Below are 246527 nucleotides of genomic sequence, written 5' to 3' on the forward strand. Positions count from 1 at the left end.
ACCACCTTAGAACTCTGCTCCCCAAGCAGTCTAGGAAGATATCCCTAGAACTGTACTACTAGAACTGGGCACCTTGTTTAAGTATTTACAAGATTTCCTTCTGATGCATTGGGAGATATTAATAACCATAATCAGCAACTCTAGATATTAGTAGACCTGAAAAACTATAATGTTTTGGTTCATCCTTTGCTCTTTTATAACCCTCAGCTCTAAACACAATTGATATGTATGCACTGATGTAGCAACTGCATAAAAAAGTTGTCTGGGGCAACAATCAGAGAATTTAAACAAAACTTGTGCTTATGTATCAATGACAGCTATGACAATACTGACGTCATCTCACACCTACAGAAGTTAGATATATGACTAATTCTACTTACAAACTCTTGAGAAAACACAGAATGTGAGCATGGCACAGATATTTGAGGACTGGATGGGCACAGTAGAATCTGATAGTAGTTTAGTTACCTATAAAGAGGTCTCACCACCAAAATGTCATCCTTTTTTGGGTTTCTAAGGCTTAGGGAAGTAAGCATCTACTACACATTTGCCTAAATAGCACTAGTATCAGAACAAAACAGAAGTCAGGAGCAAAATATCTGCATGACTGAAGTCTAACTGATTTCTCTTAAAAAAGGAACAAGGAAGTCAAAGAGATACACTTCTTTTTTTTTTCCATAGGATTATAGAGGTTGGAAGGGATCTCTGGAGATTAGCTAGACATCTACCCCTGCTCAAAGCAGGGTCATCTACAGCAAGATGCCCAGGATTATGTCCAGTCAGGTTCTGAATATCTCCAAAGATGGAGATTCCACAAACTCTCTGGACAATCTCTTCCAGTGTTTCACCACCTTCCAATTAAAAAAAGCTGTTTTCCTCTGTACAAATGAAAATTCCTGTATTTCTGTTTGTGTGCATTGCCTCTTGTCCTGTTATGGGATATCACTCCTCTCCATGCTAAACAGTCCCTGCTCTCAGCCTCTCCCCATATGACAGATGCTCCAAGCCCTTAATAATTTTTGTGGCCCTCCGCTGGACCCATGAATTAATGCTGAGGAAAGATAGCAATGCTTTTAATCCAGTAAGGATGGCTGTTGGTCATCTTTGCCACAAGAACACACTGCTGGCTCATGGCCACATTAGTGCTCACCAGGACTGCCAAGTCCTTCTTAGGAAAGCTGCTTTCAAGTCAGTCACCCCCAGCATGCATTGGTGCATGAGGTTATTCCTCCCCACAAGAGGACTTGGCCTTTCCCTTTGTTAAACATTATGAGATTCCTGTTTGCCCATTTCTCCAGTCTGTTGAGGTCCCTCTGCATGGCAGTACAACCCTCTGCTGCATTAACTGCTCTTTCCCATTTTGTGTTACCTGCACGCTTGTTCAGGGCACTCTGTCCTTGTTTAGGACAGTGTCCCACCATCCAGGCCATTAATGAAGTGTTAACGACTACTGGCCCCATTATCAGCCCTGGGGTACTCCCTACTGTTTGACCCCCAAGTGGACTTTGTGCCACTGATCACAACCCTCTGAGCAATTCAGCTGATTTCTAGTCTACCTCAGTACCCTCTTATCTAGCCTGTACTTCCTCAGTTTGCCTATAAGGATGTGATGGGAGACAGTGTTGACAGCGTTACTACAGCCAACAAACAGCATACACTGCTGTCCCCTCATCCACCATGCCAGTCAATTCCACACCGTGTAAAAAGTGGAAGCTGTTTGTTATTAAAAAAAGAAGTGTGCAACAGTAAGTAGGGCAGCCAAAACAGACAGTATTCCAAGAAAAGAGTGGTAAAGCACCGTAGTTCATTTCATTTTCAAAGCAAAGCTTTTTCTAATTTCAAAGAAAGATTTGGCAAGCACACTAGTACATATGTTTAGAAGAGGCCTTGAGAAATAATTAACCTTAATGGGATTTGTACAAAAAGCATCATTATAACCTGTGCAAAGAGCAAGTTCAATCTTAACAAGTTAGTAAGGTATCTGATGATCACTGACACCTTAGTCCTATTTTCTTAGCTATTCTGAAAACTAATTTCAGCCAACCTCTTGGAAGAGAATTGCTCTAGACAGTCTTCATGCAAAAACAGAAGTAAGTGAGGCATCTTCTTATGGTTACACAAGCCATCTATGATTTCTGCAAATATTTCTCATGTTTTAAGATAGAGCTTTTAGACAGCTACAAATCACACCATGTCTGCATCATCTGATAATACTTTCTTTGCCATTTCCTGAAGTCTTCCACTAAACAGAAATCTTGTCCACTGAAGGAAGAAAGAAGTCCTGTAACCACTGTGGAAAGGTCATAATTCCCTGAGGGTAGCAATGTGAAATGTCAAAGACTCAAAGACTGAAACCTGGGTTTATAAACGTCTTAAGACTGAGAATTATCACCAATTTAGCAAGCATACTCTGTTAAAAAAAAAAAAAACAAAACCAAAAAAAACCAAAAAACCAACACAGAAATGCAACTGGAGACATAGATTTGTTTTTCTGTATTTTGCCAATACACAACTTGCTACACACTACTGCTTCACAGGCAGCATTCAGTACTAGCATTGACACTTATAAAATAGTATTCTATGAAGTGTGCATTATCCTCTATATTTACCTACAGCTTCATAATAGTCTGTACATTAACCTCACTGTTAAGACTTACAATGTTCATTACATATTGAGCAGAACCCAAAACTTTACCCTTTCTCTCAGCTGAACCTCCAAAAAATCCCTTCCTCCTCCCTCTCTTCCCCTGCATCCAAGAATCACAGAAGAGAGTCTGAGTGGTTAAAGAAGACATTGCTACCAAAACCACAGATCAGGTGCCTCTGCCTTATATTTACTTGTTTATTTTCTTAGTATTGGTTCTAAGTACTTTTGAGTATAAAAAGGAGAGTTAGGCTTCGCCACAGGTATGCTGAATTGTCTTCTTGAACTCCCTCCACTAGCTGGATAGGGAGCATAGTCTTGAATTATAAAAAATGTGGAAAAGACACCAGGGGACCATCTGGCTCAAACCCATCCCCCAGTCAGTAATAGTACGTAACTCAGGTATCCCAAACCATCCCACTAAGGCCAAATGCAGCTTTTTAGCAATTCAAATACCTGTGTTAGGTGTCTGGAGGAGACTGTTTAGGCAAGACTTCTTAGAGAAATGTGACATTTTAAAACATATATTGCCAGTACTTTAAAGTAAATTTTATAAGTATGAAGAAGGAAAACAAACTAAGCAGTTCTTGAAAGCTTGTGTTCCCATGATTGTTCTGTGTAAATCTATTTTTGTAACACATTAACACCTCATTTTTTGTGAAAGAGACCACAAAAATTATTTATTTATTTTTTGAAACAGTGCAGGATTTCATTTCATTTCCACATAAACATTGGCGTGAATTCTTTCTTCTCATTTTTACATTTGTGAAATACTGCAAAATAAAACTCTTAATACAATGGAAAAGAAAACAAAAAGAGAGTATGAAGGGAAACAAAGAATTTTTAGCTATTATCAAGAATATCTGTTGTCTAAGAAAAAGAAGTCAGAAAAGGAACTATACAGTTTGAAGCAAGATTGTCCACTAACTGTCTAAAAATACTAAATTCCAGAAATAAAAGTGTTATTCTGAATTCCTTTTGCATCTCAATAGCTTATTAAAAGCAATGTTGTTCTCACTTAAAGAAGCTCAGAAAAATGACATGCTACAAAGCATGCTTAGTTTTCAGCTCGGTTGTTCTTTTCTGAAATGTAACCATAAAATGTAATCAAATATTTTCACATTTACTGTCTTTCAATGGGTCATCTATAGCTACAGGATAGGTGAATTTGATATAGTTTGAACCCTTAAAAAATTATAGTTAATAACTAAACTATTGTTTCTTTAAAGCACTAGATTAGTTAATGTCTGTTCTAAGTTTAAGCAATGAAGGATTTCAATTTCCTTCAGCTGTCATACTGCCAGGGTTAAAAACAGTCCTTACAGCCCTAATCCTTTTAAATCCAGGCTTCAGTCAAGCAATTTCTAAAAGCTTATATGAGTTGTTAAGATGCTTAGGCATTTGTAAAAGAAGAAAAATCTGTTAAAATCCATCTGTTAGGTGTGGCAGTGCTAAGCAATAAACAGAGCCCTTTAAAAATTATAAAGACAAGCAATGGAAGACTTTTGAACTAATGTGATCAAAAAGACACAGAAATAAAACAGCTTTGTCATATGAAATAAATTTAAATACTAACCTGTTCCCTATGTAGAATGGACTGGACAGGTCCTAAAGAACTGAGCTCTGATACTCCTTGGGTAGGGTAAATTAATTCCAGGAAGTTAATTCAAAAGAATTACTTTTTCATTACACCCCCAACTACTTACCTAACACACTAACAAAAACATCAAAAAAGTGAAATGTGAGCAGAGGTTCTTTCATCTGGCCAAAGTAGTCCACTATAGTTTTGAAGACATCTCTTTCAAATCCTGAGTATGTAGGCTGCTTCAGATCTGAGCAGCTGGGCCCTACAAAGAGAAGAAGGGGAAAAGAAAAAAAAAAAAGAAGAAAGAGAAAATAAATTTGCAGCCACCAACAAGATCACTATTTTTTATTCCAGTCAATAACAATGCAATGTCAAGTAGAAAAAAAAACCCAAAACTTAGACTCATTCTTCAAAATATAAGTGAAATTGTATTGATCTATTGAATTATGTATTTTCAATAGGTCTAGTGAAAACACATAGTAGACAAACAATATTAATAGAGTAGTTAAGCCTTTATATATTGCATTGAAATAAGCTGCAGTAGCAGGAGAATATATGCTGGCTGATCTTTTCCTACTTTAAGGCAATGACTAAAAAATGCTGACTGTGAATATAAACAGCATTTGATAGAGCAGTAAAGGCAGAGTCAGTTCAATTTATTTTTATGGGGGTGGGTTGTTTGGGTTTTTTTTCCCCCTCCTGAATTTACTTACAATTTGCTAGACATTTCATTGCTGATAATATCCAGTGAGGTAGTTCCTCTGCATAGGGGAGAAGCAGACAGAAATTAAAAGGAGAAAAAACCTGAGAAAAATGTTAAACTGTAAGATAAAAGTGAAGCTGAAAATTCTTTAAGAAGTTCCTCTCATATAGTAGATTGACTGATTGCAAAGGCAGGTTATACCTTAATGTAGGATCTAGCTTGAATTACATCAATACTTTAGTACCTCCAGTACTCAATATCAACCAATTATGCCTACCGCTCCTACAACTCAAGCAAAATGGATCATATCACAAATCCTTCACCTGTCTTGCAAAAATCAGCCAAACTAGTTCAAGCTACACCTTTACTAGTGCATTACAGTGAAGTGTTTACTTTGCACTGAAGGTGATGAAAAGCACTTGTGCATTCAGTTCTGTCATTTCTGCAAGGAGGAAGTTAATATCTTGAGGTACTCTATCTTTAAAATGAACACGTGCATGCTTTGGAGGAGGTTTCATTCACAAACCAAACCAGGTTCCAATCTCATATTTCACGTCTCTGCAAATCTTGTAGAAACATGGTGGCAATAATGTTGTGATATATCATAGCAGCAAAGATACTTTACTTTCTCCCTGATATGCAAAGCAGTTTTAAACTTGGTACAAGTTTCAAGACACATTGACTGAAAACTCGAAACTGAGAAATTTTAAGTATCTCTCTGTGTACATTTTGATTGTTTCCCAATTTTTAATACACATTTCCCTCATGTAAACACTCCAGTTCAGGCAGTTAAGGGCTGGGCTGACAAAGCTAGCTTGAAGTGAATAATATCCCTATCTTTATAAATGAAAAGTTGCTGCTTTTTCACTTTCATCTTTCAACCCTGCTAAAGCAGAAAAATGTTTAAGAGAGCAAATATGGAATAGACACTGATTCTTACTATTGGGATGTCAAAGGACAACAATGGCATACTTTGTAAAAACTCTACTATAGATGTGGTCATACAAGTATAAAGATGCTATATGTTAGTATAGATTTGAACTAATACGTTTTTTTTATAGTAATAAACTACAATATAAAAACGTTAAATGAAAACTTCTAAAATACTCACTTGATTTGTCTTCTAAAGCGACAATGCCTTGCTTATTGACGTTGTATGCATTTTGGACTATATGCTTTGAATTCACAAGTTTGGTGTCTAACACTTCATCCAGAGAATCCAAACCCAAGACCTTTTGCAATCTGTAAAAATACATAAACACATAGTTCATACATCAACTAATCTGAAAAAGGCAGATATATAGTATTAGGATAGACACGACTCTGAAAAAGAGACCTCTCCATTTCACAGAATCATAGAATATCTCAAGTTGGAATGGACCCATAAGGATCATTGAGTCCAACTCCCTGCTCCATGCAGGACTACCTAAAACTAAACCATATGACTAAAAGTATTGTCCAGATGCTCCTTGAACTCTGACAGGCTTAGTGCCATGACTACTTCCCTGGGGAGCCTGTTCCAGTGACTGACCACCCTTTTGGTGAAGAATCTTTTCCTAATGTCCAACCTGAACTTCCCCTGATGCAGCTTCATTCCACCTCCTCATGTCCTATCGCTGGTCACCAGAGAGGGGAGATCAGCACCTCCCCCTCCACTGCCCGCCCCCCACCCCCACCCCGGGTGAGGAAGCTCTAGACTGTGATCATGTCACCCCTCAGCCTTCTCTTCTCCAAGCTGAACAAACAAAGTGACCTCAACTTCTCCTTCTAAGTCTTGGCCTCAAGACCTTTCACCATCTTGGTCACCCTCCTCTGGACACACTCGAATAGTTTGATGTCCTCCTTCTTCTATGGAGGTGCCCAAAACTGCACACAGTACTCAAGGTGGGGCCACACCAGTGCAGTGTAGAGTGGGACAATCACCTCCCTTGACCAGCTAGCTATGCTGTGTTTGATGCACCCCAGGACACAGGTGGCCCTTTGGGCTGCCAGGGCACACTGTTGACTCATATTCAACTTGCCATGAACCCAAACCCCCGGATCACTTTCCGCGAGGCTGCTCTCCAGCTTGTCGTCCCCCAATTTGTACATATAACCAGGATTATCCCATCCCAAATGGAGAATCCAGCACTTGCTCTAGTTAAATTTCACACCGCTGGTGATTGCCTAGCTCTCTAGTCTATCCAGATCTCTCTGTAAGGCCTCTCTATCCTCGAGTAAGTCCACAGCTCCTCCTAATTTAGTACCATCGGCAAACTTTCTTAATGTACATTCAATTCCTGCACCCAGATAATTTATAAAAACATTAAAGAGCACTGGCCCTAAAATCAAGCGCTGGGAAACCCCACTGGTGACTGGCTGACAGCCTGATGTAAACGTGTTTACTATAACCCTTTGAGCCCAACCCATCAGCCAATTGCTCACCCAGCATATTATGGACTTGTCTAGCTGTATGCTGGACAGATTTTCTAGAAGGATACTGTGAGAGACAGTATCAAAAGCTTTGCTAAAATCCCAAACCACCACATCTGCTTGGTCAACTAGATGGGTGACCTTGTCATAAAAGGAAATTAAGTTAGTTAAGCAGGTCTTTCCCCTCGTGAACCCATGATGGCTATGGCCAATGACTGTGTTGTCTCTCAAGTATTTTTCAATAACTCCCAGAATAACCTTCTCCATAACTTCACCAGGCACTGAAGTGAGACTGACGGGCCTGTAATTGCCAGGGTCTTCCTTCTTACCCTTCTTGAAAACTGGGACAACATTTGCCAGCTCTCCAGACTCCCAAGACCATTGAAAAATAATGGAGACAGGTCCCGGCATGACAATGGCCACCTCTTTCAGTGCCCTGAGATGAATCCCATCAGGCCCCACAGATTTATGTGCACCCAGCTGGAGCAGCAAGTCTTGAACAAGTTCAGGGTCAGCTGGGAGTTTATCATCCCAAAGTCACAGTCTTCCAACACGGGGCTCCAGGGGTCCTAGGGCCCACCATCAGAGGCAAAGAAAGCATTAAACATCTCTGCTTTGTCTACGTCCCTGTTTGTGAGGTGTCCTGGTTTCAGCTGGGATAGAGTTAATTTTCTTCCTAGTAGCAGGCACAGTGCTGTGTTTTGGATTTAGGATGAGAAGAATGTTGATAACACACTGATGTTTTAGTTGCTGCTAAGTACTGCTTATGCTACTCAAGGACTTTTCAGCTTCCCATGCTCTGCCAGGTGCACAAGAAACTGGAAGGGGGCACAGCCAGAATAGTTGATCCAAACTGACCAAAGGGCTATTCCATACCATATGACATCATGCTCAGTATAGAAACTGGGTGGGGTTGGCCAGGGGGAGTGATCGCTGCTCAGGAACTGTCTGGGTATCGGTCGGTGGGTGGGGAGCAATTGCATTGTGCATCACTTGCTTTGTATATTATTATTATTATACTGTTACTATTAGCATTACTATTTTACTTTATTTCAATTATGAAACTGTTCTTATCTCAACCCAGGAATGTTTCTCACTCTTACTCCTCCGATTCTCTCCCCCATCCTACCGGGGCAGGGGGAGTGAGCGAGCGGCTGCATGGTGCTTGGTCGCTGGCTGGGGCTAAACCACGACATGAGGTGACTGACTTCATCAAGCAATGGACCAATGTTATCTCTGATTCTCCTTCTGCTATTAACATATTTTAAAAAGCTGACCAGCTTGAACTCCAATCGAACTTTGGCCGCACAAATTTGCTCCCTACAGTGGCAAACAGCATCTCAGTAGTCCTCCCATGTTGCATGTGCTTCCAATGTCCATGCAAAGTCTTTTTCTGCATAAGTTCTAGAAGATCGCTACTCAGCCAAGCCGGCCTTCTGCCCCAATTGCTTGACTTCCAACATTTTCACATTGCCTGCTCCTGCACTCTTAAGAGATGGCTCTTAAAAAGTGACCCGTATTCATGGACCCCAATACCTTTAAAAGCAAATTCCCAGGGGACCTGCCTAACTAGCTCCTTCAGCAGCCCAAAGTCTGCTCTCCCCATATGCAGGGTCAATGTTTTTCTGGCAGTTTTTCTCCTATCACCAACAATTGAAACTCAACTACTTTGTGGTCACTGTGATTAAGACAGCCACCAATCACCACTTTGCCCACAAGTCCCTCTCTGTTTACAAACAAAAAATCTAGGAGGGCACCTTTCCTAGTCAGCTCCCTTAGTACCTGCACCAAGAAGTAATCTTCAACATGCTTCAGAAATTTCCTGGACCTGTTTGCGTGTGCTGCATGATAGTCCCAGTTGAAGTCTGGGAGGTTAAAATGACCCATAAGGACAAAGGCAGTTATTTAGAGACATCCCTTAATTCCTTGTAGAATAATTCATTGGTGTCATCGTCCTGGCTGGGTTGTTGATAGTAGACTCCCACAACAACATCCATTTTATTTACTTTCCCCTTCACCTTTACCCAGAGGCTCTCAACCGTGTTGTCGCCAACTGCAAGCACCATACCATCCAACCCCTCCTTTACATACAGTGCCACTCTCCCACCTTGTCTCCCCTGCCTGATCCATCCTGATGAGCCTGTAACAGTCCATCACAGCACCCCAGTCACAGGACTCATCCCAGCAGGTTTTGCTTATGCCAATGATGCCATAGCTCTGGGACTGGGCCAAAGCTTCTAGCCCCTCTTGCTTATTCCTCGTGCTGCACACATTAGTATAAAGACATTTCAGATGCACTCCAGTGTACTCAGCACATTGTGGAGCAGACCAAAGGACCTTGCTAGCACACCATACTTCAAACATTGGCATGCTCCCCCCAGACTTATCTCTAGTGAGCCTGGTTTTATCCTTTTCCCCCTTCAAATCTAGTTTAAAGCTCTTTCAATGAGCCCTGCTAACTCCTGTGCAAAGATCCTTCCCTGCTTTGAGACAGGAGTACCCTGTCTGTTGCTAGCAGGCCTGGTATCCTGTAGACGAACCCACAATCAAAAAATCCCAAACTCTGCCAGTGACACCAGTCTGAGAGCCAGGTATTGATCTACTGGCTCTTACTGTTCTTCCCTCATCATTTCCTGCAACTGGAAGGATACAGAAGAACACTACCTGTGCTCCTGATACCCTAACCAGTTGTCCCAAGGCCCTGAAGTCTTTCTTGATTGCCCTCAGACTTCTTGTTGCAACTTCATTGCTGTCTACCTGAAAAATCAATAATGGATAATAATCTGAGGGCTGCACCAGGGTAGGAAGTTTTCTCTTCACATCTTTAACCCAGGCCCCAGGGAGGCAGCAGACTTCCCTAAGAATTCGGTCTGGTCCGTGTATTGAGCCTTCTGTTCCCGTTGGAAGAGAGTCTCCTATGACAATGACCTGTCTTTTTTTCTTTATGGAAGTGGCTTTGATGCAGGGTGTAGGCAGACTTAACTTTGGTGACACCTCCAACCTAGACGAACCATCATCCTCATTATTGTTCAGTTCCACTTGCAGAGCCTTGTACCTATTTTGCAAGGGCACCTGGGAAGGTGGGGCCGTCACGGAGGATATGTACCTACTGTGCTGGGAACTTGTCACCATTGCCCCCTATCCCTTAGTCACCACGTTCAGTCAGGTGAGAGAGGATAGGGAATCCTCCATATCACGTGTCCTGTCTGCCTGACAGGCCTGTCCCAGGGAAGGTAGGGTGAGGTTCCAGTAATCTATCTCTCTCTCACTCTCCCTGACACTCCTCAACCTACTCACCTCCCCCTGGAGCTCTGTCACAAAGTGGAGGAGTTCCTCTACCTGGGCACACCTCCCACAGGTGTGCTCACTGCTGCCGTCTGGGGCTGGCATAAGAGTAGAGCACACCCTGCAGCCTGGCAACTGGGCGGCAGCGTGTTCCCACCGGAGCTCTGTCTGGGAAGCTGCATCAGTCGTGGCAGGTGCAGAGCTCAGAGACTCCCTATATGGCTTTCTGCTGGGTGGATACCATTGCTCCCTGGCAGATCTGGCAGAGTTTCAGCACCCTACCAGCCTGCCCTTCCATGCTGATTGCCATGCCCTGTTTGCCTGCCCTGCTTGCAGCACTTCTGTCACTAGTGCTCCCCAAGAGCTTCTTTTATAGGTGGGGGGAGCTTGGCTGCCATTGCTCCTGGCGCCGCCCAGGTCACGACAGTGTGACCTGCGGGCTCCCAGTGGGTCTTTGGCCCCCCCTGAGGTTCCCCCGGTTCAGAAAATCCCCCTGTGCACCACACTAGAGTGCTCCACATCGGATCCTGCCAGCGCCGGAGCTGCTCACCTCGGCATCAACTTTATTACATGGAGATAATGTGCTAGGTTTAGGTGAAAGTAATCATTAGTAAGGCCTCAACTGTGCTGTAAAAATAGCTAACGTATGTTATTTTTTTATCCTGCATAAATAGGCAATTATTTATGCCTTTAACTTTGCTTAGGATATTTCTTTTGGAAATACTAAAGAATATCTGAATCTCAAAGCCTTCCGCACTCAATTAGCTACTCCATTTCTTATCTCATGTGAAGTATTGTGCTTGTCATTGAAAGGTTTCATGGTATTCCACTTCTACAGAAGTGCTTCTATTTCACAGCAACAAGAAAGAAAAGAGAAAGGCTTAGGAAAAAAGTGATTAAACAAGACAAAGCCCACACAACAAAAGGACTTGTATAACACAACCGGAAAAGTCAAAAGGCATTAAGCACAATAAAGTTTCTTTGCAAGCTTCATTTGCTGAATTTGTTAGCCAAATAACAAGTGGTGGAGTTAGTCTAGCCACTACATAGCAGTGATTAAAGGCGAATGGGTGAAATTACAAGCATTACCAGAGAAGACAGACAAGACTATTACCTACTACACCATTTTACTCTAACAGCAAATGACTCATAAGTATACTCACTGTGACAAAGTCATGGATTTCCATATCTCTTCTATATTCCTTTGTGTTAGCTCTCTGCGGAACACAAGTTTGCATGCCGGTACTTCCCCTATAGCTATGCTGTGTCGCTTGTACCACATCTCAGAGTTCTGAAATCAGAAAAAAGACTCTTCATTAACCAGTGACTTTTCAAGTATTAAACAGTATAATACATTTATAGTACAGCATGCTCCCTATTACAAGTATTTTAAATATTCCTAAATTCCAGTAAAGTCTCCAGGTTGTGAGTGTTTAGATTTCACAGACATGCAGCATCTTGTCTCAGTTACATAACTTGTCCAAAGCTGAAAAATTATGTGTGTCAGAATAATCACTAAAGTTCAGGAGTCAATTGCCTCTAGTCCTGCGTTCAGATCGTCTCCATGATTCAAATCAGTTCAACTTACTTGTTTCCAACTACCACTCTAAGATTAAACATCTGCTTATGGAAAAGTTAGTGGAGAGTTATTAGATGAGATATCAAAGACTGATATTCATCCTTGTTCAGCATATACTGATCATAACTAAACATTAAGTTCATTACAAGGTTCTATACACAAAGAAAGTAAAAGCAAATAGCTACAGCTGAAGAAACCTATCAGATCTAGTCCACCATTATAATAAAGTAAAGCAGAGAATGCAAGAGACTACTATCCTTTACTCAACCTTCGCATCCAAGATTGATGCTTGAAGATTGTCATCAACATGTCGATGAGTGGACATACAACAGAGTTTGTGTTATCAGCATACTTTAAGGAAAAATTCCTATCATTCCCAGTTCTTTGATTTACATCACAGAGCAGTCCTAAAGCACATTAACAGTATTCCTTGTGATCACAACCAAACCACAAAATGCACTCCAGGAAGGCACTTAATTACTGCAAGCACTAATCATCTGTCATTCCATGACACTAGACTAGAGCTAGTTTGAAACAGATAGAACCCTCTGAAATTAGTATCTGGTGTCCCACATCAGCATTTCACTACACAGACCCATGCCCATCAATCCACACACAGCCAGTAAGTGCTCTGACTGATGCTGGAGCAATTTAAGGTTCCATCACTTTCAGCCACCTGTCTACTTCACGATTCCAGTGGAAGATACACCTTTCTGTAAAAGACCCAGCAGAAAGAAGCTTATTCCTTTGCCTCAGTTACTTCAACTTATGGTCCACTGTATTAACCAAAACTGCCAGTGCAAGATACTGAACTACACCAGACTGTGTGCTGTCACATCTCAGTCAGATGTACATAGGCAGTCTTTTGCTAACTCTTATCAGGTCAGGATGCTTGGATAGAAATTTAGAGCAGACAGCTGGAGGCTGTAACATGTTAAAACTGCAGCAGACACTTGCTCAGTAACTAGAATACTCTATTCTCTTTACTTGTCTTTGGCACTATCTTTTCCTTCTTCCCTCTTAATTGTCTACCTACTATTGAAGTTCTAAGGACCATGCTTTTTCCTCTTCAGAAGTCTGCTGTACACGAAAGGTGCACTCAACCTACACATAAGTAATTGGATTACAAATATGGAATAACCATTCATTCAGGACCTCTAGATGTCCAGCAAAATGGTAGGAGCTACTTTTCCAAACAGACTATTGATCACCAAGAAATTCAAGGCTAGTGTCCTGCACTGATGAGCACTAATAAAAAGGTCAAAATCATCAAAGAAGTCCCAAGAGTTCAGAAAATGAGAACACTCATATACAAGATACACTGGAGGAAGGGTTTAGAATATACATAACTCCAGAAGCCTAGGCTTTTAAGATGTCCAGGTGGCAAGAGTTGATATAATTTTGGTTTACTAACAAAAGCAACAGTTTTTTCAACAAGTTTACAAAGGCTGGATCAACCCAACTAAGTATGGGGCAGGATGATTCTCCAAGCTCACAAAGGGTAACAATGAAACCAGGACCACTTCTCCTTAGCTACGACATACTCCTTACGTAAAAGGAAATTGAATCACTAACAGTCTCATAGCAGCTAGGAAGGGAGTAATACTGTATATATTCTGTGACATTAAGTGTCTGAACAAGAGTTACAGTGTAAGTGACAGTAAAATAACCATTTTGTCTTGTAGTATAATAAATGCCCTATTGGAATTTGAGCAAACTGGAATGCAGGCATACTGGCAAATACAGCCACCTGAACTTAGGATGCTCAGGACATCATAACCTGTAGCAGAAAGAACACTCAAAGCCAACATCCCCAGCAAATCATTAAGGACAACTTTACTTCACATAAACTTAAAATAGAAGTATTTTGCATTTAATTTTATAACCAAGTATTTTGTGCCACAACAAACAGATGATTAGTTCCATTTTGTTTTCCAAATACGCTTACATCTGGGGAAACAAAAACTGGATATCTTACCATTATGACTGATTTCACTGGGATGTGTTCTTGGGAAGTGCCAGCCTTCGGTTCATTCCAGTCTGGAAATTTAATTACTTCCTTTGCACATGAAGGTTTCTTTGGATATGGCTTCAGTGGTGAGGAAGGAGGAAATCTAAAATTAAAGAATATTTTTAATGCCTCTGAACTCTACCCTATTCTGTATTTTCCAATGCAAAACTGTAGCAGGCCTTCACATGCAAAAATACAACAAATGCCTTGGACATTCACAGTGCGACTTAGTTGCCTGAAGACTGGTGTTGAGTGACATGTAAAATATCCTAAGGTGTCTTGTTTGGCCTCCATCTGCTGCTCCAGAACAGTTCAGGTCCTTTGTACCTCCCATGACATGGCTGAGCCTTGGGTTAATACCCAGTATCCCAGTGCACCTCGAATAGCACCAGCTGCCTATGCACAGACCTTGATTCTGCTGAAAAAGCTGCAGGCAGATTTTCCCCATGTCAAGTGCACTACTAGCATGCATCTCCTAAAGCAAAGCTACATAACTAAGTTACATGACTAACACTTGGATTTAATTAGCGTGCATGCAAGTGTCCACACAAAGCTTTGTCCACATTCCCATGTTCTTCTGTGTTTACATGCTTTCTATGCAAAGATCATATCCTGCAGTTCTTTTCTGGAGTCTTTTTCCAGCTGGTTGTGCAGGAAACTCATTCACTTTTTAAGGCATTTCAAAAAGTGCCTTGAAGAAATCAGTAGGAATAAGCCCTAAGCTAGCCCTTGCAGAAAACAAGGAAAACAAACTATCCCAGATGACATTCAGCTCAGTCACATCTCCAACTTGACCAGAACTAAATTACTCCCAAACCTAGGTCAGAGCACGTACAAAGGAATTAATGGCAGCATATCAGAAAGACAAATCAGTTTGATGGCAGCATATCATCAGACTGGCCCAGATCAGATCTTGTTTACCTGCACTCCTGGGGTTTTAGATGCTGAGATTCCTGATGCTTCAAGAAATTGCTTCAGCCTCACTCACTCTTTTAATCAGAATGAAAAAGACAGTTATGTCTACGACCATGCAAAAAGAGCTTGTACACCACTGGATAGCGTGCATTTATATCCTACCAGAAAGATTCTCATGCTCAGGAAATCTTTAAGTTTTATTCAAAATTTCACCTCATCCTCTCAAGGCAGTCCTAATATTTAATTAGTTTTTAAATTAGTTTTGTATCGCAGTTTTGTTGGTCCAGTAGTGTTATACTGAATGGGTTAAACACGTTACGGCTTTGATCGTACACACTGAGTCTATTTGGTGTATTCCACAACGCTCTTCACAGAATATCTGCAACTCAGGGAGATATCACTTCCTTCCAACAAACCCTGAGGAGAATTAATAAACACCTTGCATTAATCCTGCAAGACTTACTCTGCCTTTTAAAAGTAACCCAGATTACACTGCAGATGCTCAGCTGTTGAGTGCTCTCAACTATGTTTCAGCTATTCATTATTTCTTGAGTTTAATGTGAAAACATCTGTAGCCTTTTTTTTCCCCTTTGCCTTACAGTATTCTCAACAGTTCCCTCTTTCCCCTCCAGTTGTTCACAATTTTTAGCTTTATGTTATTTGCTGCCCTGATTCTCAACCAACCAGTAAATGAATGAGTTCTTATAAACAGAAAAAGAGGGTGCATTCAGGTAGCATTACAGCAAGAACTTGATAGAGCCAAGTTTTTGGATGAACAATGAAAAGCCTCTGATTTTATGATGAACAGAATAATGTTACCTAAAGCTAGCAATTCAGGAGCACTCCAAGGTTGACATGTCAAGATTAGCATGGATTACAGCCAGTAACACTAGTTGTAGGAGTTTGTACAAGGAGGAAATAGAGATACCTGTTTGTGTCCAGGGCAACGTGTAGAGAACGGGGTCAGCTAACATTGGTATCAATGGTATAACAAGTACCACAGCTGAATTCCCAGAAGTTTCGTAGCAGTGCAACAGTACTGACTCTTTTGCTTTTAATACATGTCCTGGTTTCGGCTGGGATAGAGTTAATTTTCTTCCTAGTAGCAGGCATAGTGCTGTGTTTTGGATTTAGTAGGAGAAGAACGTTGATAACATGCTGATGTTTTTAGTTGTTGCTGAGTACTGCTTATGCTAGTCAAGGACTTTTTCAGCTTCCCATGCTCTGCCAGGCGCACAAGAAACTGGGAGGGGGCACAGCCAGAATAGTTGATCCAAACTGACCAAAGGGCTATTCCATACCATATGACGTCATGCTCAGTATAGAAACTGGGTGGGGTTGGCCAGGGGGAGTGATCGCTGCTCAGGAACTGTCTGGGTATCGGTCGGTGGGTGGGGAGCAATTGCATTGTGCATCACTTGCTTTGTATATTATTATTATTATACTGTTACTATTAGCATTACTATTTTACTTTATTTCAATTATGAAACTGTTCTTATCTCAACCCAGGAATGTTTCTCACTCTTACTCCTCCGATTCTCTCCCCCATCCCATCGGGGTAGGGGGAGTGAGCGAGTGGCTGCGTGGTGCTTAGTTGCTGGCTGGGGCTAAACCACGACAATACAATTGCTTAGATTCAAAAAAACGTAAAGCCTCACAGCTTCCAAAACAGTAACTTCTCATTTATTATTCTAGACTACACTGAGCCAGTAAGTCAGGACACACAGACAGATAGTCTTTGCTGGTTTTAGAAGCACACTACTTCTCACCTTCACATTTAATACTTGCCTAATACTCTCAGGCAAATCAACATTTGGCAACATCTCTTCTGCATACTCCGTGGAGTGAACAACAGTGGATAACTACTCTGACATGTGAAGTTAATGAATGACACAGCTGGGCACCAGAATGTACAGTTACAGTAAATTAACACAGGAATTTATAGAAAAGGTATGAAGCATATCAAGTTTTCCACAGTAAGCACTGTCAGTGGAATTAAAAGTGACTTGTACTTTTTGTATCAACGCCGTGAGAAACATATTTACAACGTAACATTAGGAAAGTCCACCAGAGGGAGCTGCCAGGACATTAAATAGATGACTAAAGGTGGGTGGAAAACCGATGTTTAGCCCCATAAATAGGAGAAAAGCATGTTTTAATACTTAAAGCCAAACACCAAAACCATGAGCAGCATACATAGTTTATTCATGCAGCAAGCCCAGTGGGAAAAAGCTGGCTCCAACTCAAGATGCATGAAAGGTATGCAGTTTTAGTAAAAAAACCTGTTCAATTAGTAACTTAGTTACCTTTTGAATGGGAGGTTGAGAAAGAACATCATTAAAGATAGCTATAACAAAAGAGCTCTCTTGTCCAATAGCTGATAATTAGGCAGAGCACATAGAAAATGAAAAGCACAGAAATACTTCACCCAACCAATTTCCACAGCCTGCAGCTTCCCACAGCCTGCAGCTCAGGAAAGTCATGGCTGAGAATACAAAGGAGAAAACAACAAAATAATTTGAATGCCTCATGATGCCAGTGCAAAACAAACAAAAAACCCACAACCACACAACCACTACAAACCCAGACCAAAGAGATACAGCATAATACCAGCAGTTACCAAAACCCATACGTAATCTTCTGACAGAGTCAATGTCCAGAAAGAAAGGAGGCAAAGTACTTAACAGCTATGGCACCAGTGAAAAAAACTGCAGGCAATACTATCCTAAGAAGAATAGACAGAGCAGGACTGGGCTACAAACATACTGAACCAATAACACACCTACCACCATATGCTGTACCAGCACCTAACTGCTTTTCTAATTCTGTTTAAACAAGTAAAAAGCCCACTCCACACCACTCATTTACATTTAACTTCCTCCAGGCCGAAGTCAAGACCCAAGATCCCCTGCAGCTCTTCTTGTCTTCCATGCCTGTGTTCCAACTTGAAATAGTCAATGACTAGGTAAACTATCCCAATATCCTGCCCTTCTATAGCAGCCATAAGCAGATGGACAGAGAATAATTTAAGAAAAGGACAAGCTTATGTGATACTTCCTGAGCATACTTCCCAGCCTTCAGTCATTTTCGGCTCACAGACTGCACAGCCATATATTGTTTTTCTATACTTAGCAACAGATTTTCTTGGGTGAGCATCTCAAAATATCTTCAGATACAAGTCCTTTGATACTCGGTCCTTCAAAATTGAGTCCCAGATTCTAAAATTTAACATTTTCCTTGATTAGTTGTTACATGGAATTTCCTTTTATGAAGCTAAGTTTGGAGAGAACATTCATTTTTTTTTATTCCCCCGAGGTGTTTAAAAGTTCTTCCATTAAAGTTGATTCAAATTGGTTTGGATATTTAACTTATGTGGCAGGGAAGCTGTAGCATGCAGTGTCATTTCCTTCAGAAGGCAGGCTAAAATGCAGCTACCACTTTTACTGAAAGATGTCATGTAGTATCATAAAGAACAAGGTGAATGGGTGCTAATTTGTTACTGGAACTAAATACAAATCTGATCCATTCTGACTGTAAATCAACTGAACTGCACTGGAATGAGTTTAACATAAACCTCTTCACTTCTATAAGAAAGTATCTTGACCCAAGTTTGCTTATGACAAAGTGAAAGAATTACATCATACATACTTCTTACTTTTAAAGTATCCCAAGTTAATAAACAAAATTAAGAGAGCAATGAAAAACTGCACTTACAGCATAGGTATACAGACTAGACAGCAATAAAAGCTTAGGCACACTCTACAAAAAAACTAGTTAAGATAATAGAGCAAAATGAAAGATTGGCTTCATCCACATCAAATGGAAATTCAGTATTACATACATTTTTCCAAAGCGAATATTAAGAAATCATTACAAAAAATTAATGCATAGAATTTCTTTAAGTATTTAAGAATATATATAGTAAGTAGCAACATAGCATTATTGCTGACCTATTCTCCCTATTGCTCTGCATGAAGATAGCTCTCATTTCCTTGAAAGAAGACTCACCATAATGTAAGTTACAGATCCATACTTAATGTAACAGTCATTTTTACACTATTTTTTCACTGGACAGGTGACTACAAGATGGTACAAATTCAGAACCTGCAACTTCTGGACACCCAAACCTTAACTGAGGCCACAAGAGGTCAAAGAACCCACTCCACTAATGCTAAACTTTCATTAGAAAGAAAAGTCTCTTATTCTGGTTAACAAGCCACCAGTTGAGAGGCTAAATGGGGATAAGTAAGCAAGCATCCTTGAGGATCAGCAAATAAAACTTTGCCTCTTTTAAGACAATTTCAATCTACAACCCAAGGAGTAAAGAAAAAGGCTATATATCATGAATAACTTCTAAATTCAGAAGGCCTTTCTCTTCTCTCAAGAAGGAGTGGAAACAGCATCCAAAATAGTCAGGGTTTTGGGAGAAAGGGTGGACAACTGCAGTCAGATGTTCAACAGCATCCTCCCTTCCATCAATGTCTTCTCGATATGCACTCTTCCAACACTGACAAACTTGGTGGCTACCAACAGCAAACAGAACTCACTACCGTGAAAAAACTGCAAAAGCTTTTGTTAGTATTCATAGAATGTAATTGAGTAAAAGTGCCCTTCAAAAATATTTAAAAACAAACAAGGAAAAAAAAACCCAAACCCAAAAGTTGCCTATCACTAAAGAAAATAAAGTCTTTAAAAGGAAGAGAGAGAGAAGACACATTAACACCTTTTCAAAGGCATTCCACAAAAATTTGTAAGACCAAAACACAAGAGTTACTACTCCCTTTTTCCAAAACTGAAAATTTTTCAGTCACCGTATATAGGTTTACCTATATAAATGGCCATCATCTTGAAAGTCCTCTTTGCCCCATCTTCCTTTAATATCTTCAATAACATGATTTTTCAGGAATTTTTTTAGCAGCTTAACCGTTTGATTGCGAGTCACTTCTGGGCCAAAGTTTTGATTAGAGCCAAGCAGTTCATGTAAACAGTCCACTGCCTCTGAGGCTTTGAAGCAACGCTCGTAACTTTTGAAGCGACACCGATGCTTCCGTAAAGGCATCTCAGCACGAAAAAGTTCTATTATCTCATTCCACTAGGGAAGAAGAACAAAGCAAACCGTTATGGAAGCTCTTCTCCTAGAAGCGTTTTAGTTGTACAAAGCAAGATCAGAATACAGCCAGATCTAAACATAGAACGACGTACTTTTTTGATTGTCTGCGTTTACAAGCACACTAAAAATCTAAAACTAAATTTAAACAGCTGAGATCTGAGAACAAACACTAGATTTAGGAAGCTGAAAGATCTAGAGCCCCATACTACCTACGGCTCTACGGATACAGCTTCAACCTCCCCTTGGCTTTTTAACTTGACAAAAGGCTGGAGTAAAGCTCTGCTCTGCCGGGCTCCGCCGCCGCCCCGCTCCCGCGGGGCGCACGGGTCCAGCCGCCCCACACAAACGCAGCGTGGGGAGCACCAACACTAGGAGGGCGCTTGAGGACCGCCCCGCCTGGTCCCGCCCGCGGACCAGCTACCTGGTACAGGCCCAGGGCCCGCCCGGGCTGGCGGCGCTCTGCCCTCAGGCCGCAAAGGCCCGGCCAGCGGGGCAGGACCAGGCGGCCCGACTGCCTCCAGGCAGCCAGCCAGAACCCAGGAGACTCTAGAGAGCCGCCGCCGCCGGGCACGGAGGCCCCACCCGCACGAGGTAAGGCTACGCGAGGGACAAAGGCGGGGACGGGGCACCCAGCCCGGGGGGCACTCACCAGCCGGGTGGCGCGGTAGGGGCCGGGACCGACGAGCCTCGGCTCCATGGAGGCGGCCGGGCCTCACCGTCTCCACGGAAACCGGCAGCCGCACGCGCCGCGCCCGCCGACCGTTTGAATCCCAGCCCGAGAGGCGCCGCCTTCGCCTATTGGGTGGCGTCGTCGTCACGTGATGGGCCCGCACCGTTCTTGATTGGCCGGGGGGGGGGACCCGCTAGCCCGCCCCCTGCCGGCCCTCCCCCTGCCCGGCGAGGAGGCAGCGGGGTCCCTGCGCCCCGCACCGTGCCTCCCCCTCCGCCTTTCCCCGGGCTCTGGTGCCTCTGCCCACGGGCGGTCCCGCTGACGGGCCTCCAGACGTGCCCAGGCTCCTCGGCCCGAGGGCTAGCCGCGGCACCAAGGGCCGCCGCTGGGCGGGACCGGGCGCGGGAGGAGCACCGGCGGGGAGACCCGACTCCTCCCGGGCAGGCAGAACGGGAACGGCTCCTTTGGGGCAGTCTGCTTCGGCGGGACGTTTTGGCTTGCCAGAAGATAAATAATACTGGTTTTCAAAACAACTAACGTGTTGCTGCTTGCACTTCCTCGGCCAGCAAGTGGCTCGGGACGGGGGCCCAGCCTCAGGTTTGGGAAACCGTCAAACCCTGTCGATGAATACTGTCTGGTGGATTGCCACCTTGATAAAGAGAATACAGCCTTTTCATTAATTTACAAAAAAAAAACCACAAAAAAAAACCCCACCCAAACCCCCAAACCAACCCAAAATCCCAAGGAAAAAACCACCCCAATTTTCAGGACTCGATTTCTTAGCAGAAGAGTACCTAGTAATACTAGTGATTCTCCTCCACCAAGTCTAAGGAATAGAAAATTTCAACCCAATTCGCCTCATTATCAGTAAACATTCACTATAAAATTAACAATTTTGCTGACTGTTGCACTCCTCTTTCTAGCATAACTAACATATAATACATTTCAGCATGTAAGATGCACTAATTTTAGGTAGGAAGAAATGTAACTGTCTAGATAGATCAAGATTGTGTGATTCTCACAGGCTGAAACATTGTGCATAGGAGGATGGGGTTTAATAACATTTTGTACTGATGTCATTAGCATAGTTACACTATATGCAACCTCTTAGGATACATCCATACAACTCACTGAAACAATGCATTCTCTTTCTCCAAATGCTTCATAACTTACAGAAAACTAAACCAGTGTGCAAGAAATTATGCAGTAGAAATCTGAAATGGCACTTGCTGACAGCCCACTGAATGATTAGCATCTCCATTTTCTGCTCCTGCCTATTAATTCTTAATCTCAAACAACTGGCTCTGGAAGCAGTTGGCTACCGTAATACTGCTGGGCCTGGAAGTTTTTCCTGGCTCCTTTCTGTTCAGTACCTGTCCATCTGCAGAGCTGCTCAGTTTTGACCATGTATACTCCCAGCTCCTACTTAAGCCCAGGTGAGCTTAAAGAATCAGTTGCAGATCTAAATCCCAAACCAACAAACAAGTATCTGGCCCCTCACATCCAGCTGCTGCAGGATGCAATTCCTCCATGTGTACTGGGGAGGTGGGAGATAACTAGGACTTCCCCTACGAGCACAGGAGTCATCTGCAAGACTAGAGAGTAATGCCTATTCCCCTCCAGAAGCAGAGGGTAGCATCATCCAGCTTACACTAGAGACTAGCTTTCCCCGAAAGGCCTGCATTTCCCAAATACATTTCAACCCTCAGGCTCAAGAAGGCCTAAATGAACCAAATTGTCCCACTTTCTTCATCAATATTTAGTTAACAAATTATTACAGAAAAAAATAGGTACAATTCAAGCTTTAAAAATAAATCAGAGCCAAATCCTTTCTTGCTGTCTGAAAAAAACAGCAATAGGTCTCTGTCCTCAGGAAATGACCCCCTACTTTGGAAGCCAAGGGCATGCACACAGGCTGGAGGCTGGCAGGATTTGAGTCCATGATTGCATTTCCCACTGAAAAAGTGCATGTCCCCTGATTGGCACCCAGCTGTCTTGGATTCTGTGCTAAAGCACCTCTCTGCACGCACTGCCAGCGAGCCAAAACTCAGCACTGAGGATTCCAGGATCAAGCATCTAAAATTTAAGGGTCGCAACACACACCTCAAGCCACCCAAATACCTTCTGAGATCCAATTTCAATCTGCCATGACAGCTGATAGCTACAGGGATTAAATAGTAGAAAGATAAAACATAATAATTTCTTTTATTTGTTTTATAAAGAAAACTTGTGTGTAATCTCATAAGAAATCATTTGCAACTCATGTCCAAGATACAGTTGAAATTCTTTTAGCATTAACAATGCACCATAAATGTCAGTATTCCCATAAAAGTATTCAGGTAACAAAATTTACTTTGTTGGCATTGTACAACAGGGAGACAATTAAAACCCTCCCCAAAGTTTTGGGTATTTGAAAAAATCCCACAGGCAGGTCAAGCACAAAGCAAGTCTTGCAAGCCTCTTTTCTGTTAGTAGTGAACACAATAAAAACCAGTACTTTTAAAGGTAACATTAATTTGAACACTTTTAACCCTTCATTTACAGATCTGTTGCATGCACCAATTCCTTAATAAACTCATACAGTACAAATGCAACTTGCATACACATACCTAGGTCCTTTGATTTCTCGATGTGAGTGACCCTAACAATCTGCCTAACCATGGAAAACAACATACTGGTTAATTCTACACGGGATGGAGTCATGCCTTGTCGCCATTGCCTGCCTGACTCTCAGCAGCTCAGAGAATGGCACGTATCTTTTTGCCTAGTTCCAGACAAGGTAACTGGTGCTATTAATGGAGAAAATTTACCCTTGAATTGGTTAAAAACAAACAATAATGATCATGAAAAAAACCAACAGAAAATCTTTCTAGGCATGTATTTCAATAGATAATAGAAATGGAATAAAATAGATCACAGTACAATCATGCTAGGTGACATTTAGGCTTCAATCAAAAAATATTTTTTTTAAAAACTTACTTGAGGACTAAGATTTTGGCTATTGAACTACAAGATTTTTTTCCCCCTCTAAACAGCCTAAGCTACCAATATCAAAATATATACTTATTATTCAATGTATCTATGGATATTAGGCTACTTTGGTCAACAACTCAGTAAGGTGTTTTGATCATTACACTACAAGACAGTTTGGATAATCCTCAAATTAGTAGGTTTCCAACATTTAGAATAATGTTCAAGTGAGTAGAATATGAAATGAATTGCTATCTTAAAGACAGTACATCCAAAGATCTATGATCTTCAAATGAAACGCCACTGCTTGACAGATTAACATATATCCCCTTTCTTTAGTTTGTAAACACATGTAACAATGTTTATGTATTAACTATATTAATAATAAGCTTTAGATTCTATAAACAGTACTTATTGAAGATTCATTCTTTCAATAAAATGCAGCTGACAGTCTCAACAACTTCTAACATTTAAGGTGAAGTATTTTTTTCCCCCTCAGTGTTCAAAGTACTCAGTACTTAGCATACAAATTTTAATTTTCCCAATCAATACCTTTATTTTCATGCTTCTTCTAGACAGAGATCATCTATCCATTCATTTCTTATAGGATAAACATGACCAAGCTGTTGAAAAAACACTTTCTTTCTCTTTTTTTCTTTTTTAATCAGAGATCCACGCTGCTCTCCCCACCCCTCAAATTCTGAATACCAAATAACTTAGAGTAAAAATACAAATTCTGTTTTGGAAGAAAACATACAAAATATACACCGTATAGTGTGTGCACCTAAATAACTTGATTGTCGAGTAGTGCAAGTTTCCACTTTGACATATACACTTTTTTTGTTTTAAGAGACAAGAGTTTGTTTCACTGATCTTTGCTGATCCCATTTCTTTCCACCTTTGGTAGTCGTTGTCCCTTTGTGTAAGCGTGGTACCAGAAGTGGAGAAACAAGACTAAAAACATAGTGCCATATAGCCAAATGATAAACATGAAAATTGGATACTGGTATGGACAATCATCCATGACGTAGATTTGTCCTATATGGCCTGTAATTATAATAAACTGGACCTGGAGGAAAAAGGCAAAGAAAAGAAACAATTTTTAAATAAATTACAAACTTACTACAGAAGTTTAAAAAGATTCAGCATAGCTTGCATACAGAAAAACAGAAAGCATGTTTGGGGGAGGCTTTTTAGTATGACAGAGATGCACCTTTAGAACCCCTCTCACGAAATGTTACCCCACTGAAAAACATTTTCACAGCGTAAAGAAGTAGTAGTCCTGGGACAAACTGAACTACAAGCAGCACTGAGAAACCCATACTAGGAGAATGGGAGTCTGCCCCAGCCAGTTCAGACAGGAAATAACAGTGTTTGACCTGTGAAAAATGGGAGGCTCCTTCAGAAAAATTAGCCAGAAGAACAGAAAGGAGCCCATTATAGGATTGGTGAACATGCATTCCCATCTTCCGCACACATGCGTGTGTGTGAGGAACATGACACAAAGGTCCGCAGGTCCCAAAAAAGAATTTAATGGAGGATTTAAAAATAAAAAATTTCCATGTGAACAAGTTAATAATCCACTGGTAGTGCCGCCAAGACAAAAAAACTTTAAGTAAGTTATAAATATTCAAGCTAAATTGTTCAGTTACACGTGGTTATATGAACTATTAACACCAGACCTGGTGCAAGCAGCCAGCCATGGTTGCTTCTCCCTGCTCCTTTCCCTCCTACATTATCATCCTCGCTCAGGCCAAACTAATTGCTTAACCAGAAGCTGAATTTTGAAAATTTGGCTATTAAAAAAGCCAGGCATGAAAAAGAACCCAGAGCAGTAACCTTTTCAAAGTGATCTAATGCTGATAAAACACTTAATGTAATTACTGCAACAGTGTTTTTTAATGCTCTGATTTAAAGAGGTAAATTCTCTAAATGCAGACATTTTCTATGAAAAAACACACATGAAATGCTAAAGAAATACTTCATTTTCCCTTTCCTCACTACTAGTCACATATGTATTCTGTACATTAATTATGTTTTCTTGGTGTAAAATTACATTCTAATCATTTTTGTACAAGCAATGAGTTTTGTAAATATAATTACCAAGTACTGCATAACTGAAAAGCTCATCTGTGATTATAGTGAATGCTGAAGTCAGCAGATTTAAATATATAACCGAGGGGACCTCACAACTTTTGTTATACTCAGTTGAAACATGAGTAAACCTTGCATCAACTGTAAGCAACACACATGAACATAACTAAAGTACAAATGTATTGCATTAAGTCTGTGTTAGCCACAATCAGCTTTCTGAGAGGTGATTACATCAAACAAAGTTACTCACAAGTTGTATAGTTGTCATGTATTTTTTCCACCACAAATATTTATGATAGGCTGGTCCCAAAGAACAGATTCCATAATAAGTGTACATGACAACATGGACAATGCAGTTCAGTAAAGCATGAAATGTTCCTAATCCACCTATAGAAAACCAAAACATTGTAGTATTATTCCATCAGGTATTTAAAAAGCCACCTCAGGTGCTAGTAGTTTAGCGTCAGGGTAGAAAAAACACTACAACAAACCCCACAGATTTTGATTAATCCTCAAGGTATTTAACCTGAATTGGGTTGACACTAATTCCAAGGGATCACATCAGTTTCCTTTCTCAGAAAAGGCTTATCTAAACATTTCCAAAACAGCAATAAAACCTAGCTGATCTAATTATCTGTAAAAGGTTTCGGTGGATTTTTTTTGTTCTTTGGGTTCTTTTTTTTATTATTTTTCATTAAAAAATATAGGTGATGGAGACACAAAATTTAGTAGAAACAGTGTTCCCCCTGTTGTACACCTCTTTTCTAGACATCATGTAAAGGTCATTTGCAAAGGTCTGGAGGATGAGTAATAATTCTCTCCTCAACACAGATTTCCAGATTCCCAGGAAACGAATCCGTTTCAGACAGTAAGTTTTTGCAATCATGACCTACGTGAAGGCCTCTCAAATCCAGGTGGTCCATCTCAAAACCATACCTACAATGAAAAGGAAATTTAAGGCCAAGTAGCCCCATTTGGGGCAAGCTCATGACTGAAACTGGTAAGATACAAACATTTCACAAAGCAAGTAAGGAAGTACTTCCTTTTCCATTGGATCAACTATGGAGTCAGATGATCCTGCTCAAAGTAATTTTATTTTAATAAGCCAAACAAATTATAGGTAAAAATGATCCAAGAAGTGGCAGACAGCAAAGTATTTTTAAAAGAAACATAAACATGAAAATACTGAGCAACAGGAAGAAAACAAGATAACATAAAACCAGGCATTTAGTGAGGAAAAAAAAGCACCAATTTTCCATTAAGAATCATTCAAGTTAAAAATGCGACTTATTTTGTGATTTTAGTAGCTCACACTAATCTTTCAGCTTGATAGATCACAACTCCTCCAGCTGTGATTGCAAACTTTCTTTGAAATTTAGCTCTATGTATTTTTAAAAATAATTTGAGTGTTCTTACAGTTCAAATGTACATACTTTTTTTGGCTTGCACAGCAAATATTCAAAAGAAAAAATAAATAGTTTAAAGCAGAGAAAAAAGAAACAGCAACCAATCAACATTACAAAAATATGCTCCAAAAACCAATGCCATACATAAGCACCATCTTACAATTTCCTGTTAATATCAGATCAGAGAGAAATCAGCACCTCCATTCAAACCCGTTGTTTTTTTTACCAACACGTTGAAAACTTGATCAATGCCACTATTTAGAAGGACACACAGTGATGAAACTGAATACAAGATAATCATCAGCAGGACTGAAATTCTTGGAAAAAAATTTAAGTTATCAAACAGAACAATATTTGGAAAGATTAGTATAAAGATAAGCAATAGAGTTGTAGGAATAAACACAGCTCTGCATGAATACAAGGGACTATTATTAGCAGAGGACAAAACGGTTCTTGCACACTTTGCTGAAAGTATTTGTCAAATTATCACATGGGAAATTTGAATCCCATGCAAAATCAGAAGCCTGTAGCTGGCATACTGATCTGATTGTCCAGATAAAAGGCAGAAAGTTAATCCCCTATAAATGGAAACTTTTCAAGGTTGAAGAGGAGGGACTGTTAATTCCTGGGTGGTGGTTTGGTTTTTTTTTTTTTTTGCAAATCTATAAACACATTGAACTGTATGCTGAGAAAACTATTCACAATTTCATCACTAACTTAAAATACCAGTTACTCAGCAACATTTGAGAAAGACATGATCAAGACACCAGCTTCCTAATAAGAAACTCAGCAAATACAGCAGAAGTATATCTTTTTATATGCTAGGAAAATCTGCACACTGGACATGTTCAAAAGATCCCATCTGCAAATCTTCTGGACTGCTTCCAGGTCTTATTTTTGTATCCATAAAACAGACACTAACAGATCAGATTTAATAAGCAGTGGTTCTCTTCATCAATTGTTCACTAATTTTCTGGGAGAAAAAAACATGCCAGACAGAGAACATGAGTGAAGAAACATGTACAAAACAAACCTATTTCTTGGTGGAAACTCCTAAAAAAAACTTCACACCCTCCTAGAGATAGACTACTAAATGACCGTGCATTTCTCCACTCTGTGCTTATCAGGCTATTCTCATGGCAAGCTGTATTTATTAGTGGTGCACACACAGACACACAGAGCAGGAAAGGAGAAAGTGAAGGTAAGCTAGAAGTGGACAAAGACTTTCAATTCAGTACAATTCAAGTAAGTTTCTGTAATAAGTAAGGTCCAAAAAAATATTTCTGTAGTTTTGTGAAAGCCAAAGTTTTAGATGTAAATAAACCCCAATTATGCTACCTAAAGCCAGTAAAATTAACTGCAACAAAGCCTGAATAATTTCTTAAATGGGCAAAAAAAATGAGAACACAGTCCTCCCCTCCAACTCCGTTCTTAAATTTCAGGGGGACAAATGGCTCTGAAGTAGTTTCAACAGTTGTCTGTCTTATATGTCTCCCCTAGTGCTTCTGGTTTTACAGGTGCATCTCTTTTTCATGTAATAATGCTCTTTGCTTATGTAGACCTCTCTCCTCTGCACCTTTTCCCCACCATGAGAAACCAACACTGCACAAAATGCTGTCAAATAGGAGAAATGAGTACTCCCCACCCATTTAAATAATTATGGTGATCTCAGAAATACTGCAGATACCTATATTTAAAAACTTTGATGTTTGCAAGATTTTTAATTCTGTTATTTAAATATCTTTGTCTAGCATAGTTAACTTTTACTACCAGAAGATATGTACACCTTAAACTCTCTCCCCACTACCTGCAGCAAATTTGACTCCAAACCACCAGGTCCATGGCATGATGGAATGATGAAAGACATGCAGGAATGTAACTTGGTTGTTTTTCTTACGCAGCACAAAAAATATCTGAAACAGATTTTTAATGAACAGAGTGTTACAGGACATAATCAAGCCAAACATACTTAGAGAAAACTGTATGCATCAGTCCTGGCTGCTCACTACTATACACTTAAAAATTCTTCACAGTTGCAGTCTTGGGAGAAGAAGAGAAACTGAGGCTCTGGATATGTGGACTGGTTTTCAAAAAAAAAATTTAAACCAGCAGGTAAAATCCACCTGTGGAGTCTCAAAAGCCAGCACAAGCTTTGAAAGCAAATGTCCAAGGTTGAGCCATCACCTATGTGTGCAACAGACAGCATAAGATGGACTTGCTTGGATTGAGAATTATCTAGAAGAATCAGATTTTAAGTCCCCTGAACTACTAAGGCAAGGCCATTTGAGAAAACTGGAGGACTAGCAACAGATAGAGACAGTAGGAAATATTAAGTTGGAGAAAGAGCACTTTATTATGAACACTAACTTAGCTACCCTTCGAAAAAGACAAAATTAGACAGAATATATGTAGGTATTCTTAATCAATATTGACAGGCCACATTTTAAAGGACAGACATCGAGGGAAGTGTTAAGGGAAGACAGAGCAAGAAAACTGTCTAAGGAGAAGTCAGGTCACACAAAGGGTAGTATCAGATGACAAGCAAAGGAATACAGAAGAAAAGAAGTCTGGTGTGCCAGGGAAAACATTTGGAAACAGCTGACTTAAACACAGGTAAGAAATTACTTTTGCAATAAAATCAAAAAGTTGTCGAGAAACAGGTACCTGACTGGGTGGGTTCAAACAAAACAAATTTTTAAAAAAAGAATTTTTCAGGTCCAGGACCAATTAAAAAGAAGCAGTCTAACCAGTGGGTAATAAAGGTAAATAGAGGACTAAACTTGTCAGGCTTTTCCAGTTTTAGCATTCCTGGCCCTTCCATTACCATTCCATTTGTCTCAGTCAGTAAGATCTTCCAGTGTTGAATCATGAGTATTTGCAGATGAAAGTTAGATGGCTAACTTTGCTGGCAGGGTGTAAGAACATCCTAACTGCTCATGAGTCAGCTCCTGAATCACCACTATTGTGGCCTACACAACAGCGCAAATGAAATCCCAGCTGATTCCAACACTCAGAAGCTGGCTTGAGAGTAGCTACACCAACCCTATTAGGTGTCGGTCTTGGGAAGAGGGGAAGGCAGATGGCTGCTGCTGGAGAGCGAGGTCTGCATTCTGCTTCATGCATTGCTGCTTAGACTTTCTTTGAAACAGGTTAGAGTGCTAACCTGATATCAAACACATCTATAGTCATGACCCCAAGGCATACACAGGAATTTAGAGCAGGTAGGCATGGCAGTTTATGCTGTATTCAGAGCTGCTGATGCAAATATTCCAAATATGGAAGATAAAATCTGAAGATGACATAGAAAAAAAATTCAGCATGATCAACACTGTTTTTTATCTGCAGTGTTGAGACAAACACTGCCATAGCACAACAGGTTAAAGTATTCAGCTGTTAAATAGACAGGTAATCTGGGCTTCCTAAATTTTTAGGGGTGTGTTCCCTCATTAATATTTCTCCTGATAATCAAGGAATGGCAGTGTAATAGGACAATAACATGAGAAGAGATAATAAGGGTAAAGACCATGATGGTATTCCAATAATTGAAGATCAGAAGGCTAAATAAAAAGCAATTTATGCCCCCAGCCCCCAACAGCACCAGCTCTTCTACTGTGAAAAGGAAACCTCACTACTACTTTTATTAGGCTACAAATACTTACAGTGTCTAACAGTTCAATGAACTTGGAAAAGTAGTAAAGCCAACAAGTTCGTACCATCTGCAAGAGTAAAAAACAGAAATTGTCAAATCATAATAGGCATAAATAAAACTAAGCAGCTGCAGGAAAAATAAGTAGCTATTATTGGGACAAGTAAGTGGTGTCACAACATTGACAGAAATATTTAAATGTATGGTTTGTTTGGGTTTTCTTTAAAAACACAAACCATTTTTTAATCCTGAAGGAATTTTAAAACCAAGAACAAGCCAGCAAATACATTGCTTCTTTCTTTCTCCCAAACAATCAACCCCTCCAGTTCACTCACATGCTCTACATTATGCAAGAGGGCATTTCCATTTAGTGCATTCCACTCTACAGCAGTGCATTTGGTTGTTCAAAAAGCATTTCTAAAAATAAAGTCAGCCTAGCATAACAATTCGGCTTTGTTTTTGGCAACTTACTCTTAGAGCTGTAGGTGACCTCGAGTAGTCAACGATATCGCACCGGAATGAGTACCCTGTGGCCCAACCCGACATAAGAAACTGGAGCAAGGAAAAGAAAAAGAGCAAAGATTTACTTTATGTCTTTTGAAAACTTCATTAATTTTGGATTACTTTCGCAATCACTAAGCAGGAGGGGAAAACAATATTAAAAACTTGTTGAATCAGCAACCTTGTCAATCATCTACCTCTGTGTGGGCTAGCTACCATAAAATCCTTTGCTGTTGCAGATTAATGAATTGCTAATTCCAGGACCACACCTATGGACAAGAACTTTCTTCCTACACCCATTATCTCATAATTAGTAACTGAAGACAAGAAACAGCTGCACCTCAAAAATCAATGTTAAAAAAGCAACTTATTGTGTAAATCAGACCACAAAAACAAATCAAACATTTTGAAATGTTTTGAAAATTGCTATTGCAGCCAACTGTCTTAATACTGAAAAGAAATCAGCACCATCTTAATACTGAAAGAAAACCAGCACAACTGAAAATATGGCTTAATATCATTAGAGACAAGGAACGAATCAGTATGCACTATATTTTTGGTATCATAGTTTCTAAAATTTTGCTTAGTTAAACTGCATGATTCAGTTAGTCTTTCACTGATAGAAACGATGAGAAGCTAGGGTTTTACAATTGAGAGCACACATGAATGACCAAAAGACTGTATGTAACAAGTATAATTTAATCTTTTCTCTTAGAATATATTAAAGCTTGGAGAAGAGCAACATTGTTAATACTACGCTTGGCTCATTCCCCTGCCAGCCACTAGGACTACTTTATCTTATATCTGTTTATAAAGTGCTTCTCATCCATTGGTTACCATTATCCACTCATGCACGATATGAGGTTCAGCTCTCTTAACAGATGGAGCGGTTTAGCCCATTTAACCTCCTAGAAGAATCAGTTGCTTAAATAAAACAAGATCTGAAACGCCACCAAGACAGCACAATACTAAAGCACCCACCAAATGGCTTGGATCCAAAGAAGGAAAGAATCAGCTTTTTTCTGAGTACCAGACAATAGCATAAATTCAATGTTACACACTAACCATGCATCCTTTCATGAAACTGTAACATGGAAGTCTTGACAGCAGATTAATTGAACACTGTGTTAGTGTCAGACACTAGCAGAAGTTTAATATATTTTTTTGCTTCTGAGGGTTATAACCAAAACCAAACTTGTCACCAGATCGCAAAAGAAAGTTTGGCGATTTTTCAAAACAAAGTCTAAATAGCAAATGTGTGTGTCTTGCCCACTGCTTTCCACGCAACAATCATGACACAAAATAGCTACTGTTGCACTGCCTTTAGAGTGCTGTTAAAAGAAATGTTGAGCAGTTCACTGTAACTCATGATGAAATTTATGCAGCTGAGCTAACAGGAGGGTATCCTGCCAATTTGGCACAATAATTTGACAACTTTTCATTACCAGTTTGCCAAACCTGAAAGAGCCAGATGTAACACAAAGAGCATCAGTACTAGCATAGTGGTGCGTCACCAAGCAAATGTGTAAGGCTATCTTTCACACAATACTATTGTTAAATAGCTACACTTTAAAAAAACAACCAAAAACACCCCCAACCAACCAAAAAAACCCACAAACCAAAAACCACAACAGACATTAGCTATCTTAAGGTTTAAGGTTCTAAATTAAAGCTTCTACATAACCATTCATGGTTAAGGATTTTTAGGTCATGCAACCCATAATGCTATATAATTCATCAGGCTTTCCAGTCCTAAAGTCTAACAATTGCTTGAGCTGTGAACTACAGCAAAATCTCAACATTCCTTTTGACAGAAAGAGCATTTGCTATTTTGGGGGTGGGGGAGGAAAATCAATGCTAAAGACTTTCATCCTTTGGGTTTTGGGGGGCTTGGGGATTTTGCTTGCTTGTTGGTTGGTTGTTTTTTTTTTAAAGGATGAAGATCACCAAATTAGATTTTGTTAACTTCTGTCATTTAAAAGGCAGATCTAACTGAAGATTATTCCATAGTAAACATACTCTACACAGTGTTTGAAACATCAGTGTTGACTGTCCTGCAGTAGGACAGAAACAATTACAACAGACTAAGAAAAACATGTAGTCTGCTTCACCTGCTACAGCCCAAGGAAAGTAAATAAGTTATATATAATTTACAAAATTAAAAATTCTCATAAGGACACAAAATATTTTACAATCTATCTTTCTAGGTATGACTTATTCCCTTTTTTCAAGTATCAGTTCAATTAGTTTAGCATACTGCTTGGAGGATTATAATTACAACAATTAGAGTAATAGGGTTTTTGAGAATTGCAGAGTGGGAATTATATGAATAAATTTATTAAAAGTTAGTATGAGGATAGTTAGAGACACAAAACATATAAATACTTTACAAATAAAAGTAGTACTTACTTCGTAAGTCATATATAAAGAGAGGGCTACCACACTAAAATTATAAAAGGCCATTATCTGCCTGAGTTCAAAAGGGTTTTTATTTTCCATGAGTTTGGGTCCCAATGAAGTTACAAAATAAATGTAGGTTCCAATGATAAAGGTTGTTGGAAAAGGTGAAGACATGAGTGGCCAGCCTTCCAGTCTTGGATCTAGAAGAGAGGAGGAAGGGGGGGAGGGGGGGGAAGAAATCAGATCTTTCCAGTATTTACTAAATCCTAAAACAGCTACAGAAAGGTTTAGGTTTTGCTGTCACTGATCATGTTTCAGAGTCCATTCACCTCAAATCCATACCAACTGGATAACAACATTTAGCACCTGCAGGATTCGATGCTTCTTTCTGCATCAATTCTTCACATGTAATGAAGAGGAGACACAGAATCATGAAAGATGCAATTTTTGGTCTAGAGCTCTCCTTCACGGAAAGTCTGCATTTTCACACATGAATGGGGCTCAGAGGGCAGCATAGGAAGGCAATGCCCAAGCAGATCGCTGAGGCTGCATTTCCACGTTAGACTTCATTCTTCTGGAAAAGCATGAACCTTATTTCACAAGTTCAAGTCGCAGACGGGAAGAAGCCCCTCTTTTCAAGATCCTCAAGCTTTATAAGCAGTACAATGTTAGACATACTAAGTATGGGGATTTTAAAGTTAGAGGACCTTCGCTCCCATCAGTTGGTATTCATAGCTTAGTACTCGAGGCTTGTACCTATTCAGTCCAGACACGTCACTACTTTCACAGCACCATAAAACACACACTTTCATATTACAAGCCTCCAAACAGAAAAAGTGTTGCAAGTTTCTCTCCAGTTGTCCCAGACAGAAGTATGGCAGAGAGTCCTTCTCCTACACACGCCCTGCTCCCTCTCCCCGCAGCTAAGGCTGGCAGGCGCTCCCTCTAAGCTTCACCATGATTCCACTGCATCCTTCTGTGGTTCATCACCTAGTTCTAGCTCACCAAAGACTTCCGCATTTCTCCATAAGCAGGAGAACTGATTTGAACTTAATTTTTTTTTTTTTTAAATATGGATTAAAACCCTACGAGTCATACTCACAAAACTCCCTTCTCACTTGCATGCTATGGTTCTACAGAACAAGAGAAATGGTTCTCGGCTACACTGGAAAAGATAAATCAGTAATTTTATTGATCAGACCTTAACTGTTTCTCAAGTTTTCCGCAGCAATCAGCTAATCCCTGTCACTATGTGACTACCACGGTGAGGGACTCTCAGGGATGCCACTGCGAGAGATGGTCCTTAACCCCAAACTTGAAATCTTCTCTGTCATTTTTTGGTAAGCATGCAGAATTACCAAACAACAATGTTAAAACAAAGTGTGTTTAATGTCCTCATACCAACTGCAACAAGAGACTAACTTTCCTTGTCAAAACAGAGCTGTCACAGAGTTAATTAATCTGAGGATTAATTTCAAGATACTGTAACTTGTCAGGGTTTTTATTTCTTTTACTTTGCAAAAGAAAAATACAGTAACACCATGCACCTAGCTCAATTAACTGATAAAATACCGTCATTCAATAATGAACAAGAGTTAAAGCTTTACATTTAGCAGCACGGGAAAAACTTAAACTATATATACAGGCAAGCCAGAAGCACCTACAGAAGAATCACTTCTGCGCTTTGTTAGTCTGAAGTTATACCCATAAACTAGCTGAGTTTTGCTTTTTTCCTTTTGTAGAATGCAGAAACTAGTCTGTTCTTTACAGTTAAAAATGTCCATAGGTAACCTGGCACATCTTAGAAATGTTTACAGGAAGACAAAGCTACTTTAAGTTGATAAACAGTACACCTAGAAGACCTACACATTGATATTCAAAATTATTGAAAGTTAGTAAGTTTTAGATTTAAATGACTCACCAGCATCTTTAATCCATTCATCATACAGTAGTACAGCCTTTGATGTGAGATTGCTAAAGGACATTTTCACTTGATTAAGATTTTATGATGCTGCCTGCAGGAAAACAAACCAAAACACAAATATGGATTTTTGTAATTAATAAAATAAAGGTCAGTAAAGCATTTTGCAAAAGATTTTCAGGAAACAGAATGGAAAAAAAAATACAGAGAGCACTACATGTGAAATACAGATCAGGGAGCATTAGCTGACCACATCGCACTATGCTTGGGGCTAATTTATAGCTGAGCTGTTATGCACAACAATATGATTTTGTAATCTCTATATACCAAACAAGGTGCTTCCATGCCATAAAGCGTTATCTCAAGAAACCATGCTGTAGTTAACTGTTACAGTTAAGGGGAAAATATAAATAAAGAGCGGCTGCTTAAATTAATTTTTATTACCATCTCCACTTAAAGTCCAAGTCACTGACATATGAAGAAGTTCAGCTTTGCAACAATTACTATTGAAAATTTTAATTTTCTAAGTAAGAAGTATTTCTAAGGCAGGTGGGAAGGAGGAAAGGTGCCAATATGTCTGCATACTCCCTTTAAATACAGTAATTAGCTATGTTATAATTAGTATGCAAATCACAATGATGAATCAACTGTTTCCACACTGGGATCATGAAGTGTCATAGTACCACTGGAAACACCATTCACTCACAGAACTTATCCAGCACATCCAGTTTGCATGCAGCACCACCTACACATGTAAAACTTTTTAGAGAAGTATGCTTACATGAATACTGATTTTTGCTCCAAAATCAAGTACTCATCAGCAGCCCTTCCCTTGCCTCATTCCCCCTAGAAAATACTTCTTAAAAATCCTAGCACATTTGAAGAGTGTCTCTCCTATTCCCACTCAGCGTCTCACTTTGCCATATGATTTCTCTCTGCACCCCTGCACAATCTTCACACCGTATTTACCTTTGCTAGTCCAGGCTGCAGCACACCTTGATAAGCAGCTCCTTTCCTCTGGCTGCCCTTCTGTGTCTCCTCCAGGCTAAGCTAGCTGCAGGTTTGGAGAGCTAGTTCTGCCCTCATGAAGGCAAAGCATCTCTCTCCTCAGATCTCCCCACTATCATCATCTTACTTGTCCTCACCTTAACACTCATGAAAAATAATTTCATCCTTATCTCCACAAGTACCTCCTGGTCACTGCCATTTCACAGGAGTTTTTAGGCACCTCAAAGTACACTACACCCACTCTTCATCACAAGATGCAACACAGACAAGCCTGCCTTCATTAGAGTTCATCTGATCTAGCTCTTCCCAATTCTCATTTTGCTACCCACTTGTTTTCCTGCTTGCACTTCTGTCCTGTGTGTCTGAACATCTGAAACTACCATCAATTTCGTGTTCAGAAAATATTCTCTCTGCAAGTCTCTTCAAAGTTCATATTTTCCAGAAATACCATCCTCCAGCATCAGCATTTCCCAACTCAATTTCACCGCCTTTATGCTGACCATTTTCACGTGTCCTGTGTTCATATTACAATGTTTGCTACAAAGCTCTATATTTATAAAGGTGCTGGCAAAATCAGAAGCAGCAGGGGACATCCTCTTCTAATGGAAACTTGAGTGGCCCTCTTCCTTTTGGCACTAGCAATCACATGAGAGAAAAGATTTTATGGTTAGAGACAAATTATAAATATCCCTGCCATCTTGCTCCATAAGCAAAACTATGGGTGATAACAAACATATGTAAACCCAACCCTGTCTTGAACACCAGGTACTTCAGACTGCCTGACTGTGACAGCCAGGCAACTCAGCTGTAAGTAACTGGTGCTGGGGGGAAGTGTTAAAAATCTGTGTTTTATAAATAATTATTAAATTAGTTAGATTGATTATACTAAGTTATCCTTAAAATCCAGTATTCTTCCCATTTCAGTCTCATGAGAACAGTCTATCGAGAGACAAGGCATGGCAAATAGACAGTATCTTGTTAGAAATTGTAACAATATTCTACCAAAGCCTACAGGCACCGTGTGCACAGTATGGCTCAGTATTTCAATAAATATATTCACCAAATGCAAATAAACATTATAGTTAATCAGTTCTTCAATAAGAAAGGTAGTTTACTGATTTCACTGCCAGTTAGTTTTCCTGCTCTCATCCTGATGAAGATATTACTAGAACTCAGACTGCCTAGCTCAACATGCTGACCAAAACCTTAGTTAAACAAGTAACCTACTGCTTCAAAACACGCTCTCAAAACTCCAGAAAATTCTGCGTGGATGCTGGCTCAAAATGAACTGCCATTTATTATGGGCTTGGGGGTGTTTATTGACTTTTCCTCCCTCTTACGAAGCAAATCTCTCATCCTGACAACTGCAACCTCACAAATAACCAATTCTTTACATTTATCCACTTGAGTTGTCGACATCACTTTAATTTTGCATTAGAAGACAGACAAATGTGCTGTTGGTGTTTAAACAGCAACTCTTATGCCTGCTAGGCATTGGGACCAAAAGCAAGGTTTTTATCTGGAACCAGACTATTTCCAATAGGTTACTTCTGCTCATAATAGAAAGGCAGCACATGAAAACAGCGAATCCTCATGTTTCCCAGCCCTTGCCATACTGATGGAGAAGCATTTGTCCAACCTCTCCTGACCCCAGTATTCACAACTCTTCTCCCTTTAAAACATTTCACAAGAGCTAAGACAGCAGAGGCTCTTAGCCTTCAAGGTTTCTTTTCTGTTCATAAGCAAGCAAGCAAGATACAACTCCACAGCAGTCGCTACACTTATTCTGAAAGTTTTTGCAGATTAGTTACCATCTTTGAGAGAAGGATGTGCCAGCCACAGCCTCACCACACAGACATACTGACTGATCAATTACTCTGAATCTGGAGATAAGCAAAGTACAATAGGTTAAAACTAGTTATTTTTAAGAGTAGGAGTAATGTCTGCAAGAAAGAACTCTTCTACAGTTAAAATATTTATTTAAAATTAACTTTCATATATAACACTACTACTTTACTTTCAGTGTGCTTTACAATTCTACCTATTTTCTTAACTAACCTGGTTTTCCTTTGTAAGTCCATTTCTATGAACAATTGTTTGCATTGATGTTAGGTTTTCAGGATTTTTTTGTTTGTTAACTACCTACAAAAGGGTTAATAGCAGCATGGAAGGTATTCTGTCTTATCCTGTCACATTTAGTTAACACAAATTCGTACATACTGGAAATAAAAAAAAACCCACATACCCACACACAAGATAAACAACCAGCCTGTGCTTCAGCAAAAAACCAAACCATTTTGAAAGACTGTTTTTTTACAGTACAACCATGTTGTTAAGAAGTAACCTGATAACGCTTTGACCATAATACAATCTTCGATAACATATGGCAGTTTTGAAGTCCACAGAACTTATCCTCTATATGTGAGACTGGAAATGTTTGGCCTGAAGGAACAAAGACTTGGGGGCAGAGAAGGCCATTTGTTAAATACACAGCTTTAGTTCTTCATGCTGTAAACTCATCTTCACATTAAGCATTTGTATAGCCACAGTTCAGTCAGGAAAATATACATGCAGTTTACAAACCTGCTAATGTACTTACAGAATCAGCATATCAGTACTTTTATTTCCAATGTTCCACTTTCTGCTTATAACAAAATTAAAAAACTCAACTAAAATGCACTAATGGTAGGAACTTTTTTTTTTTTAAATAGTGTCTAGATTGTAGTAAGCTCTCTCAAAATTAGGGAAGTGGCACTAGCAGACTCATTTTCAAAATCAGGTTATTTTAAATGACATATTGGAAGCAATTTATATAAACTTAAAAAAATGCAGTCATATAAGTTCAGTCTGCTCACCTTGAAAAGTTCTAAAGAACATAGAGGCAGTCCTATCAAGCACATGCATTTGGAAAATGAGCACTGAAATCACCTCAGAAACATATGCAAGATACTCAGGCCTTAGAAGAGCTATTTTTCTTTTTTTTTTTTTTTTCCTTTTTATTTAAAAATGTCAATGGAAGTAATATTGTGCACCTAGGTTCAACCCAGCTGTACTAATACAATTTCTGAAGACATCTTTAAACAAATATGTCTTCACCATTATAAAAATAGGTGTGTGAGGCAAAGGAGGGAAAGTGCTGTGTTGAAAGAACAAAGTCATTTGCTGGCCTCTGGTCCCCTGCAGCTCAGCAGACAGCCAAAAGAGTCCACTAACTCCAGCTGAGTTAAGGCATACAGCTTGGCAGAACCAATTTCAAGCTGGACCATTACCTTTACTGGAGAGGCAAGGGTAGATAAGATCATTTACACCAGCCAAAAATGCCACAAATACTACAGCAAACCATGTAAGAATGCCTCACAATGACAAATAGTAGGTAATAAATTGTTGGAAGATCTCAAGCTCAGCTAGCACACAAAACTATTAGTGATTCTTGTAATGGGAATTACTGGTATGCCTCAAACATTCCTTAATTTTAAATGAGAACAAGAAGTTTCTCATGTTCTTTTGCTTAACCCACATGAAAGATATTTGTCATTCTTGACGTTTATTTATTCCCCCTACATAGTTTTAAAATATTAAAACAGATATCAAGATTTGCTTTTAAATAGTAATTTTACACCAAGTGTTTTATGTTGACGGCTACTTAACATAACAAGCAAAGAAAAGAACTTGACAGAAAACCAAGCAAAATGAAGTGTAAGCTCTGTCACTCCAGAAAACAAATTCTAAAACTTAGTGGGAACTTAAAACACTTAAAGTTAAGAATTTGCATTAGAGAGCAAAACTAATTATTAGAAAAACAGACAAGCTACTTTTACAGGGACCTCTTAGCAAAAGACTGCAGAATATGACAATGCAGTACAAACTTCAATAGGATAATTTCCACCCAAGGCAGATCCCAAAGGCAAAGGTTCTGGAGCATCATCCCCTAGCCCGGCAAGCAGGTAATGATGAGGGCACCCTCCACCCTGCAGAGCACACTGCAAGATGGGGAGAGCCTGCAGAAAGCATTGACCCACGCAGGTCTGATTTCAAAATGATAGCTTAAGAAATGACAGTAATACTGGCTTACATATTCAGGCACAATTATGAAACTTTCATGTTTCAGAATCACTCGGTATACTGCTGTTAATTCTGCTCTTGAAGTTCAGAAGGTAATTAAATCAAGATGTTTCACAGATGGTATCTTAAGCTTCACCTGGGAAATACCAGCTCCGCCCTTCCTATTTCCCAAAGCTGTGTGCTTACATAATTGCAGTTATTTTAACTACATTACTCCCTTATGCCACATGGCAAACAAATACAAACTGCCTATTGCATTAGATGGATTACTCACCTATATTCTGCAACAAAGTTTTAAACTTTAGCCGGGTGTTGCCTGTTGTTACGGATTTTCCTGAGAAGTTTCCATCACCCTCCCCATCCTTTATGCCTTCTCTCAACCATCCAACCCATTTTTGGAAAGATTCATCTTGCAGGCAAGTTGGCTACATCCTGCTTAGCATCACATGGCCTTCTCTTTTTTGATAATATTGCTTATAAACACTGTTTCTGTTAGATGACAGTTCTGCCCAAGCGAGTGACAGAAGGCAGACAAGGCAACTCTATGCAACAGAAGTACTTGCAGAAATTTCCAGGTTTTGAGAGATGTGTTTGTTAGTCATTACCTTGATTAAATTTCAAACTTTGTCTTTGAAGCCAGTCCATTTTAAAACACATATCCTAACTCCTCAGAGTGCATCAACAATCTCAGCATGTACATTTTAGAGTAGACATTGGGGAGAGAATAGCAAATTTCCTAATAAATATAAATTCCTTTGTAAAAAAGTGGACACCCTAAAAACGATGAAAGATGTTTAGAAACCATATTGAATGTCTACTTGTAAAACTCCCCACTGGCAGTATTCAATAAGAGATCTAACACTTAGCCTGTGTAGTCACCTTTACTGATTTATTTACACGGTACCTCTTTATTTAAATGCTTTGCTTTTTAAACTAGCGTCAAATCTGTCATTCACCTATGTCAATAAAGTAGCCTGCAAGCCACAGAACTTGCAAAAACACGTTTCATTTCAATCACACTTCAGATTGGTTTTCTGCCAGACTAATGGATTTCCCATTCTGATGCTGTGTAAAATAAAGACCAATTTGTATTTCCTTTCACACCTGCTTATAAATTGTTAAAAGAACTGATACTGCAGACTTCACAGCAAGGCTGAACACTGGCAACAGGCACAGAAAAGCCCCTTCCTGTGGGAACTATTTCAGGGGTACAGCCACATTTTGCACCCAGCTCCCAGACAGAATCGTATGGACATTCTCCCGGTCCACGTACACTGATCCAATCACCAGCAACGGCTGAAGAGGGAAGCCCCAGTGTGCAGTCCCACAGCATCACTGCTGATGGGCAGCTGCAGGCTGTCACAGCAGCTCACTGACCCAACTAAAAGCTTAGTCTTTTGGGAAAAAATGTTATTCTTCAGTCAACTCAGACCTGAAAGGCTGAAGTAGCAGCTTTGTCACAGATCCCTTTAAGCTGATAGTGTAATCATGTAAGGAGGATACAGGATCATCATGTCCAGTCCTGCACATTCATAGACAATTATGTACTAGATATGTAGTCAAGCAGTTCACACACTGCCCCTCAGCAAGTCATTACTCTGTCCACCACAAGCCCCAAGGGACACTCAGCGTATCCTCCCCAGTTTTCTCTCTCCATATTCCCAATGTTTCAGAGAAAGGCAAAAACATAAGCAGGGGTTAAAGCTCCTAGAATTTTAACTTGTTATCAGTGCTCCCCCGCCTTTACCAAAACCCCTTCACTTGAGCATTTGTATGTCAGCCATCCTGCAGCCAACGAGTTTCACCTGCCTACTCCTCTGCTACTGTGAGTGGCTCCTGCACCCAGCTTAGGACAGAAGCTCTTTTCTTTGGTGCCCCAGTGCATGACTTGCACTTGGCTCCTTTAAGCTTCTTTCTGGATCAGTGATGACAGGTCACAAAGTCACCCAGCCCTGCCTACATGGTAAGCCCGGTGGCACATATTGCATGACAACTTTCACCTGGAAGTTAAAATAAGGTTAACCTATCATGTAATTATTTTTATTAACGTAACCTCACTTCCATTAAATAATGATCATTACCCTTATCAAAGGCCTTTGGTAAAGTATTGATTTAGTAATTAGGACATATCCGACTCAGGCTAACCTCCTTACCCAAATGACTTAACAGATTCTCCTTTTTCTTCCTTGCTTATTGTGTAACTAGAAAATTTTCTGCAGCTTTTCAATTTCTCTTTCAAGTCCAGATCAACTAAGCATTGGGTCACTTCAAACAGGCTTTCACAAAATGAGAACCAGGGGCTAGACAGCAGTAACACAAGCTAGTATTTTCAGCCACGCTACATAATCATGCTAACTCATACACCCAGTGCTCCCCCGCTCATTCCTCTACAAGCCAACATCTTTGTAATATGCTGAGCATTTACCCATTCTGGGTTTTTTCCTCTACAGTAAGGACAGTTCTGACAAACATATGCAAGAATTATTTACAGCTGTGGTGTTTCTAAAGTGCATACACATTGTTAGTAACCAAACCAACCAGCATATAAAACTCTGTACTGAACTAGAGGGGTAAGGAGTGGTATTCACCTGCACTGCAAAGATAGCACAGTCTGGGTTTTTTAACCTTCCTATGAAGTACATTATTTTTAAGACACAAATTATAGGTCAGCTCTAAAAAGGTAGATGGAGTGCAAGTGTTAACTAAACACTTTGAATGAAAGGGATCAAAGATGTCTGAAAACACCAAGAGTTTGCATTTTATAAGACCAAAAAATGAAGGGGCTTTGTGGATGCATCCACAAAACAGGACTAATGACATTTAATTTCTTCTTATTGTGGTGATGAAGATTGCTTGTTTTGCGTACACACTGTAGTTATTTGAATGCTTTGGTAAGACTCCTCAACTTTCTACCAGACACCCCTTCTAAGGTGTAGTATATGGAACACAGATAAGAGCATCCTTGCATCAGTTATCAATAACTTCCCAATATACCTGACAAAGGGCAGGCCACAAGCAAAACAGGCTCAGCTAACACTGCCAACATTTGTGATCAGTCTCAAGCTCTCCCTCCTTCTCCTCTGTGATACCATTACCTGAAGTCTGTATCATTCTTGAACCTCCAGGTAGGATGGCTTAGAATTGACTCTGGTTGTGAGTACTATTGCTTCTATCTACCTGTCTGATTAAAGCTATTCATGTCAAAATATGAGAAGGGACATGAGTGAGACTGTCCCCTTCCTTGAGCAGCAAGCTGAGTCACTGAGTTGGCTCTGTCATATCATCTATCCTCACTAACAGTTAAGAGTTAACTGCATATGAGAATCTCATATATCCAATTAATCACACAAGAAGCAGTTTGCTACCAAGGACAGGTAAAGAACTTACTTTGTGTTTACCCATCACTTAACAGAACAGTGACACAAATTGTCATTAAACAGTCACAGTGGGGGGCACTCCATGGAAGCTAAACAAAAAGAAATGCAGAGCTAGACCTCAGCTTCCAGAGAAGACTCCTTAAAACAAATGGGAACAAGACTTGTAATATAGGTAACATCTTGCTAATCTAGCTAATACCAATGGAAAAAAAAGCAGACAAGCCTTCTTATTTCCAAAGACATCTTGTAATCAAGTAATCAATGGCAATGTACCTGGAGCTATTCAGCACTAGAGAAAAATAAGTACAGAAAAATTAGACCATAGACTTCCACCTGTGATAGACAAAAACAGGGAGACAGTGCTGTCTTTTGTAACATGAAAATACAGTAGAAAGGAGTTTCATAGGAAGGGGAGATAAAAAATATATATAATTACCTTAAGAACACAATATTCACCTTAAGAAAGGTGAGCAAGTAAAGTGAAAAGTATTCATCACTACCAAAGGAAGAAGTATTTTTCTACAGTCACATCTTGCCTATAACATACACTCAACTCAGCTACTGTCACCGTAGTTGCTCTGGCAAAATCACATTGCAAAATCAATGTCATTTTATGGAACTTTTGTTGCACCATGACCTTGCTGGGTTCAGAATATTAGTAAGCAGTAACACTGATAACACTGGTGCAGAGCTGCAACACATTATTTTGTTCACACTTTGATGCAGCAATTTACAAAAGCTGAACTGCTCCCACACCGCTCTGTCATGCTGATGTGGGCTAATTTCCTTTACCATTGTTTCCCACTGCCTTGCACTTGCTCAGCCTACCCACCCTCTGCATCCTAGGCCGATATCCTAGGCAGCAAAATAATGCATTCCTTCTGCTTTGATTTTGCTTGCGTTGCATTAGACAGGCATAAATTTTAAAGGCAGCTGACCTAGAACTGACACCTCCCCTTTCCTCCCCCCCTTTTTTTAAGCTACCATGCAGCATAGTGGACATGCTGTTGAGCACTGTAAACACCAGCAACTGCACCCACCCTAGGAGGCTCTTTCAAAAGAAAGCTGGAGCCAGCTGTGCTGGCACCTTCTGGAACCAGCTGTGCCAGCACCTTCTGCAACGACCCACACAGCCCAACCATGAACTTCGGGAAGCACAACACAGGCAGCAGCTGCACAGCAACAGGTAATCACAGAGCTTTAGGATGGCAAAAGCCATTTTAAAGGAAATCTGTGCTAAGTGTTTTTAAACTGAAGTCCCAGAACACTCCCCCAACCCAAGGAAGCGTGCTGACAGCGTCATAAAAAAAGCTGCTGCTCCCAAGTTCAGTCCTGGCACATCAACTGCTGTTGTGAATGTGCTTTTTGGAGCGCTCTGGGAAGCTACTACACTGCCACATCCTAAATCTTTCCAGTCCAGAGCTGGTAATTTGTACAGCTGCAGTGGGAGGTTCCAAATCACTGAGGGATACCCAATGAGATACAAAGGCCTTAGGTTTTGGGGTTTTTTTTGTTGTTGTTTAAATCAACATTCTTCAGCATGATGAAAGGTCTAGTTTATCACTACAAAACATACTCATGAGTATTAGTGTCAGGCAACCCATGAAGGTACATGACACCATTGTTTGGAGACTCGGGCCTCTCAGTCAGAACAACTAAACAGAGCAGTAAGAACATGAATAGGCTTCTAATTTCTCCTGACACTCCTGTTTTTTCTCCTGTATCCCAAAGAAGATCTCCACTTAAAAAACCAGAAATAATTAGTTTATACTTGACCAGAGTTACTGCAGAAGTGAAATACTGTTTCAGAAATGGATATGAAGTGGAAAAGCCAGATGTTTCCCAGTAAATGCCTGTTGTACTCTGTACTCAAGGGAGGAATCACAGAGGGATGTAGAACAGACAGCAGAGACATCTGAACACTAGGGACAGCTGGAGGAAATTACCCTGCAGACTCATCCTGTAGTCAAAGTCACTTATTAAGGTTGCATTGTGCTTATACTTTGACTCCAGGGATGAATACATGGGAATTAGTATATTATAAAACCCCATTTGATTCTGTTTGAAATTTGAGTAAGCTTTTGGGTACCACTCAAGCTGTCTTGGATGCTGTTTACACTACTTCAGGTCAATAACTTTCCACAGCACCTTTCCCTGTTGAGGTGACTACACCCTTTGGAGGGTGATCCAGTTTGACAGGGGTTGGGCACACGGTGTGAACACAAGAATGGAAGCACCTTTGCTTTGACTCAGTACTAACGGCAATTCCAGAAATGCTCTTTTCCACTTGCTGTGCAGGTACCCTTCTAAGGACTACAGAAGTGTTGGACTTCTAAAGGATCCCATGAAAGCCCAGGGGGTCAGGACTCAACAAACAGTATGGAATAGGAACATTCATAGCTGCCTACAAGCACTGGAGAAACATCCAGCCAAGGTGGCTCAGAGCAGTCAGAGGCCTATGGAGACAAAAGAAAAAGGCTGCTCCAAGGGCAAAGCAATGGTGTGTGGGACAGTATTCAGATGACAACCTAACCTGAAAACCTTACATGAAAACAAAACTCTCCATCACCTGAAAACATTAACTGGCTTGATTAGTAGGAGTCTTACATTTTTAAAACCAGATCTTGTTATAAAAAATGTAACTTTAAAAATATTATCAGTTCTTTGTTCAATTTCCAAGAAATCAACATGCATAACACAAAATGCAAAGTAGAGGCTGATATTATGGGAAAAATATATTAAAGACATTACACAGCTGTGAAGGTTTACTTCTGCTCCAGATCTAGTTAGCTAGACCTTAGTTCCTTTGCTAAGAGGTATTTTTAAAAGTCTTCATTATTTTGCACTTTCAGGAAGCTCAAGAACAGTATATAAAGCAGCATTATGCAGGCTATGAGTTTGTAAAAGCAGAGCTTTTAAAAATTGGTTTAAAACACCAAATGATAACTTCACAGAACAGAATGAAACACCACATTAACGCACAGGTTTAATCACAGGTATGTTGTAAGGATTTTCCATCTTCTATCAGTATTTTCCACTACTACAGTAGAATGTAGTTTTTACCATCTTTCTAAGAATTCAGAGACCACCCAGGACCACAAGACATCTCTGCAGTTTAAAATAGATCAGCTTAGCCAGACAGCATGTAGGGATGAACCAGCTACATCTGGCCAAGTCAGCTGCACTTATTTTTTTCCCCTCTTTCCGATCGTGAAAGATTGCCAAATAGAAATAGCTCAAAAAAATGTATCCCATCAAAGTGCATTAGACAATGGATGTGCCACATCAGAATAACACAAAAGACAATAATACTTCCAGCGCAGAAGCTTGGCAAGCAGCAGAGTACTCAGCCTAATACTAAAGTTCCTGTAAAACACCAGCATACAAGAAACAGACAAGTGTCGAATAGCCTACTCAGCGTGCAACACCAGTAAAAGAGAATAAAACTGGACTGCCTCCAGGACAAAGAAAGATTAAGTTTATATATAACTATGCATTTAAGTTATCAAAATACTCTTAGATAGCGTTTTTCACATACAGGTTTCAGTGCTTTGCAAAAGGGGTCAGTGTGTTTGGTTCACTTTTTGATTAGAGCACTTGGTCACCGGAGAAAAAGGGGCACCTTTTCCATCAGTTACCACAGCAAAGCTGTAAACAAGACCGAAGTGTTGGGTGCCAGTTCAATATTTCAGTTACTATGCAAAACTACCAGGCCACACACCACTGTCCTAACCTAAAGCAACACCACAGCCCTCATCACCTGAAGGGGTTTCTAAGCACAGTAGTTTGTCTCCACTCTTTCTCTACTACCTCGCCTCAAGATGATTTTTTTGTTCACACTCAAACTAAGGAATTTGCCCACACCCACACTCGTTGAAGGGAGACCTTATCGCTCTCTACAACTACCTGAAAGGAGGTTGTAGCAAGGTGGGTGTTGGTTTCTTCTCCCAAGTAGCTAGCAACAGGATGACAGGAAATGGGCTCAAGCTGCATCAGGGGAGGTTTAGATTGGATATTAGGAAAAATTTTTTCATGGAAAGGGTAGTCAAGGATTGGAACAGGCTGCCCAGAGAGGTGGTGGAGTCACCATCCCCGGAGGTGTTCAAAAACGGGCAGAGGTGGCACTTTGGGACACGGTTTAGTGGGCATGGTGGTGTTGGGTTGATGGTTGGACTGATGATCTTAGAGGTCCTTTCCAATCTTAATGATTCCTAGTTTTTTCTTTCATTCTAAATAATCCAGCCACCAAGCCAGGAAACATGAAATTGCTACTATACCCTTAATTGGTTTGGTGGTGGACTTGGTAATGTTAGGTTAATGGTTGGACTGGATGATGTTAAAGGTCTTTTCCAACCTAAATGATTCTATGATTCACTGTCGTCCACACACATTATATAGCTGCAGGTTCATCCAGCTGACTATATCCAAAAAGCATGATGTTTTTCTACTGACTGGACCTCTTCCCACTGCTGTTGGCTCAACAGTTGAGTCAAGGTCATATAATTTCACCATCTGCAAAAGCAGCTCCCTTGCTTATCACAAAAGACTGTCTAGATTCAATTAAGTTTCATCCAATGCTCCAGCACCTTGGATGAAAGCAACCAATGGCATGCAATCACACTTCACAAGGATATGTGTAAAGTCTCTACAGGATAAAAGCAAGAACACCAAATCACACAATTTCCACAGCGCCAGAGGCAATTTTCCACCCCATACTTTTAAATGTAGTTCAAATGGGTTATCTAAGCTGTTCAGTTTGAAAATGCAACAGCAGTCTCATTTCAACAGGTTGGGAAAAACTCTGGATCAAACCAGAACTCAGCATGGTCCAGTCCATGTGCAGGACCCTTTTTTCTCCAACTTTCAGATAAGCTTCCCAAATTGATAAAGTGGATCACTTTAGTTTATGAGAAGCAGTTTCAGCATAATCTAAGATTCATCTGGGGGATTTTTCAACCAATAACATTTCAAACACTCATTAAAGGACTTGCTAAAGGGAGGCACAGAGAGCTCTAACAGCACTCCCTCCTCCCAACCTTCTCCCATCTCCAAAATGTAAGTCATGCTCACAGTTAGAAGTTAAAATGAGTGGACTTCCTGAACACCAGAGCTACACGTAAAGCTATTTACAGCCTTGCCTTACAGTTTTATCACTTCTCTATGTAAAAAACTCAAGCTGACTCCTCTTTTACAATCTAACTTGGTACAGAACAAAAGATGCTACAGAAATAAATGTGTCAGCACAACAGTAATAATGCAAGTGACTGAAGGAATTGCTATCTGTAACAAAGTTTCTGAGGAACAGAGCTCACAAGTAGTTTTTTGAAAGGTTTAATTGCAAAGTTGACAGTGAACACTGAGCTTACTCCATTAACCTCTTGGCTTTTGTACACAGTGTCTTCTACACATTTCAGTCACAACAGACAAGGGTGGACAGGGCACTTCCAAAGTGCATTACAATAATTTCACTGAGCATGTCAGACCCATTCTGTACAGTTAAAGTCTCAAAAGTGAATCTTTTATTTCAGTACTGAAATGACCAAGCCACAGAACTCCAACTACAAAGGTGATTAAAGAAGGTATTTAATCCAGATATTTCCAACTGCACATCTAAACAAACAAAAAAGGGATTGTAATGGATGTTATAAATGCAAATACTGTAAAATACACTAAAGTATTCACTTGCAATTTACCTGAATCTATGTAATTTTCACCTGTACAGGAGAAGGTAACATTACCAGCTCCTACTTCTCTGAACAGACTATAGACATTTCCATGCTGTCCATCCCCATCTATTCGTAATGCCACATGGTAAAGAAATACCACAGTATTTACTTAACAGAATAAATGAGCATGTCTGACCAATAACCCTGATACTCTTGATGCTTCAGCCAATACCTTCTCATTGAGAACAAAACAAAAAACATTTTAGCAAAAGAAAACAATTGAAAATATTTGCTGTAAAGTCTTTACCAAAAAATCAGATACATTTGACAAATACTGTATTTCAAAACATAACTAAACAGAAACATTTCCTCCTCCTCCCCCCCCAAAAAAAAACCCCAAAAAAATCTTTTCTCCTCCACCAGTGACAACAGTTCTGAACCTAGAAGTTTCTCCGTCCCAGTCGCCTTGCACTCTGCTCAGGTACACATCAAAAACCATCAGCTTCAACTACTGGTAACAATTTCCAGGCACTTTACTTTTTAACAGATCAGGCAAAACCCAAATAAAAAAAAAAAAAAAACCAACCTACTTGTCACCTCAAATAACTTAACCTGAAAGAAAGGGCACAGCACCAATGTGAACCGTACCCATACTCTAAAAGCATACAGAGAAGCATTGGATCAGGTTTTTGTGACTTTGCTTTAAGCCATTGCAGGACTGATGATACAATGCAAATTATTTCCAAGTCAACAAACCTATCTTTGTGTTTCAGACTCCAGCAAGAGTTGTCCCCCTCTTTTGTTAGAAAACAAAGAATAAAAGGAACAGAGTTATTCTTAGTAATCTATGTTTTTATTTCAGACATACCCATAAACCCAGAATGCCATCACTGGGATAGGAGCATTCTCTTGAATTCCAGTCCAGCAGATGCCTGTAGAAACTTAACAGCTTTTTTTTTTTCACTTTTTGCACATACTATTCCTTGGTACAGGTTTTTGCAGTGCACCATACAAAGTTATGCTCATATCCACATACATTTGGTGATTTACCACTTTAAAAAAAAAAAAAAAAAAAGAGACATTGAATAGAGGCTCCAGGCACAGGGCCCAATGTGCAAGGCACCGTATCAATATAAAAGATAATCCAAACTACAAAGAATTCACAAAGCAATTAAACGCACGCAGGCAGCATGTAGGAATTCATAAAGCTGCTACAAGCAGCTTCTCTGGAGCGTAGCCTGCTCAAGCAGAGCAAGTCTGACTATTTACAGGGTAAGTTTGCAATTATAAGAGCACTTCTAATGGTGCCAATGTCATTTTAATCAACCTCTCCCCCCATTACTCGTACCTCCTCCCATGTCACCCTTGACTTACGCTGGAACAACTGTTGTTCCTGGCTGCATAATAAAATAGATTGGGAAACAGATCCAGGCTGGGGGAGACAGCCTCACAGAAAAGGAAAGGGTATTTTTAACCAGACCAGTTCCTCAGTGCTTTTCAGCACCAGCCTTCAGCAAGGGTTATACCAGCACAACAGAAAGGCGACAAAAGGGCAAAAACACTCAGGATAAAAGAAATGCTTGTGAAACTACAACATCACCCTAAGTTGGTATCGTGAGCAGAGTGCTGATAAGAGTCGGTGTTCACTGCTTTTACTGTGACAAGTCATACAGCCCTGACACAGTTAAGAGGGGCAATCTGAATACCATTGCTCCTGGCAAATAAGATGATTCACAGAGTTTATTGACAGCTATATTTGTCCTCCTTGTGACATCTGTGCCACTCTGCAGGTGGAACCCAGAGCTTGCTTTGGGCTGGATAGGCTTTACAAGTAGTTTTTCAGAGATTAGTTTTGTGTGGTAGCTCAGGATTTCAAAGTTAAAAATGCTACTGAAATTCCGTTCCTCAGATTCTTAACCAGAACCAAGATAACAACCAAGACACTTTTATACCTGTGATGCTCTAAATTGTGTATTCTTCTCACATTACTCAATTTATGAACTACTTATACATCTTTTCTGGTCAACATCTTCAGTGATAAAATGTTTTGTGTAACCATCATAAGCAGACAGAACACAAATAGAAAAACACATGCATAAAAAAATTTAAAAATCAAGACGTGCATCAACAGACACATGGAAAGCCTTTTACTACATGAATTTAGTAAAAAGAGTCAAAAAATTAAAAAAATACCTATTCAACATTTCCAGTTCAATTGTCAGCATTAAACACTGAAACCAAAGACAGGTAAAGAAGAGAGACACCTGCATTGGTCTGGTGTCTCCCATCAGCGTAAACTTACGTATTTAATTTCAGCTGAAACAATTTTTTACTTTTTAGATTTCAACTAAGTATCAGAAGGATAGAAAAAAATTCTTAACTGCTACCTCACTTGGAACTTTGCAAAACTTCTTGTAAATTGAACACGTGACAACAGGCTACAGAAAATAAAACTGTTGCATGACCCTCCGGCTTTCATTTTCTTGCCTTTTAAAGGAACTATGTTTAAAAAAGTACAATCAGGCTTACAAAATGAACTATTTATTTTGTTAATGCTATGTTTTTGTTCTAATAATCTGTCCTTTCCAAGGAATAAAAGGTTCACTTTTCATCATTTAGGCTGCATTTGCCCTCTAGATGCAGTACTGAACCTGGATACTGGAGGGATGCCCCTGGGCAAGCACATGGGACCTGCCCCCTAGAGCTGTCCAGCAATGCAGAGTAATTATCCAACTTTTAAATAATGTGTAAAGCACCTTTAAGTGAGCAGAAAGATCCTAAAATTAAACCTAAAAGAACCGTGAAACTTTTGTGACATCCTTTAAATCTATTTGTGGCAAGAATTATTCTTAATGTTGGAATAGCCTCTGTTCAAGCTTCCCGGTGCTTAGCTTCCATCCCTTTCTCCCTCGGGGGCGGTTTCCAAGCACAGACCAGCTTCCTCCTAAATATTCTGAAAGGCCTACCAGAACTGCTGTTTGAAGCATCCATAAAATGCAATAGAGGAAAAAATGTTATCAAATCTGTCAGTTCTCAAACTTAACATGTACTTGGGCAATGGGGAAACTGGTAGCATCACTGCACCTCTGTGTGTGTTGCCTGCTGTGACTCAAGAAAGAAAACCAGAATGAAGAGCTGCGGCGAGGTACAGAGGAATAGTGAAAGGAATGGGGTATTTCTTCCTTTTCAGCTATCCAGGCTTTGGGAAGTAGCTTAAAGCTTCAGACATCCACTAGCCTGAAGCCAGTATCAGTGTTATAAATTATTTTTATAAAGTCATGCTGTGCCACTGAAGATGACACCACCCCATCTATTCATCCTTGCCTACGTGCCATAGCTCTACCACCCATATTTTACAAACGGTCCTTAATCCACATCAAAGCGAGTCAGATTTTGGCTAGGGCAGACCAGGGAGCTTACACCAGCCTTCACCAGGAGAATTATGGGGCAGTGGTCTCTGACAGCCATGCCGAGGCAGAAGACACATCAGAGAGAGCTGCCACCTGAAGTCTGCAAAGTTAGATCCAGAATACAACAAACATGATTTCACAAGCAGCTAACAAAGATCCAGGAAGGGATCCTGGCTCCCTTCCACCTCCTGCACCTGAACACAGCACAGAGGCAACGTCCTTTCACTTCCCTCACCACCCACGTGCCCCCCATGCCCACCCCACACACTGCTCACCCCTCTGCCTTGCTCCGCATCTGCCCACACCTCCAGAAATCTGTGTGTTAAGCAACAGGACAGGGGCAGGCCAGAGGAAGAGGTAAGATAAGCATTAAACCAGAAGCACTGGACAGAAGTAGATTCAAGAGGAAGAGCAGGAGTCCAAGGTAAGGGAAAAAAAAAAAAAAAGTTTCCCGGTTTGTTGCAGCAGAGCGAAACAAAGCCAGGAAGGGCACAGCACGGCAAGGAGAGCACACTCAGCAAAGGCCGTCAAGTCGTGTCAGGATACAGAAATGTACCTGATTAGTTCTTTTGCTGGTATGTAATTAGTTGATAGGTATTTCACGGTATTCAGGGAGCTTCATAACTAGCTAAATCCTATTTGGCATGTATTACTTGACTAATGCTGTGGCATCTTTCCCAACACATTCCATGAATATTGCTTCCTGTACCATAACCTGCCTCATACTAACAGTAAATAAATACTACTTAATAGAAAGTTGATCAACACATTATAATGGAACACCATAAAGTTGCGTTAGTCCCCACACTTGCAACAGAGATGCTGCCTAGGAAGACTTTAAGCCTACGTTTAGCTGGGTTTTCATATCCTAGGTCTTTGTACTTTCTCTTCAAGCAAATGTGCAAGTTCAAGCGCTCCCATTCCTCAGTGAAGCATTTTCAGAGTACATCCACACTGCCTAACACCACGTCGATAAACAGTGACGCTACCCCTACCTGAGGCAGCTCCAAGGCAGCCTGAATGCTTCCTGGGCAGCACCCCAGATGCCAAGCAGCAGCGTTAAGTCAGGCAGCACGCTGTTCCCAGGCTGCTCCTGACAACCAGAAAAACTAGTTCAAACTTCTCCCACATGGCAGTGCTCAGTACAGACCCACACATGGGTCTGGGAAGGTCTGAGTTAGAATGGAGTAAGGAAGAAGGCACCCATACACAGCTGTAAGGTTTCTGGTTTGTCCAAACAGCTTTAATTAACTTATCTTGATTTCCTACACAAGCAAGCAAAGCATTCAGGAAGAGTTGGTCTGCGGCCTCACTATGCCTTTTCAAGCATCACCCCATTCCATCCTAGCGGCAGTGACGCCCAAAACCCACCCCAATTATGAACATACTTAAGACATATTTACAAATTAAGTATCGACATACTTAAAACGCTCAAACAACATACACGACATCCATGGCTGCAAAGGGCAAGCCCAAGAGACCAGCCCAAGACAGCCTCGTCAGCCACACATGCCAGCACCCACCTGCTTCCTCAGCTCACGGCCTCACTGCCGCTGCCAGTCCTTAAGGACGGACCTGCCACGCACAGCAGCAGAGGAAACCAGTCTCCTCCTCCTCCGAGGAGGGGGAAGGCAAAAAGCCAGGCACCCACCCCACTTTCAACTAGCTAGACAACCCCTGGCTAGACGTCATCCCTCCAGTCCTACATTTTAATGTCATTATCTTATGCACATGGGCCACACTTCTCCCCTGGCTGCCTCCAAATTTTGCCCCTGGAGAGAAAGAAGCCTCCATTTCCTGAAGCCTGGGACCACTCTTCTCTCTGGGGAGTGCAGGGGGCAGGGGGGGGAGGGGGAGAGAAGGCATTTTTCAAGCATAAAATCCCTGATGCAGCCTGATGTGCCAGGTGGAGGCCATCCCCATGCCTCATCCTTGGTGCAACTTTTACTTCAAGACAGGAAGATGAGCTCAGTGCGCAGGGCACGGCCAGGGCGCTTGGAGGGCCAAGCACCGTGGGGTGCAAGGCACAGCCAGAGGTTTTGAGGGAACAGGTACCGTGGGGTGTAAGGCACAGCCAGAAAGCATGGGAGCCAGGCAGCGCAGGGTGTGAGGTACAGCCAGGGGGCTTGGGGGAATACGTACCGTGGGGCACAGCCCAAGGGTTTGGGGTAAGGCACAGCAGGGTGCAGAGAGGGACAAGGACCGGGGATGCGGGTACTGCCTGCAGCTTTGGGGTGCAGCCAGAGGACGGAGTGGGGAGGGAAGAGGCACAGCGGGGCACGGCCGGGGCTTTGCGGGAGAGGCACTGGGGAAGCGAGGGCAACCGGGGCGTTCTGGGGAGAGGCCGGCACGAAGCACCCCGGGCCCACCCCGCCCAGCCCTGCGCGCACAAGCGCCGGAGGCGCCCGTTCCCTACAGCCCCCCGGCGGCCAGCGGGCAGGGAAGGGAAGGGGAAGGGAAGGGGCAGGGAAGGAGAAGGGAAGGGGAAGGGAAGGGGAAGGGAAGGGGAAGGGAAGGGGAAGGGAAGGGGAAGGGAAGGGGAAGGGAAGGGGAAGGGAAGGGGAAGGGAAGGGGAAGGGAAGGGGAAGGGAAGGGGAAGGGAAGGGGAAGGGAAGGGGAAGGGGCAAGGAAGCGGCGGGCCCCCGGCGCCTCCCCCGCCCCGCGCCCCCAGGTTTCCCGCTCCCGCCGGGACCCACCTGTCCCCGCAGCCGCCGGGCAACAACTGCGCGCCGCGGCCAGCGGCGGGGAGGGAGGGAAAAAGGGAGGGAGGGCGAGGGCGGCCCCCGTCCCTCCCCGCCCCGGCCCGGCCCCCGGCGCGCCCAGCGCCGCGGGGCAGGCGGTGAGTCACCGGCCCCGGCCCCGGCCCCGGCCCCGACCCCGCCGCTGCCGCTGCCGCTCCCGCTCCCGCCCCCCCGAGAGGCGGAGCGGGGCTGCGGGCGCCCTGCGGCATCGGCGCCCAGGGGCGGGCGAGCAGCCCGCGGCCCCGGGCCGTGCCCTCCCCCCGCGGCCGGGCTCCCCGCCGCGCCGGGGCTGAGAACCATAGAATCGTTTAGGTTGGAAAAGACCTTTAAGATCATCCAGTCCAACCATTAACCTACACTACCAAGTCCACACTAAACCAATCAAGGGTAGACTAGACTAAACCATGTCCCAAAGTGCAACGTCTACCCGTTTTTTGAACACCTCCAGGGATGGGGACTCCACCACCTCTCTGGGCACCCTCTTCCAATGCTTGACCACCCTTTCCGTAAAGAAATTTTTCCTAATTTCCAACCTAAACCTCCTCTGGCACAGCTTGAGCCCATTTCCTCTCTTCCTATCGCTAACTACATGGGAGAAGAGACCAACACCCACCTCACTACAACCTCCTTTCAGGGAGTTGTAGAGAGCGATAAGGTCTCCCCTCAGAGGGAGGGTAGGGGAAGGAAGGCTGTTTCTCTACCTGTTGTGGTATCCGCTGCTGCAGTGTTCGGGGGTTCCCCCCGGTGCCCCTAGATCTCGGTCTGGCTAGCGCTTTCTGCCAGCATGGAGAAGCGTGAACTGCAGCGCAGCTTCTCCGTGCTGCTCCGGGATCGGTGGCAACCAAGAGTCGCTCAAGGCAACACTAGCAAGGCATAATAATTCCTTGTTTTAAAAAACAAAGCACAACTGGTCGCTTTAGCTCAATGCTTTAGGGCACATTCTCACCCCAAAAAGACTGCAGTACTCCTCTCTCAGAAGCTATTCAGGATGAAGATAACACTCCCCAATAACTCCCATCTAAAGAAGTATTGGGCACAAAGAAACGTGATGGGGAACTCCTGGCCTGCAAATGGGCGCTCCATTTTAAGTCTGTCTGTCACTCCAGTCCACTGAAAGCTATAAATTACAGCTTCTTGAGGTGGTTAGCATGGAGGTGATAGCTTAAGTCAAAAGAAGAGGGAAAAACAAGGAGCAGGGAGGGGGTATGAAGGCAAATTGAAGAAAAGAGGCAAACTCCTTTTATAGTGTGTGGAAAAGCACAAGATGAAGGGACTGTGATGCTGTGAAATGAATACATAGTCAATGTGCAAGTGCAGAAGGGGCCTCTGAGCTGGAGGGCAGCAAGAAGCTCAAACCAGAAGTTTGAGAGCACAAGTGGTAGAATCAGCATAGAAAGCTCATTATGAGTGAGGAAATATTACGAGAGGCTGAAAAACAGGTGGTGGAATGGGGTTGGAGAAACACAGTGTGTAACAGAGATCCTTCAGAAACTCCACATCACTGAGCAATTGATTAGGCTAGAGGTTAGGAGGAGGACCTTAAGCCTTTGGATTTGCTTCATGCTCCTCTTGGAATTGTTAGGATTATGACAGGTGAAGAAATCCTGGGGCTTTTGAAAGGGCATTTTAATAAGATCACTGGGATTGGCCAAAAAGGATATGTAGAAATACGATAATCCATTGAGCAATACTGTGTGTCTCACCTATGAGGGGAAAATCACAAAACAAATTTAAACTGCCCCATTCCCCTACCCCCCGAAGTTTCAGAAGTTGGAACCTTTTCTTTGATTTCTTGGTTCAAAACCTTTTTTTCTGAGACATCAGCCCAGAAAAACTACAAACGGACCTTAGAAACCAGCACATCCCTCAGCACATCCCTGCTCAGACAGATCCCTTGGGAGCCTTAAGACTGATAAGTATGCTTGTCTAGAGGGATGCGGCTGTGTGGTTCAGCAAGCAACTAATATTCCTCATGTGTTGTAATATCTGTTTTGCCATGCCTGATAAGGCTGCCCTGGCTGAGGCAAAATTGGACACAGTGGTGCATAACAATAAAAAGTAAGTAGGTCACCTGTAGACTCCAAAAGGCAAGGCCGTCGTCATTAATGGGAAAAAATAAAAATTACCAGATGCAAGCTAAGACATTTGATGCTGGCAGTGTTAGCAACAACAGCTGCTACTTCTCTCTTTGGAGTCCCATAAACAGAATTAAGTGGCCTTGCCTTCCATGCACTTCGGGAGCAAAGGTGATTTGAATCATCAAGCAAGTCTGCGAGGGCTGGGAGAGGACAGAAATAATGGCTGACCTGCTCATGGCAGGTAAATGATTAACATGCAGCAAGGGAAAGGCAGCAGGACAGAAACAGCTGCACATACAAAGAAAGTCAAAGGCATTTAAATTATAAAAGAGGCAGCTAGCAGCAACCAGGTTTTCTCAGTGCTTAGCACATGAAAGCTGTACATGAGATTTACTGTAAATTTAAGTAATCTTTTAAGTTCCCTACATTCACCATCCAAGAACAGGGCAAGAGGGAAATGAATGTAGACCCTGGAGACAGCTCTCTGGATTTTACAAGATGCCGAAGACTTAACTCCTGGTCTACGCTGAACAAAGAACTGTGCTTACCATGAATACTACTAACCAATGCTTTTCCTTATTTTCTTGCCTCACTAGAATCCAAATTGCTCAGATATTACTTTTCTACAGACTAAAGGACATTTAGACCTCCGTTCTGTTGATGAGATTGTGTTTTAAGAGTCTCTTAGAGGTGAGTACTCTCTAGGACTGTATTTGAAACCTGAAGGGCTGATCAGCAGGAAAATCGCAGGAGCTCCTTCCCAGTGCACCAACAGTGTCGGGAGCTTTTGCTGAAAAAGTAACAGCTGTAACCAAGCAAGGTAGTCTTCGAAAGAACACCAGTGGATATCTGCATACCAGTCTCGAAGAGATGCAAACATTACCCAGGTCTTGTTTGCAAGCTTTGCTTTCCCAGTGAACATCTGGTTTGCCTGTCCACCTGTACCGGTGTTCTTGAGTCACAACTGCCTAGGCTCTGTTACCAGTGGCCTGTATCCAACAGCTGTAACAGCACAGCATGTTGCTGTGTTTGGCAGTTGGACTGTAGGCAAAAGGGCCCTCCATGGCCCTTCTCGTTTTCCAGTTGGAGTTACTTTCAGACGTTGCTTATTGTAGAAAAAAATTGCTTTTTCTGCCTAGTCTTTTGAGCCAGAACAGTGCATCCTTCGTGTAGCTGAGGCACTTCTGAACATTTCTCTGCCTAGGTCTGTTCCAAAGAGCTATGCATGGGTCCTTGTGTAATGCTGGCAGTCACCTTCCAGGAGCAGTTTCCAAATGGCAGAGAAATTCCTCCTCAGACATGTATCATCACTTTTGCTGCGGCACAAGGTGCGAAGATGACACGGTCCTGCTGATCTGTCTATGGGTGAACTGAGTCGTACAAGGAGGTTTCCTCCCCTCTCTCTGTGGACATACACTTCAGGTAACTGTACAGAAGTGAGTAGCCGTTGCTGGTTTTGCACGGATTCTTGACACCATGAACCCACCACAAGCTACTGCAGTATTGTCAAGTCAGCTCTGCTTCAACAGTTGGACGTATACCTACACACTGAGCTCCAGTTTTGCTATTTGAACAATAGTGGATTTGATAAATTCTGGCAAATGTGACAAAGCTATTCAGGTGGGGAACTTTCCATACAAACCCACCTATCTCAAGTAACACTATTAAAATCATTAGGTCCTGACCAGGAAAAATTGTTTTACTATTATGCAGCTGTGACTGGTGCTAGGCAGAAGTGAAGGAAGGTGCTCCAAAAGTAGGGTGAAAATGTGATATAAATACATTCTATTATATATCTATATATTTTAATGTTTATATATAATGTGTATATAGTACATGTACATTATAGACACATACACATATACAATATACTGTATATATAAATACACATATAATGCATATACACACACATTATATAGTACAGTTTATTATATATACACTGTGCTTCTCAAATGAAAACTGGTAGTGACACACCTCTTTGGAGTGTATTGCTTAAATGCAGGCTGATTGCAACACAATCTATACCAGGAAGAAGTAAATCACCTGCAAAAAGTGTGTTGCAGTCAGCCAAAGAAACCTTACTGAATGTAATGAGAAAACCAAAGCCACACACTTGGCCAGCCTATTCCCAAAAATCATAATCTTGCATCACCAGATTTTTCACTTTAATTTGTCCCATCTCTGAAAACAATATATGAAAAAAAGAGCCAACCTCACTACCATTGCAAATATAATCTCCAATTTAAAAAGGTACAAATGTGAAGATTTAAATGCTTGTTGCGTAGTGTGGATAACCGTTGAATGAACACTCCAAGCACATTCCATGATACTGCAGACAGTGGCTATTCTGGAGCCCACAACATCTTACAGCTTTTCACAGCTGAGAACTCTAATTCAGATGCTTTCTACCAGCAGTTTTGTTATACAAAATTTATAGCTAAATCTTTCATAAGTCAAATTGTAGCTGTATGTGTTATTGACAGTGATGGTAGCAAATGTTTTATTCTGTAGGAGCTCACACAGATGAAGCTGGAGGAAGCAGTAATCTGTTCAGGATACTGGAGGGTTGTGGGGTCTGTTTGTTGTACCTGGGTGACAATATTATGCCATAATCACAGCCTTATCCATGAGCTGGGTGCATAGACAAGTCTGGAAAAATAAGTTCCTTTTAGAAAGCAGTGCTCCACGACTGCAAAAGCATTGTAACATGTATCATAAAAAAGCCCAAACAAAATAATTTCAACAAAGAAGTGAATGCTAACTCTGCAGAATACCTGCACTATGCTCGTTAGGCTTTAGCTGGCCAAACTGGCAGGTGCAGGAATGTCATCGTGCAGTACACCAGAAGGGTGAAGAGCTCTAGGAATGTCAGTAACGATAAGCTGTTAGTACAAACTACACCACCTCTAAATCAGAGTAATCAATGAGGACTTTTACCTGATTTAAAGTTTGTTTCATGCTGTTAGAAGCGAGTTAATGACGCAAGCTGAAGATAAACCAGTACAGCCTACGGAAACTCTTTGGCGCTAGAGATGACTTAGCTGTGTATGTCACCGCAGCATGCTACATCCTGCACAACATCTTGATAAGAGTAAGATCTTGAACAGCTGCTGATTTGCATTTTGTGTGAATACAAAAAGGACAACTTCTTTATCTGAGCAGCATGTGATGACACAGAGATGTGTAAACAGCTGTATTTCTTGCATCATTTTCCTATTCCCTTACTAGTGAAAAGGCCACACTCTGGGAGTTCATGGGCTGCTGTGTTCCCTGAACAGGAGAGACATGGATGCCTGTCAAAGAGTGCTCTCTTTGCTATGTTCAGTGTCCGTGCAAAAGCTCCAACTAATTTTGCCAGTTTCCAGACATTTTGCTGTAAGAATGCATTACAAAGATGGTACACCTGGGTTTAAGGAGTGAGCAGAGACTTTCAAACCAGAGCCCTCAAGTTGTTTCATTTGTTTCATACTGAGGCAGCCAAGGCTCAGGAGATAACTTACCAGGTAACTGAGTATCACAGTGAGAAATGGACATCTACAAAACTTTCAAGGAAGCCATTGAAAGCCCACCTCTCCCTCTTCAAAAACCAACCATCTATATTATTCTCCTGCCTCTTCTTATATTGCTCATGCCAATGTCCACAAGAATTCCCATGAATGCTACTAAATTGCAGATCCTTGCTAACAGCAAAGCAGCTTCTCTTTCCTTTCTCTGCCAATCTCTGAGATATGAACAAAGGACCAGAAAAGGGAGCTTTACCATTAATTACAACAAATCCACAGTCCGTTCTGCCTTGACAGATATGCCAGTACTCACAGGATGCAAACCAACAGTAAAATCATATGAAGAAATTACTTTCCGAAACTGATTCTTGGTCACAATGCATGTGCTTAACAAAGCGTTGTGGAAACCTAACTCTTTAATGGATTTTTTTTTTTTTAAAGAAAACTTTCTGCAGATGGGATTGGGAAGAAGAGCAGGAAAATAAAAGGAAAGAAATGGATAAGCAAAAGGGAAAGAGGTATTCAGCACCATTTCTGTGAATACATTACAGCTTTCCTTGGTTGGGGTTCCTGTCTGATTTCAGCCAAATCACGTTATCTTTGTCCCTGTTCTCCCCATGACAGTAATGTCACCTGTGCTTGATACACAGGTCACAGGTTAATAAGTCACTTTGAAACTGAAGATACCCACTCATGCTCAAGGAAAGGTAAACCATGGAAAAATAGCCTTGTGGCAGCCATGTTTTTCAAGACACTCAGAAAAGGAGCCTTAGGCAAGATATGTTTCAAATGGGTTAAAATAAGTACTGCCACTTTCCTAATAAGGGCTCCAATCAATTCAGAAGAAACCAACTGATTAAGTATAAGAACTTGCTAATTTAGATTAATTTTTAGATAAGATGCTAAGAAGAATAGGCTGGGAATTTCAACAAATTTTGAACATTGCGGCATGATAGAGGAGCCTTTGTGGTTCATACTGTGTTGTCATAGCTAGGTTACACACATAAACAGGTTGGTTTTGAAACTGTGCCTCTTCACTGGCACTATGAGACCTGTGAGACAATGATTGCTGAAAAACAAATCCCATAAGCTAATTACCAATCAATCAAACAGAAATCTATCTTACATTTCATAGCTAACTACACATCTTCTGTGGTCTCTCATACATACAATACTACCACAGATCAGGTATTTGCTGAAGCTGCAGCAAACCACACTTTCCTACTAAGAAGTAGAGTAGTTGATGCACTGAGCCTCTCCGTTCAGTTATCCATCTGCCCAGTGCAAAAGCCTGGGAAGATCACAGCTCTGTTACACTAGGCTGGTCCTTTCAGCACTCTGCCCAGAGAGGAGGATGCAAATTCCACCTCACAGTGTTGCTACCCAAACAACTTTACCCCAAACCCCTTTCCTGCTCAGTTCTGCCCATGGTCTTCCCCTTCCTCTCAGCCCACAAGTTCATGCCATAGAAATAGGCATCAGTAATATAACCCTTTCTTCTATCTTCTCTCTGTGGTACCTTTTACACTCTCTACAAGGGGTAGCAGAGCGCCCACAATCTGTGTTTTAAGACTTCAACAAAACAAAGTGAAAATAAAATCACATGCACAAATAGCTAAGCTGTGCTCAGCAGTTCTCATTCACTTACATGAGTCTATCCCTAGCCCTCTCCAAACAAAAAATTCTGATCCATTCTACACACTCCTGACCAGCTAGGACAGCCATGCATACACATCACTATCTTTTCCTCTGTGAGGAAGAAGGCAGACAGTGTCAGAGTGTAACAGAAACTTATATTCAAAGCATTACTTGTTGTATGCCTCTTTTTCTTTAACCTCTACAATCAAATCTGACATTTTCACAGAAGCACCTGAGCCACCACCATGCACCAGCAAGACAACACATGCCTTCCCATGGTGATTAAAGTTCTCCTACTAAAGAAGGACACACACTTACATTACTGTCACTACAGTTCACATAAACATACCTGAACTCATCTTATTCTTCCCAGCTCAAGTGTCTGTAGTAGCAACAGCAGCAGCAAACGCAGAGCAATTAACTAAAGCTTCCTTGAGGGCTGAGTAAACACTCTTCAGACTGCCTAGCCTGACAAAGCTGAGCTGTACTTAATTGGCACCATGGCAAGAGTGGAGGAGAGAGGAGAGGAGCTGACCCTGTTAGGTTATTGAACAGTTGCTTGGGCTGTTACTGGGCTGGGCATTGCCTCCTTCTGGGGATTTTACAGGCCTGGCTTTATTAATGCCTCATGGAAAAAACCCTTTGCAGGCCAACACAGATGCATTTTTATTACCATATTATCCTTGATTTTCCAGGCAGCCATGAGTGTCTTTTAAGTGGACTCTACTAACAAGCAGCACTACTGCTGATACAGATGTGACATGCTTACAGAGATGGGCTAAGTAGTCTGATTTTTTTAACGAAGTGCTTGAAATTCCTTTATTAATATTCACCATAGATGTCACTTGCAACAGTTCAGAACAATGAGTTTTTGCAGATAAAGATGTCTTGTTTATGTGTTTAATGGAGGGCATCAGAGCTATCAAACAGTGAGGATCAAAGCAAGGCTTAAATGTGACTGGAAAAACACATTCTGTCTTGGAGAACATGCCATTAAGCCTCAAATGTTCTGTGAAGGAATCTAAGGCCAGTATGGAAGGAAGATGGGGAAAAATGCACCATGCATACTAGTGAAACTTTTAGTCTGAACCCAGGTAACCAAATGGTTTCTTCCAAAAAAGGTCACTATCTTCCTATTCTAGCTGAGAAATTAGACTTGTCAGTGAGAGACTCTAAATGCAACAGGGTATGTTGTTTGCTATAGGGTATATCCTGGGCTATATTCCCCCTGAGGACACTCTCACAGGCAGACTCCTGCCATCTTCAACTATTCTCTCTTACCATTTTCAAGGCAGCTTGTCTCTTTGTCATGTTCTGAAGAAAGGGAAAAAGAAGTTATCCCCAAACATCTTTGTTTCTTCTGGTGGCAGTATTTTCATATACGAAGCCATACAGGAATTAGTGCTCTTTGTCAGAACCTGCCCCCTAATCCTTCTGGTCTAAGATTCTGCAGATCACAGAGAATACTGAAGTAAATCATTCTACATACTACCAGTTAATGTAATAACAACAAAAATCCAATTAAAAATAACTAATTGAGAAAAGCCAACATCATTCCCTTTCTCCCACTCTCTTTTTGATTGTCAGTTAAGTTAGTTCTTGACCTAGGATTTTTGGTCTTTGATTCTGCTAGAGGATCTAGATGCTTCCAATTCACAAATGAATTTATAATAAAACTACTTACTTCTATTTTTAAGGCAGAAATTGAAAAGCCATTTGAAATGTCACTGAAGTGTCTAAAACCAAAGAAATTTCAGAGTCTAGTCTCCCTTATATTCTTTCTTTTAAAGAGTTCAGCTATTTCAGTCTAAATGAATGTCACCTGGACAAGCTAGAGAGATGGGGCTCTGTGAACCTCAGCAGGTTCAACAAGGCCAAGTGCAAGCTCCTGCACCTGGGATGGGGCAACCCCAAATGAAGGGATTGAGAGCAGCCCTGCGGAGAAGGACTTGGGGGTACTGGTGGATGAAAAGCTGGACATGAGCCGGCAATGTGTGCTCACAGCCCAGAAAGCCAACCGTATCCTGGGCTGTATCAAAAGCAGTGTGGCCAGCAGGTTGAGGAAGCTGATTCTGCCCCTCTACTCTGCTCTGGTGAGACCCCATCTGGAGCACTGTGTCCAGCTCTGGAGCCCTTGGCACAAGAAGGACATGGACCTGCTGGAGAGGGTCCAGAAGAGGGCCACAAAAATGATCCAAGGGCTGGAGCACCTCTCCTACGAGGCCAGGCTGAGATTTGGGGCTGTTCAGCCTGGAGAAGAGAAGGCTGAGAGGAGACCTTATTGTGACCTTCCAGTACTTAAAGGGGGCCTACAGCAAGGATGGGGAGAATCTTTTTAGCAAGGCCTGTTGTGACAGAGCAAGGAATAATGGATTTAAACTAAAGAGGAATAGATTTAGACTAGACATAAGAAAGAAATTTTTTACAATGAGGGTGGTGAAGCACTGGAGCAGGTTGCCCAGAGAGGTGGTAGATGCCCCATCCCTGGCAACATTCAAGGTCAGGTTGGATGGGGCTCTGAGCAACCTGATCTGGTGAAAGCTGTCCCTGCTCACTGCAGGGGGGTTGGGCTAGATGACCGCTAAAGGTCCCTTCCAACCCAAAGCATTCTATGATTCTATGAAATGGTGAAATGGCTTCTACCATGATTTTATGGTGAGATAGAAACAAGTATTTCAATATCATTAAAAAGGGCCTAAGCAAAATGCTGTGTAGGAAACCTCTCACTGACATTGGAAGCTGCTTTTGATCACCTTGTATAAAGGAAAGGTCCAAGTATCTGTTAATCTTACAGGGAAATCCAGGTAAAGTTGTAAAGTTTTGAGTGTTTAGACCATGATTGGCCCCCAAATTCAACATGAGTGTAGATACCTTTTGGAAAACTCCTACCAGTGCCATAGCATTGAGTTTTCTTATGTGAAGCATACTATGTGCTCTGAAATAGTGATTTCAGAGCTTTGCTGATCCAGCTGCATGTGCACATCATCCTCTCTAAAAAACCCTTTTTTTTGTTTCATGTCCCCCACCTGGTCCTGATTGGCTGCATTCATCCTTTTTCCTGTGTGCACAGGCATGTGTGCAACCCTTCCCTCTTCCACTCTGAAAGAGCCCAAGACATTCTCAGAAAACTCACTAGAAAGCTTCATCAAAATCAAAATCTCCAACAAATTGTGCCACTGAAAGGCAGGTTCTTACACTTGCTTGTTCACAGTTAAGAGTTGTTTGTGGGTCCCCACCCAGGCAATACAATACTAGTCTGCATTTGTGTATTTTCCATGTAGTATCTGAGCCTGTCTTCCTATCAACCTCTTAAGTGTGAACAAGCTATTGAAGCATTACTAATAGCCGAGTTTCAGAACGTGGCAGGCTGGAGTCAAGTGTTAGGGAAACACGTGCTTTTCCACAGATACTTTAACGGTTAATCTTTAACAGTTAAAAGGGTTTTAGATGAGACTTTGTAAGAAAACACCTTATTTTTCCAAACAAGCTACAAAGAAAGGTGGAGAGGATGAGAATGGTCTAAGTAAAATAAAATGGAGATGGATGAGACAGAAAAACAGGAGAGAAATAATCTGAATAGACAAAGCAGGGGAGTTTCCCTACAAACTCCTTCCATTGTGCTGGATTTGTTTTTAAGACTCTGCCAAGACATGGAAGGATTTTCAGGGGTGTAAAGTAAAGAAGCAATCCAGTTCTGCACCAGAGCTTTCCTTCTTGTGACCTGAGGAGAGGTGAGGCAAAGTTAATTTTAGCCCTTTTGAACTCTCTCACCCAATTGCCAAGGACGTCCCTGTGCCTTTTTGGCCTGTCTTTAACTTAACAGGCCTGAGGGGCTCAAATGCTGCAGGCTCCGGTGGCTGCTGTGGTGCAGCCCAGGCAGGCAGAGATGGTGGAGACACAAACAGGGCTCTTTCTGCTGACTGCCCCTGACTGTCACCTCTGGTAATGCCTTTGTCTTCTTGAATAAGTGACAGCTCTGAGAAGGATAACATTGGGTAGATTTGGAACAATGCAGAATATCTACTTACTTGCAGATTTCACAAATTCCAGTCAAGGAAATCTTCTCTGCTTTGTGCAGCACGAGCTCAGATTTTATAAGATTTGGGAGAACTCTTATTTTCCTCAAAGCAGTTTTGACAACAACTTTTAACAAAGTTAAGCATCTCTGTCGAGGCAATGTAATGCAATGTACCGTAGATAGCTCCTGTATTTCTTTGTTAATTATCCTGTAATAATTTTGAATACACCCATGGATGTAGTAAAACACTGTTTGGTTTTTCTGCTAGTGTTAGATGAAGGTTTACCTCCTACATTAAGCCATTCATATGTTTAATACACCTCTGTTACAGTATTGAGTGATGTGAGTCCTGATACAATGAAGAGGTGATATACTGGGAGAGTAAAAGTGAAGGTGAAAAGAAGGTAAAAAAGGAAAGGTAGAAAGAAAACAGCTAGATCTTAGCCCAGGAGCTATCTTAAAATTTTTGGCACCAAATAGGTGGCAGGTTGGAAATGTGGGAGTAAGTGAAGGGGAAGCCATCAAGGTGGGAAGTGGCAATGAAAGTTAGTGGACTCTGGGCACAAAAAAAAGGTTAGGCCAGATTTTATGAATAGTTATACAGGAAAAAGTGGTAAAATCTCAATGCTGAATGGAGCAGAGCTTGCAGCTCTGTATCATGGAGGCTGCTGGTCTTAGAGAATGGTGACAGGAGACAAGGCAGTGAGAACATTTTAAGAGAAATTGAGCAATTCAGTTTGGACTAGTGAAACGGCATTTAAGAAATGATGGGGAGAAAGGCAGAAGTGTGAATTTGGGTAAAGCAAGATCATGGAGAAGTAGTATCTACAAATGAGGATAAACAACGAAGCTGGCAGCTGTTTTATATTGCACAAGGTTACAAAACTGAGAAATACTTTAATATAGCAGTTAGTAGTCCTGCTGATTTTCAAAGATTTCTGAAATACTTCAGTTATATCTTTATTTAACTAAGTCTCTTTTCAGAAAAACATACCTTGAACATTTATATGATCGCTTTTGTTAAATCATAGAATCATAGAATCGTAGAATGCTTTGGGTTGGAAGGGACCTTGAGAGATCATCAAGCCCAACCCCCCTGCAGTAAGCATGACTAAAATTTTAAGAAGCTGCAGGTGACTGGGAAAAATAATGATGAACTTAGTAAATTATAAAATGAAAATAGTATTTAAATGACAGGTTTTCAAGACAACTCTTTTCTACCAACTTTAATGAACAAATGCTGCAAGTATGGGAACTAATGAGCTGCTGCTTCATAGAGAAATATTGCACTGGGTCCAAGTGAGTTAACAACCAGCTAAAGTTATTGCAGAAACTGCATGTATATGTTAACAAGGGGTTATGGAAAAGCTAATGAAACGCCCCTCCCCTTTTCCTTATTTTGTGGGTACAGTTCTGCTCTAACATAGCCAAACAGCTTTCAGATCAAAGCTCTCACATTCTTCTCCCTAGAACACTCTCTGAACTGGCAAACCACTGTATGCAGCTGAGCACGTAGCCATGCCAGCCAAATGGAAATGGAGAAGAAAGGGGAGGACAGGCCAAAGGACTGCCCAGAGAGGTTGGGTGATATTCTAAAAGCAAATAAAACTACCAATTTTAAGCAGAAGAGCTTGATGAATAATATTGGATGAGTAAAAGGTTGAGGACCTCAGTGCAGAGACAGGCCAGGATTAAGTCCTGGCTTGGAGAGCTGTGTGTGGGCATGGCTGTGTGCAGCAGAGAATGGCGATGCAAATTAACAGCAATGATTATGAACAGCCTGTTGGGGAGAGAGGGAGAGGAGGCGGGAGTTGGGGATCATGAAAGATTTATATTCAATTGACCCTAGGTAAAGCAATGGAGATAGAGGGAAGATGGAGCAGTGTGGAAGCCATTGCTTTCACACCCGTGCACTGGCCCACATGGAGCAGCATCTTCACCTCAGGGTTTGGGAGATCAGGGCACCACAGAAGTGAGCACCAGCCTTGGTGGTACACCACTGCAGCATGAAGGACTGTCAAACTTGCACACCCTGTGCATCTTGGGGCACAAGCAGGGTCCTACCTTCCCTTCTGTGAACTAGAACAGCTCCTTTGTTTCCTTTCTCTATCTTCACTTTTCTTGTGCCTGTCAAGCTTAATGCTTGAGCAGTCTTGTGAACTACTGGACCACTTTCCACACTTTGACTTGCATCGTTTTTCCTCGCTGTGGCAGGAAAATAAACTTTGCTTTTCAAAGCCACTGTAATATGTAATAAGCCTTCCTACAGATACGAGATGTACCAGTGAGACCTTACACATATTTAGGGCACACAGAGCAAGCCTCCTGAAGTACTGAAACCTCTAATACAATACAGGGGAATTCTGCTAAGCAGCAATATAAGTCTAATGCCCCAGAGTTCTGCATGTCTCACAGGTATCTACATTTAATATAGTAGCCCATCACTGAGTGTTATTTAAATTACTTTGATACACTTCATTGGCCAACCTAAACGTTAATACTGGCAGAACAGGATGAAGCAGCTGTTTCATACATTCATTTAGGCCCTCAGGTATATTAGCTGTCTGCAAAACAATTAAATGTTCTGGAAAAATTTCTTTATAAACAATGATGAATAGCACTCAGATGGCAAAGTTTCATGCAACTCTAGAGATGCGTTTTTTTTTTTTTTAACTTGGGAAACAGTTTTGTGTTATATTTGCATTGTATTGCACTGAGAATGTGCAATACACTCCAAGTAAGTACCAAATGTGACCATTTCTCACAGAAGATGTGCAGAAGAACAGTTCAGTATAAGGCTCCTGTTGCACTAGTGGCAGTGCAAAACCTCAGAACAGCATCAGACCAATGCTTAGTTTAACTTGCATAGGCCATAATACACGATTCAGGTACAAAAATATGTTCTCTGGGCTGTATACTTGACCTGGAAGAACTAGTGATGAGCAAAAGAAAAGAGCTTAATTCAAAGCTACTATTTTATGAAGTCCCAAAACACTTTTTTCATGTTTGCTAGCATGAGAATAATAATCAGCTGATTTCCTGAGGTGTTACAGAACAGCGTAGGAGGCATTAACAACAGTAATTAACTGTTGAGCAACAGAAGACGCTCCCTACTCACTGGCACAAAACATGAGAACTTGATATTCTTACCATACACCTACTATTTGGCATATCTTTTATCACAGCAAACATGGGCTCCCCAAACTGCTGCATTCCTTGTGCCCTGTTGACACAGCCTATCTACAGAAAACAGGAAAGCAGCATATTAACACAGTAACAAAGTGGTCTAGCTGTGGCAGTATTAAGCTCCATATAGGTGAATTGATGCAGCATCCCAGCAAGGTACATTAGCCTGTGGTGGGGTTGCTCACGTAAGCTAGAGTTAACATCTCTGTATTACGCTGCTGCCTACAGAACAGGCATACCCTAAGTTGGAGGAAAGGATTCTCTTTTTCCTCTTTCTTTTTCCCAGGCTACCCCCCTTTCTTAAAATGGCACTGACAGATTAAAGATCCACCATACAGACCAAGATATATCTTTGCGGATGAAAGTAAAAACATTGCAGGCAGGCATTAATAGCTGCAGTTCCTTCAGAGGCCATACTGAACTACTAACAAAGAGGATTAAGAGTCAACTTTACATTTTAAATGCAAATGGCACCAGTCAGCAACCAAATGTAAGTTTATTCTTGCCAATGATCTCCAGCAAGAGCATAATATATTTCTTCATTTATTATGAATAAGTTTTTTGACCTAACTTTACTGAAAATATGATTCCAATTTTTCTGAGAAAGTTTTAATAATTCTGTTGGGGACTAAGACCTGTAACTAATATAAAGCAAGTATCCTGTTAAATAAATGCTTTGAGTCAATAGGAAAGGAAAACACTCAGTATCTTTCAAATGTGGCTGCTGAGAACAGCAAAATATGTTTTAATAAACCCCTCTTTCTCTGCCCCCCACGTTAATCTATTTTGTATTAAACAAAGGCATATTATTTTTGTTGCTGAATAAATTACCCCATTCTTGCTTAAACATGTTACTCTAGATTTCAAACATACGGCTGCAAAAATAACTGGTTGGACTGATTTAAACTGCTGATTTTAATCTCCAATTTAGCATGAGGAAATTTACTATAAAACCTGTTTAGGATCGCAGATGACTCTCTGTCCCACAGCTGCAAGAAAAGGCTGGATTTGTAATCTTCCAAGTGTACAGAGCTCAGTAACTGACTGAAAGCCTCTTTCTCAGCACAAAGCTAAAATGCATAACTAAAAATATCCTGGTTTCTTTCTGCCTTAATTTGAAAGCAAATGTTGATAAAATGAAAATTAAGAACAAAGCTGTATGCCTATGCAATTAAAAAATTCTTTCATATTTAAATAGCAAGTTGCCTTAATAGCCCCAAATATTTTTTTCCAGTCTCTTGGGCTTGGTGGAATTTGGCAGGGCTGAGGGTGGTTAAGGGTTGCCAGCATGGTGGATGACATTGCTTAACTGTCATCTGGGCAGAACATGTGGGTTGGTTGGTAAGGCTGAATACACAGTCACAGATATGATTAGAAGGGATAAAGCTGTGAGGAGCAGTTAGGTACCTGCCTGAATTCCTGGCCACTCAGTCATCCCTTTTTATCCTCCATTCCCACTGTTTTTATAAAATAGGCTAAAAGAAAACAAAACCAAGGGGAGGATGGAGGAAGGCATGTCCATTTCACAGCTCAGCTTTAACCACACAAAAGGACCTAGAATCATAGAATCATAGAGTGGTTTGGGTTGGAAGGGACCTTAAAGATCATCTAGTCCACCCACCCTGCAATGAGCAGGGACATCTTCCACCAGATCAGGTTGCTCCGAGCCCCATCCAATCTGACCTTGAATGTTTCCAGGGACCGGGCATCTACCACCTCTCTGGGCAACCTGGTCCAGTGTTTCACCACCCTCATTGTAAAAAATTTCTTCCTTATATCTAGTCTGAATCTAAACGCTTTTAGTTTAAGACCGTTACCCCTTGTCCTATCACAACAGGCCCTACTAAAAAGTCTGTCCCCATCTTTCTTATAAGCCCCCCTCTAAGTATTGAAAGGCCAAATAAGGCCTCCCCAGAGCCTTCTCTTCCCCGGGCTGAACAACCCCAACTCTCTCAGCCTTTCTTCATTGAAGAGGTGCTCCATCTTGCTGATCATTTTTGTGGCCCTTCTCCGGACCTGCTCCAACAGGTCCATGTCTTTCCTCTGCAGATGGCTCCAGAGCTGGATGCAGTGCTCCAGGTGGGGTCTCACCAGAGCAGAGTAGAGGGGCAGAATCACCTCCCTTGACCTGCTGGCCACGCTGCTTTTGATGCAGCCCATGACACGGCTGGCTTTCTGAGCTGCAAGTGCACATTGCCGGCTCATGTCCAGCTTTTCATCCACCAGCACCCCCAAGTCCTTCTCTGCAGGGCTGCTCTCAATCCCTTCATCCCCCAGCCTGTATTGATACCGGGGGTTGCCCCATCCCAGGTGCAGGACCTTGCACTTGGCCTTGTTGAATCTCGTGAGGTTTTCACGGGCCCACTTCTTGAGCCTGTGGAGGTCCTTCTGGATGGCATCCTGTCCCTCAGGCATGTCAACCGCACCACTTAGCTAGGTATCATCTGCAAATTCACTGAGGGTGCACTTGATCTCCCTGTCTATGTCATTGATGAAGATATTAAACAGCACTGGTCCCAGTACAGACCCCTGAGGGACTCCACTTGTCACTGATCTCCATCTGGACATTGAGTTGTTGACCACAACCCTCTGGATACAACCATCCAACCAATTCCTTATCCACCAAACAGTCCACCCATCAAATCCATATCTGTCCAATTTAGAGAGAAGGATGTTATGGGGGACCATGTCAAAGGCCTTACAGAAGTCCAGATAGATGACATCCATTGCTTTTCCCTTGTCCACTGATGCAGTCACTCCTTCATAGAAAGCCACTAGGTTGGTCAGGCAGGACTTGCCCTTGGTGAAGCCGTGCTGGCTGTCTCGAAGCACCTCCCTGTCCTCCATGTTCTTGAGCATAGCTTCTAGGAGGATCTGTTCCATGATCTTCCCAGGCACAGAGGTGAGGCTGACAGGTCGGTAGTTCCCAGGGTCCCTCTTTTTAAAACTGGATGCAATGTTTCCCTTTTTCCAGTCACTGGGGACTTCACCTGACTGCCAGGACTTTTCAAATATCATGGAGAGTGGCTTGGCAACTACAGCAGCCAATTCCCTCAGGAATCTGGGATGCATCTCGTCAGGTCCCACAGACTTATGTATGTTCAGGTTCCTCAGGTGGTCATGAACCTGATCTTCCCTTACAGTGGGAAGATTAGACTTTATTGGTACGTTTTACATACTTTTGTTTAGTTGGGTATTACAAGCATTAACTGCTGTCCACTGAAGCCAACACACTGCCTTCAGGAACATCTCCCAGGTGTCAAAACCTCACCACACATCTTAGTGGCTAAGCACATGACCAATACTCAAGCTCTCTTTCTTTATGGGCTACTTTAACCGTGTTAGTTCCTATGTTTTACATGCCAAAAGCATTATCTGGACAGTTGCTGTGGTTTAACAGATATGCCCATAACTTGACTATGTATCTCAAACTTTACTTGTATTGAGCTAACAGTAGGCTTACCTGTTCATTGTGGCAGATCCTAGGGCGATGTGCACTGAAGAGCTTACAATTCTCAACTGTATGCAGTAGACCTTTACTTGCATTAAAAAATGAGGTAGCAATAAAACCGAGAACTATACTCCAATGGTGCCAAACCAGTGGTGTTTTAAATATATTTATATCTTGTGTGCACACATATTTGTGTATTGTATACATATATATCTCTATATCTCCATTCAAGGTAGATTAAGGACTATAACACAAGGGTAAACATAAGGGGAAAAAATGTAACAGTCAATTCTATTAATGTTCCGAAATCTAAGACTTTTGCAGCTTTACCATGACAGGGGTCTTAAATTCTGGGCCCTAAGCTGACTGAGCATATAAGGAACTCATTCTTGATTAAAAAATCAGATGCCTTGTGCAGTGAGAAGTGTGGCCTGACTACAAATCCAAACAATGCAAAAAAAGGTGGCAAACAAATCCCTACATTTTTAGTCTTGTCAGCTTGTGTGTAAGAGTGAGTATACTGGGGATAGAGAAAAGGGCACAGGGAAGTAAGCACATGGTGTTAAACTGTTCTTCCCAATAACTGGGAGTTAACCATATTTAAACTCTCATGTGCTAATGCTTTCTTCCAGGTGTGTGTATGGCAGGAAAAAAAGAACCAGGTTTTTGCTTGTATGTCTCAAAACCATTTTTTTCTGAGCATCATAACGTAGACATAAATAATCAGAGTCCTATCTTACTGCCTCTACAGAACTCAACTTTCACTCAAGCTGAAGGAGGCTTGTCTTAGGCCATCTGGATTTCTTCAGCTGGGCTGGCTCAGACTGACTGCCACCTCCATTGTTTCCTTAGGCTAGAAGGGAAAGGAAATTCTTTGATCTCCTGTAAGAACAAATAAACTCTTTTCCCTCTTTTGGTACCTGCTGTATCAAGCTCAAATAAAGATCTTTGCCTTGGCAGGCAAAGCAAGGCTTCTAAGCAACAGTCAATTCCCGGAACGGCCTGAAAGGATGAAAGCACTTCTCTATGTATTTGGATACAGAGTACGACTACTAAATCCCAGTACCGCTACTGTGATAAGGGTGCAGTTCATTCCAGCTTAAGCTCTTTCTTTAAATTCTTAACTGTCTTACTCTTTTTAACAGGAACTTAGAATCCAGCTATTAGCTAGATGCCTCTCAAGTGAATAACTTTATTCCAACATGAATACAGCACCCCTTTTGACACCTGACTGGATTTTCAAATGTGGTTTTTTTTCCTGACTGACCTAAGGATGGGAAGTGCAATTAAGTCTATACTACCCCACTTGCTGCATTTCTGGTTCTGAAAGAGCTCTGATACTATAAAAATACATGCTATAAGCATAGAAGCAGAATAGGCATAAATGAAGGGGAGGACTCAGATTTACTTATCACATTTAACTTACATACAAGCAAGAGATGCACAGTTGCACCTGACACCATTAGCTTAGTACTTGGTTCTTTCCAGTGAAAAGTGACAGACAGCATACCTTCACTGTCTTTTAAAATTTTTCATTTTGAAGATAGCAACACTTTACTTCGTAATTAAGTACAGCCACCATAAGAATGCAGCAGAAATAAAAATAATCTTTTTTTCTAGAAAAACCTTAAATAATAAATTTACCACATCTATAGAAAACTAGAAGTACTGAAGCAAATTATAACATATATGCCATTATGCAAAGTAGAATTTTCACAGAAATTGGTGTTTGAGATGCTGCATAGTACCAAGAGGTTTCAAACCCTGCAAACTAAACATCACCTATCAGCTACTGCCATTATATGGAAGGTTTGCAGGTGCTGGATTGCAGAATGTGCCTGGATTCTTGCCCAGATGAGACACAGATGTTTTTAATTTCCCTCACCAGAAACACCTCTCCTTCCAGCAGAGGACAACAGTCAAGAGGGAGAATGACATCATCAACTGACACCAGAAGAGAATTTGTAAAGATTCCGGTCTAGAAGGTACTAGCTGTTAGTAGGAGCAGTAAGCCCCCAAGGCAACTACATTGTATTTTCAACTGTTTGGGATAGCTTCAGACACTAAACCAACAGGTGCCTGGGTGGACAGATACATAGGCAAATAATCCTCAGCCCACCTCTTCTGGAGCTGAATGCCAACATTGCATTCATGCTGCAACTTACCTAAAACTGATATGCAAAAAGTTATTCAGCCACAGTATGAAAATGAGCCCTGTAAAAGTATAGAGGAAAGTTTCCCCACTTCCAGATAGATCCCTATTCAGGGCTCTGTCCGGAAGAATTCCATGCGATATGGTCCTGATGAGAAGGAGGGTCCAGGAGAGCCGCTTGATTTTCAAGAATGGTCCATCCTTACATGCAGGAAATAAAGAAAAGGTGGAAGGAAGTCTGCATGCCTGAAATTGGAGCTTCTTACAAAACTCAAGAGGCAGAAGCAGGGAAGAATACAGAGAAACTGTCCTAGCATGCACAGATAGGGCTAGGAAAGCCAAAACCCATTGAGGTAAATCTGGTGAGGAGTATGACAAGCAAAACTAAAACCTACAGGCGTTATCAGCAGCAAAAGGAAAACTAGGGAAAATGTGGGCCCACTGCTAAATGGGGCACGGGAACTGGAGACAAAAGGACATGGAAAAGGCTGAGGTACTCAATGCTTCTTCACCATGGCCTTTAGTGATAAGACTGGACTTTAGCAATGCTAGGTCCCTGAGACCACTAGAAAGTCTGGAGCAAGGAAAGCGTACCCTTGGTGGAAGAGGATGAGTTAGGGAATGGTTATACAAACTGGACATACACAAGTCCATGGTGCTTGACTGGATGCACCCACAACTGGCTGATGTCATTGCAAGATCACTCTCAATTATCTTGGAAAGGTCACAGTGAGCAGAAGAGGTTCTGAGGATTGGAAGAAAGCCAAGGTCACCCATGTCTTCAGGAAGGAAGATTCAGAAAACACACATCAGTCAACCTCACCTCCATCCCTGGGAAGCTGATGGAGCAAATAATCCTGGAAACCACTTCCAGACACATGATGGACAGTAAGATAGCAGTCAGCATAGATTTATGAAGGCAAGATCATGCCTGACCAACCTGATAGCCTTCTACAACGCGGTGTCTAGCCTGCTGGATGAGGGGAGAACAGTGGATGATGTCTACCTTTACTTTAGAAAGGCTTCTGACAGTATCCCAAAACACCGTTACCCATAAGCTGACAAAGTACAGACTAGATAAGTGGACAGAGAGATCGAAAAATGGCTGAAGGGCCAGGCCCAGAGGGTTGCAATCAGTGGCAAAAAGTCCAGTTGGACGCCAGTCACTAGTGGTGTACCCCAGGGGTCAATAGTGGGGCCAGTACTGTTTACCATTTTCATTAATGGCCTTGATGATAGAACAGAATATGCCTTCAACAAGTTTGCAGATCATACAAGACTGTGAGGAGTGCTTGACACACCAGGTGGTTGTGCTGCTACCATTCAGACGGATCTCAACAGACTGGAGAAATAGGCAAACAGGACTCTCACAATGTTCAATAAAGGCAAATGCCAAATCCTGCACCCAGGGAGGAGAAAGTCCATAGACCAGAACAGGCCAGGGACAAACCTGCTGGAAAGCAGTTTTGCAGAAAAGAACCCAGCACTCCTGGTGGACACCAAACTGACCATAAACCAGCAATGTGCCTTTTCAGCAAAGAAGGCCAACAGCATCCTGGGTTGCATTAGGAAGAGTGCTGTCAGCAGGCTGAGGGAGGTGATCCCTCCTATGAGGAGAGGCTGAAAGAGCTGGGACTGTTCTGCTTGGAGAAGAAAAGGCTCAGGGGGATCTCACCAATGTGTAGAAATATCTGATGGAGCCAGGGAAAGGGAGAGTAAGGAAGTCAGACTCTTCTCAGTGGCATCCAGCAATGGGGCAAGACATAATGGGTGCAAACTGAATACAGAAAAGTCCATTTAAACCCAAGAAGAAACTTATACTCTAAGAATGCTCAAACACTGGAACAGGTTTGTAGGTTGTAGAGATACCCAAAGCCTGACTGGACACAAGTCCGAACAACCTGCTTTAGGTGACTGTTTTAAGCAGGGAGGTTGGACTAGATTATCTCCAGTGGTCCCTTCCCGATCTCAATAATTGTGTACTCAAAGCACAGGAAAAAATTCATTTGAGAAAGGCCATTCCAAAAACCAGGAGAATTAATGCAACATTCTTATTTATGGATTTAATTTTTATGATTTCTCACCTTTTTTAATAAATGCAATTTTTCTACCTCTCCCATTTTATATACCATTCCCAGTCCACCATAGAGGTGGTGTTTTTTTGGCAGGTTTTTTGTTTGTTTTAAAGTTAACACCATTTATAGTCACATTACAGATAACTGAAAACTGACTGGAAAAAAACCCCATTTATTCTTTGATAACTAGCTCTATGATTTACTGAGCACATTTTTAGAAATTCAAATACCAAATACATGCACCGCAGTTGGCATATACAAATGATATGCACAATTATAACATGCAAAAATAGTCATCCTCTTCGAGACAAAAATCAAAATGTGTAATCTTCCTTCAAATTTGTTCCTCAGTTTTTCCAATTTCAGAGGGAACAGCCACCATTAGTAATGAAAACCAAAATGAAAAAACCAGAGAATTCTCTTCTCTATTCCTGTAAAGTGACAGTGTCAGGCTGATCCTTAACTGCAGCCGAAACTTCTGGAAGTCTTCACCCTGCAGCTATCCACTTAATAGTGAAACTTAAGTTTTGTGTCTCTCCCAGCAAATACACACTACATATGAAGCTTGTTTAATTATGTCATTCCCTTGATATGCCCACACCTCACTTGGTATCATTTCACAATGCTAGACTCTAGATTGATGTAGAAACTGACAGCCTATATCTTGTATAGATATTAAAATACAGAATTACAGTGAATGAATCCTAAAATGCATACTAATGACAGAAATAAATACACACTACACAAAGATTAAATTATCTTTCATTTATTTGTACAATGTTTTTGTCTTTCGTGTGAATTTGTGGTCCTAATACCTGCTCCATTTTGGAAGGAATTTTTCCTCTATAAAGCTGCATCTACATCTGGCGGGTACCTTTAACTCAGCTCTCAGATTAGTGACCAGAACTATGTCTGAAGCACAAACTAATGGTTGAGATGAGACAATAACCCCACAAAGCTCCTCCCTTTCAAAACAGTGCAGGCATTAGGACCACAAATTCAGATGAAACGAGTTTTGAAGGACTACATTCGATATTTCTAACTTGAAATGTGATCCACTCTCTGCCTTGTACCATACCTCAAGCCTGTTTCTATCCAGGAATTCTTCACGTTGGCTAGGGAAGTGTGAGAGATTCATACATAGAAGACTGATCTTAAAAACCTGCTACCAGGAGCAACAAAAACTCTAATTAAACTAGTTTCTACTCTTAACTTTCTGGGACAGATTCAGACACTAGTTGATGGGCTCACCATATAAATACTTGAATAGATGATCCCAGCTATACCTCTTTTTGAACTGAACACTGCATTTATGGAGAAACTGATGCAAAACTGAAAATGCAAAAGAACATGCACAAAATCCTGTTGGCTCCCACAGCACATAAGCACTTGAAAATGGATGCAGTCTGTTCCATCTAGACATTGGTAATAATCTGGAAGTATCCCTGAGATAGTCCTCCTTCAAGCAAAATCCTCTGTACCACGTCTTTTGGGAACATAGGGATTACCTCCTTATGTATTAGTAATACCAGAAACAATGCAATATTAACTGGTCCCAAGGGCTTTTCTTTTTCCTTTATCAGCTGTTCAACACTGAATAAAATATACAATGTGTAAGGGTAAGTATAAAAGTCAGTAGGTATGAAAAAGTAATCCTTTAGATTTAACTGTAACAGTGAAAAGGAACACACAGAACAGTGTAAACTTATTTCTGAGACACCTTGCTCTAACAGAACCGTACCAAAACTCCAGTCGTAATAAATCTGACAATATCCAATTCTGCAGATAAAGTCCGTGAACACAGTCCCTGAATGTCAATTTTATATCAGCACACAATTGAAATTCAAATTCAGCCTTCATCATCACTGCTGCTCCAAGCGTCTTCATATGCTGGATTTAAAGGCTGTTGAGGCAGAGACTAAAGAAAATAAAAATTCTCTCAGCAGTTTGCTTAATTAAAAATAATAAAATCAAATAAGGGCAATGCTAAAGGCACTTCTTAAATTACTATATGTAGACAAATTATTGTGTCTTTCATGGGTACTGGATTTTTAACCACTTCTTTGGCCATCAGAGACAGGATAAATTATGGAAAGTAGTAGTACTCTATTTAATTCCAATTTCAACAACAACAACAAAAATATCTGGAGCACTGACCACAAGTTTTACAAATGCCTGGTATAAAACAGAACAGATAGATATTACTGTGTTTGTTTTGAGTCACTGGTTTTAAGTCATAATTTCCCTGTCCCAACATAACTGAGCACTACTGTCTCAAGAAGTAGTCCTGGCCTCTACCCACATCCAACAACTATTTCTCACCTCAGCCCCGCTAGGGTCAAGCTAAAGGGTTTGTGCAGCTATGCAGTGCACTGAACCACAGTTTTGACTTGGGGTAGAATGTTTTTCTTGTTTACTTCTATCCTGAGTTCAGACTCTAGTAATACAAGCACTCAGATGGCTGTTCTAGCATGTGAGAGGGAGCAGGAACTAGTGGCCTGTGGACAGTAGAACTGCTTCTTTCAGTGTTCATCTACAGTGCTCATCTACAATATTTGCAAACAGCAGCTGTTAGCTTCACAGATTTCAAAACAATGGTGCACACTACATACCTCCACCATGTCAAATTTAAAGGGGAAGTTCTAATCAGAGCTGGGTAAATAATCTTGTTGCTGTGGGTTTGTTTTTGTTTTTCAGATTAAGACAAAATAATAATTCACACACATCAAAATTCTCAGTTACAGCAAAAATGTTAATTTCAGGTCAACTGAACACATTTTGGGTTTAGGGTATCTAACCTTTGAAATTACTTTTTCTTCTTCGCTTAAGTGTAGGATAATTTTGAAGTAAGTTGTCTTACAAAGCAAAGCAAAGGGTACAAAAATTTTATGCTTCCTCTTTCCCCATCCAAAATGGAACATTTCAGAAATTTTAAAAAGTGGAATTTTTGTATGCTATGAGACAAAGCATTAATATATCCTGATTTTTTAACATTAGTACAGTTTGTCAGACTCTTATTCTGTGAATAGTTTCAGTTCCTTAAAATCTAGAATTTTTCCCCCTCAAAACGTTTACAGGAATTTTTATTGCCCAGCTCTAACACTAAGAGAGAAAGTACTCTCTTGGAAGACAGTGTTACATATGGTCTTCCTTGTAACAGCCTGAACGTCTTGCCTCAGACACTAAAATAAGCTTGTTTACAATCTTCTTTATTATATTTCCACATCAAAAATATTTGGGTATGAAGCGTAGCATCCCTAATCTTACTGTTTAATACACAGTATATTCTTAAACAACTTAAAATACAACCTTTGGCACCTTTCCAATTCCCAAATAGCATAAACTACAGAAAACTGTATGGAAATCAAGAAAGCTAAAGTAGGAGTTGAAAGGCTGGTAGCCGAATGACAAGTATTACTTTGAATTAAGTGAGAAGCTAGAAGTCTGCAAAAGATTTTACTAGACTGAAAGAAAACGTCCTCTTGAAACCCCGCAACAATCAAATGACTGCACAGAAACAATAGGTGATTCTCCTCTTAATTAGGAATTGTTACAATTTTTGATGGTGAAACACATACTTCATATTTAATTTCCACACCACCCCCCCAAGTATAACAGCCATAATAAGTATAGTTCAAACTCACAAATTCATTACCTGTTCAGAAATGTCATCAGGAAGTGGCTCTCGAAGAGCTGGTATCCATGCAAGGATGTTGCAATCTTTGCTACCACTATAAAGTTCCTTTAAGAAAGCAAGCCAAAATTAGTTTTACACAAATTTACTAAACAGTGACATAGATATAATGTTGGGAAAAAAGTGTATGAAATATTTATTTAAAAATAAAGACAAATATACAATTTCTAATTTGTACTGTAATCTCGATAAACAGCATTTTAAATAACATGCCAAAACAAAATGCATACGTTTTTACGTTTTTCCCAACGTTTTACGTTTTTCACCAAAAGAGCACTACCCACATGTAAAAGAACTTTATTGCTTAAATGCACTTTTCTTCTTGCCTCTCTAATGTACTTTTCTTCTTGCCTCTCTAATGTCTCCTGAAAAGACACCTATTTTAACAGTTAGGAAGCTTAAGAGATGATTTATGTTCAATGGAGAAGTAAGGGGGGGAAAAAAAAAAGGAAAAGATTTTTTTTATTATAATTAAAAGATATTAACCAACTCAAAAGCAAATAGTAATATATTAGATGAGTGCACAAGTATAGAGCAAAGAAGTATAAGTAAACGTAGTTTCAGTATGCCTAGGGAAGGAAAAGAACAAATAAAGAACAATTTGAAGCCTGTATCCTGTTGGGAAGGCAGAGATCAGAAAGACCAATTTATTATTTTTAATATAAATAACTCTATTATGGTGATGACTAAGGACTGAGATCCCATTGTGCAAGACACCCTGCAAACATATGGAAGCAAACAGTCTTTACACCCAACAGCTAACAGTCAAATACAGCTTAGTTTTCTTAGTTCTTTATTAAAGAAAATACAGAGTTCTCTGTCACTTTAAACTGAGGAAATTTGGCTAATGAGAAATACTGCACCATCTTTGCAGTAGATTTTGCACTAATAATGCTTCTGTTATTAAATGAATGCTACTTAAATGAACACGCATGAAGACATTCTCATAGGCCTTCAATCTTGAATCATACTCCTGCATATTATATGCAATGTCTGACAACACCTGAGTATTGCCGTGCATTTAAACTGCCTAAATGAAACATATCAAGTATTTTTTCTGAATTCAGGCCAAGAGTATGAAAGCCTTGCTTGAAGCATGTTGGCTTTTACACTTAAACTAGCAACTCTGTACATATGTGCATATTATTAAATCGTTGATTCAACAAAATTCAACAAGTTCAATAAATTATTACAGTTCTGTCTTCACAGAAAGTCTATGCTATTTAAATTTAATTCTAGAACTGCATGAACTATGCTGACAGTTGGTGCAGGAACTTAATGCTTAATTCCTATAAATACCCATTTATGTGGGTAATCTTATTCAAGAGAGCTGACATACTCACTTTTGTAAAACTGGTCCCATGCATGAAGTTATTCATGCATAAAACACATACAAGATTAGAGTTTATACAATTTTATGAGAGAAACATCCTATTTCTCTTGCTTAAAAGAAGACAGCTAAAAGTTATACCAAGGTATAGGTCAAATCCCACTTTATCCTGTCAGCAGTACTCAGGCCTCCTGTCTTTGTCAGGATACAGAATACCACTAGAACTTTAAAACCTCTTCCCATGCCAAAATCTCTCCTTGTGAGCAATGTCATAGTGACATCAGCATAGTTCCATTTAATCTTTATTACCACTTGCCTCACTTTCTGATCCTAGCATTGCAAGATCTTCAGTTAATATCCACTGCATTGAGTAATAATTACAATTAATTATTACAACCTGAAATGGTGACTCATACCTTAAGTCAGTCAAAAGAAGAGCCAGTGAGCTCCATGCATGTTTATGGTACACTACAGGACATACACACATATTGTACTACGAACATGCATGTTCATGGTACAATATATGGAAATATTATGCTTTAGGACTCTGAGGAAAGATTGCAAATAAAACCTAATTTAACTTTCAGCTATCTTTACTTACTAGCCCACCACTGGATTTGCCAAATATCTTTGCAGATGTCACTGGCATTTACTGAACAACAGAGGTAGCTATAAAGCACAACTATTTCCTGATGCATACCTAATATTTTATGACATGTTGTTCATACATAGTGCTTTACTCTTTCTTTTTTCTGAAAGGGAAACATAGGTCTTGTTTGCTTGCTTAAATTATTTTAAGCAGCTAATATGGCACAATGGTATCTAGCATATTAGATTCAATAGTAAACATCATCTAAGAGATTGCACAATGAAGATTTCCTCTTTCACATCACCCTTGAAATTACCGACCTCCTATTAAATTAATGGCTCTTATTAAAGGGCCAAATTCTGCAGTTCTTATTACTCAAGCAGACTAACATCTTATTAACTTTACAGAGACATTTATGTAAGAACAATTTAGGCCAACAATAATATAGTGGATTTTATGGCTCTGTTCCCAGGATCTCAAAAGGCATATATACACACATTAACTAAATCTCACACCACTCTGTGGAGACAGCTCCACACAATATTTCAAACACAAATACTCCACACAAACCCGCTAATTAATTTGGACATCCAAAGAACAGATAAAGACTAATATCATTGGACTGCAAATAGCTAGTTGCTTGGGTATCAGTGATCATATCTGATTATATATATGGTTCTGAGCAAACAGAAGACACTTCTCACCTCAAATACATAATTGCTGCAAAGTTAAAGTTCCTTTTAGAGCCTATTCCAGTTATGAGGTGAAACAAAGGTACTGTCTAAAATACAGTTAATGAACAGAAAGAATGTGAGGGACTGACAGCAACCAGTATCAATCAGAAGTTTTGAACATAGGAAAAAAACCAGAAAATCTAAGGACCAGATTTGGAGGTGGGTAGGATAAAAATCACTCATCAGGGTTACACACAGCAGAAAAAGTTTAGAAGACTATGAATATGAAGAAAACTCTTAACAACGACAGAGACTCACTACCAGATGGAAATGGTAGAAACTATGCAGAAAAGATGTAGACCTTGTTTCATATGAAGATAGCGCACTAATTTCAAAGGTGCTAAGAAGTAAGAAAAATGGTAGAAAGCCATCTGCTACACATTTCAGTAAGTGCATAACTTATATCAGAGAGACTTCGAAGAGTTGTCTAAGAAAACTTATGGCTTGTTTGAGTTAACTATGTTTTAATACATACCGAAATACTACAATGCTGAAAGTGAGCTAATATGCCATTTGGGGGGGGGGGGAAGAAAAAAAAACCCAAAAGTGGAATGATACACATACAAGTGAACTAACTGACATTTCTTTAATCCTAAACAAGACAATGGAAAAGGTGATTAAATGATTCAGTTACTGTAGAGTGAAGACACACAAATACAAACAATATCAGTCAACATGGTTAGCAACTAAGCAGGTTTTGTTAAGCAAAACTGATTTTATTTACAACTAGTAATTGAAAATAGGAATGCTGTGAATAGCTTTGTAACATATTGATTTAATATTGCTTGCAAGAGTAACAAAACAGGTAACTATAAATTTTACTTTACTTTCTCAGAAAATGAGTTTTAACTGGGAAATCATAATTTCTATTGAAATTATATGAAGACTCATGAATGCACTTAATTATCTCAAGACAGAGTGAGGTATTTGGAAGTCTAAGTGTGAACACAGTCAAAATAACACTACCACTACCTTTGGTGTTGATACACTGACTATAGTAATGTTATCATACATCAGAGTAACTATTTAATACAACTAAAAGCAGAGCATTTAAAGAAAAAGAAAATCCAGTCACATTCCTAGAATATAGAACTGAACTCTGGAAAAGGGGGATTCTGGAAGAGAATCAGGAATCGCAACAGATAAACAAATGAAGTTGTTGCCAACATAAACCTACAGCTATAGTGACTGGTGTAGCTCTTGTGTGCATGCTCACATACGAGTGATCCTTTTCTAAGGATCTTAAAAGCTAAGATAGACACACTATAAAAAGATATGCATTTCCAGGGCTGGAAAACATGATTTACAGTCAGATTTAATGGGCCTCACCTCTTCAGCTTATGAAAAAGAACACCAAAGATGACTTAATATAACCATACTAGCACTTTTGTTGGAAAGCTATTCTTAAAAACACAAAGGGCTTTTTAAGCTAGTCAAGAACAGCCCAGAAAAGATGTGCCTTAGCTATAATGTGAATATTCCACCTTTCAGTGGATCTAGGGTCTCGCTACCTATTAATGCCAGAACTGCTTTCCACGTCTAGCAAGGCTTATTAGCTTGGGCTCTACTGCCTCATCTGCAACACGTCCAAAACTTTGAGTGAAGTCCACCTCAGTGATAGGGAAACTTGTTTCAGTCAAAGTTACTGGACCCTAAGCAAGAGCTACCAGATTCACTTCTATGATGTACTGTGTGAGAGGTCATGAAAGGATATCCACATGCCCTTTCTGCCTCAAGTATTTCTGCCTGAAACTTCAGAAACAAAAGACAAGAAAGAAGGCACTGGAACATGAAGTACAATCCTCAGCACCTGAGGGCAACAATGTAACAAACTTAAAATCCATACTAACATCCACTCTGCTCTTGCCACACCACAAGCCATAAGAACAATCTGTGGTAAAGTATCTCATAACAAATTAAGCTTTTTTATCCTTAGTCTTTTATTACAAGAGAAAAATATACCATAGGGGGAGAGTAAAAGAAAAAAATGCTGTCAGCACCATGAGTCTCTGTAATACTATGGTATTTCTTAGGTGAAATGTTTTCAGATTAATTTAAGGAGCTCCTCATGTTCTCAACACTTCATCCAAACTGTTCATAGATCCAGTGATTGGTATACCTACAGGCATTTGAGCAAGATCACCTTAGCAAAGTACTCAGAGGTTTCTCAGTACTGATAGCAACACTAATGCACTTCACCTAAACGCACTTCACATTCATTCTTACTGTGATTAGCCTTAGGCATCTCAAAGACAGACAAATGCCTCCTCTTCAGTCTTACAGAAAACAGGCAAAAGCCTTAAGGCATACAATTTGTTAATGACAATATAAACCAAGAAATTACTATAGGTATATTGAAAAGTTACCTATGTGAGACAAAATGAATAGTGGAAGGAACCCAATATAGAAAGGGTCCATCCCTTTCTATTCTGTCCCAATAACTTGACCAAACTTTTCTTGCTTGACACGTAGGCCACAGAACTCCCTCTTATATCAAGATCTTTGATTAAAGCACATCCCTGAAAAGTTAGCACTTTTTGTGCAAATGGTTTGGCAATCTCCATAAATATTCCAGGTTGTCTGGCATATTGTTTGTACTTCACTTACCTGAAAACTAGGTTGGAATACACAGCAGTTGACAGTACTATAATGTCCTCTAAGCATAGTTATCAGTTCTCCTGTGAAAATCGTATAAACAGCAATGGTACTATCATATGGTACAAAGGCAAACTCTGGATTACAGCCACAAGAGATGGTGAATTTGAGTCCTTTTCTACTTTCATTACGGACTTTCCCATAATTCACCTGTAAAATGAAGGATTATGCTGTTAGCTAGTAACTAAAACTACAGGAAATAACTTCACATGAAAATGTAAATTTCATTCCTTCTTTAATACCCAATAAAACTGATTTTAAGCTTCTCACTGCTAATACCACCCTTCAGATTTCCAGTAACATATGTCTGTCATGAGAATAAGTTTTCTGTTCATTGAAGTTCACTCCCCTTAATATCAACTTTAACAAAGAGAAAGAAAGATATGCCTAAAAATCAGCAGTTCCACACTTAGAAGTAGAATTTGCACAGGCTGTTGCATGCCAGATCGACACTGAGCACCTAAACTATCACTGAAATTGCAACTGTTTCAGGAATTACCACCTTAAACATTTGTCTAGATGATCCAGCATAGTAATTTGCTCTCAGATATTGAAGCTATTAAGAAAACTGCTTATGCACAACAGTATACAGTTATAAATCAGAATCACAGAATAGTTTGGGTCAGAAGGGACTTTTAAAGGTCATTTAGTCCAACCCCCCTGCAGTGAGCAGGGACATCTTCAACTAGATCAGGTTGCTCAGAGCCCCATCCAATCTGACTTTCAATATTTCCAGGGACGGGGCATCTACCACCTCTCTGGGCAACCTGGTCCAGTGTTTCACCACCCTCATTGTAAAATATTTCTTCCTTATATCTAGTCTGAATCTACCCTCTTCTAGTTTAAGACCATTACCCCTTGTCCTATCACAACAGGTCCTACTAAGAAGCCTGTCCTCATCTTCCTTACAAGCCCCCTTTAACTATTGAAAGGCCACACTAAGGTCTCCCCGGAGCCTTCACCAGGCTAACAACCCCAACTCTCTCAGCCTTTCTTCATTGAAGAGGTGCTCCATCTCGCTGATCATTTTTGTGGCCCTTCTCCGGACCTGCTCCAACGGGTCCTTTCCCATGCTAAGGACTCCAGAGCTGGATGCAGTGCTCCAGGTGGGGTCTCACCAGAGCAGAGTAGAGGGGCAGAATCACCTCCCTTGACCTGCTGGCCACGCTGCTTTTGATGCAGCCCATGACACGGCTGGCTTTCTGAGCTGCAAGTGCACATTGCCGGCTCATGTTCAGCTTTTCGTCCACCAGCACCCCCAAGTCCTTCTCTGCAGGGCTTCTCTCAATCCCTTCATCCCTCAGCCTGTATTGATACTGGGGGTTGCCCCAACCCAGGTGCAGGACCTTGCACTTGTCCTTGTTGAATCTCGTGAGGTTTTCATGGGCCCACTTCTTGAGCCTGTGGAGGTCCTTCTGGATGGCATCCTGTCCCTCAGGCATGTCAACCGCACCACTTAGCTAGGTATCATCTGCAAATTCGCTGAGGGGGCACTTGATCTCCCTGTCTATGTCATTGATGAAGATATTAAACAGCACAGGTCCCAATAACTGCAAGACTTTAGTCCACAGATTGAAGAATAATTGATCTACACCACCTTCTACCCTGTAAGCGTCCTTTGTTTATCAGAGTTGACTGATGTTGCAGAAAACAACAAAGCATTAGAATTTTGACAAATAAAATGTACATATATTTTTTTTCCATGAAGAGGGAGAAGTCCACACTGAACACCTGAAATTCACACATTATTTTATGACATAAAAGAAGCATTTTTTTCTAATAAAAGTAAGAGTATTTTAAATTTTAATTCATTAATACTACATAGCATTATATATAAAATATTTCAAATATTTTCAATTAGTATGGTCCTACAACCTATGCTCTTAGTTTCTGCTGAAAAAAAGAGATTCACTTACATATACCATGGTAGCAAAGCTCTCTAGGTCAATTTTAAAGCTCCCCACGTAAACCTCATGGTGTATAGTTAAAAAAAATAGAAATTCTAAGTGTGAAATCTTTTGACTATAAGCTAACAGATTTGTAAAGTTTAGCAGGTAAATATTCTAATGCAAACGTCTTGCTTTGTCAGGTTCTTGATCCATACTACATCAATTGCCTGAGTCTAAAGTCTGATGCAAATATAAGCATCAGTCAGCACGAGCCAGGAAAGACAGACGACTACTTGTTGCTCTATTTTTTTAAAGTACGCTCTTTCATAGCAAAGAGCACTTATGTAAGAAAAGTATAATAAAAAGGAAGCTTGAGAAAAACCTCTCTCATTCAACATTCAAATGTACCCAAAGAGAATTTCATCAGCATAAAAACAGGTTGATATTTTTTTATTTGAGAAGTATTTTCATGAGATGTGGAGCTTATGTCATGTCCTTTGTGGATAATACAGCTCATTTTGTAGATTTGTTTGTAAATATTGACTGTGTTAAGTCTTGTTAATGCTGGTCATTTTAAGAGACATACTAGTCTGCTGATAAAGAGCAACTAAACTCCTTTACATAGGATGTGAGCTGTACCAGCAACAATTCCCAAGCCACAACACTGCTCATAACAAAGGCATGTACCATGAAAGGGAGGAGTGGAGGCTAGGAAAAGTAAATTATATGGATGTACTCGGTGTAAATGTTCCTGCTTGATAGACAGACAACAGAAAAGAAAGGATGCTGCCAAAACAAGAACTGAAGAAACATCTTAAAAACTGGCTTTGTCCTTTAAAGCATACAGATGAACAGAAAACCTGCTTCCTTCTGTTTGATTCTTCCCATACTCAGTGAATCAGCACTTTCTATTCCTTTTTGTGATAAAAGGATGTATGCAAGATGTGTATGACTCCAACATGCATTTCTCTTACCAATTGAAACAATCCACTAGGCCACAAATTTGGCTCATTGCTCAAAAAAATTCATACGCATGGCTTAATTTCTATACCTTTTGAAAGGTATAGAAAAAAATTATGGTGATCAAAAGGACTGGCTAGTAGGGGAAATAAAGGGGCTATGGTGCGAACTTGTATTACCTGTACATGCATTTGTTTGTCTGCTGGTGCCTTGAAATTATTTTAAGCAACACCTCTGGGCAGCATGTGAAAATACAATACTCTGGACAATATAATTCTACACTTGAAAAAGCAAGGCAGGATCAAGCTATTCCACACCAAATAAGAAAATTGTAAAATAGCCTATGAAACAAGTCAATGAACTAACAGGCACAGAAAAACAAAAACCAGTGATCCAGCTGGTGATAGGAGAGTGAACAAACTGTATTATCTACTTTGGTGATGGTGATTTGAAGACAGAAAGATGTCTGTATATGAAGTGCTGAGAACAAGCTGGCCAATACAGGTAGTGTGGAGATAGAAAAGTCCTCTCACTTAAATGTCTGTAAGGAATTCTGTAAGGAATTGTGTTCTGAAAGTAAGCAGCAGAAGTAAAAGACTTGTAAGGTAGAGTAAAATTTCCTCCTTTCCTGGTAGCAATGACAGACCATAGCCATGACTGGCTAAAACACAATGGAAACTGACTTACCTAGTATGTCCTTCTTTCAAAATAAACATAGGAAACAATTTTCTTTACTGAACAGAAAATTAAAACAGGAACCTTCAGCAAAAAACAAGCCATAGAATGGACTGGAGCAGCAGTAGAGATTTAATTCCTCCCCGCCTTGTTTGCAGGGGGGATAGCAATTGTAGAGGGACAGATACCTGTAACGCTGTCACAACTCGACAAGAGAGATTCCACAAAAACACAAGGTTGAAAGAAAGCCAGGCAGTCAATCAGTGAAACTCTCAGGTATGGACAGGTGCCCTGTGGATAGCACACTGACAACTAATAGTTAAAAAAAAAAAAAAATTCTACCAACAGTCACTGCATATTAAGGTTTTCACTGTTGTCTGAAGTGTTTTCAGCTATGTTTGCAAATTAATGACCTTAAAGTTGCCATATTCAATCTTTAAGTAGATGCAGGCTTCTTCATACTCTGGTTGTTTTTTTTTTTTTTTATAAGTAGAAATAAGAAAAGAAATCTGGAAAAAAAATGCTCACAAAATCTTCTAATGATGAAATTAAGCAGCTACATCCTTTATGAATATGAATAAATATCTGAAGTTGTAATGACAACTGCACAAATTATAAATCTTCTAAAATTAAGTGCAAACAAAAACATAACTGAAGGTCCTTGAAAACTTACTAACGTGTTTTCTCCAGTGGAGCTGTTCCAGAGCCGCATCCGATCATCTGTGCCAATGGTCAAAAGATGAAGTCCATCATTTGTATAGCATAAACCATTAACTCTCCCATTGTGAGCAGTGTTTGCTGTCAAAAAAAGAGCTGGTTCAGGTTTCTACAGAAGAATTACTATTTTGTATACACATTTTTATTTCAATCTATAGTACCGAAAGTGCTGTTTAAATGGTACCGTATCAGTAAATTAATAATTTAACTCTTGGTTTATAAACTAGCAGTCACCAGTAGTGTTCCTCAAGGCTCAATTCTAGGGCCAGTTCTGTTCAATATGTTTATCAACAATCTGGATGCAGGAGTTGAATGCACCATTAGCAAATTTATTGACAATACCAAACTGGGAGGTGCTGTTCACTGTCCTGAGGGACCAGAGGCCTTGCAGAGGGATCCAGATAGATTGGAGCACTGGGCAATGATTAATGGGATGACATTTAACAAGAACAAATGTTGGATTCTGCAACTGGGATGGAGTAATGCTGGGCAGAGGTATAAACTGGGAGATGAGTGGCTGGAGAGCAGCCCTGCAGAAAGGGATCTGGGGGTGCTGGTCGACAGCAGGCTCAGTACGAGTCAGCAGTGTGCCCTGGCAGCCAAGAGGGCAAAGCGCATCCCGGGGTGCATCAAACACAGTAGAACAAGCTGCTCAAAAGAGGTGATTATCCCACTGCATTCAGCGCTGCTGTGATCTCACCTTGAATATTGTGTGCAGTTCTGGGGCCCACAATTTAAGAAGGCTATTAAGGTGCTTGAATGAGTCCAGAGGAGGGCAACAAAGCTGGTGAAAGGGCTGGAAGGCATGTCCTGTGAGGAGCAGCTAAGGACTCTGGGCTTGTCTAGTTTGGAGAGAAGGAGGCTGAGGGGCGACCTCATTGCTCTCCACAGCTTCCTGAAGAAGCGAAGTGCAGAGGGAGGTGCTGAGCTTTTGTCCCTGGGATCCAGTGATACGGTGCATGGGAATGGTTCAAAGTTGCACTAGGGGAGGTTTAGACTGGACATGAGGAAGCCTTTCTTTACCGAGAAGGTGGTCAAACACTGGAGCAGGGTTCCTAGAGAGGTGGTCGATGCCCCAAGCCTGTCAGTGTTTGAGAGGCATTTGGACAATGCCCTTAACAACATGCTTTAGCTTTTGGTCAGCCCTGAGTTGGTCAGGCCATTGGACTAGATGATCATTATAGGTCCCTTCCAAACTGAATATTCTATTCTATATTGTTTGTAGAGTACTATAAATTAATTCCACTGAGTTCACCCTGCAATACTGCACATTCTTAAGTATGCTGAAGTAGCTAAAATCCAACTCAGTGCTATCACAGCAAACCTAATTATGGTGCCCATAAATTAACTCACTGAAAAATGGATAAGGTATCTCTGCATTATACCGCAGTACACAATTTAGACATACCTCTCAGATAAAAAGTGTTATCTGTTTTTCAAAGTTTTCATAAAAAAATTGTTTAGCTGCATTTGGTTTAGTTCAGCTATATTTCAATATATTTAATATCCTAGTCTATCTGATTGCTATTAGATTATAAAAAAATCATCTTGAACCTGTCAGAGAAATAAAGTTGCAAAGAAAGTTGTTGTGTTTGAACAAGACAACTTGTCATTCAAAGGAATGACATAACACTAATTATCCTGGGAGTTACACAGAATTTCATTTTTTGAAAATTTGTCCAAATTTTTTTTTCATGTCTTAGATTTCTTTAGAGCATTTTCATCTCAGTAATTTCTTGAATTTCAATGAAATTTGAAATTGTCAAAACCAAACATCTATATTACCACACTACAATTTACATAGCAGACAGCATGGTTATTAAAACAGATACTTACTGCTACTTCATTTCCTCTAATCGTACATTTTGGAAAATTAGTTTGACTTTACAGAAATTTGCATGTATTTTTCTCCATGCAATTTAAGTTGCATATAACAAGTTAGACTGACTTGTAGCTTTAATTACTATGATTTAAGCTATGCAAGTCCCTTTGTTCAGAGCCATGATACAGTTTCTACTGTGTGATTCAATTCCAAATACTATGTATTTCTACCTCACAGCAGCGACTGTTCAAGTACCTTTTTGGCCTGCCAAAATTAAACATATTTTGTCCCAAATTGACCAAAATTCATGAACTATAAGTTAAAGTTCAGAAGCTTCCCTTTAATTTAGGTTTGGTGGTGTTTTTTTTTCTCCCCCCAAGGTACAGAAATGTGACCTGAAGATACATAAAAATGTTAATGATGTAGCTAATAACAACTGATACAAGGGACCATTAATGCATCTGACTGTACTGAAATAAGAGTGTAATTTAGCTTCCTGCAAAATTAAATACAATCATGAATTTATACTCTGTTTTACACTTTATGCAGTATAAAAGGAATATAATTGATTTTATGGCACCACATATAAGAAAACATTCTAGAGGCTTGCATTAGAAGCAAGAGTAACTTAAACAGGAAAAGGAATGTGCTTTTGTGGGTTTTGTTTGTGTTGTCTTTGTTTTAAAAGGAGGGTAGTTAACTACTGGAACAGCTTATGAAGTATGAAGTGATTGCTGTTTATATGAAACCTGATCTACAGCAGGAATGAATTCTTCCACCCATAAAACGCATGGCAAAATTTCCCTTTTTAGGGGGAAAAACATTTAGAACAGATACAATACTGTTGCCAAGGAGATCACTCTAAACAAGATCCCCAACCACATACACTGTCTCTACAACAGAAGTAACAACAAAATTCAATGGCCTGTGTTACACAGTAGGTAACAACTGGATTATCACCACTCTCCTTGCTGGTCTTAGTATTCAACACATTTATGAAATGTAAGAATGCTTCTAGTTACATATGGATTGCCACCAGCTATATTCCGTATTACCTGCCTCAGAAGATGCTTTGGACTTTTCTCCATTGTGCTGATCAAGTGTAGTCAGACATCCAGATGCTCTCCTCACATCCCATAATTTTACTCTACTGTCAGCACTAAGAAAACCAGATTTGCATACATTAGGGAAATCGTGTACATCCGGGTTCAATAACTCTCTTTAGCCAACCCACCTGGCACTCATCCTGGTCCAGCAACTGCTCTGAACTACTCATCATGCAGTCACATTCAAGCCAATAGAATTTCATGAAAAGATTTTTAAGACAGACTTGAGATTCATTTACATGAATTAATAAATATAGCTGGTACACTACAGGCACCTAAGTTAAGAGTGAATCTTTCTCTACAATACAATACACTTGCCTCTTTGTCTACAACATAACACCCTTGCATACATACACAGCCTAGAATAAACTTGCTAATTCTTCTGTTGATTAAACTGTAGCTACAGACTCCAACATTGCCTGTAATGGTTGCCTGGGAACTCAGGCTCTTGCTATCACAGATCTACAGTATGACTGGTACACAAGTTGGCTACATACACATAGGCTGGATAGTCTATATGCTCTGTTGTCATACAGCGCTATGGCAGAGAAACACTGACAGCTCGCTTCTGTAGGAACTCACTGGCTTTGTCTACATTACCAGGGAGGCACAAGGAGAGAAAGGCCAAGGTTCAGGCTGCTGTGATTCGTGCTGGTTCCCAGGCTGGCATGCTCATGCTTTGCTCACACTCTGTCTTTGCCAGCAACAAAAGCTATGATAACCATTATGCTTAGATAGCAACACTGTGCAGTGTTGCTATCTAAGGCAATGCACTTTGTATGGCGCCTTGATGTGCAGCTTGATTTGAGCATTCCAGTAGTATACGTCTGTGTGCACCACAAGACTCCCAGGTATAGATAGGAGGTAAAGTCATAGAAAAGACCGCTTTCCATGCACTAAGTCGCCAGTGTAGATGTATTTACTGAAACTATTTGGACAGTTCCCAGGAACTTAACTGTCCTTTCAGAGAAAAAAAAAAAAAAAAAAACAAAAACCCAAACCAAACGTAAATCACTTTTCAACCCTGCTAAACAAAAACAACTGCATCTCCTTGATCTACAGATAGAAAATATACCCAATCAAACTGCTTCTTAGATAAGCAGTCTTCTAACTGAAGTACTACCAGCTTTTTCCTGTGTAGTCTCAAGTTAGACCAGTGCATTAATATCGGGAATATATATAGTATACATATACCAACTGCCCAAAGCAAAACCAACTGTTATTCCTTATCTGTTCTGCATCTGACAAAGCTAATGACTACTTTGTTCTTCTGTGCTACCCTCCACTACAGATTGATTCTGTTAACTTCCAAGTGGTATCCCAACTGAATATGCTGACAATTACTTTGCTGCAAATGAATATTCTAAGACCGTAAATAGAGATATCACTAAGGTTCAAGCTGACTGTAAAGCGAGCAACAAACTGCAGGTAGTTCATTGAAATATTCTAACAAAGGCACAGAAAGAGCTTCCTTATTATAAAAGCCTACACCTGTCCATTTCTGATGATGCAGTTTCTATTGGTTCATCTTTTCTAGCCAGTTCTAATAAGCAAGAAAGAACTTATAATCTTCTGTATTGCCTGAAATTGAAGTGTGTGAAAGACACCCAGAAAACATGTCTCTTCTCTGACCATTCCAATCTGCTGCCAAAGCTATGGAAGAGCCAAACATGATATAGAGAAATTTGAAATAACACATTTCACATGCAAGCCACATAAAAACCAAAAATATATTTTCCCTCCCCTGAAGTGAACACAAGCAAACATACAATTGTCTTGGAAAACAGTCACATCTCCTGATCTGCAAGATTAGTCCAGATTCTCTTTTTAGCAGTACCAGTCAGTTTCTCCTCACTACATCTTCATTATCTCAGTGTTGCCAGTTCTTGCCCAAATTTGTCTTAGCAAATGGCAAAACTGGGTTATGTTATTAGGAACTAGTAGTCCAACTATAGCACTGAATTAAGTAATGGAGCCATAAGAAACACATTTAACATGCAGTTATCATAAAGCAACATGACAACATAGCCAGATGCAGTTTATAGTTACATGACTTCGAAGCACAGTGTTTCAGGAGACATCAATAAGTCAATATTTAATAAACAAAATTTACTATTATTTCTGTGATGGAAAACAAGGAAACAATTTTTCATTTGCTAAAACAAGCAAATAAATCACAGTGTTAGAAAATTTCCCAGCTATGTTGAGCCTTTCAGAGCCTGGCATCAGAAGCCAAGGGTGTGCAATTCTGACATCAACTTATTCAAATCTCACCCTCAACTTAGAAAATGGACATTCCTCTCTGCAATTCAAAAGAAAAAACAAAACATGCCAACCATGAAACTGGAAAGAGAAATGCCATGTTATCATCAAAAGCTGCCATATGCAAAAGTTGTAGGAAAGCCAAGAAAATCTTTTAGACTGAAAATGGCTGGAATGGAAAAAAACAACCAAACAAATAAACAAGGCCCAGGAACATCAACAGACAATCCATACTCACTGAATTACTGCAGCTTAGAATGTTATTACCCATCAGCTAAGCTACCTGCATTGTGCTCTTTGACACAATTGAGCATGATTAACCAGGATGATATTTTGCGTTAAATACATTTTACTTTGTTATAAAACAGATTAGCAATGTGCACACTAATAAACAGTACAAAGTAAATATCTCTATAATGCTCTATCATTTTGCTATACCTTTAAGTGCAATTGCTATTTCAAAATTCTGTACAATCTTCATATAAAATAAACATCACTTGGATAGCTTTTCAGGCTTAGTTTTTCTAGGCAAGATCTATAAAACTCTGAATAGGTTCAAGTAAATGACGAAGATTAACTTTAAAAGTGCATTTGAATCATAAAAACCATGGACAGTGAATATATTAAATTTTACTGTCAGATATTTTTAGTGCATGTAACAGTCCAGTAACATCTCTACCTTGCTGTTGCCAAAACATATTCATGACGTGGGGACCAAGACACTGCCAGTACTTCTTGCCTGTGACCTAAAAATAGTATGAAAAAGCTTATATAATTTTCTAGGAAAATATTTATACACACCATTTTACGTAAATAACTATAAGTAAAAGCAAATACTTAGTTCTACAGGATCCACAAATCCAGAACAATAATCTAAACTGTAATATGAATTTGAATTTTGTGAAGATATATTATTTTGGGCTAGAGGTTATTTCTCTTTCTTTCTCTTGCTTGAGTGGGATTGCAGTGCACTGAAACTGATACATGGAGTATTACATGTGTATAAATTTTGATAACAAAGACTGTTTCACCTATGCAAAACACGTTATAGCACAGTCACAGCTATTGAGTTTACTTTAAGTACTGTTATTAAATTTTGTGTTAGCACTGGTGTTCTCACATGCAGAAGGAACTTTCAGTTTGTTTTTCTTCAAATCCTTTCAAAATCTGTAATAAAAAGTATATTTTCCTGATGTGCTTAAGATTAAAACTTTATCCAGCTTACCCTCAAATACTCTTCTCCTGAATTTGGGATTTTTTTTTCCCCCTAATTAGGTCTGAAATATTAAGATAAATGTCGTCTTAGAAATGTCATACCCAGTGCGGCTTAGTGGCAAGTAATAAATATATATATGCACACACACTTTAAATTTGGAAAGTTTTAAAAATGTTAGACAAATACAGACAATAGGACATGTAAGTTGTCCTAAACAGAAAGACTGAAATCATGCTTCATGTAATAATAGAAAGACATTGCTGAAAAAGAAACTAAGTTACACAAATACATTTTTGCTAATGCAGTTTTAGAACTATGTGAACCACCTTGTTTCTGGTACATCTTCCAGTAGTTGGTTTTCCATTACCTGAAGTAATCAAAGGGCTGTGATGCCCACGATAATGGAAAAAACCTCCACAATACAAGTACTACAGGATACACTTGGAAGCTCACAGCAGACACATTTATTTGGATCCTGTAAGTAAACTACAGCCAAGCATTTAGCTCCATTTCAGCTGCTAGAGTTAGCCTATGTGGAAAATATTAATACCTATTTTCAAGACACTATTGAGTGCTTCAGGTTCTGTAAAGAATGATTAGATTATGTTTAGTGGAGGATACAATCTGCTTCCACTTGTTCCTTTAATATTGCACTTGAGTTAACTGTACCAGGCTTCGTACGAAGACACAACCAGCTTGTGCCTGGAAAGCACTAACTCTTGTGCCAAAATTAAGAAGCCCTGCTGAAACCACACCGATTCTCTACAGAACTATTTTTGTGTCTTCACTCTCTGGTGCTCTTAGTTCTAGAAACAGAACATTGAGATGCCCGTTGTGGCTGATTCAGTTCAGAAGGACTTACTGGCTTAAGCTCTGCATCACACGAAAGCACCTAGGCTGCCTTCAGACTTGAAATGGCCAGTGAAGAAATAAGAGCCGCATTTGCACACTGCTGTATCTGAACAGTTTCTAGATCAGATCTGGCTCTTGCCCTGCTGCTCTGAAGCATGAAGATTTACCTTGAATTGCCTTCACTTGAGTATGCATATATGTACGCACACTCCAAAAAGTAAATATTAGAAAAAAGACATCAAGGGCAAATTCTCATTAAGAGCAAAAAGTAATGGATTACACAACAATAAACCCCTACATTTACTGAATTACGTAAATGCAAAGGATTAGCTGCCACCCTGCTACAGCAAGTAGTATCTTGCCTGTTATACAGAAACTTCCAAACAAATCCATGCAAGCACCTCCACAGGATATTTTGTTAAAAATAGTGAAGGGTTTTTTGTTTTGGTGTTCGTGGTTGGGCTTTTTTTGTTTTGTTTTGCTTTTTTTTAAAAAGCACCACCCCATATTGAATTTCCATGAACACAAAACCAATGCCTACACTTAACCCTGTAATAAATAGTAATCACTACTGATTAGGTGATGAAAATACCCAAACATCTGCAATAATTGTTCATTAATTAATACTTATATTCTCCAATTCATTAGCGCTAGACTAACACCCAGAAGAACCTTTTCCACTGTGTAACTTTCACAACTGGCAATAAATAAATTAGTCATGTTACTTACAAAGAATACATTGTATACAGTGTTTCTTTACAGGACTTGTTTTACTCAAAGTAGTTATTGTTTAACATTTATGTTTCAGACTAAAAATTACCCTGCAGAATGTGAGAACAGGATCCAGACTTCAAGTCACAGAGCTGTACTTTGGGGCTTTTGGTACCAACTGTAACAAGAGAAACAAAGACAGCTAAAAAAACCCCAGTATTTGAGAGAACAAAAAAATCTGAGCAATGACAAAGAAATAGAATAAAAATGTTAGCTGCATAACATAGTCAGAGCAATGCATTCTATTAACAATTTACATTTTTAGTCCAAGTAAATTTACCATATAACAAACAAAATTTAGAAACTGGTGGTAAACAGGACAGCACTTACGAAACTTAAAAATATCTTCCCTTTAAATATTTTTCTTGCTAAACATAGTTAAATTGTGTACATGTAAGCAATACACCCCTGCCCCCATATACACAATTCACTATGTTTGGATCTAATAGCCTTCAAATGGTAACTTACATAATGAAAGGTAACCTAATTTTAGCTAGGAATTTTTATCTAGAAGGAGAATTCATTGATGCATTATTTTAGAAGAACAAATGTGATATTCTCATCAACATCATCCAACGAACTGGTAATAATTTCTTTTACCAATGACCTTACATCTTGTAAAGACTCAAAGTATGTAAAAATAAGATGGGGAAGGAAAAAAAAATCTCTACTGAATATTAGTTGCTTTTTACTATAACCCCAAAATACATAGGGCATTTCTTAAAAACACATCCATACCTGCTATTAAACAATGCTTTGTAGCAACTGGAGACATGTGATGGCTATAGACTGTTCCCTCAAAGTGAAATACATCTGCAGGCTGATAATAAAAACATTAATTACAGTGCCAAGTATGTTATTGGAATGTATATCCTCATTATTAAGTATTTTTCAAGTAACAGCTACAAATGAGACTAATACAAATATTACTATTTACATACTAACAATAACTCCTGGTTAGAAACCAGGTCATGCAAGCATCACAAAGTAAGTCTGTTTTCAACAGTAGAACAACTATGCCAGAGCTTAGAGATGACCCAAAAGACAGACCAAGAAAACTGGCTAATCAGAAGCATGAATGGAAATTATTTTAAAATTATCAAAAATTAAAAAAGCTAGCAAGAAAAAACAGCAAACAGGAAGGTTATAATATGGAGAAAGAAGTCAACAGGAAAGAAGCACTTAGACTAAATTTAGAATCCCCTTGTCATTCACAAACATCACACACTATCTTCAATTCCTCAAAAAAACCTCCCCAAAACCAAGAAACCAAAACCCCACACAAAATTATTAGCTCCCTTGTGAGTGCTAAAAATGAAATACAATACTGGCTTTAATAATCAGTACAATTACTTTCAGGTACAATTGCTTTTGTTGTCTCATTCTAAAATATTGTGTGTATATATATAAAAAATAACCAATGTAAAACTAAGTTTTCTGTGTTTTCAGATACACCCTTTGGTGGCAGAACAGGTCAATCAATAACCTTCACATGAACACTGTGTCTTCTAAATGATGCCCACAGAACTACCTGGAAAGTGAATTGAACTTTGCATTTATGAGAACATTTAGTAACTGCAGCACAGCTTCACATCTCACAAAAAAAGAGGTCAAAATTTATTCTCTATTGTGTCCCTAGGATGACAGACCTCTTATTTTTTTTAAATTCTTTCACTATGCGTGAAAAAACATTCAAATAGCATCAGTGTAAATCCATTAATACATGCATACTGGAAACAGGATAAACTGCACTCCAGAATCTGTAGTTCAACAATTACACGTGAGGACTAATGAGTCAAAGCAACCCAAAATCCTACAGAATCTGTTTATTTTAATAAAGCTAGTTACATTGGTCAGCATTTTCTTAACGGTTTCTCTCATTCTCCACCAACTTTTAGAAATGGTGTCTACAGTGCTTACAACAGCAGAATTTTGGACCTAATGACCCTGAATGCCAAGACTACCAGTCCTTCAAAAGCAGTATTTAGGCCTTGGTTTCTAAAAATAATTAGCCCTGCTATACAGTACCATCACACTCAACAATCCCCAAGAATGAACTTCAGACCAGTCCTTGGTGGACAAGTTTACATAACCTAAATTCAACTAGTTGTATTCTTGTTCGCAGCAAAAGCAGAAAGGAATTGTCCCAAGGGTTCCAGGCTCGCGTACAGTTTAGACATTCAGGTCTTCAGAAACACACAGGTACACACCAAGGTACGTGTGAATGCCAGAACCACGCCACCCTCTGCTGCACCCACAGTTCTAACAATCGGTTGGCTTTCATCCTTCTGGATGCTTGTTCCTGTTGAGCTCTGGGTGAACTGCAGATGGGGAATGAATAACATGTATACAAAGAAGCCTGCAAGCTATAGAAATTATCTCTTACTTGTAAAGTATTTGTATCCCATATTTTCAAGGTTTTATCAAATGAGCTGGATGTAAACATGCCAGTGTCATGAGGATACCACTGGACTGTCTCCACACTGAACCTATGTACATCAGGATGGCTCCTAAAATCAAGGAAAAGATTCCAGTTGGTTAGAGTCTTGATCATCATCTTATAATTGTCTTGATACTCAATGACAAGTTGAAAACATAGTTTAAAGGGCTTTTTTTTAATTTGTATTCGTTTTCAAGAAGAACTACGTGTTTTGGTGCCTCAATTTTCAATCAACCAATACTAATTACTTCGAAGAGCCCTCATTTCAAGAAACTACAGATCACTGACCTTTCCAAAATATGGGTATCTGTACCATATCTCAAATTAAGACACACAGTCTGAGGCATAAAAGACACTAATATCTTTTGAAATTTTTAATTCTAGTGTTTTAAGATCTAATGTTTAAAGTGAGGGCCTAACACTACAAACCATTTATGCTTGTGGAATCCCCCGTCTTAGTAATGGATACACTGAAAAATACAGTCACATATATAGTTCCAAAAATTCATGATTATTAGCTAATGATTACAGCTACACAGTTACTGGAAATTCAAGTATACCGAAGTCATTAGACAGCAGTGAACTGAGTTACTGAGAGTTAATTATTTTTGCATTCAGAAATGAAAGAGGAAAAACAATATGAAACTTTCAACTCAACTATGCACAGTAACAGAATAGAATACAATTAATAATACATTAACAGTGGTGGGAAGAAGGGAGGCCAGAGCCAATCTTGACAGCTCCAGGGTATGATTTAATTGACCAGGCTCTGAACAATACAGGTTGTTTCACATACCTCCTAGGCCACTCATATCTGAGCTAGATCCACATGGATCCAGCTTCAGGGCCCAAAACCGTGCTCCCAGACTCAGCACTACCATGCTGTTGTGGGTTAACCCTAGGCAGCTAACCACCATAGCTGCTTGCTCACTTCCCCCCTGCAGTGGGATGGGGGAGGGAATCCAAATGGCAAAGATGAGAAAACTTGCAGGTTGAGATAACAACATTTTAATAAGTAAAAGGAAACAAAACAACACAACCCACAAAAAAAAGAAAAACAAGTGATGCAAAAGCAATCCCTCGCCACAGGCTGACCGATGCCCAGTCACACCCCGAGCAATGGCAACCCCTGGAAAACTCCCCCCAGTTTTATTGCTGCACATGACATTGTATGGTATGGAATATCAATATCCCTTTGGCCAATTCCAATCAGGTGTCCCAGCTGTGTTCCCTCCCAGCCTCTTGTCCAGCCCCAGCCTATTTGCTGAGGGGGCAGACTGAGGAACAGGGAATGCCTTGACACTATGCAAGCACTGTTCAGCAATAGCTAAAACATCAGTGTGTCATCAAGACTGATCACAAATCCAAAACATAGCACCATACAAACTACTATGAAGAAAATAACTCCATCCCAGCCAGACACAGTACACATGCGAAAACAGTCCAACTGGCTCCACCTGCAGCTAGTGAAGGGCTCACTAGATTTCTTCACTTCAGCTCTTATCTTTGCATCATTCTCTCAAGTGTCCTGGCCTCCAAAGAGACAATTATTGCAGGGGTATCATTGTGTAAATGCAGATCTTCTGTACAGATCTGACACTACCCCTAAGCTAATAAACCTTCCTGCTTACTTGGGTTGCTAGAAAGCACAGAAGCTAGCACTGAAATAGTAAGCAAAAGCTATTGAGCAACTGTTGAGCTTAATTTAATAACTCCTGCATTGCTTATCTCTGAAACATACCCTACAACAGCCTGTTACTTTGCCATGGTGCTAAAAATCAACAGATTTTGTGCATTTATTCCACAGGGGGGTGAAGCTAAACTTCTTCAGTACCTGTAGTGCCAGGAAATCAAGCCTGACTCAGCAGGAACTTATTCCTGCAGAGGCATCATATGCACTGTACAGAAAAATCTAAACTCATTGAACTAATTACCCTGGTACAATAAATCTAAGTGCACAACACTGGACTGTGTTCAGCACTGCACCAGAGCAATCAATTCTCCCATAATCCAGAGGGCTGAGGAATGAACTAAAAAAACCTCTTGAGCAGCTCTGCAGGAATCACTTTGATCTGGCTAGGCTTAGTAGTGGCCACATGCCATTCAGCCTGGCTTCATGTGTCAGGGCTGTATGTTATTCCCAGTTCATTCTATATGCAGTATTTTCCCCTATTACTCAGATTATCCCAAACATTTCTACCAAAGAGAAGTACAGAATTAATTCTATGGATAGTAAGGTCACTGTCATTCCTTCTTCCTAGACAGGTTTTGAGTATAAGAGACTATCTTACACACAAGCATCAGCTACATGTTATCTAGAAACCGGTACCGTTAGGTTACTCTCAAATGACAGTTTTTGGTACAGGACAGCATGGATCTTATGAAACCACGTAAAGCTCTGTGTGCTGACTCCCAGTGGAACAAGCTAAGCGCTTGTTTTTTGCAATAGTGACCCTGTATTCTATATGACAAACATGGGGTCATTCACAGCCTGCCACCTGGAATTATCTCTTCTGATGTTCTAAACTACTGAACACTCAGCAGGCCCAGTTCAGAATCTATTCAGAAACAGCTTCAAAGGGCCTCTACCAAAAGCTTATTCTTTAAGCAAGTTCGAGACTAGAGTTGCGTTGTGCCCTGCAAACCTGGAACACAGGCAAACTTTTGCAACACATCATTACCATAGGCTTCAAAGATAGGAGCCAGATAATCAGATGGGAACTAGATCTTACTGGTAATTATAAATTCATTTATGATATCAGGAACTCTGCATGAATAACATTCCAACATCTGAAGCTGTATCTGTAGCTAATTAGCTACAATAAGTATTTAAAACATACTAGGAAGCTACATGAATACTGGTAATATGTAACTGAGGAAAAAAACCTACTATGGTTACTTTAAGCAATAATAATAAGCCTATCATGTAGAACACTATCACACAAAATCAGATTCTACTAGTACGATTTACGTCTCTACTCAACTGGTAAGAAATAAAAGATGCATCTATGCAATTAACATCTACTCAAGAAACAAGCTACCAACTATGCTCATAAACATAATTTTCAAGTATGGAATATTTCTACTGACCTAAATGAAGTTAACAATGGCATGATTTTAGCACAGATCTGCCAGTTTTTTATGTTGTGTCTTCTCAGCATGTATTTCTTCAGTTTGCTTAACTGTTTCAGAATTCATTTTGGTTTTGAGATTTAGGGATGTATAGTCATTACTTGTTCTTAATTACAATTTTAATTAATTTTATTCACGAAGTCCCAGCCATCAACATTTACCAAATGCAGCTTACTTGCAGTAGATTTTGTTCCTACCCATTTGTTTTGATGTATGTTCTATTACCCTTTTTCTTTCTTATGGTCTAACATACCACTTAGGCCTTTCATTGTTACAAATCTGTTCTGTTCTTATCAATCTTACTCATGAAGCTCTTGGAGCTCAAATAATTTGAAGACCGGGAAAAAATAAGCAGAAAATGTAGCTACTCATCTTTTACACAGTAGGATGTATCTTATTACAAGCCTCAGATAAAGTCCTAAACTACTAGATAACATTACTATGTAAACACAAGGAAAAAAAACAGCTTTTGCTAGAAGACTTAATGCCCATAATGGACAAGTTTATACCGCCTGCAAGGAAAGCCTGTCAAATCAATAAAGGCTTTGAGTCTTTATATAGATTGAACACATTATGGTAGTACCCTGTTCTTCAGAAAATTATGTCCCATTTTTGTCAGTAATACATCTGTCTTCATACAAATATGTTCTTAGCAAGTTCTATATTAATTACTTCCGTACCTGGTGAACACCTGGTGAACTTAAAATAGCTATTAGTAAAGCTGGGAGAAGGAGAGGAAAAATAAAACCCTAATAAATAAACAAATAATCTAATAAAATTAGATCATTTTCCAATCAGATGAACAGGACTATGCAAAGATTATTTTCCTTTTGCTTAAACACATAATTATTCAAAGAGACATGTATGTATTTGGGGGATACAAGGAATATTTCTGCAACAGTCCCAAGATTACTCTCTCACTGTTACTGGCATAGACTCAGCAAATTTCAATATGAAACAGTAACAAAACTCACAGGTGAGGAACTGTGATGTGGAAGAAGGTTGGGGTTTTTTTTTTGGTTGGTTTTTTTTTTTTCTACTGTTAAAACATGAGATTGAAGTACTAACTCTGACTTTTTGGTGGGGTCTACAGCAAGCCTCTCTACTTTAGTTTCCATATGAGTACAATTAACACCCTCCATTGTAACTTTCAAACTGCAAAAGATCTACTCGAACAATACCAGATGGTCATTGTATATATATAACTGTTAGAGTAGACGAATCAAGAAAAAACAATTGGCTCCTGCTACTTAGTAAATCACATAAATCCTCACAAAGTTTCTTCCTTCTTTTTGCACGGCAAAAACCATAATGCATCATGCTAGCCTTCAAAGATTTCTGGCACTATTTTTTACAGCCTTTTTATCCTAGAAATAAGCATACACATTAGTTCATGAGTTTAATGCTAGTCACACAAGAGAGATTAATATGAACTTTTAATAGTATTTTTGAATACCTACCTTCCCACAGAACAAAGTGCTTTACATGTGTAACTTGGTTTTCTGCTCAAATTTTCAAGGTCATAAAGTACAATAACACCATCTGACCCACCGGATAACATGCTGAAAGTGTTAATAAAGCACACAAGTTACAACACTCATGATCTCAGTATAATTGAGTGTTTAGCAAGAAAATAAATCCATAGTACCTTAACACAGTGAAGCTTTTTTTTTTTTTACCAACGAAAGTATATACTTACTATCTTCCCTCAACAGGCTCAATATCAAGGGTGTTGATACCACTCCCATGTATTCTTTCCACATCTCTATCTTTATTTAATTCCAAACTTAGAACCCTTAAAACAACAACAAAGAAGAAAAACAGATATATGAACAAGAGAATTGTAGAATGTTACTATGTTGCTCTGAACAGCTCGAACTGTAGTTTTGCACTTCCTCAATGCACTTAACTCATCCCTGTTATTTTTTTGCAAAACTAGACTTGCAGACACGATACAGGGCTCAAAATAAGTCCTATGAAGTTGGCAGAAAAAATACTTTATTCTTTATGTTGTTTGGAAGGTAAGAGAGAAATAAGTATGTAAAATAGGCTCAAAGGAATAGCAAAACTGCATTTGGGGTCAACATATGAAACAAAAACCAGAATGCAATTTGAAAACACTGAGCAAAAGAAACATTAAGAAGCAGTTGTTCTAGTTGCAACCATACTAGTTACTCTGAGGCTTCATCATGTACCATCCTTCCAAGCTTCATCCTGCTTGGAACTATAGACACCTAGTGGACAGATTAATTTAGTGTAATAAATTACAGTATTTCCTTTAAGGAAACAATGTTTGTGTGTTATGTTTTCTGTAATATTAAATAAAAACTACGCTATCGACATGCTGAAGCTTCCAAGACAAACTCTTCTGAGCTGCAATTAGTATCTCATACTACTTAGTAGTAGCCTGTATCTTTAAATATGCTAATATTACATAGTCAAAAAAAAGACACACATTCTGCTTCCTTAAACCATACTACCTGATATTTACCTAATTTTATTAGCCTTACAAGATGATCGGTGCTTCCTGCAGCACTGATTTGTAAAAAACACTAACAAGAAAAACATTACTAAGGAGGTAACTGAAAAGCTGTAGCACAGAGTGCCCCTAATCAGCTTCAGCTTGAACAGCAAAAATCTGTATGTATGAACCTTAGGCTGTTACAGGCAGACCCCCAAGAGCATGTCTGTAGGCATGCTTCAAAAGTAGCAAGTCATTTAAGCTCTTAAAAGGAGATGTGAAAAATAATTATGCAAGAATTCAGCTAGAATAAGAATTTTGATCTATCATAAACAAGATACCCAGTTAAAAACTTTTGACCCCAAAATTCAATTTAGTGAAGCAATAAATACCTCTAAGGAAATGTTTCAAAACATATTACTATAAAATGTAGTTATAAATACAACCTACTGAAGACTACAGATTATTTCGTTTTAAAGTCAAAATTAAAATGTTTAGGAAGAGAAACGTTAGGTAGACAGCTGTCCAAGTAACGTAAATTCTGTCCACTGTGCTTCCATTTTTAACACTGAATGCTACACAAGTGCTGAGGGCACAGAAAGGACAAAATCATGGGGTCAAAACGCACACAGAAAGAAACTTCCTGAAATCACCAAAATTAACTTCAATTTTAAACACTCTTTTGACAATGATACAGCCACAAAAGCTGCATCATTGTATGGGTAAATCACCCACACAAGTCCTTCCTGCTGATAGAGCTGTGTAAGCAACTGAACAGAGGTTGGCTTTATTGGATATCTCTTGAAATACAGCTGCAAAACTGATTTTCTGATAATGAACAAATAATATCACATAACCTTTAGCAGGAATATTAATAAGCCTCCCTGTGCAGGCATCACTTTCCACAAAAGCTACTAGGAACCTAATAAGACACCTGCATCTGAGTCTTTTGCAACCTGCCAACAGACCAAGTTTTGGAAAGAGGGAGGGCGAACTGATGCGGGCGTACAACCATCACATAAATCTTGTCTATTCACAAAGCAGAGGGTAGCCGCACGCAAATTGAAACATCTCCTGAAACCGTTAAGGTAGCAAGGGCAGTAACACTGAGCTACAGTTTATTGCCCTGTGCCTACTCAGCCTACCGAAGCACCATTACCCAGCCCACCCCAGGGCTGCTGATCCGCACACGTAAACAGGAAAAAACCCCAGGGGAAACTCCGAGACGAGGCACGGCAGACAGGCGGGAGCCTCTGCCCGGGAGCCCAGGCCGGCCCCAGGGGTTCCCGGCGCCTCCGCTCTGGCTCGCCGCGCCCGGAGCACACAGCGGGGCAGCGGCAGGGCAGAGCTCGGCTCCCTCGGCCGTGGCGGCAGCGAGGGCGGCCCCGGGCCCCACCTCAGGCCGGCCCAGCTCGGGCTCCCCGGCGGGGCGGAGCCAGGGGCTGCCGCTACCGCTGCCGCCTGGCGGGCCGGGGGCGGCCGCTCCGAGGCCTCCCCGCGCAGCGCAGCCCCGCCCCGGCCCCGGCCCCAGCCCCGGCTGCCCGCCGGTCCCCGCTACCTCCGGGTGGTCTCGGCCCGGCGCAGCCGCGCTGGGTCGTCGAGCCCGGCCTGACGAGCAGAAATGAACCCCAACATGGCGGGAGCGCGAAGCCACTCGACACCGCTCCGCCATCTTGGGGCAGGGGCGACCGGGATTGGCTCGGAGCAGGCCGCCCTCCACCAATGGCGAGCGGCGTTGCTGGCATGCCCGCCACAGATGAGCGCGGTCAGCTGGGCAGGGCAGGACGCGAGACGGCGCGCGCGTGTGACGCAGCTGCCGGGGGCGGGGCCCGTTGGCTGCGGCGGCGGTGACGACCTTGGTGGCGGGAGGCGCGCGGCCGGCGGTTGGCCGGGATGAGCCGCCCCTGGCAGGTGCTGCGCGCCCTGCGGCTGCGGCTCCTCGGGCCCGCCAAGGAGCTGGTGGGCACCGACCAGTTCGGCAACAAGTACTACCGGGTGCCCCAGCACCAGACCCGCGCAGGTAGGCACGGGGGGCCGCCCCGCCGGCGCCAAGGGCGGCCTGCCGGCGGGGGCCGCGGCCGGGGGCCTGGCGGGCCGGTGCCGCTGGCTGCCGCCGGTGCCGGCCGCTGCGGGTGCCCGAAGCCAGACGCGCGTAGGGAGCCGTGCTGCCTCTGCCCGCCGCCCGGGAGCCCCGGGCAGCGCGGCGGTGTGACTGCTGCCGCCGCGCGGAGAAGGGCGGCCTCTGCCCGAAGGAAGGGCTGCAGCTGCTGCGGGGACCGAGGGTGGGCCCGTTCTGTGCGGCCCGCTTCGAAAACCACGTTCCGTTCCTCATTAGGCTGATGCTCCAGTGCAAGAAGAAACCTAAAGCCAGCCCTCAAGAGACTTGAGAGCGTAGGCATCACCCTCTGGTAGATAGGTAGGCAGCAGTAAACAAATGGACTCTTCTTGATAATTCAGAGCACTTTGCATATCTTTTAAAATGAATTCTTGTATGTACGCTCGCCGTGCTCCTGAGGAAAAATAATTTTCTATGTTTCTGCCTGTGTTCCGGAGCCTGGGTGCTCTTCTAGCCTCACATCATTCTCTACAGGTGCAATGCTTGTGCTGCACAGCTACATGTAATTTATTGAAGGCAGCTTCCCTGAAGGTGTCTTATGTGCATGTGCTGTAATATTTTACAGATGTGTTTTCTCTCCCCGCACAGGCTTGTTTATTTGCTTGCCGTAGTCCATGTGTTTTGTATGACCACATCAACTAGAGCACCCCCAGGCTGTGGAGACTTTCTAGACTTTCTACTTGGTATTCTTCAGACTACAAGAAGCAGAAAGTCTGAGGCTGTGCAGTCACTTAAGTCAGTACCCTTCTTAAAAGGAGAGGAGGGAAGGGGTGCACACCTTCCATTCAGAAGCCTGTAATGTCTTCTGGAGTTATTTTGCCTTCAGAGCAGTTCCCTTGACCCATTTTGCTGTGCAACTTCATGAACAACTGGCAGTGACTTAAAGCAGGTCTGCTCAAACAAGTGATGTGCACACCCTTTCATCAGCAGTGTGTCTTTCCTCTGGGTTAATACGACAGTGTAACACTTCCAGGATTTCTGCATCTTGCTTTTGGTCTTCTCTCTGTTGGGGTTCATGGTGACTTTGAAGGGTGTACAAAGACACAAAGGCTGTGTCTTCTAGCATACAGGAAGCAGTAAAAACTACAGTCGCATTTCTTCTCCGTGATTATTGCAGTATCAGTCCTTATTTACCTGTAAAAATGGCTTGTTTTATCAGAAATACAGTCTTTATTCTCGATATTTGAATTTATGCTGGCATGCCTTTCACAGGGAAAGCCCTCTGCTGAAACTTTAAGACTATTCTCTGTATTTAGAACTTAATTATATGGTAGTTGTAGTGCCAGTAAGAGGGTAGGGCAGGTGGGACATAGCTACTGAACTCAGCAGGAGCACAGCATAAGAAGCTTTTTAAGTTAGTAACGAATTGAAATACTTGTATCTAAGAAGACATTGTGGTAGCCTTTATGTTTCCCAGTTTTCCTTCAGATGAACTGTAGGAATACTGAGCATAACAGAGGTGAAGTTACACTGATTTTGCTTTGAGCAGGGAGGGCTGGCTCTTAAATGCTCTGCAGTTGCAACTCTGGCTTATGTGGGTGAGAACAGCACTTCTATAAATCATAGTGAAGTATATTTTAGTGATAACAGATGAGACAGTGCAGGTCTACTGAATTATCAGTACTTATCTGTTATTAGATTTTCCTCTCTCATTCTTCCACTTGTCTTACTTTCTGTGTCTTTATCTGTTGAAAATTCTGCACCACCAGCTTTCACTAATGCAATGCTTTACTGCCATGAAAAGGGAGAGATCTCCTCCTTCTATTTTCTTCTCTCTGCTGCTAACTTTTTACTGTCACTTATTTGATCTTCCTGCAGAAAACTTTAATAGAAAAATGAAGTACAATTACTTGATGAATAAATTGTAAGCTAGAGCTGGCATAGAAGTGGGAATGAAGAGGATGAGCTGTTAGATAGCATAAGGTTATACAAGATGCCTTGAAACAAAATCAAGAGCTGGAACTTGTACGGAGTCTAATACTTCCTAACCATATTCACTTCAGTTTTTCTCTGCCTTCTAGTAGTTTGCTATTAACCTTTTCAATTCCTCTAATCTGACCCAGTCAAATGCATATTGTATGGGAAAAACAGTGTATTTTAAAAAACATTAAAAAGCAGAATAAGAAAAAAAATCTGGCAAAGGGCTAATGTTTTATTCACTCTTCCCGTGCTTCTCTTCTGTCTTCAGAACGAAAGTAAGGGAAGAGTTATCATAATTTTGCTTTACAAACTGAAATTTGAGATACTCAAAAGTAACACCACATCTTCCATAAATGTGTTCATTTACAGTTAGTTAATTTTCTCTTACTGTCCTTTTTTATGTAACTAGAGAACAGGAGAGTGCATGTGAAGAATACTACTACTAGAATTCTGTGTGAAAATACTACTTCTGAAGATTTTGTTTACTGTTTAATTTACTGACATATATTTGACACTGTGCACTAGCTGTCGCTCTGGATGATCTAAAAAAACCTAACCCCTCAGCATCAGCAGAATGAAAGAACGCTAAATGAAGTAAGCAAGACTTCCCCACAGGAATAAGAAAGTGATGGTGAAATTTTTTTGTGAAGGCGTTCAAACTTTGCTTTTTAGTCTGTTGATTTGTTCTGTGTTACATTAATTCATGGAACTCACTTTTACAATCAGACACACTTGACCATGAGATGTGGGATGTAACAGCCATTAAGGACGGAGGGAAATAAGTAGAATGAAAACAAGCTTACTTCAGGAAAACGGGCTTCAATAAATTCAGAGAATGTATGGGAGAGAGCCTGTGAATATTGAAACAGAGTAAGTGAGAGGGTATGTAGGACAATTCATACCTGTACCTCCTCCAACTGTTAAAGGCACAAGTATTAATTACCCTAATGTGGATGAAGGCTAAGAAGTATAGTAATAAATTAACCTGGCTAAATCGTGAGGTTTTAGTGACCTCAAAAGAAAAAACCCTCCATGAATCAGGTTAACTGGCATGGGTGCTGGAAAAATAGAGGAACAAGTAATAACTTGTAAGTATATTCACAAGATAGTAAGTGAAAACTGATGTGAAATTGTTCATTTGACAAGATAGGTTCTTATCAAAATTGTTTTCTCAGTGGGTGATACTTTGATGTTTTTTAGACCTTTTAGTGTGCAAAATTTAAGACTGTGGAAGATGAATTTGCTAATAATTTGTGGGTGCCTAGCGGGTTGGAAAATGTTCTTGGAATAGTCAGAAGTGTTACCTGTCATCTGCAGGAGACTATCTAGAGGGATCCACCAGCTGTCTCTTGGGAGTCCAGAACTACTCAAAGTTTTGTTCTTTATCTGAATCACTAATAAAAAAAGTATTTTTATTAAATTAGCAGTTCAGGTGGTGCAGGAGGAGACTGGGGGTAGCTATGAGCATCTTACAGCAGGTCAACTGTCATATGATTCAACTGGGGGATCAGCTGAGATCAAGCCTTGCTTATTTCTGAACAAAGAGCATACAATTTAGTGGTTAAAGGGTTCTGAGAACATGCATCTGCACAACTGACAAATTTTTTGTAGTACAGCATGTATTGTATTAGTAGTTATAAATTTAATTTCTGTGTTCTCTTGATTTGGATACCTATTTTCGCCCTCTGTTTCCACCTTACAGCCCATTATCCACTTTCCTTGCAAAACAGACTTCCTCCTGAGTGTTATTATTTTAAGACGTAGTCTTCCCTGAACCTAGCCAGCCTCTTGTGGCAGTCCTTTGTGGCTTTGGGTTACTTGGATGTAGGAGATTCTATATCCATTCATTGTCCCCACCCACTGGTGGCTCATTTCTGCTGTAATTTGTGCTTTTACTTCTGTGGATGGCAATCCTTGTGGTGTCCACAGAGCAAAGATACTAGGTTTGGTCTGTTCCAGAGCAGGAAAGTTTGCCAGTCCTCCCTCAGGTTTGTGTTAGCTTGTGGCTGAGGATAAGTCAGGTCATTCTATCGCTACCGATCCACTGACTAGGGAAGTGGTCACAGGTGGGTACACCCACTGCCTTGGGTGGTGGTAACTAGCTTGCTTTCGCCTTATAGTGCTTTTGGGGAGCATCCTGTGCTGGTCACACTTGTGTACAAGAGGGTCACATGGGGACTTGGGGGCTTTTAAAACTTGTGAAGAAGGTTAAAGACATGGGATGGGGAAGGACATTTATTTTAGTCTGTAGAAAATAAAATGTGCACGTGCAGAACGTTTCTGACGCTCAGTTTGTAAAGAAGTTAGGAATTTAAAAGTGTGGAGGATGACCATATTGAAGCAGTGCTTTCTTTTAAGTGTTGGAGAGTATTATTTGTACATTAGGAAGATCTGCAGCGTATGTAGTTCATGGCTTACCCTGTGTCCTAGCCATATAGGGATCAGTGCAGGATGGGAAGAGCACTGGAAAGAAATGAATTGTAGAGGAAACATTGTAGAGATGCTCAGCTGTTGGGTACAGGTTCCACTGCAAGGTCACTGAGTGTGTCTGTGGCATGCTTTGCTGTCCTTCGGATTTGGGGAGCACTGATTAGCTCTAGCACAGTGCTGGGTCTAATGTGCTTTATTGCTTTGTACTATACTTGAGCAAATAAGCTCTTGCAGAAAGAGAGTGCAGAACAGACAGCTGCTGCTTTCTCTTTCATGTCCTAGACATGGTAGGTCTATCAGGACCCAGACCTAGGGCTGACCTTTGTTTCAGACCAGCAGGAAGATCCCACCTTCAGCTAGAGGTGAGAATGGATGGCGTGGGTAGTCTCAGTGCCTTCTTGTGTTTCAAGCAAAAGCTGGCTGACAGCTTTCTTTTGGCCTGCCCTCCCTGGTCTTTGACAAGGGTTTAGAATAGAAATACATGGAGCCTACGGTGCGAAGAATTCGTGTTTAGTTTCTCTCAGTTCTGAATTGCTCTCTCCTACACTCAGTCCAGAGTCTAGGATGCTCTTGGACCCTGGGGCCATGTCTGCTTTAATAAGGAGCGGTAGGAGCAGATCAGTGGATCCAAGTGGTTGATGTTGAGTTTCCTCACACCTCCATCACATGTGATTCAGAGAGTTTACTTCGGGTTAAATTTAGTATGTTTCCCAGGACTGAATGTCTACAATACATGCAGTCTGAAGTTCTCAAAAAGGTAAAAAAGTGTTAGGTAAGTGCTGCAGCTGTGGCCTTCACATTGCCTTGGCACCTAATATCCTGCTAATTTTTGAAATGTTTTATAAGTGAGAATTTCTTCTTAAAAAAAGCAAGTTGTACACACAGAAACTACTTTGAGATCCAAATCAGCATGTGGTAAATAGAGGCAGGACAGGATTGACTACAAAACCACACTTGCTTTGAATCACATCACTACCATAGACATAGTCTCGCAAATATCCCAACATCTCAAACTCAAGATGTAGCAATTGTACGCTGAGACCACCACTACCTGTTTGTAGTAACAGGAAATTGCATTCCTGATTTTGGACTGTATCTGAATAATTAGGTGGTCAGAAGAAGAGCTAGCAACTTGAATGTATTTCATTGTGGTGTAGGGAATCATTGTGGAGATTTAAACAGTGGTATCGGCTGTCAGTGATGTGCAAAGGTGCTGATTTTAATAGGTGTTTTGCCTTATTTTAAAATGGTCTAATGAGTAATGGCAAAAAGATATGAGCTTGCAAGGGTATCATAGTTCTGCTGGGTGAATATAGAAAGGATTGGCAGTTTGGAGAGGAAGAGAAGGAAGATGTAAAACTGAGCTGTTTGGGTCTGGTTCCTTTAATTCTCTTGAAAGAGAGAAAGTGAACATTGAAAGTCCCTAGACTGTAAAAATAAGAAGTTAGTAGATTCAGTAAAGAAAGTAATTGCTAGAAATAGAAAAGGAGTTAAGTAGAATTTAAGTGTCAAGACAGTGGGGAAAGACCCTGAAAAAGAAACTGTTCTGCCCACAGGAATACAAAAGAATTCAGAATTAGGGTAGTTACTTTTCTGAAAACATGGACCTTCAGACATGGTGGGACTCAAGGTACATTGTGTAATGTTCGTCAGTTACTTCTGTTTTCAAGTGGGAAGAAATTACTATGTCCAAAGTCAAGTCAAACCTTCAACACTCTGGTGAGGTAGGCTCATTTGGAACAAAAGATGACTGTATTTAATTAACACTCTGCAAGTGGTATTTTTTAAAAGATTACCTTAAAGTGATGACAGTGATTGAATAGTACAACTGCACTGTTCTTGTCATGAGAGGTCCAGCCACAACACATTAACTCTGAGATGACTCTTCAGTTAGAATCATAGAGTCATTTAGGTTGGAAAAGACCTTTAAGATCATCCAGTCCAACCATTAACCTAACATTACCAAGTCCACACTAAACCAATTAAGGGTAGACTAGACTAAACCATGTCCCACAGTGCCACATCTACCTGTTTTTTGAACACTTCCAGGGATGGTGACTCCACCACCTCTCTGGGCAGCCTGTTCCAATGCTTGACTAGCCTTTCTGTGAAGAAATTTTCATAGAATCATAGAATCATCTAGGTTGGAAAAGACCTTTAAGATCATCCAGTCCAACCATTAACCTACACTACCAAGCCCACCTAGACCAATCAAGGGTAGACTAGACTAAACCATATCCCGAAGTGCCACTTCTACCTGTTTTTTGAACACTTCCAGGGATGGTGACTCCACCACCTCTCTGGGCAGTCTGTTCCAATGCTTGACTACCCTTGCCGTGAAGAAATTTTTCCTAATATCCAACCTAAACCTCCCCTGGTGCAGCTTGACCCCATTTCCTCTCGTCCTATCGCTAGCTACTTGGGAGAAGAGACCAACACCCACCTCACTACAACCTCCTTTCAGGTAGTTGTAGAGAGCGATAAGGTCTCCCCTCAGCCTCCTCTTCTCCAGGCTAAACAACCCCAGCTCCCTCAGCCGCTCCTCATAAGACGTGTGCTCCAGACCCTTCACCAGCTTCATTGCCCTTCTCGGGACATGCTCCAGCACCTCGATGTCTTTTTTGTATTGAGGGGCCCAAAACTGGACACAGTATTCCAGGTGCAGCCTCCCCAGTGCCGAGTACAGGGGGACAATCACCTCCCTGCTCCTGCTGGCCACAGCATTCCTGATACAAGCCAGGATGCTGTTGGCCTTCTTGGCCACCTGGGCACACTGCTGGCTCATGTTCAGCCGGCTATCTACCAACACCCCCAGATCCTTTTCGGCCAGGCAGCTTTCCAGCCACTCCTCCCCAAGCCTGTAGCATTGCATGGGGTTGTTGTGACCCAAGTGCAGGACCCGGCACTTGGCCTTGTTGAACCTCATACAGCTGGCCACGGCTCATCGGTCCAGCCTGTCCAGGTCCCTCTGCAGGGCCATCCTACCCTCCAGCAGATCAACACTCCCACCCAATTTGGTGTCATCTGCAAACTTACTGAGCGCACACTCGATCCCCTCGTCCAGATCATTGATAAAGATATTGAACAAGGCTGGCCCTAAAACAGAGCCCTGGGGAACACCGCTCGTGACCGGCTGCCAACTGGACTTCACACCATTTACCACAACTCTCTGGGCTCGGCCACCCAACCAGTTCTTTACCCAGCGAAGAGTATGCCTGTCCAAGCTGTGAGCTGCCAGCTTCCCGAGGAGGATATTATGCGAGACGGTGTCAAAAGCTTTGCTAAAGTCCAGGTAGATGACATCCACAGCCTTTCCATCATCTACCAGGCGGGTCACCAGGTCATAGAAGAAGATCAGGTTGGTCAAGCAGGACCTGCCTTTCGTGAACCCATGCTGGCTGGGTCTGATCCCCTGGTTGACCTGTACTTGCCTGTGGAGTTCGCTCAAGATGAACCTCTCCATAATCTTCCCCAGCACCAAGGTCAGGCTGACAGGCCTGTAGTTGCCCGGGTCCTCCTTCCGGCCCTTCTTGTAGATGGGCGTCACATTGGCAAGCCTCCAGTCATCAGGGACCTCCCCTGTTAACCAGGACTGCTGGTAGATGATGGAGAGTGGCTTGGCAAGCTCCTCCGCTAGCTCCCTCAGTACTCTCGGGTGGATCCATCTGGCCCCATAGACTTGTGAGCGTCCAGGTGGCGTAGCAGGTCATTAACTGCTTCCTCCTGGACTATGTGGGCTCCATTCTGGTCCCCATCCCTATCCTCTAGCTCAGGGGCCTGAGTACCCTGGGGATGACCGGTCTGGCTGTTAAACACAGAGGCAAAGAAGGCGTTAAGTACTTCAGCCTTTTCCTTGTCCTCGGTGACAATGTTCCCCCCCACATCCAGCAAAGAATGGAGATCCTCCTTGGCTCTCCTTTTATTGCTGATGTACTTATAAAAGCATTTTTTTATTGTCTTTTACAGCACTGGCCAGATTGAGTTCTAGCTGGGCTTTTGCTTTTCTAATTTCCTCCCTGCAGGACCTAACAAGATCCCTGTACACCTCCTGAGTTGCCCGCCCCTTCTTCCAAAGGTGGTAGACTCTCCTTTTTTCCCTGAGTCCCCGCAAAAGCTCCCTGTTCAGCCAGGCTGGTCGATTTCCCCGCCGGTTGGTCTTACAGCACATGGGGACAGCCCGCTCCTGCGCCCTTAAGACTTCCTTCTTGAAGAGGGCCCAGCCTTCCTGGACCCCTTTGCCCTTCAGGACTGCCTCCCAAGGGACTTTCCCAACCAGCATCCTGAAGAGGCCAAAGTCTGCCCTCCAGAAGCATGGTAACGGTCTTGCTGCCCCTCCTCTTTACATCGCCAAGAATCGAGAACTCTATCATATCATGGTCGCTAAGCCCAAGATGGCCTCTGACCATGACATCTCCCACAAGCCCTTCTCTGTCAGTAAACAGCAGGTCAAGCGAGGCACCTCCCCTAGTAGGCTCACTTAAATTGGATGTGATGGAAGATGGGAATAGGGAGTTGCGTAGTGGTGACTGATGACTCATTTCAGTATCTCAGACAACTGTTTCACCAAACAGACTAGATTTATCAATGTAATGCATTTATTTTTCTTATTGTATAATATGCTGTCAGGGCATTGCCATAGCTTTGCTACGTGATGAATTGTTCTTGCTGCAGAACATGGAGTGATACTTAAAATGTTCATTTTTTTTAATTACAAAACAAATTCCTCGTATAGTTTATGCATTTATTACAATGAAATATATCTTACAGGCAATAGCTGATTCCATTTTCCCTTGAAAATAATTTATAAAGACTCTTAATAACCAATTTATTAAAAAATGCAGGAAGATAAGAGGCACTAAATATATAAGATCTGGTATATATTTTTAATCTTTTCTAAAGGCTGATGGGCAGCTTATATTTAAACTTTTTCAACATCTTCATTTGTACTGTCATCTATTGTATCAGGAATAGTGTGGCCAGCAGGAGCAGGGAGGTGATGGTCCCCCTGTACTCGGCACTGGGGAGGCCGCACCTGGAATACTGTGTCCAGTTTTGGGCCCCTCACTACAAGAAAGCCATTGAGGTGCTGGAGCGTGTCAAGAGAAGGGTAACAAAGCTGGTGAAGGGTCTGGAGCACAGGCCTTATGAGGAGCGGCTGAGGGAACTGGGGTTGTTTAGCCTGGAGAAGAGGAGGCTGAGGGGAGACCTTATCGCTCTCTACAACTCCCTGAAAGGAGGTTGTAGTGAGGTGGGTGTTGGTCTCTTCTCCCAAGTAGCTAGCGATAGGACGAGAGGAAATGGGGTCAAGCTGCACCAGGGGAGGTTTAGGTTGGATATTAGGAAAACTTTCTTCACGGCAAGGGTAGTCAAGCATTGGAACAGGCTGCCCAGAGAGGTGGTGGAGTCACCATCCCTGGAGGTGTTCAAAAAACGGGTAGATGTGGCACTTTGGGACATGGTTTAGTCTAGTCTACCCTTGATTGGTTTACTGTGGGCTTGGTAGTGTAGGTTAATGGTTGGACTGGATGATCTTAAAGGTCTTTTCCAACCTAAACGACTCTATGATTAAGAGTTAAATTGAATGCTCTGTAAAATACCAGCATATGCAAGCTTTTGTAAGAACAGTAGATCAACAACAAGAGGGTAGTTTCTTTAGAAGATTATGGATCAGTGCTAAAAGTATGGCTCAAATTTTAAGGTTCCCTTTGGGGAAACAGCAGACTCGGGTTTGACTTGGTTTGGAGCTGCAGCCTACCAGGAGGAGCTGGAAAAATCCTGAAGCATTCTGTATCCTTAGATTTTTGTATTTTGTGTAAAGTCTGTGTTAGGCAGCATATATGGCCTGAGCCTGTGATGATACGAGCTTTAAGAAGGAAACTGGGAAGCTAAACATGCTTCTCAGTATTCTTGTAGATACCATCTGAAATGAAAGTGGTATTACCAAGTTTCAGTTGTAAATTTTGTTGCTAATAATTGAGTGTAAGCACTGACTTCTGTGGAAGTGTGGGAGACCTTTTGTTCACGTAAAATGCCCACTCAGGTTTGCAGAAAAGGCCTTTATTTTGTGAACTCTTTCTCTCCACAAACCAGAAATGTCCAAATAAGGAAGAATCTGTGCAAGGAAAAGATCCTAACCGTGCAATTGCATAAAATATATAGGATATGCTAAATCTTACTGAATCCAGACTTCAGTAAAGTAGATACATTTTTATGAAAGTCAGAAAAATTTACAATTCTGTTGAGATAAAGGAATCATCTGTGATTCGTTTTGTAGCTGCTTCTTTTTTGTTTTACGTAGTGCCACGTTGCCTTCCTGTGCATCAGAACTATGGAGCAGAATTTCTACTTTTTTCAAAATTTGCTATAAAGTAAGATTTTGTGTTGAACACTAGACTGAAACATTCCTCTAATGCTTTATAACAAATAGGGTAGAGTGGCAAGAACATCTTATCTCCAAAGTGTATGTTCTGAGGTTAGAGCTGTGGTTTTCTTTTTACTCTGAATGTTACCTTTCTCACTAACAGGAATGAAGTCTAAGGAATAGGCAGAAACTGATACTGATTGTATGAAGCATTTGTAAACTGATGATCAAGCATTGCAGATAATTGTACGGAATACTGGTGAACATGAAATTTTGCAAGCTAGTTTTTCAAGTTGTTGGTAGAAAGCTAATAAACTCATTTTCGTTTTAGATGTCTAATTTTAAGATACTAGGGAAACACAGAATTTTAATTTTGATTAATCAATATGAAAACAAATGTTAAAAGACTTAATTATTTTGAATATGGAAATAAGTGTATTAAGAAAGTGGTATTTTTCACATGGGGAGTTTTTATGCAGAGACATGCTCTCGCATCCATTAATAGCTGGCAGTTACAGCTTTGTCCAGATGGTGGCAATGTTGTTTCAGAAACAGTGCATGGTGACAGCTCCCTGAATAGTCCTTTCGGGTGAGACTACTTAACAGAGAAACTTAGCTCTAAAATAATTGTGTGCATGTGTGTTTGTACAGAAATAAAACTTGTATTGCAGACTGCCAGCTTCTAGGACAGTAATTCTGGAATGACAAAATAGCTTTTCAGTCTGGGTGATACATTATGCAGTAAAGCAATTACACTGTGAAGAGCTTACTGCAGATTATAAAAGCATTAATATTTGAAAAACAGTGTTTGGGTGCAGTGATATGTTTTTCCTTCAGTTGCCAGAAGTGAATAGACAACAGACATGGTATGTTAATCTCGCTGACTGGAAAACCAGAAACAGCAATAAGTAGTCATATGGACAGGCAGTAACTGCATGTTATCTGTTGTTATGGCCAGGTTTGGTCTTCAGTGTGTATATGGATATTAAACTGAGATGCTGACCTTGCTGAATTCTGCCTGCAAGTGTTAAGTTTTATATGCTGTACATTTGTTACTTTTAATTATTGTGGCTTTGGTTTGAGAACCTGTTTTGACTCTTTTGGGCGGGGGGGTGGGGAATGTGATGATTTGGGGTTTTTTTTGAGGTCTGTTTGGCCAAAAATCAGACAGTAAAAAAATATATATTTTTTAATTTCCTTGTGTTAATAGCTTTCTTTTTTACTGTATATAGAGAAAGAATTAGTGAAGTGCTGGACAGATTCGTGTTTTTAATAGCTGGAAAAATCTTACTTGATTTTGTTAATCCTGCTGACTTAAACAGCTGCCACCTCCAGGGTTGAGAATAGCAGCCCTGCTGGTAGTTGTTACAAACATACTTCATTAGGCATGTCTTTCCTAAGAGTTTAAATAACTGTAGGATACCTGTGCTGTTTTGATGAAGTTGCTTGCACTTTGTTCTCCTACCTGTATATTAAAAAGTGGTGTTCCTCATCACTACATCATTCCATTGTAGGTTAGCACAGGGGAGCCTGTTGTGGGTTCATGGTGGCAGGATAAGGACAGCTGTCCCAGAAATAGAGCGTATGAAACTATCAGCAGTCTTGCCCATATTTCATCCTTGGAACATGATTGCTAGAGCTATGAGTGTTGCAAACATGATCAGTATATCAATCAGGATTGTCTGCATATCATCATACCTGCTTTATGGCTAAATTCTGTCGCTTTTAGTTTCATTATGCTGAAATACAAGCAGAATTCAACTTATTTTTCTGGTTCAAAAGGAGGGTAAAAAATCGGTCATTAATATATAAGAACAAATCACCTACTCTGTATAAAGCTTTAGGGTTTGAAACTGTACTGACGAACTGAAGAACAGATTTAATGTATAGAAGAGACTTGAAGTATGTCTGTAGCTGGTACAGGAAACATTTTCTAATATGTCTGTATAATTAATTTCAGCTCATTATTTATATGAATTTAGATTAACAAGATTATATATACTGTCCAAATGCTTTGTTAATTGTGATTGTCATATGAAAATTTTTGATGCCCACTTTTACTGGTACCTTATTTACTATATCTTTTTAGAAATGGTTTATTACTGTAAAATAAGACTAGAAAAAAATTAAAGCATTTAAATAAAAGTGGGGAGGCTACATTTTAAAAACCAAGATAGAATACAAGGGTAAAGAGCTGAATGAAAGAGTGCAGTTCTGAAACTGTAGTAGAAGAGAGGTTAAATAAAAGGAGCTGAGGAAGGTTGGCATGCTACCCTGTGGGCCACTGTAACCTTTTCAGCTTCTCCTGAAGAACAGAGAAGGTGGTAAGGAATTAGGTTTGACTTCTGCTTTGTACAATAAGTTTTTTGTGTTCATTATAGATCTTTAAAATACCAAATAAAGTTTCTGTCATAAGAGGCTTGGTAGTTTTAAGGTCAGATTTACAGAGATAAGAACTGCTTTACTGTGAGGAGAGGGAAGAATCAGTTTCCTGCTCTGCCTCTGGGTACAGGAGTTGCATAGAAAGGAGGAATGCTTAAAATGAGCATGACAGGTTGAGGAAATGGAAATGGAAATGATGAAATAGGAAGTCTTAGTTTCTTGGTATCTGTTATTCATGGCCATGTGCCTATGAAACACGGGGTGTTACCATTTCACCCTTCTTGAAGTGAAGGACCAATTTGACTAGCCTTCTCTGTCTAGATGATCTGGAGGCACCATCAAGGGGAATTTCAGTCACTATGAAATTTGCTTCTGATCAGGAGAGGCTAAAGAGAGGATGCATTCTGGCAGACTTCTGCAGGCAGTAGCCAGTGCTGTAGGAATTGAAAACGTCACAAGCTTTGGAACTCATGAAGCACATGGACTGATTGATGTTTTGTACTCGTAAAAGGGACATTGAACTCAGGGATGAGGAGAAGTTGGTCCACAGAACTACAACTGGAAAAGTGGAATGGAAAGATACATAGCACTATGCAGCCGTATGACCACTGCAATGCCTGAGGAACACCCTGAAGATACTAGCCACAGCAGGCTTTATTCTAGCAGAACTAATGCCCTTGAAAGGGTGTCACATCCAGTCACTGATAACCAGTGAGAAAGTGAAAATGGATGTCAGTGAGGGTGGCATCACCTCAGCCAAAATGTTGCTGATAGTTACAGTTAATAGAGAGAATGGAGGAGCACAATTATAAAAGGGTCCATTGCTTGCATGTCATCAGTATTTGTACGGGGGGGTGTTTGAAAGCATATTGGAAGAAAATGCCTGTTTGGCAAATAGGTGCTTCTACATCTAGTAGCCTGTCTACCTTGGCCTGAGTTTTGTTTCAGTCTTGCAGCCGAACTTCCTATAATGCAGAATTTCCAAACACCAAAGTCTGGTGAGCAACTTAGACTTAGCTATATATTCCTGTCAGTCATTTATTTGCTTCTCTGTAAGAAGAAGGCAAAAAGGTCCAGGACATAACTTGAGGCTTTTCTTCCAGTGCAATGGAGTAATTGGTTTTTTTCTACTGAGGAATATTAAATTGAGATGATCTAATGAGGCAGCTTAGAATGGCAGAACACTACCAGTGTTTCCCAGCCTCACAGCCCTGCCCACTCCTTTTTCAGCCTTATCCATAAACAGTATTCATATTTTTTCTCCTTTTCTTAGTATATAGCAGTGACTCATTAGTATGGTCAAGAATGCTCAAATTTAACAGATGTAACAGGAAGATACTATGTAGTGAAAAAATTAAGATAAATTGAGCACAGTTGCTCCTTCATATTTTGTTGTGTAGAAAATTAAATGTATCTTCCATGGTCAGAAATGGTCAGAAATATTATCATGTTCTGCTGTCTGAATCGGGACGTACCACCCTAAAGGCTGATAGCAGCCAAGGTGACGTTCTCCCTCCTCAGGGGAGGAATTCATTCAGGAGCATAGTTCATGTTTGATTAGTATAAAGGTTAATCATGTAGGCTGATGATAATGAAATTTACTACTGCACTGTTAAACTTAAGTGAGCTGAATTCTTGGTATTGTTTGTCTGAATGTATGGAGCATAAGAGAGGAACTGAACATCTTTTTAATTCAGCATCATCAGTACAATAAATTGGCATTTAGAGAAGATTTCCTTTTGTAGCCTGCTGGCTGCTTCTGCAGACTGGCTAATGAGGAATTGAGCAGGGGGGGAGATAAAGTTCCCAGTCATGCAGAGTCGCAAAATCTGTGGCTTCCAGTAGGGTTGCAGGCATTTATCTCAAGTAGATGCATCCAGCAACAGGGTACTAAAGGAACACTTGTTTTGCTCTCGTGACCAAACTGATGACGAAAGATTTAATTTTTTTTTTTTTTTAAAGAAATGGCAAGATATTTGGAAGGCAGAGCTTACAGTAGCAGTGTGTGTGTGTGTGTGTGTGGAAAAAACCACAGGCAGTTGAAAAAGATCTGGCAAATTAAAAGAACTTCAGGGATAGTTGTTTAAGATAAGCCACATTTCTGCTAGTTCTCGTGAGGATGTCCTGCCACGGTTCTCTGTACTTGGTCCCTGGATCACTACTGCACTTTAGATTGTCTTGCATCAGGTGTTGTCTCACTGGTAGTCCTGTGCTCAAGGTGATCCTTGCTCCTACTCTTTCAGACCAGCATGGAGCCAGGGCATAACAAGTTCAGTGTCAGCTTAATTTGTATCTAGCAGCTTTTTTTGTTTCTCTATCAACAAGCATTCATTCTGTGTTGAGAGAAATGAAAAAAAGATAAGTTTAGTGACAAAGTGCTTCGTGGTATAAAAGAGCCCTGAAAGGTTCAGGTCAAGCAAAGAGAGAAGGCTCAAAGGTGGTTATTACCTGGACACTCTACAAAGACTGTTTCAAAATTGTGGCTGAAAGAAGTGTTACAGTTGTCTGTTTAGCCATCAGATCTTGCCTACTTGTACTGGAGAAGTGGTGACTTTTTCTAATACACTAGCTAGGAATTGAAATATTGAATGCTGGTTGGTATAGTCATCACAATATTGAAACAACTAAATATTATTTTAAACTTTAGATGAACTGATCTTCCAGAAGCTTTAAAAAAGTTTGTCCTGATGTAAACAACCTCTAATTGTGGGACTATGAATGTTTCAGTTAGTGATACAGCTTTCATAAGCGGGTGTAATATATCCTTTTATATTTTTAGTCAGTCAAGAAATGTTAATTAATAAATGACGACTTGATTATGGCCAGACCCATCTGCTGTGCGTTCTCTTTTACTACATCAGATTTCTAAAAAATGGGCTTTCAGTGTTTCTCCTTCAGAAATGAGAAGAAGAAACTGATTCTGTTGAAGTCAGTGACAGAACGTCTGTTCTATTCCAGAATTTCACCTCTCTTTTTGCCATTCTTGCAAAATACTTAGAGAGAGTCCTGTATGTAAATGTCTATTTAATTTAATGTATGTGGCATGTGTTGATGTTGAAACTGATTTAAAAACACACACTGTAAATACTTGATCTAAGCAATGTGCTAGAAACACTGGACTCTAAAATTGCAAAAAAATAAACCGTTCATGGTTCCATTTTGTGCAAGACTACTTGGCTATAGTAAAATTAGCATCCAGGTTTATTTCCATGATAAAGTAAATATCTGATCTGAGAGTTAGTAGAAGCTAGTATTTCTGTCAAAAAAGGCAGAGCAGTCCTTTTCCTTCATCTGGCCGCTCATGTCTGCATTCTAACATTGGCCTCTCCCGCTTTCTCATTACAAGTGTTTGTGCAGCCTTGTGATAGGTCTGTCATCTCTGTAACCTAGTGCGCTTCCTTTTTTTAGCAAGAGTAGTTACCTGCTCTGGCTCATGACACCAGCTGTGCAAGTGTAACAGTGTAAGGGAGTAAAAAGCACCTGGGGATGAGAACAAGGCAGGTCTGCTACTTTCAGTGGCTCTTTGAGCTTGAGATACTAGTTGAACTGCTAATCCACGTACACTGTGGAGTAATTCTAGTAATTCTAAAGAATTAAGGCTGCACTGTTAGTTTTTACCTATCTGTAAATAACCAGTGGAGATTTGCAAAGTATTGGTATTGTTTTTCTCAGCTCATATTTGTAATAGTATTGGGAACTTTGCCGCTGTTACCTTATCGTACAAAGCAAAATTCTGAATTAAACCTAGTATAATGATTATAAAATAATCAAAAGAATAGTTTTAGAAGTAAGTTGTGCTCATCATCTTATCTGGCTGGGATACTATTTTTTTTTTTTACTCAGTGTAATAGTTTTGTGTTTTTGTAAGAATTTCTTCAGATGAAATGGAGACATTTGTCCATGCTATTAAAATATACTTGGTATCAGTATATGGGTATTTCCTCATTAAAAAAAGAAAGAGTTTGCTTAGTCCGTCTGTGATTTGAGAACCAAGAATACAGTATCCATAAGCAAATCATGGCATTGCTTCAGTGTGGTGTACCAAAATTTCCTAGGTTGTTCCTGAAGTAATCAAGTAGGAAGATGAAAGGTAGTTCAGCTGATTTAGTGAAATTTCTGTCATCTCAGATCAAAAAGACGTGTCGCGTAAGCAGTTTCTGAGCCAGAGCTGGAAAATGGACAGCTCCTGGATTTGGGTCTGACCCAGATATGTAATAGTATGGGATGAAGTCCAGAAAACTGGAGCCAGGATCTCTTGTGAACCTGAACATGAAATGAGGTTGACTCAGTTGATTCACATAAGTTTTCTGTTACTGAAAAGGAGACATCTTGTTCTTTCTTTACCTTCTCTTCCTCGAGCTGGCAGTGGCACTCATGAGACCTGTTGCTGAGCCAGTTTAACTCAACACAGTGGAAAAAGGTGAGCGAGTGGTCCCATGAGCTATGAAGCTGGGACACCGGAGGAAGGTGAAACCTTTGAGCTGCAAGCGGGGTGGGAGGTTGGTGACTGTGGGCAGGGGAACCCAAGAGGCTTGCCAGGGAAACACAACCCAACTTGTGTAATCTTCAGTTATTATAGGATTTTCTGTGGGAGTCTGATTTTTATTTTGTGTTGGAACAAAACATGGATCTTATATATGAGAAAGAAGTGGTAGTATTTGTTGAAATATGAAGTTTGGTGTGATTTGTTGTTACGATCACAGATTTTTGGCAGGTATATTAAACACTTTTCCAGTCCTGGAAGAAGCCATTTAACCCTGTCACCAGAAGAGAAGATTGCCAAATTGAGGATTGTAACAGACTTTATAGACAGTTTCTGTCAGTGGAATTGCTGCTGATATTTGACTTGCCTTCAGCTGGAATGAAGTTCTGTATGGTCTGTGCAGATCTGCACAATGGTAAGGTAACCCTTCTGAGGAGCTCGTTGTCAGTGTCAGGCCAGGGCTTTCCTCTGAGAGGGGGAAGGAGGTATGAAGGCCCAATTTCTTTGGAGGTCATATAAATTTTTAGACTTTTGCAGCAGCCACAGTATTCCCGAGTGTGATTAACTCTGTCACTCTGTGCTCTGAAACAGGAATATAGGCAGACTCTTAAAAAGGAATAATTGTCTAGTTTCTGCTGTTCCAATGTGCAACAAGGCAGTTCAGTACAGTCCATAACTCTGACCCAGTTTCTTCCATTCCCTTTGGGTGTTAACATCTTCACCTCAGTAAAAGAAAGGGGGCTACTCCAAATCAGAGTTAGAGGCCTTGGATACCTAACCACAGCAGCCTACAATGTACCAGAAAACAAGCAAGAAATAGGCTAGTTGCGTAAGTCACATAGCTGCATGGCCAGTTGTTGTATATTTGGTATTTTGCTTTAATAACATTGAGGCAGCTGGTGAGCAAACAGTTCAAACAAGGAACAAACATGGGTCACCCAAGCACCTTGGAGCCAGTTACAGTCATGCCTACGAAAGAAAGAGACCTTCAACCAGTACACATCCTGACCTGCCTCCTGAGTGACAGCTGTACACTGGCTGTTTGCCTGGTTTTTACAAATTGTGACTCTGTATGTCTCTAAGCTTGTAGTAAGCTTATGTGTAGTAACCTTTTGTATGAAGAACAGTTATCAAGGTGTCTTGTAGTAATGCATTTGTAAATTATTAAAGTACATAAGAAATGAGAACTTTTAATATTTTAATATTAATTACTCTCTGATGACCCAAAAAAGACTCTGCATTGAGTTTTATCACATGGTTGCATAGCTATAAATATTGTTAGTTTACCGTGGGAGTCACTTTATCACAACAAGTGTAATTCTAGGGGAGGCATGGAGAAGGGGCAAACACTCACATTGTTCTACCCCAGGGGAAGATGGAGATGTCTAAGATGCTATTGTATTGGATGTCCACATCTAAAGAATGATCTAAGTTTTCACCCTGGAGGTGTGCTGCTATGAATATCTTGCTGCAATAGATTTTGGGCTTCACCATGAAGAAGTAGGAAGACACAGCTGCGCTTTCCTGAATTTCCTACCCTGCCACCCTTTCAGATAAGGAGAGGAATGGAGCAGATGGTGGGTGAAGATGGAAACTGATTGTCAAGGATTTGTGTTAGTTATTCCTTGCTAGAATTTATGAATCTGTTCTGATGGAAAAACTGTTATGTTGAATGATTTTTTGGGGGGCTCAAAACCTAAAATTTCTAAAATGTTCTGCAGCTTGAAAAAAGTTGATTTGAATTGTGCTTGCTTAAAAGTTTGGAATAGCAAGAAGTTTATGTATTAACTGATTGTTTCAGACAGCTTACCAACATCCACAAAATTTTACTTACCACGTAATCAGAACACATTCAGTAATCTGGCTTGGGGCAAATTTTTACAGCTTGGTTACTACTCTTTAAAAGGGGATGTAATAGAAATGCTGGTACAATCAAGACAAACTCCTTTGTCTTGAAAACCAGAAGTAGTGATTAAAATAAATCAACTTGCAGACTCTGGCCTCTTTTGAGCTGAAAGGGATTGTATTCTTTCTCTCAAGTGTTCTTGGATGCCTGTAGATATATTACCCTGGGTGCAGAGTTCGTGAAGGAAATCTTTCTGTGGTAGAAAGGGATGGCATAAGATGAAGTAGGAGTACAACTAGCTAAATGTAAATGGAGAATTAAGTGGAAATAAATTGTGTGAACTAGAAAATAAGAAACTGATATGTGTAATAGTTGCACAGTGGAAGCCAAAGGTGAATTTGATGTGATGCTTTGTTCTGTTCAGATGTGTAAAGTGCAAATGCGGGCCCTCTTTATGGATGCATGAGGGAAGGAAATAAATTTTACCTACTTTTCTTTAAAAATGTTTTTGTTTGTTTTTCTTCTGTTGCAGGCATGTCCTCAGCCCAGGTATGGCTTCAGTATGGCTTCAGTGGCTGGCTTCCTGACTGGCTAGGTAGAATAGGTGTATTAAACAGTTTAGACAAAATATTGTTAGGCACTACTTAATGCTAAAATTACAGCTGCCGGGTTGTATGTTCTGCATATTGATCAGGTGTGGATTTATATGGGCTGAGAAGTGGATTGTAAGCATCTTTACACTTAGGCTGACATTGCTCAGTGTAATGCAGTAGGAGTGATGATACCTGGTCATTGTTTCTGGCAGCCCCCTTTACTGTATCGTTCTCACTTCAAGTGTTTTTTAAAAAAAGTTAGGAAATCTCAAATACTTAATTTCGTCCTTATTGCACTTTCATTATCTGTAGAGACCTGTTTTCTTTCTCACATATTCTACCAAACAAATCTTAAAAAGAAGCGCCTTTTTCTGAAACTGGAATAACACAAAAGAATTACATTAGGAGAAAAATGAAGTTCAGTTGCTGCATGGTGAAATGTATTTGTTTATATACAGTTATTTCAAATTATTGATCCTATAGGAGGAAAACACCCTGCTGTAAAACTACTTCAAAATTTGATGTATAATTGGGCAAAGAGCAAGAGCCATCTCTGTAGTTTTATGTTCCTGGCTATTGCAGCAGTATTTCTCCCATCCATGTAGTTTAAATTTATTTTCAGGTATTGCTGCTCTTACAAGTAAGCGTGTTATGCTTATGAGCCACAAACTGTAGTCTTGCATCTCTGAGTACCTGCTTGGTCATTTAGACAGAAGTTCTGATAGTCTTTATCTGAAGTGTTTGAAGTTGATGCATAAGAAAAGGCACTCTAGATAAATATGGATAGTTATGGTTATCCTCATTATCAAAGATGTAACCCACCTGCAGCCTAAGTGACGTTTTTGTTTTATACTTCATGGCAAAATAGAAGGTAAAGGAAAATTCTGAAATTAGTTTGTGGATATTCATGGAGATCTCCTGTCTAGCCAGGGAGGCAGAAAATAAATTTAAGTTGATTGATACAGACCTGTATGTGATAGGAGTCAACCTGTCTCAGGCTATAGAAAGACAGAGGAGAAGGGGACAGCTTGCAGCGGAGTTTGAAAACCAAGTAGCTTGTAGCCAAAGTGAAAAATAGAGATCCTGTGGAGGGTCTAAAGACAGAATTGAAGTGCTCACAGTTTCTGACTAGAAAAGCAATCTTTGCAGCAGTATTAGAAATTCATGAGTAGGGTAGGATGCATGTGCCAAGTCAAGAGAATGTGATGTTGTAGTAATTGACTGTGGATGACAGATTTAGCACTGTGGAGAATCAGGAAATTTGAGAGAGATCTCAAGTATAGGGATAAGAGAGCTCCAATTCTAAAACAATACCAGAAGGAGAGGAGAAGAGTGATGGCATTCTTCATCATGATTGTGGGGAAAGAAAGGAGAATAAGATCTGTTTTAGACATGCTGATTTTAATATAAAGATCAGATACCAATTTGGAGGTGTTGGAGAGAGAGAGATCTTAAGGCAGGAGGAGGCAAGTCTTGAAATTCTTAGAAGAGAAGAATTTGGTTTTGTGTGAGATGGGTGAACCGGGATAGTAAACTCAAAACAACTATGGAGGGTGCTTAGCAGTAATTTCTATCAGAAACAAGCAGTGAGAGATTGGCATTACGCTATGGCATTCTGTACTACAGAATATTTGTCTGAAGGCTGTTTGTGTTGCAAAGATTGCAGTGTCTCCAGAGATGAAATAAAGAGAAGAGGGGATCAAGGACAGCCAGTGCCATGAGGGAGTAGCCTTGTAAGTATTGCAGGATAATTATTAGTTATGTATTTCTGAGAGCAGCTGTTAGAACAATTGCTGCAAATCCTGTAGTGCGCTGGAGCTTTCTAGCTCATCTTGCTGTTCAAAATGCTGACACACCAGAAAAAGCTGGAAGCCAATGAAGTAGCATAAGAGAGAAAATGTAACTATAGCAAGAAAGGTTATGGTGGGGTTTTTTTGAAAGCAGTGTTGTTGACAGACTATATAGAGGAATATTGTGAAACTTATGTGAAACTTATGAAACTTATATTGTGAAAATATACTTCAAACAAGTATACATTGGAGATAAGGTGAGAGAGGACAAAGACTTAGATCAAATTAGAGATTTTCCTTTGTAATGAGTATTGCTAGAAAGAAATGGATTTAGAGACACCAAAAAGGTAGAAAAAGCACTTTCCAGTGGGAGCTTAAATGTTGGATGGTGATTGGTATTTAGGGTTTAGTCCATTTATAACTGCTGTTTGAAGCAATAAAACAAATCAGAGAAGGGGAGGAGAACAGAAATGTGTATGCATTTGAGATCTAGGAGAGTCTTACCCTGCAAAGTTTTTAATTTTTTTTTCTCCACCAAACATGGAATGGGTATTTTTTTTCCTCACATTAATGAACTGTGCATTAATGCCTATTGTTTCTTCAGCATTTAGTTTGAGGTATTGCATAAATGTGTAACATGATATAATAATGTCAGTTTAATCTCTGCAGCATTCAATTCATTGTTTTTGGGATGGTGCACCTGCTTCTTAGAAGGGGGTAGCTTTCAGCTTAATTTGAATTATATTTTAAGTATTGGTCCTGTTAACAAAAAATGAGAAAAATTCCATCTGTCCAATTGTCATGTAGAAGAATGTTTTGCCTCTGAAGCACATTATCATATCTAAAATTGACAGCATAATCTGTTGATTTTTTTTATTTATTTTTATCCCAGTTCCCCAGGTGTCTCTTGGTATGGTTTTGATTAAAAAGAAGTAATTCTGTACTTAATACCAACCTGTCTCAAATTATGAGATTTTTTTTCTGTCGTTTCTGTGGTGCTGCAGTGGCCAGGCAAGTTATGATACGTATGCAGTATTCACTAGATTTTCCACTTACCTCCCCCTCACACCCTCAAGCTGTGAAGAGTATAGCAACCACTGTGATTAATTTTAATAACAATTCACAAGTAGCAATAACATTTACCCCTTTACTAATAACCCTGCTCATTTGTAGCTGGCATACCACTGAATTAGCTGCATGCTCCCCTTTTTCTCGGGGTGGCTTCTGAAGGCATGTTCCGTGGCTTGCCTTCTGTTGTGCTGAAGGTGCTCACAGATGACAAAGCCAACGTTTCTGTGAATTTAGAAAACTTTGCTTTCTCAGATTAAAAGTTTGTAATTTACTGAATGTTACTTTATTGTGAGCCTTTTCAAAAAAGGTTCAAATTTATTTTCATAGAGTTATTGGCAGACTGGAACTTTTAACTTAGGTTACTGTAGTTAAAGTTCACACAGTAGGTTAAATCATAATATCACTATTTAACATTTTTCAAGTGTTAACACTTTAAAATGATGATGTTACCTTGAAATCTCATGTAATAGAAGACCTTGTAACTGCCAGGTGAAATTGAAACTGCTTATAGGAGGTAATTTCTAGGCAAGAGTTGATAGTCTGCATGAATAAGATGGCAAGCACTTGGACTGACCCTGGCATAATGGGGCTCTGGTGCATTTTGTAAGTGAGGGATTGGGGATTGTCCTGGTTTCACTGGGATAGAGTTAATTTTCTTCCTAGTAGCTGGCATAGTGCTGTGTTTAGGATTTAGGATGAGAATTGTGCTGATAACACACTGATGTTTTAGTTGCTGCTGAGCAGTGCTGACACTAGTCAAGGACTTTCTCAGCTTCCCATGCTCTGCCAGGTGCACAAGAAGCCAGGACAGTTGATTCAAACTGGCCAAAGGGCTGTTCCATACCATATGATGTCATGCTCAGTATATGAACTGGGGGGAGTTGGCTGGGGGCAGCAGTTGCTGCTCAGGAACTGTCTGGGCATCGGTCGGTGGGTGGTGAGCAATTGCATTGTGCATCACTTGTATGTTATTAGTTTTTTCCCCCCCTTTCTTTTCTGTCCTATTAAACTGTCTTTATCTCAACCCACAACTTTTACTTTTTTTTTTTTGTTTTTATTCTCTTCCTGTCCACTGTGGGGGGCAGGGAGTAAGTGAGCAGATTTGTGGTGTTCAGCTGCTACTGGGTTAAACCACAACAGGGATACAGAGATTCTGAAGTGTTTCTGTAACCTACTGACCCATTTCAGCTGTTTTCTCTGAAATTCTGTGCGATGAGGTTCAAGAATGCATTGACTCTGGTTTTGAGCCTGTGACAAGATACATAGCTGTAGTCTAACTAGATGAACTAAACTGGGGGGAAAATAGGGTACTAAGATGAAGAATGAACTGAGTTAAAAATGGTGACATTGCTAATTAGGAAAAGATACAGCACAAGAAAGATAGCCAAAGTATAAAGAGGAACCTGGACTTGGCTCAAAAGAAAAGATGCTATTGGGTGCATCTGAAAATTGGCATAAGTGTGGATGAGTAATAAATTGCTGAAGATGAATGAGAACTAAAGCCCAGTAATTCTCTGTAGAGAAAAAGAACCTGCAACCTGGTATAAAATGGGAGAGAATGCAAAATATATTTAAAATGCACAGTAGAAACTGCACATTAGAATATTGGGATTAGTTTTTTTAAGTATGAGAAACATGAAAAATCTATCAAATAGTATGTCTGCACCTGACAAGCAACAAAATAATGGACTAAAAGGAAGGTGATCAGTAATTTCCTCTGTATCAATATTGATAAGTATTTAGATGTATACCTAAAAGATGTTTAATAGGAGCTAAAGAAAATAGAATGGAGAAAAATACTAGAAGACACCTTGTCCAATGGATGTATGGGTTATGATGTTGAATTAGTCTAACATTTCTGTTATGACTCTGTATTGTACATGGGACATCCTGATGTGAAATGTTTGTATAACTACCCTTTCTTTGGCCAGCGTCCAAAAAAGAAGGTGGATCTCCTATCCTTCCCTCTTTTGCTATTCCCAACGTGTGGAAAGCCTTGTATGGAAGAATCCATACAAGGAAGGACCACATTCCTGTTTTCCTTTTCAGTCCTCCCCTTTCTAAACTTTGTCATGAGGGCAGTACTCTGAGCCTGCTGTTTGTGATGCAGATTACAAGAGCAGTTCAGTTTAGAGAGCGTTTAACATCTCTGTGTGCATTGTTGACTGCCAGATTCTGTGCGATTCATGCATTCCAGGAAGGGAAGTTTGTGTAGAGGAGATGCTCTGTCATTTGGAGCAGCTGTGAAATAGTTTTCTGGTGGTGGTGGTTTGTTGGATTTTTTTTCTCCTTTAAGAGAAAATACAAGAATAACAGAAAGGTGTTTGGGCTAATCTTTGAAGTAGCAAGTGGAAGAAAGACAGGTTTATGAAACGACCATTGAAACTTGTGCTACTTTTAGGAGGGACCAGCAATGCAGTTGTAAATATTAATGAACACAGAAGGCTAGGATTTGATGGCAGATACCTAAAAATTTGTTTTAGTGCTTGTCTTCTTCCTGTTACATCAGAGCTGTGCAGAACTCTTGTGTTGTGCACATGGCCTATTTAGGATTTTTTTTATGATTGTAAATCTTATTGTTGATCATCTCATTGATGGAAAATATTTGACAATGCGACTTAATGTGTAGTATGACAGAAAAAGGATAATATGTGCCTGATGATGCATTAATTAGTATGGCCTCACTCCAGATGAGTCTTTCAAGGCTATCATAAATAACTATATCGGATATCACTGAGCAACATGATTTTTTATATTGTTTGGCAAAGGCTGCAACAGTTCTGGAATGCAGACTTTTCCAGAAACATGCACGCAAATTAATCTTGTACTGAGAACTCATTTTGAGAGACTGGAGAGTGACAATGGTGGCTTTTGAAAGATAAACCTTGTGTGTATTAGGGTGATGCAAAGTTATTATAGATTACATTATCCAACCAATGCTTACAGAATTCTAGAAGTGTTTCAGTCTTTTCCTTAGGGATAAAATAAGCATTTCCATTCACTTTTTAATTTCAGTAGGACTTTACTTGGTTAATATGACAATTCGACAGTTTTTCTCTATGGATCGAGCAGCTGATGGAAGCACTCTGATGTTGTTTCTTCTTCCCCCATGGGCAACAGAGAAGGAGAGACCATTGAAAGAATTAAAAGCAGAAGGGAGATGAAAATGCAAGCACATAAGAACAAAGCTGCCTCCAAAAGGATAGGTAGTTTTTAAAATGTAACGTTGTTTCTTTTCTCCATTCTTGCGAGTGTCCAAGTGCTTTTCCGCAAGCTGTTCCTGGGAGCTTTGAAGTACAAGGGTATTCCACTGGACAAGTTGCTGCTGTTGCAGTGTTAAGCTGTTCTCTATGTATCACTCATGTGTTTCCTTGTTAACATGCCATAAACGATGGAGACTGTGTAGAAAGTTTGAAAGCTAATGTTCCCAGAAGGGGTGTACCTTTTATGCCATATGGTGAATTACCTGACAGTCTTGCAAATAATGTAGTTCTAACTGGTGTATATTTTCTGTTTTGAGAACTATTTATTATTTGCATTACAAGGCTTGGTTAAAGTTCATGTCAATTCTTAAGAAGACATTTTTAGAGTTTTGTAAGTGGAATGATTACCTTACTTAGAGATTGTCATGTTACCTTTGATGTGAAGGTAATTGACAGTTACAAAAACAAAGAGAAAAATCAAATGCTTTTGGTTTTTTTTATTATTCACTTTACTTTTGGCTTTGCCTGGTTCTAATTCTGTCAATGATTATGCTGTATTTTAAAACAAAAATCAGCTTCGCAAGGTGGTAGTGCTACCAAACTTTCTAAGTAAAACCTTGTTAGTTGTCTTGCCATTTACAAACTTTTCTGATTGCCTTAGGAAGAAGGTGAGAAGAAGGAAATCTTCATGAACTTCTCTGTGTGTGCGTGCAGGAGGTGTTAATGAATTAAAAGCAAAGCTAAATCAACTGTTCAATATTATCGGCTATTGAGTAGAAAAGCCAAAGAAAATATTGTGGTGATGTTTTAGTCATAATTGTTAAAAGAGGTGAGCAAGGCAAGGTTTGTAGGTAGAAGGCAGTATTTTTATGAAAACAACCAATTATATTTAAAAAAAAAAATAAACAGACCAACTTTTGAACCCAGACACATATAGAATCTTCAGTTCTGAGTCAGAAGTCGAGTATTTCAGTCATAAATATGTGAGTTTGGAGGCACCTGGAAGGAGGCCAATACAATCTGCAGATGGTGTACCTTAATGCCATAAAAATTACAATTTTGGTTTATTTGTAATACTTTTGACACCTTGCCAAAATGGAAGTTTAGTGTCATCCTAGGCTTATCTGACTTCTGATGTTACTACTCGATGCATTTTTTTATATCCACAGATGACTGAATTCCTGTTGTAATACAACTTTTTACATAACATAAAATTCTAAAACTGTTTCACTCAGGATTAGTGCTGTTTTCAAGTGCATAAGTTTACCATTCTTGTTAAACATACATATGTAATTGATATGCTAATGACTTTCAAGGTTATATTAAAAGGAAAAAAGAAATCGCACTTGTTTAGTAGCTGTAAGTATGGTGCCAGAAGATGGCACTGAAGAAATACGTAGCACATCTCAGATTTTGTAGGATTGCATTGATTGGATTTGTACTATAGTAAGTTTTCTTTTGTGCAGCTCTGTGTTCATATTAACACCATTTTCAGTTTTCATTTTCTTGCCTAAGTTTTAAAGTACTTTGGTGTTTTCAGTTTTGGTAGGAAGCCTGGAAGTTGGCATGTTGGGGTCCACACAGAAATTGGAAAATCGTGCACTTTCATGTGTTAAATGGCAGTTAAATCATCTCCCTTTGGAAGTGCTTCAACTTTAATAAAGCGTGATGGCCTAGAACTTGAAAGATACAGATAAAATGGAAGTAACTGTTTGAGAGAAATAGAGGTGGGGTTTTGAAATAATGTGAGACAAAGCTAAATCCTAAAACTAAACAGGAACAAGTGCTCAATGATGGTGTATTAATACTGTTAGGATGGATTCTTGGTGCCTGTCCTGCACATATATTACAATGAGGTCTATCAGTAATACTCTGGATATTTTGAGAAACAGAGCCAGATTTTCTTGTTATGTGTCCCTTCCTTTCTGGAAGGCTCCATAGGTAAATGTAACCAAATAATGCAATATTCAAAAAGCTGTTATAATGAAAGCTATTATAATACATTCAGCTATTATAATACAATCTTGCCATCTACCCTAGCAGAATCTGTAGCTATACTCAGGTGCTAAAGCTTGTGAATGGAAACTCTGTGTGTGTTACAGAACGTCTGCTTTACTATATAAAATTACTGGCATTAGAGAAAAGATGGGTGTGTGCTTTTGTTTTGCTGTAAAGCTAAGAAGTATATGACCATGTGAAACTGAAATAAAGTCCCAGCATTATTTGATCTGGGATGTTGTGACTTAGTGAAGCAAAACCAGAGATCTGCTGAAATAATGTTTTGAGCAAGGTTGCGGTCTTTTTTGTCATGCTGAGCAGGGAACTTCCATTCTAACAAGAGCAAGTTTATAAGGGTCAGTTTAATAAGCATGGTTTAAAAGGGAGCTCAGTAGTTTTCTCTGATCGACTTGCCCCTCTGACCTGCTTATTTGCCAGAGCATAAGATTTCACCTAACCTGTGTAAGTCCCTTCCGCAGCTGCATGCCAGCATTCTTTCCTTGGACCTTTTTTTTTTTTTTTTTTTTTGGAGACAAACCTGATTTTCTACATAGACTAGTTCTCTTGTATGTTTGGGTGTGGTTTTTTTGTTTGGTTGGTTTTTTTTAAAAATAAGTAAGTCAAACTTAAGCTTAAGAGACCAGTCAGGGAAATTGTATAGATCATTTAGTTTTGAGAGTTTGGAAATACGATCAACTGTCAGGTCATTCCAGTTCATGGAAAAGAGAATGCAGTGCGGGTAACCAAGAGGGGGTGGGGGGCCTTGACCAAAGAAATGCTATAGTGAGCTATGAAGAGTGATAAAACCTCAGTACATTGAAAGTCTTCTGTAAGGGAATTATTCGGTTGCTACTTGTTTTTAGGTTTCTTTCCTCATTCTGAGAATTAACTGAAGGTTTGGGGTGTAAAAAAAGATGCCGCACTGAATTCTTCTGTAAACTGAAAGACAGTCTTGTGTTTTAGAATATGGTATTTGTATTGAAACATCCAAAACAGAATCGTTCTTTTCAGTGTTAGTAAAGTACATTCAGTAAGCCCACCACCCACCCTGCCACACTTACTTATCCCTGGAGGGGAGAAAACAAGTAGAAAACCAGCCAGTTCTTAACTACATGAAATAGATAAATTGTCTTTATCAGTGAATTTCTCTTTGTGAATGTTTTTTTTATATATGGAGACGAAAAGAATATGTAATAAACAGACCATTTAGTTTGTTTGCAAATAGGAAAAGTGGTATTGTTTTATGTATTTCATGTTAGTGTCTACAGAAGAGAGAAACAAATACTCTTCTAAAGCAAAATACTTGAGCTGCTATAATATACCTGGTAGGCTCTGTGTGCTTTCTAAGCTACTGTAAGAAACAGCACTTGAATCAGAAATTGTATTTTGCTTTACTGTATTCAGAGAACAACAAACTGTTCAAAACCACTAAGTTTCAATTTTAGTCATTTATGCATGTATTTTTTTCCCATCAACATTTAATGTAAGTCAAGATTTAGAAGAAACAAACTCTGTGAACTGAACTTGCTCTCCTTGAATATTGCACCATTTTGACATTATAAGAAATTCTTTAAGTTTTATTGCAGCTAATTTCTGGGGTTTTATCACTGCAAGATACTGTAAAATGAACAACAGGTTCAAATAAGTGATTTGACAGCATTTAGAATATATTGAAGGCCTTTATTTTATTCTACTACTAAAAAGAATAGAAAACTTAATTTTTTATGTAAAAGAAAAAAATCAGGTCATTTTTCATAGGTTATTATTTAACCCTTTCAATGTTAGAGGGGGGTAATGAGGGGAAAAATGACTTGTCTCAAGCTGGTAAGCACTATATCTGGTATCTGGGCTAGCTCTATTCTAGTGCAGCTCGAATTCTAACATGAGGAAATTGCAGAAATTTACAATTCAAAGTGTGTTTCATCAGGGAGAAATCCACAGATTGTTTTGACACTCAGTTAGAGATTCAGCATGAAGATGGACGTCTCATGAAATTTGCAGCTGCTGATTGAATTTATATTTCCATAAAGGCCATCAACAGTAGCAGCCTGCAGGGGAAGTCAGGGGGAAAAATGACAAAAATTGTGAGGCTAGCATTTTTTCCTCAGCCTTATAGTAGCAAATTACTTGTAATAAGGTCCTACACTGACCAGGATTAAAGAAAAATATAGGCAGCCAGAAGGGAATGAAATCTCAGTTTCATTGATTTAAACTAAAAATATCTGAATTTGATATTTAAATATATGTTTAGTCATCTGTACAGTATGTAAAATGCAACTGCAAATCAAAAGTGTCCTTAAAGTGAAAAATAAGGCTCTTACTGGTAATTACAGAAGGTTTATCATACAGGTAATTTGATTTTATAATAAATTCCCAGGATAGAAAATGAATGATATCGAAATGTGCAAAAGTAGGTCGTCTTTATTGGGGGTGAAAATCTCATCTCTGGCAGTGCTCGCTCTCATTCATTCACACACACAGATAGGAGAGGATGTATAAGATTTGCATTTATTTTTCTGAGTAACAACTCTCATTACATTGATCATTTAAAAAGCAAACACACATTCACAAAAACAAGTCCACGTTGTCAAAATAAGTAGTAAGAAATGTCATTGAAACAAATGGTATAATAGAATTGAACATATTTATTTTTTGTTTAGAAGGTTTTGTATATGACTGTCTGTTTATATTTTCATAGAAGGAATGGGGTGGGGAGAGGGAAGGTTAAATGTTTTTGAAGTATCTTCTTTTTTGATAGAAGCAGAAACTTTATTATCATCCTTGAGAGATTCTAACTCCCTTAACACCTTTGTTTCAAAATACCTGTGCACCTGAAGACTATGGAAAGGTTTAATGTGTAGTTGTTTTCTTCCATCTTGGTGTTAGAGATTTATGCATGCAACTCCCAATGCATAGCAAGGCAGCTATACCCACCAAGTTGTATTCAGAAGCCTTTTCCGCATAGTTAGTAGTCTGCATCTGTGCCATCCTATGCTGCAGTTCTGTCATGTCTTGCAAGCTAAGGAACGTCAACAAAAATAAATTTTGAGGTCAGTAGACATCTAAATGTTCCAGAAACTGTTAAGGGAGTTCTCTGTAGCTGGACAGTGCAGAGTTGTGCTTTAGTATGGTGAGACACGAGTGATGTGTAGTCTTGGTATCAGTAAGGTTTCTTAGTATATGGAGGCATTTAAGAATGAAAGAACTTGTGTGATATCTTAATATAAAAACATGCAGATCACATAGCTGCTCAAACCAGAAAAAAGTTAGTTAGAATTCTAATGAGATTGAGTGACTTTGCAATGAGAATCTCTATGAATGTCATTATTTCTGAGAGTTTATGTTTTAGAGATTAAATTGGTAAAGTGTAGTAAAGTAACTATCTCTAATTTTACTTCTAAAAATTAAAATACAGTTTAGGAACCTACAAGTCTTTGACATACCTGGAAATGAAATTATTTGATTGTGGAGTTCATAAGTATCACAGCTTGTTCTTTCAGTGGTCGTGAACTCTGTGTTTCAAATACTTGTATTATGCTTATTAGAAGGTATGCAAGTCTGAAGATTGCAGTCCAAAGTCAGTCTTTCTTCTTTTCTTTCACTGGCATCAGCATAAATGCATTCACATAGAAACCTTTATATGTACTTACTCGCTACAATAGTTGCACTTGGTACTTTAGCTTCTGGTAACGGCAAACTACTCTAAAAGCAATGGGCACACAACTGAGTATTTAAGTACTTGATGATTAGATACTTACATTCTGTGGAAGTACATAAACCTCAGTATTTGCCGTTTAGTCTAAAATTTGCTTAGTTAAGCTGGAACTGTGGAAGTAGAAAGCAGTGTTAAGTTGGGACTGCATGTTACTTTTCGCATGTGTATTTGGTTTTGTAACTTGTGAAATGACCACAGAAACTCTTGATTTGAGAGAAAAATAAAAATAACAAGTTGGCTGAGGTCTAAAAAGCTTTGACTTTCAGGTAGTCCTTGGTCCCTGCTGTTCCAATTTATCCTTTTTCTGCTCAAAGTAGCTTTGAAAACAGCTCAGACATTGCTGCAGTACCTTGGCTATGTCAAGTTTTTTTTCTTCTTCACCACCTATACCACTCCAAGCTCACTAAAACGAGCTAAAATGTATTTTTTTTTTTTTCCCCAGAATCAGTGTTATTGGAAATTACTTTAAGTAATTGGGTATGCACTGGTCGGCTTAAAGAAACAAACTTTTAAGGCAGAGGTTTAAAAGTAACCTAACAATGTAAAATTTTCAGCTGTTGAAAGATAAATGATGACACATTGCTAATATTAATCCACTAAATTATTGTACTTTCTGGTAAGTGTTGTTTAATTTCATTTTTAAAAAGTACCAGCTACCTTTGAAATACTTGTTTTTCTTAGAACTCTAACCAAGTAAAGATTTTGTTTTTATTTCTATATATAATGAAATATGACATTTTTCAAACTTTTAATATTGAAAGCTATAGAAGTACATACTAACCTGAACAAGAACAGTTACTAAGCTGCTATAAGCATTAACATAGCATTCTTTTGGAAAGTGTATTACTAATTATGCTTGCAATCTATTGCCTATTCTTTACATCTATGCCTTTTCAATAAATATTGAATAATATATGTAGCATACGTATATAATAAGGATATTTGAAAAAACATACCAGAAACTTATTGTAAATATAAGCAAACTTGAAAGTAAATCAAAGTACAATGACTAATGAATGTAAAAAAAATCTTACTGCACCCTTATGTCAAGTGTCAAACTAGTGAGTCAGAAACATGTTTAGAAAGTTGTTTCTAAACCGATTTTAAACAAATTAGGATACAAGAGTAAAATTGTGGGGAGTTTTTTTGACTGTTAACTGTCTACCCAGCTTTTTCTTGAGGATCCTGAAAGTCAAATGCTGTTGTAATAATCACTATAAATCACAAAGGATGGGGCATTTCCTCTGTTTTTTAGAACAGAGATGACAGTTTTGGATTCAAGATGTATACCCATATCATATGAATGTTATATTATCCATATTATACATATGCAGTTGTCTTTAAGCCCTCTTCAACAATATTTTTGCTGTCTTATAGTGAAAGTAAGACGTGATTTGCTTATGGGGCAAGGTATTCAAGTTCAGTTACTTTATCTGAGTAAAAAATTAAATTTTCAAGTTGGAAATAAGTGATGATAACATTTTTATTTGAACTCACTGGTGCAATATGTATGTGCTACATCATACTGGTCTTTTGAAGCACAGGAAATTTTTGTGATAGCATTTTGAGCTATCAGTTCAATGTACATGCTTCTTTCCTGGGTGAGGCCATGTTCACGTTTTCGTTTTGTTGCAGTAACAATTTTTGTTTCATCTCAGATGTGATTCTTTAGAATTGTTTAAAGCTCAATCCAAGTGACAGGTCTGCATTTTCAAACAGAAACTTCGGTGTTGTTTTATAAAAAACATGGATAAAATATCTGGATGCAAAAGATGGTTGCAAGATCCTGCTCTTCAGCCCTTCAGGCCCGTGGTTGTGTGCTTAGTTAGGCAGCAGTGCCCCTGTGTGCACACTCGGATGCTGCAGAACAACATCATTTGTTATGTCCGTGTCTATGCCTTCACAGCCCTTTAGGTTGCTTTATCTGAGAGCTGAGGGGAAGGAGTCCCTGTTGCCACTTTACTTGGTTGTGTTGATCCCGACTGCCTCATCTAACAAGACACATCTTTGCCACGAGGTTGTTTATAAAAGTACAAAACTTCCTGTTAGACCCAGCTGTGTGATAAAATGTAATATGTTTTCTCTTTTGGCAGCCCTGGCAGACTCTACCATTATCTACATTTATTTCAGTCTTTTTTCGGTATTTTATTTCCTTGAAGCTGTACAGTGTTTCTCTTGACTCTAGCGGCATATACTTAGAAGATATCCCTGCAAACCATTTGCGTCTTCAGGGTTGTGCTGTAGTCACTTGTCCTGTCATATTACAATTGCTGCTTCTTCTCTCCAGGAAGAGCTCTTGCTCTTTCCTGAGATCCTGTCAGGCCTTGTCTTGCCTAGCGGGCTGTCCCTCTGAATCCATGCTAACCTGTTCCCTTTATCAGCCTTCCTTTGAAAATGGTGTTTTGGTGGTCATCACCCCAGCTAAAAATGTCAGTGAAATGCAAGACAGACTGCCAGGGTGCCACAGGTGGTGTTCTGTGAGGACTGCATCATGTTTAGGCCCTGTTCTCTGATCTTCCCTGTCCCCCATCCACACCGCACCCCCTTCCCTCTTTTTTCCTTGAGCCTTGAGTTTTCACAACAGTATTTCTTGTTTTCTTCCCAAAGCCATATTTTAACCCATGAAGAGTAGCATTTCACCTGCTGGATGAACTGAGAGGCTTCTTTGAACAGAATATGCACAATCAGCATGTCTCCCAAGTCGACTGTGACATTTGCAGAAGGGGTGAGGAGCTCAGTCTTGTTCTACTCAGATTTCCAGCCATACCACCAACTTCAGATCCATGTTGGCACATTTAGAGGGGGACCACCTCCACCTTCTGTGTCTGAAATATTAGGACCTCTGTTCACATCTTGCTCAGATGTGAACTTTGCAAGAGTTTTTGTGTAATTGCTTTATAGATGAGAACAAGCAACTTAACTGCGGTAGGAGTTTATATGTTGTGTTATATTGATGTATCTGCATCCCACTTTTTCACTTGAGTCTCTATTTATGAGACTTCTGTTAGTGAAAGGACTAGGTGGTGTTTATATATATATATATATATGTATATACACACCTCCCCCTTCTCATGTTCTTAAAATGCTCTGTCTTGGAGTGTACGAATAGTGCAAGTGCAGCTTCAAAGGATAATTTTGTAACTTATATGATAAAATGAACAGCATATAAATTGTAGGGTAAAGAATAATTTTTAATGCTGTTTAAAAGAAATGTCTGTAGGATATGCAGATACGTGAAATGGATAATATATCTCAAAGGACAAGTTACTTTAGCTAACCTTCCTTTTCTTCAGAAGTTGTGCTCTTGTATTGACTGTGGCTGAAATACACGAGTGTTCGCTCCTATACTCTGCAATGAAAAGCAAATACAATAAAATAGCAATACTGGTAGTCTTAAAGCCTTCAAGTACTATGTACAGTATTAGCTGTAATTGTGTTCAGACTTTGTATAAGACTGAATTTTCTTTGCAAATCTGAAACACGTAATCCTTTTGTTGTAAAATTTATTAAAACTTAACAAAAAAACAGAAATAGCATTAGCTCCTTGAGAGTCTATGTGCAGCTGGCTGTAATAATTCCGTTTATTCTGAAAAATAATTGAGATGGTAAATAAGTGTTTGCAAATGATTTATAATTGAAATATAATTAATCATACAAACCAGACTGTAACACTGCTGTGTTGGGTCATATTGCTTAATTGATGTTCTCCGCAGCTGTAACTTTCTTTTCATTTCATTTACAATTCATAACCTTGCTGTCATTTGCCCATTTCTCTTCCCTGCATGACTGCCTTTTTGTTTATCTTCCTGCATTATGTTTTTATTTATAGAGTACAAGTTATTGTACATTTTCTGTCTGCTTGCTAAGTTCCCTTTATACATGCTAAATCCCCATTTTAAGCTGGTTTTCATACATTAACAGAAAATATTCAGTACTTCATTCCTGGATTTATTCACATTTTGACAGTAATTGGTAGAAAACTGTTTCTTGAATCTGATAGACTAAAACAAACCAAAAGAACAGTTGGGAGAAACCTTCTGCATGCCAGAGCACTGAGCATCCATCAGCTGCCCAAGGAAGTGGCATTTGTACTAGCATCATTTACACTTTTGAAGCAAAAATAATGTAATGTAGTGTATTTCTAGTAAGCTTATTGCAGATTCATTTACAAAACAATGGTTCTTTGTAAAGGTGTACTATCTGTTGCACTTTGTGCTGCTTTGAGGTAGAAGGCACGTGGCTTTCCAGTGAGTAGGGGGCGGGATCTGGTGTTTGTGCATCCTGCTGCCACATGAAGAGATTTGAGGACTAGAATGACAGTGGGCATTTAGCAGAGGGTTTTTAAATCTCAGTCCACTGAAGGAACTTGCTTCTTGGTAAACTGCAATAAAAGGTGTTTTTGCTTGAGTTAACTGCCACAGTCTCAGATACAGCAGGCTTTCAAAACATAAGGTTTGTGTGAATGTGTATAAAAGCCATGGGCTCTGGTCCCTCAGGAAGTTATAGGTTCAGCATTTTCAGTTTATTAAATTTGTCGTTCCTAAGAAGAAAATACAGAACACAGAATGCCTTTGTTCATATATTTATGATACAGATGTAGGTGAATGTGCGTTGACTGCTCAGCAGGTCATAATTCATAGAATGGTTTAGGTTGGAAGGGACCTTAAAGATCACCTAGTTCCAACCCACTGCCATGGGCAGGGACACCTTCCACTAGACCAGGTTGCTCAAAACCCCATCTAACCTGGCCTTGAACACTTCCAGGGATGGGGCATCCACAACTTCTCTGCGCAACCTGATCCAGTGCCTCGCCACCCTCACAGTAAAGAATTTCTTCCTTATATCTAATCTAAATCTACCCTCTTTCAGTTTAAAACCGTTACCCCTTGTCCTTTCACTACATGCCCTTGTAAAAAGTTCATCTCCAGCATTCTTGTAGGCCCCCTTCAGGTACTAGAAGGCTGCTATAAGGTCTCCCTGGAGTATTGTCTTCTTCGGGCTGAATAATCCCAAACCTGTCCTCATAGGAGAGGTGCTCCAGCTCTCTGATCATCTTTGTGGCCCTCCTCTGGATTCTCTTGAGCAGGCCCATGTCATTCTTATGTTGGGGACCCCAGAGCTGGACACAGTACTCCAGGTGGGGTCTCACCAGAGCAGAGTAGAGGGAGAGAATTGCCTCCCTTGACCTGCTGGTCACAGTTCTTTTGATGCAGCCCAGGATATGGTTGGCTTTTGGGCTGCAAGCGCACATTGCTGGGTCATGTTGAGCTTCTCATCAACCAACACCCCAAGTCCTTCTCCTCAGGGCTGCTCTCAATCCATTCTCCACCCAGCCTGTATTTGTGTTTGGGTTTGTCCTGACCCATGTGAAGGACATTGCTCTTGGCCTTGTTGAACTTCATGAGGTTCACATGGGCCCACCTCTCAAGCCTGTGAAGGTCCCTCTGGATGGCATCCATTCCCTCGAGGATGTCAGCTACCCCACACAGCTTGGTGTTGTCAGTAAACTTGCCGAGAGTGCGCTGGTCCCTATACTGACCCCTGAGGGATGCCACTCATCACTTGACTCCACTTGGACATCGAGCCATTGACCACAACTCTTTGAGTGCAACCATCCAGCCAGTTCCTTATCCACCGAGTGGTCCATCTGTCAAGTCCATGTCTCTCCGATTTAGAGCCAAGGATGTTGTGTGGGACAGTGTCAAATGCTTTGCACAAGTCAAGGCAGGTAATTGTTCATAGCATTCTAATTTTCTTTCCTCTTTCCCTAGAGGGCTTTACAGGCTGAACGTGCAAGGGTACTTTTAGTAAGTTCAATATTACCTCCCATTGCTTCTACTGTAAATAATACTACTGAATAGATAATGTGTGTTTAATTGTTAGAGGAGTATGCAGAATAAAACCTTAATAAGGTGTAGCTTTGCACTATAATCACCTAAACTAAGGATTTGCAGTTGAAGTCTCTGCCATTTATCTTGCTCTGCCTGCACACTAGTTTATCAGCATAGTTTATATAGCTGGTTATGAAGTGATCATTTCTTGCGGAGAATTGAGCCATGTTTTCAGGATACCTCTTCTTACAAAGTGCATAATATATTATGTCATAGAAGTATTTTGGTACTCTGAAAATGATCAAATAAAATACTAGTGCATTTTTTAAATACACCCCCCCCCCCCCCCAAAAAAAAAAAAAAAGGACCTAGTCTAGCACTGATTAATGGTTGTGTCTTTTTTTTCTCTCTTTCCCTTCTCTGTGGCCTCATTAATGGAAGTGTTGCATGTATTAGTTTTCTGAGACTGGTTCATAGCTTTTCAACTCTAGAGTTAGAGTTCCAGTAACGACCAGTTTGTCAGAAGGCATTTACAAGTATAGAAACTCTGAAACTGTCCTCTTAATCATTAGCTGCTTGATAGTCAGGTGTGGATAAAAACAACTTCGAGATGTTTCTGGACAAGTTGTACATGTCCAGAGACTTTTACTAGGACAGGTATTGGTACTATGTATAGCTCTTGAACATTTCTTTAAGAATGACATACTCAAAATGGAGTAATTGTAATAATCACTTTTTTTGGTCTTTGTGACAGTAAAATATTTATTATATGAGCCCTAGTGAATCAGTGTGTACACACTGATTGCTAATCTTCCTGTGAAACATTCATAGAATCATGGAATTGTTTAGGTTGGAAAAGACCTTTAAGATCAAGTTAACCTTAACCTAGCACTGCCAAGTCCACCACTAAAACATGTCCCTAAGCACCACATCTACACGTCTTTTAAATACATCCAGGGATGGTAACTCAGCCACTTCCCTGGGCAGCCTGTTCCGGTGCTTGACAACACTTTAGCGTAGAATAGCTGTACGAAGTATTTAATACAGTTATTAAGACTTCAGGTTCTGCCTTCCTGTTCTCTTTCTGATGGGTTTAAAATACATATTTTTAATTTTTCTACAGGATTGGCTTCCTACTCTGAGTGTGGCATGGAGTGTTACATTCTGTTTGCATACTGTAGATATACTTGAGTTTGTATGCATTTGTCTGTTACCCAATTACAACATTTACAATGTGGTTAATTTGGACCTTCTTTTACTTGCTGTGTTTGGGGATTTTTGTGGGGAGTGGTGAGGGGAGTTTGAAGGGGGTTTATTACTTGTTCGCTTATTTGGCTGTAGAGAAGATACTGCAGAACACTTGCATGCAGAGAACTCTGTGGTTTCCCTGTCTTCTATTGTATTTAAGGCTAGATTTAATCTTGCTGCTTGGAAGAAATTTGTCATGTCTCCAAATGAATATCCTCATTTGTTTTATAATCCCTTTAGCCCTAAACTCTGATAAAATACTCTGTTTATCAAAGAGAGAGGTTGTGTGTATCTTACTGCTAATTAACTACCCTTCTTTGAGAACAGTGTGATTTTTGTTTGTTTGTTTGTTTTCCTTCAGCAACACAGGCTATCAGAGACAACAAACAGTATGTTTTGATCTTTGTCCATGAGCTAAGGTATTTCTAAGGTATCAGCATAGTATCTGTAATGGTACCCATATCCTCAGGAACAGTGATGGCATCTGCATCCTCAACAATGGCAGAAGAGATTATTTCTAAAGTAAAAGCATTTGTCAGAATTCTAGACAAATGGACATGGACCATGTAAACCATTAACAAGCTCAGCCCAGCAGTCAATGTCAGCAATAGCAGTATTTTAATCAAATGATTCCTGCCATACCACATCCAGTGAACTAACACCTCGGGTGCTAGTTTAGATGCACCTATAGGAACCGGTGGCACATCTTTGGATTGGCACGTAGATGTTAACCCAGACCCCACAATATGGCTTTTATAGATTTATACTGAGAAAACCCCATCTTCTGGCCTACTAAAAACTTAGAGCCCTCACAGGCCAAAGACTGTATTTTGGGACCACCTTGGGTTAGGTTCATGATTGCCACTCAGAAGGATTTCAAAGCAATATTCAACAACAATGGAAAGAGTGTGTCAGAATTACCTGTGAAATCTAAGATGGAGTTAGACTGCCACACTGGTGGTAAGAAAAGCTGCTCTTCTTCCACATGCAAATGTTCTACTAAGCTTGTCTTCACATCTGGCTGCATACCAAAACCATTATGTTCTACTAGCCTCTAAGTGGTTGTGATGCATTTATATATATGAGTGTGTGCATGTATATGTATTTTTAAACTTTTTTATCTCTGAGGTCACGCCTTTCAGAGATGGGTAAAGTGATGCTGGCACACACAGTGCATGGTTTACACTGATTATTTTGAAAGCTTGCAAAAGTTTCTCTCTGAGTGATCTGAACAGTGCCCTTTTTTTTGTACAAATATTTTATACTTTGTATTTCTGGCTATGGCTTGATACCATTAAACTCAATAGAAAAATTATTGACTTCTCTGTGTGTGTGTTTTGGCTTTATTTGTCATAAAAACATCAGGTTGTTCTGACCAAAGTAAAAAGTGGTGTCTTCCATTAATGATTTGCTGGAATGTTCTCTAGACTTTTTGATGATGTTTGTAAAATATACATATACTGTTTAAATAAAACATTTATTGTAAAGTTTTTTGAAAACTTGAGCTTTCTGTAGCCAAAGTTGTTTTATTTAGAAAAAATACCTCTTTATACTTAAGCAAACAGTTAAGAGACATTTAAATATGGTTGGCCATAATCCAGATAGAAATTGTTAAACTTTTGGCAACTGGAACAATCAGATAGAAATACGGTTTGTAATTTAAAGAGACCAGTTTGAAAGAGAAGGTGGGACACCTGTATGTTAGTGTTTTGAATTTCTTGATTCTCCAGTCATTAATTTAACATTACTTCTGGGAGACTATTCTTGCTAACTTTTGCTTAAAGTTTGAATTGAGAAACATTCTGAAGATCACCTTAAAGGACTTGGTTCTAAAATGTACTAAGCTCTTTCTGTAAAGGTAACCTTACTAACAATGATATGGTACTATATGGTTGGTCTTAGTGAGCTGAATGGAGGGAGCAGTGTATTGAGAAGATACCTCCTTCTGATTTCAGTGAGGTCTACTGTTGTAGATCACCTTAGGAAAATGGATAATTAATAGTTACTAGTATTGCACATTGTATAATTGGTTTACCTCTCCTGGTCTTTTCTTCTGTTACTGGTTGCATCATTATTAGAGTATTTGTTCCATCACCAGTTTCAGAAATTAAAGCCGGGTGTATCAGTAAGCCTTACAGCCCAGGTATGTGTGTATTTTTTTTCTGTTCACAGAGACAGCTTCCAGACAAATTTTCATATTAATCGTTTGTCATCCATGACAGGTATGTGCAGGGCAGAGATCCTAGACTAGGGAGGTAGCAGTCTTCAGAAAAATAGCATAGACATAAAACTAGGAGAGAGGAGGGATATGTGGACGTTCAAAAAACAATAAAACCCAAAGCCTGTGTTGTTCTCTTTTTTTTTTAACTCATTATTCACACTTTAAGTATGGTAAAAGCATTTTTAAACTCAGGGTTCTTTTTTTTTTTTTTCATCCCTTCCCTACTCCCATCCTACTCCAGTCCTTCCTCCTTCCTGGCTGATTGTGTAGGTATTTTTCCAAAGTCTCATTGGTCTATGTCATGTCTTCACTATCAGCACTTTGTCTGGGTATCTTTCATTGGAACATTGCTGTTGTCTGTATTACATGTGGTATGTTACTGTAATTTTTTTTTCTTCTGAAAGCAAAATTAGGCAATGGGTCATAGAAAATATGTATGTGTATATATGTTATATATAATGGTTAGACTTGATGATCTTAAAGCTCTTTTCCAACCTAAACGATTCTATGTATGTATATACTTTCACTATATCAGTGACTGGATACATGCAATGGAGTAGTTAAGCAAAAAAGTGATTAGTGTGGACTAATGACCCACACAAGCATAGGCCTTTTGATTTAAAAGGGGAAAAAAAAATCTGTCACGTGCGTCAAACTGGAAAATTTTAATATGCCTGACTGTTTTTAACTGCAAAATGGAATCAAGTTGCAGCCTGCACACTCTAGGTGTCTGACAGCTCTTACAAAAGTGGAATGTCTTTTCAGGGGGCTGAGGGATAAGCTTGTTCTGTATTAAGCAAAATACAGAATATATCTGTCCAAAGAAACAAAGAAGCTAACCGTGTTAAAATCATTTTGGTTAGCAGACGAAAGATACAAATTGGTGTATGAAAATCCGAATGAATCCATATAGGCCTGGTTACCCTGCAATATTACTTAAGTTGGGTTAAATAGGATTGAGTTGTTGCCTGTTTGGAAGGCGCAGTTCTAAGTCTTTCTTGTTTACTTTATGGAAAACAGGCAAAATTTATTGATTTCTTGATAAGGTGTTTAATTTTCTTACAGTCATACATGACTACAGCAAGAACAATATTGAGCAGTTTTTCCTGTTATGTATGCATGTAAACAATACTCCTGCACTAAGAAAATAAAAATTTTCTTGCAAATAAAGAATGTGGCTCTTGTTTCAAGGAATAATGTATGGTCTTCCTTCTAGACATAGCTTTATTTGGGTTTTGTTTGCTTGCCAAGGTACATATGCATTGTGATAGATCAATCACTAGTTAGTAAATAGTTGAATAGTAAACCTTGTTTGCAAAAACTTCATTGTTTAGCATATGCTTATAAGAAGGGCAGAATCTAGATGGCATCAAGAGTCAGATTGGTTAAGTTGACATCCTGGATTAAAATTTGGGACAAAATCAGGCGAACCATACCATAAGCGCATGTTGGTCACATTTACAAGAGTGAGCACTTCTACAGAGGACCAACAGTTCATCCTAGAGAAGCTTCTGAAGATGAAGTCACATCAAAATACAGATCCCTTTCCCTGGGAAACTGACAGTGGATCCTATCAAGATGGGAAAAGTCCTTGTCAATGGATATTTCAGAGGAGAAGCAAAGTCTTTTGGGACAGTGTTAGATGTGCTGCTATTATGTTAATACCCATTTCAGACAAAAGATATGATATTAGGACATGTTTCTGGCAAAGCTAGAACTCTCTCCTTACCTAAATTCTACATTAAAACTTGACATCTTTTCTGGTGACATCATGACAATTAAAACCAAAAAGCTTACTCTCCTGCGAGAGACCCAGACCCCTAAGTCTGATCTTACCTGTATTTAAACTACTTAGACTATAGGGTTTTTTTAAGTTACATTGACTAGAGGCTGCAGTAAATGTACATGCTATTTGGGCTAGTGTTACCTGCTGGGGCTGAAGTCTGGAAGACTGTCAAACTGAGAGATACAGTGGGAGAAATTATCAAAGCTCTGAATTTGCTGTGGCTAGACTTTCTGGGATGTAAGTAAACTTGCTCAAAACTGTCTTGGCTATCTTCAGCTTCTGTTGCAACATGAGTCTGCCCTTAATCTTTTGTACCATGTCAAATCCATTGTTAGTGAGATACAAATAATATTTAATGAATTGTATTGGCAAAATTTGTTAACCAAGTGAATTAAACATGGCTGTTTCCACCTTATTGGACATTAGTTGTAAATGCTGTCAAAAATAAGAACAAGGTGGGAACAATTCTTTTGGTACACAGTGTGGGATAGCAGGAACAGCAATTAATACAGAATAACAAATAATACTAAGACAGTATGGCTATGACGCTGGCATTGTCAAAGCATGATTTTTGACCCCAAGTGCTTGGTACTTACAGCTTTTTTTGGACTTGCTCATTCAGCACTTACTGAGTTTAGTATTGCTTGATCCTGCATCACTGTAAAACTGGAAATGACTGATCCTGGTTCTTTTGAGGTTAATGGAAATCAGAACCAATAGAACAAAGCAGCCTGTGGCCTTACTTGCTGCTCTTAAAAGTTGAAATGAGTTTCTGATATGATTTTGGAAAGCATAAAGCGTTTTAGATGACTTCAAGTGTATGAATTATTGGAGAAAATATAACTGCATGCATAAGTGATAGATGTTAGGTGCAAATTTTACACTTTTTGTACTTTACATTACTGTATTGATTTATTGTATGAATAAATATAATGAACTATTGAAAGTTATTGTCACTCAGCAAAAATTAATTAACCTCATAGAAATCTAAATTTTGAAAAAATAAAGTCAGAATTCCTTGAGAGGAGAATATTATCTTAAAATATTGATGTCTCTCATAAAGTGGAGTTTATTATTGCAGAAATACTGGAATTCTGACCATGAGGTAACATGAAGGTGGTCACCAATAAGAAGGGTCCCTCAGCTGAAAATTTATGCAAAGGAGGGATCTAGGCTTGCACAAATTAATGTTCACCTTTAGAAGGGTTGTTTTTCCCTTTCTTCACAACAAACTTTTTCTTCTTTCTCCGCCAGTAGAGATGAGAAATTTGTATCTTGCTCTGACGGTGATGGGCCACTTCTGCAGCCTACAGAGAAATAATAATCTACTTTTTGTTGCCTCTGGAGAAGTAGTTCTTCCTCTGCTTTGTGTGAAGAACTGCTGATAGTTCAGTTGCTTTGCTAACTTCAGCACTGCTTCATATTTAGCAAAAACTAGTTTGTTGAGGTGTTACCAGACAAGAGGAAAGAAATGGGGGATTCATGCTGTTGAGCTTTGTAAGATACTGCTGAAAAAATTTTTAGAAACCTTTGTTTCCAGTAGGTAAAGTTTATGTTGTGTTACTGATGATGAAATAATGTACTGTTAGTAAATGACGTATAATACAATCTCTTCAAAGTACGTACTGCTTCACTAAATAGGTATGCTTCAAAAGTACTTGTTTCATCATAAACTGTATAGCAATGCTGTGCAACTGAAATTTAGTCCATTTGTCTTAAATTAATAAAGGCTGTATATTCAGCCTGTGCCTTTTTAAAAAAATTCTTTAATAATAAAGTGTTTCTTCCATGGACTCTTACCATGCAGACAGTGCAAATCAGCAAGCCAAAAGAGTCCTGGTTCCAAGTTCTCATGAACATCTGAGATCCACTCAGTTTGAATGAGAATTGCAAATTGTTGCTTCAACGTGGTAGCTCCGTGCATGCATGTGTGTGAGAGAGTGATGCCATTTCCATTTGCTGACCGCAAAAGCTACTAACATTTTATAGCCGTCAGGGGCTCTTTCTCAGTTCAGGTACCAAAAACATCAAGTTCCCTGTTAATAGTCCCATTTCTCCTCTCACTGATGGTGTGTGCTATAGTTTGTTCTAGCTGTACACATTAGACAAACTTGTTTGGAGGTTAACAGAAATCTTTTTCAAATAATGATTTTGTGAACAGTGAAAATCAATGTAGGGCTGCTGGAGATCTTTAAAATAGTGTATATATATATTGGTTTAAGAAATTGAATGGGAAGAACAGTAATGTGGTTATAGAACAACACACGTTTGGGATTATTCATTATTTAACTTTATTTTGATCTGGAAGGTTCTTCAGTGGGTTTTTCTGAATGCAAATGTGGATATATTGGATTTAGTGACTGCAGTGGAAACAACTAGGATATTTTGTCTGTAGAAAAGAGGCTCTTAGAAGAAACAGAAAAATTAAAATATTCATTTTATAACATCTGTGCATATATACAGTTAACCATGTTTTTGTTGTATAAATGTAAGTTTCTAGGCTTCATAGTCTATAGATAGGGCTGTAGAAATTTAACAAATAATTCATTAAGTCATTTGCTGCTCGTTCACATTTCACTTACTATTTCCCTTGCTGGCTTTGGCTACCCCTTTCTCATGCTGGCAAGCTGCCTAACTTCTGTTAAACACCTTTGTTTTTAGGCCTTTATACAAACTCACTTCAGTCATAACACATTGACTTTCAGATAGACTGGGACAGAAGGGCTTAGAGAAAATATGTATAGTAACAAAGTATATAAATTAAGATGTGTAAATACTGTATCACTTGCTGAAAGATATGTCCATTACTTAGACTTCTTGGCCATTTTGCTGCTTGTAACTCCTGCAAAGTTGCAAATCTTGGCTACTTCAGCGTTTTGTGTAAATGATGTTATATCCAAGTATTCTATGTGAGTATGCTGTACATCTGTTAAATTCTTTCTGAAGTAATCTGCTTTTTGTTTTATGAGTTATTGGCTGTTATTCTTTGGATATGTTTTGTTTTATATAATTCCAACTTGAAGTATTTATGGTTCTTATATGTTTCTAAGATCTAATGGTCACATGAAAATGAGGTTAATTTTAAAGTTAAAACTGTAAATAGTGGTTCTTGTATACACTTACAAGTGAAGTTTCTTGAGTTGCAGTAGCCAAGACCACAGTATTTATTTGAAAATGTGAGAATGAATTAATCAATATAAAGGCAAGTAGTCAGTATCTTTAGTATGAAAAAAACACTTCTCTAAACTGTACAAGGTTTTAATTACATCTAAAGAGGCCTCAGTGTGATCTTCAATAGAAAAGCCTACGTACATTATTTGTCAGTGATGGTCTGCCAAAAGAAACCTAGGGGACAAGGCAAATCAGCCAGTTGAAGTTAATTAGTGTCCTGTGTGCATCACAAATGCAGAGAGGCTTAAAAGCCACTAACACTACTGTGTGATGATTCTTCAAAATAACGTCTTTGGGAAATAATTTTCTGAGTTTGGCTTTACAATGTGATTTGACTGTGGTATCTGGAGAATGAATTTATTACATGTGTCTTATGAAAGCTTGCAACAGAATAAGAAATGGTGTATTTTGTTAAAAGTAGATTAGTTAAAAACATTTTACTTGGGAATGCATAAAGATACGGCATCAATCACAAATCATGGTAGCAGGTAGAAAAATACACTTCGTCACTGCTTTTGCTTATGTCAGGTTGCTCAGACCGTTCTACCTGTGTAAGACTCTGTCGTGGTTTAGACCCAGCCAGCAACTAAGCACCACGCAGCCGCTCGCTCACTCCCCCTACCCTGGTGGGATGGGGGAGAGAATCGGAGGAGTAAGAGTGAGAAACACTCCTGGGTTGAGATAAGAACAGTTTAATAATTGAAATAAAATAAAGTAAAAAAATAATAATAACAATATAATAATAATAGTAATAATAATATACAAAGCAAGTGATGCACAATGCAATTGCTCACCACCCACCGACCGATACCCAGACAGTTCCCGAGCAGCGATCGCTGCTCCCCGGCCAACCCCCCCCCAGTTTCTATACTGAGCATGACGTCATATGGTATGGAATAGCCCTTTGGTCAGTTGGATCAACTCTTCTGGCTGTGCCCCCTCCCAGTTTCTTGTGTACCTGGCAGAGCATGGGAAGCTGAAAAAGTCCTTGACTAGCATAAGCAGTACTTAGCAACAACTAAAACATCAGTGTGTTATCAGCATTCTTCTCCTACTAAATCCAAAACACAGCACTGTGCCTGCTACTAGGAAGAAAATTAACTCTATCCCAGCCAAAACCAGGACAGACTGAAATTATGGACAGTTTTTTAAAAGGTGCTGTGCTAACAGTAAAATCTGGTGACTTTCCAACAATGGAGAAGGGTGTTAGTTCTGAGACTTATATAGGATCAGACCTAATTAGATAGGTGTTCAGCTTTTCTGGAAATCTTCTGTATGGGAAGAAAGTAATTCTGCATTTTTGTTTTGCTTTGTAGATAAAGAGTTTGAGAAATGGAATTATTCATGGTATTGTTTAAAGGAAATTATTTCAAAGCAAGTGTATGAAGTATATCGTCTTCAGCATATAGGAATTGTGTACTTATAAAACAGATAGGTGTAAATCATATATTTTTCAACACTGATTAAAAATATCTGATCTTGGAGATGAAAGCATGCTACACTATTTTCTTTGCCTGATGGTATATCTGAAACAGTAAAAATGTTGATTGTTTAAAAATAAAAAGAAATATTATAAAGCTAAAGAAGGTACTTAGAAAAGGAATTGCAGTTGCTATACATGTTCTTATTTTACTGTATTAAATACTTAATAATGAACAACTTTATGCAGTTAAGCTATTAACTAGAGATGGGTGAATTGTAACTCCTGACTGCTATCAGTTTTGAAGTATTTGAAATACTTGTTGAAAGCATACTGAAGGAATGAACTGCACTAATCACACCATTATGAAATAAAATATTTTATGCCGGTATTTCTTTGTGTTTCCTCAAAATGTCATATTTCTCCATATCAGCCTTCCAGGAAGGGAAAAAGCTGGAAGAAAAAGCCTGGGGAATGTTGTTAGGGCTTTTTTTTCCTGTGAGGGATGAGGAACTTGTACATCTTTCCAGTATCTGCTAATTTAAAAAACAAATTAAAATACTCTTTCTCTGTACGGTAGCATGATATCTGACAGTCAGTCTGTTGTGTACTACATCACTAGCTGAACCTTAATTCTTCCTCTTTGGCAATAGTAGAATCTGTGGGTGGGATGTAGATCTAGATTCTCCACACTGGCTCCCCTCTCAATATACTGAATGATCCCTATCAGAGAGCTACCTACTTTTTTGGTATGGTTTGGGGTTTTTAACATAGCAGATATTTAGTTTGCAAGCATATGTGAAAAGGCTTACATGCACAGAGCAGTTGCCAGTGATGGAGATGATGTGGCCTGACTGCTTTGCAAAGCTAACCAGTGAACTTGCAGTGCTGGTTTTTGACTCAAGAACAGCATCAAGTTTCTGATCCGTCACCAGCAATGGTGTGGAAGATATCCAGGTGGGGGAAAAAACAGTTGATGGAAAACTGATTGACAGTTCTTCAGAGAAGCATTCTTAAAGGGAGGTATACACTAAGGTGGATAACTTGGTCTGAAATATATTTGCCATTAATAATCCAAGTCAGCTGTAGAACATGCAAGCTTTCGTTAAAGTTACTGAAACACATAGCATTTCAAATTGACATCTAGATAGTAATCATTTTCTTAGTATTTAATCCTTCATTTTTATTCTGTAGACATCATTGCACTTGTGTGAATAAGTACAGTTCTTTCAAAACAATAACATAATCAGCAATTTAAATATTATATAGAAATATATTTAACTGCCTTTTTTCTTTTCTTTTTTTTTTTTTTGTTTTTTTGTTTTGCTATAGGGCAGGTTATACCAGAAAGAAGATTTGTAGAAGCAATAAATCGTCAAGCATATCAGTATGAAATGGGTGACTTTCCAACAGAATGGGAAGGTAAATCCTGGATATTTTTATTTTATTTCAAGATAATTTTGCCATTGAATGTCAATCCAGTATTTTTAATGGAAAGCGTGACTATGTGAATAGGTTGCCTGTTATCTTTCATTTTGAGTAATGCAGGCTTTTGTTTAAATGCATAGTTATTATGAATTCTTAAAGTAGCCCCTTTATAAATAGGATAAATTAAGTTTAGGAAATCAGTACTTAATAAAAATGTAAATAAAGCCTGTATGACTTTCTTTTATTAAATGTGAAAACATTTGTGCCTGAGGGGGATCTGATAGAATAACCAAAACTAAATGTGTTAAACTTCCTAATTATACCTTCACTGTAGTGTTAATTTGTAGGTCAGTTGAATTATTGGTGTCACAGTGATGGGGCTTTTTTTTTTTTTCTGGTGGTGTTTGGTTTCCTATACTCTTCCTTGCACAATCCTGTAGGGAGTTGGAGAATCTGTTGGTAATTAACCATTTTTCCTACTGCTACTGATGAAAACTTTGTCTGAAAATTTGGGACTTAGATAGAAACTCAGGGAGGTTAGAGATGTTCCTCAGGTTTAGCTGAGCAGCCCTTGGAAAAAGTGAGAATCATAGAATGCGTTGGGTTGGAAGGGACCTTTAGAGGTCATCTAGCCCAACCCCCCTGCAGTGAGCAGGGACAGCTTTCACCAGATCAGGTTGCTCAGAGCCCCGTCCAACCTGACCTGGAATGTCGCCAGGGATGGGGCCTCTACCACCTCTCTGGGCAACCTGTTCCCAGAGAGGGAGCAGAGAGGGAGTGTATGTTGGTCCTTGAGGCTGTAGGAGCTCGAGTCAAGAGAGGGGTTATATGTGGCTTAAAATCCAGTACTGTATAGCATAAGCAAGGAACACCTGAAATAGTAGATAGAGTCTATGTATCATTCAGCATGCTTTTTGGGAAGAATAATATCTACGCATCTCCCAGAGGTTGGTAGGTTTAAAGGAAACAAATTTTAAGCGATATGTAGTTAAACTGTGGAATTCCTGGTCATTGAATATTCTGCTTGCTGGAAGTTTGCATGAGTTCAGAAATTGATCAAAAGTATTTGTGGAAGAAAAATCCATCAGGTACACAGACGTTACTGTGGTTTAATTTGTCAGTGAGCTGCAAACTAATGGAGGCTGTAGTGTGTTTTGAGGAAATACCACAGTATACTTGCTTTACCTCATTCTCTTTCCTTTGTGCTCACTGTTGGCCCCTGAGGGAGATGATACTGAGCTAAGAGAAAACTTGGGTCCCATTATATCCCTTTATGGAGCCAGTACAGAAATATCAAATACAGGAATATCATCTTGCATTTCATCATTGTCATTACACTGATTCCTATGAATTTTTTTGTGATCAACTAGGGCTCGTATTAACAGCTAAAAGCTTCTCAAAGGTTTTTCAACCCTATTAGCAGCATTTGCCAACTGTCATGAGACCATGATATCAACAGCTTCTGTCTTCTGCCGCCACAGTGTGCACGGTTGGCTGGCAAGTCTCAATCTAGTTGCTCCTGGTTCTTTATTAGTCCAAGATAGCCATCTTCTGAAGGAGAACAGAAGCCTGGTAGGCTTGGCCTTACTAAATCATCTGGTGCTTGAATGGGTATCTACTTAATCCAACTTTCTGAAGGTCTACTTCCACATCCAAAAGTTCTCCAGCTACCGCTGGTCATCTTACGTCTGTGTGACTGTCATGCAATCACTCTGCACCACAAATGCTGAGAAGCATGTATAAAGCCTCAGGTAACTCTGCTCTGCTGTGAATGGATTCTCATCTAAGACCTGCTGCTGCCTTTTAAGATAAAAATGCAATCTAATAGTCTGTACCTGGACTTGGCTGGAAGTAACGGGAAACAACGTGGACAGTCAGACTGTCTCAGATGGGTGTGGGCTAATCACCCTTTCACAAAGGGTCTTAGGCTGGTTCAACCAACATACTGTATGAACCTGTTCCTTGGGACTGTTGGAACTGGTGTAGCGCTAATAAGCCTGGACTGATCTCCAGAAACCTTAGCACAAATCCATGTGACTTGACGGTGTGGTGCATAGGAGGGTACAGCGGTTTGGAAGGATGCTTTTGGCAAGCACCAGTACAAGACCCTTGGAGTCAAGGGTCAGGTACCCTGCCGTATGGACTTGCCTAAAAAGATGCAGCTGCCAGACCTGAGATGCACTTTTGCAAGTCAAGGCATGTTATTCAGGTTTGTTTTAAAGAAGAAAAGACAATTGGCCAGTCGCATTTTTATGAGCTGCATTTATGCTTTTAATGCTTAACTTCCTCATCTTTGTAACTGCGGGTTTTTTCTTTGTGATTTTGTCAGCACCAAATAGAAACAATTCACAGAGAAAAGGAAAATTTACGGTATGTTGATAGGTAACACTCTTTTCCTCTTAAATACTGAATTTCTCTAGAAACGGAAAGAAAAGATATGTGCATCTTTTTTTCCCCTGTGCATTCTTTAAGCAGAATGGGTGTGTAGTGTATGTTTCTGACAGATGAAGTATGGGAATTCCACAAAAAGGGCTTACCTGTATTTTTTTGTCCAATGCCAATTTAAGCATTACAGCAGTTTTGTGGAAGAATAACATAATTTTAAAAAGTCAAAACTGGTACTTCTGCTTTGGGTGTAAAGGCTGTTGAGAGAACTGTTGTGCCTTTGCTATATATTGGGGTGTGAATTAGGGATGTGGGATGCTCGAATGTCAGTTCATCACTACTGCTTTTCTGCCTCCTGTAAAATGAAAAATTCTCAATGAGTAAGAAATGGGAAAGAATGGAAAGAGTAGAGAGTTCAAATAATACTGTAGAAGCCAGTTATCTGAGTGGGAGCGGTTTAATACAAGGTTTTTAGACACACTTTGCTGAAAGGCTCATTACAATTCTGTCCCTATTTTTTCCTCTTTGAGATTGGTCTAGAAGTTTACCAGGCCCACAAGACCTGTGCTGAACTTTCACTCTGCATCTTCTGTCCAGACTCTTGAAGATTTCCCAATGCATTCTTTCTGTGGGTGTTCACTTTATAATTCTTGCTGTTGTGGATGCTGATCATTCCAGCAAATACTCTGAGACTTTGCAGAAGGATTTCTAAAATATTTGCTGTTTTCTCTGAACAGTAAAAGATTAGTATAAGGTTAGAAGGCTGTATAATATCTCTTACTTCTGTTTACTCTTGGAAATTTTTTTTTATTTTTAGTGTTCTAAATCCTCTCTGCTGGGCACATGCTTACTTCTCCAGGGGCCTTCTCTCCAAATCCTGTGTAGGCACTTTGACATCTGTGGCCTCTCCGCTTCAGTTTCAGCTGGTTCAGCAATAGCAAGCAGTCTCCTTGCCTAGCCCTCTCAGGCTTTTTGCTTTAAGGAGTGTGCTAAAGTTTCTATTGCCTTATTTCCTCTCCTTTTTCTTGGGATCTGCAGAGAGCTGCTTTCACCTGTGCTGTCTTTGTTCTGCCAGGACTCAGTTTATTCGCTTGTGGATAATCCTTAATGGCCACCTGATTTAAAAGCAGTCATCCCAGCACCCTTTCCCTCTCCTTGTTTCCCTACATCACACTGTGTGACTAGAAAAGACACATCTTGTGACCAAAATGAATAAAAGTACTGTCGCTGGAAATAATTAAGGTCATGAGTTGTCTGAGGAGAACTTGCACAAAATCAGGGACAAGGGATTGTTTAAGGAGTGGGAGCAGGCTGTAGTGAAATTTGAAGAGGGTCTGAGTTAAATCTCATTGTGTATCTAAGATATTCAGCCTGGACAGCTGGTAAACTAAGGGGCTGATTTTGGCACTGTCTTTATCAAGCTAGAAACATGTAATAAGGTAATCAAGACCAAGTAGAAAGGTATAAAGCAAATAGATAAACCAGTCATCCAGATTACAGGCTCAATCTGTGCAAGCTGTTTCTCAGACTCCAGAAAGGATGTTTCTGTATTAGTCCTGAGAATTTTTCTTCTGAAGGTGTTAGTTTTAAGTGCTCCACAGAATTAAATTTCCTAAGTCCTCAAACCTGTGAATTTTACAAAAGTTCTGAATGTCCATTAAGGCTGTAAAACTGACACATGCTCAATATTAAAAGAATAGAATCATAATCCCTTGTGTGCTCCTTAGTCTTAGTGTTAGCTATTTGTGCACAGAAAATTAAGTCGATTTTTGTTCTAAAATCCCAAGGTGTGTTTCCTTTTGTACTGTAGTTTTGAATTTAGAATGTAATCCATATGCACAATACAAATATTACCTGTTTGTGTTCAGGTGAAACCTCTTATATTTTACTACAAAGTGGGAGTTCGTACTTTTCTTTTCCCTAGGCAATATGGATGCACACAACAGATAACCTTTCTGTAATGTTAGTTCTGAATGTTCACCTACTGTAGAATGTGTAATTTACCTCCTCAGAACATGTCAATAGTGCTCCTGAGAGGAGATCAGTACTTTTACATACCTATAGAGATTCATGAGATTGCATGCTTCATGCAGCATTTTATTGCCCATCTACTCCTAGTCTTCTTTTTTTTCCTTTCCTAGTAACATTTAGTGATTAATGGGAGTCTTAATTTGCATGCTCACTTTTACGCTCATTACAGTGTGTTATGTGCCAGTAGGAGTCTTAAAGTTCAATGAAAATCTCATGCATACTAATGAGAACGCAAATGAGTGCTGATGAAAGAATGCGAGGGTCTCAAGGTAGGAAATGTCCAGCTATCTTGCAAAATTCCTTTTAGACAAAAGTAGCATTACAATGAGTACAGCATGCAGGAAGTGCCATCCACATAAAATTAGAAGCAGCAGCATAATTAGTTTGAGATGGAGGCAATGATTCATTTTGCCAAAGCTCTGGGGAGCAGGGAAGCATGTTTTGGTTGCACTCAGTACATACATGTTACTTTCTCTACTTTACCAGGTTTAGAACATCTTGGCTGACAATGGAGAGGGCAGTTCTTTCATTGGTGTAGGGAACAGGAGTGTTCATTTGGAAATCTTGTCCAGCTATAACTGTCACTGGACACTTTTTAATTAAGTGTATGCATGTGTGCATATGGTGTTTAAATAATATGTAATAAAGCATCTACCTGCCTTGTTTCCATCAACAAATATTTAACTGTGGTGTAAATCTGTGCAGTAATTTAAACCTGCATTGACTAAAAGTGTAGTGGAGAGTGCAGAGAAAGATGGGAGAGCTTCTCCATTGCTAAATTGTATACACTGACTATATTTTTCAAAGGGAATGCAAAATGTCTTAATTTCAAGATAATCATTTACTTGGATTTTGTTAAAATTAGTGCTAATTCAATAGTAAATCACTGGTTATATTTTTGTATACATTCATTCTTCCTTTAATTGTTACCATGAATTTCTCTTATGCCTGAGTTATGAGGTGTTGGTAGTTTGTTTGAACCTTGTGTTGGATGTTCAAAATATTGTTGATACCTTAGAAAAAATTGAAAGGCTTTTTAAGTTTTCTGTCTGAAACAGAACCACCTGAAAAATGGTGGGGATTAAAGGTATTAGAGTCCTCCCATTCTTCTCCTCAAAGGCTGAAGAGTTGTTAGATGAATTATTAGAAAAATGTATTGCTTTTGAAAGACTGATAAAACTATTAGATGCTAAAGTACAATATACTAAAACATACTCAGTTCAGATGTTTTCTTTGCTTTTAATCTTGTAATGTATCTTGAGCTGTGCTTTATGTAGAATATTTCAGAAATGGATTTGCACAGAGGAAATATTGTATATTAAAGCTAACTAACTTAATCTTATGTCTATAAAGAGATTTTAGTAGATTTTGTTACTCTATTTCTCCCTCAGCTACATAGCAGTGAAGGAATCTTCCATTAAATAATGATTTTCTAATGTAGCTCATTAGAGAAGTTAAAATTAATTTACCTGTAGCTGTTTGGAAAATGGTATCCAATCTTTGTGTCAGCAAGTTTTATTTAGAGTTAAACAGGAAAAGATTTGTAGTCCTGGCGTTTATTAGAAAGAGGGAAGGTTGATAGGTCCTATAAAACCATGCATTCAAATGCTTGTTATAGCTGGAAGGAAAAATAGCAGTGTTATAACTGTGTGCATTATTTGTGTTTTTAAATAGATACAGTCTGATAATGGAATGTTTGATATGAGAAATCTTTCTAAATGAAGAATTGTTTTGTTGCTTTTGAGTGTTGGTACTAATTGAGATCTATTAATGAATGAAAATGTGTTGCATAACGCTCCCAGGACACATGTCATTGTGTTACTGTTCACTGTTCTGTCTGCGGCTTGTTAAACTGAGACAGATAATTAAATTATAACATCTTTTAATAGAAGTATTCCATTTATCTGAAAATCGTTAATCAAATAACTGCCTAAAATTCCCATCTGCTGTTGGAAAAAAAAAATATTGTAATGGTTATATTTTAGCAGTAGTTTCTAACTGCAGCTTAATTCTTGTAGGATTTAATGTATTAAGAATTTTTCTTTAAGAATCACTAATTATAATCAATTGAAGTTAAAATGCAGCTGGTGTTTTATTTCATTTTCAAAAAAATTAAGCAATTTTGAGGTGCTGAGAGCTGTGGAATTGAAACCAGTGGTACTGTACTTCCATGTGAGAGCAGCAAGGCATGGCAAGGCAGAACATGATACTCTGTTGAACGTAATCCCTTAAATTTTGATGTTTAAAACTAAATTTTTTAATGAAACATTTTAAACTACTACTTTTCCTTTTTTCTCCAGCTCTATCTTTTATTAGTATCTAGTATACATATTTCACTATACCTGATATCTCTACCACTTTCTTGCTTTTCTGGATGATGTTTGAACTGGTGCTAAGTACGGACAAGGATGACTTCTGTCAGGAGGAAAGGCTTGTGTGCTATCATTTTCTCTAACAGCATTGTTGGTCCTTCTACAAAGAGTATCTGCAAGGCTGCCAGATGAGAAGTGCCAGTCTCAGTCATGCCTGTTTAGTCTCTTTCAAGCACGGTAACAAAAGTCTTCATTATCCAAACAAACATGCAAAAGAACACTTTGCTGTATCTCGGCACTTGGAGCTGGCTTTCCTTATGTTTGTCCTTCTGTTCATTGCTGGCCAGTTGCATTCTGCTACTCATTCATTTGAAAAATATGAGCAGAAAAGACAAATGGCTACAAAATGTACAGCCCGGTACCTACTAATAGTGTGGATTGAAAAGGCATGAAAAAATGCTACGGTAGTGATACTTTTAGAGAGTGATGGATATTGCCTTGACCACAGTCAGGTATTTTGTTTGTCTAAATAATGCCTGTAATAATTGTATCTCTTACTAATAATTCATCGACTGAATGAAGCAAAACCCGACAGAGTGCTGCTTCTCTGCAATGGGGTCCCTTTGGATTGCTACCTCCAGTCAGTCCCACACTAACGATCAGTGTCTGAAGTGGGAGTGGGCGTAAGTCTATTGATTTTGGTTCATCATGGAAAACCTGAGCCACAGGGCGATTGTCACTGCCACTGCTTTCATTCCTCTGCTGTCTTTTCCAGCATGAATTGACTGAGATGGAGGGAGCCTTCCTTCTCTTACAGCGCCTCCCCCTTGATGCAGTGGGTAATCCCACATAGCTGTAGGACATGTTGCAGTCAGGGCTCTGCCGGCCCTCAGTCAGGTTTGGGGCTTTATCTTGCATCCCTGTAAAGGAGTTCTAGTTGGTACTAACATAAATAGGTTTTTGGCTTTAATAATGCCTGAGGCATATACGGGAATCCCTTCTTCTACAGAGTGGTCTAAGGCTTTTCATACTCTTCAGCAGTCATTGTGTCATTTTCTCAGGGTGAAGCTCAGCTCTGTATAGCAAGCTCAACAACAGGCCGTGAGCCCTGCTTTTTAAGCCCTGTTTTGGCAGCCAGGGTGGTATGTAAACTGTGCCCAAGCTCTCATCGCAGAGGTGATTCCACACCCCCCCCCGCTCCTTCTGTGAAGACTGAGAGTATTGACACAGGAAATAACATCTTGGGTCTTTTTGCCAGATTGTGGCAAATTCTATTGTAAATTTTTATATAAACATTTGCTTTCTGTTACAAATTTATCATAACTCCGAGTTTTAATACTGTCTGTGATCTTTGAAATAATTAATTTGATTTTTATTTCTTTTGCAGCATGGATAAGAAAAAAAAGAAAGGATCCACCCACTATTGAGGTGAGAGAGATGAAGTGTCTTTAAATTTTCAATTATTGTAATTAGCATACAATAATTAATTTATAGTGGACTCATCTGCCCAGTAATTTGTCACTTTTGGGGGAGAATTTAATATGTTGCTTGCCTAATTGATGAAATTATATGCAGACTAGATGTCTAACACTTAAGAAAAACTAAAACAAATGGAAATGTAAACTCTAATGTTCTTTAGTTGTTACTTCTGTCTGCATGAATTCCTTAAGATGATCTGTGTAGATTCTTTAAGATAATCATGGCCATTCAAGAGTTTCTTTAATTAAACAAATTCTGAAATTACTGCTATGATTTTTTAAAATGGGTCCTCTATGTATCAATGCAAGTGTTTTTTCATGGTAGTTAACATTAAAATGAGGTTTCAAATCCAGTTGCCAGTGGATTCATCAGTACAGGAAAACAAATTGCACTAACGTTTTACAGTGCTAATGAGATGAGGGAGTTACAGCCATGACTTCTTCTGTAAGTGGTTTGTAATGGAATGACATGGGGAAATATCCCACAGTCTTTCATGCTGGTGATTTTGCAAAGAATGGAATGAGTTTGACTGTTATCTGTATATATGGATGCATGCACATACACTGCTTGCCCTGGATTTGTATTACAAATTGCTGAGCACCAGCTGGGAATGAGCGAGTAGCTGAGGCATGGTTTACTACCGAAGATTCAAACTGACACCCGCAGAGGCAGATACTTGACTTGCATCAGTAGCAATAACTGTGTCAAATTCAGTGAACCTATGTTGCCATGCTCTAGCCAATGATTTGGTCACTGAGATCTTCTGGAATACACTGGTTTGTGAAAAGTTGTCCTGCCTGCCCGTGTGTTAAGATGACCTGGAGAGGCTTGTCAGTTGATGTTTATAGCTGTAACTCATTGAAATGAGCTCCCACACACCTTAGAGCTTTTCAACTAATTCTCTCTGCCTCTGTTTTGCACTTGCCACTGAGGTTGTAGAGATGAGAAGGGCTATAATACCCCCATGAATGGAAGAAGTTTAAGTTAAATTTATCCTCAAGGTTTTTAGGACTTAAAGCAAATTAACGCACTTTCCTTTGCATTAACATTCAGGTAAGTGTTAGGTGTCATTTTTTAATTTTTTTTTTTCTTTCCTCCTCCCTCCTCATCCTACTTATTTGTACAGAAGTGGTACTACAGCAGTTGTTCTAAGCTTGGACTGATCTCCTTTTAAGTAGCTCTGGCTCATACTAACTGTACACATAGCACTTTTATTGTGGAAATTACCACCTCGTGTGATACTTGAGGATGGGGGTGTTGCATGTCTTCTGGCCTATCATTTCCATGAGCCAGACTGCCATGATAATTGTGCTAAGATAAACCTGCTCCAGAGAATGCAGGTAGCCTTGGGTTTGGAATTGGTGCAATAAAGCTCCTCCTGCTGCTGAAGGTGTTGGTTCTGTTTCAAAAGAGGGAGCAAGGAGTCTCCACAGGTGAGAGAACTGTGGATCAATAGTGTTCTAAATACTTTGCCTTCCAGAAAAAGCAGTTTATGGAGAATGAATGATTATTGGGAGTAATGGTGCATTCAGAGTTACAGGACTACTTATACCTTCAGTTTCATGAGGTAATAGATCTGAAAAAAAAGTAGATCTGAAAAAAGGTACTTTACCTGCAGGGCTGTGCATTGACCTTATCAGAGCAGAAGTGATATACCAGAAATTTGAAAAGTAGTTATCTTTTCTTTCAAGTAATCTCTAAATTGCTTTTTCCTGAATAAGAAAAGGTAGTTCAAATATATGCATGTTAAAAATTCTTGCTAATATTTGGAAAAGAATGCTGCAGTCACATTTTAAATATGTGATAGTGCAGCTTAATTTTTTTTTTCTGTATTAGTGTAGGGTGATAGATATGATCTACTTTTCTCCTGATTTGAAACGGTTATAGCACAAACACTTATACCACAATATCATTATAAATAAAATTATGCTAGTATTTGGTCGCTATTTGTAGGACTGATTGGCTTTAGTGTTCTAGCTACATAAGCTTTGCTGGCTGCTATTCTGTATTATATTCCCTTTTCGATGGTAATGCTGATATGGTAAACGGCTGTTTGACAGCTGTGGAATGATGAGGGAATATTTGTGACCGTATTTAATGTTGAAACCCTGTATAACAAATCTCCTTGTTCTTTCACATACTTCTCATGAGACTAGACTATTTCTGAAAAAGGATGCAAAGCCCACAAATTTCGTATTTTTGCTTTAATGACATTTTACTGTCAACATCATATTGTAACACCACAAAACAGCATTACAGTTCCTAAAACATAAGGTTCTGGAGCTGTGCCTATGTTCCTACCTTTGTGGTCTGTAATACCACTTTTTTTGGGATGGTTTTCCTTTTTCTCCCATCCTTTGCCAATCAACTGTTCTTTTCTTTCTAATATCAAATGACATATGTTAAACTTTATTAAAGTTTCTGTTCCCCTTCTCTGCTCTGTTTGCCTACCATCCTCCCTTAGTATTTTATGTTTGGTTTTTTTATAGTTGTCAAACTTGTCTGTTATTCAGCTCTCAGCTATGGATGATAGATGTTGCCACACTGCTCAGGCTGTCAGGTCTCATGATGAGCTCTATGATCAAACTTTAATTGAAAATATTGCAAAGATATGGCTTCACAAATCAGCTGGATCTTACTGATAGCACCGATAACCACATTTTGGGAACCAATGGTTTGGTGAATACTGCAGGCCAACAAAATGTCATTCATGATCATCATGACATGTCAGTCACTTAAGTGAGAATGAATGTGAGTTGTCCTTCCTTATACTGGTCACAGTAGCTGGGTCATGACACCAGCTAAGTCTGTGGATGATGTTCTTAAGACTTGATAATGTTTTGGGTTTAGGCCATTTTTTCTTCCACAAACACCGAACTGATCTTTTTTTGTTTCCACTATAAGGCTTTCTTTTCCTCACAGAAGAAATTGCTTCACATCTCTTTTTCTTTAGATTCTACTTTTTTTAATGGAAGAATACTCCAGTGGCTTCACAAGACAACTTGCTCAGTGTTAAGTGTTTCACATACTTAACAGTTTGTTTCCTCCCTGTGCCCTCACCACTTTTTCCCTGTTTTTGGAGGAAGTCACTTAAGACTTCTGTGCGCTGGTCTAGTCATAACCCAAGGGCGCTGCTCATGGCCTTGGTTATTTCTAATCTGATCAGTAATGTAAGGCGTGTTAGTGGTTGGAAGCCTGGGGTTTTAAAAGCCAGCTCCTGGGATACTGGAAAGAGTTGGTTGCCTCTTGATTTTGTTACAACTTGAAATACACCATGTCTCATTCTCAACTCAGTTATGATGAGGGTGATAACTTTGCAAATGAATGCAGATCAAGTTGTTTCCTATCTTGCGCTTAAACATATTCTGTTCTTATGGTAATCAGGGAGTCCATCTTGATAGAGAATTTCGGATCACATCTGCACCCAATGTAAGCATACATGTGTGCATACACATACTTATACATATACCTCTTTATTACAGGTGAGAATCTGAGCTTGTATATGTATATATTTGCATTATTATAGCATTGTGTCATCTGTCCCTTTATATATATTGTGTATGGTCATATATGGTTGGCTGAGGAAAATTTATCATTACCTTTATTCCTGTGCAGCTGTAAATTATATTTTAACCAATTTAACAAGTGATGAGTAATTAAGTAAACTATTACATTTCTTTATTATGTATATAGGAAACTAGTTGTATGTAGCATGTTTTTGGGCAATAGGAAATGTGTCCTTGTCTAGAGACCTTACAGTTTTAAATTAATGAAAATGTTTTAAAGGCTACAAATATTAAGATATTTTTAATCAAATGCTATATTGTGGAAGCAGATTTACTAATTTATCACTTTACAAGCAAATTAGTTTACCTGTTAAGCATTAATGTTGTCGGAGTTTATTAACAGAAGTTGTCTTGGGATATAGCAGTTATTTTATAGGAGTCATGTTCCATCTATGCAAATTATTTCTTTAAGAGACTATTCCCTTCCATTCTATGAGCTATAGTCCACTTTCAGTATGGCTCATCAACTAGGTTGAAAGGTAAATGTAAATGTGCTGTCTTGCATACACTTCTACCTCCCAGTTTTCCTTCTGGCTACAGATTTCACTCCTGATTTAAAACATGGCATCTTTATATTTTGAATTTTTCACTTCTCAGTTGCAAAGAAAAGAAAAAATGCTCTTGGGAGGCAGGGGGGAAAATCCTTCTTTTCAGGACATATTTTTTTATGTTGCTATTCCATCACCAGAGCAGAACTCCCCAAATTTAAAAGATGTTAAACAATGTAACACCTATAGGACCACTGTGGGTATGTCTCACTCTTTTTATGCACCTCAATGAATTTCAGGCGAAGCGCTGCTGATAAGAACTTATCTAGACTTCTCAGCACTTTGTTGATAGGCAACTTTGCATGACATTCAGAAGCTTTGCTGCCTTTTACATCTCCTGTTTTCATTCTGGGTCACATCCCTTTTAAAAAAAATGCTTTGTTCAAAATTCGAGGTAGCATTACATAAATATATAAAAATACTAATGAAAGAAATTGTTATTTTCTGTTGGTGCAGCTCCTAATTGAGATAGTGGCTGGATGCATAAGGTATTTGTAAGCTTTTGTTATGATGCCTGTTGCAATAGAGTATCTACCCCTCTATCTGTCTCTCATCTTTATATGATCAGTGCATATGTAACACACAGGCAGGTTTTCCCCTACATAGACAGTGGGAGTCGTATCAAAATTGGTTTAGGCATCTTGAATCTAAGACGTACTGAGTCTTCAGCTTCTAAACCTGGAAGGAACTAAGAGGCATATTTTTAATGTAGAAACCTTAAAAATATCAGGCATATAGTGAGTTTTTAAGCCTTTCTGTGCCTCACTTCTATTTGATTTCTTTAGTATTTCTGATTTCAGAGGACATCAGATTTGTAGGGCCTTTTAAAGAATCCTACTGCCTGTAACACAAGGTACCTGAATGTGTTTAGAAACCTACCCATTATTTTTTCCCGCAACAGACCTTGTAGCTATGTACTACTTCTGACAGTGTCCTGAGGTTCAAGAGTATCTGAGTAACTTGGCATTGTTTATGGCCCTGTCTGTAGAATGGAGGTAGAAATACAGTTACCGACTATCTGTGGGTGCCAGAAAATGCATGAGGAAAAATGAGAGGAGGTTCTGATAGCAATGCCTAAAGAAACTGGTATGGAGAGAAATGTGGTTTATGTCTGAACCTGCCACTGTGATATCCTGCAATTGCCAGGTGTGTACCTATAGTAATGCTACTCTGTGAACACAGATCTTTGTACTACAAATCACTTCTGTTAAGGTAGATGCCACTTCCTCTGTAGTGCACACAGGGCTGCATAGCTACAAGTATTCTCAGTTTAAATTGAAACCTCACTGTTGCTTTGTATGCATATGTATGTACATTAATGTTTCATGGGAAGTAAAGTAGAATTGTATGTCCCTTTAATCAGTGTCAAGAGCCTGAAAACAGTTTGAAATAGAAAACCACAATAAATGACTGCTTTTCTCATGCATTATGTTACATGGTAATAAAACCCGGTGGCTTCTGAATTGCACAGTTGGATAGAAGGTGAAATGTTAAAAAAAGAAACTTTTTGTGACAGCTCCTGTCTTCTTTCAAACTATTTCTGGCATTTCCATAATTATCTGTTTTGACAACCTCCTTGTCAAGGGAGGAAAAATGTGAGTTGTAATAAGCGTAAGGTTTCAGTGATTGTTTCTCCCTCACACCGCCCCCCGAATAATTACATTGAAATTACATTCTGTTTGCTTGCCACAATACGTACCCACTTTTCTCATTTATTTTATCATAAGTATTATTTATTTGAGAGATGGTACGATCAGAGCTAGCTTCAGTCATGGAGATTAGTTTACACAGAATTCGTGTTCATTTATCCAGAATGGGATGCAGTTTAGAAAAAAATTTTTTTTTTTTACACTGTTGGGATTGCATGTTATAGTTTTGCTTCTATCTTCTTTCACATGCTTCAGCTGAGAAGTTTTAAAATGAGAACTCTGACATGGAGACTGTACATTCTTGCATAGAGAATAGGGCTTAGCAAATGAGTATTTTACTCCTGAAGCCAAAAAAAGCTGCAGAATATGATTTACAGTTCTGGGAAATGCTATTAAAAAAGCACAGGGTTAAACAGCTCTCTGAGCAAACTATTTTCCACCATTGTTGTCCAGGATCACAACCAGGATTGACATTCGGGACATATTCAAATTACTTGACATGCACTAAATAGCATTTTGCCTAGTAATTTGTGCATGAATCCAGAAAGGATTATTACTCAGAGTGAAAGGGCAGTAAAATTTGACAACACAAAGGTCTAAATAGAAGGAAGTGGTCAGAGAAGTCACTCCAAAAAAAAAAGAGAGAGCTTGAAGAAGCCATCGTCTTTTAGAGTTTTTCCCTCTTATTCACTTGAACTTTCTCCTCATGTTTGAAACATAGGTGCTTGTCAGTCTCCACAGAAGAGTATTGAGGCACCAGTTTGTCCCATTGCTTCCAGTTTGCCTGTGCTGCACATCCCAAGGCTTGTAGGGGAGAGAGCTGCTGCTGCTCTGGTACTCCTCTTTGCGTGAGAAGGAGTGCATGGAGCATTGGCTCTGTCTCCTAATTCACTGTCAGCACAGCTGAACGGGGGTGGAGAGAGAAGTGTGTACCAGGAAAAGGGCTGGTACAGATTACATCATACGTAGAGTAAGGGGAAAGCAAGGACCAAACTGGGACTGAGTCACAGTTACAGTTCCTTGTTTGCTCTGTGGGCATCAAGGCTATGCGTTGCCCTTTATTCAGGGCAGAGTGCAGTGGTGCCAGGCTGGTTTGTGATTTTTGCTGCTTCTACAGAGTTTCATCTGTGATCCTGAACAGATATGTAGTTCTTTACAAAAGCCTTTGCTGTATTATAAAAATAATTCAGACACAAACCCCCACTGACTCCATGTGTTGCTGACATACTTTACATTCCACTGTCTGTGCCTTTTCTCTTTCTTTTGCCTCTCATGACATGTTCTTGCCAAATACATGTGTGCTACACTGTGGTGCCCTAGAGACTATGTCAGCTCATGCCAGAGATTTTGTAGCTCAGAAGTAGCAATATAGTAATTTAGAAATAGTTAGCATTGCTTCTCTGTAGATTTGATTTAAACAAAAATTGCTCCGAGTTAGAATTAGTATTCAACTGATGTAGCTTGATAGTAAATGTGGTATTAGCACTGCATTTAAAACTAAATATTGGGCTATTGTCATAGCATGTATTTCCACATATGTTTGTAATTAATATATTGGTTTAACACTTAACCTGTTAGTTGTGGAGTGCTTGAAACCTGAATTGCAATTTTTGGGCTGTTACTACTGATTGATTCGAAAGAATTGGTGCATCTCTCATTTACAGGATTAGGAACTCAAAATGCACAAACAGCCTTCATCTAGAGTGAACCGTAACAGATGAGCCTAACGAGTTACCTTTCCCTTACAATAGAATGGGAGTCAGTTTCCTGTTTCAAAAACCAGTGGACCATTAGAGGTCTGTTTCTGTATCTGTTTATGTTTAAGGGGCTATTGACATTGCAAGCAAAAGTGCCTGTTCTAAAACAGCAGCTATGTTAGTTTCGTAATTTGTTTGGATAATTTATCTGGTTTACGTTCAAAGGTCAAAAAAGCTGTTCTACAAAGCCTAGACAATGAGAGATGCCACAAATTGTGATGTAACCAACAAAGATCATTCGGATCACTTTTACTTTTGAATTACGCAGGGTACATCCTTCTGAAAAATCACACTGAGTGCACAGAACATAGTCCATATTTTAAAACTGCAACTGATCAGAGATTTGCTTGAAAACTAAACCTGAATAAAACAAATCTTACATTGATTTCACTAATGTTCATTGTTGATTGACCAGAGATATTCAGCATGTATGTTCTTAACAAAATTAGCAGTCAGTTGGCTCAGTGTTTGATTTAAATAAGTATTTTAGCAAAGCCAGATATGCCTTTCTAATTCAAACTGCTCCTCTGTTTTTGCCATGCACTGACACAGCCCTTCATTTACCACATTATTTCTTATTCCCAGCCTGGCACTGCTGAGCTCATGCTCAGTTGCTGAGTTAATAAGACCTGCCCTGGATCAGAACATTCAGTGCTTCCCAGTGATGAGGTCCTCTCTCTGCCTCCTACTCTTAAAATGTGATGTAATATCCGATTATTTCATCTTTCCTATTTGACTTGTTGAACTAGAAAATGGAGTTTAGTTAACCGGTTTGGTGATGATATAATAACAGGTGAATTGGCTTAACTTCTATGACTTTGCTGGACTTTTAGTTAATTTGTCAGTGAAGAAAAAATTCTGACAGGTTAAATTGTCTTATAACAATCAACTTTATTAATAAGCTTCCAAACCAGATTTTTTTCCTTTCCATTTGTCATTTTTAAAATTTTTCCTAACTTGTATATATGAGTTTTTAACAGGCAGAGTTCAAAGTTCATTCATGATTAAACATAAAATATTCAAACTAGACACCAAAATGCAAGTATTCAATGAATATATAGTGTCTGTACAGCTCAAAGAAAGAACATTAATCTGTCCAAATGTTTCTCAGTTCTGTCATCAAATAATAGTTACCTAAGCTTATTCAAATCAAGAGAAAACATGAGTATTTCAAGATACGTAATTAAGATAACTTAGGAAGTTGGAATAGTTTCTAAGACAACCTAAAGAAGCTATTTATTTTTAATTTAATCAAAATACAAACCCGTCTGAAATGATACGTGACATCTTGCTCAAAATTAATAATACATAAATGCCTTGTGTTTAGGTTTGGGTATAGCATCTTTGGAAAATTGTTTAGAAAGAACAAAACCAAAAACAAGTACCAGCCTGTTAAAATAACCTTTAAAACAATCCCTTTTGGACGTTGTTACATTGGTACTGTATGTCTAGCCACCCGCATCCCTAGAGCTACTTGTTCACAAGTTTGGGTTGCCCTTTGCCTTCAGGAGATTGAAAATGCTCCATGGGAGGCAAGTGCTGTTATAACCAATGGCTGACTTGACCACTGTGTCTCATGGTTTAACCCTTAGCCAGCAACTGAGCACCACGCAGCCACTCGCTCACTCCCCCTGCCCCGGAGGGATGGGGGAGAGAATTGAAAGAGTAGAAGTGAGAAAACTTCTGGGTTGAGATAAGAACAGTGTAATAATTGAAATAAAATACAGTAAAATAGTAATAATAATAGTAATAAACAAAACAAGTGTTGCATGATGCAGTTGCTCACTATCTGCCAACCAATGCCCAGCCAGTTCCCGAGCAGCAATTGTTGCCCACCCCAGCCAACTCCCTGCAGCTTATATGCTGAGCATGACATCATATGGTAGGGAATAGCCCTTTGGTCAGTTTGGGTCAGCTGTCAAGGCTGTGCCCCCTCCCACCTTCACAGTGGCAGGGCATGGGAAGCTGAAAAGTCCTGGACTAGTGCATGCACTACTTAGCAACAGCTAAAACATTGGTGTGTTATCAACATTATTCTCATGCTAAATCCTAAACACAGAACTATGCCAGCTACTAGGAAGAAAATTAACTCTATCCCAGCCAAAACCAGGACAACTGAGAGGGAAACAGTAAGGAAGTAAGAGCAAGGGGAGGAGGAGTTCCTCAGATTGTGGGGTTCAGGAGGTGCTGTAGGAGAGAAAGGGTTAAGTACAGGTATTTGCCTGTGGAGAAGACTGGCAAGAAGTATTCAGCAAAGGCTAGTCACTACTGAGCAAGACCCCAGCTGAAGGAATAAGCAAATCTAGAGAAACCTCTTTTGTATTTATGGCATTTTCCTACCAGGGGGAACTAATTTCATTTATTCTGTAAGGCTTCTAGTTTATTCAGAAAACAGAAAGCAGCGACAATATGAGATCCTTTAAGAGTGAAAGACTGCTCCATTCCAGATATTCAGCCTACAAGTGAGTCTTCCAGTACAGCCTGGTAGGTACTGAAGGTCCTTTGACTAGAGTCAAACTTGTGGATTTTTCTCCTTCTGTGGAGTTGAGGTGAATGCAGTCTCTAAGCAGCAGAGAGGATGCTTAGTGATACATCTCAGTTGCCAGAGTAAAATGAGAGCTTCAAACAAAAATATAGGTTGCAAGAAAAGTGGCAATTTCATGCCAGTGGCATGAAATATAGCCTGATCCCTTTTCCAGCAATGTACTTGGAAGACAGCAACATGTCTTCTTGGGCTGCATTGCCCCCATGAGCGGGCTGGCTGGCTGTCTTTGTTCATGCAGCTGTTATCACTACTAAGATGTCAGAATATGCAGAAGTCATCAGTTTCTGGATGAAAAGCAGCTGCCTCAAACTCCACATAGGGCCGCTTTGGCATTTCCTTAATAATGTTAGATTCTTCAAGAAAACCTTAGAGATCACTTTCTTAAACCCTGCCTTTCTAAGGAGGGAAGGCATGCGGCTCCAATCATTGGAAGGATTACAAACCTCATAGAGCTTACAATAATCACCAAAGCTGGACAAGTAGTTACCTGCAGTAAGTAAAATTTCTTCTTTTACATTCCACCTAAAAGTAAACTGTAGAACATGTAGTTGGACCTAGTATGCACATTGTATGAATCTTCTTCCAAATGCTGGGAGCTGATGCATTTCAAGATGAACATCTACACATAGGGATTTCAGCTGGTATAGAACATGGCTGGATGTCTTCAGGCATTTTTCATTTTTTAGTTTTGCAGCACGGTCCAAATCCTTAGATTTCTCTTTTAATAGAAACAATGAAGGGCATTTCTGATACTCTTTAGATGCCATGTGCCTCCTGAGAACTGCAGGTTCAAAGGGCTTATATCATTTATTTGCGTAAAGAGAGTGTTGGAAGAACAAGCTAACCCTTAGAAAATGGCAATTACCTGCTAGGTACCGTGTTCTCTGTGTTGGGTAGAATGATTTTGTATTTCCCCTAAAGGTCAGAGCACATTACATATTCATGTTCTTGTATTTCAGCAGAAAACTTAAATGGTATGTTTTGGGGGGCAGCTTATAATGAAGCTAGCCATTTTATAAAATATGTCAGTTCATCTTGGAGGAGGAGAGAAGATAAATGTTCTGAACCTGCCAATGTAACTTAAAAAAAAAAAAAAAACCAAATAACAAACAACCCAGACTTTTAGCTCCCAGTCACTGTTTACAGTATATCAACCAGTAAATGGTTGGGTAGCAACAGAGCCTCGAAGAGAATATGTAGCCATGTGCAGGTGAATTGGGAAAGCTTGTGGTGCCGTGCAGGTTTACAGACTACTTGTCATGGGTAGAAGAGAACAGCAGATGTTGGCTTCTCTACCGCTGTTCAGCAGGTGAGCAGAAACCCTGTAGAACACGGAGGGTGTCTGGGGAGGAACCTTTCTAACACTCATTTATTTAACTGCAGTAAGCCATGCAGATAAACTGAAGCCAAATTTGGAAGATTAGTTATAAAGATCCTGCATACTTCTAGTGTGTTTTAAGGATAATTCCTTCTATAAATATGCATGCAGTAGTTTCATTAAAATTTGCATTTTGAACCAAGATGATTATGCTATTCAAATGTGGAATTACTTGCATCTTTTATTTAAATGCCTCTAAAGTCAGGGGAAACTTCAGTCTCTTAACTGCTTCAAACTGCAGTGGCTATGGTAATTGAACCAATAGTATTTAGAAATACAATCACAGTGTTTAAAACAAAAAAAAGTGTAGGTTCTAGTGAGATTTGAGAATGAAGTATTTGCTGGTGATAATATTAGAAACAGGAAGGACTCAGTGCCTGTGAGAGAATCCCACAGAACAAACTTGCCAGTATTAAAGGACAAGATGTTTATGCTAAGAAAACTCATCCCTTTGACCCAGTTTTTCCAACGTGCCGATTGACATAAGTTTCCTGATTCACATTTTCTTTAGTTTGAGCACAGGAATCCTGATTTCAGTGTACATGTTAATGGCATGAATTTAATGCATAAAATGGATGCGTGCAGATACTTTGAACTTGAAAAATTTTTGTCCTGGTGTGCATTGTATAGAAGATTCTGAACAAGTCACTTCAGTACTTTTTTGTCTGTGTTGCTAATGAGGATCATTCTGTGTGCTTTTTTCAAGATCAACATGGTAATTTTACTAGATCCAAGTTATACTTTGGCCAGTGAAAGCTGATCAAGAGTGCCTTACTTGAGTCCGAAAACCAGATGACAATTACACATCAACATTTAAAATGGACTTGGAGCATTTGGAATTTAGTTACAGCTGCTATTACATGACTAAGATAACTTTGTTAAAGTAATCACTGGAAAAGATTTGAAGTTAGTAATTAGCTGTTCACAGTAAGTGAATTACATTTGTATTTTAAACCATTTCATGCTGTTGTAGCAAAGACTATGATGCAGTCTTCAGGTATCACAAAGGTACATGACCTTGTTTTTTAGCAGTGGGGTAATACAAGCACCATAGGAGTAATCCCCTTGAAATCAGTAAGGTCATGGTAGATTTTTACAGGCATGTGGTAAACAAAGATGGAATTGAGAGGTGTTATTATGAGGTTTTGCTATACTGACTGTTGAAAACTTGACCTTCTTACGCTTGGCAATATTTTGAGTGTGGGAGAATTTTCTCCCTCCTGCCACCCCATTTCAGTTTGCAACGTCGTTTGTGTGCTGCTTGTGTATTTTCATGCTATAGGTATGTGAAGTGTTTTGCCTGTGCTCTGTGCATCTGTGAATTTAAGTATGGAGGCAAGTAAGGACTCAGGAAAAGGTGTTAGTTTTCATGATATCTCTAAGATAAGGTTTTCTTTAAATACTGCCTTTTTAAATGTTCTTAAATGTTCATATACTTGCTATGTCAACTCTTGGCAACATCACATGTATTTTGATGTGTCCTGGTTTCAGCTGGGATAGAGTTAATCTTCTTCCTAGTAGCAGGCACAGTGCTGTGTTTTGGATTTAGTAGGAGAAGAATGTTGATAACACACTGATGTTTTAGTTGTTGCTAAGTACTGCTTATGCTAGTCAAGGACTTTTCAGCTTCCCATGCTCTGCCAGGTGCACAAGAAACTGGGAGGGGGCACAGCCAGAAGAGTTGATCCAAACTGACCAAAAGGCTGTTCCATACCATATGACATCATGCTCAGTATATAAACTGGGGGGGGGCCACAATCGCTGCTCAGGAACTGTCTGGGTATCGGTGGGTGGGTGGGTGGTGAGCAATTGCATTGTGCATCACTTGCTTTGTATATTATTATTATATTGTTATTATTATCATTACTATTTTACTTTATTTCAATTATGAAACTGTTCTTATCTCAACCCAGGAGTGTTTCTCACTCTTACTCCTCCGATTCTCTCCCCCATCCCACCGGGGCAGGGGGAGTGAGCGAGCGGCTGCGTGGTGCTTAGTTGCTGGCTGGGGCTAAACCATGACATAATGCCATTCCTAAAATAGTGTCACGGTCTTCTACTCAGAGAGAAGTGTACTGATCTCGTTTCTACTTGGCTCTTCCATATACAATCCAGAGAAAGCTGTTCAGCCTTTTTCTTCCTGTATCCCAGTCTAAATGTGGATATTAGCAGCTTCCTCATTACATGATGTTGATTACAGTTAAGGTGTGTTTGGGTTCAAGGTGTTATAAAAATGCGTACCACCTTTCTGCTTTTGTTTCTAATACTCTTCAGTACCTGCCCTAACAAAGAAGAGAAGTCTTGTTTGCAGAATTTGCAAATCATCCTTCTAATAGGAAACATATGCTAATAGATAAAACCCAAACTTCAGTAATTTGCAGGACTTTTTTCTTTGTGTTTACTTTGGGAGTTCTTTGTTTTCCTCTGAACAATATGGCAAGGTCTACTAACAGCTGTTTTTCTATTATACCTGTGGGCAAGCCAGTAATTGCACTTGCTTCAACTAATAGCCTCAGCATTTCTCAGTGGAAGCAGCCAAATCCCAGTTCAAGTCATCTTTACTAGTGAATTTCTAGCTTTCTTCTGTGCCCAGCCATGTTTCAGTACAGAGCTTCATGAAGTTGAATCGGCAAGTTGTACAAGCCTTCTCTGAATATGCACATCCTGGGTGGGTTTTTTGGCCTTGCAGTAGGATCATGCATCAGATAGTTGCTTCAGTTTATCTGGGGTGGAGGTAAACCTCTAAAACTAGATCACTTTTATTTGAATTTTTTAGCTGTGCAGAGGCAGTAGGTATGATTTTACACCCTTTATGACTGCAGTACATTTATTTTGGCTAACACACCTGGAAGACACCTGGAGTTAACATACAGCTCTCCTAAGCAGTGTTGTGCTTAGTATCCTCATCACAATACCCAGTTCACCTTTGCTGGGCAGGCATCAGCTGAGGATGTGTTGGCCTCCCTTGCTTTCTGGACCACGCTGGTCCTTGGCCTTACTGAGCTGTCTTCCGAGTCTTGGGGGCGGGGTTTCCCTCAGTGATTTTTATGCTTTTTCCCTGTGTCCGTCCTTGCCCCTCCCCTCCCCACCCCCTGCTGTGTTTCTTTCCTGAGTTACTAGTAGAGTCTCAGTAGTTTCAGTTCTGTCAGGTTTGGGGTTTTTTTTTTTTTTTTTAGTTATTTTATTTATTTATTAATCTTGCATGGCTTCAGTTTATGTACTAGCAGAGTCAAGGTTGGACATCTGTTTCTCCCAAAACTGCAGCCTGGGACACAGATACCTAAAGTCATAGGCATAGTGAGTTAACAGGAAGAAATGCAAGTGATAAATAGTTATATAGTAGCAAGTCCTACATAGAAGACAATGTAAAAGGTAGCCTTATTTTTAACATATTTTCACATTCATTGATGACTGTTATTTAATTTCTTTTCCTTTGTGATCCAATAGAATAGTGAAACTGGGGCACCACAATGCAGTTTTGCTTCAACATGATCAAAACATTAAGAACGTTTCAAACTAGGGCTGAAATTGCAGTTGTAGAAAGACAATTAATTTTGCCACATTTTATTTTACCTATGTATCTGAAAATCTGGATTATAAAATTATGAAAAACAATGACAGCTTAGAATGTTTTATTCCAACATTTTATATTGCATTTGCTTCTGATTTATCTAATTACCTTTCTGCTGTTCTTAGGAGATTCTCAAGAATGAAAATTATAGAGAAGAAATGAAACAGAAAATCAAAGAGGTAGCTGAAAAGGATAAGCTGCTTCAGGCCAAGGAATACAAGGAGGGACTTGTTGCTGAACCTGTTCGTACTCATGTTAAAGGCCACGCATCAGCCCCTTACTATGGAAAGGAGGAGCCTTCGCAAGATCCAACAAGCACTGCGAGTACCTTTCAGCCAGGCTCCTGGATGCCACCAGGCAGCAGTAGTAGTCGTAATAAATAAACAATTGTAATGTACAGATATTGCTAATGGATAAATATTTTAACAGGCAACATAAACAGCTGTTATGTATGAGTGAGTGTGCAATAAAGTGATATTAAAGCAGTTTGATTTATTTTTGCAGAACTGTTCAAATAGGCTTACTCATGACAAACTGTAAAATGCTTGGCTGTAGTGAAAAACAGGATGTGTTACTAAGTAAGTTTGTTTTCAACAGTTGCTGTTCATCAGTTACTTGTGAAATCATAGGTAGAAGGTTTTCTAGCTAACTTAATTTTCTTAAATAATTTTAAATTGTTTTTTCCTTGAAGAGTCATTTATTTTTAAAATTGGTTTTGATGCAATGCATTTTAGTTAATCAGTACACTTGTATTTTCCCAAACCTAGACGTCAGTTTAAGATAGTTCTTTAGAGTGCTTGTTAATTCCCTTGGCAGTGCCAGTGTGCTTTCCTCTGGCAAGTGGATGGAAAAGTTGATTTCATTAACAGGAATCACTACAACACTACACTGACTATGCACTGTATTAATTGTAGAGACATTCTTGTAACTTAAATTTAAGAAAACAATCAACATATTTGAATAATGTTTGATTTGCAGCCAGCAGTATGCACAGGATAAAATCAGGCTGAGTTAAACTATGCATAACTATTATAACAGAGGTTAGAAGCACTTGGTAAAGTCACTGAAAAGTAACACAGGGTTTGGGACAAGGGACTGTCATTAACATTAAAAAAAAATTAGTTTTTATTTCTGGTGTATGCGGGGACTGCCCTAGATGATTACATCTATCTGGCTATAGTTTAGAGACATAAAATGTGCAGATTATTTGCTTAGAGATGATGTTGGAGAGTATCAAGTCAAAATAAAGACCACACAATTCTTTGAAAAAAGTATCAAATTTATTTATGCAGTGCATCCTTCATCAGTTCTCCTCCATGTGTTTTTAAGCTATGTAGGTATCAAAGGTGGAACACATACACATTTGACAACACTTGAGACAAAACAGTGGAGACTTAATCCCATGTATTTATAAAATACTGAAATGCCATATTCTAACAATGCTTGCTTTGACCAACAAAACTGAAAGAGGGTCAACAATGCCTCACATTTATTTTAAGTCATTTCACTTCTAATCCCCCTTTGTGTCAGCCAGCTCTATAGGTCTCCTCATTTGAACAATGGTATTATTTTAAGATTTTTAAACATAAGGAGTAGTTTCTAGAAAGCACAACTCTCTGCTGCTGTTTAGAAATATGCTAAGTCTAAAAACCTAATGACTGTACAAGCTCTTTGGAACTAGACTTATTAATAAAAATTAGGCTCTGAAAAATTAATTGCTTCTGTTAGAAAAACTTGACTTGGAATTAAGGTTAAATAATTTTGGCATGTTTACAACGCAAACCCCACTTAGACTTTTTCCAGTATTCCAGCATCTTGCAACCTGGAAGGCAGCAGAGTTTTAGGGGCCATGAGAACAAAGATCAGAAGGTCCTAAATCAAAGGTAGTTGGAAGGGAAGAATGACTGTCACCGGCGTGCCCATCCTCCTCCTCTACTCTCCAGCAGCCACCTGCTCTAGGTCACCAGGACACAGCACACCAGGCCACCCGTGCCTTTGGTGCCACCCCATTTACAGCTATTCTTTGAGGCAGAAACAAATTAGTTAAAGGTGGAGGGTTCAGGTGATCATTAGGGAAAACCAAATGACATCATAGTCTGTTTTGTAGGACACAAGACAAATGAAAGTCTTAAGAACAAGCAATCTGCTTCTCAGAATTTGGGCTGAATTTAAAGACTGTTGATGGCTGGTAGTTCAGGGATCAGGAAAAGCCAAGTTAGTTTCTTTCTGCAGACAAGCCCCACCATGAAGGGCACACAGATGAACAAGCCGCAGGGCCACGTGCAGCATCCTTAGAGGAAATCAGTAAGGTATGCTACCAAACTCTAAAGCCAGCTTGTGTCTACAGCTCTGCTGAAGGTATACCAAAACTTGCCTTTCTGTAATCCAGTTTACCGTTCACGTTTTCCCCGTAATTTGACAATTTTAAGACACTTGTTAAGTCACAGCTTAGCTAAGGGGGGGAAAAAAAAAAAATCTACCTCCAGAGCCACCCAACAAATTATTTTTTTTAATTTAACATGCAAATTCAGAAAACCAACATGCACTAGAACACAAGTAGTAGATTAAATGATTGTAACAAGTGTCACTTGGGCAAACTTTAACACAGATCATCTCAGCAGAAAAAATACACCAACGGGATTAAATTTCATACTTCAAGAAACAACAGGATCAAGTATCAAAGGACAGTTACAACACAAAATGTAGAAGTGTTTCATTTAAAAAGTGGATTCTTTGCACAAGGCCACCTTTTTTTTTTTCCTCCCCATTTAATCCTTCTTCGTTCGTTTGGCTTTTGCAATATTCTCTTGGCGTTTCTGTTTCTTCTTTTGCTCTCGCTCCCTGGCCTCAATCATTTTTGCAAGCTTCCACGAAAGCCCTGCGCTAATTACAAACAATGGTGTAAGGGCCAAGATCACTGTAGTAAGAAAGCCATATGGGTCCTTTGCAGCCCACTCCACGACGTATTCGGCCCAAGCCTTAATATCGAACATTTTTTCTGTTTTTCTATTGGGAAAACCCTATGAAAAAATAGAAAAAAAAATTCTGAGTATTGAGAAAAATAAAAGCACGCATACGCAGCAATTACCATTTTAATGTAAGTGATCATCTTTCGTTATTAAAGAGCAAGCTCATTTTTGCTAGAAGTTAAAAGTAGCACGTGGTACGTGAAAGGAAGCGTAATACAAACTAAGTGTCGACCGTACCGTACAGTGTTTACAAAATAATTAGGCGTTTTGTACCACAGAGCTTCAGATACTACCAAGAAAAAAATGGCTACGCGGAGAAAAACCGAGGTCTGCGCTTCTTGGAAGAGAGCCCCGTCGGTTTGTCTGTCTGTAGGTTTTACTGGGGGGGGGGGGGGGGGGGGGGGCGGGGGAGCCGGGGCAGCGCTTCCGACGGTGAGCAGTCGGAAAAGGCGTCAAAACCGCGTCGGCAGCGCGCACGGCGGCGCCCGTGGGCCTCAGCCCGCGCAGGTCGGGGCCACCGGACCGCCCCGGGCCACCGGACCGCCCCGGGCCACCGGACCGCCCCGGGCCACCGGACCGCCCCGGGCCGGCCCCCTGCCAGCGCCGGGGCCGGCGGAGGACTGAGCCCCTGGGCCCGGAGCCGGGCGGCCGCCCCCCGGACACCTCCCCGCCTGCCCCGCTCCCTGCCCGCCGGCGCAGCCGCCACCCTGCCCCCCCGCACCGCGCCCCGCAACGCCGGCCGCCCCGCCCTCACCTGCGGCGGGGGGGCCCAGCGCCGCCTCGGGCACCCTGCGGGCGCCTCGAGCGACGGAAGCGGGGCGCCGGGGGTCCCTGCGGAGAGAAGACACAGGCCGTGAGGGGAAGGCGCCCGCCGCGGCCCGTCCCCGCCAGCGCTCGCCTCGGGTCGCGCCGCTCGGGCGGAGGACGGCGGCGGGAAGGCATCGCCGGGGCGGGGCGGGGCGGGGGGGGGGGGCCGTGCCGTGCCGTCCCGCCTCCCCTCACTTCCCTCCCGCCGCCGCCGCCGCCCCCCACCCCCGGTACCGCCGCCCCCCGCTACCGCTGCCCGGGAGGGCGCCGGCCTGCCGAGCGGAAACAGGAAGGAGGTGCCCGCCCCGCCCCGCCCCGGGGGAGGGTCCCCGCCCGCCCCGCCCCGCCCCGCTCCGCGCCCCCCGCAGCCGGCGGGGCCCGCCCGCCGTGCGGGGCTGCTTGTTGGTCGCTGGAGAAGGGCTGCAGCTGCGAAAAAAGAGTTCCCGCGGGTCTGAGTGAGTCTTCCACGCGGTGGGACAACGCGGTTGAAGCCGGTGGCAGAGCGCAGCCCTTCCCCACCGACACTCTGGCAGGGGTCGGTGCCCCGCTCAGGCCGGCGCGGGTTTGGGTGCTGGTGCCCGGCATGCACGGTGGTGTCACTGCTCCGTAACGCCTCCGTCTTCTCTCCCATTATAGCGCTGCTCAAGGGCGTGGTGCGATCTGGAGGTTGACCACGAGTAACTTTTGCCAGTAGCTTGCGAGATACCGCATGCATCTCCTGCAGCGTGCGGGAAACCCTCACCCTCTCGGCTGGTCTCGCAGTGGCAAGCTGCAGTGCACCGTGCAGCTCCCGGAGGTAAAAGTGCTGTGCAATAGCTGCTTGCTGCGGTCAGAGCTGTGGCTGTTGCACTGCTCCCTGCTGAGCTGACCTCAGCAAAAATACTCACCTGATCCAGTATAATCTGAGTGACTGTTAAAGCCTCTAATATTCTCATACCAAAAATTCAGGGTTTTGAGGTTTCGCTTTATGTGCGTTGCACCAAGCCTTCCCTTCTCCCTTTGATCACGCGCATGTGCATGCACACGCTGATGTGAATAAAAGCTTCACTATGCTTCCAAAGCAAAGTTAAGCACAGATTACGTATTAGCTTACTGCATGAGAAGACCTTGTAATCAAATTGTATAGATCAATTCAAGAGTTCCTTTCTCTGTAGCATAACATAAAATGCCATAAGGGCATTCTGCTTTTATATGTCTTTTCTTTCTGTGAATGTTTACATTAATTAAAAGGCAGCAAACAGGCAAGTAAGAAAGATATTTTGTCAGTGAGTCATTGGCAAGAGATCTGACTAATATAAATGCTTTAGATTGAATATGTTGAGTGCAATTTTGTGTATGTGCAAATTTTCATTATTCCTGCATTCTTGTTCAAAACCTGTCTCTAGCGTTCAGGGTCTTGTAATATCTTTTGAGAATAGTATAGAATAGAATAGACTATTTCAGTTGGAAGGGACCTACAATGATCACCTAGTCCGATGGCCTGACCAACTCAGGGCTGATGAAAACTTAAAGTGCGTTATTAAGGGCATTGTCCAAATGCCTCTCAAACATTGACAGGCTTGGGGCATCGACCACCTCTCTAGGAAGCCTGCTCCAGTGTTTGACCGCCTTCTCGGTAAAGAAAGGCTTCCTCATGTCCAGTCTAAACCTCCCCTAGTGCGGCTTTGAACCATTCCCATGCACCCTATCACTGGATCCCAGGGAGAAGAGCTCAGCACCTCCCTCTGCACTTCCCCTCCTCAAGAAGCTGTGGAGAGCAATGAGGTCGCCCCCCAGCCTCCTCCTCTCCAAACTAGACAAACCCAGAGTCCTTAGCTGCTCCTCACAGGACGTGCCTGCCAGCCCTTTCACCAGCTTTGTTGCCCTCCTCTGGATGCATTCAGGTACCTTAACATCCTTCTTAAATTGTGGAGCCTAGAACTGCAGTACGCAAGGTGAGGTCACACCAGTGTGGAATGCAGTGGGATGATCACCTCTTTTGATCAGCTGGTTATGCTGTGTTTGATGCACCCCGGGATGCGCTTTGCCCTCTTGGCTGCCAGGGCACACTGCTGACTCGTGCTGAGCCTGCTGTCGACCAGCACCCCCAGATCCCTTTCTGCAGGGCTGCTCTCCAGCCACTCATCTCCCAGTTTATACCTCTGCCCAGCATTACTCCACCCCAGTTGCAGAATCCAACATTTGTTCTTGCTAAATATCATCCCATTAATCATTGCCCAGTGCTCCAATCTATCTGGATCCCTCTGCAAGGCCTCTGGTCCCTCAGGACAGTGAACAGCACCTCCCAGTTTGGTATTGTCAGGAAACTTGCTAATGGTGCATTCAACTCCTGCATCCAGATTGTTGATAAACATATTGAACAGAACTGGCCCTAGAATTGAGCCCTGAGGAACACCACTGGTGATTTGTAACACCACTGTAATTTGTAAATGTTAGCAAAATACAACAATCTAAATTTATTGGGTCTTAGATAGTAGTTCTGAGGTGTTGCATTTATTGGTATCATAAGATACTTTTGCATGCTGTGTACCTAAGTTAAAAGTACATGGGCTATTACATAGGGTTAGCTCAGTTGGTTAGAGCATGGTGCTAATAACGCCAAGGTCACAGGTTCAATCCCTGCTTACTGCAGGGGGGTTGGGCTCGATGATCTCTCAAGGTCCCTTCCAACCCAAAGCATTCTATGATTCTATGATTCTATTTCTGGTAAAATCGCGTATCGGGCTAGAGGGGACTCAGTTATATTCCTGATACTTTGATGTCAAGTTCAGATATGTATGCCAAAATAAGCACTTAGTCAACAGCTACGCATAAACTGCTTAATATCACCACCTTTAGACCTGCTGCAAAATTAATTTCCAGTTCTAGTCTTTCACATAATAGTAATAATCTCATCTGTCTGTCTTTCTATGTCTTCTCTGCCTTATTGATTTAAAGAGGTAAGTGCCTGATTCATCGTGGCAGGGAATAAATAAAAAGCAAGGATTTTTAGTTTGCTTTTCTAAGAAAACAGTTCTTATGTAATTACCTTTTCTGGTGTCCTTCTCCCCTTAATAGCTTCTGAAGTTGTTGGCTAGTTATACTGGCAAAGTAGTAGAGGTCTCGTACATAATAACTCTGCTCCTTTAAGATTTGTGAAAGTAGGCAGCTAGGTAGAGAAGAGAAGCCCAGGCTCCAACCTTGACTGAAAGCTGCAGTGTACCTGTATTACAAATGAAGAGGTGTTATGGGATTGCTACCCAATGGGAAGGCTTCATTTGGGGCTTGTACCCTACCAAATTCAGAATAATTCAACCACAAAGCCCCAGGAGATCAGGGTACTTGTTTTGCTTTTCTGAGTTACTCAGTTGTACTTTAAGTAGTCAAAGAGAGAACAGAAATTCCAGAATTCACTACGACTTGAACAAAGCAGCACACCCCTTAGCACACCATCAGAATGCTTTAAAAGACCACATAAAGCATATGTTTATGTTAACTATAATTTTGGCAGTTAACTGCTACTTTGTAAATCTGCACGTTCTTTTACATCTCATCTAGAATTCCTTTAAATGACCCTGTTCTGTTATTTATAACTATGTATGTGCCTGCATGTATTTTGAGACAGACACTCTTTAATTTTGTATCTGTCAGTTACAAGCAGATGAGCGAGAGAATTGGAGGGCTTAGGAAGGAGCGGGAAAGGGTCCACCGATGAAAGATCGCATCATTTAAAGTGTGAAAGTCACGATTCATACTAAACAACATCATAATGGTTTACTTAGATGTTATTCCAGATATCTAGGCTAGGAAGGAACTTTACTCAGGATGGAGTCAAGACTTTCAGCAACTATATAACCTCAATGGCAGCAGCTACAGAAGTAACATGAGAATATAATACAGTATGAATTTATGAACCATCAACTTTGATAAAATTAAATCACTAATTAATTATATATATATATAAACATATATATAAACAGCATTAGAAGTCCCATTTCAGTGGAATTTCATGAGAGCATGCTGAGGTGACAAGCATTACTGTCCATTTTCACACTTTCAAAGAGTGAGTGGGCAGAGGAATGGAAATGGCACTCCAGCAATAATAAAGATGCAATGCAGAGAAATCTGCTGAGAATATAATACAGGCATGGAAAACGGGAGAGTTACCTGCGTGAAAGCAAAGGCTTTCTCATGCCAAGAGTGACTGAAGAGACCATGAGTGTTTGAGTGTGTGCAGTGAAGACAAGCTTTGAGTAAAAGTATTCATTTCACTCAAATGTGTTGACATGTATCAGTACTCTGGAATCATTCTATATAAGGAAGCTGCTAAATATTTCATGCAGTGTAATCTCTAACTAACCTTTTTATCATTTGTAAATTCTGAGGATAAACTAGTTCCTTGAAACTACTTTTTTTCTACATACAGCATAAATTCTCCAGTAATCTTTATGTATACTTATTAATGTCCCAGGCATGTTGTACTCTACCTGCTGAATATCCCTGTTTCTAGAAAAGCTAGGTGGAACTCTTTACCATTGCACAATGGTGTTTTTTTTGAAGAGTTTTGAAAATTAATTGGACTATTGCTTTTTTCTCCAGCCTGTAAAATCTCTAAGCTGTGAAAGCTTTATTGGCACTTTTTTGACCATGTATAATATATCTACAGTATGTGCCCACCAGTAAATACTCTAGTTTTTATAGCTTTACTTGAGCCATCAAAACTCCTTTGTATCACTGGGGATTAAGGATTCTTTTTCTGCTACAAATCTTTGTTTAAAAACATTGGTATTTTATGTTTAAGTGGATCTGCAGTATATCTTTATTCTGTAAATTGCATGAACAACCCCATATATTTGTAGTTTGGCTACCATTCAACCCAGCTAGGTCTAAGTATCCAAGACAAAAGTAGTCAAAATGATGAGTAATACTGCTGTTCTACTTAATTAACTTCAAACCATCCTTATAAATTGTCTGCTACTAAATACTTTCAAGGATAGAGCATGTGTTTGGACAGTGCCAGACCCATAGGCCAAGTAATGTGCTGCACACTTTTGCATCTTAAGAAAGTGATAGAACATAGAAGTATGTATATCTAATATTCAGGTAAAGAATGATCAAACGCTCCTGTGCTCTAGGTGGACTCATTGATATAACAGTATTGTTTTTACTACCCTTATAATGTATTATATAATTGAAGAACTGAAGTGTGTCAGGCCTTACTCCATCCTTCATTTGTTCCTATTTTAGTTTCCTTACAATTCCAAAAGGGAAAAGAGTTATCAAAGATACAAATGGAAGTTATTCAAATAATAGAGATCTTTTCTTCTAGATCATTACTGCATTCTGATATGGTCATGACTGATATGGGTATTAACTGGCTTCTGGATTTTCTTGGGTTATATTAAAGGGAAGGAGAGAAAAAAACATCATTGATACAGCTTTATAAATCCGCAGAGCTTTTCCCAGAACTAGCTTAGTGTAGCAGTTAGGTAAGAAACTGAGACTCATGGGATCATATACCAACTGTGACACCAGGCCTGGGCTGATTCTGAAAATTTTGGGCATGTCCACAGAAGTCTGATCTCCCGGGAACAATGGAAAAAAGCAATGGAGAAAGATTGGTACCTCTAAGCAGTGATTCAGGCCCGCCACGATGCAAATCACTCTCTGAAGCTACCTGTTTCCTCTCACGGACCACAGAGGGCACTAAGGATTGAGGAGAGTGTTCCCAATTAAACACCTCAGTTAAATGCCAAATTACAGTGCAAGGAACCCAAACCAAACAACATATCCTTTGGTGAATCAGCTCCATGTCTTTATGTATATGTAGGTAGTAATATTTATCCACCTTCTTAAAATATTTTGAGGTTGTTGAATAAAAGAAGCAGTGCCAGTGTGACTGTTAGTTTAACTTTTAGCATTCAGATTTTCCTTGATTTTGTAGAAGCTTGAGTTTAACAAGCAATTTATGCCTATTATAAAGCCATATGCAAGTAATGGACCTAAGCACAATCTTTTCAAACTCGGGGAGTATGGGTGCAGTTCTAATACTACTATTTGTGGTCTTACCCTATTTTCTATTACAAAAACTTACTAGAAGTTGGTATTTCTAGTGGGTAACTAGACATCTTCCCCAAACTGTGTACAAGCAGGTTCATTTTGTGGCTTCTTCAACAGAGAAGCCAAAGTTGAGGAGACTGACATTTATGTCTTAAATGATGTTTTTAGAACTTAACTGATGTACACTCTAAGGTAAGAAACTTAGCCTGTTCTGTATGTACTATGTACGTTCCTAGAAGAACTAGAGAACCAGAACCATACTTCTGTCTAATCCATCACATTTCATAGAAGAGCTGAGCATAGTTATTATTTTTATAGTTTCTTTCCAATAGCAGTAGGAAGTAATAATACTGCTCCACTAAGCATCACAGGTGCTTCACCGGGTTGTACTGTCCCTAATTGCAATTGAACAAATGTCCCAGGATAGTGCCTGCAAGAACCTCTTTACTTGAATCATTGTGCTCTGCATATGGTGTAAGAATGAGGTCCTGATAACTTGCAGTAATAATAATTGTACTGTATATTGTTTCAGTGTGAAATGTTTATCACATAGCCAGGGAATATCTCTCACAGCTGTTCCAGTGTCCTTGCTAAATTCTAGTTCAAGTAACACATTTTCCTAAACAAAAATTCCTTTTCACATCTCCAATGATTTTGATTGCATTTTTACAGGGTGCCACAAGGATTCCTGGTGATCCTGGGTAAAAGTGAAATTTGAGACTCTCATTATAGGATATACTTTAATGAGTCAGGACTGCTGTCATAGCAAAGGACCCTAATTCTAATTCCTTATTCCTCTTCGGGCAGCTAGACCTATATGCTATGGTATGTTTTTCCTGTGTATTACATGGCTGCCGTTTTCCATCTGAATATGGCAGCATCTTTTTTTGCTTATATGTGTTTAGAAACACTTTATAAAGTACTGTGACCTCTCTGCTGCTGAAAAACACTGTATAAATCTTCAGTACTGATAATGAGTGCCCATTTCAGTATTAAATTAACTTACAACAGTAGTATATGTATGAGTCACTGAGATCTGAAAGAGAGCCAGCATTGTTGGCTGCTTCCTGCTCTGTCTTATATGGAAAGAAACTGTTGTCAGTGGAAGTGGGAGTCTGTACCTTATTTTATTTCTTAGTCCTATGAAATAGAATGCTATAGCAGTCTGTAGCATTATGCGTACATCCCTCCTGCCTTCTGCTCGGCAGCAAAGTAGTCTTTAGCAAAAAAGAAAATTCTAATATGTTCTCTTACCTAGTTTTCATGCTAGAGTTAAAGAACCTAGACTTAAAAGTTTCTCAGTTCATTCTTATCAAATCAGAATTATCAAACATAAAGGACCATTGCCAAGACTAGAATATCAAAACATCAGCCAGTCTTGATGATGATTTTGTGGTCTGAAACACCTCAGCTTCAGGGTCATGTGTTTAAATGATACCACATGCTCAAAAGACAATCAGAAAAGATATGTGATTCACTACTATGGAACTTGTACTTATTTCTTTCTTCCTCAGATTATGCAAAAAAATATTCTTAGAAATGCCCTCACAACTGTGATATCTCACTGACATAAATTTATCTGTATTGTAACAGCAGTGTCAGTTTTGCAAAAACATATAAATGTATGTTCTTGAAATGGAATTGTTAATGACATCCATATCAGTCTGGGCAACTGTCAGCTTGCCTACCCTTGCCAATGCCAGGTCCACTCCTAAGTTTCAAACATATGGAGTATACACTTAGAACAGACATCACTTAGGAAAAACTGACTAAAATTGTGTAACTTAGATTGTCACTGAATACAGTAGTACACATCTGATTTGTTTCGAAGCAGCTTGGTAGCCTAGCTTGTGAAGCTCAGACAGTTGAGCTCAGGCAGCTGAAAACTGTCATCAGGATGCTTCATCTGTGCAAGAAAATCGGGTGCTTTTTCCTTGTTTCTCCGTTCTGAGGCTTACAACAGCAGTAGATTTGAATGCTCATCTGACTTTCCTTTCTCTCAGTACTGGAAAGCCTTTATAGAAGAGATCAGATATGTTTTTAAAGGTGGCAAAATTACTCCCTGTATGCATGCTGTTTAAGAACTCTACCCACAGAATTAGTATAGGAATTTTTTCTGCACCCTCCAAATGTTCACGGTCATACTTGGCAGGAAGCGGCAAGGGCAGGCCACTCTGTAAGGGAAGGTGAGACAGCGGCCAAGGCAGGCAGGATGTGGTCTCACTGACAAGGGTGCCAGCCCACCGTACCCGAGTGTGAAGAGCCGAGCAGGCCTGGTGATGGTAGGGAGGTTCAGCCAACAGTTAAGATCACCACGCAAGCCTGTAGTGATGAGAGAAGTCCAAGATCAAGCCAGAAAGTCAAGTGAGCAGGTCAGGATCAGAGTCAAGAGTCAGGAAGGCAGAAGACCAAGCACAGGCCTTCCTGCGACAAACTTCAGGCAGAAACTGAAAGCAAGACCCTGAGCTTAAAAGCAGCTCTGGAGCAAAAGTGGACAGGACCCCAGTTCCTACAGCTTTTTCTGACACAGCTCTTTCTACACAACCCTCTGACTTAAGCTCACAGAGCTGCATGAAGCCAGTGCCGAGATTGAACCATAGGCAGGTAAATCATAGAATAGAATATCTCAAGTTGGAAGGGACCAATAGAGATCATTGAGTTGAACTCTCTGCTCCTCTCAGGACTACCTAAAACTAAACCATGTGTCTAAGACCATCACCCAGCTGCTCCTTGAACTCTGACAGGCTTGGTGCTGTGACTACTTCCGGGGGGAGCCTGTCCCAGCGACCGACCACCCTCTCAGTGAAGAACATTTTCCTAATGCCCAACCTCAACTTCCCCTGATGCAGCTTCATTCCATTTTCTCATGTCCTATCGCTGGCCACCAGAGAGAGGAGTTCAGCACCTCCCCCTTCACTGCCCTCCTTGAGGAAGCTGTAGACTGTGATCATGTCACCCCTCAGCCTTCTCTTCTCCAAGCTGAACAAACAAAGTGACCTCAACTGCTCCTCCTAAGTCTTGGCCTCAAGACCTTTCACCATCTTGGTCACCCTCCTCTGGACACACTCCAATAGTTTGATGTCCTTCTTCTTCTATGGAGGTGCCCAAAACTCCGCACAGTACTTGAGGAGGAGCCACAATCCCTGGAGAAGAGGCACATGTGGGTCCCTAACAAAGATTGATAAGCCAGCTGCAGGTTATTGAGTCTGAGTTCACTTGCTTTAATGTCTAGAAAAAAATTAAGACCCACACCTGTAATTTTGAGCATGATAAGATGAACTGTTCTGCTTATAGCTGATACAAGTTAAGAAGCTGGCCCTGAGTGTTACTTGCCAAAACTTTCAGGTAAGGGACCACCATCCAACTGGACCTGTGTTTGTAATTGCTCTGTAACAGTTATGTCAAAATTATCTGGTTTAAAAACATCTACTAAAAACGTGTTTATGATAAACTGTGTTTAAGATAAACTGAGTCATTTAACAGAACTGGGTTAGGGAGCAATTACATATGCACTAATGCTGGTAGGCTGTTAGGGGAACCAACATCTTAATTCAAATTGACTGTGGCTAGATCAGGATGTCTCAAATGTCCTTACATACTTCATGCTTTAAAAACCCTAGTTTTGGAAATTAAGACTGGAAGGTATCTTCTGAGTGGATTAGTCTTATTACAGGCTATTGTGGGAAACTGTCTTCTAATCCCTTTCATAAACTGATCAAATTCAACCTCTAAACTATTTTTTTCCTGTTGGAAGGCTTGTGCAGAATTTCTTTATTCAGAGGGTTTGTAACATTTAATCTCTGATCTAAATTTATTTATGGCCAGCTTATAAACATTCTCTTTTTTTTTTTTTTTTGTGCAGCTTCGTCCTCTATTTTCATAGAACCATGGAATTGTTGAGGTTGGAAGGGATCTCAAGATCATCTAGTCCAGCCTGAGCAAGGGTTAGTTAAAGAAAGATGCTCAAGACCACATCCAGTAGGGTTCTGAGGATCTCCAAGGGTGGAGACTCCACTACACCTCTGGGCAACCTGTTCCAGTGTTTGGCTACCCTCATAGTAAAAAAGGGTTTTCTTACATTGAACTGGAATTTCCTGGTTCATGCTCATTGCCTCTGGTCCTTTCTTTGGGCACCAATGGGAAAAGTCTGGCTCCATCTTCTTTGTGTCCCCTCTCCTCCCCACCAATCAGGCATTTATACAGATTGGTAAGATTCTTCTGACCCTTCTCCTCTCCAGGCTAAACAGTCCTGTCTCTGTCACCCTTTCTTCATATGACAGATGCTCCAAGCCGTTAATCATCTTCACTGACATCTGCTGGACTTGCTCTGGTCTCCTTGTCTCTTTTGTATGGGGGAGTATAGAACTGGACACAACACTCCAGATATCCAACTTTGTCATCAGCACATTTGTTTTTATGCCAGGCTTATTAATATAGAATAAAAAAGCGAGAATCTCCAGACTAATCAATCCTACTAGGAACGTTTTCACTTTAATTTTCAACAATAATTATTTCCATCTACCAGTTCTTTACTTACAATAAACCCTACTTTGTAACCAACTTCTTTTGCTTCCAGCATTTCTTTCACTTAAAAAAGAGTCTTTTTAATCAAAAAATGGTTTGGGTAGTATGTACCTTTCATAAATTTGTGCTTCATAACTTGCTCTTTCATTTAAAAATGCTGTAAATAATTAAAGGATATATAATTCATTAAAAAGAACACAAAAAGAGGGAATGGTTATTGGAAACTTTTAAAGAAGATTTTACTAGATGACCGAAATAAAAAAGAATATAGTAGAATAGATTATTTCAATTGGAAGGGACCTACAACAATCACCTAGTCCAACGGCCTGACCAACTTAGGCCTGACCAAAAGCGAAAGCATGTTATTAAGGGCATTGTCCAAATGCCTCTCAAACATTGACAGGCTTGGGGCATCGACCACCTCTCTAGGAAGCCTGCTCCAGTGTTTGACCACCTTCTCGGTAAAGAAAGGCTTCCTCATGTCCAGTCTAAACCTCCCCTGGTACAGCTTTGAACCATTCCCATGCACCCTATCACTGGATCCCAGGGAGAAGAGCTCAGCACCTCCCTCTGCACTTCCCCTCCTCAAGAAGCTGTGGAGAGCAATGAGGTCGCCCCCCAGCCTCCTCCTCTCCAAACTAGACAAGCCCAGAGTCCTTAGCTGCTCCTCACAGGACATGCCTACCAGCCCTTTCACCAGCTTTGTTGCCCTCCTCTGGATGCATTTGAATACCTTAACATCCTTCTTAAATTGTGGAGCCTAGAACTGCAGTACGCAAGGTGAGGTCACACCAGTGTGGAATGCAGTGGGATGATCACCTCTTTTGATCAGCTGGTTATGCTGTGTTTGATGCACCCCGGGATGCGCTTTGCCCTCTTGGCTGCCAGGGCACACTGCTGACTCGTGCTGAGCCTGCTGTCGACCAGCACCCCCAGATCCCTTTCTGCAGGGCTGCTCTCCAGCCACTCATCTCCCAGTTTATACCTCTGCCCAGCATTACTCCATCCCAGCTGCAGAATCCAACATTTGTTCTTGCTAAATATCATCCCATTAATCATTGCCCAGTGCTCCAATCTATCTGGATCCCTCTGCAAGGCCTCTGGTCCCTCAGGACAGTGAACAGCACCTCCCAGTTTGGTATTGTCAGGAAACTTGCTAATGGTGCATTCAACTCCTGCATCCAGATTGTTGATAAACATATTGAACAGAACTGGCCCTAGAATTGAGCCCTGAGGAACACCACTGGTGACCAGTTGCCAGCCAGAGGTAGCCCCATTCACTACAACCCTTTGAGCCCTGCCCTTCAGCCAGTTCTTCACCCAGTGCACTGTGAACCTGCCCATCCCACAGCTGGAGAACTTGTCCAAAAGGATGCTGTGAGGGACAGTATCAAAAGCCTGACTGAAATCCAGAAAAACTACATCCACCACCTCCCCTTCATCCAGTAGGCAGGTGGCCTTATCATAGAAGGATATCAAATTAGTTAAACAGGACTTTCCCTCAGTGAACCCACGCTGACTGTGCCTGATGATTGCATTGTTCTTTAAATGTCTTTCAACAGCACCCAGTATAATCTTCTCTGTAATTTTTCCAGGAACTGAGGTTAGACTAACAGGCCTGTAGTTCCCTGGGTCTTCCCTCATGCCCTGCTTGTAAATTGGAATAACATTGGCTAGCTTCCAGTCAGCGGGCCCTCCCCAGACTCCCAAGAGCTTTGGTAGCTGCTTGCCATAACGTCTGATAGCTCCTTCAGTACTCTGGGATGAATCCCATCAGGCCCCATGGACTTGTGAACATTCAGCTGATACAGCTGCTCCCTCACAGTTTCAGTGTCCACAAATGGAAAGTCACTGTTCCCACACTCGTGGTCCTCTGACTCAGGGGACCAGGCAGCCCAAGATCTATCAGTATTATTAAAGACTGAGGAAAAAAAAAAACCCAACCCATTGAATGCCTCTGCTTTTTCTTCATCCCTATTAGTTAGGTGACCATCTTCAGCAAGTATTGGTCCAATGTTTTCCTTGGACCTCCTCTTGCTATTAACATACTTAAAAAGCCCTTCTTGTTTTCTGATGCAACACTGGCCAGTTTCAACTCTAATTGATCCTTGGGCCTTCACGTCTTCTCCCTGCATATATGAACCACAGCTCTGTAATCTTCCTGTGAAGCCTGACTTGGCTTCCAGAGATCATACAATTTCTTTTTCCTCTTGATCTCCATGAAGAGTTCTCTGTTCAGCCAAGCTGGTCCTGTGCCCCGCTTGCTTGACTTATGACACAGTGGAATCACCAGCTCCTGTGCTTCTAAAAGGTGGTTCTTAAAGACTGACCAGCACTTGTGGACTCCTGAGCCCTCTGGGTCAGATTCCCAGGGTACTCTGCTGAATAGCTCCCTGAATATCTTCAAGTTTGCTCTTGTGAAGTCCAGAGTAGCAACTCTGCCGTCCTTTTTTCTTATTACACTGAAAATTTTAAACTCAACAATTTCATGATCACTGTGGCCAAGACAGCCACCTACTGTCACATCTCCCACGAGTCCTCCTCGTCTATTTAGGACGAGAGGAGATGGGCTCAAGCTGCACCAGGGGAGGTTTAGATACGATATTAGGAAAAATTTCTTTACGGAAAGGGTAGTCAAGCATTGGAACAGGCTGCCCAGAGAGGTGGTGGAGGCACCATCCCTGGAAGCGTTCAAAAATCGGGTAGGTGTAGCACTATGGGACATGGTTTAGTCTAGTCTACCCTTAACTGGTTTAGTGTGGACTTGGTAGTGTAGGTCAATGGTTGGACTGGATGATCTTAAAGGTTTTTTCCAACCTAAACTATTCTATGATTCTATGATTCTATTCACAAACAGCAAGTGTAGGAGGGTGTCTTTCCTAGGTGGCTCACTGAGTACCCGTGACAAGAAGTTATATCCAAATTTCAAGAATTTCCAAGACCTGCTCACCATAGCAGTATGATATTCCCAGTTGTTGTCTGGGAAGTTGAAATCTCCCATAAGGACAAGGGCTACCAATCCAGAAATTTCTCCTAATTGCTTATAGAATAAGTCATTGGTGCTTACATCCGAGCTGGGTGATTGGTAGTAGGCACCCACTACAAGATCTCTTGTTTTACACTCCCTTAATCCTCACCCAGAGGCTCCCAACCACATCGTCACTAACTTTAAGGGCTGTACAGTCAAACCTCTCCCTTAGTGCGACACCTCCACCTCACCTGCCCTGCCTACCCCTCCTGAACAGCCTGTAGTCCTCCATCCCAGCACTCCCACTGTGGGATTCATTCCATCCAGTCTCAGTAATGCCAATGATATTGTAGCTCTGGGAACTAACCAATGTTTCCAGTTCATCCTGTTTTTTTCTCATACTGTGTGTGTTGATGTACAAGCATTTCAAATATACTGCTGAGCCCTCGGTGCTCCCAGGAGCAGTGTAAGTGTTCCCACTAGTGTTGTCACCCTCAGGTGATGCCATGCCAACCCTTGGCTTACCTACTGCAATCCTGTTGGTATCCCCTTCCCCCACTGATTCTAGTTTAAAGTGCTCTTGATCAGCCCCTCCCACTTATGCCCAAATACATATTTTCTCCATTGGGACAGGTGGAACCCATCAGGCCCCAGCATACCTTGTCTCTCAAAGGCTCTTCCATGGTTTAAAAGCCCAAAGTTTTTGAGGAGGCACTAGTCCTGGAACAAGGTATGCATATCCTGGGCTCTCCTGTTTCTTCTGAAGTCTCCCCCCATTACTGGGAGGATTGAGGAAAATGCTACCTACGCTCCCAAATTTTTTAGCATTCTTCCCAGGGCTCTGAAGTCTCTTTTGATTGACCTCAGACTTTTTGTTGCGACATCATTTGTACCCACATGAAAGAACAGAAATGGATAGTAGTCTGAAGGTTGAACTAGGCTTTTCAGTCTTGTGGTAACAGCCCTAATTTGGGCTCCAGGGAAGCAGCAAACTTCCCTGAAAAGAGGGTCCGGTCTGCAAACAAATGCTTCCGTTCTGCACAGAAGGGAATCACCAATGACCATAACTCACCGTTGTTTCTTCTCAACAGTGGTCTTAATGCAGGTTTTGTTATGAGGGGTTGGTCTGTCTGATCTTGGCAAGACTGCTTGCGCAGGTTCCTCCTCTTTCTTATCATGCACCTCATGTATTGTACCTGGGGCCTTGTACCTGTTCTGTAAGGGTATCTCAGAGGGTAACTTAGAGGGTAAGGACGGGTATTTCTTTCCGCTCCATGCTGTAACCTTCTTCCACCCCTCCTTATCCCTTGTGATGCTGCCTTCCTTCTGGCACAAAGCAGATCCAGGACCTGCCTCTGTAGTGGTCATGCTGAGCTGGCTGTCATGCATCATAGATGGCAGAGTATGGCTCCATTGATCAATCTCCTTCTCAAACTCTGGAATACTCCTCAGTCTGCTCATCTCCTCCTGCAGCTCAGCCACCAAGAAGATCATCAATCTGGTCACACCTCCTGCAGTCTTGCTTGCAATCACTTTGCACCTATAGGAATATCCCTTCACACACCCTAGAGCAGGAAGCCTGGGTGGGTGCATGCTTGAACAGGTGCTCTATCTGTGTGGCTGAATTGGTTCTACCAGGTGCTAGAAGCTCAGGAGAAGCAGGGGACGCTGCTTTTTGCCGGGTGGTCACCATGCTGCCATGTGCATACCCTCTGCCACACGCCTGCCCACTGGGAATATATATGCTCCAGCATCCATTGCAAAAGTAGATGACCCAATCTAAAAAACACCATTTAGAGAGAAAATTAAAGCAGCTATTTCAGAAATAATGGACATCAACAAAGGGAAAACTAGACATTAATTTGTATTCTAAAGCAGAGGGTAGGAATTGCAGAAAAGTTGTAAAAGAAGTAAGTGCAGGAGGACGTGCTTAGCCAGCAGTTATGGAAACTAGAAGTTTTGATTATAGTCTCTTCTAATGAAAGAATTGGTCCAGGAACAGTTGAAACGTTCAGTAAATATTTATGACCTACATCTGGAGAAGAGTCTTGTTTATGGCGTGATGTGTGTGCACTTACTTATAAAAGGACAGGTCAGGTTTATGTATCTCAAAAGCACCCTTTTCCAGGGAAATAACGATTCTATAAAGAAGCTGGTTCAAAGAAATCTCATAGCCAGAATCAAACAGGAGGTAAAATAGCTGGTCACAGGGGATTTCTTATATTACATATTTAGTGGATATGCTATCAAATATAAACCAGTGCTTCTGGCAAAAAAGGTGCCAGCTGATGGTGGCACCTGAAGAAAATTTTTGCCTCCTATACTTAGTTTTTACTTCCAATTAGGAAATGTAATTTTATCACTATTGCTTTTGAAACAGTCTTAGTCTACAGTATTTTCCATTGCATTATGATCCTCCAAATTAAGGGGCAGGAAGTTTTCGCTATGCTGTTTCTTTTTATTTCCCAGCAATACTATCTTTCACCTAGCTTCGATGATGAGGTAGGTGTTCATGCTCTCTTTTACATCTCCACAAGGTGTTTGGTCTGTTGTTTTACATATTGTATAATGTTTGCTGGAGAAAGCTAATGGTTTTGGTGTCCTTTTTGAATGGAAGTTTTTCGTAATGTGGCTGAAGACTATGATTCAGCTTAACATTTACATCACACGGATACTGAATTACCTACTCTCATTTACATGTCAAGACTCCTTCAGCCTAATATGACATAATGTTCTTGATTCTGAGACTTGCCAGTAAACTGTGATTAACAACTAAACACCCACATAACAGGACTATTTCTTCCCCTCAAAGTTTTGCTTTATTCATCTCCTTGAATTTTATGCTTTTTCCTCCAATTTGCTTGTGAAAAGGGAAACCTTTTCCTTCCTGCTCCCATCAGGCATACGTTACAGGAGGCAATGTGTTTTCTCCAAGGAAAGCTTTCACTTCATCAAATATACCAAGGAAGTATTCCAAAAAACTGAGGGCACTTTTTCCTGCTCTGATTCAAAAACATTTTTCACATTAGTCACAGTCCTTTTCAAGGCAGGGAGAGGTGGGGCTCCTCGTTTTCATTCTTAAAACATTTTGAACCAAACAAGTATGTTTATACTCAGCTGTGAAACTTAACTACTTCATGCTTATTGTGTTTATTTAATTGCTCAAACATTTCCACTGGAAATTTTGCTCTCTCCATTTTGGAATGGAGAACATAAAGACATGTGAGCTCTTGTGGTTCCCACAAACTTCCCCAATAATTGCATTGCCCACTCCAGCAGTGGAAAGAACAGCCCTTGGACTCCTTTGTTAGATGAGTTCTGGGCCAGTTCTGCCTTGCTGATGTTGCTATTGAATTTCCCATTGACTTGAATGGAAGGACAATCAAATTAACAGAAATAACAGTGAGAAGCATGATGCAAATTTTATACCCTCAAAACCATTGCTGACATCAACCTAGGAGAGGCACGTACTGAATTGTTTGGCTTTTTGGAAGCTGCTGCTTGATTTTACACCACAGGAGAATCTACAGGGAAGGAAAAAAAAAAAAAAAAAGAGAGAAGGCAGAGGAGAGGGCTGTTTGAATTGCCTATGCTGAATTTGCATGTTGGCCAAATGCTTTACAAAATGCCTCTGCCTCAGGGAGCTAATAAATTAAAACAGATGCACATAACCAAGACAGGTAAAACAAGTAGGAGGACTCCTTCCTTGCACTGCACTTTCCTCAAAAAGCACAGAATAGTTGTGTCCCAATCCCCTATATCAGGGATTCAAATTAGATCCTTTAACACTAGCAGTGGCTGACTGGAGAGGAGATATTCTCAGATATTCTTTGCTCTCTTTAACATCCTGGTAGTGCCAGAGAAGTATAAAACAGCTTTAGTGTAACTGAGGATTGGGCTGCCACTATGGTAGGTTTGTTGCTTATTTCATAGGAAATGCCTGTATTAATTTACAAACACTCCCATAAATCACAGCTGGAAAAATTGTGTAAGTTAAATATCTTCACTTTGCTGCCATGTGGTATAAGCTGGGGCCTTACTAGCTCTTTGCCCTTTGGAGAGAAATCAGTAATGTGATGTTTGGATATTGTCCAAATACAACTTCTGCATCTACACTGTACACATCCTTTCTGAGAGGTGCTGATAAGCCACACCCAAACAATTCTGTTTTCTCAGGAATCTTCAGTCCTGATTCCAGTCAGTTGCCTGGAAGCAACTTTTAACAAGACAATGACTTTCTACCAGTTCTCGGCTGAGCAAAAGTTCCCCACAAAGAATCTGCATTGTAAATAAACCATATTATAAATAAACCACTGCACTACATGTTTGTCTTGTACGTTGAGCATCTTTCACCCTAAGTTGAGAATGCATTAAAAAATGTATTGAACACAATATGGTAAATGCAAATGTAATAATGTAGTGATTTCATGATATGGTATCAGTTTGATGCTCACTTAAAAATATTTTTTTATTATGTGTCCTTCAGTTCTTTGAAATGTTGGCCAGTTCACTAATGCGGTCAGTAAATACGGAAAAGAACGTGGGATTCTGACATTTACCTTCTGCATTAGAGTGCATCACTTTGTTCACCACCTCTGAAATGATTTGTTGTAGGCAGGTTGCGCTTTGATCTTGATTGCACTTCTCATATATTTGGTGTTCAACACAGAAACCTCAACTGCAACTTAGCCAGGAGTTCTCCCATGGCCCCACTTCTCTGCTAACTGGGGAAGTCTATAGTGAGAATGCTATATAATGGGGTGTGGTGATGTATTGTTAAAGCTCTAATTTTAATAATTCACAAGGTAGGAAATTTCAAACTTATTTTCAGAGATGTTTCTTCTGTCATTTTTCACTTTCAAATTCTGATAGGGCATTGAATTGCATAATCCCAAATCGTCAGATACCAAGACATAATACAATACAGACAAAACTGAAATGCACTGTTGTCTGCAATGAGCCATGCAGACATGTAAAATATGCCTATAAATATATGTATATGTACATGTATAATTGTACACATACATATATATATAAACACACACAGAATAGTGTTCTATCATACTGTATTTGGGGATATGTATTGTACAATCATTCAATATAAAGGAACACTTAACAGTAATGTCTACCAGTGCTACCTTTAAAGGATTTGGGATTATGCTATGTGAACACCAGAGGGATTAGATTTAATGTCTGTGCAGAAAGTGGTAAAATAAGAGGGAAGATAATTCTATAAATGCAATACTCAGTTACACAAAAGCTTCCTTAAGATGGGCCTAATTGTATGTACATTTATGCCTGCTTTAATGTTGCTGTATTTTGTCTGAGTGATACAAAGGGGCCATAAAGTGGATATGTCTGTCTTTGTAGTTAGTGTTTATTGCACTTATATTAAAGGTTTTTATTGTTTTGATTTTGGTTTGGAGGGAGATTTGTATATAATTATTTATTACTTGTTTGTTTAACAATTATAGCATAAATACAATACATTAAATAACCTCACAGGCTGCTGAAAGTAGATATAGCTCAGACCACTTCAGTTTTCAGACCACTTCAGTGTTATTTTAGCATTATTGTATGAATCTTTCTCAGTTATGATTTGTGGTGTTTAAGAATGTTATTCTCATTGACCAAAATTCCTTCAACTATTGCATTTTACTTTTTCTCATAAAAAAATAAAGAACATAGCGGAATGCTTTCTTTTTACAGTCTACATTTCTTTTTATTTATTGATTTGATTTCTGCAGCACCAATTTGATTTCTTAGTGTATAAGGATACGTTAGTGTCTCTTTAAATCACTTGTGAACCTTTTAATAGCACCCTCTGTGTTTATAGAAGCTGCCAGAAACCAGTCAGAGCAGCAGCATGCCCCTAGCTACATCTTGCATGTTTGTGTATTATTTAGTAAGTGCGGTTATTTGGGACTCAATTATACCTCATGGTTTCTTCATACTGTTTTTGTTGTGGAACAAGCAAAAGACACGTATAATGACCCACAGCTCTAAGTACCTTTCCGCATTTAGCATGCTGAAAGCCTGCAAAGTTTCAGTACACACTTCAGTTCATCAGAATTTCCAACTGTGAATGCTCCTATTTACATATTCTCCCACAAAAAATAAAGACACTCTAGGGACCAATGTTATGCAACCCCACCTACATTGTTCTTCGTGTTTCTAGCCCTTCCATCTCTCAGGCCTTATCCTCTTTGAACGCCTGCAAGATAAGAGGGACTATGTAGCATGCCTGGAATGTTTCTAAATCCAGGAACTAGTAGGCCAAAAAGGGAATCAGATTCCAGAGCCTAGGGCCTTGCATGGGGTGTAGTCTTTTATTCCTGAACTCCCAAATAGTTTGGAAAGCATCAGATTTGGGGCTCTGTTTTCTGGTCCACAGCTATCTAACACATACGTAGTGATAACATACAAGAAATGTAAAGAAGAAAATAAGGAATATGTAGCTCCTTTGTCTAAGTATTGGTTAGCAGCTGTAATTCTGAAGGCTAGATGATTTTTCTCTTCAAACATAACTACATCTTCACAAAGAATGTATATTTAATATGCCAATGTTTTCTGCTTATTAAATACAGCTAATTAAACTCAGTGTTTAGCTGTTTAAAGAGGAGAATTCTAAACAAAATAGGAGTCTGTGTAAAAACATGAAGTGCCCATTTCAGGGAGATCGTGGCATTTTCTATTATTTGCCTGAGATTTACTCTTTCTAGAACACAGAAGGCAGTGGTAAGAACCAAGTGGTTGCCCTGTACTGTGGTCCAATACTGCAGATGTGTGCAAAGAAGATACAGGCTTATTTGTGGACTTGACTGTAGTATCACATTTCTTACAGCTGTTCCCCTTTTCCTAAGAGATATAGTTAGAACCTAGAATTTTCTTTTTTTTCATAAAAGTTTTACAAAACAAACAATGACACAAGTTCAGGGCAAATACACTTCACATAAAGCAGGAATTGATAGGAGTATGGTTTGGGATAGTCTTTATTTAGGTCAATTTTAAGAAAGTATACTGAATTTTATTTTTCATCTTTTTATTAGCTGTGCATTCTTCCATATCGAAGACCATGTACCACTACTACCAGTGAGTCAAAGTATTTTTATTTGTAAAATCCTTAGTGGAAGCTATAAGACATCCTTTCCTAGTTTAGATTGCTACCAGATTTTTACCAACAAAACATCTGGATACTTGGAACTCATCTGTTTATGACTGTTAGTGTAAAATAAAGTGGGATAAGTATTACAGAATATGTCCATTTGTGGACACTCATACTGTGTAAACAGGTTTTCCTGTTTACGTTATCTAGTTCCAAAGTGAATTAAAGGCAACAAAACTCAATTTTGCCTTGAATGCTAAGAAATTTGGAGCTGCCATGGCTACTCAGTCCTTTGACAAATGGTTGCCAAATGAACTGCTAATTTTTATGCCAGGTTAGCTCTCTAGCTCATTTTGCTGCTATGTAGATAAATGCCAGCCCAGGTGAAGGGGCAGGACCTATGTGCTAGCACACACGACTGCTTCTCTTTCCTTGAGTCAGAGAAGTTCCTCTGACGCACACCTTTCCACCTGCCAGGGCACGAAGAAAAAGCAGTGGGGGGAAAAAATTGCCAGTGTTGGTAGCAGCTGGCTGTTGAATTTGTTTGGCCATACTGTCAAACTACGTCATCAGTAACCCAGTCGTGGAATGCGTCTGCCATACAACAGAATCACATCAGGTCTTCTGTATCCAGGTCCTTTTGGGGATATGATTCTCTTAGAAAGCAAGAATAATACAGAACAACTGTACTGTAAAGCAAGATTTTCAAACAGTGGCCTGTAGGCCATCTCCAGAATTTAGGTCGCATCAACAAGATCTGACTCCAACAGTTGCCAATCCTTAGGATAGACCTAGGTTGTAGTGTCACCCACCAAACTTTTCGTGTAACCTAGAGTGAAAAGCTTCTAGAAGCTCCCATTTGAATTGGCTCTGCTAAGCATCATGATATCTACCACGTGCATTTTCAGGTCTTCTAAGCAAATGGATACTGCTATCAGCAATATTGTGGAGGTCAGAGAAGTCTGCTCAAGCAGGAGTCCATAACATCTTTTTCTTCTTCTGTACAGCATATAGGCTGAGGAAGAATCACTTGCTATGCCGGGAAAGAGCTGTGCCCCGAGAGATCAACTCCATTCACTCATTTACACTGTGCACAGTATTAAGCACTTTGTCTGCATGGACTTCTCTCTCAAGCTGCTGGCACTGTATCCCTCCAGCAAAGGATGGGCCCCCTTTCAGAAACAGAGAACTGTTCTGTCCCTAATGCTCTCCCATCCCATCCCCATCCCGAATCAGATCCCATTCCTGGAGGGTTTTACACATGCCTCCTTCTCTACTTCATGCACTGAATTTTTGTTTCTCTGCTTCTAATTCAGCTGTGTCTCTAACAAGCATTGGTGGAAGGATTCATCTTGTCTTCCTGCTACAGCTGAGCCCTAATACCTCATTACAGCTGCTAGAAAGAAGTGCCAATTTAAGGGTGAAATTTATCTGACCAAACTCAGACATTGAGCTTAGGATAAGATGAACTGTAACCCTGTGTCCTGGTTTCAGCTGGGATAGAGTTCATTTTCTTCCTAGTAGCAGGCACAGTGCTGTGTTTTGGATTTAGGACAAGAATGCTGATAACACACTGATGTTTTAGTTGTTGCTAAGTACTGCTTATGCTAGTCAAGGACTTTTCAGCTTCCCATGCTCTGCCAGGTGCACGAGAAACTTGGAGGGGGCACAGCCAGAATAGTTGATCCAGACTGACCAAAGGGCTATTCCATACCACATAACGTCATGCTCAGTATATAAACTGGGGGGGGTTGGCCGGGGAGCAGCGATCGCTGCTCAGGAACTATCTGGGCATCAGTCGGCGGGTGGTGAGCAATTGCATTGTGCATCACTTGCTTTGTATATTATTATTATTATTATTTTATTGTTACTATTATCATTACTATTTTACTTTATTTCAATTATTAAACTGTTCTTATCTCAACCCAGGAGCGTTTCTCACTCTTACTCCTCCGATTCTCTCCCCCATCCCATCAGGGCAGGGGGAGTGAGCGAGCGGCTGCGTGGTGCTTAGTGCTGGCTGGGGCTAAACCACGACACCCTGAAATGCCTAGTTGTTTCTGCAGTAACGTTAAAGGGATTTCATATCAGTAGGCCATCCATAAATACGTACTTACAGTTCAGTTAATCTCACATGTATGTGCCGCTCCTCTCCTCCTTCTTCTCATGCTGTACCCTAACAGCCATCCCACCCAGAAATTACGTGACTCCTCCTCATCACTCCAGAAGCATATGTGGGTGCTTGAGGCACACATACTCTTCAAACTGAACACCTTGAAAATCTAGTATAGCAGCCTCACAGCAAAAAGAATGGCATTCAGAAGACATTTTTCCCCCACTGTAAAATGAAATTGCACTGTATAGTTTTCATGACTAAACTAGGCTTGCTTTTCAAACTACATAAATGTTTAGTAAAAGGATTCTCTCCTTGCCTTCAGAAATAAACACAATTCTATGTTTCTATGTTTTGTGTTTCAGTATAGATTTTGATATTTTCTTTGCCTGCCACTTTCCAGAATGACACTGTGCTTATTGGATTGTATCATGAACTACTTGATATTGCCTAAATTGCTTTGAAAGCAATTCATAAACCGGAAAGTAACGTCCAGGAGAGCCTTTATAAATACACAAGAGGATCTTGTCATTACATCTGGAAATTAAAAGCATTTGTATTGAGATTATATGGCAGAAAGTAGGAACAATTTTTAACATTCATACTTGGTTAACCTGTTTGTCTGTAGAAAAAAATACCAATAAGGAAAGAAAAAATTATGATATAAAAATGAACATCTTAGTTATCTTCTAATAAAAACAGTTTTATTAATATCAACATTGTGTGTATAAATGTCTATATGAATTTGAATTATTGCACAGCACATAAAGGAGAATAGTCTGGTCTCCTAAGTCAGTGCTGTCCCACATAACAATAAAATTAGGTAGACAATGCTGCAGCATCCTGGCAACAGAATCTCCTTGGAGTCATATGATGAGGAGGTGGGATTTTGTGCTCTCATGCATAGCTATGAAGTAAAGCACATGGAAAGACCTTTACCAGCGAAAGGAACATCAGGGTGCCTGTCAAATTGCTTTTCTTATTATTCTTTCTCTAGCTGTACAAGTCCTTCCTGAGTCCCGCTCCTATTATTCAGGCCTCTCGCAGGCCTCCCTGCACAGTGTGGGGTATGTGTGCTGTTGTGACCTATGGAAGAGAATTGCCAAAGTGCTGAATGACCCATAGCTGCACACTGGGATGCAGAGGGCAATCTTGCTTCGGCTTGCTCTCACTCTTCACATATTTATTTCACAGAAAGTGTGTATGACTCATTTCTGAAATTCTTTGTGTTACCTGTAAGCACTGTGGAAGTCAAAAGAGACAAATTAATAGATAAGCTGGCAGTGGTTTTGAGAATCTCTCTGAGAGTCTCATATCTTCTACATTCTCACTCAGTTTCTTGTCCAAAACCAAGGAAGCACATAGGGCCAGAGCCTGTGCATGGGAGCTGCTATGCCCCACATGAAGGAAGTATTTCTGTACGCAACGTAATGCTTTTTAAGTATTTCTGAAGGTGTTTAAGTCATCTTCTTTTTGGAAGTCAGCAGTTTGCCTCAGAATATCCTTGAGGTAGCCCAGGGAGATGTTGCTATGAGTAATTCTTGTTCCCGGTGTGTATAATTCTTATATAACAAAATCCCATATTTCCTTTAGGCTTTGAAAATAACTGTTTCCATTTTCACTTTGTTTGGTACTTGCATAGATAAATGTCTAAAATATTATGGACGTCCCCTGGCGATGGATATACTTGGATTGCATGGGATAGCTCTTACCTCTGGTAGTAAACGGTGACCAATTTTTGTTCTGTTGTGCCATGTATTTACCTATTCAGAAGAAAAAAAAAGAAACTGACTTTTTTTCTGTTGTCCTACACGAGCCTAAAATTAGCTCTTTGTTGTATCTATTAAACTTGATTGCAGTCATCTTACCTAACATGGAAGTAAAAAGTTAAGAGGTAAGCATATGAGAATGGTGAGTAACCACATGATTCAGTGCACTTAGAAGTCAGTGGAAGGGCTCCTGTTAATTTCAGTGGGTACTGGATGAGTTGGTGCTGTGGACCTCCATTTTGGGATTTAGTCTGATTTAAGCTCGGGTATATTAATGGATATAGATGTCTTTGTGTGTTCACAAGTGTAATACTTCAGCATTTTAAAGAAAATAAAACAATGCAAATGGATGTTCTCTCCTGCATTAAATGAAGTTCTGTTAATGTTTACTTTGAATGGCTGTTTGCTTAGTACAGCTAATGTGGAGCAGAGTCTACTTTGTCCACAGAATGACATTTCCAAGTGCTGAGTAAATGGCTAAGGAATTATAAAATTAGTTGCTCAAAATCGAGCCAAAGGGATGATACCAGTTTCTACAGAGCTGTGTATATATTCCAGGTATTAAGTAATTTCTTTTTCATTGCTGATGTGCAACAAACCAGTTGCAAACAGAAGTGTCGCAAGATTTTTCCCCCCTATTTTTAAGTATTGCATTATGCCATTTTTCTATAGTTTTTTTTTTTAAGTCATATTGAACAGGAAGCACTAAGAAAATACCTTGCTGAGATTGTTTATACTGTTTATACAGTACTTTCCATGCACAAAAATATAATTGTGAATCCAGCAGTGAGCACACAAAGAAAACAACCTGTTAGGGTTTTTTTCTTTTTTCTCCATGTTTATTTTATAACATACTGCACTGCTATTTATAGGATAATGTTTCACAGCACAAGCTGCTGTGTTTTTGTGCAGCCTCCTCACCTATAGAAAGCTGGTTGTCCTGTGCCCACAGTCCTACTACTTAATTTCTCGACTTTCTTTTAGATGAGGAATAATTCTAGATATGTATGACTGATGCAGGCCACTTTCAAGTGATGAAGGTCACTCTTACTGAATGCACTGTATTCAGTACATAAATAATTGCTGTGATTTCAGCTAGGTGTTCCTAATGATGCCCTAATGTGGTTGCACATCACATTATCAATCTTCAGAATACTATTTAGAAATTCATCTTTTAGATATTAATCTTTAACAATAGCCATGTATCATCAGTTATATATAAAGCATGAATTTGGGGATATTGGTATATGTTTGGGAGTAGGGCCAATATTTTGTCCATATTATCAGATTATAGGAAGGTTATGGCAGTATAATCACATAGCACTGGCTTTTAATTATTGGTCATAGTTTGTGTTGCAGTCAATAAATCTGCTTATAAAATAGTTGTATTAAGAAGCAAAATTAATATAGCTGAATTGGTTATTGCTATTGCTGGTGCATAATGAGACTACCTGCTCACGTGGAAGGTAAAAGCTAAGTTCATGTGGATTTTTTACAATTAGTTGCTGACAAATGTATCTTGGTGCTTTTTGTGCTCTTTTCCAGATAGTCTTTCAGTCTGAAATCTAGGAGGAAAAAAAAAAAAAATCCACCATTCCTTTCAGCGCTAACGCTCTAAATATGGTTTCGTGTTTAACATCTACCCTCCTTTTCTCACAGCCATGCTAACTGACATATCTACCTCTGTGGGGGCTGTCATGGTGAAATACTGGGTGGTCTATAACTACAACAATTCCTGAGTTAACTCAGGAGCAGGCAATAACCTTTTATGGGTGAGCCTGAAAGTCCTGATCCTCCGTGTGCTGCAATCACATACAGACAATGGGTGACATCTTGGCTTCGCTACATGCGAGTGGCAAAGATCCCACTGCGTTCTTCAGTACAGCCAGGATTTCACTAATTGAGTATTTGAAGTAGTAATCCCTCTCAAAAGCTGACTATTGTGGAGTGGCACTGGCAGACCAGCGGCTATCCTACTGCAAGCCTTTTCCTCCCAGCTGATGAATTGGAAGCAGCACCTCCTGTCAGGCTCAGTAAGGGGCACTGATTGAGGAGCGCTGTTTCAGGGTACAAGAAGCAGCAGCACAGCTGGAGTGAAACTAAAAGTGATAGGCCTGGTTTCAACATACAGGCCTGATTAAAAGTACTATACAGTGGGTGTATTTCAATTAAATTTGAGTTGAAACAAATACGTGTGTTCAACAGCATTAATAAGGAGAGAAGTGAGAATGATGAGAAAGGAATACAGTGGGCAGGGTTGTGGAAGAAACATGAGGACAAGAACATTTTAGTTAAGATTTGTATTTATATGGAGTTGCTCTCAGTCTTTGTACTCCCTCATTCTTATTCCCACCAGTGTAGTCTTACAATAACCTGTACCCAACTCTTATTTTACAAATGGTGAGGCTGGAGCAAGTGAATGGTGAGGATAAGACATACGGGTTCAACATTAACCTCGAAATGTGGCTGCCTCAGAAGGAATCCTTACTCCTCCTTACTGCCTCCATGCTCCCCTGCACTCCTTTGGCGCTTGTGAGGCCACAAAGGAGGATGACTCAGTGAGCTAATCCAGAAGATATGTAAGCCCCCACAAGTGAGTATTTCTGCCAGTTTAGCCCCTGGCTCTGTGAGGTCAGACCTATCCCAAGAAAAGCAAAAGCAGCTCGTGGGAGAATCAGGCGGGAGCAGGGCAGCTCTTTTCCCAGCAGTTAGCCAGCTGATCAGTTTTGCCATAACATGAAACCTCACTCTTGGTTATTCAGAACTTGGCTTCAGATATTTATGACTTCATCCAGAGAATATCCCATCTGACTGCAAAGAGAGCTGCAGGTGTCCAGCACTTTTGAAAAGACAGGCTCAGTGTCTAAGGCAAAGCATCTGGAATTAGAAGCTGCTTTTGAATGTTTGAAACTTTGTGATTCACTCAGTTAAGACACAAGCCAGTGGCACAGTCTGAAATAGATCTGCTGCCTCCTGCCTCTCAGCCACACTCCCTGTGCAGTAATGCTCATGCTAGACCCTGCCATCTCCCACATACTTTGTGACTCATTCTGTCCCTAAAATTATTTGCACCTGGTGTTTTATTAACAGTGTAATGGTTGAAAATATGGCCTTCAGAAGTGTTTAATTAAACCACAATAATTTTCTTATCGTAAATCCACAAGCTTTTATCCTTTGTATGTTCCCAAGCACCTGTATTCTTCCATGGCATTTTGCTCTTGACACTATTTAGTAGCAGTTAGGCACAGATGCACTTATATTGGGAGGATGTAACGTCCCTCTCCCTTACCTCTGGTTCCTACTTGGTATGCCCAGTGTACTCTTCTTTATTGCCATTAGATCTATCTTTAAAATTCCTTCCTTCCATGAAGCTCTCCTCTTGTGCTCCTCAGCAAAGACAGATCACTGGGGTTTTTTTTTTTTTTTCATTTCTGTGCTTTCTGTATTGCTAAGTCAGAGCATAATATCTTTAGAGCAGGCACATTGTCTGTGTGCTTTACTAGAACGACAAAGGCACCTGCAGCCCTCATTAATATTACTACTGCCATTGCTCCCTTGGAATCCTTAAACTCTTATTCCCTTTTACAGCATAATCAATTCCCTGTGTATGGGTTTTGTATATCTTCTGGCATGAAATTAGGCAGAGCTGATCTTGTGAATGCGACATGCATAACCCAGAAACTAAAAGATGGAAGTAAGCTGACTGGCTAGCCAGCTAGAAATTTCTCTGATAGAGTAGCCATTTAGGATTGCTTTGGTGATAAAGGTGTAATATTTACAAAGAAGCGTGCCTGCATAGTGAAAATATTGTGAGTATTGTGGGCCTTAAAATGAACACTGTGCTTATCTTTGTTTCACTCCTTCCCCTTCAAAAATGTTTGGAGATTGTTGCTGGAGGAGAAGCACAAGGTCAGTTCTGACTTTTCCCCCAGCAGAAGGCCTGAGAGCCACTAAGCACTGCACAATCATGCCCTTTGCTTGCTATTCTGCTGTCCAGTAAATCTTGCTTCTTTGCTTACATTGGCTTCACAGCCTGTGTCCTGGGCATTTGGATTGTCTTCTGTGAAGGGAGATTTGTGGACTTAAACTTACTGTGGCCAAAGAAGGATCTGAACTTGGATTTCCCACTTCAGGTAAGTGCTCTAGGCACTAGGTTGGATAGGTAAGTTACCTGTGCCACAAGGAGCAGGGTCTGGAAAGGATAACAAATGTAATTGCATTTTGTGAAGCATCTCATTCTGTCAGCTTCAGTTAGGTGTGCTTGGAGAACACTTACGAGCAGGGCTTACATATCACATTCCAAATTTCCAGGTCCTGTGGTGATTGTGTAGTGCTTGTGTAGTGCTTGCCTGGTCTGGTGGAAGCAGTCACAAATCAGACAGTGCTTATGGGACTTTAAAGCCCAAATGCTGTGAGCCTAATTTATAGAATGTCCACTGTGTGGATGAAGGGTGGCATTGCAGATAGGGACTTAAAACACCTCAAGCATACTTAAATCTGATTTTGATTGCTCAAGTCCATTGCTAGATCTGACTAAGGCTGCAACAGGTAGCAGGCAGAAGAGGTGGGAGCGGAATCCAGGATATTCTCTGGACCAAACTCTTCTGCTCAAAGCCTCACTTCAGCAAAACTCATGTATGTAGGTCTGAGTGCTCAAGTTCTCTCAGTGACTTCAACAGCCTGTTTGGCTAATACAAGGCTTTGCTGCACTATATTAGTCTCAAATTAGATTTTTTGTTCCAAGACATGTACCATTTCTGATTTTAGTTCCCAAGGACATCACAGAAAAATAAAAACATCAGTAAGTCCAGGCTGTTCACTGAGCTGATCCAATGAGGGGTAAACTCTGGGTACCACCCAAATGGGACACAATTCATTCCCAGCATTTCAACCTTTAGCACTTCAAAGAGAAGAGTGGAAGAAATTTTTAGAAGGAAGTACTTGCCTTTCCTGCTAATTCTCAGTTATAAAGTATGACATTATATGATTTCATTAAAAATAACTGATTCAATATCAGCTGGAGTACATGAATAACCAGCCTCAGGTGGAAAGTTTTTGGAGTGATATTTCACATACTGGAGTGCCATACTTATACTAATATGCTAATAAACCTTTGTTAGGCAATCTAAAAATAGCTTTAGGGGTAAGGATTGGGTTTTAAATGAGGTTTCAGAAACAAAGTATGTATATCTGTGATTAAATTATACATTATAGAACAACATATTTTTTAAAGTGAAATCAAATTTGGTGCACTTGTATCTTCAGTAGTTGAGGCCAGTGAATTCAGATCCTTTCTGTCAATCATAAGTGATGGGTGTTTCATTCGGTTCATGATTCTGTGGATGAAAACTAGTGTATTCACAGCTCTGGGGGGGCCTTGACTCCTACCACCAAGAAATAGTTCCTTTCTGTGAAACTGTCTGGTCTAAACCCCGCAGAAGCAGCTGCAAATGGAGATGAAATCAGCTTTGCCCATGACAGCTGAGCTGGCAGCCCATCTTTATTCTAAGAGATGCTGTTCCCTCCCAGTTTTATTATGTTTTTGTGTTTAGTTTTATTTTTAATTTTGTGGAAAATACACAATACACTGTGATGATGAGCAAAAAATGCTAAATATTTTTCTGGATTCCTAGACAATTACACCAGTCCTGGTAATGGCAAACATCAGAACTACCAAGGAATGCCAAAACAGGAGAGCCATAACATGTTCTTTGCCTTTTTTTTTCTTGGGCTACTAGCTGTGTGTCCATTTCACTAGGACAAAGACATTCTTTATTTTATAGGTTTAAAATGAATGGTTATAATATGTATTGCTTGATTTTACTGGTCTTGGGGCAATGATTAACATGTGATAAGCTCCCCTGAGACCAAAAACATTAAGTTGTTAACAAGTTGCAAAGTGTGTGCATGTAGAGTTTACAGTAAGATATTGGATGTCTGCCATAGTGTTTAAGAGTGGCTGAGCAAAATCCTGCCAATTAAAGTCAGTGTAGGTTTGCCACTAACTGCAGATCAGGATTTCGTGCATTGGGGAGGGCTACTGGAAAGAATTTTGAACAAAATTAAATGTTAGCAACCTGTTTTTCTCTCATTCAGGAACTTAACCTAAAAGGCAACTTAGTAATGTCTTCATGATAACTGTTTACAAATCTTGTGACAAGAACTAGGGGGGGCATTTAAACTTTATGAAAAATCTTTATTAAAACAGTAGCAAGGTGAAAAAAGTTTATTGCTCATCATTTCCTCTCTGGGGGACAAGACTGGCCACCATCCTGCATTCCAGGCAAGCTACTTGTTTTGGAGAATGTGTTTTGGAGAAAGTAATTCCTCTGACTTTTCCCCCTGCATGGAAAGTACCTAACAAAAAACCACAAACCAAACCAAACCAAACCAGAACAAAAACCCCAAACCCCCAAACCAAACCAAAACAAACAAAAAAAAAAAACCCAACAAAAAAACCTTGAATAGAAAGCTTCTAAGATACTACAAGTTTTCAGTAGCCAACCAGATGTGTCCAACCAGTATGCTACGGAGTGCATGGGGCACAGATGCCAAGCAGCAGAACTGACTATTTGGCTTTGATTTCCTTAAATTTTAGCCTTCAGAATGAGTCTTTACTCTCAATTTAGTCATAGTGATTTTATATTTTAAATGCCTTCGGGCATTTAAATCCATTTGGGTCAGAATTTTCTCTATAATACCAGTTTTCTGTATCAATAGAAAAAGAAATATCTACAGCAGGAGCTGAAAAATGCTCTCCTTTGCGTAGCAGCCACTGCCTATGAAATGGAAGAGCTCTTATCTGGTCCAGTTCTTAATACATTTGTATCTCTGTATCAAAAGCCACTGTCACTTGTTGACCAGACATACAGAATGGCTCCTGAGAATGACTGGATGTTGAGGCAGGCCAATGTTCTCACCTTTACATACAGCCCCTTCAGTAGCTCATGGTAGACCCCTGTACTCTGAAAATGCTTTTGAAATTGAGAAATAAAGTGCATTCTGAAAGCTGCAGCAGTAGGCTTTGCATTCAGGTTAGCCAGGCCCCGAAAAAATGCCCAAATGATCCTGTCATATGGATGTGTTCTGGTGAAAGGTTGGAAATATTATTTGTGGAAGCATATCTGTTATGGCATGCATGACTCAAAGCTAAATTGTCAAGGCTTTCCCCTCTGAATCAGAAAACCTGGGAAAGTGCTGGTAGAACAGTGCAGCTCTAAAGCAAGCAGTATTTCTGTCATTTCAATGAATTGTTAGAAATTCACTTTGCCAATCAGACAGTTTTGCAGGTGGCAGTTAGAGATCATGCAGTACTTTTCTATAGGAGCAGGTCTTTGATGTTTTACGCAGCTTTCTCCATCCCAGTGAACAGAAGAAATCAGGGGGAATCTTACCACTGTGTCTAAATACCTGATGGGGGAGAATGAAGAAGAGGGAGCTGGACTCTTCCCTGTGGTGCCTAGTGACAGAACAAGAAGTAGTGGGCACAAATTGAAACAAATGAAATTCCACCTGAACACAAGAAAACACTTTTTACTGTCAAACACTGGAACAGGTTGCCCAGAAAGATTGTGGAGTTTCCATCTGTGAAGGTACTCAAAACCCAACTGGACATGGTCCTGGGCAACCTGCTGTAGCAGTCCTTGCTTGAGCAGGGGGCATGGACTAGTTGATCTTGGGAGGTCCCTTCATGCCTTTAATGACTCTTAACAGTGGCAAAGACTCGGGGTAGACTCTTTCCAAGTCCATCACTTCAAAAAAAGCCAGAAGAAATAGCAGGGTATATTTTATTTCATCAGCACTGACAAGTACTGGCCACTGTAAAATTCTGGACATTTTCTTTATCCACAATTGAGTTCCATGGTATTGTGAATTCTGTACCTTGCTGCCATTGTTACTCTGGGTAACTGAGGGTTTTTTGTTTGGTTGGGTTTTAGTAAGCAAGATCTTAAATTATTTCTCATGTTAACAAAACTAGGAAAATACATTACTTTTTATCCTTCAAGGTGGGTGAATGACCATTACTATGCCACCAAACCAAGGCCACTAAAAACATTTTATAAGAAATAGGACAAATTTCTAGAAGAGAATCACACCCTGAAATGAAAATGAAGGAATATTCTTCCATGAAGAGGGAAATGACATACAAGTGCAAAATCATATTGAAAAAGCTACACCCTGAAGACACAACGTCATGAAGTAACGTGATTGATTGATATTTACTGAGAGAACAGCAGGAAAGAGATCTGCTTTCACACTGCAAATGGCTGTTAGTGAAGGAAAAATTGACTAGTGTTTAATACTTAAGAGAGACAGGTACATAGTACTGAAGTTTTCATGTAAGCAGAACTACGAAACATCCAGGACAAGCTGACAGCATGTAATTCAGAGAAAGACTTAAGAACAAAATGATAGTCTCACCCCTTAAGCTTGTATTTTTTCCTTCATTTTTCCTGTACCCTTAGTGCTTTTAGATATCCATGAAGGCTAGATAGAAATGTTAGTATCCTTTTAAGTTTCATGCTAATGTTTACTCTCTGTATCATTTATCTAATGGACAAAAATTAGTTTAGGAGACATTCTGGTATATTATTTCAATGAAAAATCCCACCTCTGAATAGCCAATCTGACAGTTTAGAAAATTACTACTCTGATAAATGCACTGCAGTGTTTACAAAAACGTGTTTTATTTCTCTCTCACACAGATTTAATCAGTATATTAGATTGTAATGGTGCATAGTCTAATAAGACTTTAATAGTAAGAATTTGGAGCAAGCATGCTTTGTCATACATTTCTTATGCAGATAATATAAAATTTTCAGTAGTTAAACCTTCATGGTACCTGTGAGCATTACTGTTTTGCTTATAGAACTTATTTTATATTTAGTTTTCTCCTCCTCCTCCCTCTCTTGTGCTTTTCTCTTGGAGGCACACTATTTTCCAGATAAGCCATGTTGTTATTGCCCTAGAGATTCATCTAAGTGTTGTAAATCAGTTTTGATAACATTTAAAATATTCACAGTATTTTTTGATAAATCAAAGTAAGAAAGAAATTTTTTACAATGAGGGTGGTGAAGCACTGGAAAAGGTTGCCCAGAGAGGTAGCGGAGGCCCCATCCCTAGAAGCATTCCAGGTCAGGTTGGATGGGGCTCTGAGCAACCTGATCTGGTTAAAGCTGTCCCTGCTCACTGCCGGGGGGTTGGGCTAGATGACCTCTAAAGGTCCCTTCCAACCCAAAGCATTGATTCTATGAAAGTTTCTGATAATTCTTTTGATGACACATGGTCAAAGTATGCTTATTATTACCAGTAACAGACTAATTCATCCCCATTGTATTAATATACATCTCTGGTATCTATATTGCATACCTATGAAGTTTAGATGAAAATTAGAAAATACAGTTGTTCTGTCTGTGTAGCTTTTATATTAAGGAGATGCTGGTAAATAGTTTGGGGAATGTTTCAAAGACTGTTTTGCTGCATGAGATGACCTTTCATTTCTAGTTTACTTTTTAATCCATTGGTGGTTTGTAAAAAAATCTTCCATGCTAATGTGGCTCTATTCAGCATGCTTGCTCTGCTGTTACAAAGCCAGCCAATCAGAAAATGGAGCACAGGCTAACAAATAATTATTAATCCCCAAATTATGTTGGAATCATACATGTCTAAGATATCAAAATGAGTAAAGCAGGATTTCTTTATATCATTCCCCTTAAAAAGGGTTGTTGCAATATTTGCCAAAATAAAGCTGGCAAACAAATGCAAGTTAATTTCAATTTTTCTGGTATTACAGTCAACAAGGAATTAAAAATAAAAACTCTAATAATAAGATTCATGCTGCAATAATAATAACAAGAAGAACGGACCTAGGACTAAAAAATGCCAAATGCAACTCTAGCATTCCTGTCAAAGATGATCCTCTTGCTATCATTGCTTTTTTAAATCCAAGTATTTAGCTAATTGGACAACACATGGCCCAGGTTTTGGCTCCATTACATCCTTGTCCATTTACAACACCAGCAGCCAGTATAACAGCAATTCAGAAATATTGTCAGGACAGAGATACCGTAGGCTGAGTCTTAAACATTTTCTGCTTCAGGAAGTAATAGAAGCTGAAGTGGAGAAAGCAGAGCAGTCTCAGGAGCCTGGGCCATGAACAAGGTGATCATGCAAAGGCTGGTCCCTGGTGTAAGCTGCAAAGCTGTGGGGAGCATCTGAGCATGTTAGTCCATATGTCTGCCACAACTCATGCAGTGTAACAATGTGAATATTGGCCTTTCCTCAGGATGAGCTGAACTTCTATTGTATCTCCTCAGTGTAATACCTGATTTGTCAGGTATTACAGTTCTCTCCTTGGATGCAATGGAAAGATTCTCACTGACTTTGGTGGGCTTTGGGACAGTCTATGATTAGCTGATGATTATCTTCAAAAGATCACCATGGACATATGTATCTAATTTCTATTTTAGAACTGTGATCTTCCAGCTGTGTTGCAATTGCAAAGATCTATCAATTAAAAAAATAAACCCAATTCTTTATACAATAAACAGCAGCTGACGCAAACTATCAAGTAGGGTTTTTAAATCGCCATATAAATAGAAGTTCTTAGAACACATAACACATGCCAAACTTCATCAAAGTCATTGGGAGTTTGGGACAGAAAGAATGCTGTCTTGTGACACACTCTGTCTGATGTGCTTCAGATGCAACCCCCCCCGCTGGACACTGTTGCAGGAACATGCCTGTAAGGAAAAGCAAAAGAACACTTATTTGCCCTTTGGGATTACTTTTGTAAATTGGCCCAAAACGATGTTTCAGAAATTATAGCTGGAAGACTCAACTGCATGACTAAAGCCTACGTAGTCTGGGCTCTTAAGAGCATCATACAAGACTAGTCACAGTTATACTGTTAACACATGCTCCAACCACATGCACACATGCTGCATTGCTTAAATGTTAAGGCCATGACAACTTTTGATCTTTGCTGTACTTCTGAGTACATTCAGGGCAATGGCACAGAACATTCTGAGCTATTAAAGGTTCTGCTGCACACTTCTTTCTACTAGTGTGAGTGTGACTAACCATGAAATGGGATAGAAATCACACACAGGCTCACAGCTCAGTATTATAAGACAGAAAAAAAACCCCTTTTGACTACTTGAAACCTATGATTTTTTTCATTAAGTCTGAGCGATCTTTTTTAAGCATCTAAGTATTAGGCCTGATCCTGCTGCTTACACCTCTTTGGAGTTAAATCCCATTCATTGTGTATTTGTGGGTTTCCACACATTCCACCAATTGCAATAGCATTACATTTACGTAAAACTGCAGTAAGGAAGATTAGAATCAAAACATATAGAATAGAATAGAACAGAACAGAATAGAATAGACAGAATATTTTCAGTTGGAAGGGACCTACAATGATCACCTAGTCCAACTGCCTGACCAACTCAGGGCTGACCAAAAGCTAAAGCATGTTGTTAAGGGCATTGTCCAAATGCCTCTCAAACATTGACAGGCTTGGGGCATCGACCACCTCTCTAGGAAGCCTGCTCCAGTGTTTGACCACCTTCTCGGTAAAGAAAGGCTTCCTCATGTCCAGTCTAAACCTCCCCTAGTGCGGCTTTGAACCATTCTCATGCACCCTATCACTGGATCCCAGGGAGAAGAGCTCAGCACCTCCCTCTGCACTTCCCCTCCTCAAGAAGCTGTGGAGAGCAATGAGGTCGCCCCCCAGCCTCCTCCTCTCCAAACTAGACAAGCCCAGAGTCCTTAGCTGCTCCTCACAGGACGTGCCTGCCAGCCCTTTCACCAGCTTTGTTGCCCTCCTCTGGATGCATTCAGGTACCTTAACATCCTTCTTAAATTGTGGAGCCTAGAACTGCAGTACGCAAGGTGAGGTCACACCAGTGTGGAATGCAGTGGGATGATCACCTCTTTTGATCAGCTGGTTATGCTGTGTTTGATGCACCCCGGGATGCGCTTTGCCCTCTTGGCTGCCAGGGCACACTGCTGACTCGTGCTGAGCCTGCTGTCGACCAGCACCCCCAGATCCCTTTCTGCAGGGCTGCTCTCCAGCCACTCATCTCCCAGTTTATACTTGTGCCCGGCGTGACTCCACCCCAGTTGCAGAATCCAACATTTGTTCCTGTTAAGTGTCATCCCATTAATCATTGCCCAGTGCTCCAGTCTATCTAGATCCCTCTTGCAAGGCTGCCATGGTTTAGCCCCAGCCAGCAACTAAGCACCATGCAGCCACTTGCTCACTCCCCTTACCCTGATGGGATGGGGGAGAGAATTGGAGAAGTAAGAGTGAGAAAAACTCCTGGGTTGAGATAAGAACAGTTTCATAATTGAAATAAAGTAAGATAGTAATGATAATAATAACAATACAATAATGATAATAATAATAATAATATACAAAGCAAGTGATGCACAATGCAATTGTTCACCCCCCACTGACCGATGCCCAGACAGTTCCCGAGCAGCAATCGCTGCTCCCCAGCCAAACCCCCCGCCCCCACTTTATATACTGAGCATGAAGTCACATGGTACAGAATAGCCCTTTGGCCACTTTGGATCAACTCTTCTGGCTGGGACCCCTCCCAGTTTCTTGTGCACCTGGCAGAGCATGGGAAGCTGAAAAGTCCTTGACTAGCATAAGCAGTACTTAGCAACAACTAAAACATCAGCATGTTATCAGCATTCTTCTCCTACTAAATCCAAAACACAGAACTATGCCAGCTACTAGGAAGAAAATGAACTCTATCCCAGCTGAAACCAGGACAAAGGCCTCTTGTCCCTCAGGACAGTGAACAACACCTCCCAGTCTGGTATTGTCAGCAAACTTGCTAATGGAGGTTTAGGTTGGATATTAGGAAAAATTTCTTCACAGAAAGGGTAGTCAAGCATTGGAACAGGGTGCCCAGAGAGGTGGTGGAGTCACCATCCCTGGAAGCGTTCAAAAAAATGGGTAGATGTGGCACTTCAGGACATGGTTTAGTCTAGTCTACCCTTGATTGGTTTACTGTGGGCTTGGTAGTGTAGGTTAATGGTTGGACTGGATGATCTTAAAGGTCTTTTCCAACCTAAACGATTCTATGATTCTATGATTCTATGATTCAACTCCTTCATCCAGATAATTGATACATGTATTGAACAGAACTGGCCCTAGAATTGAGCCCTGAGGAACACCACTGGTGACCAGTTGCCAGCCAGAGGTAGCCCCATTCACTACAACCCTTTGAGCCCTGCCCTTCAGCCAGTTCTTCACCCAGTGCACTGTGAACCTGCCCATCCCACAGCTGGAGAACTTGTCCAAAAGGATGCTGTGAGGGACAGTATCAAAAGCCTGACTGAAATCCAGAAAAACTACATCCACCACCTCCCCTTCATCCAGTAGGCAGGTGGCCTTATCATAGAAGGATATCAAATTAGTTAAACAGGACTTTCCCTCAGTGAACCCACGCTGACTGTGCCTGATGATTGCATTGTTCTTTAAATGTCTTTCAACAGCACCCAGTATAATCTTCTCTGTAATTTTTCCAGGAACTGAGGTTAGACTAACAGGCCTGTAGTTCCCTGGGTCTTCCCTCACGCCCTGCTTGTAAATTGGAATAACATTGGCTAGCTTCCAGTCAGCGGGCCCTCCCCAGACTCCCAAGAGCTTTGGTAGCTGCTTGCCATAACGTCTGATAGCTCCTTCAGTACTCTGGGATGAATCCCATCAGGCCCCATGGACTTGTGAACATTCAGCTGATACAGCTGCTCCCTCACAGTTTCAGTGTCCACAAATGGAAAGTCACTGTTCCCACACTCGTGGTCCTCTGACTCAGGGGACCAGGCAGCCCAAGATCTATCAGTATTATTAAAGACTGAGGAAAAAAAAAAACCCAACCCATTGAATGCCTCTGCTTTTTCTTCATCCCTATTAGTTAGGTGACCATCTTCAGCAAGTATTGGTCCAATGTTTTCCTTGGACCTCCTCTTGCTATTAACATACTTAAAAAGCCCTTCTTGTTTTCTGATGCAACACTGGCCAGTTTCAACTCTAATTGATCCTTGGGCCTTCACGTCTTCTCCCTGCATATATGAACCACAGCTCTGTAATCTTCCTGTGAAGCCTGACTTGGCTTCCAGAGATCATACAATTTCTTTTTCCTCTTGATCTCCATGAAGAGTTCTCTGTTCAGCCAAGCTGGTCCTGTGCCCCGCTTGCTTGACTTATGACACAGTGGAATCACCAGCTCCTGTGCTTCTAAAAGGTGGTTCTTAAAGACTGACCAGCACTTGTGGACTCCTGAGCCCTCTGGGTCAGATTCCCAGGGTACTCTGCTGAATAGCTCCCTGAATATCTTCAAGTTTGCTCTTGTGAAGTCCAGAGTAGCAACTCTGCCGTCGTTTTTTCTTATTACACTGAAAATTTTAAACTCAACAATTTCATGATCACTATGGCCAAGACAGCCACCTACTGTCACATCTCCCACGAGTCCTCCTCTATTCAGAAATATCAGAATATAATACCAGAATAACTGAAATAGCTCCATGTTGAAATATGTAGGAATGTGTTGTCCTGATAGATCAAGAAATGGTTCCAAGTTAGTTGCAATAGTTTCAGCAGTAGTTCTCATCTCTAAGCGATCACAAAATCTCATGCTATTGGACTGTGCAGAGAGCCAAGGCTACGAATAATGGCAGCAAATAGAGATGGGAAAGTTTTGTGTGCTGAAGGTAACAGCAAGAAAAATCCCCTTCTAAAATTATCTTCATTCATTTTATGGAAGAAGAAACATACACGCCTATTAAATGGAGACAAAGTTTAGAAAAATTATAACTAGCAGAGAGGATGGAGGTGAGCACAGAAGAACATGGTGGAAGTAGGAGTGCAGGCTGTGAAACAGCTGTTGCTTTGCCACACCTTCTCTTTGATTTGGAGGCTTCTTATCAGCTGGATCTCCTTCCAAAGGTCAGCTCACTTCCTGTGCTCTCTGCTTTTTGCAGTAAGGCTCAGATTCAGTGGTTCCATAGAAAGGCAGTTTGTGTATTCTCACCAGTGCAACTTTTTCATCTGTGTAGGCATAAACAAGAGCCTTATCATGGGCTCAGTGAGTGGACTCTCTCAGGCACATAGCAAGTCATAGCATAGAAATTTGCTCCATATTGAAAATATGATTCTGCTTCTGGCTCTGTCATTGGGGTCTTGGGTAAGTTGGGACTACTTATTTCATCTCTTTGTGCCTACCTTTCCCAGTCTGTTGGAGCAGGGTGGTGGTGGGGAAACACAGAGGTGACCTTCAATGATAAAAAAATTGCTAGGTTCAGTGTGAAACCCTGAAATTATTATTCAAGGTTTTGTTATTAATGTTACTCTTATTCAGCAAAATCATTTAATTCTGTCACTACTGATCATGGATTGATTGTGTGCACACACATTTCATACAGATATTTGTTCATAAACATCTAAAAAATGCTTTTTGCCATTATTTGTAAATTTGAGACTTTTTTCATTACTGCTTTTTATGAACACTCACAGAAAGCAATTCCAAAATATCTAAAGTGTCTACAGTGAGTTTGTTTATAAAAACAGAGAGTATGTGTACATTTTTAAAGTACACACCCAAGTATGATTGTTACTCCTAAACACTATAATTTGAACAGGTTATTTCCTGGTTCAGTGCAATGTGGTATTTTCTTCTTCTTTTTTTTTTTTCCTTTGAATGACACTTTTATCAACATTGCAATTTGCTATTAGCAAATAGTAGACAAAAACTAACTGCAGATAGGCTTCTAATGTATGTAAACAGAGATCTGATGTGCACTATGTATGACATCAGAAAAAATACCTAATCAGCCAGCTTTTTTTTTATTGTTAAAGAAGACAAAGCAATGCCTTTCTTTGTTTTTCATCTCTATAGCAAACTTGTCATTGGATATTTTTTTCCTGTGTGTCTCTGTGGTGCATGTATATGTATCTGTATTGATATATATGGTAGGTTAAAACTGAATCCCAAGCATGTCACCTGTTTAGAAATTATTTTTGCCTTAAAACAGCATGGATAGTGAGGAATTTCCCCAGAGCATTCCAAAAGGAAATCTGATTTCTGAGCTTGGGAGAAATGACTGCTAATTCTAAACTACCATTTTCATTTTTCTACAGCAGAAATGCACATTTTCCCCAACCATAAAATTTTCTCATAATAGAAATGAGCCAGTCCCCAAGGGTGTGGTTATCAAAAGATAATCTCACCCCAATCTGATTAGAGGCATAAGGCTCATGCCTCAAAATGCTCCAGGGTGTGATTATCTTATGATAACCATACCCTGTATCATGTCTTATTGATTAACTAATAAAGCTTCAGCATTATTATTCAGAGGAGGAACTAAGATATCAGCAAGAGATCTGATTCTGGAACAGGAAAGATTCTTTGAAGCTCTCCAAATAACCTCTCTTGTTCTGATAATAGCATCTCTGAAATTATGGGGTCACCAGATGCCAGTTTTTGTTTCATATTGGTGCTTATATCAATAGTATATTAAAACTGAACCATGCCCAGATACATACTTATGTAAAGACACATTTACACTAAACTGTTCCCTTTGCATTTATATTGCAGATTTAGGTTACACGGCAGAATAGAATTACATTTTCTAGAGAGGATTTTGTAGTCCAGGTACTAACTGTGCACTTCATTCAGGGCAGCTCTAAGTTTTGTCTATGGTTATGGTGTGAAGAGATCTCTGTTCGTCCAGGGGTTCGCTCCCGCTGTGCCCACACACTGTGTACAAAAAGGGACGATAAAGCCAGCCCTTGGGCTCCTGAGTCTCCCAGTCTGAGTCATCCGGACCTACAGGCTTAGTACAGATGTTTATCCCTTAAATCTCCTAAACAGTAGCATGAAGTGGCCTTAAAGCAGTGCTGGAGCTTTAACTGCAGAGCCACCACCCACCTCTGCAGTGTAGTTTGTTCTGTATAAAAAACCTACTTAACTATGTAGGACTTGCTTGAACAAGCAATGTGAAGGCTAATGTCACAGCCAGCAGATACTGATGTCCTCTGCACCAGTGAAGAGCTGGAATTATTTCACTGACTTCAGTGGAGCAAACCCAGGTTAATAGATACATCTAAGAAGAAAATATGGCTGGTGCATGCAAAAAGAACCTCACTAGGAATTCCCTTGTAGTGCAACTTCTATGCATTGATGGCAGAGGAGGCAATATGCCCCCTCTTTTAAGAGCTAGGTGCTTTTTTCCGAAACAAAAGGCAATATTTACATCTATATTGCAATCTCATCTTTAGATGAAAATTTAAAACGATGAAACATTTGATCAAACCTCTCATGTAGGGATGTGCAGCTTACACCTAACAAAGAGATTGTTATACAACAGTGCAATCCACACCACAGTAATCCACTATAATGAATTCTTTGGCAAATTTGCTATGTCTGTTGTGTTGCCATCCGCTCCGTTAATGGAGAATGTTAATTTCTGTAGCTAGCTGGAGATTTGTCATCCTGCCCTTTCATGCTGTGTGGCAAAAATAGCTTGCTGTTCCTACTGCCAGCACAGCTCCCTTTTGGCTAGTCCAAGAGGGAATGTGGGTACAGACTGGCCTCTGGAAACCACTGGCATTTTCATTATCATGTCTCCTACAACATCCCAAAGCAGGTTCATGTGACTAGTAGCCAAAAATATTGTTTTCCTTCAGCATTCTCACAGATGCTTCCACTACAGTTGCAGTGCTGCCATTTTTAATTGGGAATTGCTAAAATCTCTGGAAAAGACATGGTGTTAATACCATAACCCGTCTCTACTCAAAATTTCTTTCAGAAGGTGAGTGAAGTTGTCCTAGGGCATGCACCCATGAGAGGAAGGATAAATCACCCCCTGAAGCGTTTGCCTCTCACCACTGAGAACAGGGAAAGAGTCAAGATGACTAGTTTGGATGGGATGCCTGGTTTTTATACAGCTAGGTGAGGTGAAGGGATTTCTGCCTTTATTATAACCAACTTTCAACTGCAACTTGGGTTAGTAGTATACAGTCATCACTATTACACCTCCTTTCCTGATCCGTGTAGTAAATGCTGCTTTGCCAGGCTGCATGCTGCGGAGGTCTGTGCAGCAAAGCTGCCTATCTTCTGCACTTAAGATTTAGTGCTAGATGCCAGGCTTGCTCTCAAGTCTCATCTTTCTCTGTACAATGGTACTCCTGAAGAGAAACACACAATTCCTGCTAAAGACACATCCTAGTGAGGAAATCTCCCCCTTCAGTGGTACCTTCTGTTCCATTGTTAATTACTATGAATAGAGTTCATCCTGAATCATAATACATATTCTTCTTGTCTTGAATAGATTACAGTCCAGCTGACAGAAAGGGAAAAGGCAGGGCAGACTTAGAAGCCCAGAAAGCAAAATGTGATCATAAAGTGATCTTTTTTAAATGTCAAGATATTTTATCACTGTCTTTCAACTCCCTACTACTTGGTTTTTCTATGATGTCCATAAAGTGTTTTTGCAAAAGTGTTTCTGGTTTTGTCCATAATTTTGTAGTGAAAAATGTTATGTCCTCTAAGTATAAGCTTATGTACCATGAGCTTAATCTTGTTCCAAGAATTCTGGTTTTGTTTTGTTTTTTTAACTTTTTCAGAGATAAAAAGCCCAAATGGTCATCCTGACCATCAAGAATAAAGTCCGTGTCTTTCCATTCCCTGAAACATCCTAGAATGAAAGCACCTTCAGGACAGGGCAAATGAGTGACTACTAAAGCAAAGGACTCCCATGCTTCTCATTGTGCATCACACTTTCTATTCTTCTTAAGCAAAAGCCCACTGGCTTAAGTACATGCAGTAAGCAGTTCTGCTCCCATCAATAACATGGGCAAGGAACTGACTTGTACTTGAAGAAGAGCTTTGTAATAGTCCCAAAGCCCTTTTGAAATTTAAGAACTGATCATCTGTTTCCAACAGACTTACTTTACATGCAGAAAATTTTTAGTAGAATATAAAATCTCTACTCCTTCAAAATCTGAGGCATATCATTATGAATGAGAAAAGTCTTGGGGTACTCCTTGTCAAATTCAGGCTTATGTTCAATGGCTGGGCTGTTTTTTTCCAAGCTGGTCACGGACATACAAGCCAACAGCTGTGAGAATGTCCTTTTGCCTTCCTTTCTCTGCATACAACTTCTCTCTCGCTGCTTTTGTTGCTTAAATGCCCTGGCCGTCCCTATGGGTTCCTGTGCGGTATCTGCCACAGTGAGGCCCTCCAGGTGTGAGCAGCGAGGAGTTCAGAACGCTGTGCAGCCTGCAGAGTGTTTCCAGTAGCTACATAGGATTACTGATCTTCCAGCCCCCTTCTTTGCCAGCACAGATCATCAGCAACCAAAAATGTCATTTGAATGAGGCAAGGATAATACATCTGAACCATGGTGATGCCCTAGAACAAGATATTCTACATTACCATGAGCCTAAATATGTGTGTGTGTACAATCTTCAGAAATTGGTAATACCTCATTCAAAACTTCAATATTCCCTAACTTTTCACCGATTTTCCCCAAATCTTGACAATATTTTAAATGTCTTGGACGAGCAGAGCATATAAACAGACTTTAATTTTCTGCATAATAATTTTAAAAAGTTAAATATTTAATTAAATAATTATATAAAATAGAGACATAAAAGATGTTGTATCTGGAAAATACTAATCCAAGAATTCATATATAGCTTGTTGCCCATTTAAAGGTAAGAGCATGCAGTTAATCATGAGGGAAAATTTATTGTTTGTTTGCTAATTTGTTTAGGTTTTTTGTTGACATTATCCTAGGCAATGTATTTGTTTTGGTACATGGCTACAGTTACAGAGGCACTGCTGTAATGAAGGGTTAAATGTCGGTATCCTCACTATTTGCAAGTGGTACCTTATTCCACAGCTAGTTTCACTGATCCAGTAGGAAAACTTGCACAGTAAAATATTCTTCAATGCCAGAAAAGGAATGAGAGCCTGGTCCTGTGTCATTTGGGACACAGTTTTGTCCACGGGAAGTTGGAGAGTAGTTTTAAAAAAGGTATGTGTTATTTTCACCTCTGCAACAGGAAACACAACTACCTAAATCAACACACAAAAAGGCAACCCATGGAGTTAATTGTGATGTGTAGAAGTGGTAATGCAAGAGAAATGATACTTTAAATGCTGTACGGTGCTATTTTAAGCAGAGGTTTTTGGCAGATATTAATTTTTTGTGAAGACCGCAAAAGTGTTGTTGTTGTTGGATAAAAATAACAGCTGCAAGGGTGGCTGAAATTATTTCTGAGATAACAAAGAACAAAGGAAAGACTTTGCATCAGGATTTGTGTCAGCTTTAACAGCTAAATTGTGCTCTCAGCTCAGCGGGCAGGATTGCCACTGAAGGCATTGTGTGACCACGTTAGGCCATGCCCAAGGGGAGAATCTGGCCCAACTGGATGACCAAATCCAGGGCTGAGGGCCAGCAGCCAGTGAATGAATTGTCCTTTCATTGAAGCCCTCCAGAAAGCGAAGAGGCTCATCGCTAAGTCTGTGTGGTCTGACAGAAAAGGGACCAGGAGGGATTTAAGCCATGTCAGCCCTCCACCCTGGCTGACAGTGCAGCCCAGCAAACTCTGGTGCTAGCACAAATAAGGAGGGAATATATTGCAGCACAAGACTGAGTACCTACACTTCTCCTGAAGAAGTGGAATACACCTGAATGCCATTTTTAGAGTGTAGATTGCTTTTGCTACTGCTCAGAAAATGAGTAATATCCCTAATTGAAGTCTTTTGTCTTTTGTTTTCAGGTCTAGGACCAAACAAAACACAATACAGTCCCTAGTCCCCTAAGCCAGAAATGGGCCTTTGTCTATCAGTCTGGAATGTTTATTCTGTGCAAACCAAAGAACAACAGGATAAAACAGAGTTTTCTCATTCCTGAGTAAGTTAGTACATGTGCCCTGAAGAGGTTCTCGTCTTGCAGACCTTGGTCTACTGGCTCTTTGGTCTATGGCTTCGGAAAATTATACGCTTTTCTAAGTCTTTAACACCCATTTTTAACAGAAAGGGCTGGCTCTGCAGATTTGACTGTGCAATGTGGAATGAAAAATGCACATGTGAATGCTCTAAGGATGTATTTTTTTAATTACTGGAATATGTATTTCATTTCACTGCAAAGACAAAAGGCAGAAGGGACTAGTAATGTGGAAATCCCTCAGACACTGAGGTTAAGATACAATGCATCATATTCTGCCCTCGAACAGCAGCCTTGGGTCACTCTGCCACAGAGACAGTGGCTGATCAAGCACCACCTTTACAGGGTGATAGGCTGAGACAGAAGGATGCAACTCCCATCAGGCACAGTCAGTGCTAGCAGCCACTCACAGGTCACCAAAGTCCTGAATACCAAACTTATTTGGGACCTAGACTAATGCTCGGGTCTGTGCATTATGGCTCTCTTGAAAACATGTTTTCTCATTTTGGAAACTGATAATATTATTTGCTTCCAGTTATTGTGGATATACAATGGGTTTGCTTGATTTAACAGCTTGTCTCCATTTGGGAATGAAGGACTGAACAGAGTAACTTCGTATCAAATCCTTTCCCACTCTGTGGGTGACTTACAAGTTGTATTTTAAACAGAACCTCATGTTTTCCTGCCTTTTGTCTTGAACTGGGCAATATGGACCCCTGCCAGATATAAATCCAAGCATGTAAGTAAATAAATAAATAAATCAGATAGATGTTACTGCTGAGCAATACATACCTAAAGACAGGGTAAAGGGAATGAGGAGATGTACAAATGTATGTCTGAATATGAAAGAAGTGTTTGTGGCCTTTTTGTTTGCTTCTTACCAATATTTCCATGCTCTCTGATTACTGCAAAGTTTGAATATTAAACGGGACTGGAAGCAAATAAACCCTTGCACCAAATCTGCAAAAAGCATACAGGCCCCTTATCAGCCACTAGCACCTTGGTCCCACTCCTCCAGTCTGAGCCACCAATGCCTCTACGTCATGGAGGACAGGAGGTGAGCAGGTAGGGCTAATGAGGTAAGGTGACGAGCTACAGTTTCTCCCCACCATGCTGCTAGTATGGGGTAATGGAAAGCAGACAGTCTAGTCCTAATGCCTTTCCTTTCCAAACATAAACTGCCCTGTTTCAGCTATGATCTCCTGTAAGGGAATCCTCCAGGGTCCGTTGCACTCAGCAGTACAGCTTGTTTGAATTCTGTGTACCTTTGGCCCTTGTTCTTAATGTAGCACCTGCCCTATGGATCTTGTTGTAAGACCAGAGTCTTGTCTTTTCTTTGGAAAGGGGTGGACTGAGCATCCAGTGTGCTGCAGATTGGAAACAGGCAGGGCAAGATCTGAGGCAGCCTAGAAAGAGATGTCCTATTGCTAGCTAAAATGCATGTGAGCAGCCTCTCTATTTCTCTTTCTATGAACCCCTTCAGTGTCTTTGGTCTGTAGCCAAAAAGATATTTGGCCATTATAATGCTGAAGGTCATAGTTCCTGAGTTGTAGGCATCCCATGGAATTTCTAATATCCAAATCTGATCCATGGGTATGCTGGAAATTTGGCACCTTGGAGTAGGATTTGTGGAAGGCAGCTGAGTGGGGAGCTGCCAAAGCTGGGCAATAGCGCTGCCAAGGAGAGAAGGATATGTTTTAAATTCTGTCCTTTGCTGAGAATTGACAGTCTTACTCTGGGCAACAAAAGACGCCATTTTCAAATTACCCTGCTGAACCTACTCCTTTCTCTGAAGAAGTAGAGAACTTCATGTTTGGCTTTGAGAAAGCCCATGTTTCCCTGGTGCTCTGGAGCCCTCTGCAAGCCTCTGCAGAATGCCAGCTTGCCTCCATCAAGGTCTTTTCTTCCATGACGTTTGCAGCAGCCTGAATAAGCCAGGCTGCAGATGTGCAATGTGTACTGCTTGACAAGCTGTCTGTTACTGCCATTTTTCTTGTACTCCCCTCTGTGCCTGCTTATTGTCTCTTTTTTTTATAGTAAGAGAGTAAGGCGTTCAGGGAAGAATATGTCATTTTGCTTTTTGTTTTGCTTTTTGGTCTTTGCATGACATTAGTTCATTGTGGTCCTAGACAGGAAAGAAACACAGATCTTTGTGTGTGTTCTTGCACCTATTCAGAGAATAGATGCAATGTCACCTGATCTGTAACCAAGAGAGCAGGAATTAGGACTATGGTGGTGAGCTTTTTACAAACAGTTTCTTGGCAAGGAATTTCTTGCTGACTACCATCACAGATAAATAATTTGGAAATCTGGAGTGGTGGGTAAGTTTGAGTATATATACTAGACACTGTATATTTATATATGGCCAGCCACCTTTACATCTGAGCAATTATTTGTTGTCTGCTTAAACAGCAGGGATTGGAAGACAGAAACATTTGAGTATCTTCCCCTGGGATGTCATGGGCTCTATGCTATATGGGATAGACTTTGATTGAAAGGCTACCATGGTACAGGATGAGAATGGTGCATTAGTTTTCTTATGTGGTAACAAAACTGCTGCTAATCAACAGGCAGATCTATAATAGCCGGTTTGACCTGTTCTGCTACTAAATAATATTTGGCTTCTGATAATAGTTCACATGAAAAAAGAAAAAATCAACAATATTAACTTTGTAGAAGAACATCTAGGGGATGGTATCCAAAAGAAATTCTCATGCCCATGTTTATTTTTATCTATATTGCATTGAACTCATCTCACCTAATTTTTGCCATCTGAAGGTTAGACACCCAGTTATCTATACTCCCTCTCTAGTCTGTGGAGAAAGTGCTAGATATGATGAATCACCTGCCAGAGGTTCTTTAGATATCTGTCTCAGATGGCATGAATGTATCTCTGGAAGTGCCTGTTTCTCTTCTATGTCTATAGGTGGAGGCTTATGACTACCCCAGCTAAAAGCCTAACTTTTAAATACACTCAGCTGAGTAAGACCAACCCCATCCTGCCATGTGCACACTCCTCACCTTTCCATCTGCTCTCTTTCACTGGAAATGGAAAAGCTTTTTGAGTCAGGAGTTGTCTTCTATGCTAAAGTGATGGAGTAGCACTATACTACCCCTCACTTGCCAGCTCATCGTAATTGCCAAATCTGGGCAGGGAAGGGAAGTCCTGGGCTGATGAGAGACATCATCTCCCATGGAAATCAGTGGGAAGTGCCAGGGCTCCTAGCTGTGCTAGGTGAACCAGCACCTCCTGGCCTCACAGGGCTCAGGGTGGGATCTGCAGGCATTCTGCAAGTTACTTGCGCCTATTGTGCCAAGTGTATATGCATGTGCCACGAGAGCTGAATGAGCTAGAGGAACAAGTCAGATTTGCCTAGGGAGTAGCAAATAGATTTCCATGTGTAAATAATGAGACAGACATGAAATAGACATGTTTTTTCATAGGAAGGAGAGCCTGGCAGAACTGCAGCTACATCCGTTCTTGGAGAGCTCTTCCTTTACCTTGAGTAATTCCATCTGCAGCGGACTCTGAACTTGGGTTGCTTGTAGGAGGTGTGGAAAGAAATCAGACTGTGGCTGCCTCTTGCTTCTGCCAGTAAAGCAAAAGTCATTTAAGTCATTCATTCTTGTGCTCCATGCAATAACAATCAGTTGTGGGCAAGCTGAGATGACTCCAAATTTCTATTTTCTTAGCTAAAAAATTAATAAACACCATTGTGAAGCTCATGTAGAGCTAGCCAGGTTAACCAGCTGCTAGTCCCACTCAGGAAAGAAAGCAGGTAAAAACCAAATACGTTATCACTCCACCTTAGCTACCCCTTCCCACAAACTTCTTTCTCTCCACTTGTCTGCCACTCAGACATTTAGACACGCTGTCATTATCAGCCACCCGCTGCCCCAGCTTTGCCCCAATTTTTTTAAGCCCTACAGCATTGTCATTTGATGTGTCTGGTGAGAGAATTAAAGTAGATGAAGACTGAGGATACCATTCCCTTAGGTAATGATATATTCTGATTCCCTCCAGCTATCTTCCTGACAACCCAGTCCTCCTCATCTTGGCCCTGCTCCCCTCTTCCACAGACTGAAGAATAATTAAAACTGCTCTACATAAGGCATGGCTTCATTCAACATTCAGCTTAGACTCTGTTAAAAAATGCTTGTGACAGATGGGGTATATTCTGTGCCATAGCAATAAGTTAGTTGGCATGCAATAGCCAGCAGGAAAAGCAGACAAAAATGCCTGGCATGCAAAGGCCAGGAAGGAAAGGAGACAAAACCACTGAAGTGTTATGTACTTTTGAAACACAACCTTAAATAAGGCCTCATCAATTTAAACAACAAATGGTAGACCTTGAAATTATTATGCAGGTACTATCCTGAATGCATTCAGCAGAGATAAAACCACTGAAATATATCTCTTGATCCATCAGATATGCAAGAGACCTTAGGATGAGATGGCACATACGTTTATTTTGGAAATCCATCAGCACTGCAAGTCAGGAAAGCTGCACCTTGGAGGTCAGCATGAGGGGGTCGAATTTCCTTGCTCCATACTGTATTGGGAAGCAAAGAGGAGATCTTTAATCAAGTGAAACAGTCACTTCAAATCATCTAATAAGGGAACTTTGGGAAGGAAGTTTCTGGACTAAGCAGTTTAAATACCATCAGGCTGTCAAAATGCACATGCTGGGGTGATCCTGGAAATGTTCATTCTCAGAATTTGTTCTTCCTATCAGCGGTAGCACTGCTTGTCTCTGGTATAATTAGTTGTGTGTTTAGATGCAGCATTTGGCACTAGGAAGCTTCCTTCCTGACTTAAAAATGCAGGCAAGGGAAACAAAAGCTGTGTCCAAAAAACCCTACAAAACTGATTTTTAACCCACCCCCAGTCATTCTGACAAAATGATACTCTCTCAAAAACGCAAAGCTCTCATGACTTGTGATATTACCACAGCTTTGGAATGTGTGCACAGCCTTACTTGCAGAGTTACTGGATTTTTTTCTTAATTGTATTAAATAGTTGATGGATCACATGCTGTTGTAACAAGAAAAACAGGTTTGATAAAACAAAACAAATACATCAGTGAATAGAACATGTAGTCATAATTATTTTTTAAGATATAAAATAGGTAAACATGGATGTAGGGCCAGAATAAAACTGAATGTGCCATGGTTTCCTTAATTATGTAGACACAGTTTCACATTCCTCAAAGGTGATACAAAGAATACACACTGCCTGCCAGATGATTGTTCTCTGAGCAGTTTTTGTTTGCTGCATATTGGGCAAGGCAACACACTTGGCTCTAACCCAGGCTGCAAAGGGAGCCCTGGCTAGGGCTAGCCAGGGAAAACTGCAATGTGCATGCATTCCATTCTACAATCTCCCCACCACTTTCAGTGCAACCTGAATTGTCCGTTTTATGTCAGGAAAGGGAGACTGTCTGAGAAACTGAGATATTCCTTTAAGAGTACTAACCAATAGAGCTGGGCAATGAAGCATACCAGCTAACTACAGACTACTAACAACTCTTGGCGAGCCAGTTTAAAAGAGGAAGGAGAATGGCAATACCCAGTAAAGGGGAAGAAGTTCTCACCATGACCAGACTGGAAGAGTGAGCACAAATATGGGGGAGCAGAAAGACTTGTACTGCCCAGATGTACCGAGGATCCCAAAAAAGACATTTACTATTTTTTGCCCAGTGCTTACCTCTCTTGTTTTTTTACCTCTAAGTGAAATGGGTGACCGCATGGGAAAAAGTTTGTTTGTGAAGGCTTTAAATGCTCTACCTATCACGTAGTCCTCAGAGAGTTAAACTGGGAACTGGAATGGCTATGTCATTGACTGCATAATCCCATAATCCCCAGAGAGGGCACCTGCACCTGAGGAAGGTCCACGGCGGCACATGAAGGCTTAGACACTGTTGATGCAACTCCAGCTGAACTGGCTTGAAAGCAAATAAGATCTAAAAGGTGGATCCAGTACATCAGTCCTGTGACTTACTCACAGAGAGGAACTCAATCAGGGCTATGACAAGAGTTCCCACAAGTTACCCACAAGTGTGGGTAAGGGACTGTGGCTGAAGGCATAAGGTGGTCCCAAAGGTAAGCCAGTACAAGATTAGTGGGTTTTCTTTTTGGTTTCATGACCTTCCTAGATTAAGTTTTCAGGAGGTGTGGTTTAGATAGAGGTCATAAATCAGCAATTATACACTTGATTAAAGTTTATTCACATGTAAAATCCTATTGCTGTTTCACCACATAATTTAGTGAACCGTCAGATACTGTTTTTTTCCTGTTTGGTTGGTGCTGGTGGCCATAACTTTGGGCTTACATGGTGAAGGGACTGGAGGGATCCAGCAGGATGGTGGCTGGGTAGTATTGTTATCACCACATGTGTGGTATCCAGTCTGCCTGCAGACTTGTATCTGTAACTAGCCAGTTACAAAAGAAAAAAAGAGAATAGACTGTTCTTGGTCAAGAGGTATTGCTTTAGTGGCTAATCGGAGAGTCTTTCTGCCAAACTCATGAAGAGGAGAACGTATTTACCCTCTTACCTGGGGAAATGGAAGGTGGCTTCCCAGAGTGGGATCTGCTCAGGATTGGCTGAGGAACAAGGTCTGAGCTTGTGGGTATGCCTCCTAAAGACAGTCGTGCTGAGCTGGCTGGACCAGGAAACTGAATTTCTTTCATGTGTGGACTTTGCTTTGATATTTCCTGGTCAATAGTTGACCTTCTTGCCTGAGACTGAGAGGAGATTTTATGGGAATAGCTCTGCTGAAGGTATAGGCTTTAATATGGAAGACTCTGGTTTTCCTTGCTTGCATCTGTAACTAATAAAGGAAGAGGAGTCACTTTGCAACCTATGCACTTTACACTCTGTTGCCTATTATTTATGGAGAGACCTGGGATAACAAATGACGCACTGAGGAGAGCCAGCCTAACCATTTGGAAGAACATTCACAGCAGGAAAAGCAGGGAGAGTGTGGGAGAGCATGGGTTGAGAGATCAGCGTCGCTCCTCAAAAGTGCTTTTGTAAAAAACCCCGTTAGACATGGGTGGCCTTGATCCTTTTTTTTTTTTTCTTAAGGGAAATAAGAAACAGCATAGCATACTGCCTACCAGTGATTGCTAACCATGCCAAGTGATGGGATAAAAGAAACACATTTAAGAGGATTTTTCTAAAAAAGAAAAATTTTAAAAGATACCATGTTTGGTATTTTCATATGTGCACATCGATCTGAGGTTTGTCCCTTATAACAGGAATACCATATCTAATTAACTCTGAACGCATTTTTAACACATTTCTAGTTTTCTAAGCAAGTCAAAGAATTAACATGGCACTCCGATGACAACCTGAGAATATGACTTTTCAGTAAGTTGTAGTAGTTTCACTTAAACTTTCCTTAGATGTGTTTGAATGTATAGTGCATGAAGTAAAAGTTGGGATTGAGAGACCAAACACTAAAAGTCAGAAAATTCTCCAACTTCAGGGTGCAATATTAATTTGCCAGTGTGCATCCTGTACATTTTACAGGAGTGAGCTAATAACAAACTGCCCTAGGCTTTCGTTAGGACTGTGTGTACCATATGGTGAGAATACCTTGGGCGTTCCTAGGCATATAGTCAGCCATCTGAACCAGGCTGCTTATCTTAGTGAGGGTGTCAGAGCACATTTGAGACCAAATGGTTTCTAGATCTGCCTGCTTGGTGTTACCTCTCTTTCTCCCCTTCATTGCTCCCCACCCATCTCTCTGGCTATGTCTCTGGAATTTTTCTTACTGTTCCTTTCCTGGCTGCTCCACCAACTCTTCAGTCTCGCTCCCTCACCTGCGTATCCGCTTTAGTCGCTTCCTCAGTTTCTGTGACAACGTTACGGGTCCTCCGGGCTCCCCCATTCCCACCTTTAAGTTTTGTTGCTGAATCCAACAAAAAAAATGTGAGGCTTGAGAAATGAAATAAAATGCGAAACTTTGGGCAGAGTTGTGAATGCTTTGATACTGATCGTGCAAAGGATCTCAGCGTGAGCCCAGCTGCGTAAGCTGCCTTCTGCAGTGTGGCTGCTAATCCTGACTCTGCCTGCATGCAAGGATGTGTTTATTTTCACTACAGAGCTATTATTCCTGCCCTTAGTCTCTTTTTAATCTATCCCTACACAGTGAAGTAACAGGCGCACTTTAAACCCCATAACAGAACAGTGTCAAGAGAGTAACAGAGATTAATGTTTGTTGGAGTGAGAGTGAACCAGTGACAAGAGAGAACATTAGAAATTCCCTATTTGTGATATATATTATAATTTTTTTGATGTCTGAGAGGCATTTGGAGAGGTAGAACATTAGGTCTTTATTGATGCAGCTCTGGAGAGATGTAAAACAGTGCACTTAAACAGGTAAAATGCTGCTGAAAATAATTTTGAAAACACTGTAAGGGGAAATATTGAATCATTATTCAAGGCCTCTTTTCTGTGATATGAACATTGGTGTCATTATCGGTGACACCAATATAGTATCAGCCAACATGGCTTACAGTGGCATAAACATGGGGTTAAAATTAGCTGGAAGTCTTTTTAGAGATGCCACCCAAACTGCAGTTATTTTCTGGGAGAGTTACCCACCTTCAGGTGTAGCCCCAAGACTGTTGTTATTGCTATAAAACTCAGAAATGACCAAGTGGCAGTAGAAGAACTGAAGCATTCTGCATAGCTCCAATCTCTCTTCCCCAAACCCCTCTTCCCAACTTTTCTGCTCCTTGCCCAATAACAGAGGTGATTTGTAGACCATCTTATTTTCAGGTAGGATATCTTCCCACCTCTGCTTAAGAAATTAGTAGTCCTGGTAGTTTCTTTACCTCTGTTGTCACAGTTATAAGTGCTGGGAGGTGAAAACTGTGAATTCAACACGTGCAGATTGAGATGAATACATAGGGTGGAAATGGAGAGAGCTGGTGCTTTCAGTCACAGATGTAGTCAGCTGCTTCTTGTCTTCCAGTGCTCCCACATAGCCAGTGATGTGGGGACCCCGGCAAACTGATAGTGCCAAATAATTCAGCGTCATGCTCTTGGGTCAGCAAGATCCATTCTAAGGCAAGCACAGGGATAAAGATATCACACAGGTAATGGAAAACTTTAATCCAGGTGAGGAGTCCTCTCTCCATTTGCCTCCTGCTTATTCATGCACTGTAATTTGCTTAGGCAATTACAGTGCAAATTTAAACCAGCGCTGCAATATATATGGCACCTGATTTTTGTATTTATGCAAAGAAACATGACACTAGGGAAGAAATATAACTGCTTATTCTAATAGCATGCTATGCAGCTTGCAAGAGCCTAAAAAGTGCAACAATAGGGTTTAAATTCCCTGTAAGAAACAGGACAAAGATGCCCAATCTTGTTCTCCCCTGACTGATTACTGTGTGGGCTGGGATACAGCCAGACACTGCGCACCGTGCAAGCCCTAGCAGACCACCACAGCGCGTGAACTCAGATCCTTGGTTTGTAAGTGCAGATAGGTGCTCTCTGTTTCTCCAGAATGAACCGTTTGTGTACTTGGTTTTTAGGAGAAGTCCATGGTCCCTGGACACCTCACTCTCCATCCCACCATTTTTCTGGCAAAGCAGGACTCCAGAAAGGTAACACCAAGTGATGAAGTGAGAAATGTAGTATTAAAATATTTCTGTTTGGAGCAATAGAGTACGTGTTTCTCATATACACCAAACAGATCAATCTCACTTGTTAATTTACTGCTGTGATTGCACAGCTAGGTGGATATTGGTGACCTTCTGAACTTGAAGGAAGGAGCATATAACTGTTTCTTAAATGTATACATATAGGCAAGAAAGACAAAAGACACTGAGACACTTTAGCACTGTAAGGTATGGAGCAACGTACATGGCTTGATATCTACGTTGTTTCAACACCCAAAGGTAAAGTGGGACTGGAATTCAGTGCACACTGACCACCACCTGTTTATTAAACAGGAAAACTTTTTAATGACAATGGGTCATAGGAAAGATGTCAAAAGTTCTTCCAACGCTAGCTTGTGCACCAGTTCAACACTGGGTTTATGCACAATCAGATTTTGCATATTTTTATTTATTTTACTTTATTTTATTTACAAAATTCCAGTTTCCTTCCCAACAGATCTGGTGTTGAGCAGTAAATAAAGGGGGGAATTATTCAGGCCTCTCTTTTTTGCTCCTATTGGGAGAAAAAATGAAAAGTCAAAAGCCAAACCTTAGGAGAATAATTATATCTATTGTCCGTTGGATCTTCTCTCAGTACTCTCCATGACTCATCCCAAGTCAAGAACTTTTCTCTCAAAAAACCCCCAACTTTAAGAAGTTTTTCTGTGCCTTAGGTGTCGTGAAAGTGATTGATGGTTCACAAATGGAAATTACCTGGTGATTTAGACCAGATCTTGCTGCTGAAATGTTGTTAAGCTGATACACTAAAACTGAACCTCTGTACGTTAAAATGATTCAGACCAGAACATCTATATTTAAACAATGTACTTATTAAAGGAGTGTTTAGGGTGGGTCTCATATTTCAGTGATGCAGAGAAAAGCAAATATCTTTTTTTTCCTCTTAGAACAGAGTATATTAGCTTCTCTAATTAATTTGCAATGTTGTTAGAGGATAGTGCTTACAACACCTAAGACAAGCACACCTGATCCTAAATGGGTGCTACAACTTAGTAGTGTTGAAAAAAACTACTGTAGAAACAGCTCTAGACAAGTACAGTCTGTATTACTCAGGAAGTTGTAACATGTAAATACTTAAAGTGCATCTTTGAAATATAATGATACATAAATTCCTAGTCTAACACCATCAGCACAAGGACATTTATTGGTGTGGGTGGAAACATTTTGGAGATAGGGAGCTTGTTTCTTTTTCTCTCTGTTTTGTTAAAGTGAAGTATAGCACTAAAAATGCAATGGGGAGACAGTCCTTGGCTGGAGAATTCCAGAAAGTCCTCCACCTTGTCAATGGCCTGTCAATGTTTTTGTCCTGCTGAGTGTGGCTGGAAAACAACAACTTTGTCTATGAAAAAATCCAAAATGTCTTTTATTTCTACATTGGCACCAGATAATTCCTTTTGTATTTTAAAGAGAAAGTGTAAAACTGCACTTTCCAATCAAAGGAGAAAAGAGAAGTGAGATGATCCTGCAATGACCAGCTCTGCAGAAGCACTGGTATTTCCTGGCATGGGGGATGAAAGCGGATCGGCCTCACTGCCCCGCAGGGTCTTTGGCCTCAGCACCCACCTGCGAAGCCAGTGCGGACAGCTGGAGCCTCTCTCCTGCAGCACAGCCCAGACAGCTCTCCAGTATTTCTCAGAAGTTGAGCATCTCTAGCAGCAAAGCAAGAAGGGCAGAGCGTGGCTCTGCAGTCTGGATGTTGGCTGGGGAGGGGGGAAAACACTTTTGTTCCTGATGCATCTGACTGGTGCAGGGGCATCCCCTCTCTTCTCATCCCGCAAAATCCATCCTGGCCCAGGGAGACCGTTCACATTTCTGTGGTGTTGTTGCTGTTGTCAAAACTGTGACATTCCTGGGAAACATTCAGTTGAACCGACTGTTATTTTTTAGATGGAAAAAAGCTTTCCTCAAAAATGTTTCCACCTGCTGTGCTGAACACATACTCCCTCCGGTGCACAACCCAGTTGTTTTGGAAGGACCATTTGTGGCAATTGTTATTCGCGAGACCCTCACCTTGGCCTGGTACCCCGTGATTTTAATTGGGGGAAAAAAAAAACTGAGGGGACTGTTATGAATTATTTAAGCCCTTCAAGCTGCCACTCACTTAAAAATCAGACCCTACAAACCCAGAGCTACTACAGACATCAAGGTTGCTAGCTAATCAAAAAAGCAGTTGTTAAAAACATTTGGCATTTTGTCTTCAAACTTCTCAGAATTTGTAATGCTGATGACATGTCTGCCAGCTTTACAGGAAGACGAAGCTTCCAACAACACTTGCCTATGGACATTATTCCGCAGATGAAAAATGTTAATTTGGTTTCTTTTTTAAAAATTAAATAGAAGCATACAACAAATTACTATCATGATTTAAAGTATCGCTGTCTTTGTAACAACACAGAGCAAAGCCTGCTGATGCCTTGACTGATCTGACAGAAGCGTATCTAGCTAGGAGAGGACCTCAAATGAAAAACAGGGGATAGGAGAGGTGTCCATTTCCATTAGGCGCCAGCTTGTAAGGAATCCTTTCTCCCACCGAAGCAGCACCAGGGCTGAGTGGAGCACCGCTGCTTGCAAGCCAGCCTGAAGCTGGGGGCTTTGCACATGTAGGTTGACCTCCCACCTCCTCTGCTAAGCACAGCCCTGCTCCAGAAAGGTGCTGCTGGCGGGTCAAGGAGGGCTGGCAGGGCAAGAGAGGCCGTTTAGCCTACTTTAAGAGCCTTTTTGCAGAATTGCTTGGTAATTACATAAAATATATTCTAATTCAGTATTTACATTGTAATTGGATTTATCCAGGAAAATAACTTTGGATTTGGTTTGACAAGGTTTGAATTGCAAAACAAGCTTTGCAACTATATTAATCAAGTCAGCTTGCTATGAGAATGACAGCCTGTTTTGCCACAGTGGGACTTTTTTGTTGGTAGACTCAAGTGCCAAAATAAGCAGAAATGATGTGCTGCTTCGCTAGGGGCAAGTATAGGCCAGTGTGTTTTCAATTTTCCCTTTGAAGGCCTACCCACAAAATGATAGAGGAGTAAGCCCTGTCAGAAGATCCTTGCAGCTGAGAGGACAGTGTGGGAACTGTCCGCGTGTGGGTCCGTGGAGCAGGCAGATGTTCTCTCCAGCTGCAGCTCACCTACATGGGAAAGCTCAGTTTAGCATCTATAGGTTGGCAATGTAGCTCCTTCATTTAATGCCTTTCCAGAGGCTGACCAACATGCCTGAACCTCCGCAACCCCATAGCTTGCAATCCATGAGGAAAACTGAGTATGTCTGGAGTGGGGATGCTTGCTTAGGGCTCACTGCTGCTGCCCAGCCCCACAGAAGACCCCTGACTGCTGCATGCTGTTTCCCTTCCCAGCACCCTGTGCCGGGGCCAGGGAATCGCTCTGGCAGCCGTTTCACCCCCGTCCTAAGGGCTCCGTGCCTCTTCCTGCACTACGTGCTTGGGAGTGCACCCATCTGTGCCCATGATGTGACAGGTCTGTTCCTGTGGTAGGAGGGTACGTAATACTCTTTCTTCTGACTGCATTATAATGGGAAGCTGGGGAGCTGGAGCCTGTGAGTGCTCCAATAGGAAGTAACAGGGCCCACCTCCACTGAAAAGAATCAGATAATACTGTTCTAACATAATAATAAGCCCTTATGTAAGCACTTTTGATGTGCATGTTCACAGGCAAGAAAAGGTCTTTGCCAAGGTCCCGTCCTGAACCCCTTAATTAAAGGAGTAGTCCTGTTAATTTCATAAGATTACTTGCCTAAATAGGTACCACTCCTGTGAAGAAAGTGGTGTGTATTATTTAGCCCTAAACAAATTAGGCTATGCTAAGCAGATTGACAGGTGAGGAGACCATTAAAAGATGAAAAGGGATCACAGAGTCTGTTTTGTTTTGAATGTTTGTTTGATTATTCCTCACAAGGGTACAGAGTTGAAGACATTCACATTTTGTTTTTATCAAAAGTAATCCAACCCTCTCCTGACCTTTGTTTTAGGAGGCTCCATAAGCGAACTTATGGAAATGTCTTTGATTTGCCACTTCCTCTCTGAGAGTGGTTGCTGTATATCCCCGGGACACTCTGCCTCTGGACGGCTTGTGTCCCCCAAGCACTCCAGCCTGATTTGCTTTCCCGAATTCCTCCTGCAGTGCAGATACATCTGAGATTATCTGGAAAGCTTCTCCCGCTGAACTCAATAGCCTTCTAGGAGACATCTGTGCCGCTTCAGGCTAAGCTGGGTAAGCAGCAGATAGAAAACAAAACCTGCTTCAGAAGCATTAGGTGCATTGGTGGCAATGTAAAATAAAAACCGGAGAGGGAGCATGATAATTTCTATTTAAATCATGGTTGCAGTTCCTCATAACTTTTTGCCTAAAGGCACATTTAAAAAAAGTTCAGGCAATATTTTTTTTCTGCAGAATCAGCTACAGGGCCTCAATGCTGGGGTAGAAATAGAGAAGTTAGCACTCAGCCCAATAGCAGAGTGCCTCCACACGTTCCTATGAATTTTGGTCTTACTTCAGATGAATGCTAAGTCTTTGGAAACTGGATTTATGTGGTCATTGATGATTGTTCATATAAGCCTTTGCCAACAACTGCTAAAAGATCTCTGCTCTGCTTTCTACCTTTTTTATCTGCACCAAGGTGGTTAGAGCTCTCAAGCCAGACAGGTCCTACATCCAGATATCTTTGCCAAAAATCATGGAGAAAAAACAGTGTTATTTCTTCCCCCTTCCTGAAATTTTGTCTTTTGGTAAGAGCAGGGATGTTACTAGCTGGTGGTAGTACATTACCTTGCCTTTGCCATCACTGATGGCTCACAGGCTGTGACCTTCTACCAGAGTCCCACGGTATCATAGTTTGAAAGTTTTTTGACAAAAGGGGCTTTAGAAATATTTTTATTAATTTATTCTAATTAAGTGAGAAACAGTGTATCAGATCACTTGTTTCACAAAGGTATGAGCCTCAGAACCCACTTAGTCAATGATACAGGATAAGAATATAAGCTTTGGTTTTAAAAGAAGCTGACAAATCAAGTCTAAAATAATGGGAACAAAAGAGATATTTATCTAATTTTCTTTCTGCACAATTACTTTCTGTAATCGCTGGGGCTTTGTTTCATGCACTTTCTCTGGTAGTGAGTACTGTCAAAGATGCAATGATAGAGAGTGAGAAACTCTTCCACAGCATATACTAGTGGTGCTTTTTTACATATAGCAGGCTTATCATTTAGTGAATGTAGGTTTTTAGATTAAAATATAATTTGGGGTATTTAAGGCAATATAAGTAAAAAGCCCTTCAAGGTAACTAAAAGACTTCTTTTTAATTATAGCTTTATTATCACAGATTTATTAAAATAATTCTCAGCAAAATTAATTTCCTTCCAAGGAACAGAACACTGAATTAAAAGAAAAGTTATTCTGAATCATGTGCTAAGATACCCAGTAGTGGTTAAATTTAATCAGTAAGCATTGCATCTAATGAGTCCAATTGTGGAACTACCCAATTACTGTATACTTATTATGGTGGAGTTAATCTGCATTAAACACATACTACCAAGAAGGAACTAGCTATTTAATCAACTGTGTTAAGACACTAGGTTTTTTAACCTGTTCCTATCTGAAGCTGCTACATAATGACAAAAATATACCTGTCGGTAAAGACAGGAACTTGATATCAAAGACTGAGACACCTTTTTTACTACGAATATGCAAACAGGAGGTAATTTCTCTTAAACAATTACAAGGTAAATTTGCTTTGGTATTTGTTTATCCTAGCTAATTTTTTTAAAAACAAAACAAATAAAAAGGATGGAAC

At 40.2% G+C, this 246527-nt stretch overlaps 5 protein-coding genes across 11 annotated transcripts in view; 1 reads left to right on the forward strand and 4 right to left on the reverse strand.

Moving 5' to 3' along the window:
- DEPDC1B (DEP domain containing 1B) overlaps positions 1 to 20941 on the reverse strand; it is a 24192-nt gene extending 3251 nt beyond the window's left edge. For both annotated transcript variants that reach the window (XM_075726620.1, XM_075726619.1), the window contains exons 1-7: positions 20894 to 20941; positions 19961 to 20226; positions 14187 to 14322; positions 11793 to 11920; positions 6044 to 6174; positions 4943 to 4990; positions 4351 to 4491 (exon numbers count right to left, since the gene is read on the reverse strand). In XM_075726620.1, coding sequence (XP_075582735.1) covers positions 4351 to 4491; positions 4943 to 4990; positions 6044 to 6174; positions 11793 to 11920; positions 14187 to 14322; positions 19961 to 20226; positions 20894 to 20941 — 898 coding nt within the window. The remainder of the gene's footprint in view (positions 1 to 4350; positions 4492 to 4942; positions 4991 to 6043; positions 6175 to 11792; positions 11921 to 14186; positions 14323 to 19960; positions 20227 to 20893) is intronic.
- Positions 20942 to 24749: 3808 nt separating this feature from the next.
- On the reverse strand, positions 24750 to 35916 carry ELOVL7 (ELOVL fatty acid elongase 7). The gene is made up of 7 exons (XM_009490453.2): positions 35853 to 35916; positions 33941 to 34131; positions 31502 to 31582; positions 31044 to 31100; positions 29192 to 29297; positions 26229 to 26365; positions 24750 to 24953 (listed from the first exon to the last, which is right to left on the reverse strand). Exons 1-7 carry the CDS (start codon positions 35914 to 35916, stop codon positions 24750 to 24752), a joined length of 840 nt encoding a protein of 279 aa, XP_009488728.1.
- A 43061-nt stretch (positions 35917 to 78977) lies between these two features.
- Positions 78978 to 109164, reverse strand: ERCC8 (ERCC excision repair 8, CSA ubiquitin ligase complex subunit). 6 transcript variants are annotated; one of them, XM_075726107.1, is made up of 12 exons: positions 109081 to 109164; positions 106761 to 106856; positions 106522 to 106623; positions 101876 to 101999; positions 100228 to 100309; positions 99539 to 99607; positions 97330 to 97396; positions 94338 to 94441; positions 91417 to 91541; positions 87172 to 87369; positions 81873 to 81959; positions 78978 to 80120 (listed from the first exon to the last, which is right to left on the reverse strand). In XM_075726107.1, the coding sequence occupies exons 1-12, from the start codon at positions 109155 to 109157 to the stop codon at positions 80067 to 80069; spliced, it is 1185 nt and encodes a 394-aa protein (XP_075582222.1). In that variant the 5' UTR covers positions 109158 to 109164; the 3' UTR covers positions 78978 to 80066. The 6 variants fall into 6 exon arrangements, with proteins under 6 accessions (XP_075582222.1, XP_075582221.1, XP_075582225.1 ...); XM_075726106.1 differs by having other exon boundaries at positions 78978 to 80135; XM_075726110.1 differs by lacking the exon at positions 109081 to 109164 and adding an exon at positions 108491 to 108506 and having other exon boundaries at positions 78978 to 80135.
- Positions 109165 to 109415: 251 nt separating this feature from the next.
- Positions 109416 to 182241, forward strand: NDUFAF2 (NADH:ubiquinone oxidoreductase complex assembly factor 2). Its single transcript, XM_075726275.1, has 4 exons — positions 109416 to 109542; positions 158440 to 158529; positions 166651 to 166691; positions 181882 to 182241. The coding sequence occupies exons 1-4, from the start codon at positions 109416 to 109418 to the stop codon at positions 182137 to 182139; spliced, it is 516 nt and encodes a 171-aa protein (XP_075582390.1). The 3' UTR covers positions 182140 to 182241.
- A 1994-nt stretch (positions 182242 to 184235) lies between these two features.
- On the reverse strand, positions 184236 to 185511 carry SMIM15 (small integral membrane protein 15). The gene is made up of 2 exons (XM_075726276.1): positions 185480 to 185511; positions 184236 to 184776 (listed from the first exon to the last, which is right to left on the reverse strand). The coding sequence occupies exon 2, from the start codon at positions 184747 to 184749 to the stop codon at positions 184525 to 184527; it is 225 nt and encodes a 74-aa protein (XP_075582391.1). The 5' UTR covers positions 184750 to 184776; positions 185480 to 185511; the 3' UTR covers positions 184236 to 184524.
- Positions 185512 to 246527: the final 61016 nt, after the last annotated feature.

The sequence above is a fragment of the Pelecanus crispus genome, chromosome Z, assembly GCF_030463565.1.
Source record: "Pelecanus crispus isolate bPelCri1 chromosome Z, bPelCri1.pri, whole genome shotgun sequence".
In the NCBI taxonomy this organism is placed as follows: domain Eukaryota; kingdom Metazoa; phylum Chordata; class Aves; order Pelecaniformes; family Pelecanidae; genus Pelecanus; species Pelecanus crispus.

Bases quoted from the DNA above. Each gene is read 5' to 3' on its own strand.
- ELOVL7 (XM_009490453.2), bottom strand. From the start codon at position 35,916: ATGTCCTTTAGCAATCTCACATCAAAGGCTGTACTACTGTATGATGAA. The intron at 31,101-31,501 runs GTAAGTTGCCAA...TTACTCTTGCAG, and splicing joins GGTCACCTACAGCTCTAAGA to ATGGTACGAACTTGTTGGCT. The intron at 29,298-31,043 runs GTAAGTATTTGT...AATCTGTTTCAG, and splicing joins TCATTGAACTGTTAGACACT to ATATTTTTTGTGCTGCGTAA.
- ERCC8 (XM_075726106.1), bottom strand. From the start codon at position 109,157: ATGTTGGGGTTCATTTCTGCTCGTCAGGCCGGGCTCGACGACCCAGCG. The intron at 94,442-97,329 runs GTAGAGATGTTA...TGGTTTTCTTAG, and splicing joins TATGTTTTGGCAACAGCAAG to TGCTGACAGTAGAGTAAAAT. The intron at 87,370-91,416 runs GTAAGTTTTCAA...TTCATTTTACAG, and splicing joins CCACTGGAGAAAACACGTTA to GTGAATTATGGGAAAGTCCG.
- NDUFAF2 (XM_075726275.1), top strand. From the start codon at position 109,416: ATGAGCCGCCCCTGGCAGGTGCTGCGCGCCCTGCGGCTGCGGCTCCTC. The intron at 158,530-166,650 runs GTAAATCCTGGA...TTTCTTTTGCAG, and splicing joins CTTTCCAACAGAATGGGAAG to CATGGATAAGAAAAAAAAGA. The intron at 166,692-181,881 runs GTGAGAGAGATG...TGCTGTTCTTAG, and splicing joins AGGATCCACCCACTATTGAG to GAGATTCTCAAGAATGAAAA.
- SMIM15 (XM_075726276.1), bottom strand. From the start codon at position 184,749: ATGTTCGATATTAAGGCTTGGGCCGAATACGTCGTGGAGTGGGCTGCA.